This window comes from Zalophus californianus, chromosome 13 (assembly GCF_009762305.2).
Source record: "Zalophus californianus isolate mZalCal1 chromosome 13, mZalCal1.pri.v2, whole genome shotgun sequence".
In the NCBI taxonomy this organism is placed as follows: domain Eukaryota; kingdom Metazoa; phylum Chordata; class Mammalia; order Carnivora; family Otariidae; genus Zalophus; species Zalophus californianus.
In genome coordinates this window covers 53,578,256-53,790,946 of record NC_045607.1, presented here as the reverse complement: position 1 = coordinate 53,790,946, position 212,691 = coordinate 53,578,256, and the positions used below count along the sequence as shown (strand labels likewise).

Genomic DNA, 212,691 nt, shown 5'->3' with positions numbered 1-212,691 from the left:
CCACACACAAAAATAGACTCCAAATGGTTGAAAGACCTAAATGTGAGACAGGAATCCATCAAAATCCTGAAGGAGAACACAGGGAGCAACCTCTTCGACCTCAACCGCAGCAACTTCTTCCTAGAAACATCGCCAAAGGCAAGGGAAGCAAGGGCAAAAATGAACTATTGGGACCTCATCAAGATAAAAAGCTTTTGCACAGCAAAAGAAACAGTCAACAAAACCAAAAAACAACCTACAGAATAGGAGAAGATATTTGCAAATGACATATCAGATAAAGGACTAGTACCCTAAATCTATGAAGAACTTAACAAACCCAACACCCAAAGAACAAATGATCCAATCAAGAAATGGGCAGAAGACATGAACAGATATCTTTCCAAAGAAGACATCCAAATGGCCAACAGACACATGAAAAAGTGCTCAACATCACTTGGCATCAAGGAAATCCAAATCAAAACCTTAATGAGATATCACCTCACACCAGTAAGAACGGCTAAAATTAACAAGTCAGGAAACAACAGACGTTGGCGGGCATGCGGAGAAAGGGGAACCCTCCTACACTGTTGGTGGGAATGCAAGCTGGTGCAGCCACTCTGGAGAACAGTATAGAGGTTCTTCAAAAGTTGAAAATAGAGCTACCATATGACCCAGCAACTGCACTACTGGGTATTTAGCCCAAAGATACAAACGTAGGGATCCAAAGGGGTACGTGCACCCCAATGTTTATAGCAGCAATGTCCACAATAGCCAAACTGTGGAAAAAGCCAAGATGTCCATCGACAGATGAATAGATAAAGAAGAGGTGGTATATATACACAATGGAATATTATGCAGCCATCAAAAGGAATGAAATCTTGCCATTTGCAACGACATGGATGGAACTGGAGGGTATTATGCTGAGCGAAATAAGTCAATCAGAGAAAGACATGTATCATATGACATCACTGATATGAGGAATTCTTTATCTCAGGAAACAAACTGAGGGTTGCCGGAGTGGTGGCGGATGGGAGGGACGGGGTGGCTGGGTGATGGACACTGGGGAGGGTATGTGCTATGGTGAGTGCTGTGAATTGCGTAAGACTGTTGAATCACAGATCTGTATCTCTGAAACAAATCATATGTTATGTGTTAAAAAAAAAAGATAACGGGAAGGGAAAAGTGAAGGGGGGAAATCAGAGGGGGAGATGAACCATGAGAGACTGTGGACCTGAGAAACAAACTGAGGGTTCTAGAGGGAAGGGGGGTGGGGGGATGTGTTAGCCTGGTGATGGGTATTAAGGAGGGCACATATTGAATGGAGCACTGGGTGTTATACGCAAACAATGAATCATGGAACACTACATCTAAAACTAATGATGTAATGGGGGCACCTGGGTGGCTGTCGTTAAGTGTCTGCTTTCGGCTCAGGTCATGATCCCAGGGTCCTGGGATCGAGCCCCACATCGGGCTCCCTGCTCAGCGGGAAGCCTGCTTTTCCCTCTCCCACTCCCCCATGCTTGTGTTCCCTCTCTTGCTGTGTCTCTGTCAAATAAATAAAATCTTAAAAAAAAAAAAGCTAATGATGTAATATATGGTGATTAACATAACATAATAAAAAAATGTTAAAATGAGATTTAAAGAATGGAGAAACCAAAGACTCCATGTGTATGGCCGCGTGCATGAGCATGCGTGCGTGCACACACACCTCCCCCGTGAGTTCGTCTCAAAGTGCTACCCCCCAGGAGCATAAAGAAGGTCAGCCATCATTATCTGACATTTGGCAGGAGCTGGAATGGGCTGTCTATTCTTGACAAAAGCCAGACCAGGCAATGCACAGAATGGAAATGTTTGTAAAAACCAGTGTCAGGAAAATAGAGTGTTCTTATCAGTGACATGTTAGGGGATGAATAAAAACTCCTGACTTAGCTCCAAATACCAGGATGGAGCACTGTCACAAACAGATAAAGGAGTAAGGCTGGTCCCACATTATGTCTGAATCTAAAGGGGAAAACGAGACTTTTACCAGTCAGGCCCATTCAGTATCTTCAACAGGAAGTGGGTGAAGTTTATCACCCTAACCTCTCCCTTGCACTCTTCTTGGTCAGAGATACTTTTGATTTCGATGTTTCCTTTCCCCTCCTTCCATCAAAAACGACTCTCAAAAAAAGGATTTTTGTTCATTTGTTCCCACTAAGGTGAAAATTAATGATGTGACTCGATATGCTTCCTATTCTAGGGGCTCCTGTCTCATAAGCAGGGACAAATAGAGCAAATACTTTTAATTGCCTCTTAATTTTCTTCCTTAATGGAGAAGCCAGTTTTTCTTCCTGATTCCTTTTTATCATAAAGGGTAACTAAACCATGAGGCCGGGAAGGAGGAGGAAATGACAGAGGCAGAGTCCCAGCCAGTCAGGGAGGAGAGGCACAGAAACACTTGTCCTTCCTTGATGAAGGGCTGGAACAGAAGGGAAAACCGAGGTAAAGCGAGACAGTTAAGCTCCAGATATCTTTTCCTCTTCCACCAGCTACCTCGAAGATGAGGTGAGTTCAGAAACATCCAGAACACCGGAGCTGGTGGCCCATCTTATTCAAGCACTGTATTGGGGAAGTCGTGGTCCAGAGATGAACCTTAGCCTTCAGCTACACATAATATTCAACTTAGTGAAGGAAAAAAGGGGGCCTGGAGTGTCGGTGGGAACTCATAAATAGACCCAGGCATAAAGAAACTGTGTAAATTGTTTTATACCTGGATGAATCTACTACTGGGTTGGTGGCCATGAGAAAGTATCAACATTCAACACATTTTGACCAATAGCCATTTTGTATGGTTCTACCTGAGAGAATGGAGCAGGGGTTCATAAGGAAGATGAGATGAGTTAAATGACATTTCAGTTCTCTGTACGTGAGTATAGTGAGATTAAATGATTAACTTTGCTACATAAAGGACAGGAGATCGTTGGTCCACTTCTCCCAGTCCACCTTCCTTTCTTCTCCCCCTGTTCTATAGCCTGGAAAGCTGACCTCTGTGGGCTTTATCAACAGGCTCCTGGCCCTCCAGCCTCCCGTTGGGAACACAGGAGCAAGGGAGGAAAATGGAGTGACAGGATTTATTCCCATTTCCCTCTCTGCAAGGTCACGTAGCTATGTCCCTCCATCATACGTCACTGGTCCTCCCGCATTCTCTCCAAGACTCTCAGCTATGAGCCCTCTCCCTCCCCTCATCCCTTCAGCCTGGTATCAGCTGCCTCTCCACTGTCATTGGCCCCAGATCACTGCACCTGCTCCTTGTACTTCTCTTATGTGCTGCCCGACTTTGTAAATTATCCTAATCTCAATGGGTCATCTGCTTCCGCCAGGACCTAACTGATACAAAAGGGAACTAAAATATTAAGATTTTATTTACTTATTTGAGAGAGAGAGAGAGAGAGACTGAGAATATGAAGCAGACTCTGCACTAAGTACAGATCCCGACAAAGGGCTCAGTCCCATGACCACAAGATCATGACCTCAGCCGAAAACAACGGTCAGACTCTCAAGAGACTGAGCCACCCAGGTGCCCCGGGAACTAAAATATTTTAAGCCGTGCCTCTGTATCAAGCACTGAGCTAGGCAAGGTTACGTATGTCATCTCATTCCATCTTCATAAGAGCCCAAGGAAGCACCCAGTGACCCCATCCCCCAACCCCTCCCCTCGCCCTTCTAGCAACCCTCTGTTTCCTATGATTCAGAGTCGCTTATGGTTTGTGGAGACGCCACTGATGTTTGAACTAAATCTTAAAAGACAGAATTTTGTCAGGCAGACAAAATTCCCTGTAGAAAGGGAAGAGCATTCTACTATGAAAGAGCACAAAGCCAGAGAAAATACCCTGGGCTGTATCCCCCAGAAAATACCTGTGACTTGGATTCCATTTGTGTCCTTGTCCAACAGTCAAATCCGAAAACAACCAGCAAATGACAAGGGTCTGCTACATTTTGGTATCTTTGGGCTTTTGGTTGTGCCTGGCAATGTGGTGAGATGAGCATGGGCTGGGTCAGATCCGGAAGGTGAGGAGGGCTGACGTGAACATTGGGTCAGCCAGGGTTGTGGCTGCAAGCAATAGAAACCAGCTTGGCTAAGTTAAGTAGAAAAGGAATTTCTTAGAAGAATACAGGCTAGCTCCAAGAGTGAGGAAGAGCTGAAGAACCAGCACAGAATGTCAGCCCCATGTAAGTGGGGACTTACCGGTCTTGTTCAACCCCAAATCCCCAGGACCTCAAATAATATACAGTAAGTACTGACTGAGTAGATGATCAATGACTAAATGCATCAGGCTTCAGGAGAGACAGGAACCAATGCCACTTAGGGTCTGGAACAGAAACTAAGGGACAGTCTCTTCAGGGTGGGACCCACACATGAAGGAGCTCCACACTTTTAAATTTGGGTCTCTCTTCTCGAGATTAAACTTCCCATTGACAGACTGGCCTTCTGGCCTTACTCATATAACATGCCCCCTTTCTGGCTAACTGGCTAGAGAGTTGGTGCCTTCACTGACGGCCCCACAGGAATTTATGACAAGGGAGAAAGAACTCTCCAAAGCAAATTCAGGGACCTGTTATCAGGAGAAGGGAGAATGGATGCTGGATTACAATTGCAAAGACAGTCCTCATACCCATCCCAACTACAACCAGTTTATGGAGGGGTTTTAAAGCTCTAGCAGTATAAGCAGGAAAGAGATCATGTTTTTCAGCAAATGGCCCCTGATTCCGTTGAGCCCCCTTTCCACTGAGTAGTAGGCCCTTTAGTGACATCCAGGACAGATTCCAACCTTCCTGGCCACTTTCAGTTATTAGAACAACTCTTTTCCAGTATTAAAGGCTTAGTGCTGGGACACCTGGGTGGCTCAGTCAGTTAAGTGCCTGCCTTTGCCTAGGTCATGATCCCAGCGTCCTGGGATCGGGTCCTGCATCGGGCTCCTTGCTCAGCGGGGAGCCTGCTTTCTCCCTCCGCCCGCCGCTCCCCCTGCTTGTGCTCTCTCTGACAAATAAATAAAATCTTTTTTTTTTAAAGGCTTAGTTGTATTCACCATACTCCTGTTACTAATCTCAAACTTAGGCCAGTTTCGACCGGATGCAAAAAAGTTATACGTGGCTCCCATGGGACAAATGCCAAGGACCTAGAGATGGCTAAGTCATGAGTATCATCCTCATGATAACTCAGGGTAACTCGGAAGCAGCAGGCAAGGAAGAGTGAAAAATGCAGCCGTGGAAGCTATGTTCGATATGCAGAGGTTGGGTACGGAGGGCAGAACAATTCACTCCTCAGAAGGGAGGCAGGAATAAGAGGGGGCATTCTGGAAGCAATAATATCTGAAATACACGCACAGAGGGTCAGCCGGGCATTCCCAGAGAGAAAGACACTCCAGGCGGAGTTGGTCAGGAGAGCAAGACCACTCGGAGCATCAGGTTCAAAGAACTCACAGATCCGCATAGGAAAACAGGAGCAAGGTCTCCAAAGCCACATTGAGAGGATGCACACGTAGTCCTCACGGGATTCATTCTTTCATCGACTCCCTCAAGATCCCTGAGAAGTGAAGGTCAAGGGAAGCACTTCTGTGGGGAAGTAGGTTAGGGAAACTGAAGTGCATGGTTTTCAGGTAAGCTCAGTGGATCTGAGGAAAGACATGGGGGATGCAGAAGCCTTGGGCTCTCTCTCTCACACGGGTCGCTCATTTTAATTCTGCTTTCAGGAAGGGGCAGAACCACCATCAGAGTAAAATAAATAAATAAAAGTGCTCTCTGGTGAATGCCAGAAAGACATTTGTTCAAGCTTCTTCCAAAATACAATGGGCACGAGGCTCCCGTGACCTAAGCCAAGAGGGAAGACGGTTACTTTTGTTCTCTTTCGGATCCATTCATTTCTCCGGAGGCTCAGATGCTCGAGGTGATGGGGGAAGAATGTTCGTGTAATGTGTCACATGGGTGAGTGCTTAAGTAGCTTGACAATTCTTTCCAAAATCTGACCAGTGGATCATAGCTACGATGATTTATGAGATAGAAGTGAATTTTCAGATGATGTATTTCCCTGTGAATCCTTATTAATCAATATTTTATGGGCAATTCTCACATTCTGCTAGATATAACTAAGGACTCTGTTAGCCCTTCAGGTTAATAATGTCTTACTTAAGTTTCATATGACAATATGGAAAAGAATGTCATTTTTCTGGTTTAGACTCTTCATTTATTGCATTTTCTCTGGAGCGGGTACACTCAGGTGCATTTGAGCTGTTGACTGTCTATCTTTTCCCATTCAAATGGGGTCTGGAGAAACAGAGTTCTTGTCTCCTTTCACTCAGAACAGGGCCTGGCCCATAGCAGAAGCTCCAGAAAGACCCGGAATTCGGCAAAAGAAGAGCTATGGTAGGAACGGAAGAGGTTGGGTTCTGGAGTCAGAAACCTGATCCAAATCCTAGTTTCACTATTAACTAGTTGTAGAGGCTTGGGTGGACAGGTCACCTACTATGTGGGAGTCTCCGTTCCTTCATCTTCACTGTGGGATAAAACACTTCCTTCACCAGAGAATGTACTGGTATGTGAAAGAATATGAAAAAGCCTGGCACCACTGTAGGGGAATCAATAAATCCTAGTGGAACTGAAACTTCAAGCAGTGCTAAAATTACTATTACCTAAATCTAGTTCTGGAATGTCATAATAACAGTTTAACATGGCTAAACCTTTAGCTAGTACTGATTACAAAAGACCTCAAACTTCAGTGTGCTTTGGAATCTCAAAGTGCAGATCCCTGAGCTCCACCCATGAAGATACGTATTCATAAGGACCGGTGTGGAACCTGGGATTCTGCATTTTTTTTTTAAGATTTTAGAGAGATCACACAAGTGGGAGGGGCAGAGGGAAACGGAGACAGAATCTCAAGCAGACTCCACACTGAGCACAGAGGCTGACTCTAGGCTCGATCTCACTACCAGGAGATCACAACCTGAGCCGAAATCAAGAGTCGGATGCTTAACTGACTGCACGACCCAGGCACCCCTGAGACTCTGCATTTCTAACAAGCACTTTGGGTCGTTCTGATGCAGGTGGTATATGGCCCCCCAAACTTGGACAAAGATGTAACGAAGGGCAGCAGCATAATTTAATTGGCAAAAAATTTAAATTAAGAGGCTGATAGCCCATAGTCAACCTACATCCTAAAATACAGAGGGCCAGAGACTGGGAGGGAGATGGAAAACAAACAGGAAGGTTTTCACCAGCTCCCCTCACCCCAAACTCACAACAGATGTAGGATTCCAGTTGAATGGGGGTATTGTTCAAAGAAGGAGGACATTTGTGCTGCTGGGGGTGACTGACCTAAAAATACTTCTAAGTGTTTGGATCTTACAAAAGGCCAAAATGCCTTTTTCTCTCTCTCTCCTTGGGCTACCACTACCACAAACAAGCCTTAAAGCCATGTTTATCTCAAAACAAATCTAACCCATATGTTGTCTTGTTTAGACTTGAGTCAAAAATGTTTTTAGTGTTAATTTATAAGCAAGAAAAATCTTTTAACCATGAAAACAGCAAGGGGAAATTAATCTACCTTTGGTAAATATATTTGAACAACAGATATTCAGAATTGAAGACAGGGGGCTAAAAATGGGGGGATAGGGAAAAAGAATGTTGCAACTCAAAAGCAGTCAAGAAGGATTTTTCTATAGCTGCTTAATCTTTCGTTTGGTCCAAAGCAAACATTCTCAACTGCTTTGAACTCCTAATTTACTGCTCTTGTGCTCACATTCTTTTACTATGGGCATATAAAAAGGGCACATTGTAATTAAGAGTAAACTAGTTTTGATACCTCATCATGATAATTAGATTACTTTAAGCTACTTTTTGAGAGAGAAACTTTTTCATGCAAGAGACTTGCCTTTAATCACAAAGCAGCTACAGCAAGGCTATTTCTGTTTATTTCTTGAGGATGAGCCAAACACGTTAGGGATTTAAGACAGCTGTACCGTCCTGTGGGCCTGAACTTAGTCGATGCTTGTATACGGTTCTCTTCACAAAGCTAAGGTTCTCTTCACAAAGCTAATGTCCTAAGAGCTTCAGAGACCCAAGACAACCAAAGTATTTGTGTCACTGGGGACAGAAGAGGTACTACCCATTGCCCAAAGTGGGACTCTACCCCCCATGAGGGGAGAAGCTGAAGAGAGGACAGAGGTAATCTGCCAAATCCTAGAAGAGGAAAAAAAAAAAAAACCCAAAACCCCACATTCTGATGGATTTTCCAGGCTGCTTTGAGGAGGCACGACATGTAGTGGGGACAGCAGAGGTTTACACACTGAATGTGCTGGGTTGAAATATCGACTCTCTGCTCTTGTCCAGCAATGTCCTTGGGTGAGCATTGAGTGTCCTTCAAGGCTCATCTAGAATCCTTATAGGGTTATTCAAAGTGGTGAAACAGATAATATATGAAAAGCTCAAAGCAGTGGCATACGAGGCTGGCCATGGAGAGGAGCTGTTCACCCAGGTGCAGGTAAGAGAATTTAAAAACAATAATAAAACCCACTAAAAGTTGACTTGCTTCTTGTTATTACAATCCACAGAGGATTCTAAATGAACCTGGTTATTGAATGTGTCTCTCACTGGGAGCAGGCAACTCCCACTGTGCCACTCCCCGTCCCCAGTATGCAACTGGCTTAGTGACTGGTACACAGTAGATCCTCAGGAAACACTAGTCTTCCAAATCTGTGTGAAAAAGAGGCCAAATCTGTGTGAAAATAGATCTAACATAAGAAAAGAGCCTTTGGGCATGAATCTTACTATGTCTTCAACAGAGCCCTGATTAAGGACAGTAAGAAATGGTATTTATGGGATTTATACAAAAATGATTTCTATAACCCAAGTATTGACTGCCTTTACACATTCTCTATTTTCGCCCTACACTTCACCTCCTCCATAATGAAGAGACGAGCTATCCCAGAGGTATCAGTAAGCAATACGGACTTTGTGATATCTCGGGGCAGAAGGAGATGGTTTCTATCACACACAAAGTATTTCTCTCCAAAACTGCCCATTACACATCTCCATTTCCCAAAAATTCCTCCTGAGCTACCAGCCCCTCTGCCTCTCCACCCTTCCCCATGTAGACTTGAAGCCTCCTCAGGCTATAGCACTTAACTGTGGATTTTTCATCTGGGCCTCCCTGTATATCTGTCTCCTGTCTTAACTAGACCAATTTGGATCCATTCCAGATCCTTCCTGCTATCTTCAAGACTGAGAAAGACCAGCAAACATCAGATCCTTCAGTCACCACATGTTGAGCGGAGTTAATAGTATATAACAACCACGACAGCAACAAACCTTCCCTTTTTCCTGTTCATATGTGGAAATTTTTTTTATTTTGTCTTGGTGATCATTAATCACCATCCCCTCCCTGTTATCAGGGAGGGACAGAAAGAAAGGCGTTCCATTAACTTTATAATAAATCACCCAGTTGAGTCTTAGTTCATAAAATTAATTTAAAACACTCATAAAACAGCCTCATGGCTGTTAAGAATCACACTGATACTTAGTTTTCTGCTCTTTACACTCATCTTCTCAAAAGACAACCCTGAGAAAAACTAGCAACTTAAGCTTAATATCACGCATCGCTTTTGTTTAAGGAAAATAAAAACTTCACAACAGGGCGCCTGGGTGGCTCAGATGGTTAAGGGTCTGCCTTTGGCTCAGGTCATGATCCCAGAGTCCTGGGATCGAGTCCCGCATCAGGCTCCCTGTTCCTTGGGAGCCTGTTTCTCCCTCTGCCTCTCTCTCTCTCTCTCTCTCTCTCTCTCTCTCTCTGTCTCTCATGAATAAATAAAATCTTTAAAAAAAAAAATCTTAAAAAAAAAAAAACAACAACTTGACAACAGCCCACACACTGATGAAACAGAAGCAACATAATAATAGAGTGGTAAAGAAGATGAGATAATCTTGTAGAGGTCATTTTTAGCCAAACTCTCATTTTACAAAGTTAGAGTTCATGGTTGCAAACAGTAGGAACTACCTAAGCAGAAAAGTGATTTACTAGAAAGCTATTGGATACCTCACAGAATCAACATGGAGATTGAAAAACAAAACCAAAAAAATGGTCAGAAACCAAGGAAGTAGCCAAATGAAAGTCAAAATCATTTCGTGGGAATGGTTTTGGACTCTGCCATTGGGGGAGCGGACACTGGACACTCATCATTACGCCACTGGACTCCTACATCCACCACTTAAATAATCACTGGCCATCTTGGCATCTCTGTACCATACCTTCAAGGGTCAAAGTTCTATGGTCAATTAATCTCTGACAAAAGAGGCAAGACTATGCAACAGCAAAAAGACAGTCTCTTCAATAAATGGTGCTGGGAAAACTGGACAGCTACATGCAAAAGAACAAAACTGGACCAATCTCTTATATCATACACAAAAATAAAGTCAAAATAAAGACCTAAAATAAGACACAAAGCCATAAAACTCCTAGAAGAAAACATAGGATATGGAGAAAAAGCAACCTGAATGCATGATTGGTGGGAACATAAACCGGTGCAACCACTATGGAAACCAGTATGGAGGTTCTTCAAAAAATTAAAAATAGAAATATCATATGACCCAGTAATTTAACTACTGGGTATTAACCCAAAGAAAAAGAAAACACTAATTTAAAAAGATATATAATTGTTAGGTTTACTGCAGCAATACTTACAATAGCCAATATATGGAAGCAACTCAAGTGTCCCTTCATAGATGAATGGATAAAGATATATTATACACACACACACACACACACACACACACACACACACACACACACACACAGGAATATTATTCAGCCATAAAAAAGAATGAGATCTTGCCATTTGCGACAACATGGATGGACCTAGAGGGTATAATGCTAAGTGACATAAGTCAGAGAAGGACAGATACCATATGATTTCAGTTGTATGAGGAATCTAAAAACCAAAACAAACAAAAAGCAGAAACAGACGTATAAATACAGAGAACAAACTGATGGTTGGGGGGGGTGGGGGGATGGGAAAAGCAAGTGAAGAGGAGTGGGAGATACAGGCTTCCAGTTGTGGAATGAGTAAGTCATGGGGATAAAAGGTACAGCAGAGGATATATGGTCAATGCTGTTGTAATATCATTGTGTGGTGACAGATGGGAGCTACAGTTGTGATGAGCACAGCATAACACAGACTTGTTGAATCATTACACTGTACATCCGAAAATAATGCAATATTGTATGTCAACCACACTTCATTAAAATTAAATAAATGAATAATAAGATCTATCTACTTGGGAAAAAAGAAGGTTGGCGTGCCCAGCTGGATCAACCATGGGTCACATTCCTAGGGGCAGTGACTCCCTCACCCTAACACCTTACATACACATGAATGCCAATGGGGTTTCCACAGGTGTGCCAGCCTGCAGTGTCAGAGAATCTCTGGGTTGGGACGTAAGAGGCACATGGCCCAGAGCCTGGGTGAGGTGCAGTCAGATTGTACCTGCATGAATCTGGTCAAAGCCCCCCCCACATCTGGCCATCTTCTTCAACAGTGGCCAAGGGGGCCAAGAGGATTTAAAATAACAAGAATGAGGTTTTTTCCACACTCTCCAATGTTAACATCCATGATATTGGGTTTTTCAAAATATGGCAAGATCACAGTAAGCCCTATTGAGATGCATTGGTCCTTTCAACAATTAAAAACCCTCACTCTAAGCAATAGATCCTGCACCAGTTTTATAGATATTAACAACAGACCAGAAAATGAATATGAAAGAGGAAGAAAGTGAAAATTGTCATTGGTAAATATCTTTGCACATAAATAAAAGTCATTCTACAACATCATATTTCTGATTCTGCTTAAGCTATTAAAGTTTGGCTAAATATGATTCACAGGCAAAATACAAGGTTTTAATGCTTGGCAGATTGATAGCTAGGACACTTAAAACTGTTGATTACAGTACAAGTCAAAGGCTTCTAAGAACAAAAATAAAATTCATAGAAAAAAAAAAAGAAAAACCTCACTGCTTAAGTACATAATTGAGGGGCGCCTGGGTGGCTCAGTTGTTAAGCATCTGCCTTCGGCTCAGGTCATGATCCCAGGGTCCGGGGATCGAGCCCCACATCGGGCTCCCTGCTCAGCACGGAACCTGCCTCTCCCTCTCCCACCCCCCTGCTTGTGTTCCCTCTCTCACTCTCGCTCTGTCAAAAAATAAACAAAATCTTAAAAAAGATAAAAGTATATAATTGAGCAGTTTTAATGATCTTCTTTCAAGATTGTCTCAAAGGACATGCTTGCCCAATTATTCACGTCAACTCCATCCTAACCCAAGAAATCCTATACCACAGAACTATCACTAAGGAATTAAAGGAAAAAAAGAATTGACAGCCAACAGCTACACGATCAGTTACTGTACTCAATCAGATAATTAAATCTCAGCTGTTTGCACCAGCTAAGTCTCAAATAAACATTTGTTGACTGAGAAGTGAATGGCTGAGAAAGTCAAAAGGAAAACCAGTTACAGTATTTCTCTGTCAGACTATGTTAATACATGGGCCCCTATACATATGTGCTCTGTTTGACCTTTAAAGTAAAGACCTGTTTTTCTTAATTGTAAGATGATAATATCAATAGTAATGATACTATTACTATTACTAAACACTGAAACACAAGACAAGTCATATCTGTAAAGGAAGCTTGTGGAAATGGCAGGGTCTCTTTCTGAAGCGCACCCTTGGAAGCACATGTTCTTTTAGACAAATCATGGCAAATTGGTCATGCGATCTAGAGCACTTTTGGATAGAATGGGTAGAGGGTGATGATATTCTACAGAGGTGTACACACAATGGGGATATATGATCCCCAAATAATACAAACTCAAAAACCTTATATTGGAAGTAGTGTTAGAACTTAACCATCCCAATGACCCAAATGAGGAATTGGCTTAATACACCCCTAGACAATGGTACTCATAGAAGTCTCTGGCAGAGGGCGCGTGGGTGGCTCAGTCGCTAAGCGTCTGCCTTCGGCTCAGGTCATGATCCCAGGGTCCTGGGATGGAGCCCCGCATCGGGCTTCCTGCTCAGCCAGAAGCCTGCTTCTCCCTCTCCCACTCCCCCTGCTTGTGTTCCTGCTCTCGCTGTGTCTCTCTCTGCCAAATAAATAAATAAAATCTTTAAAAAAGAAAAAAAGTCTCTGGCAGAAAGAAAATGTGTGTAAGGTATAGCAAGGTCTTCAAAAGACCTTGAGAACATACAAGTGAAGTTCTTTCCCAACTTTCCCCAAGGAAGCCAGCAGAAAATAGTTATAGGAATGAGATTCACAGTGAAATATTTTAAAGAAAATTGGAACTCCAATCAGCCTTGAGGAAAGACAATGACAGTGAACTTCAAGATTTTTTTTTCTCTCAGGGTATGATCCATTTCTAACCCACAAAAGGAAAATTTTTAAATGGTAAGATTTCATTCTCTTTTTTTATTCTATTTAAATTCTAAAGCAGAGAGAAATGTCCTGAAAGGGGAAAAGAATGAAATAGGCTCCTGAGGGAATGTAGCTAAACTCACTCATTCTGTGGAGATACTTGAAAAGCAGCCTGATTTAAGTGTAGCCTAAAGGCAAGAATGGCTGGACCACCTCCAAGACCCCGTCAGTCTGGTATCAAACACATCAGCACTCTCATCAAGTCTTTCATGTGCCTCAGAAGAATTCAGGAAGTTCACTGATTTTAGAGGTCAAAGTTAAGAAGTCCAAGAATTCTATCTATAGCATTGCCAAGAACCTCAGAGTTTATGAATGGTTTTTAAAGATGATTGAACAACCTCATGAGGGGCAGAGGAAAAGAAAATGCGTTGGTGAAGACTCGTGTTCTTTCTAAACATTTCTGTAAATAATTGTATCCCTTTCCTTTAGGTCTGAGGTTTGATTTTAACCTAGCTACAAGCTAATAAATTAGCTCATTACTATTTCATGGATGCTGACAGAAGACACAAGATCTCTGGGTTAGAGACAAAGGACTTTACTCATGGCAAAACATGCGGTATGAGCATTCGTATTTGGCATCGGTCACTTGCCCTCCAAATCCCACAGAGGAACAGAGGGCCCTGAGGGATGCCTGCACACAGCGGGGGAACTATTGGCGAGGAACATGGAGCTTGGGGAACTCACCATTCCATTGGAAGCAAGCCTCCACTTTGTCCCAGAAGCAGACATTACTTTACCCCTCAAGGCTGCTCACTGAAATACAGCCCTGAGAAATGGCCTGGGTATCAAGTGATCTTGGCCTTCCTTCCTTGGTCTACTCAGCAAGAGGTGTAGAAATACAGGACACCTATGGAAGACTGTCTCTCCTATGATTTCCTCTCACTATCCCATTCTCTTACCTATTCCTCCTTTCTCTCCTGAAACTGTGAAGAAAAGGAAACTCCAGTGAATGGACTCAGACCCTTCCCACAGCCTAGCTCATCACATCTTTAAGGTCTGTGGTCTGAAGAAAATCCCTCAACCTCAGAGTTTCTTATACCATTTCAGATTCTGAGAAGTAAGTGTCATCTTCTATGACCACCCAAGAGGCAAGGTGGCTAGCCTTCATTCTCTTGGTTTCCTTAAAGACTAGCTGGTCCATACTTTTAATCTGCAACCCCTTTGGTGTCTAACTTCCATCTCTCCTTATTGTCTTGACAGCACTAGAACTATCTTATACTATACCACATACAGATCCCCTTAAAGATCCATTTTCTTACTCTATCGCTCATCAAGACCCTGTATCCGTAGGTATTTCTGAGAAGGATGAATTTCAATAAACAAAATGTTGCATTATTAAAGCATTAGGGTTCTACTTCAGCATCAATGCTGGCCCAATGCATCCCATTTTCTGCCAGTCTTATCTTCATATAAACTGTTCACAAGAGTCGTGACCAATAATGTTCACATCTTGGATCAGGGAAAATTCCAACCTGCCAGCCATAATGCCACTCTCCATTCTTTACCCAGGGAAGCATAATAAAAGCAAGTAAAAGTGATATCATTGTAGAGAAATTTTTGAATTCATTCTCATTTATTTGGTTAGAAAGTAAATCACTTGCAAGCCTGACCACTTTAACTACTAATAATGTTACTGTGAAACTGTTGGCAACCCAGCTCACAGTGAACACTGACCTGCAATTAAGAACTATTGAAACCTTCAGAGCATGGCAAATATAAATTTTCATAAAAACATTTTCCTGACTGGATTGATTTTGGTCTCAGTATTTTAAGGTTAATTTGGAGAAAATACCCAAGAACCTGTAACTGAGGGTTTTTTTTGTTTTGTTTTGTTTTTTCAAGTCTTAGAAGCATTTCAAGCATGGCTAAGAGAAGGGTTTGATTCTATTATCTTCTGACAAACACACATCCACACACACAAACACATAAACACACGACATTGTCTTGTGTAACTCTTACACTTGAGCGAGAGAGTTTATCACATTTGCTCAGCTTCCGCACCAACCAGATACTTGTGCAATGTCTGTGGGGGGCGGAGGAGGGGCAGGCCCTCTTCCACAATGTGTTTGAAAAAAGTTAATTCAGCAAATGATAGGTCCACTATTTCTCCTACCTCTACATTAGGAAGCTCCAAGTTGAGTCACACAGCTACCAAAGAGGCACAAGGTAAGTAGGCCAACTGTCTGTTTCTCCCTTTCTCTCAATACCTAATTCTCTTTGATTGCTCCAATTTTAATATTCCCAGATCACACTCATTATTTATGGGTCATGGAGAGGTAGGAAAGGGAAGCAGTAGCATTCCTATGGGAAGAACCTTTTACAGGGGGGTTCCTAGGGTTTATGCTGCCATTTATCAGAATCTCTCCACATGGGGGCACTATGCTGTGTTCTGCCAGTTTAAATTCTTTTAATTCTCACATCAGTCCTCTGAATGTTTCCTAATAACGGAGGAATCCGATGCTGACAGGGCGTAAATGCCTTGCCCAGGGACCCAAGTGTCAGGCTCCAAAGCCCATGCTCTGTCCACAAACTATGCTATAAAAATAGGTCCACCTTTGGATTTTTGGTCCACCTTCAAAGGTGGCCTAAGAGCCATTTTTTTAGAACTTGAACCATTACTTTAAGGAGGACATTGTCCGTTTGTTCTTTCCACTAAGGCTCAAACAAAAGAATATGAGCGTAAACTGCACCGAAAAAAAAATTGGGGTAGACAAGTTGATCATGATCCACTGAAATAGGGAACTGGGAAATGGGTGGATACTCCATCTTTAAGAGCACTTATAAGGGTAACAGCAACCATCCATCTTAAGTTGTTCAGAGAAAACACAGGGAATCTTTTTTTCTTTCAAGGTCAACTGATCCAAAACGAAAAAGGGAATCAAGAGAATGCTAATTGCTAAGATTTAATGTACTGATATTTCTGTGCTTGACTTTATTCATGTGCTTTGAATCAGGTAATAAAACTAAGATCAGAAAAAGTGAAGGGTGCCTGGGGGCTCAGTTGGTTGAGCCTCCAACTCTTGGTTTCCACTCAGGTCATATTCTCAGGGTCATGAGATCGAGCCCCGCATCAGGCTCTGCACTGAGCATGGAACCTGCCTGAGATTCTCTCTCTCCCTCTCCTTCTTCCCCTCCCCTGCCACCCCATCCCCACCCACCTCCCACTCCCACTCCACTCATGCACTCTTTCTAAAATACAAAAAAGAAAAAGTCGAGCATAATTTTTTCCTTGGAAAAATAAACGTTCTCCTCAAACTATTTTTAAAATTTCAAACAATAAAACTATTTCACTAATTCTTTAGCTCCATGGGCAGTTAAAAATTGGTGGAGGGGTGGGTGAAGAAAGGGGAAATAATAAGAGAGAGGCAAGGGGGCAGCAATGGGGAGGAGGGAGTAAGGAGAATATAGGAATAAAGGAGAAACACGTTTAAAGGGGAGGAAAAAAAGAGAAAGTATCAGAAGGAGAGAACAGGAGAAAAAACTGAGAAGCAAACAAAAAGCGAAGCTGAGGGAAGGAAACCCTAGTAAGATGATTTTTCCTTCACACTCTGCTATTCGGTTAGGTTGTAAGTGAACTTTAGGCCAAAACATCACTGGATTACCTCCTTCTACAATGGCTAGTTAACTGCTTAGCCATGGTTCACAGGTCTCCAATGTCTCTTATTAAGTTTTCAGAGCCTTGGCTCCAACTGATATGACAGTAGCCATTTGGACAAACTATCATTCAGGGAGCTTGCAGGGAGCTGGAGACTATCACTTTCACGCTGAACAAAATCAAAATGAAAGACAAACTGACCAAGTCTGAAGCAACTTGAATACTATCTGAGTTAGCAAACCAGACCGCATGGTTTACATTTCAGTTCAATGCCAAGAAATAAAATTAAGTTCAAGCCATCAAAAGACATAATTACGAAGCATTCTCCACCGAGAGTACACCCTGGGCTGGATTCTAGACTTCCTCCCTTTGCTACCTCTGTTCCTCAAGCTAGTCATAGTCTATTTATTTTCCTTCTACTCAATAAGTTCTGTTGGCCAGTCTCATCACCTCCTCGAAGAAATTCTCCAAAGTGTTAACTACATCATAACAATACGCGAAGTGGCTCTCCTTGCCTCATTAATCTTGGTTTCCGGCTCATTACTACACTCCACCCAAGCTCAAGGTATTGAGAAATAGTAGCACATTTTTTAAGTGAGGTTGAAATTTTTCCAAGTTCCCTAAATCTCTGCAGGCAACTCTACTGATTTGTGTAACACAAAATGGAATTGTGAAAGCAGAGTAGAGCTGCTTTGGAACAGTCCAAGGGTCACCAGATGTTACTCTTATAGAAGATATAAAACGCTTTCTTCTAAACATGCACGTGATTAGATCTTGGGGAGGGGCACTATTCTATCATAGTAATGGGGATTTTTTTTTCTTACAAAGTTGCATTTTTCCTACTCAAAGTCTCTTGACTAAATGAATTTCATATGTGTAATCAAAGCATTATGCATGTCATTGTACTTGGAGCTAATTGGAGCAATTTTTGTTAAAATTTACCCACATGGTAAAACACTCTTTGAAAACCATCTCATGAGACTTTTTAAAGTTATTATTTTAAACATAACCATGCATCTTTACTTCCGCAGCATTTTTTCTCTTAAACCAAATGGGTACCCTTAGACACAACATGTTTCTACATCAGTGTAGGAATTATATTTTGATTCTTTTTTTTTTTTTTTTAAAGATTTATTTGACAGAGAGAGACACAGAGAGAGAGGGAACGCAAGCAGGGGGGGTGGGGGAGGGAGAAGCAGACTCCCCGCTGAGCAGGGAGCCCAATGCAGGGCTCAATCCCAGGACCCTGGGATCATGACCTGAGCCGAAGGCAGGCGCTTAACGACTGAGCCACTCAGGCACCCCTACCTTTTGATTCTTAAGCAATGACTGGAAGGTTGTGTATTACTATACAAGAAAATTTTGAAACATCAAAAGCTCCTAGAAGTAAATAATTTGTAAAAATATTAACAGTGAAAAATTGAAAGCAACTTCAGGAATATTCATTCATTCATTCAATAAATATTTATTGAGCACCTACCTTGTGCTAGCTCTGTTCTAGGCACAGGACTGAACTCCTAAATAATTTGTAAAAATATTAACAGTGAAAAATTGAAAGCAACTTCAGGAATATTCATTCATTCATTCAATAAATATTTATTGAGCACCTACCTTGTGCTAGCTCTGTTCTAGGCACAGGACTGAACTCCTAAATAATTTGTAAAAATATTAACAGTGAAAAATTGAAAGCAACTTCAGGAATATTCATTCATTCATTCAATAAATATTTATTGAGCACCTACCTTGTGCTAGCTCTGTTCTAGGCACAGGACTGAACTTGGAACAGTCCCCATCTCATGAAGTTCCCATCCTAGAGGAACAGGAAACTGATTACATAAATTACGGTGAGTTCAAAGAGTAGAATACCGTATGGTCCTATGAATGATGTGGTACAAGTATATTTATTTATTAACTAAAATGACATTCATAGTATAGTAAGTGAAGTAGACAAATAACAAAGAGGATTACAGCATGATAATTTTTGTTTATATATAGCAATATAAGAGTTAATTATTTGTGAGAATACTTGGACTTAAAGTTTTGGTTACCAAAAAAATTATTCAAATTTTACTATAGGTAGCCGTGCTATAAATACGTCACATAAATTATTTTCTCTTATACTCATTCCAACTTTGTGCCAAGTTTAGGGCTAAGATCATCTTAACTCCATTTTTATTTTATTTTTTTTTAAGATTTTATTTATTTATTTAATTGACAGAGAGAGAGAGAGAGAGAGAGAGAGAGACAGCGAGAGAGGGAACACAAGCAGGGGGAGTGGGAGAGGGAGAAGCAGGCTTCCCGCTGAGCAGGGAGCCGGATGCGGGGCTCGATCCCAGGACCCTGGGATCATGACCTGAGCCGAAGGCAGTCACTTAACCAACTGAGCCACCCAGGTGCCCCTTAACTCCATTTTTAAAATGAGAGAATGGGAATTGATGAGAGATTAATTAGCTTGCCTAAAATCACACAGCTTGTTAGTGAAGGAGCAGAGATTTAAACCCAGGAAGTTCGGCTCTAGAGATGTGCACTTTGATCAATATGCTGTTATGACTCACGTGTGCTTAGGCTCACACCGTGGGAGTTCAAATCCAGACTAAGCTATTTGTCAGCCATGTGATCTTGAGCAAGTTCTTTAACATCCCTAAGCCTTTGCATCTTCCATTCTGAAATGCAGAAAACAGTAGGTGACCTATCACATATGGTTAACATGTGGACTGAGAAAATCTATGTAATACCTAGCACACAGTAAATACTCAATAAATCTTCCCCTTCTCCTCCTCTTCCTTCACTTTCTCCTTCTTCCTTCTCCCTTCTTCTTCAAATTCTGGGGGGAATAGGTGACCAAATACCAGCAGTAGTAATCTCTAGACAGTATGATTACAGAAGACTTTCCTTTTCTTCTTTAACAGCATTTCCTACTTTATAATATATATATGTATTATGTGGTTAACTATTGGATATAAAATAAAATCCACACTTCTCAATTGCTACATGCTACAAATATAATTTCTACAAAGATGGACATCTTGCTAACAATGCTAAACTTTATCAAAGACATTCCATTTATCAAACACGTTTGGGTTGAGGAAAACATAAAAGTGAGTAAGACACAGAATCAGTTCTGACAAGGTTTATGTTATAATAGGTGGGAAATATAAAGGGAGAACTGTCAAGGCAACAAGGGAATATTTTAAGAGAGACACGTACACAATGTTCTAGAAGCCCCCTAGAGACTGGGGACCTGCCCAGGAAGCAAGAATTCACACTGAAAGGGATGGGAGTCAGGAAACATGTCCTCCAATTTCTCACAGGAAAAAATAGATTATAGCTAGAGTATGATAGAAATGTCAAAAATAACAAAATCAGCTGCCTAGACTATGGGCTATAAGTCACACTTCTATTTATGAGGGACTTTAAACTTATGAGTACCATACCCGTGTGCCCCCTGACAATCAAATCACCTCTCCTCATGCCTCCAGTTGAGCCTTTAGTTTAAGTCCTAAGAATATGTGGGAACTTTCTAAGAGGATAAGTCAGGCTAGGAGCAGAGGAGACTTTTCTGGAAAAACTAACTGAAGGCGGGGAAAACGACAGAGTTCTTAAAGAAAAGATTCAGGGAGGGGTGCCTGGGTGGCTCAGTCAGTTAAACGTCTGACGCTTGGTTTTGGCTCAGGTCACGATCTCAGGTTTGTGAGATCGAGCCCCAAGTTGGGCTCCGTGCTGGGTCTGGAGCCTGTTTAAGATTCTCTCTCTCCCTCTCCCTCTGCCCCTCCCCACCCCCACCTCCACCCACCCGCCAAGTTCATGCACGTGCATGCGCACTCTCTCTCTCTCTAAATAAAAGAACAGATTCAGGGATAAAAAGAGGCCTGAACCACAGGAAGTATCCATCCACGAGGAGGACTGATAGGAAGCAAGATGACAGGTCTTATTTGAATTCCCAGAAAACCACAGGTGAGAGAAGGGGCGGGGGGCAGGGCTTGGCAAAAGAGAAGAGTACTGTGTTGGCTTTTGCACTAAGGGAGACATGAGCTGGTAGTTTATAGATTTGTATGTTTCATTCTCATGCTCTGCCACTCCCTGAGAGACCAGTATGGACCAGAAACTCTCCTTCTGATCAAAAAGGGTGAAGTGCTTGAGCGAAATCTAAGCATAAAGTGTGATGACCAGTGGAGAAAGTCAATTTTGGATGTTACTTGGGAGCTGTTGCTCATATATTGTTATTCTTTCAATTCTTGAAGAGAAGATGTTTATTTTTTGTTTTTAAAGACAAAATTCTCACACTCTCTTAACATATCAAACATAAAATCTCCAAGGTTGTCAACTGAAAGAGATTCTCCACATTAGGGCAAAAGTTAGAACTACATCAATGACTTCATACAAATCACTATGATAAATGGGAATACTACCAAAAGTAAAACATGTAGAAGTCATGAACAGGTCATTTACACACACAAAAAAAAGTACAAATGTATAATAATCATAAGATTAGGATTCACCTCAGTACCAGAAGAAATGTAAATTAAAACAGCGAAGTACCATTGTTTTCTATCAAACTGAAAAATACTTTAAAAATTATAATAGCTAACAGTCAAATTAGGGGAAACTTCACAGAATAATTTATTAGGCATCAACATATGCATACACTGGGAACCAACATTTTCACTTCTAGGAATGTATTATAAGAAAATTAACAGGGATATACACAAAAATTCATGACAAAGATATGCACTAAGGTTATTTTTTAAAAAAAAATTAGAAACAATCTAAATGTCCAACAGTGAGTAGTTGAATAAATTTTGAACTTTTTATTTTGAAATAATTTTATCACTTATCAAAAAGTTGTGTAAGAGATCTTTATAATAACTTTGAAACAAATTCAGAATAAACTTCTAGAACCTAGAAAGGCACTGTGGTTGGAGCTAAGTGGCCAAGGGGAACTTGTCTACCAATTCTGGAACTTTTTTGTGCGGAGCGTGTGGACAAAGTGCACTTCTATGCATGCTCAGAAACCCAATGGTCCTATTGACTTTGACCAGGCTAATGTAGGGCTGTGAGCCCCCATACTGCTGATGGCTTAGTTATAAAATAGTAATTACTGACTCTCCATCCCCTATGGACAGTGCTGCCTGTAGAGGACAGTTGGAGAAATATAAATGAACAAACAATATTCAGAAAAAATTTTAAGAAGTACAAAGCAGTGAAATCAATAATCAATGCCAGGAAAATTCTAGCATTGACTATTACTGAGAATTTGGAAAATTTTATTAAAGAAAATAGCATCACAGGGCACCTGGGTGGCTCAGTCAGTTAAGCATCTGGCTCTTGATTTTGGCTCAGGTCATGGATCTCAGGGTGGTGAGATCCAGTCCCGAGTGGGGCTCTGCGCTCACCGAGGAGTCTGCTGGAGATTCTCCTCTCCCTCTCCTTCTGCCCCTCCCCCTGCTCACACACTCTAATAAATAAATAAAATCTTGAAAAGAAAATAGCATCACTATTGTGAATAGTTCAACAAAAATGAGTCAGGCCAGATTAACCTCTTTGACTTTTGTCAAATGGCCTCAAGACTCCTAGACCAAGAAACTATTATAGACACACTAAATCTAGATCTCAAAGTATTTTGTCTTCTTTGATATCTGTAACCAACAGCAATTGACTATTTAACCAGCAGCTAGATGACTTATGAAAGCATTTATCATAATTTGTTAAATGTATTTGTATCGACGTAGCCCACTCTCACCTTTCTATTCCTTACACAATGCCCACATATAGCAGGTACTCAATAAATGCTTGCTGAATTGATGAGTAAAAATGATGCTACATTTTAATTTTCGTTGGCGATTCTAGTAAACTCTTCAATGGAAGGTTACTTTTAGAGAAAAGGTCCTAAAAGATAAATGAACAAAGGGCTCCGAATTCCATTCGCATTGGAGAAGGAAACAGAGTTTTCCTTTCTAGTTCCTAGATGAGAAAAAAAACCATATTTCACTGGGTCAGATGAAGGGAGGAATCTGTTCATGCATATAAAACTAAGCTTTGAGGCTCCATTATAGTCGACCAGTCCACAATCACGACGCACTGCCCCCCTCTTCCCAGTCCCAAAACCTGAGTGGTGTTGACCCAGCTCATTTTCCCCTCACATCCTTGGAAGTCAAGTTTTCAGGATAATAAGATTTACTATGATCTGACCTATAACAAAACAGTAGGTGAGAAGAGAGGCCTAGGATATGATCAGCTTGGGTCTCATAGACCTCCTAAGAAAAGTCCTGCCCTCATTTAGATAGCCAGTTTGGTTAGCTTTGCCTCATTCGCTTCTGTTTTCCTAGATTGGAAACCAAGTATATGTTTACGTTCTGAAATGCTACCATTTTAACAATTCCAACTCGGTACCAGAGAACAGAAGTCCTGATCTTCTAACCCCCTTCCTGGTTGTTAAAAATCTGTAGGAGTGTTGAGCTTAAGAAAGAAAAGAAAAGAGAAAGGAAGAAAAGAGAAGAAAACAGAGAAAACGATTTCAGGTCTTTAAATGAAAGGAAACAGCTAATCTTCTTAAACATTTAAGTTAGAACATAAATTACAGGTAACTCCCACCATAAACACAGCTGCACTATCTCGTATGGTGACATTAAAGACAAACACTCTTCTGTCAGGATCTCAGGAAAAGCAGCAGAAGTCTGCCTTTGTGGGGAGCAAATTAAAACAGTCCTGTTAGCATCCCCAAAATGCAGTGTGTTTGAAGATGTGGGCAAACAAAGTCCTCCCTCCTATCCACTCTCTCTGGCTTTGAGATAAGTAGGAACATTTCCTTTAAACAGCTCCTACATGAAAGGCAAGGCTTTCCAGCTGAAATGAGAGCCTATGTGTCAATGACAAACACATGCACTGAATGTCAACAACGCAACAGTTTGAAACATTACAGGAAGTGCCTTGAATGGCTCTGCTCACTGTAGGCTTGACTGGCCAGTGCTGTTGAGACATAATTAGAAAGGGCCCACAGGCACAGCTCCAGAGCTGGGCCCCAGACCAGCAGAGGCTGGGCTGAGCTCGGATAAAGAGGCAACACACAAAGTAACTCATTCTTGAGTAACTCCGATCATCTCAGCGTCACTGAGTTCGTTTCAAAGCCCCTAAGGTAAATTAAAATTAAAACTGAACGGTTTTGCATTGATTTTTTAACAGAACTAAGATTTTGACTTCTCTAAAGGCCAGGTAGAGAGAGGGAAGGAGAACAGAAGAAAGAGGAGGAGCCAACCCTACCAAATCTCGGGTTAGAATTACAGAACGCTAGATCTAAATGGAACATTAATGGTATAACTCAGTGGTTCTCAAGCCTAGTTGCATCTCAAACTTACTTGAAGAGGTTAAGGAGAGTGAGTTACATAGGTAGACAGATGGACAGTCCCCCCGTTCCCCACCCAAGCATCCTATGCGCTTGAACTAGGGCAGGGCTAGGGCACAGGTATAGTGGAAGCTCCAGGCAGAGCATTCTCTAGGATATTCAGGGTGGATAAACCGTGATTGCACATACAAAAAAAGTATGTTCAGGGCTAAGATACCAGAGGTTTAGGATGCTATAGATTCAGGGACAAGGAATCTCTAACCCAGTTTGACAGGCTAGAAGGAGACTGGGATATGCTGCTTAAATTGGCCCTGAGGCAAATTGTCAAAGAAAAGAGGCAGAAATAAAACTGTCCAGGGCGCCTGGGTGGCTCCGGCGCTTAAGCGTCTTCCTTCGGCTCAGGTCATGATCCTGGGGTCCTGGGATCGAGTCTTGCGTTGGGCTCCCTGCTCCGCAGAATGTCTGGATAGAGAAAGAGAGAGAGCACGAGTGAGGGCGGGGGACGGGAGAAGCAGGCCCTCTGCTGAGCAGGGAGCCCGACAACAATGCAGGACTCGATCCCAGAGCCCTGGGATCATGACCTGAACCAAAGGCAGACGCTTAACTGACTGAGCCACCCAGGTGCCCCAGACTGAAATTTGTCTGCTTACTTAGTCCTCCTCTCTTGGAGCCAAAGTCGGCAAAGGTTCCTCTTTGCTACAGATTCTACCCAGAAACACTGAGGCTGAATAATTTCCATCTTAATTCACATTGTATTCATAGAGGGATTGGTTCTTAGCTAGAGTCAGGGATGATTAGATAATCACCTAATGCTTTGGTTCTTAAACTTCTGTGAAGCCCTTTGAGAAGCGGACGAAAGTTACAGCCCCTCTTGCCAGAAAAAAATGCATAGATCTTGCATGTAAAATTTCAGAGTCAAAGGACACCCACTGGAGGAAATCCCACAGGGAAGAATGCTGATCCAGGACAAGATTTACACTTGAGAGAGAAGAAAAATAAGGAACAGAAAAGACAAATTGCTTGTCCCAAGATCTTAATGCTTAGTAGCAGCAAAACTAGCGTTATGCTTTGGGTCTGATTCCTGGTCTGGGGCCCTTTCTACCTCCTCGTGTTGTTGCTTACGTCGGAGGCCAAACTTATTAAAAATTGGGCAGAAAGTGGAACGGTGATTCAGTTGCAACAGAGGCCTCAGCCAACCCTGTGAGGAACTTAGGAACCAGGGTGGCCACTCAGAGTTGTCCTGACTTGAGGCAGGGGTAGAGGGGGAGACGGGGAGCCTAGGCCCTTATCTTCCCACATGGACCAGTCAAGAGACGTGAACTGCCTAGAAGACATGTGACCTTGATTGGTCAGGGAGACCTCTTCAGGGCCTCCGTTGAGAGTTACCAGCCATCAATACTCCCAGCAAGACAGTGGAATGAGCACCTCTGTCCTGGGGCGGGGGGCGGGGGGGCAGATTCTGGACAGGGCACCATCACATCCATCACAGTGGGCTTGGGAACACTTGCAACTAGCCCCCTATTCCTTTTCAAAAAACCCTCAAAATGTTAAGGTAACATTTTCCTCTCTCCCTTTCCCTCTTCTCGGAAAACTACCATCAGCCCATAGATCATCAAGAGCAAAAAAAAAAAAAAAAAAAAGCAGCTACGATATCCTAAAATATATCTGAACTATGCTGGGGACTCCTCTAAACACCGTAATGACAATTGACCTTGACAAAATCAGGGAAGTCCATTTCCAAAAATAGTCTCTGGGGGATCCCAAAAGTAATGGGATGAAATTCATCGAGCAATGCTCTGTTTCGCTTTATAGCCTTTCCATTTGTCATACAAATTACAATGAATACTTATTTCTTGATTTACATTTCAGCCTCCACACAATTGGCAGCTCCTGCCATGTTTTCATGCACCATCTGGAAGAACTAATGAACCCAGGAGCACTAGAAATTATAACTTGCTTTGACTAAACCTAGAAGATTTTTGCAGGCAATATGATTTTGCCTTTTTTTTTTTTCTGGATTTGCAAGGAGATTAAAACATGAGTTTCACTGAGTGTAGGGCAGAAATATGCAAAGCTTATTTTAATAGAATGAACCTGAAGGCATCTGGCATTCCTAATCAATTCAGAATAATTTAGTCATAATGGCAATAGTCTCGTGATAGAAAGTCTCTTCTGACTTTGGAATTCTTAAAAATGATTACCTAGCCCACACGCAAATGTTGCCGTAGGTCCCGGTGCGCATGAGAGGGATCGCACAAGAATGCTGAACAGCAAGGAGCCTGAGAACTTGGACTCTGGCCCCCCTTGGGCCTGGGCCCAACTCTGACACCTACTATTGAAAGGACTCTGGACAAGTTACTTAGCCTCGTCAGATATCAGGTGCCCTGGATACAAAACAGGAATAATAAGAACTACATAATGGGGTTACTGTGAGAATTAAGTGAAATAATGCAAGTGAATTTAGTTGAACCATTAGGGCATCAACACTAAAGAAGTGCTTAATCATTGTTAGCGGCTGCCATTTTGTCTTTAGAGAGTTTGCCCCCCCCAAATTATATATGTAACACGGATGAATTACATAATCTGTAATTCCGTCCAAGTGCTCGTTTTTGTCCCATGACAGAGTGTGAAGGTCTTCTGGTTAGTCCTGGTCTCGCCATCTAAGTCCAGTGGACTCCAAGAAATGTAAGTCGATTTACAGATGGGGCCAGACATTTCACATTCTAGTCTTCTTAAAAGCTAAATTTAGCAAAGGAAATAAGTGACTGTCCTAACCCTTCCTCTTGCCATAGCAAACATCTCCGCCAATGGCAAAGCGAAGGGAGGAGGCAAATACTAGGACTATCCACAAAATCCAAAACGATGGGAGGTATAGTACTTGGAAGGCTCTTGTAAAATTAATACACTCAGCTTAGCATGTCAGCATTAATGTGATTTTATAGTTTTTGTAAAATAGTATTTTTTATGATTATAAAGCAAAAAAAAAATCACATATTGCAGAAAATACATTAAACTTTTTTTTTAAAAGATTTTATTTATTTATTTGAGAGAGAGAATGAGAGATAGAGAGCATGAGAGGGAAGAGGGTCAGAGGGAGAAGCAGGCTCCCCGCTGAGCAGGGAGTCCGATGTGGGACTCGATCCCGGGACTCCAGGATCATGACCTGAGCCGAAGGCAGTCGCTTAACCAACTGAGCCACCCAGGCACCCAAAATACATTAAACTTCGAAGGAAGATAATAGAAATCACCCAAATCCTACAATTTGTGGAGGTTGAACACCTAATAAATCGCTGGGTTTCTTTCTAGTTTTTTCCGAGACACAAATAGAGCTGTTTTTGTTTTAGTTTTCAGAATTGTGATCATATTGCTTATTTAGTATTTGATCCTACTTTTCTTCATTTATACATGTAAACACCAGTATCTTTACACATTTCTTGAAAATGTGACCTTAGCAATATGTGGTAACCCCTTACATACATTTCACCGATGAATCGTTAATTTTTAATTTTTTACTCTAAAAAAAATAAAGCTGCAACAAACATCTTTACGTATTAATTTTTGTCCAGTCTGACTAACAGATGGATAACTAGAAATGGAATTACTGCAAAGAATGTATTTTTAAGTCAATTATTGTCCGTCAGTTGCTTTTCAAAAAGACGATACCAGCTTGCATTCCCACCAGCAGTGCATTAGTACCAACCTTACCAAACCTCTGACCATGCCAAATTTCAAAACTTCTCAAATTGAAAGAGTAGCTCATACAAATAACTGATATTTTGGCAAGAAGAGTATTTTAATTACTTAAATTAAAGTTCTAATGACCTCCACTAAAATGTGAAAGTGAATTCATGACGATCAGGTCAAGGTTAGCTATATTTTCTACTTTGATCAGTCTTGGGGTTGAATTATCTGTTGCCACCATCCCTAGTCTAGGAGTCTCAGGAGGTCAGCAAAGGGTTTTACGCACCTGCCACACCCCCCCAGCACAATGTCTCTCTGCTGTTCGTGCTCAGCAATTATCTGTGGAATGCAGCTGATGGTGCTCTCCAGCCTTGGGTGATATCAGCCCATCTTGTGAAAGAGGCAGATACAGAGGACAAAACCCAGAAATGCCTACCTCCCCATCACCACAGTGTTATCTGGATCAGGGGAAAGGTAAAACAAACCACAGGAAAAAGGCTCTGCAGTGATAACGTGGTACATCTTAGGCTAGAGAAATAGCTTTCCAACTTTTTTTGACCATGGCCCTCGATAAGAAAAACATTTACATAATGACTCAGTGCACAAAAACGTATATAGAGATATATAATTAAATACCGCGTACTCCTGACGGTTTAGGATGCACACTGGTGTTTGATATTTCCATTTTTTTTAAAGATTTTATTTATTTATTTCAGAGAGAGAATGAGAGATAGAAAGCACAAGAGGGAAGAGGGTCAGAGGGAGAAGCAGACTCCCTGCTGAGCAGGGAGCCCAATGTGGGACTCGATCCCGGGACTCCAGGATCATGACCTGAGCCGAAGGCAGTCGCTTAACCAACTGAGCCACCCAGGCACCCTGATATTTCCATTTTTAAAGAACGTTCATCACAACGCACATCATCTCACCACATGAGGTTTGGAAAACAATTCGGCAAAGCAGAACTGGCCACCAGCGGCAGGGCAAACTCAGAGGCCATCAGCTTCCATACCTTTCAGGGGGTGGGGAGACCTTCCTTGGCCATCCACTGTCCCTTCCCACGTGGGCACGGCTGTGGATGCTTCCACCCTCTGTGGTCCCATTGCCGTGTTCTGGCTTCCTGAGACCATAGATCCAGACAACAGTTGGTAACCTGTCTCTTGATGTCATGGTCTGGCTTGTGATTCTAGGCCATTCAATGAAAATCAATCTCTTTTATTTTTAGGATTTTTTTTAAATTTTATTTTATTATGTTATGTTAATCACCATACATTACATCATTAGTTTTTGATGCAGTGATCCATGATTCATTGTTTGCGTATAACACCCAGTGCTCCATGCAGAACGTGCCCTCTTTAATACCCATCACCAGGCTAACCCATCCCCCCCACCCACTCCCAGAACCCTCAGTTTGTTTCTCAGAGTCAATCTTTAATTGTTAAAGGCAAAACTTCTGCGGTGAGAACGGATGGCAACTAAAACCCACTGAAATGATGAAAGCCCTCCGGAAAGAGGCGGAGATTTGACAAGTTCGCAGATTCAACTAATTCGCTTGCTCTAAAAATCAGAGCAACCCAGAAGGAGGAGACTTCTAGCACTGTCATCTACCAAATGTCAATGTCCATCACTGGCTGCCGAAGGCCACGATCCCCCGCCTAGGACTCCAGGAGCCACCTCCTTCCCTCTTAGATGCTCCAGCGTCCATTTTCTGACCCAGACTCATAACCCACCAAATCTTCCCACGGTCTGGGATGCAGATTCGGCAGTGGGAGTTGGAGCAACTGTCTTGGACCACAGAATAGAAGGTTGTAGAACAAGAAACTAGATACCATAAAGTCGTCTCATCAATCCTAAAGCAGGTACTCTGTTATGTGAAAGAGATATAAGCTTCTATTCCATTGAAGCCACTTTGCTGTGTCCTTGCCTACAAGAGCCGAATGTGTTTGGTAACTAATTCATTATCCGGGTCACATCATGAATAAATATCAGAGTCCAATATTTGAACCCAAATCCGTATGAATCTAAAGCCCAGTTTCTTCCTGACCAGACAGTCTTGCCCGCAAAAACCAAAAGGAGAGCGTGTATTGGAAGGAGGTCAAGCTGGCGGCAAGAGAGGGCTAACCGCAAACGAATTTTCACTCTCCAATGCCTAAAACAAGCCTATGCCACATCCCACTGAAAGCTCAGGCCCCCTCATCTTGAATGAAAAACCAATAAACAGCTAGAAGGATAGAGAGGCATTCCACAAACCCCAGCTACACAAGCACAATGCCAACAGTTGCAGATAAGAGCCAGATTCAGGTTTGCTGTGGGAAGCAACACGGTGAAAACCCACGGGGATAACATGGTGTCAGCGACACTTCCCAGCTCTAGCTCCAAGAGGCAGCGCCAAGGTACTGTGGCTGTGGTTACGCCCCACCCCATTCACCAAAGGCATTGCTACCACCCAGTTCCCGGGGGCACCCTGGAGCCTGACGTGGGAGAGTAGTCAGTCCAAAATCTACACTTTGAAAGAACTGAGTCTGGCTTGTTTCAAGGACCTAAGCAAACAGCACTCCTCCTCACCGTGACAGGACGAAAGCCTCACTGTGCATCACAAAGGTGATCTGGAGGCGTTCGTTTGCTTTAGCTGAGACAAACGCTGAACGACCGGTTTTTAGACCAGAAAGATGTTCAAATCCAGCAAGTAGGATCTTTCCGTGTTTTATCTTGATGTCCTGCCCACACCCACCCCCTTCCCTGCCACCCCGTAACACTGAAACAGGGATACATGAATACGGGGATCATGAAGAAATTATAGAAATTTGTGTCTGTGGACCCAAAGGAATCACGAAAATCGATTCTGACCCAAATGTCACAACCAAAGAACAGGCTTCCAAACCAAATCAGCCCAGCTGTTTGTCCCCATGGAAGAATGTGGGCCGAGAATGGTTTCCAGCCAGCCCTCAGGCAAAAACAGAAACCCGACACCCCAGAGAAAGTCCCAATCTCCTGTAAACAAAGGGAAGAACTGTTCATTACAGCCACTGAAATCTTTTAATATCAGGCTCCAAGTATGTCAAGCACACCAAACAAATTTAGCTTCACCACCTGTTCCGGAAAAGAAACACCCATGCCAAAAATCCCCCTAAAAGCGCATAGATATTCTCAGTGTGGATTAGCTGGGAGTCTTTTCAAATATGTTCTATATTAGAGTTTGTAAACTGGGCACTGGATGTACACCACATGGCCGCCATGTAAGACATGTGAAGTTTTTGTTCCGTTCCTTTAAAAAAAAAAAAAAAAAAAAAAAAACCACTTTAATTTGACAAAATGGTAAGAAGTCCTAAAAAAAAAAAAACCTACTTTGGGTGTGACTCTGAGTTGGGGTCCTGGGGAACAAAGGAGGGAGCCCAGAGTCTTACCGCAGGAAAAAGACCCATACTTGACAAATTCCATCATCCGAGAGAGGTGCCAAGAGAGGGTGGTTCATCGCCAACAGAGCAGGCTAGACAGTAACGGATAAAACACAGATGTGTAAATGTGTTGGTGCCAAGAGGTATAAAATGCCATGCTATATGCAGGTAACAGTCATGCCTTGGTGAAGCCATGTTCAAAAGACAAAAGTGAGAGACAATACCTGAACATAGTTTCACTCAGCATTGACTTGTAAGCACCTTCTAATCTCTGGATTCTGAGAGATGAAAGGAGATAACGTCTGTAAAGTGTTTAGGAAAATGCCAGGCACCTACTGAATTTTCAATACATGGCTTGTTACTGTGGTTGCCCTTGAGATGAAACTGTGCTCCTGGGTAGGTCGTATCCCCCCCCCACCCCCAGGAACTTGTTGAGCTCCTATCCTTCAAGACCCAACTCAAATCTCCTCTTGAAAGCCTTTATCCCCTGCCCCAGGCAATGTTAGGAGCTATTCTGCCTGCACTTTCCAAGCCCGGTTTTAACGGACACAGATCCCGTCCCAGGAGTTCAAGAATAACTTAAAAGGGAGGCATGTAGACTAGTCATCTACGCATCCGTGCATCTAACACGTAACTTGAAGCATGCTCAGTGAATAAATGAGCCCTAAGTGCTAGAAGGAAAGAAGTCGGGACGGCAGGCCAATGGGAATGTGCCCCCCAAATCCCCAGCCTATGGCTACGTATGAGATCTCCCCAACATTAACACCTCAGTATCGAGAGCAACAAGCCTAGCTATGCTGCCGGGGCAGGACTCCAGTCCTTTGCAAAGTTCCTGTGAATTACGTCTGCAGTGGCCCTCATGTGCGCTCAGGTCCGTTCTGAGCACCATCTTTCTCCTTGCTAAATCTAAGCCCACTCCTTCCCCACCTCCCCTGCCCCCGTGACACCTCTGCCTCGCCACCCTACGGCAGCACTAGGAGCAGCCCCCCTGCCCAGGCACAGATCCCTGGAGATCTGCCTAGCCCAGACTCTCCATTCTGATGAGCAAAAACAGCCGAGTCTCTTGAGAAGGGAGAAGGGAGGAGCAGGCTCCCTTTGTAGCACCTGCGACTCTAGGAAGCCGAAGGGGGCTGAGGATGGGGGTGGGCTAAAGGGTCGGAGAGCTAAAACAGGTTTCTCAGGGAACCCGCAGGGCAGCCCCTTCCCCCCCCTTTCTCCCTAGGGTGCCCATGGGAACTCAGAAGCAGAGCTAGGATGGGAGGGGTACGAGCACCAGCCCCAGAGTCCTCACGCCCATTGCTAGAGTCTGCATTGGGATGACAGTCCCCTTCCTCCTCCACCGAACATGTTCTCAAGGGGCCCTCCCTCCAGGACTTCTAGCCACTAGGCACTAGAGACACGGCGCCCACGGCCTTCCAGCTGTCTGCTCCGCAGATACTGAGACCTAGCCCAGACCAAAAAAAAAAAAAAAAAAAAAGTATTTGTTCCCAAAGTTTATAAATCCTGCAAAATTAAAATGAACAAATACTCAACTAAAGTGTTTACCAAAAGTCACATTACACCAGCTCAAATAACATTCCCACATCAAGGAAGTTTCTCCTAGAACATGGGTGCATTTTCATGTGTTAGAACGATACGGGATGGGTTCTATCAAAAGTAAGTGCTCTGGGAGCCTCTGAGGGTCAAAATCGGCCATTCCTCCCTGCATCCTGGTTCCTCAGACCATCTCCAGGCTCCTCATCCTCAGCCTGCCAGGCTTGTCTGAGGAGACTGAAATGCAATTGCAGGCACACTTCAGTGCTTCAACAAAAGAGAATTTTTGTTAGAAAATGTATGAATATACACAAGAGAACGCAGCAAGCAGAACTTTCCTCACTGATAGAATAATTGGGGCTGATCTTTGAGGGCACCAGCACCTCCGTGGAGACTTCATCAACCCTAATATAATAAGCTTCACAAGCCTGCTCCTCTTAAAGGGAAAAATAAGGGTTTTGTTTGTTTTTAAAGATTTTATTTACTTGGAGCCTCTGGGTGGCTCAGTCGGTTAAATGTCTGCCTTCGGCGCAGGTCATGGTCCCAGGGTCCTGGGATCGAGCCCCGTATCGGGCTCCCCACTCGGTGGGGAGCCTGCTTCTCCCTCTGCCTCTGTCCCCCAGCTCGTACTCTCTCTCAGTCTATCTCAAATAAATAAAATCTTAAAAAAAAAAAAAAAAGATTTTGAGACAAAGAGCACATGTGAGCAAGTGCAGGGGGAGGAACAGAGGGAGAGGCAGACTCCCCCCTGAGCAGGGAGCCCGACATCCGATATCCATCTGGGCGCTCCATCCCCAGGCCCCAAGATCATGACCTGAGCTAAAGGCAGACATTTAACCGACTGAACCTCCCAGGTGCTGGAGAAAATAAGCTCTTAAATGGGTTTTATTTCAGGGTGGACTGGCAAGTCAACAGACACAGACAGGCATACATGGTACAGTGTCAACAGGAATTTTTGTTTTCATCATCATGCAAAACAAATTTGAATTTCCTACAAAAATGTTTTCCCTTCATATCGTTCTCATTGAGAAAGGAAAAATTTGTTCTCCCTCTTTCTGCAGAGAAAGACCCGTAGGCACTGTGGAATCACACAGAGAACTGTGCAACACTGTGAAATGTATTTAGAGTTATTTTCATCATTCTTTGCTCTTCGTGTATCGTCAGATCATGGCGGCTTCTTCCTCTCCGCGAGACAAAGTTGTCTCTTGGCCCTAGAACCCGATCAATGCCCACTGCACCTAGCTGACCTCAATTGTTAGGATTTCCCAAGAAATACTCCCCTCATCTTCTTCTATCCCTCTTTCATCCATTGCCCCAACCCTAGCTTTGCCCCAACCCTGTCCTCTCCTGATCTGCCCACCGCCTCTTGCTGGGGCACAGCTGAAGCCCCATTTCCCTCCCACAGGCTTTCGGTTTGAACTGTAACAATCTTCCCTTCACCAAAGTCCCAAAACAGAGAGCTTTACTCCCACAACTTCACCCTTAAGTTGATGCTCTTGAATATTACCTAAAAATTATTTCTGCTTATGTCTTACTCCACTAGTAAGATTCTCAAATTCCCTCAAGGAAGGAACTGTGACTCACCATCTTTTTTATCCAGCACAGTGCGAAGCACCTGATAAACATGCATTGCCTGTTATTGTAAGTTGCTTTGGAATTTCAGATCTAATGGGGGAACTGGTACTTCAGCTACTTGTATGCTCACCCAGTGGGATTTCATAACTACATAAATACATATGTAGAGATTTACACATGTGATATGGTGACAGTAAAGTAGAGCAGCATCCTTTCATTATAGTCAATCTGACATGTTTCCATTTTTAAAAAACTACCATTGCCATTTTGACCAAGTCATTGATTAGAACCACAGAGGACTATCCCAGTGTGGGCTGATGTACAAGATGTCTACGTCAGTGTTCTCCAAGGAGCACACACTGGGTTTTCCTTTTTTGTTCTCCATGTCAATATTGTCTAATACACACCTGGCACTCTGTTCAATGAACTCCAAAAAGAAAGCGGAAAAAAAAAGCATTTTGTAATTTATCATTAAATTTGATGTAACAGGCAAAGGAGGAAAAAATGTATCATTTTAGCAGTTTTACCACACCCTCCCAGGAATGGAAGAGTCTCTGAGAAACACTTTGATGAGCACTTGGGAGTGTAAATTGAAACAGTAAAGATCTGGCGTCCAAAGAGCTTGAAATTGCTCTGAGGGCAACAAGGAAAGGAATTTCTTTGTTGTTTTAGAATGAGTGGGGGAGGCAGAGGAGAAAAACAAAGGGAAAGAGAGCAGAGCAAGGAGACTGTCTTGTGATTAAGCCCTTCCCCCTTTTACCCTTGGAAAGGGACAAAAGATGACCCCAAAAGGAGAGGCCCAAAAGGATTCTGGAGAATTTGTTATGGACTTCTGTTTGTTTACTCTACTATGTGAACTATGACCCCTACTCCGTGTGTTACCCAAATCTGCTACCACACCAATTAAATCTCTGCAGAACTCACTTTTTTTTTTTTTTTTGCCCTTTAAGGATTTTATTTTTATTTATTTTTTTGGTGGGTATTGTGAACTTTTTATCTTTAAATTTTGTATTGTTATGTTAATCACCATACATTACATCATTAGTTTGTGATGTAGTGTTCCATGATTCATTGTTTGTGCAAGAACTCAGTCTTAATAAGACTCAGTCTCTATAAAATTCAAACTTTTCTCCACTCAAGCTCTACCCAAATCAAGTTCTTCTCAACTCAATCTCTACTCCGTTAAAAACCCCTCTCAATTCAACACTGAGAGATGCTTTGAGTGAGGGTGGTTTTTTGGAATTTGAAGAGGTCGTAATTCACACATAGGCTGTAGCAGTGTAGCCCAAAGGAAAAAACACACACAGTTGTCAGAAGACCATCCGAATGCAAGTTCCCTGTGAATTTTCTAGAAATCTTACTGGGAATGGATTTCTACAGGCCATGGTTTCAAGGCACTAGAGAAAACTTAGCAGATATTGAAGGAAGGTCGGTCTCCAGTTGATGGGAGAGTTACACATATTGTTTAAAACTTTGAATACGCATGTGTAGACTCCACAAAAGTAGGAAAAATCCTTTAGAGCTGCTTAAGTCCAAAGCGATGCTTAATATTGTCTATACTTCTGTAAAAATCATTTCTAGCTCTGAAGTTACTCTTTATACCAGAAGAAATAGAAATCCCCGTGCAACCTCTGTGACCACCACACAATACCATTGGTACAAAGTGGTAAGAACAAAGAACCCAGAACCCAGCGGCAGGGCCCAAACGCGCCCAGCCCAGAATGCACAGGTTGAAGAGCAAGACCAGGACCATGAGCAAGTAGAAACATACGTCATTACCAGGTAGTCAGCGACAGGCATTTCACAAAGCATCCTTTAATGGATAACAAACCTCCTTAGTAATCACATTCCTGAAATCTTTTTTATTTATTTATTTATTATATAATATTATATATTATTTGTGCTTTATTTATTTATTTATTGCCTTAAAGTGTACATCTGACATAACAGGGTGGAATGAAGAATGGCAATTTTCTCCCACCTTTTGAAGTGCCACTAAATTACAGACATTAAAAATGTACAAGTGCCCCAACACAAAGAAAAAATGGGGAGGAGACGACTGTCAATGAGTGAGGTCAACAAATGTTCAATGACAGAAAGCAGACAGGGGAGTAGAGGCAAGTCTAGCAAAGGGGAGAAATCCAGCACCTAAGACAGAAAAATCATTGTAAAAGACAGAGCCTAACCACCCACACTACCGCGGAAAGGCTCAGAAATGGATGCATCAGGAACCAGGAAGTGGAATGAGACCGAGGGAAGAAGGAAAATCTGTGTACAAAGTAAGGAGTGATCAACACGAAGGGCCCTTCCCCTTTCCTCAGTTCCCTGCAACCAGGCCCTGGCCTTCTCCCCTTTGCTTAGGAGACTGGAAGTTTAGTCTCTGAAAAATATAGCCCAGAGAGACTCAAAAGTAGTGGGGGGCTGGGCTGAAGCTTGGAGCTCTGGGGATTAAGGAAGGCCTTCATAGTAAGCGTTGGGTATACTTACCCTGCTGCTGGGAGCCATATAACCTATAGAAAAGATGGTAACATATACTGATCTAAAGAAATTGAACAGCACAAGAGGGGAGAAAACTCAACAGACAAACATCAATATAAGGATTCTCTCAATGAAAACGTTAGATCATAGCCCTAAGCCCATGTACTCTCCCCCCAGCTTCCAATGTGCTTTTAAATCATTACTGTTTTAATGAGAAGACAGACAAGGATCCTCAAACACTCAACCAAAGCTGGTAGCCTTACACTACTGGATTTCAAGACCTAGGATTAGCGACAGTAATGTTCACATAGAATAAACATATAGAACAATGAAACAAAGGGAGTCCTATAAATACTGCCAGTAGATTTTTGACAAACTAGATCAGGCTATCCTCTGAGAAAATAACAGAAGGATATCCATATAAACAAAAATTAACCTCCTTGTGTGCACAGAATTAACTCATAAGAGCCAAAACCATAAAGCTTCAAGAATAAAATCTAGGAAAAATTTCTCACTCCCATGGATTGGCAAAGATTTTTCAAACACAAAACAAACAAACAAACAAAAACTTAAAAGAAAAGAAACTGATAAAAAAGATTCCCACTTAGGGCACCTGGGTGGCTCAGTTGGTTGAGCGACTGCCTTCGGCTCAGGTCATGATCCTGGAGTCCTAGGATCGAGTCCCGCATCGGGCTCCCTGCTCGGCGGGGAGTCTGCTTCTCCCTCTGACCCTCTTCCCTCTCGTGCTCTCTATCTCTCATTCTCCCTCTCTCAAATAAATAAATAAAATCTTTAAAAAAAAAGATTCCCACTTAAAACATGTTAAGTTTTTTGCAAGACGTGTTAAAAAATGAAAAGGTCAGCCACACAATTTGGGTGAAAATACAAAAGAGATTTGTACTGAGAAAAGAACCTTTACTACTCAATAAGAAGGCAAACAACCCATTATTTTAAATTAGCAAAATACTTTGACAATTCACAAAGGAAGCTAAACAAATGACAAATAGGCATAGGAAAATATTTTGAATGTCCTTAGTCAGTAGGGAATATTCAAATTAAATCTCAATGAGATACCACTCACTAGAGTGGTTACAATTTTATTTTTAAAGATTTTATTAGAGAGAGAGAGAGAGAGTGCACAAGCAGGGGGAGCTACAGACAGAGGGAGAGGGAGAAGTAGACTCCCCACTGAGCAGGGAGCCAGATGCGGAGCTCGATCACAGGACCCTGAGATCACGACCTGAGCTGAAGGCAGACGCTTAACTGACTGAGCCACCCAGGCACTCCGTGGCTATAATTTTAAAAAGTAGCAATACCAAGTGCTGATAAAGATGTAGAGCAACCGGAACTGTGATACATTGCTGGCGGGATTGTAAAATGGTATAACCACTTGCCAGTTAATGATATACTTTTTTTTATTTTTTTTAAGATTTTATTTATTCACTTGAGACACAGACATACAAAGAAAGAGAGAGAGAGAGAGAAAGCATGAGCAGGGAGAGATGCAGAGGGAGAGGGAGAAGCAGGCTCCTTGCTGAGCCAGGAGCCCAATGTGGGGCTCGATCCCAGAACCCTGGGATCATGACCTGAGCTGAAGGCAGATGCTTAACCACCTGAGCCACCCAGGCGCCCCAATGATAAACTTTTTCTAATTAACCATAAAATACCATACAGAACCCAGCAATTGCTATCCCAAATATTTCAAAATAAATGAAAATCTACGTCTATACAAAAACTTGTATATGAATTTTATTACAGTTCTGTTCATAATAGCTCAAGCTAGAATGTTCCAATAACCCAAATGTCCATGGATAAATGGATAACCAAGGGTGATAGATCCATATACCACTCAGCAATAGAAAGTAATTGACGGAGATACAGGATGGGTGAATCTCGGGATGCCTGGGTGGCTCAGTTGGTTAAGCGTCTGCCTTGGGCTCAGGTCATGATCCCAGGGTACTGGGATCAAGTCCTGCATCACGTTCCTTGCTCAGTGGGGAGTCTGCTTCCCCCTTTCCCTCTCCCTCTGCCTGCCACTCCCCCTGCTTGTGTGCACACTCTCTCTCTCTCTCTCTTTCGAATAAAATATTTTTTAAAAAGATGGATGAATCTCATAAGCATTGTGATGAACAAAAGAAGCTGGACTGCATAGTGGATGATTCCATTTCTATGAAATTCTAGAAGAGGCAAAACTAATCCACTGTGACAAAGAAAATCCATGTTTGTCTGGCATGGGGGCAGACTGACTGTAAAGGAGTCTGCAGGAGTTTTGGAGATGATGGAAAGGTTATAGATCTGGATTGCGGTGGTAGTTACCCCGGTGTACAAAACTCAACAAGCTGTATATTTTACAATAAGTACATTTTATTATATGGAAATTATGCCTTTAAGATTAGAGGGAAAGAAGGACAGAGGGACAGAGACTCCCCGCTGAGCAGGGAGCCTGATGCAGGACTCGATCCCAGGACTCGATCCCAGGGCCCCAGGATGATGACCTGAGCCAAAAGCAGATGCTTAACTGACTGAGCCACCCAGGTGACCTGGAAATTATGCCTTAATAAAGTTGATTCAAAAAAAAAAAAAATCTCTTGACACCACCTTTTGCTCCCACTACTCTGCTCCTTGACAGCCACCCTCTCAGAAGGGCTGTCTATCACTGCCACATTATTTCCTCTCCTCCCATTCTTAATAGCCCATTTCAAGTCAGGCTTGTGAGCAGATGACCAAAACTGTTATTAGACCTCAAATGACCTCAAATTTCCTAATTCTATTATCAACTGCATACCGTCTCTCACTTCTTTCTTTTTTGGTTCTCGTCCTACCTCGCTAGCTGTTACTCATTAGTCAACTTTACTGGTCTCTCCTCAGCTTTCCAGCATCTACTTGGAATTTCCCCAGGCTTAATAATCCTCTATTCTCTTTCCACACTCATTTGCTAGGGGATCTCATTTAGCCCCTGACTTTAAATATTACATTAAACTGATGATCCCCAAGGCTGTCTCTATCCCTGACCTCTTCCTGAACTGGACTGACAAACCAGCTGCCACTTGACCTTCTACTTGAATGTCTAAGAAGGGTCTCAAACTCAAAATGCCTGTAGTAGGCTGAATGATGGGCCTGAGTAGAAATCCAGGTCCTAATTCCTGGCACCAGTAAATCTTACCTTGTAGGTTAAGGATCTTGAGATGGGGAGATTATCCTGGATTATCCTACTTGGCCATAAATATAATCACAAATGTCCTTATAAGAGAAAAGTAGAGGGAGACTTGACTATAGAAGAAGGCGGCAACAACATATTGACTAATGATGCCTAAAAGAAGACACAAGGCTGCTGGTTTCGAAGATGGTGGAAAGGGCCACAAGCCAAAGGATGGGAGGAACGGAAATCTAGAAACCGGTAAAGTCAAGGAAACAGATTTCCCCTTAGAGCCTCTCTAGGGGCACACGTAGCCTTGCCAACTCCTTGATCAGGCTCAGTAAAACAGATTTTGGACTTGTGACCCCCCCAGAACCATAAGAGAATAAGTTTCTGTTGTTTCAAGCCATGAAGTCAGTGGTAATGTGTTCCAGCAGCCAGAAGACACTCATACAGTTCCTAAAGGGAACTCCTCATCTCTCTCCTCCAAGTACCCACGCCATTCTCATTCTCAGTAAATAGCTCGGGCCAAAAAAATCTTGGGTAAACATTCCATGAGAGCAGGGACCATGTTTCATACACTCTAGATATGAAATAATGCCAGACACCTAGCAGGGTTTCAAAAAGCATTCGCTGAACAAATGATGGAATGAATACAGAACACAGAAGATCACTATCATACCATCCCTAATATCTTAAAGGTTCCTGCCTCCATGAAACAAGAAAAAAAAAATGTAACATTAAAAACCAGAGCACCTGGCTGGCTCAATGAGTGGAACGTGCGACTCTTAAGCTTAGGGTTAGGAATTCAAGCCCCACATTAGGTGTGGAGAGGACTTAAAAATCTTGGGGAACCTGGGTGGCTCAGTTGGTTGAGCATCCAACTCTTGATTTCGGCTCAGGCCATGATCTCAGGGTCGTGGGATCAAACCCCACGTTCCATGCTCCGCACGGGGCATAGAACCTGCTTAAGGGTCTCTCTCTGCCCTGCTCACTCTAAATACTTGCACACATAAATTTTCTTTTTTTAAGATTCTATTTATTTATTTGACACAGAGAGATGGAACACAAGCAAGGGGAGTGGGAGAAGGAGAACAGGCCTCCTGCTGATCAGGGAGCCCAACACGGGGCTCAATCCCAGGACCCCAGGATCATGACCTGAGCCGAAGGCAGACACCCAAAGACTGAGCCACCCAGGTGCCCCATACATAAAATCTTTAAAAAAAAAAAATCAAAAATCAAAATAAAGAGCTCTTTGAAATTGAAAAATATCTCTGCTAAAATTTTTAAAAACTCAATACGAGGGTTGGGAGAGTACAACAGGCCAAGAACAATATAGAAGAAAATCAGGACTGACTCCTAATTCTAACTCAAAATTAGACTTGACACCCATGATCCAATTAACAGAAGATCCAGGCAGAGAGAACAGAAAGGAAGGGAGGAAATTGCTAAAGAAATAAAGAATTTTCCAAAACTAAAGGACATGGGTCTTCCTGATGGAAAAAAACCATCACTTTAAGTATCTTGCAATTTTGTCAATTATACCTCAATAAAGCTGGAGGGGGAAAAAAAAACTAGCTTATGAAAGACAGTAAACAAGGCCTTCAAAATCCTGGCAGGTGTGAGCAGAATTCCATACCAGGCAACACAATTAATCAAGGTGTGGTGCGCAATAAAGACATTTTCAGACTGCCCAAGAATTCAAACACATGCTTCTCCAGCAAGGCTGTGCTTCAGAAAATCAAGATATGGATGGGAAAGACAAGGAATCCAGAAAATAAGTTGTCCAAGCCCAGAGAGGTCCCGCAATGATTCCTGCGCTACACACCCAGAAAGCCAAGTCCTCAGATTGGCTGAGGAGCCAGACAGCAACAGGGAAGACGGGGGTGCAGGATTGGAACGGACAGATTTTTTTCTCAACTGTTTTACACGTTTCATAAAATTATTGAAAGATGCTTGACAAATCTGTCAGAACATCTGGAAAACAAATTATCAATGCATACATAGCAAACAAAGCAAATGAAAAAAGACAATTATTAACATCAAGATGAAAAAGTTAGACAAGAAAGGAAATGCAATGTTCAAACATTACTTGTCTCTGCAGTGAGCTTACGTGGCCGTAGCAATGTCAATGCTGAGCAAGGATTTAACCAAACCTATGGGCACAACTGGAATTTGAGAAAGACAGGAGCAGAACAGGCAATGAAGATGGGGGGGAGAGAGAGAGCCAAAGCCTCACCCACAATAAAGAAGAATGGCTAAAATTGGGAACAGACACAGACTATGAGCATAAGCATACTATTCTCTTTAAGATTTTATTTATTTGAGAGAAAGCAAGCACGAGTGGCCAGGGAGGGGCAGAGGGAGAAGCAGACTCCCCGCTGAGCAGGGAGCCTGAGGTGGGGCTCAATCCCAGGACCCCAGGATCAAGACCTGAGCCAAAGGTAGATGCTTAACCTACTGAGCCACCCAAGAGCCCCAGCATAAGCATATTAGTCAGAAATACTATAATGACTACTAAAAGAAACAACTAGAAGTTTAATGCAATCACTTCAGGGAGGGCGGGGGGGGGAGGGAGGAAGGGGGCAGGGCCTTTGCTTTATAAGTTCTTAATCATATTTCATTTTTTTATATGTACAAGTACTACTTTGATACAAGACTTAAAGTCAAAACTAATAAAACTAAATAAAGGGCTCAGAGCCAGTATAGATATCAAGAAAGAGAATTTCCCCACAAATAGTAATAAGGGCTGTGACACAAGAGAGGGACGTCCCTCAGTCACTAAGAGCCGAGTAGGACCAGCAGAATAAGAACAGCCAGAGAAAAGGGAAGGCAGAACAGAGACCACTTTCTAGACACACCTGGCTTGGAGCTTTCACTGATCCTTTTGGGAGAAGGAAACTAGAAAGTACTAAAACCATATGTTGTAGTTTTCTTTGCACATCTGCTTCCTCCCATGGAGAAACGCGTCTTTGGTTCTCTTCCTCAGTGTGGATGCAACCACACTTGACAAATGTGCTCCTAATCCTCAGCAAGTCCTGCGGTCAAGAGCCCTTCAGGCGTGTCACAGATAGACATGTGCACTGGCCAGAACCAAGGGACAAGTTCGAGGAAAGTTCCTCTGGCAGAATGCCAGTATGGATTGACACCGTCTTAACCACGCAAACACACACAAATACATACATACACACACTGGGTTCTTGGGAGGGATTTTTTTTTTCTTAACTGTTGTCTTCTGGCCTTTTTACTCAGTAGTTGCACAGCTGTTTAATTGAACATCCACTTTCATCTTAAGTAGAACGATGAAGTGTAAATTGCGTTGCAGGAGCTGAGCAAAGGTACAGAATGTTCTTGTCCATAGCATGACTTGGAACAACAGATTATGATAATGTCAAAACTGACCACAAAAAGCAATTTAACCATACCAGAAAGCTGCTCTGATTTCAAAGGATCTCGCTATATTGGAGACTTCTTACAGTGAAGGCTGCAACGTCTTCATAAGCATATATTCATTGTTGAAATAGACCACCAGGCTTGAAGGTCTGCCATATATAGTCTATAAAATAAAATGTGACTTAAAAAAAAAATAGAGCTTTGTCTAAAAATAATGCAGTTGCTTTTTTAAAAAAAATCAAATTATGTTCAAAGAGTTGCTTGTATAACCCAAAGCAATGGGGATTAAAAAAAAAAAATTAAATGGCAAACCCAGCATATGGGCCCACACTAAGTCTCCAGCAAACCCTAGCTATAAAGAAAATAGGTGGTAAGCTGGTAGACACAGAAGGAGGCATTTCTAAATAGACTGGGGACTTGTAAGCACTTTTTAAGTCTAAAACCAAGGAGGCTTCTAAAATCCTTCCTTCCATAGTTACAAAAAAAGACCATCTTGCAATAGTCATTATCAAAGGCCTGTTCACCGTGACGAAGAGTCCGGTGACTTTAAGATTTCTGTGGCCATGAGAAGCCATTTCAGTCACTTCTCGCCAGTAGCCTGTGCAGAGCTGGGGGTGAATAACTCCAGAGCGGCCCTAACGAAGCATGTACCTCACATGCAGCTGCTCCCTGAGTACCCACAGGTATGTGGGCACATGGACCGTATCTGGCTAAGGAGTGCAGAAGGAGGGAGTTCTCATGTGGATGGTTACATAGTGGGGGTTCAACTGTTTAGTGACAGGAGGGCATTGTGATTCATGCCATGAACCCTGACACTCAGTCCAGGCTCAAATCCCAACTCAGCCACCTACTTGAGGTGTCTGTGCTCCTGATCCCTCACCTATTAAATAAGAATGGTATCTCCTTCATAGGATTTTGTGAAAATTAAATGAGTACATATATATAGCACTTAGGACAGTGCCCTGCACAGAATAAACACAACATAAGGATTGGCTATCACTTCTATTCTCAGTTTATACTTTTGTTACCATGAAATCTAAGCTAAAATATGGCAGATTAATGAAAGGGAACCGACTGTGGTGGAGGCAACCAAACTTTGAGGCCAAGACAGTCCTGTCCACATTGGGGTGGCCAGGGAGGTGGCATCTCTGGGTTAAAACCCCCCTCCCCCATTTTTACCACTGTGATAAGACAGAGATTAGTCCAGTTATGCCCAACCTGAGAAAGGGTTGTGAGGATTAAATGAAATTCCATCACTGAAAGTAGCTGAAAGTGAAAGTAACCCAGCAGGTGCTCCCTGAGCAGTATTTTACTTTCTATTCCCTTACAAAGTGGCAACCTACCAGACAGCAAGCTCTCCTGGGACTGAATTAGCGCAAGTGTCTTGTTTCCTACTGTTGTCACCAACGCAGTAATAAATGGCTGTGCTGAGTATGTGCTCAGTCAATGGCAGTTGCGTGAAGGAACATATTAGCACATTATTGATAAGTGAGTGAATGTATTTGCAAAGGGTCTATTTCTAGGAAGTTGTGCCATCCCTTACAAACTGATATTCAAACAAGAGATTTCACTGAATTGATCACCCCTAAGCAATTGATACAGATGAAATTTAATTAATATATGAGGTGCTGAGGGGCACCCGGGTGGCTCAGTCAGTGAAGCGGCCAACTCTGGATTTCAGCTCTGATCATGATCTCGGGGTCCTGGGATCAAGCCCCACAAAGGGCTCTGCACTCAGTGGGGAGTCAGCTTGAGGATTCTCTCTCTCTCTCTCTGCCCCACCCACCCCCCCACTTGTGGGCATGTGCTCACTCTCGCTCTGCAAAATAGATCTTAAAAAAGTATGAGGTGTTGAGAGTAACTACAATAACTAAAATAGTTTTGGGATATGGGGACATTATGAAAAGATTGGGATTAACCTAAATTCTGTATGATAATTGATATTTAGGCAAAACACTCTAATGGAACGTGGCAAGCCTTTATAAAGAATGAAAAAATTAAAAACAGGGAGATAGTACAGGGATATTTTATGTATATTTTTAGGTAAATTAGAAAATGTTTCCAGTCCTAAAGATGTCTGACCTCAGATGAGGAAGTCCAACAGAAATTAAAAATCCACACACTAGTGGTGTAGAGAACACCTAAGTTACTCATTTTTCAGGTCAGACACCAACACTCTAAAGCCTTCTATACAAAAATTACAAATGAGACAATGTTCGAAACCTGTCCTCTTAGGGTGATACAAAGCTCATGAGGTAAACACCACCTGAACAGCACAAGAATACAAAAGGTGCATGCAGAATTAAGAACTAAGGATCCATGGGATGACCTCAGAACAGAGCTTATTCCATCATAGCAGGCTCTGAAATAAAACCTAAAGAGAAGTTTTCGAATGTTTTAAGACACTGATTCATCATTAAAATAAATATATGGCCCTTCTACATGAGTTTCTCTGAAGAGCACAACGTATATTTAGAAGTACACATTTCAATTTGCTTGCTAAATTTCAATCTCAATTCCTTACACTGTGCTTGTTTTGTACACATATGTGAGGATAATTTGAGGGTAAAGTGATCTTAGGGGTTGGATGATCCGAGGAAAACCTCATGAAAGGAAAATTTACAGTGGTGAACCAAAGTTCTGGAGGGGTACTACAAGAAAAGGGTGTGCATCTATTTTCCAAGTAAGATGCCTTAGTAAGTAACAATAAATGGTCAAGGTATGAACTCAGAGTGTGATCTTAAGGGCAATGCCCAGGTCAAGGTTTCCAGAAGAGTCCAGGTATCAAATGTGCCAACGTTAGGTACCAAACTACTCCATTTCATAAAGCAACCAATTCTCAAATATTCTTGTTAGAGAGAACGAATCTAAATAATATGCCCAGTTTTTGATTTTTTTTTTCCAATTAGCAGTCTACCGTTGTGTTTTTAAAAACCTTCTCCCCTGATTGTTTTTAACGATAAAGATCCCTACACAAAATTTTAAAACTGTCATCTTGTGAAAAGAAAAATTCCATACCAAAATTGAAAAAAGAATCATGATTTCTCCCTCATTCCCTGAAAAAAATAAAGAAGAGCTTTGTTTTGGTATCTTCTGATCTTCTAAGCACATGAGTGCTGGAAAATGGAATCACTTAAATAACAACTCGGATTGTTTCCCCTCACAAAACAGAATAATAGTGGGAACATTTTTGTGACTCCAAGGAAGCAAATGTTTCTAATTAGTGAACAAGATCAGCTGAGGTAGCTGCTCCGGGCATCTGTGCCTCTCATTAGGGACACTATCCTGCAGAGCAAAACAGAACTGCCTGAATTCTGTTTGTGAAGGTTGCCACCTACCGAGGAACACGCAGTTCTGCAGCCAGCTTCCAGGGCGGAGTGGAGAGTGATGGGGGAGGAAGAAAAAAAGCAGATAATCCTGCGATCTGGCGACACTTCCGTGCCCAAAAAAGGCAAGCAGGGGGTGCGGCACGGGTTCAGCAGATACAGCTCTGGGAACAGGAGGGTCAGGCTGGAAGGCTTTGTGTGGAGAAGGTACTTCCTGGGCCTCGCGGGGTCACTAGGGTTTAGCAAAGGAGGAGCGCATGGGAAGCGGAAGTAGTTTGGAGGTGGACAGAGAGGTGGGGAAGCCATGATGAGGACTGAGTCCAGTGAGCGGATGAGAGCAAGAGCCCAAGAAGAGTGTTTACACTGGGCACTTGCAGGAAGTGACATGAAATGCTGAAGGCCTCTGGTCAGTGCGTTAGGACTCCTCCCCAAAGCAAAAAAGAAACCCCTGAAGGTTCATCAAGGCCTCGGCAAATGAGCCTCCGTTAAGAGCACCGGGATAATCATTTCACAGTACCTACGTGTATCGAGTCCTCATGTTGTACAACTTAAATTCACACAATCTACATTTGCCGGTTACCCCTCAATAAATCTGGGGGAAAATGTAAAATAAAAACATGTTAAGAACCAGTGGATTATGGAAACAGAACTCAGTGAGAAATTACTGTACAGATGGTAAACCTCTTGACTCTTTGGAAATGGTCTCAAAGGAAATTACTTGGATTAAAGATTGACATAGTGATCTGACGGGTAAAATAGTGATCCTAATACCATCCTGGGCCACCCAGCGCTAGGAGCTACAGCACCTGTGGCTTCCCCCTCGATCCGTCAATATGGGAGCCCCAACCCTGCCTCCAAGGCATTGAAGCCCGGATTCTGCCCGTACACGCACCTCTTTCCCTGCTCCCATAAAAGCAATGATCCCACTTCTACTTCATTCACCTGTTCTAAATATATTAACAGAGACCCAACCATATTCCTGGCACGGGAACAAAGGTGAAGGCAGATATGGCCCCTTCCCTCATGGTACTTACCATCTAGTGAAGCATGGAGACAGTAATTAACTACACAAATGCTAGTATAAGCTTATGAGCACTCTAAATTTAAGGCTGTGAGAGCCTAACTAGGGGCAACTGGATGAGTCCCAGGGTGGAGGAAAGTACGTTTAAGGGGATTCTTGCTAAGGAAACATTTGGCCAATACGCATTGGTTATGGCTGCCAGGGGCGCCTTCAGGAGCACCTGCTGCCACAGGGGGCAGGCAGGAGCATGGGGTTTGGAGGCCTCAGGCCTGCTTCCGCCTTTTAACAGCTCTTTCTCTGGGGGCACCTGGGTGGCTCAGTCGTTAAGCGTCTGCCTTCAGCTCGGGTCCTGATCCCAGGGCTCTGGGATCGAGCCCCGCATCGAGCCCCGCATCGAGCCCCGCATCGAGCCCCGCATCGAGCCCCGCATCGAGCCCCGCATCGGGCTCCCTGCTCGGCGGGGAGTCTGCTTCTCTCTCTCATTCTCTCTCTCTCAAATAAATAAATAAAATCTTAAAAAAAAAAAGAACTCTCAGCCATCTAGCTGGAAATTGAACCGTTATGTTTAACATTGTGTACATGGGAAAATGTGTTCCAATCCAAATAAATTAGCCAAAAAATCCTTTTGAATACAATGCGTTTGTATATTGGTGACTGTCATTCTTTCACACAAAAAAAGAGTTCTATAGGTGAGAGCAATGTTTTATATACAATGGAAAGCTCCTGAAACACGGGAGGCTGTTGGCTATTCCACCTGAAAGGACCATAGTGATACCATGTCCACTGGGAAATTGTCATGAAAGTTACAGGACTTACCGAGGGACAGGGAAATGCACCTGGGGCTAAAGTCCCCTAATCAGTTCCCTTTCCTACACCTCTTTAAAGAGCTGCCCCTAACTAAAGAGGATGTTTTCTCTCTTCTAAGCCTTTTATTATGTTCACAGGACTAGAATATGTCAGGAAGAAACAAAAACAAGAAATTTAGAGAGTTTGATGACTCAGTCCATTTGAATAATTGGGTGATGCAGGTAGATATCTGGCTTAATTTCTTTGAGTAAACTTAAGTGAATATTCTGCCTAAAATGAAGGCTGGGATATTAAAATGTTTTAACTCTGTTCAGAATGATTTACAAACATGTGAGAAAAACCTATGCACATAAAAGATGGGAGGAAAATGTATTAAAATGTATAAAAACTGGTTGGTTTTCTGTGAAGGTGACACAAAGAAATGGAAAGACATTCCCTGCTCATGAATTGCAAAAACAAATATTGTTAAAAGGTCTGTACTACCCAAAGCAATCTACACACTGAAAGCAATCTCCATCTTAAAAATACCAACAGCATTTTTCACAGAACTAGAACAATCCTAAAATTTGTATGAAACCCAAATAGCCACAGCAATCTTGAAAAAGAAAACCAAAGCTGGAGGCATCACAATTCCAGACTTCAAGCTCTATTACAAAGCTGTAGTAATGAAAACAGTATGGTACTGACCCCAAAATAGACCCTTGATCTCAAGGGAACAAAACAGGAAACTCAGAAATAAACCCACAATTATATGGCCAATTAATCTTCGACAAAGGAGGAATGAACATACAATGGAAAAGGATACTCTCTAACAAATGGCGTGGGGAAAACTGGACAACTACAGACAAAAGAATGAAACTGGACCACTTTCTTATACCATAAACTCAAAATGTATTAAAGACCTAAATGTGAGACCTGAAGCCATAAGTATCCTAGAAGATAAAGCTGTAACTTTCTCTGACAGCTGTAGCAACTTTTTTCTAGATGTGTCTCCTGAGGCAAGGGAACTAAAAGCAACAATAAACTATTGGGGCTACCTCAAAATAAAAAGCTCCTGCACAGCAAAGGAAACAATCAACAAAACTAAAAGATAACCTATGGAATGGGAAAAGATATTTGCAAATGACACATCCAAGAATATCCATGATATATAAAGAACTGATACATTTCAACACCCCCCAAAAAACAAAGAATCCAATTTAAAAATGGGCAGAAGACATGAATAGATATTTCTCCAAAGAAGACGTCCAGATGGCCAACAGACACATGAAAAGGTGCTCAACATCCCTCATCATGAGAGAAAGGCAAAGCAAACCTACAATGCAAACCCCACCCGTCCCTCAGTCCTGGAGCTGCCTCTAGCTGTCTCCTCTGCAAGTGGGCTCCACAGCCCCTAACGTCCCGACCCCATCACCCACCCGTGATTGCCGGCAGAAGCCTGGGAGGGGTCACCACCAGGGTTTCCACCAAACCACAGACAGCATGGCAGCCATCCATCCCTTCCAGCAGCTGGCTCGTGGCCACCCACGACTATTACCAGCACCACCTGGGCTCCACTTCCAGTAACAGGAAGTGCAGAGTATCCTGGGGAAGCTACCCCTCACCACCCCAGGCTCCCCATGGCCCACCTGGGTCGCTGGTGGGCAAGCTGCTTCTTCGGGAAGTCCACACTCCCATTCATGGCTACAGTGTTGGAGTCCCCAGAACATGCGGAGTCTCTCAGGCCTCCAGCCGCGTGATCACCATGAGGAAGCTGTCTGATGGGCAGCCTGGCAAAGCCAACACCGGGCCCCAGTCCTGAATGGCCACCATGAGGCTTCACGAGGCACTGGGCTCATCAGAACCCCCGCAAGGCCCCCCACTTCCCTCCAGAAGACTCGGTAGTCTACAGCAAGCAGAAAAGCAGTAACTTTCTCTGACAGCTGTAGCAACTTTTTGCTACAGTTGGGCTATGACTGTAAGCAACAGTTGGTAAGTAACAACAAGCAGAAACAGTTGGGCTCTTTTATAGCAAACGTTAACAGAACCCCACTCTGTACTATCCAAGCCACATGCAAGCTTCCATGACACCCCTGGAACCGTGCACCTTGGAGTTATAGACTCCAAGTCATAAACCAAGTTATAAACCTAGAAAACAAACTCCAAGCAGCCAATCAAAACAAAAACAAAAACAAACCGAACAAAACCTACATGCGCTATCTTCTCACACCTGTCAGAATGGCTAAAATCAAAAACACAAGAAATGTGTTGGTGAGGATGGAGAGAAAATGGAACCCCCGTGCACTGTTGGTGGGGGTTGCATGCAAACTGGTGCAGGCACTGTGGAAAACAGTATGGACGTTCCTCAAAAAGTTAAAAATAAAACTACCTTGTGATCCAGCGATTGCACTACTAGGTATTAATCCAAAGAATACAAAAACCCTAATTCCAAGGGATACAGGCATCCCACTGTTTATAGCAGCATTATTTACAATAGCCAAGATATGGAAGCAGCCCAAGGGTCCATCAACTGATGGATGGACAAAGAAGTGGCATAAATATATGTAATATATATATATAATGGAAAACCATTCAGCCATTAAAAAAAAGAATGAAATCTTGCCATTTGCAACAATATGGAATGGAACATGGGGTTTGCACTCCCCCCAGCTCTCAGTGGGGCCACAGGATCTCTCTGGGAGGACCAGGCCACCAGCATTTCTCATCCCCCCACCAGGTTCATGTTGCAGAAGTTCTATCCCAGGCAAGAATAGCTGAGAGGTCCAGGGCTACCTTCTATCACCCTCGAATCATGGGACAGCAGGTCTGTCCCAGGCATGCAGGCTAACAATCCTGGGACCCAAATCCCCTTAATCCCCCTGATCCTCTCACTCATGGGCAGATTCCGTGTCAGGAGAGGCAAGCTGAGAAGACCACAAGCTACCCCACCATGGAGCACTCTGCTCAGCAAGCAGGGGTGTCATTCTGAGAGAAGGGGACCGTGTCCCTGCCCCAAGCTCTATAGCGGTTGACCATAGATTTTGCTCAGTGAGAGAAACAAGCCATAAGAACAGAAAGCTTTGAATCTCTCCTCAAAGGAATGATTTTATTAGGAACAGGGTATGGGGAAGTTTAAGTCTAAGGGCACGATTGAAACAGTGGAGATTTTAATGGTAAGCAATTAAGAGAAGGCTGGTAACTTCATAAGACTAACAAGCTAAACTGTATGGATGCCTGGATGGCTCACTCAGTTAAGCGTCTGCCTTCAGATCAGGTCATGATCGCAGGGTCCTGGGATCGAGTCCCGCATCAAGCTCCCCGCTCAGCGGGGAACCTGCTCCTCCCTCTGCCTGCCTCTCCCCCGGCTTGTGCTCTCTCTCTCTCTGACAAATAAATAAAATCTTTAAAAAAGAATAAGCTAAACTTTAGACCAATGGAAGTATAACAGAGAGAAATAAGGAAAAAGACAGCTAAAAACAACCCTCCTGGGATCAAAGCAAATCTCAAAGACCGACCTCAAAGACTTTCACTCCTGAAAAAGGACCCAAATTTAATTGGACAAGATTGTAGAACAATTTAGGTCCCAGGGCATTGTTCAAAACAGTAGCACAACCAGCTAGAAATTAGTGAAGACAAATGCCTGGGTGTGATACCAACAGAGAGGGACAGCCTAATAGAGAGATGAGGGAAAGAGACAGCCAAAGCCAGCCCTGCTAAAGCTACTGTCATCCCACGGTGACTGTGGGCATGCCCAAGGCTGCAGGTGCAACATCAGAGGCTTTACCCTAGAGCAGGGAAACCTCCAGCCACATCACTGAACAAATAAAAAAAGAAATGACACATGAAAGTAACTTAAATCTGAAGGGATAAAAGAAAAGAACCAGAAAGTACATAAAGAGGGTTAACATAACAAGTACCACAGTAAAGGGTTAAAAGCCCTGCTCTACGAAACTGGCCCTTCCGTTAACATTCTAGCTCAATCTTCGGGAGACATGATCAAGGTAAGGAGTCTGACTCCATGCAGCGAATACCACATTGGGAGGGAGGTGCCTCTTCTGGCCTTTTGCACTGAGTGAATAAGGGTTGGACTGTCACCCTCAGTCTGGCTCTCTGTCTGAAACTGACCACCTAAACCCCTGATTCCTCAACAGGTGGAATGTGAATTATGACACTAAGTGTCCATCCATTCGGGCATCTGTAACAAAGATCCCATGTTATAAGCCCACTGAGGGGCTTATAAACGATAGAAACATTTCTCACAGTTCTGGAGGCTGGAAAGTCCAAGATCAAGGTACTGCCAGAGTCTGATGAGGGCTCACTTCCTCAACTACTTTGCTGTAACCTCACGCGGGGGGAGGAGCAAGGGTGCTTTGCCAGTCCTCTTTTACAAGGGAACTAATTCCAGGCAGGAGGGCTCTGCTTTCGTAACCCAATCACCTCCCCCAAGGCATCATCCCCTAATCCTAATATCTTAGGGGCAGGGATTTCAACAAATGAACTGCGTGGCGTGGGGGCCGGGGAGATTTGGTGTCTAGCACTAAGCAATATTGCTTAATGATTAAGATGACGCTTGGCTGGTAAATTTCATCTGGATTTGGAGAGACTGCAAATGAGCTTATTTTTTTTTGAAGATTTTTTAAAATTTATTCATTTGAAAGAGAGAGAGAGAGAGTGTGCCAGCAAGAGCAGGAACAGGAGGTAGGGTCAAAGGGAGAGGGAGCCAGAGGCAGGGCTCATCCCAGGACCCTGGGATCACGACCTGAGTCAAAGGGAGACACCCAACCCACCCAACCAACCGAGACACCCAGGCACCCTGTAAATGATCTTTAAATCAGACAAGGGAGGTGCGGGTTCCCCTGAGTGCGGTGATTCTTGTAACTGGAATGTCCCTTAGAGATCCTAGAAGCCCACTGAATTGTTATTTAAAAAAAAAAAAAAAATTAGCTACCGTGAGATTCGAGGCTTCCAAGCAAATGGCAGCGCGGGCCTTGCCTGGTGTGTCTCTCCTGTCCTGGCCCAGAGCTGAAATTCTGCAAGGTCTCCCTCTGGAGAGGAACGCCTGATGATGCTTTGCGCATGCGCTGTGGCTCGGTCCTGACACCCTCTCCTGCACCCTGGGCCAAGTGCATCCCGATCGTCTTCACTTTCAATACTTCACTCTAACAAGACCCCCAGATGGACACTGCAGACACACAAACAAACACTTGTCTATTATTTTACAAAAAGCAAATCCTACCACCAAGTCTTGCGTTGGCCCATTTTTACAACCCTTAAAATATGATGGCCATCTTTCTGATATTAAGTATTCTATATTATTTGCGATAACTGCATAATATCCATTGAGTGAATACACCATAATTTACTAAGCCTGGTGTTGGGCATAAAGGTTTTTCCCAGTTTTTCTGCTATTTTGAACCACACCTTAAGAAACAAGTAGGATACTAAATTGATATATACATGACTCTTCTAAGGATATATTCCTAAAATTGAGAAAGTCACTTGTATGCTGCCTGAATTCAGGCTAGTCCTGAAATTTCTCCAAAATCCTTCTATGACTATCTCTTTGAAATGAGTGGTTTTATTCAGTTCTTCAGTTCACTAGGTAAAGGCCTTATCCATACCTATTTTTCAATTATCCAGTACTGTATTTGCAAGATTAACTAAGTAGTAAATATTATTTTCCAGAAATTTTCCATAGAATAAATCCACTTGATCCAGGCAAATATACTGCTTAATAGCTTTATAAATCTAACAGTCATACCTTTTAAGTTAGAGTTAAGGAATAAAATTAAGTTTATAGCCTATACATTTTTTTTCTTGCCAGTTAAATTGAAACAAGGAGAAGTTTCTTTGGTTCCTGGAGCATGTTTATAAACCTCTTCTAAAATTGGAAGTAATTTATGACTGAATGTTCTGTACAATACAGCTGTGTATCCATCTGGCCCTGGTGCTTTATTACCTGATATGTCTTATAGGGCACTTTTAAAAAATTTCTTTTCATCCACAGGGCTTATTTAATTTCCCTTTGCGTCTGGCCTCAATAATTCCAAAACTCTATTTCATCCTCATGGCAAACACACAAAATAAATCCCATAATCCTGCGTGCTATCTTCCAGCAGTCATATTTATGAGGTCCATAAATCAAGGAGAAGCTTTGAAAGAGATTTTTCTTATATTTAGAATTTGTTCAATCCCATGCATGAGCTAAACTTCAACTGATATTGAAGTTGGCTTTTGTCCCAAGTGGGAATATGCCTTTTTAGAATCACAGATCTATCTACAAAGAAACTGCCAACATCTTACAAATGTTTCTTCTCAAAGAAGAGACCGTTTCTAAGAAGGTTACTCACCATATTTCGAGGGGCAACACAAGCAGGTCAATTAATTCGATAAGCATTTACTGGGCTTTCTCTGACTTTTGACCCAATAGGAGTAAGAAAACAGTGACCACCGTTGGTTCCAACAAGACTGACATCTCCTGGAAAGACCAGGAATCCTGAGCCTTACGTGTAGGGCCAGGTGTAGGCTGTGTGTAGGCTGTGGTTAATTATCAGAGCAGACCAGTGAGCGAGGCTCAGTACAGAGACCCTAGACACAATCTTTGAGGGCCCTCACTCCCACACTCCTCTGTTTCTAGACTTGAGGGCACAACCGTGAGAGGGGCAAGAAGATGAAGTTATTTTTAATGCCTTGTACAAATTCAAATGAGGGGGACCCATTTCCACTGTGAATGCAAAAAGGCAGTATACTTGTGAAATGGCAATTTGTGGATATTGAACTCAGGCAAAACCTGAGCAAATGGGGCTGAATACCTCAGAGAGGTGGTGAGCCCAAGAGACAGAGTGAGGGAAAAGCTGTGATCTACTTGGGTCCCTTCACTGACCCATCCCCAACAATAAAACCAAACTTCCACTTGGTCTCAGTGCCAATGCGAACTTACAGCAAATGAGGTGATCATCGTGATCCCCTCCAAAAGCAGGTGTGTTGCCTGAGTTGAGGGAAGATGGGAGTTGGGTGGGTGAAGGGGTGCTTCCTACTGGTCTAGGGCATGATGTTACACATTCTAAAGAGAACCTGGACCACAAGATCGAAAGCCACCTATGTGAGTTTTGTTCTTAATGTTCCTAAGGAACAAGGAAAAGAAATTTGAAATTATAAATTATCCTTAACATTCTCTTCAACTCAAAGCACTTAACTACATGGCTAATCATGCCTACCATTATTTGCTTAAAGCTTACACTCCTCTAGGCACAAGGGTAAGCATATCATGAGTAACATCTCATTTACTAAGTATCAAAAACAGCAGAGTATAAGAGTTAAGTAGTATAAAACTATAAGATTCTCCCTGGATTTCCTTTAGAGCAAGGAGTAGGTCTTATTTATCTTTGCATCGGTGAGAGAGTGCTGGGCATACAGTGAGCACTCAATAAATCTTAAACTAAATGATCTCAAGCTATAATGAATTCAAGCAGTGAAAATTCCTCCAGAGAGAAGAAAGTCTTACAATTTTGGCAGGCATTCAGTATTTATTTTTAGTAATATAAATGACATCATAGAAAAATTATATCCCCTAGAGTATATTATTCTATTTGCTTTAAATATGCCATCTCAGAATACAAAAATCAAAGCCTAAGCCTATTCTAGGAGCAGCATTCAATTTTACTTCCTTGCTAAGAGAGGATTTGTCCAACTTCTCCACAGCGGGAACAGTTCCCGAAGTAGCTTCCGCAGAGTGCCAGTCCTAAGGGTCACTCATGGGCGGTGTGCGCCATCAGCAAGGCCATCGAATGGGTTCTGTGTCAAGTGAAAGTGCACTGAGTAGTTCAACTAGTGTTTTTGCTGGAAGACATATTGGAATCTTTGTACTGCCCTAGGTACATTGTAAACCTCCCCAAAAGAGGATCCAGGTGGTGGCATTTCTCAGATTCCTTGTGCAGGGGGAGTGCCTTTTCATGATACATCTTGAGGAGCGATGTTCTCCTGAACCCACTTTGGGAAGCACCAGCCTAGGTCAGCCGTGCCTCTCCACCTACATCTACAGTGGTATTCTTTCGGTTCTTATTTTCCTAACTGGCCATCCATTTGCAGTCACTGGGACTCTTCTGCTTGTGGTGTAGAATATTAGGAGAAGAGACAAGAACTGAGTGTTCCAGAATTGTCTCTTCTTGAGCACCAGTTTCTACTGAGACGGCTAGGAAATGCCTTCGGTGGCGCTGGGAACTATGGCAAAGCTGACGGGGATAATTGAGACAAGGGAAACTGAGGAGAACTTGGGAGAAGAAGAAGAAAAGAGAAAAAGGAAATCGTGCCCACCTTCCATATTAACATGATGATCCCAGAGCTGAGTTAAACTGAAGCCATCAGCGAGGGGGTATTCCCGCAGGAGGAGCTGATCAGCGGCCTGACAGGGAGCCTTTTCCCTCAGGCCGCAGCCTCTCAGCCTTTGCCTCCTGAGCCAAGGGAAGCCATCTACATACACAGCAAACCTTTACCATCCCTGTGATGTCTTCTCAATGTTTCTCATTATCAGGGATTCTGCTATTTTGAATGATAATATACCATGTACTAAAATGATTTGCTCTTGACAAAAGCAAAAGCACACAAAGCTTGAGTGGCAGGCAAAGACCATGTCCATTTGGTTTTAGAGTCTCAGATTCATGGGTGTTCGGAGTCTAAGGACTTCAGAGGCAAGCGTGTATTGGTGACTGTCTTCGCAAGTGGCCCTCAGAAATGGGTGTGTGATGTAAACATTGTTCTTTATCTGAAGAACATTAAAGGTAAACCACTAGCTCACCTGTTCACATGGCTTCCCGGCAGGAGGGGCAGGCAAGGTGATTTCTTGGAGCCTGTCCACTATTATTAAATATTTGCACCGTCAATATCAGATACTACCCAGGCCATTTGAAATGTTACCTGCAACAGTGACACCTGGTGGCTGCTATGTCTTACTGCACCTCCTTAAGGCAGGACATTGTAAGCAATAAATTTTCGGTCACAACATAAAAGTATTACATGAGTTCTGGAAAAGGAATCCAGAAATGTTAAGATTTAACAGCTTCCAATCAAAGCTTATGCTACTCACTATGTTAAAAATTATTACAAAAAATTAAAAATAAATAAAAATTATGACAAAAGAATTATTGTGGTAGAAGTCCTTGTTTCTACAGGGGAAGTAGCTAGGGAAATATCCAATTATTTTGCAAGGGGCACAGCATGTCACCAAGCGATGTTTGAAGTGAGATTGGTCTTCCATGATCTGCTCTGCAGTATGCCTCACCCACACACCTGCTAAGTGGGGGGCAGCCCATGCACTGCAACTTTAAAAACTAAATGGACAACACGCGTTCTCTCCTGAGAACTGTGGAACTGAGAGAATAAATAAATAACATCATTTATCTGGAGAGATGAAAGCAGAATATCCCATGACGTACAGAGATAGCCAAAAGGGGCCCTGTATGCGACGAAGTTTTGCGGAATCGGGGTCTAAGAAGATTAAAGACAAAGCTGACCAAGAGACAGAAGAAAAGAAACTGTGTGCAAAGAGAATCAGGAAGCATGAAGAAAGGGAAATCAGTGGAGAAAGCAATAGACAGAGGCAGCTACCCTTGGTTTCTGCCCTTCTGTGAGCCTAACTTTTTTCTTTTCTTTTTTTTTAAGATTTCATTTATTTATTTATTTGAGAGAGAGAGAGAGAGGGTGCATGCGAGTTGCAGGAGGAGCAGAGGGAGAGGGACAAGCAGACTCGACGATGAGTGCGAGCCTGATTCTGGGCTCAATCCCACGACCCTGAAATCATGGCCTGAGCCAAAACCAAGAGTCAGACGCATAACCAACTAAGCCACCCAGGTGCGAGCCTAATTTTTCTTTAATTTAAAAAAAAAAAAGTCGCAGAGGTAACTTGAGTGATTTCCAAGGCACGAAAGGAGTCCTGGATCTCTTAATTAAAATATCAAGTCTTTCTTACAAATCTGAATTGCTTTTCATACTGCACTAATTCTCAGTGCTCTTGTTGCCTATTTTCCTTATTTATCTCCAGTGCTCAGCAGCGCTGATAGAGAGGGCTTTTCAACTGGAACAAGATTGGACACTTTGCTTCCATGTAGTTGCATTAAAGCCTCAGCCATGTGAGAAAAATATAACCTAAGGATTTCTTTGTAACTCAGAAAGGCCCAATTCAGTTCTGCCCCGGGGCTTGTTTAGAGGCAAACTGAACACATTCAAGTCCGCTCACCCATCTTCCCTGTCCTGCCCTGAAGACCCATTCCCCCCACATTGCCAACTTCCTCCCCAGCACCTAAGCCAGAAAGTGAGGACTCATTCTAGATCCTCTCTCCTGCCCTACAACCATTCTGGTGTCACCAAATCTGTTCAACTTAGAATTGCAGAAGCGTAAATCTTAGCCACTGCTATAGACTAAAAGTTTGTGTTCCCCCACAATTCATATGTTGAAGCCTCATCCCCAATGTGATGGTGTTTGGAGATAGCGCTACTGGGAGGTTCTTACATCATGAGAGTGGAACCCTCATGAACGGAATTGGTGCCCTTTTAAAAGACACCCTAAAGGGCGCCTGGGTGGCTCAGTCAGTTAAGCGTCTGCCTTAGGCTCAGGTCATGATCCCGGAGTCCTGGATTGAGTCCCACGGCAGGCTCCCTGCTCAGCGGGGAGTCTGCTTCTCCCTCTGCCCCTCCCCCCACTTGTGCACTCATGTGCTCTCTCACTCACTCTCTCTCTCTCAAATTAAAAAACAAAACAAAACAAAACAAAAAACCTGTTTAAAAGAGACCCCAGAGATCTCCCTTGTCCCTCCCTGTAAGGACACAACACAAAGACAGTTGTCTATGAGCCAGGAAGCAGACCCTCACTAAATCCACAGACATCTTGATCTTCAACTTCCCAGCCTCCAGAACTATGAGAAATGAATTTCTGTTGTCTATAAGCCACCCTGTCTAGAATATTCTGTTACAGCATACAAACTGACTATGACAGCCACCAACTTGCTTTGTGTAGTTTTCTTACATAATGCTTCATTCCCTTGACCGACAACAGAAATGCTTCTTAGTTAACACAAAAACCTAATCAGTTCTACCACCATTGTTGACAGTCAAGACCAATGGGCATTTTTTCCTGTTGTAAACTGATAACAGGTATAAATCAAAATTTGGCCTTAAGTCAACATTTATTTATCTAACATATAATGTGACTAATATGCATTGGGCATGCAGATAACAAATATGATTCAAATAACTTGTTTTAAAGAGACATACTTTTAAATTAACTACAATTAAATGGTATGCATGCTATAATAAATATCTGGATGAAAAATACCAGGTAACACAGGAAGAAACAATGAATTCTACTTAAAGAATAGAGATGAGAAAAGAATGTCAATGTTTAGAATCAAGAAGGTAACAAAAAAAAAGTGTTAGGAATATAATTTGTGTCTGCTGTTATGAACTAAGAAAGAAAAAAATATCCTAATACATGATTTTATGTGCAATAAATCCTAATACATGATTTATCTGATCTGTGACTGACTACATGTAAAATGTAAATAAACATTATTTCCCAGCTATCCAGCACCCTCCCATAAAAGAAGTAGCAAAATAGGGGGAAAAAATGAGATTTGGCTTTTCCAAGAGAAAGGTGGTAAGGCCAATAATTCTGGAAGTTCTCCCAGTGAGAGGACCTGGGAGCAGTGTGGGTGGTCCGTGTGCTGACCTGTCCTCAGGTGCTGTCCCCCACCAACCTGTGCCCCACCCCCAGCCCAAATGTCCTCTATGGTCATGTGCTCATCATAATGACGGGCTGAGAATCTGGAAACCTTGTGTGGAGATGGAGGTGTGCAGACAGAATCTTGCCCACTGATCAAGGTCGAACAGAACAAATCAGTGGAGAATCGTTCTGTGGATCAGAGCTGCAGGAAGCAAATAACCACCGTCACACTGTTTGCTTTGTTGGTCAGGGTTGTCAAAATGGACACCACAGCAAAAGGGCACAAACAACACAGCATTTTCACGCCGAGACCATTTTCTGAGAGGAACAGACAATATACTATGCTCCATATTCTCTCATCAGTTCAAGGCCATCCAAGGAGGATGTTGGCCACCTAAGTCATCCTAGACTTCCCAGAACATTCTAGCAGTACAGACTCTTTACTCTTTCAAACATCACGGTTCCCAGTACACCAAAAACTTAGAATCCTAAGAAAAGAACCCAGAAGAAGAGAAGGAGGGAGAGGCAAAGTGTCAAAAGTCTTCTTTATTTGGGACGCTACATTGAGACTGAGGCGAACTCAGTCAAGTGACTGAGTGACTTCCGACCCCACCTCTGGGGACGCTATGTTCCCCCATGTAGGGGAGCCATCTTCCTCTCCTGGGGTGGGAATATGACAATTAACAAAGTGATATGGAATTTGAATACAAAATAAATTGTGCTGAATCTCACATATGGTGCCCTAAAAATGTCCAAAATGATGTCATCCAATTGGGGGGGGGGGGGACTGCAATTAGATGGATGAGGAAGAGGCATTTGAGAAAACAGATTAATGATGGCTTTGACACAATCAGCCTGAGAGGAATACTGGTTTCCATGACAACCAAACCACTTAACCTAAATTAACAAAGCTGTTAAAAAAGAAAAACTTAAAAGATTGGGAGGGGAAAACCCAGTGCATCCTCTTTGGGGAAATTAAGCTGCCTGTCCCATCAGCGCCTATGAGAGGTGTGTGTGTTAACTACATATCCGCAGGGTGTGTCTTCTCTTACACTCCCTGGTTCCCAGTAATTAGTTTTCAGAAGCAGTCCAGAGATGTTGAGAAATTGCAACTAATTAGTGCAGTTTTCTGATAGAACAGCCTTATTATCCTGACGCCGTCTTAGCCAGACAGCGAGGATAAGGAACAGACAAAGGGCTGCTTCTTGCATTTCCCCAACTTTGCGTTGATGTTCACAACATCTTCCCAGAACCACTTTCCCAGAATCAGGCAGGTCAGGCCAAACTGGAATTTCCTTTCTAGCGGGGAATCGCTGCTTTTATGGAGAAACATGCAGGCCATTCACGATAAGACAAGGTTCAAAGCAAATGATACAATGTTTATGCACAATTGAATGTCTCCCATGGAATGAAAAGAATTGTATTTTCCTGAGTTGCTTCTAAGGCAGTGGAGAACTATCCCCCCAGTTTTTCTGGGTCCGCCATGAACTCGTCTGAACCGTGGTGGACTCAAGTAGAGGTGAATCTCAGAGCGAGGAGAGCAGAGAGAAAGCAGTACATTACATCTCTATTGGCTTGAAATTCTTGCTAATTTCAACACTAGTCCTCCACTCCCACTGAGCCTGGAGATGATTGGAAAATGGGGACTTTGCCTGTTGGCTGTCTCTGTTAAAAACATGTCTCGTAGGGATAGTCGACCGCCAACATAAACAAAAAAAGAGGAACCCTGAAAATAGTGGGAGCCCTGTCAAGGTTTAGCATTTCTTAGAGGTGATATTCTCTGATTTTATAAGGAAAAAAATATGTAAGTATTGTAACCAATTAAGTTATGGTAAACCCTTGTTAATACACACAGTAGCTTGTTAATGTTATGTTAATAAATACATACAGGGGATGGGCTGAGACCAGAGAGTACCAAACCCTACATACATGATGTTTTTTCCTATATGTACATACCGATGATAAAATTTTATTCATAAAATTAGGCACAGTAAGAGAATAATAATAATAATGTACTAATATAACAATATGATAATAATATTAAAAATAGAAAAACCATAATATACTGTAATAAAAGTTAACTGAATGTGATCTCTCTCAAAACATCTCATCGCACTGTACTCCACCTTCTCGTGATGTAGTGACACAAGATGCCCAGATGATGAGATGAGGTGAGGGGAAGGAGGGAGGCGCTGTGACCCAGCACCAGGCTACCACTGACCTTCTGGCGATAGGTCGGGAGGGGGATTGTCTGCTTCCAGATGGTGGTTGGCTGTGGGTAACTGAAAAAGCAGAAAGCAAAACCATGCAAGACAGACAAGTGTATTACATTTTATGAAAAATGAATAACACGTGAGGATTTTTCAAAATAAATCTCAAGTTTCTCTCAAGTTAAATTGTAATAATTAGGGGAGCCTGGGTGGCTCAGTCAGTTAAGTGTCTGCCCTTGGCTCAGGTCATGATCCCAGGGTCCTGGGATCGGGCCCCGCATCGGGCTCCCTGCTCTGCGGGAAGCCCGCTTCTCCCTCTCCCTCCGCCTGCTGCTCCCCCTGCTTGTTCTCACTCTCTCTCTACAAATAAATAAATAAAATCTTTAAAACTTTGTAAAAATTACATCTAAAAGGTAGGAAATATGCACATTGGGCATTTTTTTAACAAGTAGCCTGGTGCACACCCACACAGCCTCCATGCAGGTATATCTCCTGTTTCACGACTTCCCTGTAAATTTGACCGACATTTTGCTTCCGATGCTGGGGATGAGAGAAACATCACTTTAGCTGAGAAAGAGAGTCACTGTTAATGCAGTAAAAGAAGAGTGCCTCAGAGTTTAAATTTTGCCTTGCACTTTTCACATGTCATTGGTGACTTTTATTTCTTCTTCTGTGTATTGCCTGTGTGCTTTTATTCTTCTGCGAGGGTCTTAGAATTTTTCTTCTAACTACTTATCACTTTAAAATTTACCATGTTTGGGGCGCCTGGGTGGCTCAGTCGTTAAGCGTCTGCCTTCGGCTCAGGTCATGATCCCAGGGTCCTGGGATCGAGCCCCGCATCGGGCTCCCTGCTCCACGGGAAGCCTGTTTCTCCTTCTCCCACTCCTCCGGCTTGTGTTCCCTCTCTCGCTGTGTCTCTGTCAAATAAATAAATAAAATCTTTTTTAAAAATAAGAATAAAATTTACCATGTTCAAGTGTACAATTTAGTGGGTTTTGGTATATTCACAGAGTTGTGCAGCTATCACCACTATCTAATTCCAAAACATTTTCATCCCCAGAAAGACACCCTATCCCCCTTAGGAGATACTCCCCAATATGCCCTTCCTCTAGCCTCTGGCAACCAACCTACTTTCTGTCTATTCTGGACATTTCGTCATAATAGAATCATGTCATATGTGGCTTTTGTGTTGGGCTTCTTTCACTTAGTATAATCTTTTTAAGATTGTCTATGTCTCAGTACTTCATTCCTTTTTTCAGTAATATTTCAATGTATCCACATTTTATCCATTCATCACTTGATGGACATTTGTGTTGTTCCTACCTTTTGACTATATAATGCTGCTATAAACATTCATGTACAGATTTCTGCATGGACATATGTTTTTAATTCTCTTGGACATACACCTAGGAGTGAAACTCCAATATTTTTGTTTCATAATGTCTTTCTTACTAATTTTTTATTTTTGTTCTTACAGTTAAACTCCTTTTTATATAAGGATTGGTTTCAGCACTAATCTCTTCCACTGTCTGGTCACTTCTTTTGCAAATACTACGCATTTTCCATTTCAGTAGCCTTATGTTTTATTAGCTCATAGAGCAAGTCACTTTTAATTTTTCCTTTCTTAATTTCTCAACGATTATTGCCTGCTTACTCTTCACTACCAACTTTGCCATCATTACGTCTTGCTACTGGTATTTTGATTGGGAGTGGGAAGTTAACTTGGGAAAACTGAGTGATATCCTTTGCAATATCTCATCTTTCTACCCACCAAACATGATATCTCTCTTCTTTTATTTAAATCTCCTACTATCTCTCCAATTTCCCTCTCACAGGACTCACCTATTTCTTGGTAAAGGAATAACTGGGTAACTCGAACCTCTGGGAAGGTGACAGTAGGACTCAGTTGAGGAGAAGTTAACCAAGCAAAGACCTGAAGGAAGACTACTGTGGGCACAGCAAATGGTAAGGGCAAAGGCACTTGGGTAAACACAAGTTAGGACATGCAAGGAGCAGAGAGAAAGTGAATATACCTGGGACAGTGTGAGCAAGAGCAGAAGGAATGAAGTCAGACTTCTCAGATCCCAGATCAAATAAGGCCTTCATGGTCATATAAGGAACTTGGACTTCTACCTCACACAAATAGGAAGCCACAGGAGATTTTGAAGCAGGCATTGACATGATCTCAAATAAAGGCAGCTTCCCCTAGTCCAGCTGGGAAATGACCCTCTTGATACGGCCAGGGCCAAGACTGAAGAGCCACAGAGAATATCCGCGTGCTGGGAGAAGCAGGTCCAGAAACATTCACCTTTTCTGAGTGGGCTCCTCAGGACCACTAACCCCCCTTGCCACCCACAGGCCACCAACCACTGCTCATACACTTACTGTGCTGGAGGCTGGGACTGAAGCCACCAGCACCCACCAGAGGGAACTGCGGGTCCCAGGAGCACCCAGTCCCCATCTTCCCACTCAAACTCCTATGAAAAAGCCCACACAATGCCAACACTTCTGGAAAGAAGTTAGTCAGCAAATACCTGCCTCCCAACTACTTCTCCATGCCTCTCCCTCAAAGCTGCTCCCAGGAAGAGCCGGGCAGGATGGGGACCTCCAATACAGAGAAATGACACAGAGTCACCGAAATCACCCACAAGCTCAAAGGGGTTCACCATGGCCTCTTATCCAGCAGGAAGCTGCCATCTACACAGCAGTTAGAAGCCTTGACCTCCATCCTTCCGGTTTCCCCAGCCATAAACCACAGCAGGCTCACATGCGCAGAAACACCACTGAGTCCACGTCCTCTCGCCTGGCAAGGGAGCTGAAGCTGCTGCCAGGCTGAGCGGGCCTATCCACAGTTGGATAGGTTTCAAATTCTAGAGAACTGTTGCTCAGATCCATCCGAACCTCCTCCTACTGGGCCTTCCTGAACTGAAGAAGCTTGAAAGCTAAAAACCACATTTCCCAGATGCCCTTGCTGCTATAGAGCTGGTCATGAATTCAGTTAGATGCCCTAACAGAAGACCTGAAGGCAGAAGTGAGGCAGACCGATGTTCCTGCAATTTGGGGCTATTTCTGGCAAGCAAGGTTGTAGAGACAAGGGATTTGTCGGCAGCAGGGTTCTGTGTACCATATCTAAAGAGCAGGTGACTTCTTGATATCAGGATTACAGCCACATGGCAAGATTTTTAACTCAAGTTTAAATGTGGTAGCCTCTTAATTCTCCACCTTTCCGATTGTGACCCCTGATGAATGGCTTCTTTTCATGTTCTGGAGTCATTCCTGCAGGCCCAGCCTAGAACCTACTTGTCCAACCATTCTAATGATTTTGTAAGCACCTAGTTTCCTGGACAATGTCTTTTTCTTCTTAAAGTACCTAGAGTGCTGGGGGCGCCTGGGTGGCTCAGTCGGTTAAGCGGCTGCCTTTGGCTCAGGTCATGATCCCAGGGTCCTGGGATCGAGCCCCACGTCCGGCTCCCTGCTCAGTGGAGAGCCTGCTTCTCCCTCTCCCTCTGCCTGCCTCTCTGCCTACTTGTGCTCTCTCTCTATCTCTCTGTCAAATAAATAAAATCTTAAAAAAAAAAAAATACCTAGAGTGCTGGGAAAAAGAGAGAGAGACAAACCAAGAAACAGGCTCGTAATTATAGAGAACAAGCTGATGGTTACGAGGGGAGGGGGCTGAGGGGTTGGGTGCAATAGGTGATGGGGATGAGGGAGGGCACTTGTCGTGAGGAGCACGGGGTGATGTATGGACGTGTCGAATCACTATATGGTACACCTGGAACTAATATAACGCTGTATGTTAACTAACAGGGATTGAAATAAAAACTTTAAAATAATAAATTAAATAAAAACATGTATATGTTCAAAAAAAAGGACCAAGACTTCTTTCTGTCAAACCCCAACTGACATTCAAATAGCAATAAGCAACGGTGAGAGAACCAGCAAGGGGTCTCTCTCCTTAGCAATCCCCATAACCGTCCACGCAGCCTCTTCACTGGGCCAGTAAATCAATTTTGCAAGGACTACTGTCCTAGAGAGGAAAGTGCCGACATGTACCACCTCTCCTTCTCTACACTCAGACTTAGTCATTGATCAAGTTTGAAGGAGCCTCCAAGCCTCTCTTCTCTGGCTGTTGTATGTATTCTACATAATGAATGCCCATGCTTTGCCAAGGCTGCTTGCAAGAGACTGCAAAAGTTCTCGAAGTCCCCAAAGCAAATTCTCGGCATAATCATGTCAGGGACCAGTAGGTTAGCCACCAAACTGTCCCTGCAGATCAAATCTATGTTAACACTGAAAGAAGAAATGAGCACTTCGGAAGTGGACTTCCATGCCTGCCTGAGGCCTCTCCCTGCAGCTCTAAAACCCAAAGGAGACTTTCAGCAGGGCAGCCTCTGCCCAAGAGATGAACATCAGGCAGCCTTAAGGCAGGCGGAAAAGGGGGGAAATGGGAAAGCCATAGGGCAGCCCATTTAATCTTGAAATAAAATGTTTCTGCACAAGGCAGACTCTCCACATGTGCGTATGCGTGTGTATCCATGTACACACAAGGACACATGCATGTACATACACTTTGTATTGGTAGGGATCTTAAGGGGGGAGAAAAAGGGGGACACCGGGGTGGCTCAGTCAGTTAAGCATCTGCCTTTGGTTCAGGTCGTGATCTCAGGGTCCTGGGACTGAGCCCCACATTGGGCTCTCTGCTCAGTGGTGAGTCTCCTTCTCCCTCTCCCTCTGTGCTCTTTCTTTCTCTCCCTCTCTCTCAAGTAAATAAATAAAAATCTTTTTTTTAAAAAAAGAAGAAGGGGGGCCTGGGTAGCTCAGTTGGTTAAGTGTCCGCCTTCGGTTCAGGTCATGATCCCGGGGTCCTGGGATTGGGCCCTGCATCGGGCTCCCTGCTCAGCGGGAAGCCTGCTTCTTCCTCCCCAACTCCCCTGCTTGTGTTCCCTCTCTAGCTGTGTCTCTCTCTCTCTGTCAAATAAATAAATAAAATCTTAAAAAAAAAAAAGAAGAAGAAGAAGAGGGAAAAAAAAATCTCTTCTGGAGTCTTGAAACTCCAAGCAAATGCTACCTGGCAATGGAGACTTTTCCCTTTGGCCAACAGGCTGTCTTCTGAATTGGTTTAAGTCTATAGGCCTTAATATACAAAATAAATAAACAAATAATATATATTAGTAATTGTATTAATAATTATGTTAGTAATATTTATATACATATATATGAGAGATACCTCAAGTTTGTTAAAGTGCAGCGAGTTTAATTCTGTTCAATTAGGAGTGAACCTGGGTTTTTGAGAAGATTGGTTGGATGTGGTCTACCTATCCCTATGACAACTCAGCCACTCTAGAGAAGTGCCATGATGACCCCTCGTCTGTCCCACTCAGAAGGAGCCCCTCAAGCCTTCCCCTCGGGCATCCTGAAATAACAGACTCACACTCTGGTCCGGGCTGCTATGCGACCTGCCCAAAGTCCTACTGGCAGGAGACCTCGCAGAGTCAAGGAGTAGAGGTCGATGATCGTAAAATTTGTTTTATTTAACTTATATCTGATGATCTGAGTTCTCTGAGTCAGGCCTCCTCAGAATAGAAGGCTTGGAACTAAGAGACGAACAGCTATGTCCAAAGGCAACTGCCAGGAAATGTTCCATGATGGCCTTTCCCCAGATCAAAGGATGGAATGTCTTAGTTGTAGACTGTCTACTCTTTTCTCAACATTTCATTTTTGGTATCTGTATTTTCTTTTGTAAATAGCTGTTTTCAGTCTTTTGATGATGCATAATTGCCTACAGTTTGAAACCCTCTTGTTCAGTAGGTGTCTGGTCATCCACACTCAGCATTATCTGAATGATTTGGGATAACAAAACAAAATATATTGTAGAGAAGAAAGTGTACATTTGCTTAACCACAACAATAACAGGCACTGCAATCATCAACCATCTACATTAGACACGAGTTAGATAAACCCAGGGACTTGAGGAAGGGATGAGAGGCCCTAGAAAGTTCCCAGTTTTGCTTCTATTCATCATTCAGAGCCTGTAAAGACTGGATGCATGACTTCGTAAACATGAGTGCCAGGCCAAGGTCTAACAGAATCTCCTTCAGTCCTACAAAATCCTGTTTTCAGGGCTCTTACTAAATAAATGTCTGAGCTATAACCCAGAACAAGGAAGCCCAGGAGACAGTGTGGAAGTCCAGCCTGAGTGCCATCACCAGCCCTACCCATGAACTATCTGTGTCATTCTGTAGCTACACGTCCCACAAAGACAGGAAAGGAAGCAGCCTCAGCTTCATCTCCAGGTCCTCCCCCAGGGCTACTGCCAGAAGAGCTAAGAGCAGCTGAAGAGTCGTGGGAGAGCCAACAAAAGGCAGCAGTGAGAAGGCAGTAGGTAGCCGGCTGTCCGCTAGAGGCCATCTGGAGAAAGAAATTGCCGGTCTCAGAACAGAAGGCCTTTCCCTTTGAACTAAGCTTTACGAACCACCCTTCCTTCAGAGGGCAGAAGATTGCTCAACTAAGTCAATAAGCCAACTTTATGATGAAACATGTGAGAAAGGAAAAGATGAAATCACATATCTGATGCTTGCTAAGATTCTGGAAGACTTCCAGGGATCACTTTCAGGGGAAATGAATATTGAGCATTAATTGTTAATGGTAGAAATCCCTATAAGGAATATGGAAAAAGAGAGTTTATCTAGAAGGAAATATGAGAGTCATTGAACTTGTACTTCCCTGTGGCGTGATGTCTATTAAGGAAGAGCCATGAAGATGGCCTCTATCTAGGAGATTCTGTGGACCTGGCATTGACTTGTTGGTTGATAACCAATGGCAGACACAGTGTTTTAACATCAATTACTGGGACTTTGTGCTCCCTTGGAGTCTGAAAATTCTGATGATTTGGGTTCTCTTGTACTTAGTATTCAGTATTTCTTACAAGTACTAAGAAATCTACCTTTACTTAGTATCTGTCCACTGCTCCCACTGTCCTGTACTCCCCGTTAGATCCACCAGCAGACCATATAAATACTTATAGTGTTCATTAATCTAGTAGGAAATACGTATATTCTGACATTCCCGTGCCTGGAATGAGTGCCATCACCAGCTCTACGCAACAATGACACAAATTTTGTTAATCACCCAACAATGACATGGATTTTGTTAATCAAAATCTTAGATACTTCAGTAAGTGTCTTTGATGTGTTTGAGTAAACTAAGGGTAGGGAGACAGAATTTGTCTGAAAAGATGAGGAACGCCTCCTGGAGGCACAGAGAGGTACACCAATCTGAAATACTGTCTCTCCCCACAAACCCCGTCATCTCACTTTCTGCTTATTGGTGCCTTCTCCCCACTGCACAACCAAAAAAAAAAAAAAAGTCAAATTTAAGATGTGGAAAGCTCAGAACCACTACCCTAAACTACACCGTGGGCAGTACTCCACACACAGATTGGCTGAGGGACAGCTTCTGGTCCTGAAAAATGAATGAAACCGGGAGGCTAAACGGTCCTTGTTCTACAGGTGAGCTGAATCGTCCCAGACGGTTCCAACAGAAGATTCCTTTCCAACAGCCAGTTTCATTGACAGGGAATAGCATGCAGCTATTTTAAAAAGAAGCATTCAACAAAATAAAATAAAAAATAAAAAGAAGCATTCATCTTTCTGACAGCTAGTCAGTAAGTCCCTTGGGGGGGGTGAGGGGGGTAGACTTTGCCCAGTTTGGCCTTAGGAAGATCGCCTGATTGAAAAGTGGTCCAGAACGTGTCCTGTTCTTATTGGGTAAAAGTCATACATAAATCCCCAATGGAGATTAGGAAAAAAGATTCTCCCAAGGCACTGGAATGTCAGAATATACATATTTCCTACTAGATTAATGAGCACTATAAATATTTACATGGTCTGCTGATGGATCTAACGGGGAGTACAGGAACAGTGGGAGAAGTGAACAGATACTAAGTAAAGGTAGATTTCTTAGTACTTGTAAGAAATGCTAAGTATATTTAAGTTTAATAAGTGTATTAAGTATATTATATAGCATATTAATAAGCTTATATATTATACTTATTATAATATTCTTACATATACTAAGTATATATAACATTAATATATTATCGTTAAAATAATTATGCTGTAATCATTTCTTAAAAAACTGCTTTCCTGGAATAAAGGACTCCTTCCTAGAATAAAGGATTCCATCTCTTTTCAGAGAAGCCATCTTATGGACAAAAGACGAAGGGTTTAGCTCTGTCCCTACATCGGTTCCATTTTTGCCACTCTCCTCTCCATGTTCACCTAGAGTTCACCAATACATATTTTGCCAAATTAATTTGATAATGGAGGGAAATAAGGAAATAGTTGGTGCCTGAGGACTTCAAAAGATCATACACTTTAAATCTGGATTTTAAGAAGCTTTAGTGCTATAAATACCCTCAGACACAAATAAAAAATAGAAAGAAAAAAAGTTTTCTTTTTTAATGAAGAAAAATATAAAGCCTGCAAAATATTAAAATGACTCTACTTTTAGTCTCAGCATAGAAGTGTTTTGTTTAAAGCTATTAATAGTTTACTAACATGAACCATTAAGTAAAGAAGAGGAGGAAAATAAAATGGAAACTTTCTGGGCTAGAATGAGCTCTTCTTAATTTCCATTTAATATTTGGGTAGGAACAATTCTTAGAAATGATCACAAACCCAATAATTACTGGCCTAATCCTAAATAGATTTGCAGTCATTTCTTTGGATGTTATTTTTGGCATGCTGGCTGTGGTGGTGGCATGCCATAATGTTGATATAACTGGTTTCTCAGAAAACAAGATTTGTGACAATTTGCTCCATTCTGCTCCAGAGACAATCTGAGGTTTTCACAAGGGGCTAAAAATGCACACAAATCTTTCCCCTCACAGCTGCTTCTTGTTTAACATTGTCAAATTTTCTTAATTAAAACTTCAGATTTATGCTTGGCTTTTTTTTTTTCTCCCGTTTAAAGCTCAAGTGCTACTCTGCCCTTTTAAGAGGTGCAAAAAAGCCAGATAACGGTCCTTTTTACTGGAAGAGCTCATTTTAAGTTTGTCCATAATATTATTCATCTGTATTAAATGTTATTGAATCTGAACCCCAACAGGCTCGATTTAGCTTTGAGGGTGAGCAGAGCATATAATTCACCCCAAATCATAATTGATGAAATCTCATGGTCACTCCCTGAACCCTCATTATAAAAGTCTCTGGTCCCATGGTTTTCAATGCCAGCTGTGTACCAAGAACTCCCAATTTACTATCTCAACCCAAACCTCTCCCCTAAAGTCCAGAGTCCCTTATCCAACTGTCCTCTCGATATCAAGATGCCTAATAGACATCTCAAATTCATTCTGTCCAAAACTGATTTCTGAGTATCCCCCTGAGTCTGCTTCATCCGTCACTTTCCCCATCTCGGTTGAGGCAACTACATCCTTCCAGTTGACCAAGCCTAAACCCAAAACATCACACACTGGTCTGAGCCACCATCACCTCTTTTATTTATTTATTTATTTATTTAAATTAAATTTAGTTAACATATACTGTATTATGAGTTTCAGGGGTAGAATTTAGTGATTCATCACTTGCATATAACACCCAGTGCTCATTACATCACGTGCCCTCCTTAATGCCCATCACCCAGTTACCCCATCCCCCCACCCAGCTCCCCTCCAGCAACCCTCAGTTTCTTTCGTATAGTTAAGAGTCTCTCATGGTTTGCTTCCCTCTGTTTTCATCTTTTTTTTTTTTAAAGATTTTATGTATTTATTTGACAGAGAGGGAACACAAGCAGGGGGAGTGGGGGAGGGAGAAGCAGGCTTCCCACTGAGCAGGGAGCCCGATGCGGGGCTTCATTCCAGGACCCTGGGACCATGACCTGAGCCGAAGGCAGACGCTTAATGACTGAGCCACCCAGGTGCCCGTTTTCATCTTATTTTATTTTTCCCTCCCTTCCCCTATGTTCATCAGTTTTGTTTCTTAAATTCCCCATGAGTGAAATCATATGGTGTCTTTCTCTGACTGACTTATTTTGCTTAGCATAATACCCTCTAGTTCCATCCATTTCATTGCAAATGATAAGATTTCATTCTTACTGATGGCTGAGTAATATTCCATTGTGTGTGTGTGTGTGTGTGTGTGTGTGTGTGTGTGTACACCACATCTTCTTTATCCATTCATCTGTCAATGGACATCTGGGCTCTTTCCACAGTTTGGCTATTGTGGACATTGCTGCTATAAACGTTGGGGTGCAGGTGCCCCTTCAAATCACTATGTTTGTATCCTTTGGATAAATACCCAGTAGTGCAATTGCTGGGTCGTAGAGCAGCTCTATTTTTAACTTTTTGAGGAACCTCCATACTGTTTTCCAGAGTGGCCACACCAGTTTGCATTCCCACCAACGGTGCAAAAGGGTTCCCCTTTCTCCACATCCTTGCCAACATCTGTTGTTTCCCGAGTTGTTAATTTTAGCCATTCTGACTGGTATGAGGTGGTTTTGATTTGTATTTCCCTGATGCCATGTAATGGTGAGCATTTTTTCATGTGTCTGTTAGTCATTTGTATGTCTCCTTTGGAGAAATGTCTGTTCATGTCTTCTGTCCATTTCTTGACTGGATTTTTTGGTTTTTGGGTGTTGAGTTTGATAAGTTCTTTACAGATTTTGGATACTAGGCCTTTATCTGATATGTCATTTGCGAATATCTTCCCCCATTCCGTAGGTTGCCTTTTAGTTTCATTGATTGTTTCCTTTGCTATGCAAAAGTTTTTTATCCTGATGAAGTCTCAATAGTTCATTTTTGCTTTTGTTTCCCTTGCCTTTGCAAGAAGTTGCTGTGGCTCTGGCTCCTGGGTGGCTCAGTTGTTAAGCGTCTGCCTTCGGCTCAGGTCATGATCCCAGGGTCCTGGGATGGAGCCCTGCGTCGGGCTCCCTGCTCAGCAGGAGGCCTGCTTCTCCCTCTCCCACTCCCCCTGCTTGTGTTCCCTCTCTCACTGTCTCTCTCTCTATATCAAATAAATAAAATCTTAAAAAAAAAAAAAAGAAGTTGCTGCGGCTGAGCCACCACTACCTCTTGTCTGCATCACTGCAAGGGCCCCCTGTCTCTCTGTTTCTGCCCTTATCCACCTTACCCTATTCTCAAAATGGCAGCCAGAGTAATCTTTTCAAATCATAAGTCAGCTCACAGCACTCCTTTGCCAAAAACCCTGCAGTGGCCCCTCATTTCAGTCAGGATAAAAGCCAAAGTTCTTTAAATGGCCCCATTTCCTCATGAAGGTACCTTATAAACCTACCAGTGGGAGACAATTCCCCATGGGTCTCTTGCTTTTCTGCACATCTTGCAAGAAGAAACACTTTGTTCCAGACAATCTTTTTAAAAATGTTTGGATAGCAAGCAGCTTTGGAAAATAAAGCATCTCCTCCCAGAGCTGAGAGCAGTTTGCTTGCTCCTCAGTGTGACAAAGATCATGTCTCCCTCCACGCAAAGGGTAGGCAGGTTTGCTTGCAGTCCATTATAAGAGACTCGGGTATGTCACCTCCAACTGGGGACCTCACATTGCATCCCTGGGACTTGGAGGCAAGGGGAACTGATGGAAATATGCTGCTGTCATGCTTCTTGTTGTGCCATGAGTAATAAGGGTTTTGGTCTCTGACTCAGGAGTCTCATGCCTTCTGCCAGAATCCACAACACTGTGCAGGCTAAATTTGTTAGCTTGCAAAATAGAGGAAAATCTCAGCCCCTACACAGTCCTGGACACCCACCCGATCCATCTTCTCCTGTCATCCCCTCACTCACTTCGGCTCAGCCACACGGTCTGCTCGCTGTTCTCTGAGTGAATTTGACACACTCCTTTCTTAAAGCCTTTCCACTGCTTTTGTTTTCTGCCTGAAATACCCTTCCCCCAGATACCTAGTTAGCTCCTTCCTCTTTGCCAAGTCTTTGCTCTAATTTCACCTTCTTGACGGGGCCGGCTCTAACTATCTCATTTCAAGTTGCAACTGACCCTCCTTCCTTCCTCAACATTCCCAGTTCCCTTTACTTGGCTCTATCTTTTTTCTTTTCTTCACTGCACATATCACCTTCTACATCCTATATAGAGGGTCAGCGAATGTTTTCTTGAAGGCCAGATAATAAATATTTTAAGTGGGAATTAAAGGTCTCTCTTGCAACTACAGACGGTGCCCAACATAACGACAGTTCGATTTACAATTTTTTTAGTTTACAATGGTGCGAAAGTGATGCGCCTTCACTACAAACTGTACTTGGAATTTTGAATTTTGATCTCTCCCCAAGCTAGCGATAATGCAGGATGATACTCTCCTGTGATGCTGGGAAGTGACAGTGAGCCGCAGCTCCCAGGAAGCCACATGATCATGCGGGTCAACAACCGATAACTCACAACCATTGGTACCCATACAGCCATTCTGTTTTCTGTTTTCAGTATGCATTACATGAGATGTTCAATATTATATTATAAAACGGGCTTTGTGTTAGATGATTTTGTCCAAGTGTAGGCTAATGCAAGTGTCCCTAGCATGTTTAAGGTGGGCTAGGCTAAGCTATGATGTTTGGCAGGTTAGGTGTATTAAATGCATTTTTGACTTAGGGTATTTTCCACTTAAAATGGGTTTATTGGGTGTAATCCCATTGTAAGTCAAGGGAGATCTCTCTACTGAAGTCTGCCATTGTGGTGGCAAAGCCACCGTAGGTAATACATACATGAATGGGCGTGGCCATGTTCTAGCAATAATTTATTTACAAAAAGAGACAGTGGGCCTGTAGGCTTTAAATTGTCAACCCCCATATTATATAACTTAGTTATCACATTTACTGTTTGTTTGCCTCATCGCACTAGAATATAATCTCCATGAAGGCAGAAATCTGTTTTATTCACTAATATTCCCCAAGTGCCTGGAACAGTGACTAAAGGGAATAGCAGGAACTCAATAAATTATTTGCCAAAAAAAAGTACAATCGGGGAACAGATTCTTGTAGATCAGTTTTCAAATAACCTAAACTGGGATTAGATTCAAACTCACAGACAATATTTGAGATAGACAAAGTCAAGGAAGTCTAACTTCATCACGATCCCTTCAACCCTTTAACAATCCCACTCATCAGTAAATAGGGATAAACTTTCAGCAGCCCCGTTTGTTCCAAATGAGCCTGTTCCCCTGGTCACAGTTATCTGAGGGGAGAGTCAGAACCTCTCCCAAGCTAGACCAATAACCCTCCTTCCCCTCACAAAGACTTGGCACCTACACTGAAAAAGCCAGTCATCTCGTGTGGCTGGAAATGTAACATGTAAATTTAAAACTATGGACACATGCGGGAGGAATGTACTTCCCTGTCCCCTTGAAGCTGGGCGTAACCACATGACATGCTTAGAACAACGAAACATGAATGGAAATGATGCATGTGAAAGGCCTGCGTGAAAGCTATAAAAGCCAGTGTGCTTTTGAACAAATGGCGAGGGGATCACTGGATGCTCACACGCAAAAGAATGAAGGTGAACCTCGACTTCACATCACACACAAAAATCAACTCATAATGGATCAAAGATCTAAATGTAAGAGTTAGTTATAAAACGCCCAGAAGAACACAGAGGAGCAAGTCTGTATGACCTTGAGTTAGGCAATGGTTTCTTAGATAGGACACCAAAATCACAAGCAGCCAAAAAAAAAAAAAAAAAAAAAAAAACCAAAAGATAAACTGCACCTCAGATGTGTGTCAAAGGACAGTATCGAAAAAATGAAAAGACAACTCCTAGAATGGGACAAAATACTTGTAAATCATATACGGGCAGACCTTGCAGATCTTGCAGATTCAGTTCCAGACCACTGCAATAAGGCAAGTCAAAGGAATTTTTTGGTTCCCAGGGCATATAAAAGTACTTTTATGTGTGCAATAGCATTATGTCTAAAAAAACGCAACGTACATACCTTAATTAAAAAATACTTGATTGCTGAAAAATGCTAACCATCCTCTGAGCTTTCAGAGTCATAATCTTTTTGCTAGTGGAGGGTCTTGTCTCAATGTTGATGCCAGCTGACTGATCAGAGTGATGGTTGCTGACCGTTGGGGAGGCTGTGGCAGTTTCTTCAAATAAGACAACAATGAAGTTTACCTCATGGATTGACTCTTCCTTTCATGAACAATCGCTCTGTAGCATGCGATACTGTTGTTTTTTTATTTTAAGGTTTTATTTGACAGAGAGAGAGAAGAGAGCGAGTGAGCGCACGCACAAGCAGGGGGAGCAGAAGGAAGAGGCAGAGGGAGAAGCAGGCTCCCTGCCAAGCAGGGGGCCCGATGTGGGGCTCCATCCTAGGACCCTGGGATCATGACCTGAGCCGAAGGCAGACACTTAACAACTGAGCCACCCAGATGCCCCGCAATGCTGTTTGATAGCATTTTAGTCATAATGAACTTCTTACAAAATTGGAGACAATCCTCTCGAACCTTGCTGCGCCTCACCAAGTTCATGCGATATTCTAAGTCCTTTCTTGGCATTTTAACAATCTTCACAGCATCTTCACCAGAAGTAGATTCCATCTCAAGAAACCACTTTCTTTGCTCAGCCATAGGAAGCAGCTCCTCAGCCATTAAAATTTTATCCTGAGGGGCGCTTGGAGCCTCCGACTCTTAACTTCAGCTCAGGTCATGATCTCAGGGTTGTGAAATGGAGCCCTGCATCAGGCTCACATGCTGGGCGTGGAGCCTGCTTAAGATTCTCTCTCTCGGGGCGCCTGGGTGGCTCAGTCGTTAAGCGTCTGCCTTCGGCTCAGGTCATGATTCCAGGGTCCTGGGATATCGAGCCCCACACTGGGCTCCCTGCTCGGAGTAAAGCCTGCTTCTCCCTCTCCCACTCCCTCTGCTTGTGTTCCCTCTCTTGCTGTGTCTCTCTCTGTCAAATAAATAAATAAAATCTTTAAATAAAAAGATTCTCTCTCTCCCCCTGACCCTCCAGTACCCCCATTTCTCTCTTAAAATAATTATCATAAAAGTGCATCAATTCAGTCACATCTTCAGGCCCCACTTCTAATTATTCGAGTTCCCTTGCTATTTCTACCATATCTGCAGTTACTCCCTCCTCTGAAACCTTGAGCCCCTCAAATTCATCCATGAGAGTTGAAATCCACTTCTTCCAAACTCTTGCTCACGTTGATATTTTGATCTCTTTCCATGCATCATGAATGCTCTTAATGGCATTTAGAATGGTGACTCCTTCCTAGGTTTTCAATTTACTTTCCCAGATCCATCAGAGAAATCACTATCTATGGCACCCACAACCTTTTTACAAAATGTATCTCTTAAATAGTAAGATTTGAAAGCCAAAATGACTCCTTGATCTCTAGGCTGCAGAGTGGATGCTATATTAGCAGACACGAAAACAACATGAATCTCATTGTACCTCTCCATCAGAGCTCTTGGGTGACCAGTTGGACTGTTAATGAGCAGTAATATTTTGAAAGGAATCTTTTTTTTCTGAGCAGCCGGTCTCAACAGTGGGCTGATAATATTCAGCAAACCATGTTGTGAACAGATGTGCTGCCATGTGTCTCATAACTTTGTCGTTCCATTTACAGAGCACAGGCAGAGTAGATTTAGCATAATTCTTAAGGGCCTTAGGATTTTCAGAATGGTAAATGAGCACTGGCTTCAATGTAAAGTCTGACGACTGCATTAGCCCTAATAAGAGAGTCAGTCTGTCCTCTGAAACTTTGAAGCCAGGCATTGACTTCTCTCCAGCTATGAAAGTCCTAGATGGCATCTTCTTCCGATAGAAGGCTGTTTCATCTACACTGAAAAATCTATTGTTTCGTGGAGCCACCTTCATGAATGATCTCAGCCAGACCTTCTGGAGAACTTGCTGCAGCTTCTACATCAGCACTTGCTGCTTCATTTTGAACTTTTATGTCATGGAGACGGCTTCTTCCCTTCAACCTCATGACCTCATGAACCAACCATTGCCAGCTTCCAACTTTCCTTCTGCAGCTCCCTCACCTCTCTCAGCTTTCACAGAATTGAAAAAAGTTAAGGCCTTGCTCTGGATTAGGCTTTGGCAGAAGGGAATGTTGTGGCTGGCTTGATCTTCAATCCAGACCACTGAAACCTTCTCCATCTCAGCAGTAGGGCTGTTTCATTTTATCATTTGTGTGTTCACTGGTGTAGTACTTTTAATTTCCTTCAAGAACCTCTCCTCTGCATTCACAACTTGGCTGTTTGGCACAAGAGGCCTAGCTTCCAGCCTAGCTCGGCTTTCGACATGCCTTCCTCACTATAATCTTTTCTAGCTTTTGATTTAAAGTGAGAGATGTGTGACTCTCCCTTTTACTTGAACACCTAAAAGCTATTGAAGGGTTATTAACTGGCCTCATTTCAACACTACTGTATACCAGGGAATAGGGAGGCCTGAGGAGAGGGAAAGAGATGGGGACAGCCAGTAGGTGGAGCAAACAGAGCACACACAACATTTATTAAGTTTGTTATCTTATATGGGTGGGATGGTGGCACCCCGAAACAAAGACAATAGTAACAATAAAGATTGCGGATTATAGGTCACCATGACAAACAATAACAATGAAAAAGTTTGAAATGAGAGAGTTACCAAAATGTGACACAAAGACACAAAGTGAGCAAACAGTGTTGGAAAAATGACTTATTCAATGCAGGGTTGCCACAAACCTTCAATTAGTAAAAAACCTAGTATCTGTGAAGTGCAATAAAGCGAAGCACAACAAAACAAGGTATGCCTGTATCTGACAAAGGTCTAGTATCCAGGATTAAATAAAGAAATCTTACCACTGAACAATAAAGAGGCAATGAAATTTAAAAATGAGTAAAGAATTAGGGCACCTGAGCCCACAGACTACATTTCTCTGCCTGTTTCACCCTGAGGTGAAGCAAGTTGACTGAGCTCTAGCCAATGGAATGTGAACAGACGACACGCACCACCTCCTTCACACAACCCTCCATGCTTTTCCCCCTTTGGCAGCTTGATGCAAAAGGACAGAGTGACCTTAGCAGCCAGGAACTGAAGACAGCAGAGCCATACAGAACTTGGGTTACTGAATCACAACATGGAAAGTCACCCACTGGCAGGAACACCTGCTTTGTGACAGATGTTAGCTTACCCTAATTCGTGCAAGGGAGTCGAAGAAAGCATCTTATGCCAGGTTACCCGCTGGTGGTTCTTACATACCTCCTTGTTTGATCTTCCCTGCAGCTGAATGAGGTAGGGAAATTGTCCCCATTCTACAGAGGGGTTAGGCAAAGTTTAGAGAAGTGAAGTTGCTGGGAAAGAGGATCAGAAGTCCCCCCTCAAATACAGACCTCCTGATTCCCTGACACTACTAACCTTGCAAAATCAGCAAGCCAATTTTTTTCCCACTGTGTTACACTGAATGCTAAAGATTCCTGCTAAACTGAACATATTAGCACCTAATCTAAACCTCTAAACTATGAAATAGATTATAAAAAGATGAAAGAGAAGGTAATCTTCCCTCAAGACAACTGTGCCATCCCATTTATCTCTTCACGCCTGGTGCTCAGTCAAGAACATGGCATAAAGAGAGACCTTCACATTTGCCCGAAAAGGTTTTAAAAAGTCTTACCAAGAAACAAAAAGTGTCCATCACGCTACAATTAGAGACCAGCAAAACAGATGTTGTGTTGGTGTAGACCAACCATAATAAGACTAATCTCATCAAGTGGAATTTACTAAATAACAATATAACAATTCAATTAATTGCACATTGTAGGTAAACAAGTTGTAGCAATATGAGAATATTGAATTCTGAGAATACGAGGCAACTTAAACATGCATCTAATAATGCAGAGTATTCTGTAATACCGAAGAATGAAAAATACAGCATGTTGACTTTCAAGTTGGGATGATTTATTTGCACTTAAAAATACAACTTCTAAGATGACATCTGTTTTCAAAAATGTCTTAATGTTAAAAATATGCTACAGGAACTGTTGTCTTCATGTTGAAAATGTGGATGTCATATCAGCATTAGCTTACAAATCATAGGTGATAACATTAACACAAAAGCAGCAAGCAAATACTCATGGGGAACACAGTTTTTATATTAAAAATATCAGAAGTTCACAGTTTTCTTCTTTCTTCCTGACTTACATTGATAAAATGCTTTTATAGCTACAATCTATTTCACTTTCTGGTACCAGATCCAATGCCTAGTTGATCAGCAGATGGATGCTACTAACACATTCATCTTACATAAAACTCACACATCTTCAATTTCTAAAAATGTCTTGCTCTGTAAAACCGTGACCACTGGGAATGGAAAAGACAGGAAACTAAGTTCAAATGTAATGAGATGAGAAAGAGGGACAGAAAATGTTGGCAGTCTTTACTAATAAAACATTGAATTATAAAGTACATACAGGTAGCTTTGATGATTCAATAGGAAACCACACACTGATTTACAAAGTCTATGACCTCTAACTATTTTTGTTTAATCCAAATGAAAGTGAAAAATACACATTTTCAAAGAATTTCAAAATCCACCTACATGGCAAGGTAACATTAAGGGTTTTTAGGTAAGCAGATCACAAGACAGGTTTATTTTGTTTGTGTTTTAAGGCAAAGCAAAATTTCCCACATGAAATACCTACAAAATAAATTTGCTTTAGAAATAAATTTCAGTAATAAAATAATACTTCTCACTTATTAAATATATATTTTACCTTTACATCTGATTTAGCAACCTGCATCAAAAAATTCAAGAGTTCTATGAATATTTGCAAATAAATATTTAAAACACTAGCATATAAATGCCGCAGCTGGTATTCATTCGGGTGTTTGGATGTCAACAGTTAGCCAAGGGAAAAAAAGAATAAATAATAAACTACCCACTTAGAAAATTTTCCCCTTAGACAACATGGGAATGTGACGCACTGGTTCAGAATGAAGTCATTTTTCTGGACAGCACATATCAGTGGAACACATGTGTTCTCCTTTTGCAAATCAAAGTACCCAACAGTACTGTTTTCTTCAGCTATTAAATCAATAGCCTAAGATTTATGTTTACTGTAATCTCTCTTTTCATGTAAAGTATTTCCTTAAAAACCAAATCACTGTATAGAAAGCAACTGTCTACTATGAAGAATAAAACCATTTCAGGTAAAAAGTGAAATAATTAATGAAAATTGTTTAAACTCATTTAATAACCTGGATACTTGGTTCCAATAAAGACAAGAATGAATTAAAATGTCTGTATGATTTCCCAAGCAGGGAGTGTCATCCCTTCAAATTGAGGAAGACTTTCCAGCATTTCAAAATAACAGAATTCCTTTAAAACTGAAATAATAAGCAATATTCTTTAACATGTTCATTGTATCCAATTTCTCTGGCTATCAGTTCTGTTACACTGAGACCAACTTTTTTTTTCCTAAATAGTGTCCAACAGACTACCAATAATTAAAACAAATTTACTCGAAAATATTAAGTAGCAATAAAACCAAAGCTCCCACTGGGGTATGCCAGCATCCCTTACATTCATCACTTAAACTGTGTGTTTCTAAGAACTACTGGATTAACATACAAGGTGTATTGTGTATTAACATACAAGTTTTACGTTATAAAGCTAAGCATTATACTTCAAAGAACCTTGAGATTTCCTATTAAATACCTGATGTAGGCCTCTGTATGCATTCTTTATTAAATACAGTGAGGCAGCTGCTAGATTTTTCCATGCAAGGTCGGGTCACAGTATTACTGTCTGATACATTTATAAACTGGACAGAAAGCTAGATCCACCCAGCCCTTTGGGATGGATCAGGCCAAGAACCTGCTCAGCCTTCTGAATCCACTAACCAGTCCTTGCATCATTTCTTTCTGCAGTTTTCAAGTCATAAACAGATTGGAATGGATGGATTCCACGCCATCAAAATCAGATAGCAACTGCTCAACAGAGAAGGTATTCTCCCTCATGATAAATTCTGATGTGTCCTTCCTTACATTTCAAGTTCAACAATCCGAAGTAACGAAATCTAACAGCAGATATAAAAAAGACAAAGCTATCAACAATGGGAAGTGGGAACAGGGTTTCAAACAAGCAATCAAATACATAAAGAAAAATATATAAATAACTGGTCTGCAGGAGGGGAGACAATCTGGAGAAAATCCACCGCTCTTTCTGAAAGAGCAGGAAAAAACATTGTCCATTTCATATTTATAAGCTGTTTTCTATCTACCTACCTATCTGATCTAGACATGTCTACAGAGATTAAAAATATGTCAATTACATGAATACATATCACTTAAGTATATCATACACAATAAAAATATTAATAATAGGCACCAAAAGGCTTAAAATATATAACTTTAAATAAACTATCTGCCAAATTATAGGTGGGTAACTAGTAGGCCTCAATTTGAAGGCCTAATATTCCTTAAATAGTCACATTGGCATAGCTGAGTCAATGTTGAAACATTAATAATGTTTCAATATTGGACACCAAATTCTTCAGAATAATGTTAATCTTAGAAAATATTATTTTAGGGGTGCCTAGGTGGCTCAGTCAATTAAGCATCCAGCTCTTGATTTCAGCTCAGGTCTTGATCTCAGGGTCATGAGTTCAAGCCCCACGTTGGGCCCCACACGGGGTGTGGAGCCTACTTAAAGGAAAATATATATATATATATATATATATTATTTTAATCATAAAACCTACTAATATCTCAAAGGTGAGTCACTCTACAACTCTAATAGTTTGTGCTGTTGCATCTGAAAAAACGAGGAATGTTTGTAAAATCAGATGAAAATAATAATGTTAAAAATAAGTCTCAGTCTAATATTTGAGGAGCTCTGGGAGAGTGGAGAAGGATCAAAGATGACCGTGATCATCTGCAGAATAAAATGATGAAATGAAAGTTCATGGGCCCTTGAACTTCAGAAAAAGCAAACCTCACAGATACATATTTGAACCAGAATTGGAAATACACCTATGGTGATTGGGTGATCATAGCAGATAGCAAGTAAAGGCCAGAACTCCAGGAAGCATGCTTTTGGGAGACCTTTTCTTTAAACAGAACTGCAGCACATATAAATAAGCACTCCCTGACACTTGGCACCATTCCAACACAGGCCACTGGCCTTGTTTCAAGGGCTCAAGAGTCCCATGGGGCAAGTGGCCACCAGAGTGGACAGAGTAGGACTGAGGGGAAACAACACCATCCAGAGGCCGGGGGGATGGGCAGAGGGGAGGAGATAATTTCCCAAGACCCATTCCAGGCCCTATGAATCACAAAATCTTAGGGCATCTAGACAATCACTAGAATCTTCATTAACTCATTTTAACTAAATGCATTTGAATTTATGATTTATAAAGATGGAGAAAATAAGAGAAAAACAGAAATATGTAAAAAGAAAAGTCAATGAAGAATTAATCAGAGTAATTCCAAAAATTTTTCCAGTTAGTCATAAAGACCTTTTCAATTATTATTTTCAGTCAATTTAAAGGAAGGATGAGAAGTAGAATCATAATGACCATTGAGACTATTAGTGCCTCATCACAATGTAACTGTGTTTACAGTAGTGTCAAAAGAAGAAATACTCACTTGTCTTCAAAAGGGGGGAAACCTTCTTCTTTATACACATCCCACTGATTTGAAGCCCTTATCAAAGACTCATAGAGTGACCTCAAAGTTCAACTCTAAGTTCCCAGGCCAGGTAGGAATGACAGTCACATAGCTCTGCTAACCTGCCTACTTTGCCAAAGACATAGTTATACTGTTAGATTGCTTCAATGATTAAAAATCTTCCTTGACACTGATTAATTTGAAGTTCACTTCCCTACAGCTTCTACCCACTTGTAGAGGAAACAGAATCAATGAACTTCCTTTTCCTATGTAACCTGAGACTTCCTTGTATCCAGGAGAAGCACAGAAACATTCAAATATATGTCCATATAGGAGTTGATGTAGTTAATCTTCCATTAATTATCAATAATGCCCTTCTTGTCACTGATCCTACAAAGCAGAACCTCTGCTTCAGTCTTAAAATTTATACAGCACTAATCAAAACCCTGGCTCTCCATTTAAAAAAAAAGAAAGAAAATTATACCAAAAACTATACAAATTGCACAAACTGTCAGACACATTGGCAGCCCAAACCCATCACATATGCCCCTCCAAACATTAGATAAAATATTGTCACTTCAGCACTCGTTCTTCACAAAGCACCCTGAATCCAAAGTAACTCCAAAAATGCAATATTAGCTGATGCCACATGGAACTGGTGCCACCAGGGTATCAGGAACAGGCCGGGAAACAGATAAATATTTGTAGTGTTTATGAAATTACAACAATTAAACAGTCAATGGATAGACTATCCATATTATCAGGTAACTATAAAGAGAATAGGACAATCAAAGAAAGACAATTATCGTATGGTTTCACTCACATGAGAAATGAAAGAAACAGCGCAGAGGATCACAGGGGAAGGGAGGGAAAAATGGAATGGGAAGAAATCAGAGAGGGAGACAAACCAGGAGAGACTCTTAACTATGGGAAAGAAACTGAGGGTTGCCAGAGGGGAGGTAGGTGGGGGATGGGGTAACTGGGTGATGGGCATTAAGGTGATGAGCACTGGGTGTTATATGCAACTGATAAATTACTGAACTACATCTGAAGCTAATGATGTTCTATATGTTGGTTAATTGAACTTAAGAAGAATAGGAAGTAAAAACAAAAACAATAGAAGAAAAAAATAAAAGACAAATTTTAATGAGATACAGGAACTTCTTTTATATTTGTTTGGTAATGCAGAGTTAAAATAAAATAAAAATAACCACAATAGCTCATATAGTTTTGAAATTATACCAGAAAGATAAGTTTTTACTGACTTTCGCTCTGACCTACAGCTTCTCACAAAAACATTGTGGGTGTACTTATACTTTTAAAAAGTAATGCTACCAAAGCTCTTCTATGGAATTTATAAACTATTTCTCAAGTTGCATATAAAATAATTATTAAACATATTTCCACTGCTGATATTGTAATAACAGTTCATTTTATTTCCTCTCGCCTGGACCTAAAATAAAGCTACGTAATTCATATTAATAGCACATAGTGAGAGCTCCCACCATGCTCTCTGAAGGGCTAGTTCTCTGACTCAAGTTGTATTAATCATCTTCCACTGGAAACATATCTTCAGTATTGGTCAAGAATTAGCACCTTAAAGAAAACAAGACCAAAATACCTGCTGGGTACAGACTCACGTCGCAGGGAATGAACAGCAAGGGGCAAATTCATAATCTGCGTTATTGTCCGTGACAAACACATGAATAAGTTTAAAGGTATTTGAATTTCTGCACTTCCTTCATTTTACAGCAGAGGCCACAAACTCAGCCAATATTTTTGTGTTGGTATTGTAATCAGTGCATAAAAACCATAATTATTACAGCAACTCATATATTCATATAGACTTTCACAGTTTACCAAAAGCTATCATAGGCATCATCTAATTGAGCCGCCACGAGCACCAAGCAGTTGTGTTGCCTTCCCCCTCACCCCCGACCCCGGGGAAATGGAGTCACAGAAAGAATGAAGGACTTACTCCATCCACGTCAAGGTACTACTGACTAGCATAGGTGGGCTCCAGATCCCAATCTGGGGATGTTCTGTTAAACTACAGAGGTTTCCATGATAAGTTACTCTTCAAAATAGAACAGAAATAGGACCACACCCTGATTTGTGGATCCATGAATTATTTTTCCTCGCCCTGGATGCAATCCTGTCATTAACCCCAACATACGGGCGGGGAGTGGGGGTAGACAGAGATGACCGTAGAATAAGACTCGCACTTTGTGGTAACAGTTTGAGTTAAACAGTTTGACACTGTGTGCTGAAAATGCCTAATACACAGACTCACAGTTATAAAACCAAAAGAGACCTTGAAAATTCATCTGTTCTTTTTCCATTTCACAGATGAGGAAAATACGCTGATGCAGAGAGCAGGGGGCTCCCTAGAGGTCACCCCAGTGACTGCTAAGCAGTAGCAGAGCCAGGCTCTCTCCCGCATTCTGCCCTGATTGTGTTTCCCAGATAAAGGATGAAGCGTGGTCCAGATATTTACAAGGAACCATCACAGTGCTAGATAGATTAGAAAATTAGATCTTACTCACCAACATCATGAGTATAAAAATTATTGATATTTTACATACCATTTAAAGCAGCAGGAACTTTGCTTCCTATAGAAAAAATAATCAACGTATGTATTTTAGACTCTCATGGCTAAGATTGAGGATAATTTCTAAAATATGACTTCTTCTTCCCTTTAGACAATTTTTTGAATTTTGTTATTATAATAGACTTAAGTACATTCAAAAAAAGGATAGTCACTCAAAAACGTCACCACCTTTAACTTACATGAAGAATAAAAAAAACCCAAAACCTAATATTTCACCATCTTTTCTAGACACAGTTCCCTTCAACCCATTAAGGACACTATCCTATCCCTATTCACACCCACGGCCTGTCTTGTTCAGGAGACTTCAGGTTTTTGTTAATCTATTTTGAATGTAGGTGATTTTTATTTCCCCTCTTAAATTTAAATACTAGGCAACAAAATATCTCTGACCAACAAATCTAAAAATGGCTCAACTTATCAGCCCTTTGCTACTTAAACATAAATTTCCACATTAAAAAAATAATCTAATCAGACTTTATTGTACCTGTGAGTCCTTTAAAAGACTTCTTCACTCTCCAATTCAAATCCAATATGAAATTCTTCTTGGAGAGGCAAAATATAAGAATTTTCTAGACAGTACTGAACATTGAACATCGTTTCATAGGAAAAAAAAAAACTGACGCAGACCAACAGTAAACCACACAGATGATAAAAAATATTGACAATAAAATTAGTTTTTTTGTCTCTCATTCACAAGATCACTTTTCCATTTTAATACAAGGTCTAATCTAGAGCAGATGTCAGTGCTAACTGAGGGGAAACTCCATCCTTCGTGTTCTGATCAATCGGAGGAAGTTTTTTTCCAGAGGTGAAGAGCTGCCTGAATTCGGAAGTGTAGCCTGGACTCCATGGAGTAATCTTTGTAGTTGTTTCTGAAGAAAATAACAATGAAATTGTAATGTCAAAATCCCTTTGTATCCAAGAGCAACACCACCACCTCCCCTTCTTCTCATCTTCATTCCTTATTTGCTTCCAAACGTGAATATGCATTTACAGCAGATCTTGTTAAAATGTAGATTCCGATCCTGTGAGCTAAGGAGGATGGCAATATTCCCTATTTCTAGAAGCTTCCTGGCAGTGATTTGAACGTCATACTTTGAGTTGCAAGTTCCTATTTAATGACCAAGCCATTCACAAACACAGCCAGAAGCTTATGAAGAGGGTTTAACAAATTTTGTGAACTATTCTTAAATAGTTGACTTCCTTCTCTAAACCAGGAATTTTAAGGCAGCTTCACGTGAACATTATCAATCACCCCCCCAAAGAAATCATGCTGAACATTATCAACCGCCCCCCCCCAAGAGAAATCATGCTGAAACCATCATGAAACAACTACAACAAAGAAATCAGGATTATGTGGTGATACCAAAATTACTTACTCCAATTCTCACAGGCAAATATCAATCACTTGGCCAATAGTTATGGGACAATGTCAGAAGGGGCCATAGAAATCCGCAGATTAGTTAAAATGTTTACTTAGCTCATCCATGTTCACTTCTGTCTGCTAGAATTGTTAAGAATCGGCACAGTGGAATGACTTTGACTTTGGGCTCCTGCTTTCACACACCACCTTGGCCCGTGGGTGAACTGTAACTCCTTTGCATGGCAATACTGTCCTTCTACAGCCCTTCATTTTAGGGAGGGCTAAGAGCTACTCACTGGTAACCTTGATAAGGGTTAATATTCACAATACGGGTTACCAGAGGATGTAACTGAGTATTTTCCTAAATGCCTGGCCACTAATTTTGGCAACTTTGAGAAGCTCCAACAGAATAAGGGAAAATGCAAACAATTGAAAGTCTTGAAATTACTGGGAAGTCCGTTTATGGTGGCTTCATTAGCACTGGCTTAAGTTAGTGGTGACTTTTGATCACTGGTGGTCTTTTTAGTAGTGAATTACCAATCTTTTATTCTCATCATTATAAATTTGTCTTATTGTGCATTGCTCAGATAACACCAAGTAGGTCCAAACAATAAATACTGCAAACAACAGTAATGAGAGTCCCTAATTTTCCAATAGCTAGATTTGAAGATACATACATGTCAGTTGAAATACGAGTCATTCTCACTCTCAACAAAATTAGCTTTAAAAGTGACTCACTCTGATATCACCCTTTATTTTCTTTAAAGATTTTTATTTATTTGGAGAGAGAAAGAGAGCACAAGCAGGGGGAACAGCAGAGGGAGAGGGAGAAGCAGGCTCCCCGCAGAGCAGGGAGCCCAATGCGGGACTCCATCCCAGGACCCCGGGATCATGACCTGAGCCAAAGGCAGATGCCCAACTCACTGAGTCCCCCAGGCGCCCCTGATATCACCCTTTAAAAAAATTAGCAGCAGCAGCACCCTCTCTCGGTTCTGTGATGCCCCCGAAGCTTCTTTCCCATTACCAGGCTTTATTCACAGCAAAACATCCTGAAACGTTGCCTGAAGTAGCTGACTCCATTTTCTCCCCTCACAGGTCAAAGTCACTGATAATCTTCATGCTGCCAGGTTCAGCAGCCACTTCTCTGGACTCACCTTGCTTGACCTCTCAGCAGCCATCCTCACAAATGACCACTTGCTTCTCTTTGAAACACTTTGCTCACTTGGCTTTCCCGGATGTCTTCCTAACTCACTGGCCACTTCTTAATCTTATTGTTTCATGTCTAAAATGATGAAGTATCCCAAGGCTCTGTGCTGAACCTCTTTCTCTAGTTATATTACTTTCCCAGAATCACTTCAAGTATCATGGCTTTAAATATCACTGTCTCTGTGCAGGTGACTTTGAAATCTCTACATTCAGCTTTGATGTTTCCACTGAACTCCATTCTTATATATTTTGTCCATCTCCACATGGACACCCAACAAGCACCTCAAAATCCCATGGTCCTAAACAGAAGTATGTTTTCTCCTTTCCTGGAACCTGCTCTTCTAAGCATACCCCAATTCAGTAAAGAGCATCAGGTACTATCTAGTGGCTCAACCGCCCAGTTTAGAGGTTTCCTAGCTGTGGCTTCGGCCAGGAATGCTCCCCACCCAGTCTTTTGGTGACTGATCTTCTCAAGACTGGCTTTAAATATGCAAATCTCAACTACAATATCATCTCCTCAAGGAAACCTTCCAGACTCAACTCAATTTAAGGTAATACCCAGGAACTCCGTATCATACTATAAATCTCAGCAAAGCATATACCATTGCTGGTTTTCCTACTTGTTGGCTTATTCAACATCTCCCTCTAACTAAGCAAGAGGAAACGTTGCCTGTTTATGTATAGATGTCTGTCTAGAGTCTTTACTAGTGTCTGGCACATAATAAGTGCTCAGTGAATACTCACTGAATTTGAGTAAATGAACAAACCAATGAATCACTAAGCTATTTATGGCTTAAAGCTATTATGTCATTCTTTCTCCGCTGTAAGAAGTACTCAAGGCAAACAGACCATAGGGTTTTAAGTGAGCTGTGATCACAAGTCTGAGAGCCATTGTCTAGCAGAAATGAAAATGCTTTGAAATTATCACAGTAGACAGAAAGAAAAGAGAGCCAGGGAAAGATACAGAGGGCTTCTTCTAATGAGCGGCTCTTCAGGGAAACGAGAGATATGGTTGAAGACACCAAGGGTCAGCAAACTATGACCCAAATAATGGCCAAATCCAGATATACCCATTTATTTACAAGCTGTCTTCTGTGGCTGCTTCAATACAATTAGAAGTTGCAATGAGACCTTATACTGTAAAACCAAATATACTTACTATCTGGCCCTTTACAGAAAACATCTGCCAACCCCAATCCAGAAGAGAATAGGTTAGAAGTCTCGCATAGAGATGCCCACAATCACAACACTTGTAAACAGCCATAGGGCCAGGCATTAAAAAGGTTGGAAATAGCACAACTACAGCAGAAGTCATGAGCATAATAACATTATTACTCATTTTCATTCATGTTTTAACTTCTAAGTATATAATATTACTGCTGTGGTTACACTGGTGTTGATGTTCCTGACTCCATACCAGGCAGGAAAAGCTGCCATCGTCACTTACCTTGCAGTTTCTAGGGTCTTTATGGCCTTGTCAATTTCCCCTTGGCTTTTGTACAAAAAGGCCAACTCAAACAGAGTAAATGGCACTAGATAGTGATCATACTTCAGTAGCTTTTCACTAAAAGAGTGAAAGAAAAGCGATTAAGTCTTAACAGAACAAGAAACAAATCATTCATTTTCAATGTATGTACTTTCCCCATTCCTCAGAAAACAGGTGCAGCACTAAGCCTATTACCAGAGAGAACTGTCATTATACAATCAAGGAATCTAATAACCAATGGCAATAAATAGTTTGTTTTGAATATATTCATCTTTTATTTTATTCTTTAATCTAAATCCAGTACTGAGCATTGTTTACGACCCTTAGGAAGATGAATGCATGCAGATCTTCAAAGATTAACCCTGGGAAGGACAAAGTCATCCTCCTAAAAACCGAATGTGTTCAGGAAATGACTCCATTTAGAAATAAGAACACTGTATTACTTTATATTGTTAAGTCTTATAAGGCTAAGAAATAAAAACACTGTATTACCTTATATTGTTAAGTCTTATAAGGCTAAAAAAAAGTCAATAAATAAGTGGTCGACACTTCTGTTTTCAGCAATATTATGAAATCTGACCATAAAACATCAAGAAGCAATAAAAAATATATATATAAGTAATGCCCTTCCAAATGCATAACTAAGCTCACAAGAACATAAGAAAAACTCTCAAACTGAAAACAAAACAAAGCCAGAACTCTAAGTGTGTGGATGATGTCAAAGTAGTCCTGGGATCTGTTTCAGCCTTAATCAACCAGGGCTTTATATCTCAGTGTCCATGCAGATGAGGCCTTGAGTCCACAGAAGAGGAGAGCCCTGAGACCTCTATATAAAGCTGGGGCCATTCTCCATCAGAGAAAGGGCAGATTGGAAAAACCCATTCCCTGGCATAGGAGGAAGCAAAGGGCACTTGGCTCCTCAGCCTGCATCCAGGTTGGAAGGAAAAAACACATTCCATGGGAAATTAACAACCAATAGGCTTCTCCTCACATGAAGCTGCAATTCAAGTTTACGTGGCCCAGAGGATCCAAGAACCTCTAGGCAATGACATTAACATGAAAGTGGGCCTGGGCTGAAAAAGTTTTGGGGGCACCTGGCAGAAATAAAATCAAAATCACTTTAGAGACTCTTCTTCCATCCTAGCCTCATAGGTGTCTCAAGATACACCCCACTGAAGGGGAGCTCACGATCCAAAATGACGAAACCCATGAACAAACAATTCACTGTAGATTTGATAAACGTAACACATAGCTCAAATGGCTCATCCTTTTGGTCCTTCCAGAAACACCAGTAAAATTGAATTCAATGGATACTTTTTTTTTAATTATTTTTTTTTTTTTATCAATGGCTACTTCTTTAACATGTTTACTAAAAACAGAAGATTACTTATTTGGGAAATAGACATGGTCCCTTTCCACTTTATAAGGACACCAGTCCTCATCAGTCCTCCGACATTCTCACCCAAACTAGTGTTTAGTTTTCATGGAACTTAGTGTTCCCCTCCAACACCAAGTAGAAATGCATAAAGCCATGTTCCACTCAGGCTCCAAGTCCGCTCTCAAAGGACAAAGAGAGCACTACTGGATTCTCTTCCTGGTAACAGCGAACAGTCGCGGCAGGAGAGCCCGTCACTCTCTCCCAGCAATTCCCTGGAAACCGCAGTCTGCGCTCCACTCGGCCTCCTGGTTTGTCTGTACCTTTGGATGACGTGATTGAAGCACAGTTCGGCCTGCAGGGGTCGCTGTAGGTTCTTCAGGCAACAGCCCTTCAGCAGCTTCACCAGGCACTCGTCGTCCACAGAGTAGTCACTTATTTCTAAAGCCAAACAAACAGAAAGCACACACAAAAGGAAAACCACTTTTTAACATCCCAAGAAAAAATAAAAAATAAAATTAAATAAATAAGTAAATAAATAAAACCCCAAGGAAGAGGGAGAACGAATAGCTACGAGGTTTCGGGGGGATCACCGAAAAGTAAGGAAACTATTTCTAGCATTTGTTATGCTTCACTTAATAAAGCACAATGAAAATATTTTAAATGAAAAGACGAGGCAGCTTACTACCTTAATACACCATTTTACTGAAATAAAACTTGAAAATCTCTCCACTTGAACATCTTTCTTCAGGTGCTCAGTGCTCATTCTCTGAGTTAGGTGGCCTTACCTGTAACAATAGGAAATCTGAACTCTAAATAGAGTAAGAGCTGTATTAATTCTATAAAAGGTAAAGCAGTGAGGAGCAAGAAGGTTGCCTCCCCCTGTGGCTCTGATCTCTAACAGTGCTGGCTTCACGCAGGGGAGGGTAACACTTCCATATGGAGAAGCAGATGGCTTCCTACCCATTAAAAATTCAGGAAGTAGAATACCCTCTCCAGACCATTCTGTTTACAACTTATCAATTCTCCCAGGTTTTGTTCTTTTGGGGGGAAATTCTGTCATAAAATTAGACAAATGGTTCCCAAGTACATGCAAGGTATCTAAAACCCTCACAAACTTGCAAGTGCTCGAGGCTAATGTAAAGGGTTTTCCTTTCACCACATTTTCCCTTTTGAAAATGACTCTTTGCCTTCTACAGCCCGAGGCTGTAGAATATTAAACAAAAGGAACCATATCCCGTGTGACACCAACCTGACAAAGGTAGACATTTCACATCTAACACTTTTGAATTGGGGAGCTTTCTCAAGTGACTGCAACTTAGTCATTCCCAAGACAGACTGATAATTTACACACGTCAGGCTGTGACAATACAGGGGGTGGGACGGGCAGTAAACCGAACCACTGAGGCCTGGGAGTCCTCATGTTGAGATTCCCCTGCTTTCGGTACAAACCTCAGAAATCACCATTAACACATGCTGGTGTTTTGAGTTAGTAAACTGCTTGTTTATGGGAGGTTAATGATGCTACTTAACCAACTAGAAGGGGGTCACTTTACTTCTAGGCGCTAAAAACAGCTGATATTCACCTCTCACTTCCAAGCTCTGATAGTTCATTTACCAAGAAGAATCACAGATATCAAGATCAAGTTGATATTCCTATTACTTAAGGACCATTTTTCAGCTCCCCCCCACCCCCTCGGCCACAAACACACACACAAACATATCTACATGTTTCTAATCATGGATGCTCACTGAAATACATATATAAGAAGCAGTATCTTTCCAGGCCGAGAACAAAACCCTTAGGGTCCAAACTGGATGCTAGTTTTTAGTATCATTTTTGTGCATTCTACTGAGTTCTGTATTAGCATTTTATGACAGTTTGTCTTAGCATAAAATTCTGGTGCTCAGGGCATGATGGTTTTGCTGAGGAACAGACATAACACTATGGAAAATTCAAATTAAAGTACCACTAAAGCCGCCCTTAGCTTTTATTAGATCACAAGTTAAGGACATGGAGAATGGGTCCGAAGATACCACCTTCCTCCAAACCTTAGCAAAACCATTATTTCCTCAGACCACAGAGTACTCTCTGTCAGATGATTATTTTCCCTTAAAATCTGAATGCTTTATCATGATTCTCAACCTCCTGGGTGAGTTCACAGATGAACGTTTCAACACAAAATTTCCATTTTACATTCCAAGAAAATTATAAAACAATGCTGCCAAAGCACATTTCCATCACAAAAGATCTGCTTAACTTACTAAAACAGAGGGTAGGCTGAGGAAAAAGAAAGTTTGAAGCCCAAACTACAAAAATATCCACACTGAACTTTATAGAAACTAGCTGAAATGCACCAAAGGAAAAATTCAAAAACAGATTTAGAAAGTGAAAAGCCCATAAAGTAGCATTTTCCCTTTTATGTAACCCTGATTATGTTTGCTACATAATTTCACAAAGCAAATTAACTGCAACAGAGAGTCAGAGAAGAACTACTGTACCAGCTTCTGGCTCCATGTTGAGTTTAGTTAGAGTTCAAATGGAATACTAATGGAATTAGTGGCAGACACTGACTCCAGGCATATTACACCGAGTGTGCTTCACTTATTAAACTGTATCCTTCCCTTTGTACCCCGAGCGGGCCTCTCATAATCACATTGTCAGAGTAAAACACCAACTGTATCTTCCACCCTCTTTTACTTTAGAGACACTTGCCAAGGGGAAAAGCAAAAACACATTCAATTCCCAGTACTGGGGAGAAAGGGGGTGGAGGCTGGAGTCACCTCGGGTTTACAACTTCACTTCATTTTTTCAGTTTTGGATGTTTTTTCCCCCTTGCTCTGAAAGATAAGAGCTTGATTACTAAAAGGTCATTACTGAGCGGAGCAAGGGAGCAGAGATGGAACTCTGGTAATTTTCCTGCATAAAATAATGGACCTGGAAGAGATTATCATAAATTTTGTGTACAAAAGCTTTGGGAAAGAAAACTTTATTATTATTATTATTTTACCCAGAGGGAACACATACAAAAACAGAATTGTACAAAGTACAGTGCATCTGTCTGTCTGAGCTTTCCCCAGCCCTCCTTAAACATCTCTAAGCCTATCATCTCAATAGATCATTAAAAGAACAAGGAATGAATGGAGAGAGCAGTCCGGTTTTTCAAGCCTCTATTGCACTGTACATACTTACTCTGATACATATATAACTGCTTTACATTTTCCCCCCAACCAATAATGGGACAAAATAAACTTTGAGGTAAAGGCTGAAGATCCTGCTCAAATAGAGAACAATCCAATGGTCCCTCAGGACTTCTTAATATACAAAGGCCCCACTCTCTGGTGGTAAATGTTAGTCTATACTGCAAAGGATAGACATTCAAATGTCAGAATTTATTCAACTGAACCAAAGCCCTTACATTTATAGAAAAAACACAAAAAGGGGCGCCTGGGTGGTTCAGTGGTTAAGCATCTGCCTTCAGCTCAGGTCATGATCCCAGAGTCCTGGGATCGAGCCCCGCATCGGGCTCCCTGCTCGGCGGGAAGCCTGCTTCTCCGTCTCCCACTCCCCCGGCTTGTGTCCCTGCTCTTGCCATCTCTCTCTCTGTCAAAAACAACAACAACAACAACAACAACAACAAAAACCACAAAGAACAAGATGGTCCACTTTTCGGGGGTGGAGGGAATACTCTACAAATGTTTTCATTAAAAAAAAGAGGTTTTCCTTCACCTCCCAGTTTTTACATATCCTTACTTATTAAAAACATATCCATTTTCCCATTTGGTTTGTGGATATGTGGGTTTTAATTATAGATAGTTCTGCTGGCAGGAACAGTGTTTTCTCAGCCTATCACAATTCTGTATCTAGTATGGAAAATCTAAGAGTGTTCAAATGAGCAAGTTAATAAAATGTAGCCAAATTAGTTGAACAAAAATGAACACTAAAATTTGTTTAAAAGCCCAAATGGATTTTACAAAGGTGCATTTTGTGAAATCTCATTTTTTAAGGTGAACTTTCATGGAGTTTCATTTCATCTAAAATTCAAAATGATGTAACTTCATGTTGACTTTACACTCAAATCAAACTGAAATCTTTTTCCTTTTTTGAAGGAAAATAGTAAAGATCATCTCACATCCATTAGAATGGCTAGTATCAAACAAACAAACAAACAAACAAACAAAAAAACCAGGATATTACAAATACTGGTGAGGATATAGAGAAATTAGAACCTTGTGAACTGCTGGAGGGAATGTAAAATGGTACAGCCATTACAGAAAACAGTATGACAATTCCTCCAAAAATTTAAAATAGAAATGCCACATGATCCAGCAATTCTACTTCTGGGGATATATCTAAAAGAACTGAAAGTGGGGCACCTGGGTGGCTCAGTCAGTTAAGCGTCTGCCTTAGGCTCGGGTCATGATCCCAGGGGCCTGGGATGGAGCCCTGCGTCGGGTTCCCTGCTTGGCGGGTAGCCTGCTTCTCCCTCTACCCCTCCCCGCCGCTTGTACTCCCTCTCTCTCTCTTTCAAATAAATAAATAAAATCTTTAAAAATAAATAAAAGAACTGAAAACAATCTCAAAAAACTTTTACCTACCTATGTTCATAGAAGTATTATTTGCAATAGCCAAAAAGTGGTAGCAACTCAATGTGCAACAGTGGATAAATGGAAAAGCAAAATGTGATATATACATTCAATGGAACATTATGCAGCCTTAAAGAGGGAAATTCTCACACATGCTACAACATGGATATACCCTGAGGCCATTTTTTTTTTAAAGATTTTATTTATTTGACAGGGAGAGAGAGAGGGAGAACACAAGCAGGGGGAGAGGCAGATGGAGAAGGAGAAGGAAACTCCCCACTGAGCAGAAAGCCCGACGTGGGGAGCTTGATCCCAGGACCCCGGGATCAAGGCCTGAGCCAAAGGCAGACATTTAACCAACTGAGCCACCCAGGGACCCCATTCTCTGAGGCACCATTATGCAAAGTGAAATAAGCCAGTCCTAAAAGGACAAATAATACAGGATTCCACTCATATGAGCAACCTAACGTAGTCAAATTCATAGTAACAAAAAGTATAACTGTGGTTGCCAGAGGCAGTGGGTAGAGGGAAACGGAGAGCTATTTTTAATGGGTATGGAAAAGTTCTAGAGACTGGTTGCACAGCTATGTGAACATAACATTACTGAACTGTACATTTAAAAATGGGGCACATGGTAAATTTTGTGTACTACAATTAAAAATTAAAAAGAGGGGCACCTGGATGGCTCAGTCGTTAAGCGTCTGACTCTTGATCTCAGCTCAGGTCTTGATCTCATGGTCATGAGATAAAAATAAAACTAAATAAAATAAAATAATTTTTGAAAATTAACAAGATATCATTGTAAAAAGAATAGTAAAGAAGCTTAATGAAACTCTATATATAGAAACTATGTAGATAATATATTACTAATGGAACACCTAGAACATAGAAAGAAAGTCTAAAATGTCCATATAATGAGACTGTTAAGTTTGTTCTTATACATACACTCTTTTGGTTCTCTGTTAAATAATACAAACTTTAGATTTCTCTTTTTGATTTCAGTTTCCTGAGCCTTTTCATCCACTTGTTTCCCTGGTGCCCAGATATCACAGAGAATTATCAGTCCATTAAGATAAATACTTCAGTATTTTGGCTACTCTACCTAAGCCCCAGCTCACAGGGGCTGAAGTTTAATACTTTTCTGTAAGGGGGAGGAAAAAGGAGAGAAAGGGAACCACAGTTCTTTTATAAAAATGCTGTCTTTAATATGGGAGACTGACATTACTCACCCTCCATCAATAGAGGACCTTTGCAGGTGACTTTTTTTAATAGTAAAGTAGAATATTCCATTTACCTGATCTCCCTGTGATTACGAGTTTATATTCGCAGAATGGTTATTTGGGAGAACTGGGGGGCAGGGGTGCTGGTCTGTGGCCTCAGAACATCACTGCTTTTTGTTCTACTGACTTCTTCAGCTATCCTGCCTGAAACCTTGACCTTATTAGCAATTAAGGCCAGTGATTCAGCTTTCATTCTTTTATATTTCTTCTCCTTATTGAAGGCAATCTAAAACTGGAATTATTTTAAATATGGAAAGCAGCCTAAATGCCCAACAATATTGAAAGAGTTGATTAAATTATGATACATTAACTCCATGGAGTGCTGTGAAGCTTTTGAAATTACTATAAGAGCCATTTAACAACAATTTAAAAGTCTATGATAAAAATAGAACTACCAAATGATCTAGCAATTCCACTTCCAGGTATTTATTCAAAGAAAATGAAAACACCAACTCGAAAAGATATGTGCACCCTCATGTTCATTACAGGATTATTCACAATAGCCGAGAAATGGAAGCCATAGAGGATGAATGGATCAAGAAAATGTAGTATATACATACCACGGAATATTATTCAGCCATAAAAAAATAAAATCTTGCCATTTTGCAACAACACGGATTGACCTTGAGGGCATTATGCTAAGTAATGAAATAAGTCAGACAGAGAAAGACAAATACCATACGATCTCACTTATGTGAAATCTAAAACAAACAAAACAAAACAAAAAAGCAATCTCATAAATTGGTGGTTGCCGGGGGTGGGGCATGGGAGGTGGGAGAAATGAGTAAAGAGAGTCAAAAGTATAAGCTTCCCACTATAAACTAAATCATGGAGATAGAATGGACAGCATGGTGACTACAGTTAATAATACTGTGCTACATACTGGAAAGTTGCTAAGACAGCAGATCTTACAAGTTCTAACACAAGAAAAAAAAATTGTAATGTATAGTAATGTATGTTAACCAGACTTATTGTGCTGATCATTAGAGAGTCCACAAATACTGAATCATTATGGTATACACATGAAACTAATATAATGTTATATGTCAATCATACTTCAATTAAAAAAAGTTTGATATATTAAGTGAAAAAAAGTAGTCATATGTGTCCAGATACACTATGATTCTAACTATAAAAATAAGGCTAGGGGATGGAACAAACAAATATTCTAAATTAATTGTGTTATAGTAGCAAAAATATGGGTAACTTTTTTCACCTACATCTATCAATCATAATTATGTGTTTAATTTTTTAACAATAATTATAAAGAAGAATCTCATTTAACATTTGAGAGCTCCAAATACAAAAATGATCCAAATGAGGTCCTCATCCCTGAAGCTATGTTCAATATTTCATTTCCCTTGGGGAGAATATATTGAGTATGGGGCTAGCCACTCCATCAATGCCCATCTTTTTCCAGTTAAGAAATAGGAGTTAACTGTTATAATTTTCCCTGCCTTTTCCTGAACTTCTGTGCCCTTTGCCATGTTTGTCGCCATGAAGTTTCCATTTTACTTCCGTGGTTAGAACATTCCAAAGGATAAGACCTGAATGATTGGGAGGTTGATAAGGATTACAAAGGCTATCATTTATAGCATCATTTATCAAAAGATAGATCCTCTATTTAAGCTAGAGAAGTAGACAATGTCAGAGCAAGAAAACTTTGGAGATTATCTGTGTATTTTTGGGTGTCATCATCCCATTTTAAAAGAAACCAGAGGCCCAGAATGATGAGGCATGTTTCCCAGAGTCTTAGAGCTGCAGAGCTGGGACTGTAAGCCCAGAGGGCCTGATTTTCCTTCTACTATAAGCTGCTTCCAGGAACTGGAGCTCCAGTCAACTGGAGAGAGGCCTCTAGGACAACCAACAGTAATGAGTAAAAAAATTAAACTGTGATAAAATTTCAACTGGAAAACAATCTTCTGTGTCTGCAAAAACATAATAGTCATTACCAAGGAAAAGGAGCCATGGGAACAGCCACAAACTAAAAACCAGAAATGCACTCTAAAACTCGACTGATTGTTCATCTTTTTCAGTGACAAACTTATTCAGATATAATTCACATACCATACAATTCACCCACCGGAAGTGCACAATTTGCTGGTTTTCAGTATGTTATAGAGCTGTACAGCCAATACCACAGTCTTAGAACATTTTCATCACTCCAAAAAGAAATGCCATACCCGTTAAAAGTTATCACACACACGCCCCAGTTCCTCCGTCCCTAGTTATAAAACCACTAGTCTACTTTCAGTCTTTATAGTTTTACCTATTCCCAATATCTCATATAAATGGAACTACGCAATATGCTGTCTTCTGCAACCGGCATCTTTCACATAGCCTTGTGTCCCCAAGGCTCGTCCACACTGCAGCATGTGTCATTCCTCCCTTCCTCTGATTACAATCACCCAGACCCTTGCGGCCCAAGTGCTTTGTCCTTGTGACGCACACAAATGAACATGGGCAGATATGCACAGGGAAAAGGCAGGAGAGTGGTAATAAAAAAGATTTTCAGGCTTTTACTTTTCATACTTACTTTCATTTTGTAAAGCAGCCTCAGCCTTTTCGACAGTGACCAAGAGATTTTCGGAAAGGTCTCTTCTCTTGCTCACTATTGGAAAACCATTCCAGACATACATCATCTCCTAATGAGGAAGAATGAAAAGCCATTTGCAATTATGTGAGGTTATCCAATGTCCTTTACAACAATGAAACTACTCTCTTGGTTGCTACGGATCTCAAGACAACATTCAGAGATCACTTTCCTTAGCTTTCCTTACTTGGAGTGTAGTGAATATAATTTCCCCTTTTCTCATTTTATTATATGCCTTTTGCCTTTAATACTATGAAGTAATTCAATATATACAGTATATTACATTTTTACTGAAAAATTTACTCATTCATTTAAGCATCTACTACCGGTGTTCCATCCTTTTGGAAGATAACAGTTTACAAACACAAAAATAAATAGAATATTTTTAACTGATACTATGAACAATTGTATTCGATACAAAGTTTTGTTGTTACTTTTAAGTAAAGGGAAACATTTTTAAAATATCTGCCAATTGTTTACATAAAATGGTTCCAAGGACTTCACTGGAAATGAACATAGAAACTATTTTAATGGTTCTTTTATCCCATTAAAAACATGTGACAGTCCAGTGATCAACATGCAGGAAATGCATTCACTTAAAGGCCATATGGCTGAATGACAGCCCCTGAAAATGTAAACTAATGATTTCTCATTGCAAATTAAATCTCATAGGCTAACAGATGAGAAATATTTTGGACCAAAAGCAAATATGCTTTTGCTTGAAAATATTTTTCTAACTTTCCTGGTAGTACAGTTCATATTTTTAAGGGTATGAAATAAGCAGGGTAATTAGTATCTTCTTCGAGATAAATGAATTTTAAAATATGGTAAAGATATTGTTTGAACAGCTCCTTACAGGGAAGTAGTGGAAATGAGGAAAATACATTCGAGTGGCAGCAAAGTCATCTCTACTCTATGGCACTGAAAATGAAGATTACAACACTCTAACTTTTTTTTCTTTACATCTAACAGTTTCTTATTGCTAATGGTGTACAAGCTCGATTCAATAATTAATGGAATAATTAACTGATGATCTTTAAATTTTGTTTTTATTGATAGACTATTTTATCAGAAGAAGGCAAGCTCACATCTGAGATTCTATGAAAAATAACATTTTGGTGAAATTCCTAGTTAACCACAAATTCAAACCAATTCTACACCCTTAAGCCTGTAGAAAGAAGTGCCCTGAGTTACCCTTCCTGAAGACCCTTACTGATCAAAGTAAGATATAGTTATGTACACACCAGCATCTAAGTTCTAGGGCACAGAAAGGGCTATTATGCTTTAGAAAATTTTCACGAAAGTTCTGTGACACAAAGAAAAAATTTCCCAGTGCAAATCACTTGATAGAAATCAATCATCAGGAACAGATCTAAAAGCTGTAATTGGTGAAACAGCAATAGGCTCCCATGTTAGCTGGAAAAGGGGGATGTTTGGTCATTTTTGTGATTTGCATGGTGTCCTGTTTTTATCTGTGCTCAGATTTGATGACAGAGTGCTACTTTTGTCTCATCCCATCACAGGCACAGAATAACCTGCTCTGATGGTGGTGCTCTCTGAGATTGTTGATGAGATGATAAAAATAGAACTACCATATGATCTAGCAATTCCACTTCTAGGTATTTATTCAAAGAAATAAATACCTGGACCTAGGTATAGGTTAGCTCCTATCTGACACCTGTTAGAGGCTGCAGTTTTCTTTCTCACAAAATATATAAAGAGCTCCTACAAGTCAATGACAAAACAATAAACAACCTAATGAAAAATTACATTAGTATATGAACAATTCACAAGAGAAGAAATAAAAATAATAAGCACACGAAAAGATGCTCAACCGTACCAACAGGGAAATGTAAATTAAAACGGTGAAACACTGTTGGTAGACATTTAAACCAGTAGAGCCTTTCTGGAGGGCAATTTGGCAGCGTCAAAATAATAAGTGTATATACCCTTCAACCAGGAATTCCATTTCTAGAAGTCTTTCCAGAGAATTATATGACAATGCACCAAAAAAAAAACAACATAAAAGAATATTCATTGTAACATGTTAGTAATAGCAAAAACTGGAAACTAAACTGTCAAAGGGGAATCACTGAATAAACTCTGGAATATTAAAAAAAAAAAAAAAATCAAGAAACCCCAAAGGAGGACTGCAGACTTCAGCTTGCATTTAATGGTTTTCCTGTGCTGACTACCTACGCAAAACTAAAGCCCCAAAGAGCCAGAATAATTTGATATATTCAGTACTTTTAAAGAAGTATTCACTAAAAAAATTTAAGTGGAAATTATGCTTTTCATGAAGTCTACTCTAAACAGCATCACGATTAAGAATGTGAGCTCCAGGGGCACCTGGGTGGTGCAGTCGGGTAAGCGCCCACTCTTGGTTTCGGCTCAGGTGAGATCTCAGGGTCGTGAGATCGAGCCCCGCGTTGGGCTCTATGCTGAGCATGGAGTCGGCTTGAGATTTTCTCTTTCCTCTCCTTCTACCCCTCCTGCTCACGTTCAAACAAACATTTTACATATATTGGGTTAAACAAAATATATTCTTAAAATTATTTTCATGTTTCCTTTAATTTTTTACATTTTTTGACATTTTAATTTTTAATGTGGCTACTCAGAAAAGGTAAAATCATCTAAGTGGTTTGCATTAGAATTCAACTCAACTTTAATTAAGCCAACTCACCTCTCTGCCTGAATTTCCTTATCTGTAAAATGGGGCTAGAAAGTACCCCCATAGAGTTACTGTAAGAATTAAATTATGTATTTTTTAAAATAGCCTTTCAAAAAATATTAGACAACAGATTTTTTTGACTATCGTAATGCCTAGAACCTACCAAGTAGTCAAAAACATTAGCTATAATTTTTATGATTATTAATAATTCGTAAATGTTCACCTTACAAACACCCTTACAAATGGCATTTAATTGAGCTAAACTTCACAGCAAACAGCTAAACTTCACAGGTGTGCTTCCTGCTGTTATGAACAGATAATTTCTAAAACACGAACAGTAAATAAAATAAAGGCAGATACCAGGGCAGGCACGATGAGCTTCACGGGTGCAGGCAATGAGGCAGAGTAACGACGAGACTTCCTTACAGCAAACTTCTCAGTAGGGATAGATTTCCCCGCAATTCTCTGCTTCAAGCTATCCACCTGTCTGTGAAGGGCCCAACCCCAGCCCCAGCAAAAGGTCATTAGAACACATATGTAATTGATACCTGCAGTTTTCACACTGTGCTCCAGCATGCTCCAGCAGCAGCAGCAGCATCTGGAGATGTGTTCTAAACGCAAATTTTCAGGGTGCCTGGGTGGTTCAGTCGGTTAAGCATCTGCCTTCAGCTCAGGCCATGATCCCAGGGTCCTGGGATCGAGCCCCGCATCGGGCTCCCTGCTCAAGCAGGGAGTCTGCTTCTCCCTCTCTCTCTCTGCCTCTTCCCTGGCTTGTGTGTGCTCTCTCTCTCTCTCTCTCTCTCAAATAAATACACAAAATCTTTTTTTTTTTTTTTAAGATTTTATTTACTTGTCATAAAGAGAGAGAGAGCACAAGCAGGGGGAGTGGAAGAAGCAGTGGAAATGTGAAGTGGGGGTTGAGGATCGGAGAAAACATGCTTTGGACAGGAAATCGTGTGGTTTGAAGACTGCAGAGTCTGGGCGACTCTCCTCTCATTATCCCAACAAATTAGATGCTGTCATATAGCAGACCTCAAGCTTTCTCCTGAAAATAGGACTGGTTACATGTTTCAGAGAAATTGTTTTGATATGGAGAAAATTACTCTAAAGTAGAAGAAACAGAGGGAGATTTAAAAGATTTCAACATATTTTAATATTCCATTCCATTCCATCCATTGTTCGTGTGAAACATGACATGCATTTTATCAGTAAGATGTGGCATGAATCCTACCATGGCTTCCACTGATGTTGATTCTATAGTTAGTAACATGGTCCTTTTTTCAAAAAGAGCTTTTAAAGAGAAGGTGAAAGAGTGGTCTTGGCCGTATCTTCAGATTTGCCCTGACAAGTCTTGAGGGGTCCAGCTAAGATAGTATTTCTCATAACATGGGCACCGAATGCAGGATTCCATGTAAAAGGTTTTGTCATTAATTATGTTTGAAGAATGTAGCAGAGCCTCTGTATTCCTGAACTTCCTCATCTCCAGTGGTCAGCTCCTCCCCTCTACCACAGCCTCCCGCCCCTGCAGTCCTATCTTAAACCACACTTCGGCACCTGTGACTTTTCTACCTCGAAGCACAAATTCAAGCACACCACTCTGAATACCATTCTCTTCATTCTTACTTGGCTGTTCTAGTAAGACTGTGTCAGTCTACTGGCCCTTCAACCTTCTCCCTATCCGCAATCTCCCTCTGTCTCACTGTGCCTCCATATTCCTGCTTAGATGGCCCTGACCTTTACTGCTACACGCTCTAGCCTCAGTCCTAAACTCCCTCGTCCACTGCCTAGTGACTATGCTCATCTGGCAAAAACCCAACCCTGGATGAGGCTCAGTGTTCATTTTCCCTGCACCTGCACTGTGAGCAGACTGCAAAATCACTGTAAATTAATCAGCACCGACCTCAAATGGGCCCTTGCGCTACCAGCCATTCCTCCTACAGTGTTTCTCTCATAACTCCACCATCCCAATCTCTGCAACAATGATTTCAAACATTCACCATCCCCCCCTCACACCTGCAGCCCGCTCCCTTCTCTTTCATTCTCAATAGAGGACCCTGCCTCCTATTTTGTAAAGAAAAACACAGGTGCAGAGCCCTCCCTCTCATGCTACAACTCATATGCTTGCCTGCCTCTGCACCTATTCTGGACTTCTTCCCTTCTGATACAACAGAGGACCTGGTCATCCTCCTAGATAAAACCAACCGTGCCATCAGTGCTTTGGATTCTAACTCCTCCGGTCCTTTCCAGACACTTAGAAATATCAATTATCCCATTTCTTGCTTCTATGTGTAACTTTTCTTCAACTGGATCCTTCCCAGTGGTTCTTGAGAATGCTCACAACTCTCCCATTAAAACATTTTCTGACATGACATCTCCCTCCAACTACCACTCTCTCTCTCCCTTCCCCTTCATAGTCAGAATTATCCAGGGATGCATTTATGCTCAACTCTGCATTTCTTTTCTTCAGCCACCTCCAGTCTGACTCCCACCTCTACTTGATGACCTTATCAGCCCCTGCTAGGGTTACCAATGATCCTTGTCACTCTGTCTTATTTATAAATGGAAGACTGTATTCTCGGAGACATATTTTGAGTCACCCTTGACCTTTCTTTTCTTTTGACCCATAAACAGCTGACCCTTGAACAACATGGGGATTAAAGGCACCAGCCCCCCCACAATTAAAAATCCACATATAGCTTTTCACTCCCCCCAAATTTAACTGTTAGCAGCCTACTGTTGACCAGAAGCCTTACTGATAACATAAACAGGGTTGATTAACACTTATATTGTATGTTGTATGTACTAAATACCATACTCTTACAATACAATAAAGTAGACTAAAGAAAAGAAAATGCTATTAAGAAAATCATAAGGATGAGAAAATACATTTTCAGTATTGTACTGATTGAGAAAATCCACGTGTAAGTGGACCCACACAGTTCAAACTCATGTTGTTCAAGGGTCAACTGTACATTAAATGTGGCATGGTGTCCTATCAAATATCACCTTTTAGTTCTTTAATGTGCAGTGCTCCTTCCTGCAACAGGCTCATCTCACATGTTGTTCCTTGGTCTGAAACTATACCACCCACAACTCCCTGCTGCCTCAGCAGCTCCTACTCCACCTTCAGATATCATCTCAACCATTACTGCCTCTACGTGCATATACATACCCCTCCTCCCACCGGGGACTGGGGGACACAGTGGGCAGTGTTGGCAATGCGGGTATTATCAGTTTCTGGCTTGCTAACTGTGGTCCCAATCACCAAAAGAGGAAAGAATACCAGGTTTGCTCAGGAAGACTGAACATGGTAAGTTTAAAATGTTTTTGGGGCACCTGGCTGGTGCAGTTTGTTAAGCATCCAACTCTTGGTTTTGGCTCAGGTCATAATCTCATGGTCCTGCGATCAAGCTCCACATCTGCTTGGCATTCTCTCCCTCACCCTCTGCCCCTCCCCCGCCCTCTCTAAAATAAATAAATAAATAAGATCTTTTATAAATAAATTAATTAATTAAAAAGGGGTGCCTGGATGGCTCAGTAGTTAAGCGTCTGCCTTCAGCTCAGGTCATGATCCCAGGGTCCTGGGATGGAGCCCTGCATCGGGCTCCCTGCTAAGCAGGAAGCCTGCTTCTCCCTCTCCCGCTCCCACTGCTTGTGTTCCCTCTCTTGCTGTCTCTCTCTCTGTCAAAAAAATAAATAAAATCTTTTAAAAAATAAATTAAATAAATAAATAAACAAATAAAATGGTTTCACACATCCAAGGAAAGGTGACAAATGGGAGCTGGCTATATGGGTCGAGAGCCTAGTCACTATGAGGAGGTCTGAACAAGGGACTTAAACTTCACCTGGCTGAGATTTCCTAAGGTTGAGGCTCTAAGACATCAACATTTAAAACCTGGATAAAACAGGATGAGCCTACAAAGATACTGAGAAGGAATGGCAAGAAAAGTAGTAAGGAAAAAAATTACTCATGTATTATAATTTTGCAATTATTTGTGTAATAATTTCACTGATGTCTGGTTCCACTACAAGATTATAAACTCCACAAGGACAGGAGCCATGCCTGTTTATACAACACCTAACATGGTATCCTTCACACAGCAGGTGTTCAAAAACAAGGTTACAGATGACGGATGGATACTGATCTAAACAAAGTTAAACAGATTCGTTCACGGCAGACCTTCTCTGAATATGGTTTTTAAGAGTGCCTGCATTGAATGAATAGAAATTAAAGAAGATATGAAGGTAAAGTCTGGGAGAACACTTAGAAAAGAAAGATGTATCCAGGATCTTTGTTATAGCAATAGTGCCTTGCTTACCTGAATAAAGTTACTATATCCTCTTTAGTTGTTACTACATCCTCCTCTGGAAGCATACTCAAAATTGCAGCTTTCAAGAACACATATGTTGCCTTGAGGAAAAGGAGAGAAGCAGCTAGTTATAGGGCATCTCTAGGTACATGACATTTCTATCTTGCAAGTCGGGAATGACCTACAAACTGTTCAGATGTAACATTTAAAAGGCATCAAAGAAATAAAAGGAACTGAAGTCTTATACTGCCTATTCCTATTCGGAATAACACTTTTCAGTTAATTTTGACTATTTTCCTATTACACAACTGTAGCATTTATGGGCAAGAAAGCACACAGAATGAACAAGAAATCATCTCATTTCTCCCAACTTCTCACAAATAGATCAGAATTAATTTTAATTATTATGAAAAGCCTTGTCATCAGGGCATCATAAAATCTACAGAAAAATTATCAAGACTGTTGATACTGAATAACTTTTAAATGTAAGTGCATTTCATCCTCAGAGGTAAAACCTCTTTGTTAAAAAGCACTGTTTGGATGGCTTTTAAAGCATGTAGTGCTAAGGACAGTGCTTATAAGCAGTAGGTACTTAATGCCTATTTCCTCCTTTGATGAATCCCTAAGTTGAGAAAGTAGTGTTGATGTCATACTTCTGACACTACATCAACATTTTTAAAGAAAAATCATCCTGGACACTTACTGGCAAACAGAGAACAGTAATGAAAGCATAGCACTTTACCTTGGACCATTTACTTTCTTTGCAAAGCAGATCGGAATAATAATATGCCTCCATCCAGTTTTGTTGGAATACATAAATCCACATCAGCTCCCAGTAACAGAGATGGTGAAATTGTTTCCATTCTTCTTGAACTGAAATGCATTTTCGAAATATCTCTTGTGCCTATAAGTCAATTGCATAAAGCTGATCATCCAGATATTACACAAGGAGATAATAACCTAATGGAAAAATACATAAATCACTTTGTACAAAAAGAACAAAAGCATCGCTCATTAAACCACTCAATGTGATGATACATGTTCCTTTCCCTACATGCAATTAAGTTCTGCCTCTTGATTTAGCTTCGTGAGGGGGCTGTGAGACTTTATATGTGGGAGTAGTGAAGTTCCTTCCCAAGGAAGATATAAAATGCAGAAGTCCTTTACCAAAGGACTGAAAATAAAAGTCAGAACTCCCAGAAGTTAAAATACACCTTAAACAAAGTTAAAGGCAGACTGGGAGAAGATATCACTACATCCACAACTGGCCAAAATTAACCCTTATCATACAACAATTTAATAAAATCCTTTAAAAAAAGACAACTCAATGGGGAAATTGTCAAAGATATGACTAGGTAATCAGAGAAAGAGATATACAAGTGACAAACACACATGAAGAAATCTGTATGAAAAATATAAACTTAAAAATTAGATTTCTGGGGCACCTGGCTCAGTCGGTTAAACATCTGACTTTTGGTTTCGGCTCAGGTCATGATCTCACTATCCTGAGATCAGGCCCCACGTCGGGCTCCAAGCACAGCACAGAGTCTGCTTGTCCCTCTCCCTTCCACTCTGCCTCCCCGCCCCACTCCTGAGCGAGTATGTACATGCTCTCTCTCTCTCCCTAAAATAAATAAATAAAATCTTTTTAAAAATTAGATTATCATATTTTGGCTATGACCTGGGCAAAAATACAACAGATAGTGTGCAGACTTGCCAAAGTGCATTGGAAACAAGTATTCTTATATCTTTGTAGGAGTTGAAATGGAATAACCTTAGTTAGAAGGTCAATTTGGCTAAATTTAACAAAATGCAAACATCTTTGACCTAGAAATCCTGATAATCAGAATCTGTCTTATATAAATATACCTGTGCACAGAAATATACACATGACGATGTTTACAACACTATTTATAGTAGCCAAATGTCTATCAATAGTGAACTGCTTTACTAAGTATCATATATCCATCTCATGGAATGAAATCCAGCCATCAAAAAGAATGCAGGAGATTTAGATATACTGACCTGGAAAGAAATCCAAGATGTATTGTAAGTAGGAAAAAAAAAAAAAAAAAAAACAAATCAAAGAAAAATACGTATGTTTGACCTCATTTGTGTAGAAGAAAATTATTTGTGCGTATACGTATATGAAAAGCTCCATAGTCGTCTTCTTCAAGAGAATTAGCGAATGATTTCCTTTGATGAGGAGTATGTGCAGTACAGTGAGGCTGTATCTTATTCAGGGGCTCGATCCCAAAGTCAATATGCAATACAGAAACTGTACTCCCTTAAAGGTGCCCACTTGTATTTTGTATATTCTACTCCGAGCTGCCTCACATACTTAATGTGTAAGTATAGACTGTATTCAGTAATCTACATATAGAAATGCATACACAAAATTAAAGTGGGGCGTTTTAATAACACATGTCATCTTTACTTCTGTCTAGTGCATACAGCTGAATTTTCTTATGTTGAATGAGTGTGACACAACTCCACCTTACAGACAACTCCCCAAATTACTCCCCCCAAATAAATTACCTCCTCCACATTCCCTTTGAGCAGCTCTATCCGGGCATGATAAAACAACATGAGGGAGCCCTGGGGAGAAAGGAATCAGAGAGACTGATCAGTGGTCGGCCCCGCCTGACAGGTTATGGCTGAAACATGTACTTGAAATTCTAAGCATACGTTTGGGAACTGCTGGAGGAAGGGAGCAAGAAGACTCTCTGCTTCCACAACATTCACTTCTCCTGTACCTAGAAATTCAACAGGAAAAGCCTCAGTCTTCACAACAGGGTAGATACTTATAAGTAATTCTCCATATTTCAGTAAAATATAGCAAACACCTATTCATGGAAAAGATAAGAACTGTTAATTTGGCAAGACAAGTCCCACCCATGACTTTAGTTTAAGAAAGCTCTAGGACCGACTAATTCTTAAGAATGGAAGGAGTTATCGTTGAGTCCTAATTGGGCTTTCTGGTTTTCAAAGCAATATTAACTTAGTCCAAAATTTAATTTTCTACTCAAAAAGAAATCTTATATGAATATGCTAAAACAGACCAACTTAAACAAATTTTACAGAATGTTTTTAGCAGAGAACAGATACAAAATATTCAGGGAAAGAAACCCTCCACCCCCTCTGCCAAATGTTACTATGACAAATGTCACTATTTTGCATCTTTACTCAAAAAAAGAAAAAAAGTAAACAGATACAGACTGCTAGCTCTTAGTGATTTTTTTTCTAATTGTTTTAATTGAAATATAATCAACAAACAATGTTATGTTGGTTTCGAGGGTACAATCTAAATTTTTTACTTACTCAGATGAAAGGTAATCTATCTTCAATGACATAAAATGTAATCGGTCCTTACCAAGGATTAGGGAGATGTAAGTATGAAAAGCTAGTATAGTTAAGCAGCACAGCGGAGACCTCATGCTTCTTCCTGATGCACCTTCCTGTAACTGCAGGAGGCCCAACTCCTGCAGGAAGCAAATGCATTTCAGAAGGAGAAAACATGACTGAAAAATCACATTCAGATACTACAGAGGCAGAGGCCAAGTTCCTGTGTCTCCCCCCTCCAAGAAGGTGGGGTTTATTTTTCAAGAGCTTAGAATAGGGGCAATGCCTGACCAGAAACAAAGTTTACATTTTATTTATTTATTTTTTTAAAGATTTTATTTATTTATTTGACAGAGAGAGAGACAGCAAGAGAGGGAACACAAGCAGGGGGAGTGGGAGAGGGAGAAGCAGGCTTCCCGCGGAGCAGGGAGCCCGATGCGGGGCTCGATCGCAGGACCCTGGGATCATGACCTGAACTGAAGGCAGAAGCCCAACCACTGAGCCACCCAGGCGCCCCACAAAGTTTACATTTTAAACTGACATAAGGGGGCGCCTGGGTGGCTCAGATGGTTGAGCGTCTGCCTTCGGCTCGGGTCATGATCCCAGGATCCTGGGATCGAGTCCCGCATCAGGCTCCCTGCTCAGCGGGGAGTCTGCTTCTCCCTCTCCCTCTGCCTCTCCCCCTGCTTGTTCTCTCTCTGTCTCTCTCGCAAATGAATAAATAAAATCTTTAAAAAAAATAAACTGACATAAGATGATCTCACAAATTCTTTCATATTATGTGATTCTACGGAGAGGACAAAGGCAGTGCTCATTTCATAGAAATGTTGTATTTCTCTGGTAAAAATATTAATTTATTAAAACATGTTGAGGATCTAAGTGCAAGGCATTATGGTGGGTATGAACAAATACAGGGTTTTTTTTAAACATTTTTTATTTAAATTCAATTAATTAACATATAATGTTTTATTGGTTTCAGAGGTACAGGCCTGTGATTCATCAGTCTTATATAATACCCAGTGCTCATTACATCACATGCCCTCCTTAATGTCATGAACAAATAATAGTTTTGTCTTCAAAGGTAATTTGTCCATCAAACAGGTAAGACACTACACGAACACACGGTTGTATTAGAATATGGTGAGTGCCATAGGAAAGATAAATGATTCTGAGTCAGGAATACTTGAGCCTCACTGGGAGAGAATAAGGGAGAGTTTGAGGAATAGCTGACATTTATCTCAAACCTAATGGATGGAGAGGCTCTCAAGAGAACCTTATTTGGGAGGCTGCTGGCTAGGGAGGACATCCAAAATAGAGAATAGCAGCAGCACAGAAAACAGAAAAGCACAGGACCTGTCTGGGGGGATAAATAACAGCTTCTTACACTTGTCCTCATATAGTTCTCAAAACCTGCCCTCTTCACTAACAGGGACAGCTTTTGCAATAAGGCAACCCTGGTAATAGCATATTGAGTGTTAGGTTTAATTAATGTTATACATTACAAAAACAACCACACGGAACTATAATGAATGAGACTCCTGGAAAACAAAATTTCCTTGCTTAGTTTTATCATGTAACTTATAAAAGTGCAAGGAAACCCAAAATACTGTAACTATACTTGATCCATGTGAAACAAAAAACATGAGACATGGAAATCTAGCCTAATTTCCTGGTTTTACACAACACTCTGGGGTTGCTAAAAGGTTAAGGAAGCATATTTTAACCACACAAGAGTACTAAAGTCCAGCAAGGAGCAATGTTAGTAAAGCAAAATTTTTAATCCCAGAACTTAGGTAACAAATATAAAAATTTTTAGCTTTCAATAGCAAAACCATCTCAGCTCCTGAAAAGTACTATCAAGACCCCAATGACTTTTTACTGTCCTGCAAACAAATTGTCAGTAATTGTCATGCTGGTCATGAGGATGTGCTGCATTGCCCTTGTATTCAGGAAACAATGTTTTATCTTTCCTGTCAAAATCAAGATAAAATTAAATGTGTACCCTGTTTCCTGAAAATCCTATAAATTCTAGTAGTCTGATAATCCGTGCTGGTAAAAGGGAGAGCATCTGCAAGAAGAAAAAAAAAGCATATTTGTTAGTGTATCTACAGATAAATATTAACCTCAAACAACTTAAAGTTTTAATAATTCAGTAATATGAAATATTAGAACCAAGTTTGAATCACTATACCTATCTCAATCATCACATATTGCACATATGACTTAATTTCATTTAGCTAAGACAATGAACCTAAAAAATTTTAAAAAACAAAACACACAACAATAACAACAAAAACCACAGCCTTTTCAGGACACTCTAGAGAATACTTGCTCCTCCTATGTGCAGTGATTAAGTGCTGAGAAGGCAATCCCTCAGTGCCCACTTCCAAACAAGATCTCTTTTAACCTCCTTTTCCAGAAAGCAAGTCTGTTGAATTCTGCATAATATGCAGGCATCACCCAAAAGTGAAGAGCATGGCACTACAGTTGCTTTCTAGAACATCCCTGGGGAGCAGCGGGGAGGGGAAAATCCAGCCAGCGCAAGAACAGGTCACCTGCTTGTTCACTTTGCTTGGAAGGAGAAATGGCCACATGTGTGATTCTATACGGATTCATCGGCTGGAGCCAATGGTTTGGCTGGATGGTCAGGGATTTGGAAGGAATATCATTGGAATATTAATGACAAGGAAGTCTAGGGAAGAGCACAGACCTCTCTGAATGAGCAAAAAACATGAAGATATTTGTGTCCATTATGAATGTTCACCGAAGCCTGACCTCAGGAGAGGAGGATTTGAATAATCAAGTGAATACGGTAATGACCTGTTCTAACAGCCAGCCAGCCTCTTTCCTCAGCCACCCCTATCATTGCCAACTGGGCTCGTGAACTAAGTAGCCGTGGTGATGTACACACTCGTGTATATTATTCCCTTTACCACTGCATTTTCTCATTAGTTCCAGTCAAACCTTAATAAATTTCAAAATCTCTAAATAACATATTACAATTTGACAAATATCTACTCAAACTCTTTGTCGCCCTCACAGCATCAAAATCATGCCTCAAGCTATATGGCTACTGCCTCACCCATTTTCAATTCCAGAGCCGCCATTGCTAAAGCAACAATATTTCTGAGGTGGAAATGGAACCGGATTCCAAGCTCCTTATTACCAAGTATGTTGCTAGTCCATGCAGAGTGATGCATGCTTCTCCTCTTGTACAATCCAAACCTACTCTGAGCATGTGCAGAACTTTACAACGCATACTGGCCAAAGTCACCACTGGGTCACAACACAAAAAAAACTGATCCCACTCTAGCGACTTGTCAACCAAACCCAGGTAAAGGTTCACACACAGTAGAGAAGGCACTGGAAACCTTAGGTTCTTTTATTTTTTATTTTTTTTTAAAGATTTTATTTATTTATTTGACAGAGAGAGAGACACAGCGAGAGAGGGACCACAAGCAGGGGGAGTGGGAGAGGGAGAAGAAGCAGGCTCCCTGCAGAGCAAGGAGCCCGATGCAGGGCTCGATCCCAGGACCCCGGGACCATGACCTGAGCCGAAGGCAGACGCTTAATGACTGAGCCACCCAGGTGCCAACCTTAGGTTCTTTTAAAAAGGCTTCTGGCAGCTTTACAATTATTTACTTACCAAATTAAAGGCACCAATTCCAAGCTTGACACCCCCTTCAAACTCATAGAAGAACTGCTGTTCAACTTTGTTCTTCTGAATTACATGCAGGATAGAAAGACATTCTCTGGATTGAAGACAAAAGTTATTGCGTAAGTTTTACTATGGCTCTGAAAATTACTGTGAAGTCAAATTTCACACTGACACGCTGTAAGATAAATGTCATTAGCCAAAATGCTCAGGGATTTTTCAGTGGAGGCGGCTGTGCTGAGTTTAACCTTAAAGGCAACTCGGGTAATAGTCATTAAGGAAAAACTGACACACCCATTTCTGCCTGGTTTATCAGGACCAGTTTTTCTGGGCTGAAACGAGACAGGGTTCGAACATCAGCACGCAGGACTCCAGAGCCCCAGGACCACAGAACTGTGACCTCACAGCTTTCCAGCAAAGTCTCACAGAAGACTTCTCAGGGGTGCTCCGTCTCTTGGTTGCTGTGCACGCTTGAGCAACCCTACCTTCTGCCAAGTACCTGAGGAGCTGCTGCCAAAAAGATGTGAATTTCAGTGGGATGGCCATGATCTCAAATAGACCAAATAACTTAGAGCTTGCCAGTAGGAAAGGCTGAAAGAGGACAGCAAATTCCATCAAACTGCACCATTTGTCTTTCTTCTTTCTACTCCATCCAAGCAAATCTTTCCGATTTCTCATTTTAATTTCTTTTCTGTGCATTTCCCCCCTTCCCTTCACATCTTCAAAAGGCAAATACTTAATCAGAGAAATGCAAATTAAAACAATGACAAAGAGATAAAACTTGGTAACGAACAGGAACTGCTTACCAAATTGACAAATATATATTTTAAAGGCAGTAAGAAATAACCAGACGTTATGTATCACCTTTTGTAATATAATTATAAAGCGTACAACTTCATTTATGATGTAGTCTAGCCAAATTTATTTAACCTGAATCCAGTAAGCCTACAGATCTAATTGCCAGCTTATAGGAAATATTAAGCGCTAGAAGAATGCTATGGACTGAATTAATTATGCCCGCCTCCAAATTCATATGTTGAAGCTCTAAGCCCCAGTGTGAGGATAGATGAAGATAGGGATTTTTAGGAGGTAATTAAGGGTAAGGTCCTAATCTGAAAAGACGGGTGACCTCAGAAGAGAAAGAGAGAGCATCTCTCTCTTGGCCCTATAACGGCTGAGTGAGAAGGTAGTTATCTGTCTGCAAGCCTGAAAGAGAGCTCTCTCCAGAAGCTGATCATGCTGGTACCCTGATCTTAGACTTCCAACCTCCAGAACTGTGAGAAAATAAAATTCTGTTCTTTAAGCCACCCTGTCTGTAGTATTCTGTTACGACAGCTTGAACTAACTAAGACAAAGAACAAGCTAAATGAAAAGTCAAGAAAGCCATCACACAAATCCATGGGATATTCTGCAGGACAACTGGCTCGGGCTTTTCAACAACCATCATGAATATAGAGACTGTTCTAGAATAAAAGATATTAAATGGACATAAAAAGGGGATGCAGTAGACAGTCTTGTGTTGCATCCTGGTATAGACATACCAGCAGTAAGAGAAATTTGGGGCCAACCAGGATAATGTGAAGATAGACTAAGTATTACATGAAATGAAGATTTATTGACATGGAAAAGTAAAGAACACTAACTGAAAAAAGCAGGTTACAAAAGAGTATGCACATTAAAAAGAACATATATCTTTAGATTTGGATAGAAAAAATTCTGAAGTAATATATACTAAGGTTTTGCAGCCATTATCACTGTGTGAAAAGAATATGGAGTATGCATGTTAATAGCTGCTCACCTACATTCCTAAATATATATGCCACTTTTGTGATAATAAAGCATTATTTTAATTTTTTTAATGGAAAACCAGTGCTGGCAAAGGAAAGAACAAACAGACATATTCATCTACTTTGGTAAAAGGTAGTTATAGTATGGAGATTGGCAAATTATGGGGACATAAGCATGCTCATTCATTCATTTATTGTCTATGGCTATTTATACTCCAAATAGAGTTAAGTAGTTGCAACAGAGATCTTATGACCCACAAGCCAAACATATTTACCATCTAGCCCTTTAAGAAAAAGTTTGCCAACCCAATTATTTTTCAGAATAATTTTGCAATATATATCAAAAATCTTAAACACAGATGTACTTTTGACCCAATAAATCCAATTTTATTCTAAGGAAATAGCATGGATAAACACAAAACTTACCTGTAAGGAGAGATACTGTATTACTATTTATAATGAAAATGTATAAACAAACTAAATAGGCAACAACGGGAAATTAAGAAGAGTCACATGAGTGCATATATTTATACATACACACGTGTGGTGTACCCACATAATAGAATGCTATGTAGCCATTAAAACCCATGATGAACTAAAAGCATTTGATGACCTAAATTTTTGTGACATGAAGTGAAAAAGGAAATTTCAAAATGACATGAAGTATATGATTTCATTACATAAAAAGATAATTATATATGCTCATATGCATGCATTAAGAATGCAAACATGAAAATATCAATAGGATGGCAGGAGATAGAAATGATTTTCAGAAATCTTTTCTTTTTTTTAGAATTCTTTTTTAGTCAAAATATAAACGTTCTATTTTTTTATTATTATGTTATGTTAATCATCATACATTACAACATTAGTTTTTGATGCAGTGTTCCATGATTCATTGTTTGCGTATAACACCCAGTGCTCCAAGCAGAACGTGCCCTCTTTAATACCCATCACCAGGCTAACCCATCCCCGCACCGCCTTCCCCCCCAGAAGCCTCAGTTTGTTTTTCAGAGTCCACAGTCTCTCATGGTTCATCTCCCCCTCTGATTCCCCCCCTTCATTCTTCCCCTCCTGCTATCTTCTTCTTCTTTTTTTTTTTTTAACATATAATGTACTATTTGTTTCAGAGGTACAGGTCTGTGATTCAATATGACCTCACTGATATGAGGAATTCTTAATCGCAGGAAACAAACTGAGGGTTGCTGGAGTGGTGGGGGGTGGGAGGGATGGGGGTGGCTGGGTGATAAATGTTCTATTTTCTGATAATAGATGATTGTTACAAAATTTTCAAATAACATGGAGACAGCATAAGTGCCCCTGCATGACTATCATGCAGAGAGATAGTCACTGTTAACAGCCTGGTACATAACCTTCTAGGTGGTTTTATGCTTTAGTAAGAATCCAATCTTTAAAAACCACAAATGGGATTATATAGTATATACTGTCCTATAAGTTATATTGATGATTTTTCCATGAAAATGCATGAGAGCTACCTTATTTTTAACAAGTGCGTATTATCTTATTCTATGGAATAATTTATTTAACCAAATTCCATTGTTAAATATTTACATTGTTTCCAAATTTTCCATATTATAAACAATGTTGCTAAAAGTGTGCTTGTACATTCATCAAGTACTTTTCCTACATCAAGTACTGTAATTATAGTTAATCTATCACAACTATCCTTAGGATAAATTCCTAGAAAAGGGACTTCTGAGATCAAAGGTGATACACTTTCTTAATTTTGATACATACTGTCAGAACATCCTTCAGGAAAACTCTTATCAATTTAGATTCCCACCAACTTATGAGCTCCTCACACTGTCATTTTCCCTGAATCATTTGTATCACATTTCCATTTGTATTTTTTATTATGGTATATTTTGCCCTGACAAAAACTGAAATGTTTATTTGGTCAAGTCAGTCTTTTATGGTTCCTGATTTTGTCACACTCAAAAAGGCTTCTGAAATTGACATCATGTATCTGCTGATACGATACACTACAGAAAGACACAATATCACTTGTATGGTATTCTTGCCATAGATGCGAAATCTGGATGTAATCATGAAGAAACATTAGATTAGATTAGTCCCCGCTGAGAGACATTCTACAAAATAACTGCCCAGTATACTTCAAAAATGTCAAGATTATAAAAATAAAGAAAGACTGAGGGACACTTCCAGATTAAAAAAGAGTGAAGAAACATAACTAAATGCAACATCCCCAACCCTGAATTCAATTCTGAGCCAGAAAAAGGACATTAGTGGGACAATTAGAGAAATCAGAGTAAAATCAGTGGAGTAATTGATAATACCATATCAATGTTAGTTTCTTGGTTTTAATAATTATTACTGTGGTTCTATAAGATGTTAACATTTGTGACTCTGGATGAAGAATATATAAAAATTCTTTGTGAAAATCCTGAAGTTATTTCAAAGTGAAAAAAATTTAAATAAAAGTTTAAAGGCTTTTGTGCTTTAGGCTATAAAAAAATTTTCCTTATGTTTTCACTACTACCCTTTGAAAAATATTTTAATATTAGAGAAGCCTGGGTGGCTCAGTCAGTTAAGCATCCAACTCCTGGTTTCAACTCAGGTCATGATCTCAGGGTTGTGAGACTGAGCCCTGTGTTGAGCTCTGCTCAGCACAGTCGGCCAGGGATTCTCTCTCTCTCTCTCCTCTTCCCTCTACCCCTCCTGCTCACGTGTGCTCTCTTCTCTCACACAAAAATAAATGAGAGAGAGAGAGAATGAGAGAGAGAGCTTGAGGGGGGGAGGGTCAGAGGGAGAAGCAGGCTCTCTGCTGAGCAGGGAGCCCCATGCGGGACTCAATCCCAGGACTCCAGGATCATGACCTGAGCTGAAGGCAGTCGCTTAACCAACTGAGCTACCCAGGCGCCTTTAAAAAAATTTTTAATATTAAATATACATGGAATTTATTTTCATGCTTTCTTTTTCCAGAATGAAGAACCAATTTTCCCAAAAAGTATTTTTCCCACTATTTTGAAAGAGACCTATGTATACATAGGAATTTCACATATTTTTAATTCCCAAGTAAATGTCTGTGTGTATGTACAAAAGTACATGCATGCACACACTGATAGGTTTGTACCATTTTAAGTCTACTTGAATTCATTACAGTTTTTAAGTTTTGATGACTAGAAAAGCAATTAGCTCTTTAACATCCTTTTAAATCATCTGAAAGTATTTGTTTTCTCAAAAATTTTATTTATTTATTCATGAGAGACAGAGAGAGAGAGAGAGAGAGGGAGGGAAGCAGAGGCAGAGGGAGAGGCAGGTTTGCCACGCAGCAGGGAGCCCAATGCAGGACTCGATCCCAGGACTCTGGGATCATGACCAGAGCCGAAGGCAGATATTTAACCGACTAAGCCACCCAGGCATCCTTATCATCTAAAAAGTATTTCAAGAGGGGCGCCTGTGTGGCTCAGCCAGTTAAGCGTCTGCCTTTGGCTCAGGTCATGAACCCAGGGTCCTGAGATTGAGCCCTGCATTGGGCTCCTTGCTCAGCAGGGAGCCTGCTTCTCCCTCTCCTACACCCTCTGCTTGTGTATGCGCTCTCTCTCTCTCTCTCTGTCAAAAGAAAAAGAAAAAAAAAAAACTTTAAAAAAAAAAAGGTATTTCAAGAGGAAAACTAAAAACAATTGGTCAATTTCCCAAAACTGCCCCCTACCTCCATGATTTTGAATGGAATATAATTTTATAAAATCACCTTGGGTAAAATTATCTCTTAAAATACTAAATCTTGGTTCTGCTCTCACTAATGGGGATCTGCTTCTAATAATGACACACATACTATAGCTTATATTAGATTAACCTTCCCACAGATAACAATTATAACTTTGGAATTTAAATATATATTTAAAATGCATTTTCAGGCACTGGAAAGTGAAAACAAAAAGTAGTAAGAAACTGGAGAAGAGCTGAACTGTGAAAGATGGGAACATCTCTCACACGGACTTTACATTTACATGGCTAGTCAGCTGAAAATACTCTCGAATCCACTCAACGTGGGATGCCTAGAACCAATACAGAAAGCCACAGTCCTATTGTTGGGGCGACTGGGTGGCTCAGTTGGTCAAGTGTCCGACTCTTGGTTTTGGCTCAGGTAGTGACCTCATGGGTCATGAGACTGAGCCCCAAGTTGGGCACTGTGCTCCGGGGGGAGTCTGCTTGAAGATTCTCTCCCTCTGCCCCTCCCCCCATGCTTGGGCGCACCACACATGCTCTCACTCTCTCTCTCTCAAATAAATAAATCTTTATGAAAAAAATTTGACACTGCATTGTGGGTCTTATAATATATGTAAGTGTACTGTCATAAGAATAGTATAAAAGACAAGTGGTCAATGAAACTATATATTCACAAAGTTCTTACATTTTATGGGCAATAGTACAATATTAACTCTAAGTTGACTGGGTAAGTTAAGAAGGATATTATAATCACTAGAGTGACCTTTAAAAAAATTGAAGAGGTAAGCTTAGAAATCAATAGAGTGATTGATTACATTAGAATATATATATATTTTTTAAATTTTAGTAATGCAATAAAAGGCAAAAAAGAAGTGAGAAAACCAAATGAGGCGAGAGAACAAGAAAAATGGTGGCTGCAAGTGCAAACGTATCATTTGTTATACTGAATAAAAAAGCAAGACCCAACTATAAACATCTATAAGAACTGCAATTAAAATATAAAAACAAAGATAGGTTTAAAGTATAAGAATATATGTCATGCTACACTTACCACTAATTATAAAAATGAATGAGTAGCTATATTAAAAACAGACTTCAAGACAAATATTTCTTATAAGGAGTTAAGTAGAGACATTTCATAATGATAAAAAAGTTAATTCATTAGGAAGATAAAATAATTAAAATATATATAAACCTAATAACAGAGGCTCTAAATATACAATGCAAACACTGACAGAACTAAAGAGAGAGAAATGGGTGATCTCAGAATCAAAGTTGGAGATTTTGAACTCTGTGAGCAAATGATAGAGCAACTAGATAAAAATCAGTAAGGATATAAAAGATACAGACAACACCGTGGTCCACCTTTGAATCACTGCAGAAAATTCTATCAAGCAGTGTTGCTCTAGAGTCTGGACCAAAGACATACCTATAATTTTAAATATATAAATTGATTTTAGGAGAGAGAAACTAAGATTATGTAATTAGAAATTATGTCGGTAGCTTTTTTTCAGCTATTTTTTTCAAGATTGCATTTAAACTTAAATTCTGTTGTCCTATAGCACTGAATACATACACAGTAAGCCAAAAAATCAAGTGCATTCTTACCAACAGCAAATAAAACCTAGTCATACTTCATGAGAATTTTGAAGTACGAACTGGACAGAATATAAGAATCATTTAAAAACAAGATCTTAATTTTTAACTTACTTATATATTTGGTAACTTGTCCTAATTTTGAGTCCACCCTTGATGAAGTTGATCATATTTTCATCCTGCAAACAATTCAGTTAAATAATTAGATCACTTAGCAAAAGATTCTTACACTGTACAGTTATGTATTTGTGTGATGAGAACAAAACACTATCTTTTGAGGACATAATTTTTAAATTAAAACATTCTTCTTGCTTTACATTTGAAATGCTCTTCTGTAATTTTCCTTCCAACTTAGATGGCAATAAAAAGAACACATTTTAAAAATCTCTGCATTACTTCAAGCAAGTAATTAAGGAAGTAACCCTTACCACTTAGTGGCCAAATATGTTAGTCCAAATCTACTGTGAAAAACATCATCTAATACGCAATTTTCTTCTGGGTTCAAAAGAATCCAAAATGGGTGATTTAAGGATATGCTCTAAGGACTTTCCAGTCCATCACACTCCAGTAAATGGGATGATGGTTCTTCTTTTGCAGGGTACTTCAGCATTCAGTCTATTTAACACTGTAAATTTCACTCATATACATTTCTAGAACAAAAATTACTGATCTGGATTCTAAACTGATCGTCACAATATGCAGTTTTGTTTTGCAGAAAAAAAAAATCATTTCACTTTTCTTTGCCCGATGGTCATCAACCACAAAGTTGAGGCAGAGGGCCTAAATGAGTATCATTTTCAGGGTCAGCATTCTAGGATTCCAAGAGAATCTCTTAATAAATTATATCAAAACCTGCTCAAAAGAAGTTAATCTAACAGTGCTTAATGGAGACAGTCCCATATTTCACATTTCCAAGGAGAATATTTTTCTAATCTATTGATAATGGAGAGATGCTCTGGTATTTATTTCCTGGGCACTTCAGCATCCTTCTAAAGCAAGAGGAAAATTTACTTTAGCTTACAAATTTCATTAAATATTAAATCTTTACCATTTAAATTATTCTAAGAATCAATAAATACAAAATTCACTACACAACTTAAATGTTTATCGTCTTATTTAAGGAATCTTATGATTACACAAGTTCCAAGATTGGCCAGGAAAGAATTTCCAAAATCACATTAAAATCTGCCTCAAATAATAATATTTCGTTTCATGATTCACCAAACATTTACTGAATGCCTATTTTACACCAGGCATCTGAATGCAACATCAGTCAAAAGCAATACAAGGTGCTAAGGGCTGGAGTCATGCACACAGAAGGAGATATGCACAGGAGGTGAGGAGAGCTCAGAGCAGGGGAGGGGGTGACATGGAGAGGTCCACAGAAGCTTCCTGGAAGCATCGGGGCTTAAGGCACAAAAAATGATTGGGAAGTGGCCAGATGAAGGAAGGCAAAGCAGATGCGAACCTTGCGAGCCAGGGAATACTCAAGCGGAAGGAAAGGCAAGGAAGCATTAACGATCATGGCATGCTTGGCCATCTGTGCTTAGGTAAGTCAGCGCTGCCACAAAGTTCCCACAAAGACAGAACGAAGGAGTAAGAAAGCTACCTCTTCCCGTGGGGTAAGAGGGGAGGAGGGAATGTGGGAGAAGATACCAGTTTAGTTTGAAAAAGCCTCCCCCCCTTGCTGATATTCTGATACGGGACCACTGCCATCGTCCGTGAGAGGGACTCAGAGCTGAAGCACAGCCGTGAGGGGGTGAGGGTCTCATCCCTGAGAGGGCGCTCAGCTGCACAACGGACAATGAGCTGGAGGCTAAGAAATTAGAGCCAGAGGGTCACTAGGTCGCTGTGCCCTCTGGAGAAGAGCTGAAAAACACCCCCACTAGAACACTCAAGAAGGAAGAGATGGCGCTGCTAAATCCTCACAAGGTAAAAGAAACGTGAGCATTAAATGGATATGGAGGCATGAGGAAGAGGGAGGAGTCTTGGATATCTCCCAGATGTTTAATTACAAGTCCCCACATATAAAATAAGATTTCAAATCCCAGATTTGACTGTCAAATCCCCATTTGGAAAACACATCAGAAAAACCGGAGGGCCTCCATGACTAGCATTATGTTTCCCGAGGCAGTAAGAATGAGGTTTTCAACCAGACTTCATAATACATAGGGTTTTAGGAAACAGGGTCATAGACCAGATTGGTTCAATTTTACTAAACCGGAATCCAACCTAAGAAGTCAATCTCCAAGAAAAAAAAAAAAAGGAAAGCAACTCTCAATACAACGTAAAACATTGTGATTGAGGAAGATTTTCAATTTTACAATTGCATTTTTGCTCCCTTACAATCTTGACCCTACCTCTACCCCCAATGTATCCATCACCACCACCCACGGGGACATGATGTTAAAATCCACGTTTTTTTAGAAGCATTGGAAGATACAATGTCACGCAAGGCGCTGGTTATAACAGTTCCTAGACGTAAAATTAAAATTTCCCTTAAAGAAAGCTATTCATGGTTTGGTTTAATGACTTTTTAAATCTGCTCTTCCAAAGGAAGAAATAAAAGCAAGAAAGGGGCATGAGAATAGAAAGAGGGGCAAAAATAAAATCTGAAGTGTATATGAAAAGCTTGGCACTCAAAGCATGCATACCTGAGCTTTGCTGAATCATCTGGTGTAAGAAGGGAATGGCCAAGGATGAAAATGCCTCTTTGGCCCGGGCCTGTAGCCTCTACCACTAGCAAATGCAAAGAGGGATAATCCCACTTCTCATACAGAGAAGCATCCAGAAATTCGGTGCAGTAGTTGCAAAACAGTTCATAAATTTATAAGGCAGTGGGTTCCCAATAGACTGAAATTTGGAACAGACTCCAAGTGCATTTGAGTAGGAACAAAGCTCCCTGGGGTCATTTTTCAGTCAAAGTTTATCAGAACAACAAGTATCTTCCATTACAAATCTAAGTCAAAAGAACTGAAGCACTGACATAGAATGAGCCCCATTTTTTCTGTGTGGCACTGGCAGGCTTCCCCGGCGTACTGATTCGAAGCCAAACATTTATTACCTGCACAAACGTGAGTGCTGCTTTCTGTAGGAGACACTCGGCATAACAGATTTCGGCATGCATTTCCTCTATTAAAAACAAATAAAATTACATTAAGGAAAATCCTATGTCCACAGTAATTGCTCTGAGATGTTCAGGAAAGACTCATAGCTCAAAGAACCCAAGAGAGACACAAAAATCTAGGTTGCTTTGGTACTTCCATAAAAGCAGAATGATGACCTCGGTTCTCAGTCCCTCGGCAAGATTTTCCTAGAATGTGTAAAAGGATTTAAGGAAGTCATCTTTGGCCCCATTCAAATATAACTGCGAAGAGTCAGGTGCTTGGTGCCAGAGACCTAAACTCAGCTCACAAGAGGAAACCAAAATTTAAAAGTACTTAAAAAAATATTTTTTAACTTAACAGTTACATGTAAGTTTAACACAGTTATAGAAATTGAAAAAACTATCTTAAATTTATGAATTCTAGCTTCTAAAATATGAAGGTATGATAATCATGGCAATGATCAGACACCCCATTAACTTAAAGAGAAAGCAGCAATTCTCTGAGGTCTGTGAACAAGTATGGACCAGCACGCCCAAGGCATGACTCCTCACACATCGAAGACATGATATAAAAAGAGCTCACACTAGCACAATTTCAGGCTATTTTGATCACCGAGCTATCTAGCACAGGAACAAAGCACTCACAAAAGGGACTCTGTAAAGCCATGTATATCCCAGGGACATATGGAATGCCCCAAAACACATGGCCTGTCTTCCTAAACAATACCTTTCACTTGCAGAGATTGGGGTGGGAGGGAAATCTTTGCATTTTTGCATAAACAAAATTAGCAGATTCCTGTTTTATCCATGGGATGCAAACTGGCATTTTATTTAAGTAAACGAGCTTGGGGGATTTAACAGCTTGGGTTGGAGGAAAGGTTCTGCCGTGTTGTGGGTATCCACCTCTCTCGGCTGCGGGCCACCTCATTTATAAAGTCCAGCTAGTACCGTCTTCACTTCACAGCTAAAGAATCAAATGAGGTGCTGCACAGAGCTCACTATGGAGAGTGAGCACTGGATTTTTGTTAGCTACTTTCAGTACGATTACTGCCCTTGGTCCACATTGGGCTTTTTGGTAAAAGCTCAGAAAGCAGGACATTTTTATGTCAAGTAAGTAGCTGAAAAATAGGGTCCTTCTGTGTTTGTGAGAATGCTGTTGGGTCAAAGTGGATAAGGGCTAGCGCTGTATTTCTTTCACTCACACACACAGACCCCATCCCCATCCCTGCCATCTGACACACAACAGGCTGATTCTCACAAACTGGTTCCAATCCCTACCTCGCTCATATGCCAAAGGCTGAATTTACAAAGAAGCAACTAGGCAGTGAAGATCCTTCAGCGGCCTGCCTACAGATGGGGCCAGGCTTGCAGAGTCAAGGCCTTCAGCAGCCTGCCCGCAAATGGGGCCAGGCTTGCAGAGGCAGGGCCTTCAGCGGCCTGCCTACAGATGGGGCCAGCCTTGCGGAGTCAGGGCCTGTGCACATCCTGGCGGCCATCACCAGCCAGGGTCTCGGTCCTTCTGAGTCTGTGCAGAGGTCTGAGCAGAAGGATTGGCTGCATCAGGGTTAAGTTAAAGATGGACACACCGCAGAGCAGCTAAAGGACGTGACAAAAAGGCAGAGATAAAAGGCACGAAAATTTGAACTCTGTATACCATATGTAAGCATCCTTCATGTTAAATCCCTTTCACATCCTAAGTACTGCATTTACATATCTGTTTTTAAAGGAAATTTGAAAACCATTCAGGGCAATATGCCAGCTCCGAGAGAAGAAAGGGTGTGTTCCATGTTAAACCCACGAAAAGTTTAATATACTGACTCCTGCAGACAACCAGCCACTCAAGGACGTAAATGAAAATTACCAAGAGGAAAAACAAATCACATACTAAAGCTACAATGTTTTGACATGCACCCTTGAACACAAAGTCTGTCTGGGTTGCAGTGACAGCCAAACTCATTAGAAATAAAATGCAACTTAATTTATAAAAGTCATATTCCTTCACTCTCGTTGATTTATATTGGGCAGTTCCCCAGTTCTCAAAATTAACCATTTGGCATTTATGAATAGATACCTTACCAGAACATCTCTTAATTATAAATTCCTTAGTCTACTGAAGGAAATAGCTTCACCCTGTGCTAAAATGTTAGCTAAGCATGCCTTTGGATGTAAAAGTCTAAATAAACTTGTTTTTCAGAATACGCTATAGTCACAAGCTAATTTATGTTTACTGTTTTCTAATTAAGACTTTTTAAAGCAGTTTTAGGTTGGCAACAAAATTGAAGAGAAGGTACAGAAATTGCCCACGTATCCCTTGCCCCATGCATGCTTAACCTCCCCCTGATGAACTGATGAACTTCTGTTGACACATAATCACCCAACAATCCATAGTTTATGTTATAGTTCCTTCTTGGTGATGTACATTCTATGGGTTTGGACAAATGTATAAAGACATGTATCCATCATTATGATATCATACAAAGTTTTCTCACTATCCTGAAAATCCTCTGTGCTCCACCTATTCATCCCTACACCCCATTCCCCGGCAATCACTTATCTTCTCACCGTCCCCACAGTTTTGCCCTTTCCAGAATGTCATATGCTTGGAATCATACAGCATGACACATTTTCAGATTAGTGTCTTTCACTCAGTAATACACATTTAAAGTCACTCCATGGCTTTTCATGGCTTGAGAGTTCATTTCTTTTTAGCACTAAATAATATTCCATTTGTCTAGATGTACCACAGTTTATTTATCCATTCACCTATTGAAGGATATCTTGGTCGCTTAGAAGTTTTGGCACTTATAAATAAAGCTGCTGTAAACATCCACATGCAGACATAAGTTTTCAGCTCCTTTGGGTAGATACTAAGGAGACTGATTGCTGGATTCATGGTCAAAGTATGTTTAGTTTTGTAAGAAATTGCCAAACTGTCTCCCAAAGTAGCTGTACAATTTTGCATTCCCACCAGCCGTGAATGAGAGTTCCTTTGACGCTACATCTTTGCCAACATTTGGTGTTGTTGGTATTTTAGATTATGGACATTCTAATAGGTGTACAGCAGTATCTCATTGTTTGTTTTCTTTTTTAATAGTTAGTAATAAGTAAATACGTAAATTATTCCAGATTTTCTGAAGTGCCATGTACAAAAACATTATAAAAAGATAAGAACACAGCACCATCTACTTTCAAGATGTCTAAAGAGGAATGATTCATCATTTCCCTCATCCATATGTGAACATTTTGTTCCCTTTTCTACAAGCCTATCAGAGAAAGTGTGGGGTACAGTGGAAAGAACTGTGGCTTACAAAAAGGCAGATCAGCTTTGAATCCCACTCTGCTACATGGGGAATCCTGGGCCATTAACCCAACTATTGCCAGCGGTTACTTCTGCAGGGTGAGTATGATGGCAAAGAGAAAAAGATTTTCCATTTCCTTTTTATTCTACACTTAAGTACTGAACTTTATGAGTATGATCATGTTTTAATTTTCAAAGACAGGAAAAACTTCATCTTTAAATGAGTCTTACCTTCAGTCAGCTGTTCCAATGATCCCCTAGAAAGAAGACTTGAGAAAGATTCTACAACTGTGCATTTTTTCCTGTATCTGTGGACAATAAGCAGAAGGGGAGATGGGAAACAGAAAGAAAAAATGACAATAAATCAGGCCAGGCTCATTTTCCTTTGACATTCATTTTTGTCACAGTCACACCAAAGAGTTACCAAGGAGAAACTCTAAACCCTGAAGTCTGTAGTGCAGAAACCACCCTTTTTCAACACCGCACACCCAGCGCCAGCACTGGGCTAGCATCCTGTGGGCACTCCATCCGTGCTTACTGGACACGTGTGGACAAACCCACACAAAACAATGAATGCTAACCCTGCCAAGCACCTGCCCTTATCTGTATGGCTGAAATCGATATTTCTGGGGTAAGAGGTATCCACAGGTTAAGAATCACTTAGAGGGCAGTATTTGGAAACTCTCTTCATTTGTAGGGTTGCAACATAATTACATGAGGACATAGTTTCATGTTAAACTTCACCAATGCTAGTTAACAGCTGTTGCTGGGGTCTTGCTATACACACAGAGCAAAGATTAAAATAAAACTGAAAATCCGTCTCATTTTCACCAACCAGAGGTGTTCAAATATGTCCTTTTAGGCAAATACAGCTCTCCCTTCTGAATAGGCAGCATCTCCCACATAAAAGAAGAGTGTTCCTTGCTCGGCCTCGCGTGGCAGGCGGTAGCTGAAATCATCCACCCCAGGGAGACCCTTGAGAGATGCATGCTGCTGACCCCACAGACATCTCCCTCAGTTCTTCTCAGGAAGGAAGGAAAGGGAAGGAAAGGGAGGGAAGGAAGGAAGGAAGGAAGGAAGGAAGGAAGGAAGGAAGGAAGGAAGGAAGGGAGGAAGGAGGAAGGAGGAAGGGAAGTAAGAAAGGAAGGAAGGGAGGGAGGGAAAGAAAAGAAAGGAAGAAGAAAAAGGTGGAGGTATAGATGCCAAGTGTTTGGCCAAACAAGAATCAACTATAATTCCTAATAGGAAATTTTAACTCTATTACATAGAACTATGTGAGGCTAGGAAGCTTTGAAGTACAAGCCCCTTACTACAATTGGGGTGAATTTCAAACAGAGCTCTCTCCATCAGGCAAACCACACTCACATTGTTACACAGACATAAAGGTTTGTAGTTTTATCTCAAGTATTTAATTACTCAGTTCATACTTTTGGCAGGTTTGTAATGCGTCCTTCATGGCAGAAATGCCGTTTTGGATGTCCTGCTGCTCGAAGGTCATGACCGCCTGCAACACCACAATAGTACTGTAGCCCAAGGCATGGTACATACTCTCCTTAGCCCTGGGGGCAAAACACAGGGAATTAATACATCCCAACTCAACTTAAAAGCATGCACGTCTTGTCTGATACTAATCAGGAGAGATCCTAATAAATGCATGTGATGACTTTGATAGTGATAACTTGTACTCAGACACCATGATCACTAAAATAATATAGACTGAGAAAGGCATGTCCTAAAAAACTCAAGTATTAAGGACTTTCCAAATTAAGCCTACAGAGGCAGCACAGAATGTTCCAGGTTAAAGCAGAAGCCGCCAATTGTTTTGCCCTGTTTCAGCACAAGGGGGCAGCCTGCGGATTCTTTTCTTTCAAAGCAAACCAATTTTTCCCAGTTGAACACCAGGCAATATACTTACTATCTTTAGCTCTGATATAAGTACTAAAATAAAGGCCCCTGGAAATGCATTTTGTGACAGAGAGATTTTGATATATTTTCGGACAGTCATTTAAAAAAAAAGAAAAAAAAAGCTCCTTTCCATTCCCAGCCAGAGGCCAAAGAAAAGCAAGATTTTTGCAATAAATTAGGTCAGCCACAATGGGCCCAGGCAAAGTACATTTTAGACCTCATATCTAATCTAATCCCATTATCTACAATTCCTTATTAAAGTTCTTGACAATTCCAATTACTAAATTATCAGTTGAGAATTGCTTGGATTCTTTTTTTTTTTTTTAAGATTTTATTTACTTATTTGAGAGAGAGAGAGAGAGAGAGAGAGCACGAGGGGGGTGAGGGGCAGAGGGAGAAGCAGACTCCCCACCGAGCAGGGAGCCCGTCATGGGGCTTGATCCCTGAGCTGAAGGCAGAGTCTTCACCAACTGAGCCACCCAGGGGCCCAGAGAATTGCTTGGATTCTTAAGGGCATTAATTAGTCTTTTTTTTTCTTTAAATTTTTTATTGTTATGTTAATCACCATACATTACATCATGAGTTTTTGATGTAGTGTTCCATGATTCATTGTTTGCGTATAACACCCAGTGCTCCATGCAGTACGTGCCCTCTTTAATACCCATCACCAGGCTAACCCATCTCCACACCCCCCTCCCCTCTAGAACCCTCAGTTTGTTTTTCAGAGAAGGGCATTAATTAGTCTTAATGTACGGCACATCCCAGACTTTCGCGCTGTGAAAACCTCACCATTTCTTTCTCAAAACTTCTCATTAGGTCAATCTGTTACAAGATTTAAGATATTAATGCATGATTTTGTTTTTAATTCAAATATAATGCCCAACAGCCCATGGCTATGAAAACAAATGCTGGCCACATTATTCTTTTCCCCCATGGAAACAGTCTAAACATCCTTTGGTAATTTGCAGTTTGGCCTGACTAGTGAGGTCACTGGCTGTTCAAAAAACCCTGCAAGGAGTTAAGATCAGCCTAAAGTTAATCATTTACTGTGGTTTTAAACCTCACATTTTAAACCAAAAGCTCCAAGAGGAAAACGATTCAAGCGATTCAAGTGGGAAAAACATATGTTAACAGTGAAACTTGCATAAAGATCAGAGGATATAAAATTTGACCAAATAAAATAATCACTTCTTTTCATTCCATGTTACAACAAGCTGGGTGTCTGAGACAGAGAAAAAAAGGAGTCCTGTGTGAATAAAAACACAAAGGAGACAGGCAGGCAGGTTGAGAAAGGAAGACAGAGAAGTAGAGACAGAAGATAGAGAGAGAAAGAAGTCTGAGGGACTGGCAAGGACAGAGGAAAATGAGGCAGGAGACAGGCAGGGCAGACAAGTGTTGAAGACAACGCTGGACAATTTCCTTCAGCTGTGGACTGTACCATCTATTTTATCATCTGTTCCTAACCTCTGAAATACTCATTGATCACAGCTCCTCTACATCAAAAGAGAATTACCACAGCAGCTTCTCAGGAGGTAATGTAATTTTTTTTTAATTGCAGTGTGCAGTTGACATACATTTCGGGTGTACGACACAGTGATTTGGCAATTCTATATATTATGCAATGCTCACCACCATGAGTGTAGCTAAGACTGAAAGTCTATGATCAAAATCACATACCCTACTGACCAAAGAAATGAGATTCCTACTATGGGCCCAAGTAACCTTCTAAAAAACTATTATATAAGGTCTAAACTTCATCCAGGCAAGTGACTGTGTTTGAAGGCACAATGTAAGATTATTCCTGTCAAGCTCCAGGCACACTGTAGAGCTGGGGACTGTGGTCAAGGTGACAAGCCTAGTATCAGGGCTGAGCACGGGAGTTGCTGCCACATTTGAAAAATGAACAGGTATTATTAGCTGAAATTAAACTGCTTAACTTGTTTATCACATAAATAGGGAGTCCCAATAACATTTTTTATTATTTTAAATTTCTTTTTAACATTTGAGATTAGCATATTTTAGTTCTTTTTATCCCATTTCAAAGGAAACTTTTTTCAATGATATTTAAGCTTTAGAGGCATATCCATAAAAACATTTCACTGAAGAAAGGAAAAGGAAGCTCTACAAAACTACATACAATAACAATATTTGAACACAAATATAAATTAAAATATGAGAAAGAATCAGAAACTTTCTACTGATTAAATTTGAAAAGACAGATTTCTTAACTGGATATTAAAACTGACCAACCAGTAGGGGGTCTCAACCAAATTAGCTTAGAAATATTCAGGTAGACATGCAGATAAATTAACTGACAATCATGACATCAAAGAAAGAATCATCAGAAACATCTGAAAAATATATATTTTATCTGAAAGAAATACAGTTAATTACCACGGTCGAAGCAATTCTAAGGCATCTGTAAATTTGTTACTTAGAAATAAGTTCAATGCCACCGCACATTCTTCTAGGCCACACTTGAGATCCACCTTGTTTGATGTTGACCTAAAGACCAAGAAAAAAATACACAGTATTTCTATAGCTTTTACTATGAGCATGTTGCTGCACGTGTGTGTTCACATGACACTTTGGAGAAAGAAAGGCCGGAGTTCTAACTCTACCACTTAGTAGCAATGTCTTTAACCTTCTGAAGCCTGACTTGCTCATCTGTAAAATGGGAACACCACCACTGCCTACTTCATGAAGCTGTTGTGAGGATGGAAGAAACTGACAAACAAGGCTCATAGCAGGCACAAAGACCACAAGCGTGGGAACTACCTTTACTCATAGGAGAGGGAAAGTTATTGTGTTTTAGTTTGATCATGCAGGGGGAAAAAACGTGTGTCAGCGGAAAACTATGCATGATTCTCTATACTGTAGAAGAGACCCCTTTGGATTGCTTTTTGATTCCAGGGAACTGACTTGCAACTCCGAAAACTGTGTTTTCTTTTTAAATTAGAGTACAGTGGACACACAATGTTTCATAAGTTTCAGGTGTACAACAGTGATTCAACTTTTCTATAGTTACGCTAGTCTCACCACAAATGTAGCTACCATCCGTCACCACACAATGCTTTTCTAGTATCACGGACTATATTCCCTATGCTGTGCTTTTTATTCCCACGACTTATTTATTCCCTAAGTGGAAGCCTGTATCTCCCACTCTCCCTCACCCATTTTGCCCATCGACCCACCCCCCCTTCCCTCTAGCAACCATCAGTTTGTTTTCCATATTTATGGGTCTTTTTGTTTGTTTATCCATTTGTTTTGTTTTTTAGATTCCACACATAAGTGAAATCACATGGTTATTCGTCTTTCTCAGTCTGACTTATTTCACTTAACATTATACCCTCTAGGTCCATCTATGCTGTTGCAAAAGGCAAGATATCGTCCTTTTCTACGGCTGAGTGATATTCCATTGTACATATACACCACATCTTCTTTGTCCATATTATCTATGGCTGGACACTTGGCTGTCCGTATGTTCCGTATCTTGGCTATTGTAAATACTGTGCAATAAACATGGGGTGCATATATCTTTTTGAATTAGTGTTTTCGCTTTCTTTGAGTAAATACCCAGTAGTGAAAATGGATCATATGGTATTTCTATGTTTACCTTTTTGAGGAACTTCCATACTGTTTTCCACAGCGGCCACACCAGGTTATATTCCCACCAATAATGCACGAGGGCTCTCTTTTCTCCACATCCTGGCCAACATTTGTTATGGTTTTTTGTGTTTTTTTTAGGCATTCTGACAGATATAATTGGTATCTCACTGAGGTTTTGATTTGCATTTCTCCAATGATTAGTGAGGTTAAGCATCTTTTCATGTGTCTGTTGGCCATCTGCATGTCTATTCAGGTCCTCCACCCATTTTTTAATCGGTTTTGGTTTTTTAGTGTTGAATTGCAACTCTGTAAATTTTAAGTGATAGCGATGCAAAATAATTGCCTTTAGACATGCAAATTCTATCCCTGACTAGGAGAGGTTCAATTACCTCCTTCACTGTAGTTTTACTGACTTTGGACATTAATTTCAACACTCTTTTACTCCATATAAATTTGTGCTGTTTCGATTTCTCCTTTGAATCAATTATAAAATCTGCCTAGTTCCCTCACTGATTAATGAGTTAAATAAAATCTTTCAAATGTGTTTATTTTTACATCTGTATAATCAATATGATTTTACCCTTTATTAAAACTTATCTGTTATTTATGATTGATGGAAATTTTGCTCTTTAAAATTAGGCCCTCAGGGAGACTGACTTGATTTCAGCTCGGGTCATGATCTCAGAGTGTGATTGAGCCCTGTGTCGGGCATGGAGCCTGCTTAAGATTCTCGCTCTCCCTCTGCCTCTGCCCTTCCCACCCACCAAAATAAACAAATAAATAATAATAAAATAAAATAAAATAAAATTAGAGCCTTCTACAAAATGTTTTGTGTAACTTTTTTTTTTTTTTTTTTTAAATAAGCTCCATGTCCTGCATGGAGCCCAACACAGGGCTTGAACTCAGGACCCTGAAATCAAGACCTGAGCTAAGATCAAGAGTCAGATGCTTAACCAACTAAACCACCCAGGCGCCTCTGTGTAACAACTTTTAATAGGAAAATATTTCAGTAAGTAAATGAGCAGGATGATGATTTATTTAAAAGAGCTTAAAGTCAAAGGTCCATGCCCCCAACCTCTCCAAATTCATTCCTTCAAACATAGAAACAAAATCCCACTTCAGTTACTCTTCTACCAGAAATAGGTTCTGATGATTTTGCCCAACTGCAGGCTAATGTTAAGTGTTCTGAGCACATTTAAGGTAGGTGAGGCTAAGCTATGATGTTCAATAGGTTAGGGCTATTAAAGGCATTTTCAGTTCACGATGGGCTCATTGGGGATGTAAGCCCACCGTAAATCTAAGAAGATCTATAAATGTTGATGCAGTAGTTACTTAGGAAACTATCAGATGAGTTAGAGGTTAACCCTGAGGGAGAGACTCATATTTCTAAAGAAAGCTCAGATTTCCATAAGCAGAGACATATGGAATGAAATCGTAATGTGAAAAATAAACGCCTTAAAATCCTTAGGAGTTATTTTCAGCTTCATTTCCAGTCATCGATCCTCAAATTATTGCACCCCTTTGTTGTACTGTGAGAGCTGAGTCCTAAGGCAAAATGCCAAATTCATGAGTGTTATAAACACACTTACAAGTAGCTGAAATTTCAAATGCAAAATATCAAATGCTACAACTTAAAGTTTAATAACCCTACAAGGATAGATAAAAAGCCCTTTCTCATGGTACTAAAACATAGCTTTCACAGAGTTGTCTTTAATCTCTGATAAACGAACAATATACATGTTCGAAAAGAAACAACTCATTATATTAATTCTAGAATGGGCAGGAAAGGAATATTACTTAGCAAATGTGATATTACCAAAAATATTAATGGAAAGGAAAAATGTCATGATACATTAACTTTTAAAAACAGACACAAAAAATAAGGTGGAGGGGCAGGGCAAAAAATAATAAAATTTTTAAAAAGCAGGTTACTAAATAGTATATCGAATGTGATCCCAATTAATAATAATAATAAAAAGAACTTGCTCTATATATGAAGAGAAAAAGAAAGGACACACACACACACACACACACACACACACACACACAAAGTTACAGTGATGGTAATATACATTTTTCTCTCTCCTTTGTGCTTTTCTATATTTCCTGAATTTTCTATAATCAATGTTTCTTAAAATGCTCTTTAAGCCAAGGTTACAAGAAGAATGTAAGTAGAAAAATAATCATACTACAACATCCAGTGAAAACCCCATGGCTGCCTCCATAACAGAGAGAAGCACATGCCCAGGAAAAAGATGAGAATGAATACAGTTTAAGAGGTCATATTTATGGTGGATGCTTGGCAATGTGGTTATATTATTTTATAAATGAAATCAATGATTTAAAAAATTTTAAGATAAAAAAGACTCCAAAGAGAGCTGTGCCCCAAATGTTGAATTTACTTTTCTTTTTATGTAACAGCGCCACCCATTGACATGTCCCTTAGCAGCTCTGTCTCTCCTTCCCTAATTTGTAAAATGGACACTACACCTGCCTATTTCGCCAGTCAGTAAAATACAAAGCCCTGTTCTAACATCAACATTACAATTCACCAAAGGGCTGGACTGCTCCCCGCTGTTGTCCCGAAAACACCTGCACCCTCTTCCTAACCTGCTCACATTAGATGATCCGAGCCGTCCAGAGGCCAGTTTTGTATCAAAGGATGCAAAGGGACGGCTGCTTGTTGCCATATCTGTGCGAGAAAACCTATTAATAAAAAAAAACAAAAAACCAGAATGAGGTTTTTATTTCTTTGTCTTACAGGAAAAGTCCACATAAATTCAAGTATACAACATAAGCCCTTCAATTATTTTGTACATCTCACCTCCATGTCTAATCAATTTTATAAATCAAATAACAAAAATCTATGTGCTGTTACATGGTGAACATTTCTGAAATACAGCACCAATAAAACAAACTTATTTTGTTTACTCTAATACACAAAAAAAGAAATTAAATCACCCCCACAGCTCTCCACCCAAAGACAACATTGTATCCTGCATATAAATATCCTCCCAGATCTTTTCCCAAGTAAATCTATACATGTATTTCTATACTTTATTAAAATGGAATATTATTGTAAGGAAGGAAAAAGTTTTCCTTGACCCTCTTAGAGTCCCTGACTGGGCCTGAAAATAAAACGGACAAAGACAGATTAACAGGAAAAAAGTATATAAATGTTATTGAATTTGTCCGTACATGGGAGCCTTCCCAAGAGAACGAAGACCCCAAAGAAGCAGGAAGCTTTTTATATTTGTGAAGAATTGGCAAGACAAAGGGGTTGGGGCTTGGAATAGTAAATGATGAAGAAGGAACTAGGAAGACAAGGGTTACTTTAAAAAGGTTTGCAGATTGTCTGAGCTGATACAAATGTCTTTCTCCAGTAAATGGAGAATTTGTTTCTGGCCTATAGGCAGGAAAGGGGGAGCTTTTCCAGTGTTTACTGCTTCTTGACAGCCTTCAGCTCAAAATGATTTTTAGGTCAAATCATGGGGTGACATATTCTAGTTTCCTTCATTATATGTTTAATTTATCCTGAATCTTTTCTTCTTGACAAATAGAGTTGCTTTATCACAGTTACTCTAACATAATTTGTTACCTGCCCCTTATTTGGGAGCATGTATTCAGAGTGGGCCAGGCCCCTGGGCGAGACACAGCTACCTCTGTTGGCATCTTTTTAATACCAGCAACACAGCAGCTCCAGCCACTGAGCAGCTAGAATGAAATAAAGTGGAAAAAAAAGAAAGGAAATGGTGTCTCCTAGGCGAGTCCCAAACTGGGGTTTAATAACTAATCTGATTCTAGTTTCAACCTCCCCCAGAAAAGTAGTCTTACCCAGTCAGTCAGGAATTTTCCTCATCTGGGCCAGTGAGTCTGCAATGAGTGGCCACAGGGGCCCTCTCCATTCCCCAAAGGAAGATGAGGTAATCTGCATGGTAAGACCTGCTACTCTTCCTCCTTAAGGGAAAACGACCTTGCCTGGAACAATCCATGTTTCCTTTTGCTAACAACTGTCTTGACCCACCCTTCTTCCTATAAAATCCTTCCATTTTGTACAACTCCTCAGAGCTCCTCTCTACTTGCTAGATGGGATGCTGCCCAAGTCATGAATTGTTTAATAAAGCCAATTAGATCTTCAAATTTACTAGGCTGAATTTTGTTTTTTGTTTTGTTTTGTTTTGGATTTTTTAGCCTATAGCACCCGGTCTTCCCAGGCAGTCTCCCATCCAAGTACTAACCAGGCCTGACCCTGCTTTGCTCCCGAGATCAGATGAGATCAGGCACGTTCAGGGTGGTATGGCCGTAGACTGAATTTTGCTTTTTAACACTATCTCTACAATATTACATTCTCACATCTATACACACATTTATTCAGGTCTTATCTTATTTCCTTTAATAAATGTTTCTAATATATGGAACACTGCACTGAGGTTCAGATATCCTCCATGTTAATGCTCCTTAGAGTGCTTCAATTTTAGAATCTGTACCACCAAAGTAAGCGCAATTATTAAAAATTTAACTGAATAGAATCACTTGACCGCTCTACTCCTGAGTATAAGCTAGATGTTATATTCATAAGTTAGAAGGAATGGATTTCTGGCTAGTGAAAAATATTGTTAGTGGGTTAATAGAGGATAAGAAAAACAATACATCGTATTTCAATATTTTCAATTATGTTGGAAAATTTGTCTTTTTAATTTTATTTATTTTTGAGAGAGAGAGAATGACAGAGAGAGAGAGAATGAGGGGGTGAGGGTCAGAGGGAGAAGCAGACTCCCTGCCGAGCAGGGAGCCCGATGCGGGACTCGATCCCGGGACTTCAGGATCATGACCTGAGCCGAAGGCAGTTGCTCAACCAACTGAGCCACCCAGGCGCCCCTGTCCTTCTTTTGCCATGATTTTATGCTTTTTTTTTTTTAAGTTTTTAAACAGCTTTATTGAGCTATAATTCACAGACCATACAATTCACCCATTTAAAGTATACAATCAAGGGCTTTTAGTCTATTCTTAGAGGTGTTCAACTATCACCACAATCTAAGATTTTATTTATTTATTTATTTGAGAGAGAAAGTTGGGGGAGGAGCACGGGGGAGAAAGAGGGAGAGAATTTCAAGCAGACTCCCTGCTGAGCACCAGCTCAATCCAAAAGCCCTGAGATCATGAGCGGTAACCAAGAGTCAGATGCCTAAATGACTGAGCCACCCAGGTGCCCCTATCATCACAGTCTGACTTTACAACATTTTGTCACCCAAAAGAAACCCTGCATCTATCCATTAGCACTCACTCTGCATTTCCCGCTCCACCTCTAGTTTTAGGCAACCACTAATCTGCTTTCAGTATCTACAGATTTTCTCTAGCCCAGACATTTCATATTAATGGACTTATACAATATGTGGTCTTCTGTGACTTGCTTTTTCACTTAGCATAACGTCTTCAATATACATGTTGATGATATATCGGTACTTCATTCCTTTTTATTGCCAAATAATATTCCAGTGTCTGGATAGAACACATTTTATCATTTTATTAGTTGATGGATATATGTGTTATTTCCACTTTGGGGGTATTTTTTTAAAAGATTTATTTATTTTAGAGAGAGAGGGAGAGAGAGCACTTGTGTGCAAGAGTGGGGGGAGGGGCAGAAGGAGAGAGAAAGAATGTCAAGCAGACTCCCTGCCAAGCAGAGCCGGATGCAGAGCTCAATCCCATGACCTGAGATCATAACCTGAGCTGAAATCAAGAGTCGGACACACAACCAACTAAGCCACCCAGGTGCCCCCCACTTTTTAGGTATTTTGAATAACGCTGCTATTAACATTCATGTACAAGTTCTTGTGTAGAAATATATTTCATTTTTCTTGGGCATATACCTAGGAAGATAATTGCTGAATCATATGGTAAGTTTATATTTGACATTTCAAAAAACTGCCAGACCATTTTTCCAAGTGGCCATGTGACTTTACATTCTTACCAGCAATGTAGGAGCATTCCAATTTCTCCATATCTTGACCAATGCTTATTATTGTCCATCTTAGTGGGTGTGATGGTATCTCCTTGTGCTTTTGACTTGCATTTGCCTAATGACTAATGATGTTGAGCATCTGTTTAGGTACTTAAGGGCCATTTGTATATCTTCCTTGGAGAAATGTCTATTAGGTTCTTTGGCCATTTTTTAAATGGGCTATTTGTCTTTTTATTCTTGAGTTTCATACTGCTCTAATTTTTAATCACTAGGTAAAACTATTTTCAAATGAAAAGCTTACAGCTATTTTTTAATAGTTTTTCCTCTAATTCAAATCATAATTAGCAGAATCAATTCAAATTTAATTTCCCCAATAAATCCAACACAACGTGCTATGTTCCTGAACAATGAAATAAAAGCTAACCCATTTTTAAAAAAGATTTTATTTATTCATTTGAGAGAGAGCATGAGTGAGGGAGGGGCAGAGGGAGAGGGAGAAGCAAATTCTGCGCTGATCAGGGAGCCTGACGTGGGGCTTGATCCCAGGACTCTGGGATACTTAACCAACTGAGCCACCCAGGCGCCCCAAAGCTAGCCCATTTTTGTTTAAGATTTTATTTATTTTTTTGAGAGAGAAAGAGCACAGAGGCAGAGTGAGAGGGAGAAGCAGACTTCCCCACTAAGCAGGGAGCCTGATGCTGGGCTTGATCCCAGAACCCTGAGGTCATGACCTGAGCCGAAGGCAGACACTTAACCAACTGAGCCACCCAGGCGCTCTGCTAGCCCATTTTAAAAAGAAGGAAAAAGTGGAATGAAATTCCAAAAATTAATAAAAAGACACTTAGTATCCTTTAAGCTTTTTCATCAAAGTTAATATTTGTCTTATGGGGAGAAAGGAATGAAAGTAAACAGGCCAAGTGTTATGCTCTAGGAGGTACCATTTATATAATCTACAGTCTAGATGGTGTCCACTGGAATTATAAACACAAGACTCCAGTGGACACCACAACCAGGTTTCCAGGAAATCTGCTGCTTAGTATTTTTGACCATATGATCAGCTTGTGTTTCTTACTAAAGAAAACTGCTCACCAGAACCAATTCTGCCCAATGGATGATTCCTTCAAATAGCCATTCTCACAGCCTGTGATCAAAGAAGAGGGGAGGTGTGGCTGCTGCAGCTGGTAGACCAAGAACGGCCCAGAAATCAACAGGTACCCCCAAAGACACTGCACTGCCAACCTCAACCCCAGCCTGTCACCGGTGCTACAGAATCAAAGCAAAGGAATGCCACCATTTTCTCTCCACTCAAGTCCTGTTCCTTTATAGGGAGGACCTACAAAGCCGGAAAAAACCAAGGACAAGGGCCAACAAAGTATATAATTATTCTATTAAGTCAGATACTAATGAATTTATAAACTAACTAACCTGCCCCCAAATAGTCCATGCTTGGGCTTACTACAATCAAAACTGTAAACTTTCTTTCATATTATCTGTAGGGCTTGGGTGATTTTTATATTCTTTGTGCTTTTCGATGTTTTTTCAAAGTTTTGAAAATGATCATGCACTATTTTTAATAATTGGGGGAAAAGTATATATTTTGAGCAGGTTAAGTTCAAATTCATGAAGGGGACATTCAAATATTAATTTAAGGAAACACCCTCTGATCACCCCCTCTACTATCACACACAGCTTACAATAGTTCTCTGGAAAAAATACAAGAACAGTATATTATTTTTAGTCCTTTCCATGTGAGGAAGTTAGAACACATCACTGCCCAATGTGTTTCTAATGTAATTTTAGACCTTATCGAACTCTTCCAAATTTTCACTACTTTGAAAAAGTCAGTACTTCAATGTTGCAGTTTTTCTAATTTTATCTTTTCTGTTTCCTACACTGACAACACATTTCCAAGCTATTTTACGTTTTGAACTTAAAATACCTGTAATAATACATTCCTAAATTGTTTTCAAACTTGTTATTTTATATATACATTTATGATCTCAACCTCATTTTTAAGGTATCTACCTATTTGCTAAAAATGGGTTTATTCCTTTACGGAAAGGAACTGGCTCTCACAGGCAGAAATCAGTAGACACTATCATGGGTTCTCAATTCTAACCCCATTTCCATCTTTGGCGGATCTGAAAAATGCAGTACACGGGGCCCGTGTGCACATCAACAAGCTATATGCTTATACCAGAGATGGAAAGTGAAGGTCCATTAAAGTAGATGGATTCACTGGAAAGGTACTTCCTTTTACCCTCACTTTACATTTTTATTAGAAATTGGGATTAAGATAAAAAACAAGGGAACTAACTCTGCAAAAACAAATATATAAAGCTAGAAAAGGTAGCAGGGAATGGACCACAGTCTAAAAAAGTAATGCACCAAATGAAAGGGTTAAATTTAGTCAATTAAAGTTTAATTTTCACTCACCAACATCTACAGCACCACATTGCAGGCACTATATCAGATGTCAGATACATAAAGTCATACAGTTCATTATCTCAAAGATGATATCTGAGAATAATTATAGATTTTAAATAACTTACAACTTTTTACCACCATGTTGCTAAGTCACATCTTTTTTTTTTTTTTAAGATTGTATTTATTTATTTGAGAAAGAGAGCAAGAGAGAGAGCAAGGAACCCAATGTGGGGCTCGATCCCAGGACCCTAGGATCATGACCTGAGCCAGGGGCAGATGCTTAACTGACTGAGCCACAAGTCACATCTTTTTTTATCTTCTTTATAAGTTCCTAAATCTGGATCAAAAGTCCAACTAGGAGCACCTGTGTGGCTCAGTTGGTTGAGTGCCCAAATCTTGACTTCAGCTCAGGTCATCATCTCAGGGTCCTGGACTCAAGGCCCTTTAGGGCTCCACGCTCAGCGGGGAGTCTGCTTGAGGAGTCTCTCTCCCTCTCCCTCTCCCTCTGCCTCTCCCCCCACCCCCTAGTGCACACGTTCTCTCTCTCTCTCTCTCTTTCCCCCTCTAAAATAAATAAATGAATCTTTAAAAAAAAAAAAAAGTTCAACCAAAAGCTTGCATGCATGTCATCAAGCTGTCTGCCAAGCGTCCACAGGCAGACCTGCCACACAAGTGGAGACCCTGACTGCCTGAATAAACAGATAAAGGAGCAAGTGGAAGTCAGCAGTACTCCCATCTGCTCCCGACAACACACCTGGCCTGAGAACCACACTGTCCTAAGAGCACTAACAATTGGAAATGCAACTAGGAGCCAACAGCCAGGGATAGAAAGGACTCAAAGCTAGTTCAGTAGAAGGAAGAGTTCAAGAGCGTGGAGAAGCTTAACTGGAAAAAGGAGAGTTGGAGGAAAGCAGATAAAAAGGAAAGAACAAATACTCCCTCCCTTGCTCACTTGAGGAAGATTCCAATGCCCCCTTCTAGACCACCTTCTCTGGACTGCATCCTACTCCCAAATGACTCAGAAAGACATAAAATAATGTGCATACAGAGAAAGAATAATAAAACAAATGTGGCAAAATGTTAAAAATGGATTAGCGATATGCAAAAGTTCTCTTATTCTCATACTCTTTTGCTCAGTTTGAAATTATTGCAAAATAAGGTGGTTTTTTTTAAAGATTTTATTTATTTATTTGAGAGAGAGAGAGAATGAGAGATAGAGAGCACGAGAGGGAAGATGGTCAGAGGGAGAAGCAGACTCCCCGCTGAGCAGGGAGCCCGATGCGGGACTCGATCCCGGGACTCCAGGATCATGACCTGAGCCGAAGGCAGTTACTTAACCAACTGAGCCACCCAGGCGCCCCCAAAATAAGGTGTTTTTAAAAGACAACTTGGATGACCCTGGAGCAAAAGGCAAATGAGAGTGGCCATGGACCTCCGCCACCCATGGACCAGCCAATGCCAGCAGGGAATGCCAAGCCCTTGGGGTCATGAGCATACCAAAAGATCCAGCTATCACAGGAGCTTTGGTGACAGAGACAGTGACGACAGAAGTTAATCAAAAACAAGTGGATGGGGCTGTCACCAGAGGGCAATTCCCAGAGTAGGGCTCTATCTCCATGGAACTTCTTCCTGCACCCAGGTACTATTGGGAGAGAGGGCCAGGGGGAACCTTTGAGAAGGAAAATATAGGCCTGATACAGAGTTTAAATTTTTACTTGACTGGGCACTTACCTCTCCCACTCCCCCCAAGAAAACCTGCGTCACTCTAAAAGAGACTATTTGAAATGTGAACAGATGATGGGATCTTTTACTGACAACTTAATGTTTTCTTCTGTCCTCACTGGGGATGAGAGCTCCAGAGCAAAGCAAGAACAGTTGAAAATTACAGAAGCTCATTTTCATGTAAAATATAAAACATGCCCCAGACCCTACTCACTAAGAAAATGGACAGCAGCACTGTTTCTTCAGGGAAAAAAAAAAAAAAGAAAGAAAGAAACTGCCCCAACAGATGCTGTTTCTCTTGCCCGCAGACAGAGCAAATCAGACAGAGCTGGAAACTAAAACCAGGGCCTGTATCTTTTCAAATTCTTTCCTTAAGCAAAGCAAACTGTACTCCTTCACAGTCTTTCAAACAAACAACAATGGAATGTCAGATTGACAAGAGATACATAGGCAGCTCCTATTTCATTTCGCTGGTTTTTTAATTTAAAAAAAAAAATCCCTTCCCTATTGGAGGGTTTTCTTATTTCTAACGGAAAGCTGGTACCTAGTCTACCAATCACCCTGCTGGGTTTCTGTCCCCGGTGTTCTGGTCATTTGCAAACAGCGACACGCTGGACCCTTCGCTCACCGCTAGGGATTTCAGTGTCCTCATGTGTAAAAACAGAGAACGGCTACAAATCACAGAAAGCAGAGAGGTGGTGGCCAGGGGCTGGGGAGAGAGGGCCGTGGGAAATTATTGCCTAACGAGTACTGAGTTTCTGCTTTCCCAGATGAAAGAGTTCGGCGGATGGACGGTGGTGAGGGTGACACTACAGTGGGAATGTTCTGCACACCAGTGAACTGTACACTGAAAAGTGGTGAAGACTGTAGAGTTTATGTTAGGTGTATCTCACAATAAAAAGAAACTGGGAGCAAAAAAAAAAAGGCATAAGACAAAGAGCCAGAGGAGGGCTAACAATGCCTGCCCCATCTACCCTGCACGGAAGTTCTGAGGAGGAAATGCGCTCCATTTTGTAAAATCACTTTTGGGGCTGAAATACCACATAAATGCGGTGCTGATGTTGTTAAAAGAGTTAAGTGATTGGGGCCAAGAATTTCCCATTGACAGAACACTGCAGTCCAGCTGGGTGTTTCCTGCAGCCCTGGGGGTGGGGGCTACTTAGGCAGCGCTTGGCCGGTTTCAGGTCGTCCCACAAAGGAGGAATGCAGGTATTTTCAAGATGCAGAGTAAAGGCAGGTTTTCAGTGGGGGGCGGGGAGGAAGGGGTTATCATTTCTTCTCAAACACTGCAAACCACAACAAAGAGTAGCCAAAAGAGAAATATTTAAAAAGCAATGCTGGAAAAAAGTTTTCCTTTCATTTGGCTCACAATCCATGAAGGAGAGAAAAAAATAAAGGCTACCTAGAAGTCATTTCTTTTTTCAGGCTACATAATGTGTTTCTTCTCTGGGTTCTTTGGTCAGGATTTAAAACTCATCATAGTATGATTATTGCTTTACTTTCAGTTGTGGGAGGTAGATGATGAGCTTTTTAAGGACAGGAATTCTCTGTCTTAGCACAGAGATGCTCAATGAGTTTTTGATGAATAAATGGCATTTATATTAATTCTATATTAGCACCCTTGTGCCAAATACATTCTCAATACCTTACATTTTATATCGTGTATGTAGATGGAAAATACCCATGAATATGTTATCACGGGAGTCCTGCATTCACAAACAAGTAGCTTTCAGTAAACATTAGGTAAGAGAAAAACAAACCAGAAGGGGAAGCATATAAGTACTCAAGTAATTAAAGTTTAATTTTCTCTAGCTCCTTAATGTGTGGCTATTTTCATAGTATGCTGTATATATTCAGCCTGTGGTATCAAGCAGGCACACAAAATGGTTTTGGTATACAGGGATGCTATTGCTTTAAAAAACAAAACAAAACAAAAAAACAAAAACACCTAAGCTAACATTAAGGAGGGGATGGCACATATGAGTCCTATGTATTAGGACTCTGTTTGCTGGATCACAGAAAGGCTCAAATTCTGCCCCACCCAGTACCCAAGAAGACAATGACTATATAATCCCAAAGCACAAGAGAAATCTGAGTCTTGTTCCCATACTTCCCTGCTTTCTAAAATAGAGTCATCTATAAGGGCTTGAAATAAGATATGCTATAACACACCAATACAAAAACAATCACCAAAGAAATCCATTCATACTACTTGAATGGTCACTAAAGACTTTCCACACCTGTGGACCAAGGAAATATCAAAAGAAAAGTAAACCATGCCTGAAATTCCTGTCAAACCAATACCCACATAATCTGCCCATATATGCAGTCTGCCCTTTCTAAAATGAGCCAGGGGTGCCCTGGCTGGCTCAGTCAGTGGAGCGTGGGACTCTTGATCTCTCGGGGTTGTGAGTGTGAGCCCCACACTGGATGTAGAGATTACTTAAAAAATGAGCCAAAGACATAAGTATAAATGTGGTGTTAAAAAGTGGAAAGCAGGGGCGTCTGGGTGGCTCAGTCGTTAAAGCATCTGCTTTCCGCTCAGGTCATGATCCCAGAGTCCTGGGATCGAGCCCTCCATCAGGCTCCCTGCTCAGCGAGAAGCCTGCTTCTCCCTCTCCCACTCCCCCTGCTTGTGTTCCCTCTCTCGTTGTGTCTCTCTCTGTCAAATAAACAAATAAAAATCATTAAAAAAAAAAGGAGGAAAGCATGGGGCGCCTGGGTGGCTCAGTCGGTTGAGCATCTGACTCTTGATTTCAGCTCAGGTCATGATCTCAGGGTCATGGAATCAAGCTCCGTAGGAGGGCTCCGTGCTCTCGGGGAGTCTGCTTGTCCCTCTCCCTCTGCTTCTCCCCCACCCCCACTGCTCTCTCTCTTTAGTAAATAAATAAATGAAATTTTTTTTTTTTTTAAGTGGAAAGCAAGTGCGAAATGTTAGGAAGATCTCTGGGTATAAGGCCCCCCCCCCAAAAAAATCACTTTTCATGACACATGTATCCAGGAGTATACTGTGGCTTTATTAAAAAAATAAATAAATAAAATGAGGAGAGGGCTGTCTATACCCCAGTCCATCTATGGCTAAGGGACTCAATATAACAGCTTTTCAAGGGGCACCTCATCTTCCTCAACTATAAAATAGGAGGGACCAATTAGCACAGATTTCATTGAAAATACAAAGACAGACTCACCATGGGTACTGGGACTGAAACAGACATTTTCTAAAGATTCTAGTTCATTTCTTCCCCACCAAGATATGAAAATCTTTAATGGATGACACAGCAAAAAAGGAAACCACAGAGGACCTCAAAATCCCCTACACTTCATGACAGGCCTCAAGCTTTCTACTAATCAAATGAGAAGTCTGTCACTGCATTGGAAATCAAACATATTTTCTATACAAATATTGATATTTATCTCTTTGTGTGTATATATGTGCATACATACATAGGTACATATATACACACATATGTTAAATTCTCAGCCTATGCCATAAAGTCCATTAAGCCCTAAATCATCAATAACTTTGGGCAGAGTATTAGAACCAGGAGTGAGGTATCATATAGGATTGAGGCACACTCTTCCCCACCCGCCACCCCAGTCTCCACACTGTGTCCAGGTCATCCTGTCTAAACACAAGCTCATGCAATCCTCACAATGAAAACACTTCAGTGGTCTGTCAGGGCCCTTGCCACAGCTCCTTGGCAAGACACCCTTGACATCTGTCTTCCTCTGACGAGCCTATCCTCACTAGAACTGCAGGACTCCCAAGCTTCTTGATAAACCCTGAAGGGAACATGGTGAAGGGGATCAGAGTATGTCACCCCGAAAGATGTCACTTTGACATAAAGACTGTTTTGAGCTGAAGCAATTAGCTCTTACCCTCCCCATCAGGCCTAAAAGCAGGGCATAAATTTCCTTTTGTAAAGGTGTTTCCCTTTCCCACACAAGGAAGAGAATTACTTCAGGGATAAATCTTACCACCTGAGAGGACTCTTATCTGCATAACAAACCTTACTAAACAATCCTTACTTACCACACATTTCCTAGTCATCTTCCTACAATTTAATGCTCATCGAGAAGCCCAAAACCCCTTCTTCGGCCTAGCCTCTTCTCCACACTTCATCATACCTCGTTAAGTTCGTACACAACCAGGGCGCCTGGGTGGCTCAGTCAGTTAAGCGGCCGACTCTTGATTTTGGTTCAGGTCATGATCTAAGGATTGTGAGATCGAGCCCCGCCACGGGCTCTATGCTGGGTGTGGAGCCTGATTAAGATTCCCCCTCTGCCCCTCCTCTCTCCCTCTCTTAAAAAAAAAAAAAAAAGTATATAAGCCCCAAATTCTAGCCACCTCCTTAAGGTACATTTTTTGGTGAACTCCCGTGTGTGTATGCCATTAAACATTTTTTTTTCCTCCTGCTAATCTGTCTTTTGTACATTGAATTTGCAGGGCCCAGGAAATACATTTAAGAGGGTAGAGGAGAAAGTCTGGCCTCTCCTACAATGGTCTCTCATATCTCAGGGCCTTTGTACTTAATAAACCCTCCTGCTATAACCGATTGATCATGTCCCATATCTAGCAGTATCTGCCTCAATTCAGATATCTCTTTCAGAAAGTCTTCTCAGGTCAGCCTCTGCCCAGACTCCTGCCCATCACCCTAGGTTGGGGGAGGCACCCCTCATCTTTGCTCCCACAGAACCCTGACCTTCTCCACACCACTGCATTTATCCCACTACATCCCAATGACACTTTTTTTTTTTTTACTAACAACAGAGTTTCCTATCTGTATCCCCCAATAAATTCTAAGTGTCTGAATGACTATTAGTAAGCCAAGATATTTTCTCTGTTTAAAAACAACAACAACAAAAATCCTAACTGTTCATCGCAAGTAACCATCAGGCAGCACAGGCCGACTTCTGAATCAGGGCTGTGAGGAAAGGCAGTTCAGTCCACCAGGGACTCTTCTTCAAAGCCAAGGCCAGCCAAACACCTTTACAAGTTCAGGCTCTTGCTGTTATTTTTGCTTTGTTTTGTTTTACTTGGATGGTTGGTTTGGGTCTGTTCTCTGCTTTTAATTCTGCTTTTGGTTTCTTGGTATCTTCTAATACACTCAAATAAAATAAACAGCAGCAAGGAAATCTGGTTACTGGCCCCATTTTAACTCGTGTGACCTCTGTCCTCGCTCTCTAGCTGTCTGTAAATTAAGGGAGTAGTAGAAGAAGGGTTCTTAAACTTAGTTGCCCACAGTCACCAGGGAAGCCTGTAATAAACACTGTTCTCCCTCTGGAACTCAGGTCACTGGTGAGCAACCAGGTTTGGAGAGCACCAGAAGGGGCAGAGATTGGAAATCAAGTCACACCTGGGATCAAGTTCTAATTCCTCCACTCACTTCCCGTGTGATCTTCCGCAATTTCACCTCTCTGTACCTTGGTTTATGTGCTTGTTACAACAAAGATAGTTAAGTCGTTTATAGGATCGAAGGGAAGATTAATGTAGACACAATACCCACTAGTGGCTGGCCCACTGCAGATGCTCAGTAAACGATAGGGAAGTCCTCGGGCCCGTCCTGTGTTTTCCTCACGGCACCCTATCATTTCTCCACTGTGGTCCTTATGAGTTTCCAGCCGGCAGGGTGTCTCTGCCATATTCTCCACCCCATCCCCGGTGCCCAGCACAGTTCCCATAACAGTGCCCAACATCACAGCAGACACTCAATAAGTATTTATTGAATTAACGAATCAGTAAGATACTAAAACATACTAACATAACCAATTTCCCTTCCCCTCCTAGACTGTAAGCTCCTCCAAAGCGGGGACCATTTCTTATTTACTGATCTGAAACCAGCACTTAATACAGTGCCTATCACAAACTTGTTGAACTAATCAAATTATTTTCACAATCTTTTTCCAGCTCAAGTATACCAAGGATCTGTTGCTTCAGATGATCTGGGACAGAATTAGCTGCAAGGATCTGTATGCTCTGTATATGTCTGGCCGCAAACTATCTACACTTCCACAGTTGAAAAATTACCACAGTTGTAATGAAATAATGAGGCAGTTTTGAATGCTCTCCTCACCTGCTAAAAATATCTGCTCCATGAGGGCACATAAAATATCTTGTTCAGCAACATACCCCCAGAGCCTAGCAAGAGCTTTGCAACAAATATAAAATATAAACCTTTATTGAATGAACAAATGAATACATGTAAGTTCCTTACAAGTCTAGGTAAGGCAGAATTTCCTATTTTTAGGAATTCTTCCTAATTAAATTCAAAGTTCCTACGTTTAGGTCTAACAAAATGTTTAAAAATAAAAACACCAAATGTTTGATCTCTGGGTGGTGGAGTTTCTTTTTTAAAATCCTTGATTTCTTTCACACTGCAGGAAATCAACCAAAATACTGAAACCCACAAAGCTCATATAATATGTGCCCCTCAGTCAAATATATTTTACGGCTACAAAGATGACTGTCACTGTTTAAAAGTATTTTGACTACTGATCTCTGAACAAACCAACTTTTAGGAATTGCTTTAGCTAACGTGATTTTTAAGATAAAGGAATGAGATCAGTAACCAAATGACATGAATCACTGAAATCATAAGACTTTTCATATAACAAAGACAAATCAAGAACATATGGGGGTTTTGATGTGAACCAAAACTTAACAAAACGTTCAAAACTGATTCCATAATAATTCAGCAAGGATACAGTTTTAGCCTCCAGTGAATTCCAAAGGGGGAAAGTAGGACACAGTGACTAAGGACAGATGTTTAGGCTAAAGAATCTACGTCATCAGAAAAAAATGGCACCAATTCAAATGCATAATTAGAAAACGGGTGGTCATGCAAGGGTCACTTTTTAGTAATTCCCACCCCCTGTAAAAGGCTACAAAGACACCGGGAGAAGCCAATGCAGGGCTTCCCGGTGAGAGGTAAAGTCTAGGACTGCAAACCCCAGCTATTCTGAGAACATGCCAGCGTACTTAATCTTGCCTTACGGTTTTAATCACCCTAACAAAACAACACCCTATAACGAAGCCAGCAAGGGCCGTAAGAGGGACGGAGTGACTCCACAGTGGGCTGTCATCCCCCTTCCATTGTTCTGCAGTCCCATGCACACCTTGCAGCAGCAGTAAGCCAGCCAGCCATGGCATCCCCAGAAGACCACATCCTCTGCAGCGGCAAGATTCACGATTTTCTCCCCTCTCAGCACTCACCCTCAGGAAGCCCAAAAAAGGGGGTAAGAGCCCTGGCCTGCCTGACATGAAGCCTTTAATAAAGACAATGTCCACAAACAAAACCTGCAGGTCTCCAATGCGATTTAACTCCTATTTTTAAAATGTGCATGGCTTTCCTTAAATTAAATCCTCACAGATCTAAACAGAACGTTGCAATCAGACCCCCAGGCACAGCTTTAAAAATGCAACATACTCACAGATTTAGAGCAGCTGTAACTTTGGAGGAATGAGTCTAGCTCACTGTGGAGATGCCTTTCCCTCTCTTCTACCAGGTTTTTTAAGGCAAACAGAAAGAAGACAGTCCTCAATTTAAAGGCCAACAAAAATCCTCGGTTTCTGTTTTTTGTCTTGGTCTCCAGTGAGATTCTCAATTGAAGGGCATAAGAAGAGAAGTTGCTGAGGCTGCGGACAGCATCCCAGAGCTTCGCAGAGCAGAATTCAAGACATGTCAGTTAAAGTGGCAGCCACACTCATTGCCGTGGCTGACGCTTCTCCGGGAAGGGATGCCGGGAGTTCGCTCCCCACCCCCACCGCCCCCCACATCCCTGCTGCAGCCTAATTCTGATCCATCACTGTTTAATTATCGTAGGAAACAGGCAAGACAAACACAAATGGCCTGGATTTAGCAATTCTCCGGGGTCTCTTAGTGATTTTTCACCCAATCCAAGGATTTGTCTCCATCTAAAGAGGGCCAACTGAGGAATGAAATGACTTCTTTTTCATTTTAAGGAAAATATAAGAACAGGCAGATATTCCCAGGTGAGAGTTAACTTTTATATCCCAGGGACTTCTTTAAAACACTATTTTAGTGTTTCCCTTATTTTAAGGGAAAATCAAGTTCTCTGAGGTTTTTAATCTAACAGGTTAAATGCACAAAATTTAAATTTAAATTAGCAAAGTGAAATACACACATGACATGACAGTCACACCAATACAGCTCTAAATAGCACTTTAAAATTAACAGTAGATAAACAATATTTGAGCTGGTTTTGATGAAACTAAAAAAAACAAAAGTAGGCTTAGAGATGGTCAGTGACTTTGCAACTTTCTTGTCTTGCCTTAAGTACTCTTCCACATATTAGAACTGAAGCATTTTTGGGGCGCCTGGATGGCTCAGTCGTTAAGCGTCTGCCTTTGGCTCAGGTCATGATCCCAGGGTCCTGGAATCGAGCCCCACATCGGGCTCTCTGCTCGGTGGTAAGCCTGCTTCTCCCTCTCCCACTCCCCCTGCCTGTGTTCCCTCTCTCGCTGTGTGTCTCTCTCTGCCAAAAAAAAAAAAAAAAAGAACGGCACCATTTTTATGATGGGGCTCACCATTTTATCTGATTTTAAAAGTATTGGGTAAGGTAGTCTAACATTTCCGGATTATAAAATAACAAACTCCCTGAAGAGAAATGGAAAACAAAGAAGAAGTAATTACAGCTGTAATCTCATAACCCAGAGACAACAAGTGTTAGTATTTTATAATATTTATTTCTAGTCTTTTTCCTCCATATATATGGAAACTGTATATATATATATATACACAGCTTTAATTCTATTGTTTTACATGTCGTATACTACCTTTTCCACATGGCTTTATGTTATGATTATTTACCCATACATGTGACCCATTTCTAAAAGTGCTCCAAAGAGTTAGCATATGCAGTGTCTGTCAGTCAACACATACTTGTGCACCTACTGTGTGCTGGGCACAGGGGACACAACAGTGAGCAGAACACACATGGTCCCTGCTTCTTGGAGCTCTCAGTCCAGCAGGAAAGCCAGATATTCAGCAAATGATAGCCTATATGATAGGTACTACAGTTCAAAGGAAAACTATAAGACACTTTAGAAATATGTAAGAGACCTGGTCTTTCGACGGTCAAGGTTTCTCAAGGAATGGCAAGCCCAACTACAAAATTATTAGTACAGGGGCACCTGGGTGGCTCAGTCGGTTAAGTGTCTGCCTTCGGCTCAGGTCAGGATCTCAGGGTCCTGGGATTGAGCCCCGCATCGGGCTCCCTGCTCAGCGGGGAGTATGCTTCTCCCTCTCCTTCTGCCCCTCCCCCCACTTACGCTCTTTCTCTTTCTCTGAAATGAATAAATAAAATCTAAAAAACAAAAGAAAAGAAATCTTCAATGTAAAACTACCTTAGCCATGCTCAGAATCTCATAAAGACTAAAAGATTCCTTTGAGAATGTTGGAAGAAAGATGACAATTTGACATGAATCTGACATGACCATAATGATGCATTCTAAGGAAAAAACAAAAAACACACATCCAAATAAGTTATGTAGATATTCCAGGTGATCAAGGTCAACATCAATAGTGATAAATCATTTTGGTAGCAGGTACTCTTGAAATGATATGATAATAACGGTACTTTAACCCTGTGGTCTCCCTTCCCAAAACCCATAACCCCAGTCTTACCATGAGAAAAGCACCACAAATTCCAATGCAGGGCATCCTACAAAGTGTCTGACTAGTACTTCTCAAAACTATCAAGGTCATCAAAAAGAAAGAAAAGCCTGAGAACCATCACAGCCAATTAGGGAAAAACTAAGTAAATCTGAATAAAGTATGTACTTTAGTTGGTCATAACATATTAACATTGCTTCATTCATTATAATAAATTATGCTACTAATGTAAGATGTTAATAACGGGGGAAACTAGGCGTAGGGTTTATGGAAACCCTTTGTACTATCCTCTTGACCTTTCTGTAAATTTAAAACTGTTCAAAAAATAAAGTCTAGGGCGCCTGGGTGGCTCAGTCGTTAAGCGTCTGCCTTCGGCTCAGGTCATGATTCCAGGGTCCTGGGATCGAGTCCCACATCGGGCTCCTTGCTCAGCGGGAAGCCTGCTTCTCCCTCTCCCACTCCCCCTGCTTGTGTTCCTGCTCTCGCTGTGTCTCTCTCTGTCAAATAAATAAATAAAATCTTTAAAAAAAAAAAATAAATAAAGTCTATTTTTTAAAAACATTCTCTTTCCCAAGTTGAAATTAACTTTATTTTTTCGATCATGAGTAAAACATATCACATAAAAATTTAGACAATGCAAAAAGATATAAGGGGCTCTTTTGAAATGATAAATACCCTAAAATCCTACCATGTTCAGATAACCAATCCCAAACAAAATAACTGTGTGTTTGTGTGTATTGTTCGACCACACATGATATTTTTAGCTGTGTTAAACTCAATAACGGTCCCCAAAGATGTCCAGGTCCTAATCCCCAAAACCTATCAATGTTACCTTATATGAGAAAAGAGACTTTGCAGGTGTAATAAAACTAAGGATCTTGAGATGCAGAGATTATCCTGGATTATCTGACTGTGCTCTAAATGCAATCACAAGTATTTGATTGCATCAAACTGTATCCTTTTAAGAGGGAGGCAGAGAGATATCTGACACAGAAGCCAGAAGATGTTGTGACCAGGGCGCCTGGGTGACTCGGTCAGTTAAGCGTCCAACTCTTGGTTTCAGCTCAGGTCATGAACTCTCGGCTGTGAGATCGAACCCCACCTCAGGCTCCACTTTGAGCGTGGAGCCTGTTTGGCACTCTCTCTCTCTCCTCTCCCCCTGCCCTCCCCCCATCAATCCCTGTTGCTCATGCTCTCTCTCTAAAAAAATTTAAAAATCAAAATAAAAGCTGTTAAAAAAAAAAGAAGAAGAAGAAGATGCTGTGATGGTGGAAGCAGAGCAATTTGAAAATACTATGCTGCTGACCTTGAAGTTGGGGGAAGGGCCATGAGCCAAGGAATACAAGAAATGCAGCCACAGAGGCCGGGAACAGGCAATAAAATGGATTTTCCCCTAGAGTCTCTCAAAGGAGCACGGTCATGGCGACACCTTGGTTTTGATTCAGTGAAAAGCATGTCAGACTTCTTTTTTTTTTTTAAGATTTTATTTACTTATTTGAGAGAGAGAATGAGAGCATGAGAGGGGGAAGGGTCAGAGGGAGAAGCAGACTCCCCGCTGAGCAAGGAGCCTGACGCGGGACTCGATCCCGGGACTCCAGGATCATGACCTGAGCCGAAGGCAGTCGCTTAACCAACTGAGTCACCCAGGTGCCCCCAAGCATGTCAGACTTCTGACCTCCAGGACTCTGAGAGAATAAATTTATATTTTTCAAACTACCAATTTTATGGTAATTTGTTACAACAGTTATAGGAAATGAATACAGTACCCTTAAAGACCTGTATTTCTTCTTTTTCAGTTATTTGCATATATCCCTTGGACAATTTTTCCATCAGTGTTCTCTTTCTTGATTTGCTTTTTGGGATTAACCCTCTTTCATATATGCTCAAAATATTTTCCCAGTCAATTCTCTATTGACTTGGTTTATTGATCAAAACTATCACTTTTTTTTCCTATTGGTGTCAGGCTTAAAACATACTTTTCAACCCAAAGAATACAGAATTCCTTACTTTCGCTTGCTTTTAATATTTAAAAAACAAAATCTCCAACTTTTTTTCTTTATTACTAAGAACCATGTAAGGTTATACAACCCCATACCCATGTCCCTCCACACTTCAGTCCCTGGACTAGCATCCACACCAAAACTTGGACAGAGAACAAATGTCCAGGAGGGAGACCGGAAACTTCCTGGAGACCCCCAGCCATACCCATATTCCCTATGTCAAGTCTGTCCCCTCAAACTAACTGAGTGCCTCATGTAGAGAACGAGTTTGGCAAACATTTGGGAAACTATACAAAAGAGGCAAGCTCACCTTATCCCTGGTCTGATGAGGTAGATCTCAGAAATGGTAAAATAGACTATGGGGAAATAGTCAAGGATAACAGTTACTCTTATTTCTAAATATTCATTAGATTTAACTAAATGTCTTTTCTTTCTTACTTTTTTAAAAAATGTTTTTAGGGTGCCTGGGAGGCTCAGTCGTTAAGTGTCTGCCTTCGGCTCAGGTCATGATCCCAGGGTCCTGGGATCGAGCCCCACATCGGGCTCCCTGCTCGGCAGGAAGCCTGCTTCTCCCTTTCCCACTCCTCCTGCTTGTGCTCCCTCTCTCGCTGTGTCTCTCTCTGTCAAATAAATAAATAAAATATTTTTTAAAAAATGTTCTTATATCATGAGGTAGCCATTTTGAGGCAGCATGAAAATAGTTATATCAAAATTTCTTATAATTGGGAGGAATAGTGGTTTTATAAAAACAGCAGTGCTCCCAATATGACATTATACATTAATTAATTGATATGTATGTTACATCTGCTTTATACTTTGCAATTTTTTAAAATGCAAATAAATTCTTTCATAGGTTAAAGACGTATGTTACGAAATAATTTTTTTACTTACACTGAGCTGTCTGAAAAGGTATCCTTATACTATTTTAGTGACTAAGTTCTACTGAAAATATAGGATCCACCTATGTATCCAAACGATAAAATTGTACTGAGACATTGAGAATGTTCTTTCAAAATACATATGCTTTAAACAGTTGATCATGGAATTAATTTTCTTGTAGTAAGTACACAAAATTATTTTAATCAAAGCAAATCAATATATTATTGGCATAATTTCTTTTAGATTACGGGTGAACTTTTTAATTGGCAAAGAATCTCTTAAATCAATGGGGATCTGACACATAGAACTTTATACACACATACACACACACACACACAGTTTTTTTTTTTAAGCTGCATAAAAGTAGAAAGTCAAGCTACCCCTGCAGAAAATAGAAACCAAAAGCTCGTAACTATATTGCCTACAGGGGAGACTAAAACTATGCCTATCCTTCTAAAAATGATAATTCATCAGAGTTACATGGAGCTTTAACACATTTTGAGTTCTAGTTATAACATTCTGCTTTCAGGTAATAAAAAAATACTCGGGGCACCTGGGTGGCTCAGTCGTTAAGCATCTGCCTTCGGCTCAGGTCATGATCCCAGGGTCCTGGGATCGAGCCCCGCATCAGGCTCCTTGCTCCACAGGAAACCTGCTTCTCCTTCTCCCACTCTCCCTGCTTGTGTTCCTGCTCTTGCTATCTCTCTCTCTGTCAAATAAATAAATAAAATATTAAAAAAAAAAACTCCTAGCACTCCGGACAATTAAATAAATAAATAAATAAATAAATAAATAACACAGAAATTACTTTACACAATAATAAATGTCATACACAAATCCCCAAATACCTCTTCAGGTGTGGGGTTTTTTTTTTTTTTAAGATTTATTTATTTATTTTATAGAGAGCGAGCATACAAGAGTGCACAAGCAGGAGGGACAGCGGGAGAGGGAGAGGGAAAGAGAAAATCTCAAGTAGACTCGTGCTGAACGCAGGGCTGGACGTGGGTCTCAATCTCATGACCCTGCGGTCATGACCCTGAGATCACAACCTGAGCTGAAACCAAGAGTCAGAGGCTTAACCAACTGCGCCACACAGGTGCCCCAAATACCTCTTCAGTTTTAAGCAATATCAGAGTCCTTTAGATTAGGCTAAGTCTTCAGACTATTTCTTAAATGTATATGACACATGATACTGAAGTACACATTATACACAAATGCACCCAATGCAAATGTTTCTCCCCCTTTGAGGAGTTCTACCCATAATGTTCTACAAACACAATGACACAAAAGGGGGACAGTGAGAAGGGAAGAAAGGGAGAACCAGAGAGAGAGATTAATTTTCCAAACATAAGCAGTGGAGATGTTTGACACATTTCAAAAGGCAAAGTTCTCAAGTAGCTACTTTTGAGGGGTTTGATTAGTCATTTTAGGTTGCTATTTTTATCGAGATGGATGAAGGTGTCAAAACAAGGCAGATAAAGATGGTAGAAAGTTAACAAAAGGCAGTCTAGCTCACTATCTCCCTGAGGATTCTGACAGTTTGCTTACATACTCCTCAGATAGAAAGAGCGTCAGCCCCCAGTTGAGAAATGGCAAAGGAGACACCAATAATCCTGGATAGTGTTTACTATGCCCAAACAATTGGACATTACCTAATTATGTATGTATTTGGGTTGAGTAACCAACCAGCTGCAACTCAAACGTTAAAAAAAAAAAATACACACCCCAAAAGCTCTTTTAACTCACTCTCCCTCTGAACAATCACATACATTATCATTGTGCCCTGTACTTAGTAAATTCTCAATAAATGATGCCTGGATTTTTTTAATGCACTGAAAATCCTTGCAGTCCACTTTGAGTACTCATCTACATTTTCTGACTGTACATTAATTCAATAAATTCATTAATTTGACACATACAAATTGAGCATTTACTATATGCCAAACATGGTGTGTGGGCGCAGGGCACACCATGATGAGCAGAACAGACCAGTCCCAGCCTCCTGGAACTTAGAGAACAAAGGAACAGATGGTCAAAAGCAAGCAACAATTAACTACAAAATGACAAATGAAATAAGAAAAACAAACAGGATGACAGGATAGGGAAGAGGGGGAGGAGTAACCCATTTAGGAGTCATTAAGAAAGGTAGGAAGGATTCAAGCTGACAGGTGATGCTCAAGTAGAAGACCTGGGAGGAGTGGGAGGAAGTCACCCTAGTCTGAGACATCAGCTCAAATCTAGGCCAGCAAAGGGCTTGCTCAGTCAAAACCCTGAAGGAGGCGTGTGGCTGGAGAGCAGTAAATGAGAGTGGGGAGTGCCCTGCACGAGGTTTCCACCTGTATGTGGGGGCCTGAGCACCTCAAGCCTTGTGGACCCAGTAGATTGGGGGCTTCATCCTCAGAGACACATAAACTCATGGACGGATGCTAAGTAAGGGAGTCACATCATGCAATTTCATTTCTAAAAGGATCATTCTGTCCGAATTCAAACAAACATGCTGTTAAAAAATAAATTAGGGGACAACCAGGGAAATTTGAACACTGATAGTATCTTTGATGACTATTAATTTTTTTAGGTGTGATAACAGTCTCATGATGCTTTTATTTTTTTTAAAGATTTTATTTATTTATTTGACAGAGAGAGACACAGCGAGAGAGGGAACACAAGCAGGGGGCGTGGGAGAGGGAGAAGCAAGCTTCCCGCGGAGCAGGGAGCCCGATGCGGGGCTCGATTCCAGGACCCCGGGATCACGACCTGAGCCAAAGGCAGACGCTTAACGACTGAGCCACCCAGGCGCCCCTCATGATGCTTTTAAAAAGAGACCTAACTTTTATACTTGTGTATGAAATGATACCATAGAAGACATATAGATTAGATAATAGTTCTGTATCAATGTTAATTTCCTGACAATCTCTTAAAGGTAATTTTGTAAGAGAACATCTTTGTTTTTAGGAAACACATACTGAGATATTTAAAGGTAGAAATAAATTATAATGCAGCAGCTCTTTCTGCCCACGGGTCCTGTCCCCATGCTTTAATAAACCACCATTTTGCACCAAAAAAAAGAAAAAAAGAAAGAAATTATAATGTCTAGAATACGATTCCAAATAACCTAGGGGTGGATTATAGTTGAAATAAAATTGGCCTTGGGTTCACAATTGTTGAAGGTGAGTGATGAGCACAGGCGAGTTCAGCTTCCTATTCTCTCGGCTTTTTGTACATGTTTGAAATTTTTCATATTCAATTCTTTTAAAACTAAGATAACTTTGGCTGCTGTGTGGAGACTGAGTGGGGTGCCGTTGGGAAGGTGGGAGGACAGAGAACAAAGGAAGCAAGAAAACACGTTAGGCGGCTCTTAAAGTCATTCAGGCAAACCTGAGACTGCCTTGAGCTAATGAAACAGAAAGGAGAGAGAGTGAAAAGTGAACAGATGGGAAATAAATTCTGGAGGTAGACATCATCAGACTTGGTATCATGGAAGTTAGGGGAAAGAGAAGGAACCAAAGATGTTTCCCAAGTATCTGGCTTGAGCGAGTGAGAGTGAAGATGGGGAAGCCCAGGAGAGAACAAGGTTTCAGATGATGAAGGCTGGTGAATATCACGAGTTCCGTCTGTAACATGTACATAAAGGTGTCTGGGAAACATCCAAGTGAGTGATCACATAAGCAGTGCCTGGACTGATTTCCCATCACAACTATGGAAATAGCCCCAGACAGAGCAGAAAAGAGCAGTGGCCATGCGTCGAAGGGCACTAAATGGAGGAGGTGAGGAACTCAGCACTGGGAGCAGGGTCCCTCTGGCTTTCAGACACAACTTGGGCATTGCTAGGTGGGGTTGAATGACGGTCAGAGAGGCTCCTGAGTCCGGAGAAAAGGCACCCACAGTGGCAAAGGCCCTACTCATAGGGGTTCACCAGCCCTTCATTTTGCCACCAGTAACACCACTTCTTCCACTGGACCTCCTTGGTAACAAGAGACAACTGGACCAAAGGGGCACTAAGGAGCTTTCCTTCAAGCTATGAAATCCTGTCAGTCCTCCTCATAGTGAGTGAAAGAGAGCATTTTTAGAATATATGTACCTTAACTCAAAATGTACATATACACTCTGTCCCCCAATAGCCTTACATAAAGAACTTCTCATTTTGGAAGTTCCCAGTACAGTAACAGACCATTAAAGGACACCTAAAAGTACAAAAGAAAATGCAAAGAAGAGCAATTCAAGTAGTGACAATACAGGTGAAAGACACTAGGGATACTGCTCAGTCTGGGCTTTTTTAGGGAACTTTATTTCCATGTATTTATTTCCATTCATTAACTCTGACACACAATTTTTCATCATGTAGTAGTATCCTTGAAACCAGGATGCATCTTAAAATTGACAGGAACTTTGACTGGCCTAGATCAAAGTTCTTATGGAGAGGATCTACATTTGCTTCTGCCAGTTACCTAAGGGCACCACCAACCTGATCCACTTAAAATTAAATTACCTGCTTGAGGTTGTTTGGGCCACACTGATAACTAATATTCAGACCGCAAACCTGCTTGTTACCCAAATTCTCAAGAGCGTTAAAAAGGTAAACATAGGACCCATCAATTCCATTCCTAAGCAAGTATGCCAGAGAATTGCAAACATATGTCCACAAAAGACTTGTACACAATTATTCCCAGCAGCATTATTTACAGTAGCCAAAAATTGAAAACAATTTGAACATCCATCAACTTGTGAATAAATAAACAAAATGGGGTGTATCCATACATTTGAATATTATTCAGCCATAAAAAAGAATAAAGTACTGATACATGGTACAACATGAATGAATTTCAGAAGCCAAATACAAAAGAACACATATTGTGTGATTCTATTTACATGAAACGTCTAGAGACACAAATCTAGAGACAGAAATTAGATTAGTGATTGCCTAGGGGGCGGGAACAGGAATGGGAAGTGACAGTAAAAGGGCACAAGGTGTGTATTTCAGGTTATATAAAGTGCTTTAGAAATAGATTATAGTGATGACTATATAATTCTGCAAATACGCTACACTTAATTGAATTGTACACTAAAATGGGAATTTCATGGGATATAAATTAGCATTGCAGTAGGGCTGTTTAAAAAGAAATGACCAGGGCAGAGAATCTCATGAAAGGTTTTTCCTTTCCCTCCCTACCCAGTACCAAGATTGAAATACACAATTTCCCTTACCATGTCCTCCTGCATGACAGTTTTATTTTTCTTTCCCTTATGCAAGGTCTCCTATAAATTCTTTTTTTTTTTCCTCAGTAGTATATAAGATAATGAGGGACACCTGGGTGGCTCACTCAGTTAAGCATCCGACTCTTGATTTTGGTTCAGATGATGATATCACGGTCCTGAGACGGAGCCCTCAGTGGGGCTCCACACTGAGCATACAGCCCGCTTAAGATTCTCTCTCTCCCTCTTCCTCCACCCATCCTCCCCTGCCCACATGCTCTCTCTCTCAAAAAAAAAAATTTTTTTTTATTTAAATGCCATCTTTGATCTAATAAAATAATTGTCAACCTGGTTGAGAAAAGGCAGGTGGGTTGGGGGAGGAGATCCTCTCCAGATTTGGGCAATAATTGTATTGCCTACGAGGGGAGAGTTGAGCCAAACAAAATCAGAGAAAAATGAAAGTAAATCCAAAACGGCCTGGAGTTACTATTTATAATTTCACCACTATGAAGAAAAACATTAACTAGATGTTTTCCAACTAGCATTCACTGACTTTCACCCCAAATAACCTTAAAACAGAGCAAACTAGTCAATCATAATTAGTTGATCTAACCTAATAAGAAAACAAAATGGCCTCGAAAGCTTTATCTCATCATAATCTACCATTTATAGTTCAAAAGAGAAGGTGCAGAGAAGGAAAACGGGAAAAGTCCCTAAGAAATGTTATGCTACAAAATATTCTTATTTCCATCGTAAGCTTCTTACCACTCAGTTAAAAATGTCTATTTCGATTTCTAGAGGTAAGGACAAATTCACAGTAGTTCTTACACATAAACACATTCATCCCCACTGCATTCACACTGCCTCAGGACTCAACACATCCCCATTTCTAGGTAAGGATAAATTCAAAAACTGAATAAGATGCTATGGAATATAAGAGATTACTGCTGAGAACATATTAAACTCGCATCTGTTCTAACAGTCTTTGAATAAAAAAGAAAATCTTAATTAACTCGTACCCGACCAGGGCCCTCCAGTTAATTAGATTTTTGGTCCATTGCCCTCTATGGTCTTTATGAGAAAGAGATTAATCAAAAACACTACCAAGTCATGAGGGCGCCTGGGTGGCTCAGTGGGCTAAGCGTTTGGCTCTTGGTTTCGGCTCAGGGCATGATCTCATGGGTCCTGAGATCGAGCCCTGTGTTGGGCTCCATGCTCAGTGGAGGGTCTGCTTGAAGATTCTGTCCCTCTCCCCCTCTCATGCTCTCTCTGTCTCAAATAAATAAATAAAATCTTTAAAACAACAACAACAACCACTACCAAGTTACAATGATTCCAAGTGGTTAATCTCCACCCTCCACTCGACAGAGGCCAGGGATCCTCGGTGACGCATCTTCACTTTGTCCACAGGGGGGTCAGGTAATTCTGGTATCCCTCAAAACCCAAAGGCAGTGCCAGCCTCCTATCTCCTAGCTCTCTTTTGGAACCCCTGAAACATTTTATTTATTCTTTGAGTGTCATATCACAGTCGATTTATAAACAGACTCTTTATATCCACCATTATACCGTCAGAGATGATAGTTGTGAAAAGAAGGATACTGGTCATCAGAGAACCAAGAAGTAATGCCAGCAGGGAACTGTTAAATCAGGAAGCGAGACACTAAAGCACCGCTAATCCTCTGGCAAATTTCTATAGATCGTAACATGGGTCTAATTTAGAGTCCCTCCCAAAAAGGTCACCTCCTTATGCCGAGCAGATCAGAAAGTTCCCAATTTAATTTTTAAAAAGGACCCGTTCAATGTGCCACTGACCGTTGAAAAAAAAAGTCTCTTCTTTTCCCTTCAGTTCTAAATGGTAGAGATGTTTGTATGATCTAGCAGTTTGCAAACCTAGCAACTTTCCAAAATAGTCAGTTAAAATAACACAGTGGTTACCACAAAGATTCAGAAGTAGGAAAATCTGTTTGCGGTGGTAAATCCATTAAGCAGAAAAAGAAAATAGGAAATACTTTTGTGGAAACAATTTAAGGCCTCCCTCATCTGTTAGCTTGCATCTTTTCATTAGAAATTCAGGCAAAAATATTCACAGGAATAAATTAATCATCAGGTTGGCACGGGGACCATATCTTGCTACAGAGAAGTTGAAGCATCACTACCGGCACTAGAGACATAAAACCAAAATGTGTGGTTCAATCAGCATGAGGAAAAAGCCTCTTCTGAGCTTAGCAGCTAATGAGTCATGAAAGGAATGTCACAGCATCACAAAGGTAAGAGGAAACAAGAGAAAAATATTGACAAACTGAAATAAGGACAGACTAAAAGTTCACACAAAAAAATAACTGAAGAATTGTTAACAACATGTATTTGTAATCATAGGGAAAACAATTTGTAAAAGGAAAAAGGCTGAATAATGGATTACTTCTGCAATATTTTTAATTTCAAAAAGGGTCAGTAACACAGGAGACTTAAGTACAGAAACACCACACTCTGTGTTGAGGAAATAAAAGGAACCATCCAAGGGAGGTCTCCTGCGAATGAAGTATATATCCTAACTTTCAAAATGTCAGTTGAAAACATTTCTGGTCATTCTAAAATTTCCTTAATATACATGACACAAGTCTCTATCTTCTTAAATGGAATATATTAGATATAATTTAACCTTTTTCCAACGTCTCAGAGACAGAATTATGAACATGATTTTCTCATTGGAGACTGAAGAGCAATCGGGGTTGGGGGGTAGGGAGAATAGGAAGGTACCAATATTTACAGAGCACCTACTATGTGCTTTACTCCATTACCACATTTAAATTAAATTTCATTTTATCTTCCCATAAATCTATGCAAGGATGAGGAAACTGAGACTCAGAGAAATTAATCCCATGCCTCCCAGCCAGTAAATGGGACACTGGGACTGAATCACAAGTTAGCCTGTCAAATCCAAGGGCTGGTCTCTCTAGAAAGGTGCATCTGGTTGTGTCCACCTAAGCAAAGTAAAACCCTGAGGCTGTGCTTTGGAGTGCCATGACTGTATGTCACATTTTCTTTCTTCTTTTACTGTCATTTTTTGTCACCATCAGCAAAGTGACCTCTAAAGCTACCCCCCTCACCATACCTTCCAGAACTCCAGCAAAATTATGCCAAAAAGCAAAGTTTATTAGAATCAGGTCAAAATTAATTGTAGACAGACTCTGGATGGAGCCCACCACTACAGGTAAAGGGCAAGAGTTTTAGAGCATGAACCCTAATATCTACTTTGGCCACCCATTCTGGCTTTGGACTCTATTTCAAAAAGGTAAGGTTCTCTCTTAGGTGATGTATTACCATAATATATCTGGTGATATATTACTATAACGTGTTGCTACATACAAGAACATGTACCAAGGACATTTTGGCAACATCAAAAAGGAAACAAACCGTTTAAGACACTGTTTTCAGGGACACAAGAAATAATGCACACCAGAAATCTAAAAGAGCAAGATAAATTCTAGAATAGGTAAAACTTAGGGTTTGCTAACCTGAGCGGGACAGGGAAGTAAAAATTAAAAGAAGAAAGAAAATGCTGGTGGATATATACAGCCCAAGAGAGGCTGAAAGAGGCAATGAATGGAAAATAAAATGCTAGATACTTCAGGAGTGTGGTAGTGTTCAAAAGCATCACCATCACAGGGGTCATTGTTGGGACACTGTTCTTTTAAGAACCAGTCATACTAACATTGAAACACCTGAAACAGTTGAACAAAAGAGCAATTTTTATGCAGACACAGACACACAGATGAAAGGAACACAACAGAAAGCCCAGAAACAGAGCACCATTATTTTAATGATTTGTTATTTGATAAAGGAAGCATCATACATAAATCTTCTTTCTTTCACAAACAGCAAATGGTGTTGGAATAGTAGGCTAGAAATTTTAGGGTTAGCAGGAGATAGGGATCTAAATTAAATCCAGTTGCCTTAAGTTCAGGGGTTTTCGTTTGGGTAGTTTCATTTTTAGTACAACTATGCCCTTACTGATTTCTGCCAACTGGATCTGTCCATTTCTGAGAAGGGCATTGAAGTCATCAACTATGGTAGCAGAGTCACCTATTAGTTTTTGCCTCATGTACTCTGATGTTCTGTTGTGAGACACACACACATTAGAACTGTCATGTCTTCCTGGAGAATTGATCCTTCTATCATTATGTAAAACCCTTCTTTATCTCTGATAACTTTCCTTACTCTGAAGTCTGTTCTGTCTGAAATTAATAGCTACTCCTGCTTTCTTTTCATTAGAGTTGGCATGGTATATTTTTCTCCATCCATTTACTTTTCATCTATATGTGTCTTTATATTTAAAGTGAGTTTCTCATAGACAACAAGTAGTTGGGTCCTGTTTTTGACCCATGCTGACAATCTCTGTCTTAACTGATACATATAGATGACTGATACGCAAAGTGATTATTAATGTGGCTGGATTAGCATCTACCATATTTATTACTGTTTTCTAATTTTTGCCCTTGTTCTTTGTTCCTATTTTGGTCTGCCTTCTGTGATTTTAATTGAGTATTTTATATAATTTCATGTTCTCTCCTTCTTACATATCAGTTATATTTTTTCCCTTTTGTTGGTGGTTGCCCTAGAATTTGCAATATCCATTTATGACTAATTCAAGTCCATTTCCAAATATTCTCTGTACTATCTTCACAATAATTTTATAAATCTAAAACTATTCCAAAATAAAGAGCTTATTTTTTTTAGTCCTAATCACAACTTTCTTCTTTTTCACATAAACAAACATTCAACAATATAAACATTAAAATTTTTGGACAACATAAAAATGTGTAACTAACATAAAGAAAAATAGCAATTAGGGAAAATATCTGAAGCAAATATAACAAAAGATTTAACTGTATATCTGTTTTAAAGTTCCTAAGTATGTAAGAGAGACAGTGAGAAAAAGTTAAGCATGTTAGACTAGAACTTATATAAAAGGAACTACAATGTGGTAAACAATGGTAATAAAGAAAAATTTTAAAAACTTAAGCAATTAGTTATTACTTGAGTAGCAAAACCGTTTCAAATAGCACCCAGTGGTGATGCTAAATTTTATTTTCTTTAAAGATTTGTTTACTTATTTGACAGAGAAAGAGAAAGAAAGCAAGCGTGAGCAGGGGGAGGGGCAGAGGGGGAGGGAGAGAGAGAATCTCAAGCAGTCTCCTTGTTGAGCGTGGAGCCCGATGAGGGACTTGATCTCACAGCCCTGAGATCAAGACCTGAGTAGAAACTAAGAGTCAGACACTCAATCAGCTGAGCCACCCAAGCGCCCCGTGATTCTACATTTTAAACCACTTCACTTACACAGTATTGGTAACCACATAAACTGACAAAACTCTTTTGAAAGTGTTATGGACTGAATTGTGTCCCCCAGAATTCATGTGTTGAGGCCCTAACCTCCACTGTGATGGTGTTTGGAGATGAAGCCTTTGGGAGAAAATTAGGTTTAGATGACGTCCTGAGAAGGGGACTCCCATGATGAAATTAGTGCCTTTGTATGAAGAGGCCTGTTTGTCTGTCTGTCTATCTGTCTGTCATGTGAAGACCTAAGAGATGGCAGCCATCTACAAGTGGGATTGAAACGCCATCAGGTTCTGCACTCAGCGCAGGATCTGCTTTGGATTCTCTCTCCCTCTCCCTCTGCCCCTCCCACTCGGGCTCTCTCTAAAATAAATAAATACATCTTTTTTTTTTTAATATTGTATAAAGAGCAATAAAAATCTCTATCCCTTTTAATCCAGTAATCCTACATCCGTGAAGTTAATCTTTGGAAATAATTAAAAAACATGACAAAGCTATATACATGAAAATACTCATTACTTAGTTTTAAGTTTTTAAACTGGTTAACAACCTAAATGTCTAACAAAGGAGAAATGGATAATTGTAGTGTTCCACTTGCTCTAACAGGGTATCATGTAAAATCAGTACAAAAACTATGCAGACTTATAGGATATGCTTGTAATAAAATTAAGAGCACACCAAAAGTGAAATTCCACAATATGAGGTTACTCATGTAAAAACACATGCACAAGATGTCACAGGGTTGGGTATAAACAAATAAATTTGTTGGAAAACATTTCTTCTTTTTAGTTGAATTAAGGTTACAAGAAATAATACTCAAAAATATATTTGCTAGTAACATCAGATAGATTCTTTCTTAAGCGTTATCACATTCTAACTCCTGAATTACAGAACTGATTTCTTTTTGGCAGTAGTCACAACCTCAAAAAGTAAGGAAGAAATATTTACACATTTTATATAAGAGAACCATCAATTTTTCTTTACTATATACTTTTAATTATGTTACTACTTACATAGAGATGGTTTCCATTGCATCTTCAAAGATGTCCTAGAGGGGAACAAAAAATACAATGAGTTTCTCAAGAATTAAGAACTCCAAATGTGAGAAAATGAGTATATACATAAGTGCAGGAGCGAGGGTTAGGGAACAATCTGGGTGGGATGCAGTAGATTCACTCAACTTTTACTAACGGGCTGTCTTCCAGAGAAATCAAGCAAATGAATTTTAGTGAGGTTCAATTTTTTTAAATAATTAAGACAGATAAAACTAGCAATCACACTGGGCTAATATGAAGAGTGTGATTTCCTTAAAGGAATTATGTTTCAGTTCTCAGTCTCATTCATCCAGATACAGAATAAAACAACTGGATTTGCCCAATTTATTTTTTTTTAAAGATTTTTATTTATTTATTTATTTGAGAGAGGGAGAATGAGAGAGAGAGAGCACATGAGAGGGGGGAGGGTCAGAGGGAGAAGCAGACTCCCCACTGAGCAGCAGGGAGCCCGATGCGGGACTCGATCCCGGGACTCCAGGATCATGACCTGAGCCGAAGGCAGTCGCTTAACCAACTGAGCCACCCAGGCGTCCCTGGATTTGCCCAATTTAGTCTTCTCTTACTCCACAGCCAAGTTTCTGGGCCTTCCTTTCACATCCAGCTCCACTAACCTCCTGGCTAGTCTTCCTCCCACCAACTTTGCCCCAGTTAATCTATACCACAAAGGCAGCCCTTTCCTTCATGCCACTGGCCTGCCCATTCAAAAGCTACAACAGGAAAAAACTCAAGTGTGTGCACACACACACACACACACACACTCTCATATGCACTTACAAATACACACACACACCTCACAGATACACACTCACACCCACTCAAACTCACAGTCACACACACACACTTACAAATACACTTCCACTCACAAACTTACCTACACACAAAGCTCCCTCATAGCTGCAAAAATCAAATGCACGCTCTCATTCAGATATTCGGGACTCTCCGTAAACTAGTCCACTCTTCAAAGCATCTTTCTCCCTACGTCTGTGCCACCACCATCATACCCCAGCACAAGGAACTCACTGGTCTCCCCACTCCCACGCTTGACACCCTCCATCTGAGTTTTCACACAGCTGTATTCTTTTCTTTCTCTTGTTTTCATAAGCTTGTGCCATTTCACTGTCCTAGGCCTCTTTTTTTTTTAAGATTTTATTTATTTATTTGAGCGAGAGAGAATGAGAGATAGCACGAGAGGGAAGATGGTCAGAGGGAGAAGCAGACTCCCCGCCAAGCAGGGAGCCCGATGCGGGACTCGATCCCGGGACTCCAGGATCATGACCTGAGCCGAAGGCAGTCGCTCAACCGACTGAGCCACCCAGGCTCCCTGTCCTAGGCCTCTTTATGAGCTTTCCATTGCACTTAAAAAAAACCCAAATTCCTTCCCATGATCTACAGAGCCCTAGATGGCTCTACCACCCTCTGACCACCTCTCCACCGACCTGCACCCTGGCTCACCCCATTTCATGTGCAAGTCTGTCTTTCTGTGACTTGAACAAGCCAAACTCATCCCACACCTCTCTTCATCATGCTCTCCTTCCTAGAATGCTCTCCACTCAACTCTTCCTGTGGCTGACTCATTCTCATCCTTCTATTTCCAACTCAGAAAGAGAATGTCTCTAATAACCTCAATTAAAATTACTAAGAATAGCAGCTTAAAGTTTCTTGTCATCTGATTTATTTCGTTTATAAAATTTATCAAAATCTGTAATCATCTTGTTTACTTACTTGGTTACAGTCTGTCTCCATCAGAGCAGATTCTTACTTATGTCTACAGAAAAATCACCAGGGCTTGGCAGAGTAGTTGGTCAATAAATACATGTTGCCTAATGAATGAGTAAATTGAGCTCAGGCTATCAAGGCACTGATTACATCATCTCATTTCCAGCTATGATGCAGAAATGAGGAAAGAGGGTTATAGAACTTTTCCCTTGTGTGACAATTGATACTAAACAATGTTTAGACTACATCGAGCTCTACATTTAGGCAGGAAAGAAAAAAAAGTATACAAACACTAAGAAGAAACAACACTGTAAGTAGTGGCAGAAGTTCAGACTTCGAGGGGGCTCCTGGGTGGCTCAGTTGGTTAAGTGTCTCTCTTCAGCTCAGGTCATGATCCCGAGGTCCTGGGATCAAGCCCCATGTTGGGCTCTCCGCTCAGTAGAAGCCTGCTTCTCCCTCTCCCTGCTGCTCCCCCTGCTTGTACTCTCTCTCTGTGTGTCAAATAAATAAATAAAATCTTAAAAAAAAAACCTTAAAAAAATTTTTTTATTAAAAAAAAAAAAGAAGTTCAGACTTTAGGATCCCTGACCCATTAATCTACTACATTGGGAGGTAGGTATAGTCAAGGCAATTCAATCTTAATCGCACTTTCCTGCAGCAAAAGCAGAAGCTCATAAACCAACTAGTAGAAGAGAAATGAGCTAGTCCTGAAGCAAAAGAACCAAAGCCAAGAATAAAAAGATGTTTCTCTGGCCACTATTAAAAATGACCAATTGAGGGGCACCTCGGTGGCTCAGAGGGTTAAGCATCTGCCTTTGGCTCAGATCATGATCTGAGTCCTGGGATCATGCCCTGCATCAAACTCCCTGCTCGGCAGGTAGTCTGCTTCTCCCTCTCCCTCTGCTAACTACCCCCTGCTTGTGCTCTCTCTCTCTCTCTGTCTCAAATAAATAAAATGTAAAAAAATAAAAAAAAAAGGAATGGAGAAAATCTACCAGAGTTCTAGGATATTATTCTAATAAACTAGAGATGAGAAAGAGAGGGACAGAGAGAGAGAGAGAGAACTTCATCTATGAAGGCCAGCCAAAAGGTGAAAAACGTTTTTCATTTAAAAAGAGGAAAAGTGGGGCGCCTGGGTGGCTCAGTCATTAAGCATCTGCCTTTGGCTCAGGTCATGATCCCAGGGTCCTGGGATCGAGTCCCACATCGGGCTCCCTGCTCGGCGGGAAGCCTGCTTCTCCCTCTGCCCCTCCCCCTGCTTGTGTTCCCTCTCTCACTGTGTCTCTCTCTGTCAAATAAATAAAATCTTTTAAAAAAATAAAATAAATAAATAAATAAAAAGAGGAAAGGTGGGGCACCTAGGTGGCTCCATTGAGCATCTGGCTCTTGGTTTTGTCTCAGGTTGTGATCTCGAGGTCACGGGATCCAGCCCAGCCCCAGGCTCCCATTCATTGAGGAGTCTGCTTGAGATTCTTCCCCCTCCCTCTCCTTTGCCCCCTTCCCTTGCTCACAGGCACTCCCCCTCTCTATATATAATAAATAAATAAAATTTTGCATATATATAAAAAAAAGGAAGGTAAAGAGAAGAACTAAGATTGATCGAGCCCCTATCATGTGCCAGGAATTTTACAAAAGTTATCTCACTCGTTCCTCCCCATTCATAGCAAGTAAATCCAGGTCAGTCGTAGGTAATTACCTGACCCATATTACACAGCTGGTAAGGGAAGGAAACTGGGATTCAATCTCAGATCTTCAACTCCCAGTTGTTTTTTTTAACGTCCAAACTATGCACAACCCGGAACTCAGGCAGCTGGGCAGGAGCGGTGGGGACCGAGGGGGGGAGAGGAGGGGACAGTGTCTTCTCAAGGTCATACCGCAGCATTGTTGAACAATTCCTCCCAGCGAATTCTCTCATTCTCTAGGAGAATATCCTTGTGTTTGACTTGACTATTTACTATCTGATTAGAACGCAGACAGTGTGAGGTTACACGTTAACTTCTAGATTTCTGAATGGCAGGAAAACCTTTTAAAGACTACAGTTTTATTACCCTGTAGGGCATTACCCAGTTTTACGTATGACCTAGCAATCTTAATCTACCCTTGTTTTTTAAGCCTATAAATACCCAGTTCCTCAAATACTCTTTCAATCAGTTTACCATCTCACTGGTTTCCTCCACTGATGGGTCAAATTAAACTTTGACACGTTCATTTTATATCTTTATGGGAATTATATTTGTAATTTGTGGAAATTATACATTAACAGCAACAACACACTCTCTCCCTAGGTACCTGCAAATATGATGGTTTCCCAGATCCGTGAGAAAACTGATGTGGACTCTGCCGGGGGAAGAAAGACCAGAAGTCAGAGACATCTGCTCAGACCTCCCGCAGCATATACCCAGGAGCCAATGGCTTCCTTTTCCTTCTGTTTCTCTAGGTTTCAACACCCAGCTCAAATTCTATCCCTCTGCTGCCGCTGCCTCAGGAGCTCCCTTCCTCTGTGGATTCCCATCAAGATCCCTAGGTCTGGCATTAGACCCGACTGCTAGTCAACAGCCTCCAACCCAGCACCCGCATATATTCTCCACAGAGCATAACTAGATTTCTCTACCTATGGCCTCTTTATTTTATTTCTCCACTCACCACCAACTTCCCAGTGCTTCTCCACTGGTGGTTTTTATTTGCCCAGTGATCACCGCAAGCTGTTTCCCTTAAACTTCCCAGGCCTGGATAGGCTCAACATGTGAACTCCAGTTGAAACACATACAATCAGAGAAGCATCCAGAGTCCTTCCAGTTGAAAGACAGTAAGAGAGGCAAGATCATGCTGCTGACAAATATGACATGCTCATAGGAAAGCCCCTGTGTTTAGTTTCTTCCTGGAAGGCTGCTGCATTGGCCTCCCCCATTCCCACGCTGGGCCAACCCTGAGGAGCAACTACCCTTGGGCATAGTGTAACAAATGCTTATTTGAGCCACACCTGGCTCCTAATCATGCATTGCCTCAAAATGGTACCTTTTTCCAGAGCCTATTTTGACTCCCTGGCTGGAGTCAAGGGCCTTCGTACACCTTTCGAATCCACTTTATAACCCAGCATAGTATTTTGCACTTCACAGACTCAGCAAATAATCGTTGCTGACTGGCTGGCTGAGTACCCTTGTCTTAAGAGGAAAGGTCCTTACCTTGAGCGGTTTTATTTTGATTTAGCAAATGGGCTAACCCTGTATGTGAAAGAGTCCCTGGAGGACCTTCTGGATGAAAGGCTGGCACTCCAGGGCCTGCTCCTGCTGGGTGGGGAGCCTGAAACCTCCCCCTGCCCCCAGATGGATGGAGGACCCTGGTTATGGGAAGAGACACAGAAGTGAGGAAGGGGGATGGGGGTGCTGCATCAACTATAAGGCTTTTTAAGCAATTTTCATCTCAATTTGTTACATTTGTCATATTCTGAGTGGCACAAATGCATGCAGGTGCATTTAGGCGACCCTAAGTTCTTAACAAATATCTATCTAAGACTCTTAAGATACCGCTGATGAAAAGGTTTACATTCTGTTAATCCCTAGTGGGGCATGGCAAAGAATAAAAATGACAAATATGCTATTACCAGTAGTAATTTAAATATTCTGTATTGAGGCACCTGGGTGGCTCAGTTGGTTAAGTGTCCGACTCTTGATTGCAGCTCAGGTCATGATCTCAGGGTCGTGAGATCGAGCCCCACCTTGGCTCTGCACTGGGTGTGGAGCCTGCTTGGGATTCCGTCTCTCCCCCTCTCCCCCTGCCCCTCCCCCACCCCCACACATGCACAAGCATGCTCTCTCATAAATGAATGAATGAATGAACACTCTGTATTAACTTCCAAAGAGACCCAATGGATTTACAACTTTTCAAGCCCCTCCATCTGAATTTTATTTTGCAGTATGAAAAGGACTATGTGGCAAATGTTACTCCAAGAAAAAGCTGGAAGAAACATGATGAAAATTAAAGCTAGCTACCACAAATCCAAAAGGCTGAATCACTTCCCTAGGCCTCTTCGTTTCTCCCTTACCCCCTCCTCTTCTTCCTCCTCCTCCTCTGCCTCCACCTCCATTCTGCCCTCTCTCATATGGATGACTTCCTGGGTCTAGGAGTTGATGCTACCCTGTTCTCATTGAACTGTTGTTCTTTAGGATGACAAGGTTTGATGGGGCTCTGTAGACACCTTCCTCCTCAGTGCGAGACCCCCACCCCCACCCCATAGCCCCAGACCCTCCTCCCTGGAGCTTTCACCCACCATTCCACTCTACTGACCAATGAAGCTGTGTGTTTGGTACCAAGGACTCAAAGAACCCTAGTGCTGCCAAGAACTCTGACAAGTCACAGATTCTACCCCTGGCCCTGGGGCACGTCTGGACCATTCCCAGGACATGAGACATGAAGAGGATGCCCAAACCTCCCCGGGGACTAGGGTGGGGATTAACAGCCATGGGTGTTCGGGTCCTAAGGACTGCAAACATTCCTCTGCATGATGTTCACCCCTGGTGAACGAAGATGTTCAAAATGGTTGTTGAACCACTATATTGTACACCTGTATTGTGCACCTAATATAACACCGTATGTTAACTGTAATGGAATTAAAATAAAATGTAACTTAATTTTTAAAAAGATGTTCAAAATGGGAAACCAGACTGACATCCGTTGTTATAGTTTATCACAGTGACATACCAGGAGGATCTTTTAGATATTAGATGTAAATCTTTCCACACATAAGAAGAAGGGGCACATTGCTAGTTAAGAGAGAAATATATAAACTTAAGTGACATCATTCCCCACTATAATGTCAACAAATATTTATTTTTCTAAACCAGGGTTAATTCATTTAAAAGACTAAATCTTTATTGTGTGTCCATGAAGTGACTTTTATTTTTTTTAAGATTTTATTTATTTATTTGAGAGAGAGAATGAGACAGAGAGAGAGAGAGGATGAGAGAGGGGAGGGTCAGAGGGAGAAGCAGACTCCCCGCCGAGCAGGGAGCCGGATGCGGGACTCAATCCTGGGACTCCAGGATCATGACCTGAGCTGAAGGCAATCGTTTAACCAACTGAGCCACCCAGGCGCCCCTCATGAAGTGACTTTTAGAAGAAAGACTGGGGGGCGCCTGGTGGCTCAGTCGTTAAGCGTCTGCCTTTGGCTCAGGTCATGATCCCAGGGTCCTGGGATCGAGCCCCACATCGGGCTCCCCCGCTCTTTGGGAAGCCCGCTTCTCCCTCCCCCACTCCCCCTGCTTGTGTTCCCTCTCTCGCTGTGTCTCTCTCTGTCAAATAAATAAAAAAAAACTTAAAAAAAAAAATAGAAGAAAGACTGGGCAAAGAACTTTTTAAAAAATATATGCACCCGGAGCTCACCTCTCAGGAGTAATTTTTCATTATGCTCACACCTGCCATCCATTTCTCTGTAATCTCTTTGTCAAGCCCAAGAAGGAGCCCATGGCCTTGTGGAGCATATAAACTCCCCAACTGCATCCAGAGGGTTACCACCAGCGGTGTCTTATATGCAACGCTACATTTTTTTTTTAATTTCATATTGTATGAGGGAGCAGCAAGGTCCTGAAACCCACTGAAGCCAAATATAGAGCCCAGCTTCAGCGTGGGTAGGAAGGGTGCAAACACCACTCATACTCCTATTAGAGGATTAACATCAAAGCAAGTTCTCTGTGAAAACTTAACTGACCCACAGGGCTCTTAATCAAAGGGAAGGAAAGCAACTGGGGCCCATACGCTAGACACACTCACATTCCGAGTTCCCACCTGCCTTTGCAGTGAACAAAATGTGACCCTCCCAAGGTTTAAAAAGATCAGACGATGAACATTAATTCTCAAATGCAGCAGATAAAAAAGAAAAAAACATGACAGCCCATCTTCTGAATCTGCCCAGAAGGCTTGTAAAACCTGATTTTGAGGGGATACACAAAGTAAAAAACTGGAGGTTTTCAAACATTATTCAAAAATAGAGCTTTTTAAAGGGGCACCTGGCTAGCTCAGTTGGAAGAGCATGCAAGTCTTGATCTCAGGGTCATAAGTTTGAGCCCCATGCTGGGTGTAGAGATTACTTAAATAAGCTTTTTTGTTTGTTTGTTTTTGTTTATTAAAGATTTTATTTGACAGAGAGGCAGAGCAAGAGCGAGAGCGAGAGAGAGAGAGAGAGAGAGAGGAGAGAGAATACAAGCAGGGGGAGTGGGAGAGGGAGAAGCAGGCTTCCCGCCGAGCAGGGAGCCCGATGTGGGGCTCGATCCCAAGACCCTGGGACCATGACCTGAGCCGAAGGCAGACGCTTAACGACTGAGCCACCCAGGCGCCCCAATAAACTTTTTTTAAAAAATAGAGTTTTTTTAAATTCTAATAATACAAACAGTAAGTCAGCTGCCAGAAGAAAAAAAAATTGTGCCTTAGAAGGTGGCTCAGTCCATTAAGCAGCTGCCTTCAGCTCAGGTCATGATCCCAGGGTGCCAAGATCGAGCTCCATCTCGGGCTCCTTGCTCGGCGAGGAGCCTACTTCTCCCTCTGCCTGCCACTTCCCCCTGCTTGTGCGCTCTCTCTCTGACAAGTAAATAAATAAAATCTTTAAAAAAAAGTTTTTATTTTAAACAGTCATCACTTGAGATTGAAATAATTTCACACACTCTCCAAGTACTGCATTAATATAGTTCTCTAGTTCCTCTCATGCCAGAAAAGTACTCTAATATTACCCCACAAGTTCTGTTTTAAGTTTCACATTTACCAAAAATCACAGATCTGATCGTGAAAATTGGGGATACAGAAAGGATTACTTTGAAGACAAAAATAAATTGAGCACATATTTACTAAGCAACCATTACATGTTGGCGAGTGAGGTTTTATTCAATGATTCACTCAAGCATTAAAGTGGTTTAGGCCTGGAAGTTGTATTTAGACCTGCCTGGGTCGGAATCTCAGCTCTACCCCTGACTCTGAAGGGTTCTCACCCTTATAATCCTCCACTTCCCCACCTATAGAATGGGGATTCCAACCACCTCCCTGGATTGTAGCAAGGATGCTAGTGAGATAATGCATGTCAACAGGTCTGACTCAAACAGAATCAATAAATACAATGCCATAGGGTACTAATAAGCACTCAGAAATGGGATGAATCAGTGGACTCATAGAAACAGACCTGGAATCCCTCACTGGATTTCCTCGATAACTCTTTCACACTAAAGATTCTGCATCCTCTTTTGGAAGAGAGACAAAAAAACTGAATGGGGGAATATTTATAGCAAAAAGGTGCTCAAAAATGTTAACTGCCTTTAATTCTCCCATCTTAAAAATGCCCTTCACCTCACATCCTTTAATGTCAGTGCATTACCCAACATGATAAACATAACTTAAAGGCACAGAGCCCAGGACCTCAGCTCACGGGGGAGCAAAGTGACCTTGACCAACAATGTAACTTTGGCCAATACACCCAACCTCTCAGGGTTCAAGCCTTCTCATGAGTAAGGCAGAGAGGATGGCACAGGTATCATCCCTTACTCAAAATCCTAAGTTCTCCGAACTAAACAGAAATCCCCCCAATAAGGCAGCTGTTTGTCCATTATACATGCTAAAATAAAATCTCTCAGGGAAGATTGGCATTCAGAAGGACTACATCTAGAAGGAATGCTGGGCTTTCAGAGTTTGAGCCAAATCAGTGGTACTGACTTGATCCTCAAAGGCTACTTAGTGTGGGGTCACCTGGTGGCTCAGTTAAGCACCTGCCTTAGGCTCAGGTTATGATCCCAGAGTCCTGGGACCGGCCCGTGTCAGGCTCCCTGCTCCGCGGGAAGCCTGCTTCTCCCTCTCCCTCTGCCTGCCGCCCCCCTGCTTGTGCTCTCTCTCTCACGCTCTCTGTCAAACAAATAAAATCTTAAAAAAAAAAAAAAAAAGAAGCTACTTAGTGTGTAAAGTATCAAGCAAAGCAGCTCACACAACAATTCTCTGGAATTGCCGAGAACTTCTAGTCAAGCACAGAGAAACCATGAGAATTAAAAAGAAACCACCAGATGTCACTCTCACAACCACTGAATTGCACGGCGTTGCTTTAGTTCCTAACACATAGATGAGCGTGGTACAAAAAAACAAAAAAATAAAAGAAAGAAAGAGAAAGAAAGAAAAGGAAAGAAGAAAGAAAGAAAGAAAAAAGAAAAGAAAGAAAAGAAAGAAAGAAAGAAAGAAAGAAAGAAAAAGAAAGAAAGAAAGAAAGAAAGAAAGAAAGAAAGAAAGAAAGAAAGAAAGAAAGAAAGAAAGAAAGAAAGAAAGAAAGAAAGAAAGAAAGGAAAGAAAGAAAGAAAGAAAAAGAAAGAAAGAAAGTAAGAAAGGAAGGAAGGAAGGAAGGAAGAGAAAAAGAAAGAAAAAAGAAACTGTTAACTTTACAAAGGGGGAAAAGAATTTCTCTTTCTGCATTTCATTATAAATATGAAGCTGAGTTGCAGCTATGGCAGGGATTAAGCTCTAGGGTAAGCATTTAAAAGGAAAATTGTGTATAGTCAAGGTTAACAATGAACAAATCCTGTAAATTACCATTATATAATAGAGTACACATGGTTTTGGATATAATCTCACAGAGGAATAGGTACATAACAAATGTAATATGTGCATAGTGATGTCTGGTGTGTAATTAACAGTACATATGCAGGGGCGCCTGGGTGGCTCAGTGGGTTGAGCATACAACTCTTGATTTCAGCTCGTGATCTCAGGCTGGTGAGATCAAGCCCCGCCTCGGGCTCTGCACTCAGCAGGGAGTCTGCTTGAGATTCTCTCTCTCCCTTTTCCTCTGCCCCTCCAACCCTCCCCCCACCGCACCCCTCACCGGCGTGCACATGCATGCATGCTCTCTCTCTAAAATAAGTAAACTTTTTTTAAAAAAGAGTACATATACAAAATGTTTGTTACAATTGCGTATTATTGAATTTGTTTAACATAAATGACTAAATTATTTTACTCACCGGCATATAGTCCTCAGCTACTATTTTTATGGTGGTAAAATGAACCTCGCCAACCACTTAATATGTCAGGCACTCCAGTCCTCTGGTGCCAGCCCTACTTAATCTATTGTAAACAGAACAATATCTAGGATGTACCATTTTTGCAAGGGAATAATTTTACACAGAACAAACAAACAGCAACAAACAGAACCAACAGGCTGAGTTTTAACATTTTAAACTATTTAATTTTGAAACTTCTGAAATTTTGAAATCACTAGTAAAGGTATTTTAAAATTAAAAGAAACACAGCTTATAGCCTCTTCTTATGAATAAATAATTACAAAGTCCATTTAACAACATCCAGACACTATACTGGACTCTCGGATGCTTATTTCTAATTCACAATCATAAAAAGTGAGGTTTTCACCTCTACTATTACTACTGTGTTCTCATAATAATAGTAACAGGTAACACCACTGCCAATCCTTAACATGTATTAACTCATTTAATCTTCATTATTTCCAAATTAGAAACCAAGACTCAGAGATTTAATTAAAATATCCAATATCCCTAGCTGTGCCTCAGTTTCTCCATCTGTGCAACTGTTTTAATACCACTTAATTTATAGCATTGTGAGGTTTAGCCGAGATAACGTATTTAATGCACCTAACACCGTGTTAGCACAGCAAATACTAATGAACAATTTTTTCTGTTATCATTAAAGTGTTCTTACAGGGGTGCCTGGGTGGCTCAGTCATTAAGCATCTGCCTTCGGCTCAGGTCATGATCTTAGGGTCCTGGGATCGAGTCCCACATCAGGCTCCCTGCTCAGCGGGGAGCCTGCTTCTCCCTCTCCCTCTCTCCTGCCCCCGTGCTTGTGTTCCCTCTCTCGCTGCCTCTCTCCGTGTCAAATAAATAACCAAAATCTTTTAATAAATTAAATAAATAAAGTGTTCCTACAGCTTAAAGTCTCCAGTGCAGCCTAGGATGAGCAAAATGAAACCTCTTGCATCATCTTGCCAGACCCTCGAATTTTCCAGCCATTACAGAAAAATGGCAGAGTTAGCATTCCCTTTGGTAGCTCACTCCAAAGTAAATGCCTTAAAAATAGACCACCGATTCTTGTCACTTAATATGAGTGCTCAGAAGAAGCAGTTCCTGAAGAATATGGCTTCAAAGGAGACCTCAGATTGAGAAAACCCAAAGTTCAGGAGAGATAAGGAGGGAAGACTTGAGCTCAAGTGGGTTCCAATCCCAGTTTCACCAGTCACTAGCTCTGTGACCTTGGGTGAGCTACTGTCCTTCTCTGTGCCTCAGTTTCCCATCTCACTACGTTGTCCATGGATTAAAGGACACACTGAAAAGCACGTAGATCAAATACTGAGTACAAAACATTAGTTCTTGCCTATTATTGTTGGGACTTGTACTGCTAAAGGCACTGGTTAGTGATACTGGTGTGCTACTGCTTTGACAGCTGCGGAGTGGACAGGGGCACAACACTTGGCACTAAGTATCCTGGTTCTGCCTCCCTCTGGTTGATATGTCCTGGTGTCCCCAAACAGATCAGTCCACCACAGCAAGCCCATGCACCAAATCCGCCCTGCTGCCTATTTCTGTAAATAAAGTTTTATTGGAACACTACCACACTCAATTATTTACATATTGTCTACGGCTGCTTTCCTTTTACAACTACACAGTTTAGTGGCTGCAAGTGAGACCAAATGATCTACAAAGCTGAAAATACTATCTTGCCTTTTACCAAAAAAGTTTGTTTATACTTACACAAATGGGATAGAACATCAAATTTCCTTCCCTATCCACTGGATGTTTGAGGATAGAGGAAGAAATAGATGTGAAAAAATCTATAAAATATAGGGATTATTTACCAAAAGCCCACAGCCTTCAAGCTTTATTATTTTTTTTTTAAGATTTCATTCATTTATTTGACAGAGAGACACAGCGAGAGAGGGAACACAAGCAGGGGGAGTGGGAGAGGGAGAAGCAGACTCCCCGCTGAGCAGGGAGCCCGATGTGGGGCTCGATCCCAGGACCCTGGGATCATGACCTGAGCCGAAGGCAGACGCTTATGACTGAGCCACCCAGGCGCCCCGCTTTCAAGCTTTAAATTCAAGAAGGAAATAATGCTCAGAACATGGGCTGTAGAGTCCCACCATCATCGCCATCATTTATTAACTATGCGCATCCTTGCAGAAGTTACTTAGAGTCTCTAAGATTCATATTCATCATTGTAAAATGGGAAAAGCACAGTACCAAACTTGTGGGGTTGAAGAATTACACAAGATGTATGAAAAGGTTTAGCTTGGTTATCTGGTCTATAAGTACTCAATAATGTCACCTCTCATTAAATTATTACTTTTGTTGTTAATACTGCAGAGAAAAATTATGCATCCAAATATTGGACCACTCAGACAATACTTTGCCTCCCAGGGTTTTCTACCCTTATGAAAATTGTAGGTACTAGCAAAGCAGAGATACTGAAAACTGTAATCTGTGCTTTGGGGGCATTCGAAGGGAGAAAAGGCTAAGACTCCAACTTACTCATTTCCTCTCAAGACTAAATTCTCTTCAGAGCCTGAGTGGCTCAGTCGGTTAAGCATCTGCCTTCAGCTCAGGTCATGATCCCAGGGCCCTGGGATCGAGTCCCACATCGGGCTCCCTCCTCAGCGGGAAGTCTGCTTCTCCCTCTCCCTCCGCCCCTCCCTCCTGCTCAGTGCTCTCTCTCTCTCATGTGCTCTCTCTCTCAAATAAATAAAATCTTTAAAAAAAACGAGGAAGCAATTAAATATGGAAACTTACTCAAAACCAGCAGAAAGGAGAGGCTGCCAGAAGGGATTAGTAGAGTAAATCATATAATTAGTATCTTGAATATGTTATACATCAAAAAAAAATTTTAAGAATTTAAAATTCTAAACATGTAAAAGACAAAAACTAAAAATCTGGTAAAACTAATGCATTAAAAAAGAATTTGAAATACCTGCAAAGGGGTACCATGGAGCAGATGCATTTGGGGCTGAGGCAAACGTTCAAGATCTCAGTTATAGCGGTGGTTAAATGGGTATACACAATTATGAAATTTAACTTGTACATTTAATATGGATGCATTTTAGTGCATGCAAATTATACGTCCATAAAGATGGTTTTTAAAAGAATTTGGAAAAAAGCTAATATAAAAAATTTTCATATGAAGTGTTAAAAATTTGATGCTGATATCATAAGAAGGGTATCATAATAATGGTGTCAGTTCTGCAACACTCCATACGTGCCAGGCACTGTTCTAAACGCTTTTACATGTATTAACTCATTTGTTCGTCTTAACAACCCTCTGAAGTGGCTTAGTATTAACCTCCACTTTACAAATGATGAAACTGGACACAGAGAGGTTAAATAACTTGCCCAAGGTCACAAGGCATCTAAGTGACAGATCTGGGATTCGAATTCAAAGTTCAACTTCAGAATCTGTGATTTTATTCACTGTCATTAAAACCTTTAACACTGGGGCTCCTGGGTGGCTCAGTCGTTAAGCGTCTGCCTTCAGCTCCGGCCATGATCCCAGGGTCCTGGGATCGAGTCCCACAGCGAGCTCCCTGCTCAGCAGGGAGCCTGCTTCTCTCTCCCCCACTTCCTCTGCTTGTGTTCCCTCTCTTGCTGTCTCTCTCTCTCTGTCAAATAAATAAATAAATAAATCTTAAAAAAAAAAAAAAACCTTTAACACTGGGCACCCGGGTGGCTCAGTCGGTTGAGCGTCTGCCTTCAGCTCAGGTCATGATCTCTGGGTCCTGGGATCGAGCCCCGTGCCAAGCCCGCCCCCCCACCCTCCTAACCACCCCCACCCCGTGGGCTCCCTGCTCACGGGGAATCTGCTTCTCCCTCTGCCTCTCCCCCACCCACCTCGTGCTCTCTTCTCTCACTCCCTCTCTCGCAAATTAATAAATGAATAAATCTTTTTAAAAAACCCTTAAAACTGCTTCTGACAAATTTTGTAAATTCAACAAACTGTGCCATTTGACAAAAATGACCCTCACCAAACCCAACCAGAGCTATGGAGATACAAATTCTCCTCCCACCATGTATCTCACTTGCAGACTTAGGTACCTGGTTATTTTGTTTTGTGTCTGAGTTCCACGAGGCATACCCAGAGCACCAACAAAGCACAATGCCTACACGTGGTAGCTGCACCAACACTACTACTTGAAAGAATAAAGAAACAAATGAGTGGATCCAGGAATGAACAAATGCATTGGGTTACACCTCAAGCATCACTGTAGATAGAAACTCTGTTCATCCGTATGTGTATATATACGTACACACTAGTTACTTAAGTCAATATAATAGCAATTCTTTTTTTTTTTAAGATTTTATTTATTTATTTGAGAGAGAACAAGCTAGAGACAGAGGGACAGGGAGAAGCAGACTCCCGCTGAGCAGGGGAGCCCGATGTGGGACTCGATCCCAGGACCCTGGGGATCATGACCCAAGCCAAAGGCAGATGCTTAACTAACTGAGCCACCCAGGTGCCCCTGGGCTATTCTGATTAATAAGGTACAAAACTGTTATTGAACACATCAAATCTCTGTCACTATGAGAATACATAAAATATTTAGCATGTTTATACACCAAGCATTGTTTTGCTTTTTAATATATTGTCTCATATAAACCAGATAGCATTGCTCTAAAAGAAGTGTAATTATCATCTCAGAGCTAATAAATGGTTTATACACAGGCCTGACTCCATAGACTGAGCTCCTATCCATCATGCCAAAGAAACCTGATAAGTAGTTCTAAAGGAAAACAGGATTTTTCTGGACAAATTAAAGCTGTGGAATTGGCACAGGAATATACATATATATGTTCCTGTGCCATATTATATATATATATAGAGAGAGAGAGAGAGAGAGAGAGAATAAAGAACACAAACACAAATTCCTGTACATATAGGAATTTATTTTATGATTCAGTTACATTTTTCAATTGGAGAAAGAAGAATAAATTATTTAATAAATGATGCCAAGTTAATTGGTTTTCTCTTGGGACAAAAATAATATTAAACCCATACACAAATTTTGATATAGATTAAGTATACACACACGCACACACACACGAGAGATGAATGCGTGGAGAATATATTTTTTTTAAAGATTTTATTTATTGACAGAGAGAGAGACAGTGAGAGAAGGAATACAAGCAGGGGGAGTGGGAGAGGGAGAAGCAGGCCTCCCGCTGAGCAGGGAGCCCGATGCGGGGCTGGATCCCGGGACCCTGGGATCATGACCTGAGCCCAAGGCAGATGCTTAACACCTGAGCCACCCAGGCGCCCCGAGAATATTTTTTTTATAATCTTGAAATAGGAACAATCTTTCTAAGACAAAAACCCAGAAACCATAATGAAGAGAGTGAAAGGGTTTGGCTACGTGAAATTTTTAAACTTCCGAAACAAGCATATGGCTAGGAGAAAATATTTAAGGCACCTTTACTAGACAAAAATTACTATCCATAATAAATAAAGAACTCTTACAGGACAGTAAGAAAGAGACAAACAACCAAAAAGCTCGATAAAGGATGTGAAAATACAGTTCACTGAAGAAGAAATCCAACAGCCAATAAACTTGGAAATATGCACCTAAAAGGGGCACCTGGGTGGCTCAGTCGACTAGGTTAAGTGCCCGACTCTTGATCTCAGCTCAGATCTTGAGCTCAGGGTCCTGAGTTCAAGTCCCATGTTGGGCTCCACGCTGGGTGTGGAGTCTACTTAAAAAAAAAAAATGCACCTAAAAAGTAGTAGCATTTTGTCCATATGACTGACAAAAATGTACAAGATTGATAATATCGACACTTGGCAGAGACGCTGGAAAGTGAACATATACCTTTGCTACAGTCGATTTAGAATTCAGCCTTACAGTATCTATTTTAAAAATTACATACATATACATTGACACAGCAATACTACTTCTAGGATTCTATACCATTACGATATCTACACACATGCACAGGGGTCCACCTATTATGGAACATATTATATCGGGAAAAAATTAGAAACCACGTAAATGATCTTGAATATAGAAATAGTAAATAAATAATGGGACAGTTACATTACCCAATTCCCTTCAGTCATTACATAAAGAATAAAGCAAACAGTGGAAATACCGCTAAGATATATTAAATGAAAAGCCTAATCCCAGGAAAAGGTGTATAGTATATTCTTATAACAACCCTGATGCTGATTTCTTCTGAGAAGGAGAAGGGAGGAATAGTAAAGGAAAGACCACGTTTTTGACTTCTGCCTCATTTACATCTTTTGTAACAAGAATGCTTTTATGCATTATTTGTATAATGTAAAGAGAATGAGCAATTAGAACAATATAAAAAAAGGTTAAAGTATTACTTCAAGATAAGCAGGTTCAACATACCTAGAAAAAAACTCCTGCACAGTAAAATAACATGACATTTTAGCTGGTTTCATAATCCATGTCCAGGATAAGTAAACAGCACTTTCAGTCCCTAGGTAACTTTTTTTAAAACTATTTAGAAATAATTTTAAACTTAAAGAAGTTACCAGAATATGAACAGTAAAAAGAACACCTGTGTGCCATTTACCCAGATCCTCTATTATTTACACTTTGCCCTGTTTGCTTTTAATCTACTCTCCCTCCCCTCTCCTTCCCACTTCCCTTCTCCTTCTTTTCTACCTAGCAGCTTAGCTAATATATTTTCTGAACCGTTTGAGAGTAAATTACATATATTATGGCCCGTTGCCTGTAAATATTTTAGGGTGTATCTCCTACAAATAAGGATAATCTCTTAGGTAACCACCGTACAGTTATCCACTTCATAAATTTAACTACCTGAAACTACTGTCCATATTCCAATTTTGTCAACTGACCCCACAATTTTCCTTTTTGCATGTTTCCCCTACAATACAGGGTCTAGCCAACAGTCATGTCTCCTTCACCCCTCTAATCTGGAACATTCTCACAGTCTTTGTCTTTTATGACATTGCTATTTTTGGAGTACAGCTCTCCTCTCCTTTTTTTTTTTTTTTTTGTAAATAGAATCTTCCTTATTTAAAGTTTCTCTGAGGGCCCCCTGGGTGGCTCAGTCAGTTAAGGGTCTGCTCAGGTCAAGATCCCAGGGTCCTGGGATCGAGCCCCACATCGGGCTCCCTGCTCAGCGGAAAGCCTGCTTTCTCCCTTTCCCTCTGCCTCTCCCCCTGCTTGTGCTCTCTCTCTCTCTCTCTCTGTCAAACGAATAAATAAAATCTTTTTTAAAAAATAAAAATAAAAGGATAAAGTTTCTCTGATGTTTTCCCACAATTAGGTCTAGGTTAGGCTACTACAGAAGGGACACTGTGTCCTTTTTTTTTTTTTTAAAGATTTAATTTATTTATTTGAGAGAGAGAGAGAGAATGAGAGAGAGAGAGCATGAGAGGGAAGAGGGTCAGAGGGAGAAGCAGACTCCCTGCTGAGCAGGGAGCCTGATGTGGGACTTGATCCCGGGGACTCCAGGATCATGACCTGAGCCGAAGGCAGTCGCTTATAACCAACTGAGCCACCCAGGCGCCCTGGGACACTGTGTCCTTGTCAGGTCATTCATATCCAGAGGCACCGATGTTCATCTGCCATCACTGGTGATATTAATTTTGATCACCCAGCCAAGGTGTTGTCTGATTTCTCCACTGCACAGTTAAACTATTTTGTCTTGCAATTAATAAGGAGATTGTGGTGAGACAGTGTAAGACCATGTAAGTAGGGGTGCCTGGGTGGCTCAGTCAGTTGAGCATTCAACTCTTGGTTTTCAGCTCAGGTCATGATCTCTCAGGATTGTGAGATCGAGCCCTGGATTGGGCTCCGTGCTCAGGGGAGGAGACTGCTTAAGATTCTCTCTCTCTCTGTCCCTCCCCCCACTCATGCTTGCGCTGGCTCTCTCTCTCTAAAATAAATCTTAAGAAAAAAAAAAGACCACGTAAATATTCTCTAGAATATTTACCCCTAGATTCAGCACCTATGGGGATAGCTGCCTGACTCAATCTTTACTATGATGGCTAAAGACTGATTTTCCAAATCCAGCACTCCCTCCTTTTACTGAAAGTGAAAGCCCTCCCATATCCCCCATTTATCTATCTAGTTAGTTATCATTAATATGGGCTCAAGAAGTCCTATTATTTAAAATGAACTGTATACATCACTGCCCTTCATTATTTTGTGCTCAAATTGTCCCAAATTTGGCCTAGGCAACTTTTAATCTTCTCACTCTTTATCCCCTCCAAGCATATTCTAACACTTAGAACTTGCTTATAATGAGAATTCTGTTTTGCTAAGGAATCTTACAAGGTTAAGGCACATCTAAATTTTAGCAGTAATATTCAGTGATTTTTCTGATTCTCCTAATGACAACTGAGGTATGTAGCCACTGACTTACACACCAATGTACATTACAAAATGGACTTTATTACAATGAGAATATTAAAGGTCTGCCTAGTTTGCTGCCACCTGACGCTGTTTCATTACCAGTTCTTAGCTGTTTACTCATTGCTCTAAATACTTGGAGGGGAAGCTAAAGAACCTCGGCATTCACATCAGAATAATAGACCTCTAACTCTGAAAGTCTCTTTAAGTCATTTTAATTAAGAGAGAGCTATCTATAGTGAAAACGGGCAAAAATGTGCAGCCAATCTGAAAACAAAAAACTGCCAAAATTAACAGGCTGATGGGGCACCTGGGTGGCTCAGATGGTTAAGCATCTGCCTTCGGCTCAGGTCATGATCCCGGGGTCCTGGGATCGAGTCCCACATCGGGCTCCTGACTCAGCGGGGAGCCTGCTTCTCCCTCTCCCTCTGCCTCTCCCCCTGCTCATGCTCTCTCCTCTCTCTGTCTCAAATGAATAAATTTTTTAAAAAATCTTTAAAAAAAAAGAAAAATTAAGAGGCTGAGAAGAAGCTAGAGGCAACAGAAGAAACCAATCATAACAGACATTTGAGGAACTTCAATACACTTTACAGAGAGGAGCTCCTGAGAGCCTTGTAGATTTGCAGCTATAAAGGAAGTGAACTGACTCTGGGTGAAAATTAAGCTGTACTAAGATACACCAGTACAGGAGCCAGAAGGCTGAGGCCATTTTCCCACCCCTTTCTGACCTTTTCTGCTGTCAAACACAAGTGAGGAAGCTGAGGTAGTTTATATACTTTTTTTTTTTTAGTAGGCTCCACATCCAGTGCACAGCCCATTGCAGGGCTTGAACTCATGACCCTGAGATCAAGACCCAAGCTGAGATCAAGAGTCGGACACTCAACCAACTGAGCTATCCAGGCATCCTAGAAGCTGAGGTAGTTTCAAAAGCAATGCTCCAGCGTCTATTTTCCAGCTTCCTGTGTCTAAAAAGCAGTAGCAATCAAAGCTTCTGGATTCTGGCTTCTTGATCCCTGAATGACAGCTACTGCAAAGTGCAATGAACATTTAGCTCTAGAATCGTCAGCCAAGGAGTATGAGCGCTTCCCCTAGGGAGTCACCTCTGAATGGGACTGAAGGTCATTCCTGGAGGCTCAGCCTACATCTGCTCCTTCAGCCCCTCTGCGCAGTTTGTAAACACAAACTTCCCTTCTTAAACTCATGTTACTTCAATGACCCACAGCAGTTTCTGCTTCTGGCGCTGAAACCTGATGGAGACAGATGACACAGAAGGAAATAAACAAGATAATACAGACTGTGATCATATCAAAGAGGAAATACTCAGGATGCGTAATAGAGAAAGAGAAAGGCTGCTTTGAAGACAGAACCTCAGGAAAGCCGCACTTGGAACCTGATCTTTAAAGTGAGGATGGAAAGTAAGAAGGAGCCGGTCACGTGAAGGGCTGGCTGAAGCCTGCCAGGCTGGAGAAACATGCAAGAGCACCATGGTGGGAAAGAACAGGGCATGTTCAGGAGATCTACCGGAAGCTAGGGTGGGTAGAACAGGAGGTGAGCCGAAGGAAGGCAAAAGCCTGACCACAGACCACAGGAAGGAGCATGCACTGTATTCTAAACATTCTAGAAAGCCACGCAAGTTTAAAGCAGGTTGGTAACACGTATTAATGTCTGTGAATGAGTATGAGGGCTGAAGAGTGGAGTGGGCTGCAGAAGGCAGAGGGAGCAGGCAGACCAGTTAGGATGCTGTCCAAGAAGGGAGGGCATGAGAAGACGGTGGTGTGGATGGAGAGAAGGAGCAAGCCTACAGTAAGGAGCCATGTTCTGGAGCTAGATTTGACAGGACTAGCTGATGACAGAAATGTCGAAGAAAAAGAAGGGGAAAGTGAGGGGAACAGAGATGGGGAACCGTGGATGGTTTGGTTGGGCAATACCGTTTTAAATTGTTCCCCCAAAGCCTTGTGTTTGCTGTTGAAATAATTACAGAAAGGACAACCGTCTCCACATTGCCACAAGTGAAATGGAATGCTTTGTGGTCTTTAATAAAGGGACAGGAGTTCACTTAAGCATGTCACATGTCCCTGAGGGGAGCCTAATCGCCTGTCCCATGAAAACTGCTTCCCCAGGCATGCAGACCCCAAGTGCACGCTGGGACTGGGCTTGTGTATATCTAAAGGGGGGACCCTTATTTAAATTCAAATGTAACCTCCTCCTCTGCAAACTACAAAGGGAGGTAAAAAAAACAGGTAAGCCTTTAGAAGAAGAAAATGATTCTTTCTAAGATAGTAGCTTTACTTTTTTAAATGCCAAATATAATTAGATACATTTTGATTTATGGAGCCTCATGTCTAAGTCATCTCAACTATTTATGAAATTAGAGTAGATGTGCTTTATGTTTGATGAAAAAGAATTCCAGGAATCTCAATGTTTTCCATTTGGAAAAGCTGGAAGGAATACCACCCACCCACCCACCCACACACACACACACACACACACACACACACGCGCGCTATTATTACTAAATTAGCAAACTGTTAAAATGTGAACAGCTCAAGCTTCTAAGAGCATTAAGTGTATGAGTAAATTATAGTCATCCTCATTTTGTGAACATTCCCTATCTACCCCAACGAGACAGCATATGTTATTTTGCTCAGCCCCTCTGTGGGAGCAGGAAACTATGGCTCCAAGTGCCTTGCCTTTGGTTACCCGGCTTGAGCCACTTCTCCAAGGCCCCACCCAGCACCTCTGTGAGGTGGGCATTAGAATCCCCATTTGACTGATGAGAAACTGAAGCTCACAGAGAATCAGATTAAGTAACTTGCCCAAGGTCACACTGCCAGCCACTGGCAGAACCCTCTCGGGTAATGTCTGCTAACCTGCAAGCCCATCCGTATTCTTTCCCCTCTCTCTCACATGCATTCCTTTTTTTCTTTTTTTTTTAAGATTTTATTTATTTTTGAGAGAGAGAGAAAGAGGGCCTGAGGCGGGGTGGGGGGGTGGGGGGTAACAGAGGGAGAAGCAGACTCCCCGCTGAGCAGGGAGCCCGATGCGGGACTCTATCCAGGACCCTGGGATCATGACCTGAGCCGAAAGCAGACACTTAACCGACTGAGCCACCCAGGCACCCTCTCACATGCCTTCCTAAGAAGAGACACACAAATCTGAAATTCAGGGACACATAAAAAGAGGCTGATTTCATTTGACTCTTTGTCCCACTTGAGACTTCAGCTATGGGGACAGTCCCTTTTATTCAACTGCTTAATGGCTTATAAAGGCAATTGCTTGTTTATTTCCTCTAGCAGGAGTTAAACGTATCGCATAAATAGCATCTGCCTTGGGGAATGAACTAGAAAATAAGGAAAAAACTTTATCCATGTACACTACACATCTGCTTTCCTGCAAACAGGACAGATTCTTCATTTGGACAGGGGTAATTCATGCAACCCTCAAACCTCTCTTCTGATGATCCACCAAGTGCTGACCAAAATGTGCCCTGTTAGGGACACCTGGGTGCTCAGTTGGTTAAGCATCTTCCTTTGGCCCAGGTCATGATCCCAGAACCCTGGGATGGAGCCCTGAGCCCCATGTTGGGCTCCCTGCTCAGTGGGGAGTCTGCTTCTCCCTCCGCTTCTGCCCCTCTCCCCAGCTTGTTCTCTCTCTCTCAGATAAATAAAATCTTTTTAAAAAATGCATCCTGTTCTCCAGTCCTGTTTTTTTTGATGCCTAACACTTTTGCATTATCCTTATCATATATACTGGCATCTCCTTTTATTTCTGCCTGAGAATTTTATCTACTTCTGGTGATTTTAAATTGTTCAATTATTTTAAATGTTAAAAGTGTATTGAGATAAGAGCAAATGGGTACGAGGAATCTTTATGGGTGATAGAAATGTTCTTAAATTGGATTGGGGAGCAAATGGATGAAGGGGGTCAAAAGGTACAATCTTCCAGTTAAAAAATAAATAAGTCCTGGGGATGTGAGGTACACCATGGTGACTATGGCTAATAATAATATATTGCATATTTGAAAGTTGCTAAGAGAGGAGATCTTAAAGGTTCTCAACGCAAGAAAAAAAAATGTCACTAATGTATGGTGACAGATGTTAACCAGGCTCATTGTGGCAATCATTCTACAATATGTACAAATTATCAAATCACTATGTTGTATACCTAAAATGAATATAAAGGTTTATGTTAATTATACCTCAATTTCAAAAAAACTGGATTGTGATGATTTGTGCATAATTCTATAAATTTAGTAACAATCACTGAATTGTACACTTAAAAGGAGTCAATTTTATGGTATGTATTTACACCTCAATAAAGCTGTTTTGTTTTTCAAGTGTACTGAAATCAGATAGACTGTGAAATCAGATAGACTCCAATAGACTGTGGAAGCAAATTCTCCTTCCTGGTTAAGATAAAAATACCACTTTGTTAGAAATCCCTGAAGGGAGTTCCTTTTCTGCTCTCGCCTGGAAAAGAACCACCCTTTCCCTTAGGAACAAGGGGACAGTTCTGTCCCATCTCTGCCAGGTGTCATGGCATGTGTGCCAAAAGATGGGTATTTCTCCTTCTGGGCAGCCAAGAATGCTGCATGGTTATTGAGCACCTGGAGGGGAGGGAAGGAGGGAATATCTAGAAAGGCTGGAGGAGGAGAGGTGCCCACAGGTCTTAACCAGTGAAGAGGAACTGGTCAGGTGAGGGACAGCATCTTAAAACCGGGGCCTGACCTTTTGGGAGCTGGGGAGTACATGGGGAGCTACAAGCACTTCAGCACTATTAGTCTTGTTAGGAATGCAAGCTTCTGGGAGCCACCCCAGACCTACTGAATAGGACTGGTTCGGGGGGGTGGGAGGGGGCTCGGAATGTGCATCTTAACAAGTCACTCGCTCCCTTAACCTGGGGACCTATGCACACTAAAGTGTGAGAACCGTGAGCTAGGTCCTAGGGAAGGTCTTACATTACCATGCTAAGGTGTCTGCATAATACCTCAAAGGCAATGAGAAGCTGTGAACAGATTTTAAACAGGACTTGAACTTTAGGAAGAGCAGTCTGGCATGGCACATTGCTGTGGGGTTGAGCAAGAACTCTAGAACCCCCTCCAGGGCCAGGAGTGCTCGTGTACACACACTGTCACCTCCTTTACCTTTTAACTTCTTACACCAAGTAACGGAACACAAACATACCTTTTACAAGTCACAGTCTCCTGTTAACAACGAGGTGCTACATGAGAAGGCTGCAAAGACTGTTACAACATTCTCCAATGTTAAAGAGGGGACCATCCTACACAGCAAAATGTTTGGAAAAACCAAAGGTTACATACCATTTATGTGACGATGGGGAAATGCCATCTTCAAAATATAACTGACACCGCCAAATGGCCCCCTGACAAATATTAACACTGTTCTGCACCGAGCCCCTGTTTTCTACTCTCCTTTGTGATAAGTGGTTTCTGATCCCTCCTCAGGAAAGTGTGAAGACTATAAACTCACAGAACTGACCCGGCTGGAGCCTTGGGATTGACCTGAGAGCTAACTGCTTCTATCCTAAAGGGATCCACCTGCTGGATGGGAGTTGCGCTGGAGCCTGGAGGGGCCGACCTTCACACAGCCAGTTCCTTTTTTTTTTTTTTAAGATTTTATTTATTTATTTGAGAGAGAATGAGAGATAGAGAGCACAAGAGGGAAGAGGGTCAGAGGGAGAAGCAGACTCCCTGCTGAGCAGGAAGCCCGATGTGGGACTCGATCCCGGGACTCCAGGATCATGACCTGAGCCGAAGGCAGTCGCTTAACCAACTGAGCCACCCAGGCGCCCCACACAGCCAGTTCCTTATCTGGCTCGGAAAACAATGTCAAGCATCTGCATGTGCAGTCTCCATCACAACAGAGCTAAGAGCCAACCTTTGCACCCCATAAGCTAAGCACTTTATATGGCTTTAATCCCCACAATAACCCACTGAAGTAGGTTATATTCTCTTCATTTCACAGATGAAACTGAAGCTTAATTTATCCAAGCCTGTACATGGAGGAGCAGGGGTTCAAACCCATGTCTGTCTAACTCCAGAACTTGTACCATACCACCTCATGGGATGTGTCAAACAGATTTATATTTTTTCCTAGTTTTTGATGCCTATATGAGTATTAAGTTAATAAGCAAATTTAATTCATAAGGCTTACAACACATTATAAACTTACACATAGCCCCTGAAATCACCTAGCACAAGGGTCAGCAAACGTTTTCCATAAAGAATCAATAAATATTTAGGCCATCTGGGCCATATAGTCCATGTCCCAACTATTCAACTCTGCGGTTATAGTGTGAAAGCAGTCACAGGCAACACCTAAACAATCAGGCATGGCTGTGTCCCAATAAAACTTTATGTGTGGGGCGCCTGGGTGGCTTAGTTCGTTAAGTGTCTGGCTCTTGATTTTGGCTCAGATCATGATCTCAGGGTTATGGAATCGAGCCTTGAGTCAGGCTCTGTGCTCGGTGGGGAGTCTGCTTGAGGATTCTCTCTCCCTCTCCCTCTGCCCCTCCACGTTCTCTCTTAAACTGTCTCCCTCTAAAAAAACAAAACAAAAAACAAAAAAACTTTATTTACAAAAACAGGCAGGAAGGGGGCAGAGTGATTTGTCCTTCTGACAAAGTCTGCCACTCTCTGACCTAGTGGGAAGGGTACTGAATGTAGAGTTAGAGCACTTGGCTTCTAATGCCAATTCTGTGCCTGAGTGAGTTGAATGACCCTGGGCCAGTCACTTCCTGTTTCTCAGATGTGGGCTTACACAGAATTTCCTTCTCAGCTGGCTGCAAAAATAAGGTAAAACTATATTTGAACACACATTTGGGTAGATTCTTCATTAAACCCATAAATAATGAACAGTGGCAGCAAGATCTTAAGGTAAAAGCATATGGAAAAAGAGAACTACCATTTTGGGAGTAATTCTATATGCCAAGTGCTTTGTCAAGTAGACTATTTCAACCTCATCGGCAACCTTATAGAGTAGGTATCATTATCCCCATTTTATAAACGAAAAGCATCAGGCAGGTTAAATAGCATGCCCAGTCACACAGCAAATGGGAAGCTGACCCTCTTCAGAAGCTCAATACTACCCTGCATAGGGAGTAGCTGCTCTTGGGCAATGAGCACCCCGTCAATGATTTCGCCAGGATGATGACACATGAGTGCTTCTGGGAGAGGTTTTGGAGTCAGGCCCCACTCCCCTCTCTTCAGGAATCTCCCACTCGGTCATCTGTCTTGCCCACCTCCTTTCGAAAAGATCACACCCCATTTGGCCTGAAAAATGATGTGAGAATCTGAGGTTTGTTTCCTTTAGTTCTGAACAGAAGGAACCATGGCTCATGAGTTGAAAACACACCGGGACCCCCAGAACTCTGGAACAGAGTGGTCTAAGGAAGCAGAGAGGGAGAAAAGGACTAAGGCGACTCCCCGAGAAACCTGGACTGGTCCTGCTGACGCGCACCGAGTGGTGGGTCATGTGGTTCTGCATCTCAGAACTCTGGAAGAATCTATGTGACGAAACATAAGCCTATGGGATTACTGAGGCATGTCTGACTTGTCTGCCTCTTTAACCACTGCACTGCAGTTGACAGTCATTAGTTTAAAATTTCAAGAATGAGTTGGGGGGCACCTGGGGGGCTCAGTCATTAAGTGTCTGCCTTCGGCTCGGGTCATGATCCCAGGGTCCTGGGATCGAGCCCCGCGTCGGGCTCCCTGCTCCATGGGAAGCCTGCTTCTTCCTCTCCCACTCCCCCTACTTGTGGTCCCTCTCTCACAGACTCTCTGTCAAAACAAATAAATAAAATCTTAAAAAAAAAAAAAAGAATGAGTTGGGAAAGGAGAAAGGGAAACTAAAATAGAATCGCAGAATCATCACTGCTTCCTTTATGGAAGGCAGAGATAGAAAGAGAGAAAGAAAGAAGGGAAGAAGGGAGGGAGGGAGGGGGGGAGGGAGGGAGGAAAGGAGGGGGAGGGAGGGAAGAAAAAAAGAGAAGGAAAGACCTTCCCCAAATATGGAAGGATACATGTGTCTCCCCACTGTCAAAAAAGAAATGAGAAAAAAACCAAACCCAAGCTCCTTAGCTGAGCACTGAAGGTCTATCAGAACCTGCTACAACACACAGTACGACTCCCCTGCCTCGGCCCACAGCTCTCGCTCACCCCCTGCTTCAGCACCTCCGTCATGCTTCATCCATGCCTGAGCATGTTTCCTCTGCTGCTCCCTCTGCTTGAAGGAATGAAGGTGTGATCCGTTCCACTGCTGCCTACTGAAATCCACCCCTCACCATCCAGATCAAAAGCCACTGTCTAGATCACAGATGTCAAAGTTCAAAAGAACTTCAGAAACAGATGGTCCCATTACCTATGAGGAAACCGAAGCCCAAAAGGCTTAAGGGACTTGCTCTAAGTCACCCAGCTGGGTAGCTCCAAGTCACACAAAGATTTGGTCAGGAAGCCAACTCAGCTGACTTGCGGGTAGGGGCATGCCATCCCCCATGATGTCCTGATGACTGCCCTGTGAAAAGTCCTCACCTCTTCCTAGGAGTGCCAGGGTGCTTACACTCTGTCTGGACTCTCCCCCATTTCAGGTCAGAGTTGTGTGCATGTGTCTGTATTTCCAGATATCTGCTCTGTGTCTTACCCATCGTGTTATCCCACTGCTTAGTTACCCTGGCATACAGTCGGCCTTCAGTGGGCTCTAACAGTCACTGGACAAACAAAACAAAACACCAAAAAACTACCTGCCTCCCCACCTCAGGTCCTGTCTCCCTCCCACCAGCCTCCACGCACTGCCAGAGAGAGCCCCCCCAACCACCTGCTGATCTCTCCATACCTCTCCTCGATTAAACCCTTAAATGCACACAGTGGGATCCACAATTTGGCATGGAAGACTCGTACGGCCTTTCCTACCCTTCCAGACTCGTTCCCTGCCACCCAGAACACCAACAACTCTCCCTCACCTCTATATATTATGCCTGCCATTGCTTCTCCCTAGGACACACTTCAAGAGTTCCCCTGGTTCCCAACTTGCTCCTATGCAGCCGACCCTATTCATCCTGTAGATCCAGATTTTCTAAGAAGTGGCCTCCTCCAGGAAACTATCCCTGACTCCCAATCCCCTCCTTTAGATGAGGTGCCCTCCTCTGTGTTCCCAAAGCACCCTGGTATCTCTCCTCTATGGTTCTCAGCCCAGAGTATTATGTCTATTTGTCTACACCTGCTCCCGTTCCCCACCAGATCATAACTTAGAGCTGGAGCTGTGTTTGCCCCTACAGCAAGCACCTAATGCAATAATATCCAACACATTAAATCAGACTGAATAATTCTTATTTACTAGCTGCAATCAGACCCAACAAATACATATATGTGGTATTATTTCATTAAAATATTTTAAAATATGTAGGCCCTATATATATGTCAGCATATATCAGCAGTACTAAGGGGACGTGTCCTCAGATCTCGGCAAAGAACTTACTACCCGAAGTCTTTAAATAAAGAGTGTAAGTTGCATAATTGTATTATGAACTGCCAGGCATTCAACACTTGAGGAGTCCCTTAGAGAGGTATGATGACCCAACCAATACAGCCAACCAGTGAGGGTATATGACCAATACCCACTAAGCACATGAGTGGAAGAAGAGAGTTCTGACACAGGCAGGGACCAACAGCAAGCTCTCCCCAGGAAGCCTCACGAGCACCCGGGCAGTCTCCATGTATTCATCTTCTGGAAAGTGAGCACATAGTGACTTCAGGAGACCCACCTGAGAAGGCCAATGGGGCCCCCAAAACTTGGGGCTAGGGAGATGTCAACAGATGGTCAGGTGGAAACCGTGAGCCTCACAGAATTCACAGTATCAGATTCGCACTGTGGATAATTAGTAACAGCACCCTTGGGCACAGAACCAAAGTAAGAAGGCAAACAGCTAACGCCGGGAAGATCTGAGACCTGCCTCGAGAGAGAGCATACCTCTGCTGCTGGACTTGAAAGGAAGGAAGGGGGTATCCAAGTACAAAGGGAAGGGGAAGAGAAAATGAAGGCAAGTTTCCCTGAGAAGGTGGCATTCCAAGTATAGATGGCATCTCAGGAGACTCAAGAATGAACATTTCGGGAAAATTGCCTGTTGGTTAACCTGAGCAGGAGTGAGAGGCTGAGGGTATAAACTGATGCTATTTTTTCCTCCCACTAACCTGCAGAACCAATCTACAAACACGCTTTCTTAACCTGGCCCAAACTCATGGCCTTACAAACAGAGGGTTCATGCTCCCCTTGGTAAGGAAAGTCACAACGAGCCACAAAGGTGAGCATATTCTATGTGAGGTCCTCCCCCATCCTCTACACCCACTCCTCCTGTGTTAACAGCACCACCGCCCAGCCACACAAGGAACCCAGGATTATCACGGAGCAGCTCCCCACCTCTTCCCATCCACTGACCCTCAAACTGAGGAAAAGGTCCCCAAGCCCGTTCTTCCTCCATGTTCTCCCTGACATCTGGCCTCTTCTCTGGAAGCCTGTGGCCTCTGCTCCACTTCAGTTCTCACCTCCTCCCACATTAACTGTTGCAACAGCCACTCACCCTTCCTGCTGCCACCTCCACAGTCTGGCTGCATCAACTTCACCACATTTATTTTCCTAAAATAAATAACCTTACCCCCTCGCCTAGCTAAAAAAGCTCCCAGACTCCCATTTTTTAGGAGATTTAACCCAAACTCCTGAGCATGATGTTCCAAACGCTGCACCACATGATCCAAGCCGGACTTTGCAGTCTCAGCCCTCACCGGCTCTCCCTCCCTCGTGCTGAGTGTGTGTGCCCTGCTGAACCCAGGTGTGCTCTCATCCTTGCCCATCTCAACTTCCACCAAGCCTGCGCCTTATCCCACTTGCTCTGCCCAGCACAAGCCTGCTCACCATTCAAGACCCAGTTCAAATATCATCTCCTCATTAAAGGCCCTACCAGCCCCTAAACTAGGGTGGCATCCCTGTGTTGCACCTGTTTTCCTAGGGTGATTACAGAAAGCATCCATTTACTCTCATAGTGCCCTGCTATGGATGATAAATTATATGGCCCTTCTACCTAAAACCTACCTTGACCCAAAGATAGAACTAGTTACTTGTGTAACTGTGTCTTTTGCTAGAGTGTATGTTCCTCAAGGGCAGTAATGTGGTCTTATCTTAGTGTGCACTTAAGTGTGTACTTCCAGCATCTATGGACTGGTAGCACCTCTCAGGTGCTCAACAAACACTGGTGGAATGAAAACAAATCTGATTCTTAAAAAAATTGTAGCAAGCAGGGCACCTGAGTGGCTCAGTTGGTTAAGCGTCTGCCTTCGACTCAGGTCATGATCCCAGGGTCTTGGGATTGAGCCCCAAGTCGCGCTCTCTGCTCAGCGGGAAGTCTACTTCTCCCTCTCCCTCTGCTGCTGCCCCTCTTTGTGCTTGCTTGTTCTTGCTCTCTCTCTCACTCTGTCAAATAAATAAATAAAATCTTCTAAAAAAACTTTAAAAAATTGTAGCAATCACTCTTATCTAAACTTCATCTAAAATTCCAATGGATAAATTTTCTAAATTAGAATTAGATCTGGGGCGCCTGGATGGCTCAGTCGGTTAAGGGTCTGACTCTTGATTTCAGCTCAGGTCATGATCTCAGGGTCCTGGGACTGAGCCCAAGTCGGGCTCCACACTCAGCAGAGCATCTGCTTGTCCCTTTTCCTCTTCCTCTGCCCCCGCCCACTGCCCCATTCCTGCTTCTGTGCTCGCTTGCACACGCTTGCACTCTCTCTCTCTCAAATAAATAAAATCTTTTAAAAAAATTAGATCTAAAAAGAATCCTGAGCCAAAAAAAAAAAAAATTTAAATTTAAATTAAAAAATTTTTTAAATCCTGGGCCAAAAAGGCAGACCATGAAAGCATCTGCCAAATGAGCTATTTCTTTCTCCAACTTTCTCAACTTTTTTAATTATTGCCCTCCTAAGGAGCCCTATTAGACATTTTTTCCTAACCACACCCACCATGAAATTTTAAAAGCACTGAGAGATATATATATGTGTGCTTTATACATTAAAAGAACAAGTATAAAGTTTATTCTTTTTATTCAATAATGAATTTGGAATAACTAAATAAATATTTTAAGTCAAATTAAAAATTTTAAAGCTGAGCGCCTGGGTGGCTCAGTCGTTAAGCATCTGCCTTTGGCTCAGGTCATGATCCCAGGGTCCTGGGATCGAGCCCCGCAGGGAGCCTGCTTCTCCCTCTCCCATGCCCCCTTGCTTGTGTTCCCTCTGTCACTGTTGTCTTGCTCTGTCAAATAAATAAATAAAATCTTTAAAAAATAAATAAATAAAAATTTAAAGCTATTAATATTTTATAACTCTTTGCTGAGTAGCTTTTAATGTAATATATCAAATTACACATGCAAATTTCCAATTTCTACACAATAATAGCAATGTAACCAAATTTTTAAAAGACATTCAACACTGCTATTTCTCCAGCAAAAGTAAAACAATTGAAAAATTATCGTCTTAAAAGTTATTTTTTAGGGGTGCCTGGGTGGCTCAGTCATTAACCATCTGCCTTCGGCTCAGGTCATGATCCCAGGGTCCTGGGATCAAGGCCCGCGTCGGGCTCCATGCTCCACGGGAAGCCTGCTTCTCCCTCTCCCCGCTCTCCCTGCTTGTGTTCCCTCTCTCACTGTATCTCTCTGTCAAATAAATAAATAAAATCTTTTAAAATAAATAAATAAATAAATAAATAAATAAAATCTTTTTTAAAAAAGTTATTTTTTAGAGAAGCCTAGGTGGCTCATTCAGTTAAGTGTCCAACTCTTGATCTCAGCTCCCCACGTTAGGCTCCACGCCAGGCATGGAGCCTACTTAAAAAAAAATTTTCTTTTTTTTAAAATTTTTTTATTTATTTATTTGACAGAGAGAGAGAGAGGGACAGCGAGAGAGGGAACACAAGCAGGGGGAGTGGGAGAAGGAGAAGCAGGCTTCCCACAGAGCAGGGAGCCCCATGTGGGGCTCAATCCCAGGACCCTGAGATCATGACCTGAGCCAAAGGCAGACGCTTAACGACTGAGCCACCCAGGCACCCCAAAAATTTTTATTTTATTTTTTTAAGATTTTATTTATTTATTTGAGAGAGAGAGAGAATGAGAGATAGAGAGCACGAGAGGGAAGAAGGTCAAAGGGAGAAGCAGACTCCCCGCTGAGCAGGGAGCCCGATGTGGGACTTGATCCGGAGACTCCAGGATCATGACCTGAGCTGAAGGCAGTCGCCCAACCAACTGAGCCACCCAGGCACCCCTTTGGGGTGCCTGGGTGGCTCAGTCAGAAGAGCATGTGACTCTTGATCTCAGGGTTATGAGTTCATGCCCCACACAGGGTGTGGAAATTACTTAGATAAATAAACAAAAATAAACTTCAAAAAAAAGTTAATTTTAGTGAACTTAATTTTGTTTCATCTGAGAAAACAATTTTTAACTTAGGTAGCTGCTAGATATTCATTCAGATACTACCAATATCTTCTCTTTTCAGTACTTGACAACTATTGGTGGACTGAATAACTTTAGTAGGATTAAATAATAAAGTATAAACTATTCCTATTTAATTCTCAAATACCAAGTCATGCACAAAAACACTCAGGGCCAAACATATGCAACATCCACAAGGCAGCCAATGGGCAGCCTGAACATATGAGGCGGGTCACCAAGAAAGAGATGACTTCCAGATCAAGTAACTGATAGAAAGTCCTCCAATCCTAGCCATCTATTTGCCACAGGCTTATAGTATTGACCTTGCATACATCCTGTATATCTCCCAAGAACTTGATGTCAACATTGCTTACATAATACCCAAGAAAAAGAGAGAAATTTTAATGTTAATAAGATATTCTTGACCAAGCTCTGAAGGGCTACAAAACCACTGCAATATCTAAGATGCTTCCGCCTCCCTCCAGAAACAATTTTTGCAACCCTTGAGGTCATAAGCCCTAACCTCTATGTTCCCACATTTATCCTCCTAGCAACTAAACAGGAAAAAAAAAACAAAAACAAAACAACAACAACAAACACCAGTTCACCCAGGAAAGCACCCCATCCACCAGCTGTCATGACAGTACCTCTACTACAATCATCTCCCTAGAAACTTCGAAAGAAAATTACCATATTATTAGCTCTTCTCCCAAAACGGAGCCTCCCCCAAAAAAGCGTAGACTTCTAGAACTGGAAGAACATCCAGCCTCTCCTTCTTCAGATGAGGAAACTTAAAAGAACCCTAAGAGAATGAGAGACTTGCTCAATGAAATTACTAGTTAAAGACAGATACCTGATCAGTCTGGTTCACTGCTGTATCTGCAGGCAGATGTTTGCACACATAATGAATAAATGGTTACTGGACAAATTAGTGACAGAGAGCCCAGTTCATCTAATCCCTAGCCTACTACTTTTCCAACTACACAGCTTTGTCCCTTTTACTTCCCTAGAATATAAAATAATGGCCACAAAGACTATCAAATGTATATTACGTGTTTAAAAAGTTCCCCAGCTGAAATAAGCCATTTTAGCCTCACATGCCCAGTAAAACTGACAAACAGGGTCTTGTTCACTCATGGTATAGCACTTCAGCCCACTGCAGGATTAAGGACTTTCTACAAGTAAGTCAAGTGTACCCAGTCCAAAATGCAGTACTTCCTACTTGTTTACCCTGCCTTGAGCTCTATTCCAGAGTTCTTTTTTTTTTTTTAATATTTTATTTATTTGACAGAGAGAGAGACAGCGAGAGCAGGAACACAAGCAGGGGGAGAAGGAGAGGGAGAAGCAGGCTTCCAGGCTAGCAGGGAGCCCGATGTGGGGCTCAATCCCAGGACCCTGGGATCATGACCTGAGCTAAAGGAAGACGGTTAATGACTAAGCCACCCAGGCGCCCCATTCCAGAGTTCTTATACACATGTCCTATCTCCCTACCTAGCCAGAGAATCCTAGAGAGCTAAAACTGTGTCTTCTCCTTCTAAGGCACCTACCAAGTTTGAGCACAGAGCAAATGTTCAATAAATGTTTCCAAAATTTCTACCAATAGGAATGGTGTACCATGGAAGGAAAAAAACGAATTTGGCATGAGCAAAAAATTGTTTGTACTTTGCTCATCTCCTAGAACCATGTAGTACCTTACATGTAACAGGAACCTAGCAGTTATTGAATTTAATAAATGAAAGATATAGCAAACACTGAGAAGTCATTAAGCAACATCATTTATGCTTTTATTCATTCATTCAACAAATGTGTATTTACCAAGAATCTGTGTGCCAAGCTCTCTGCTGTTCAAAACCGAACTTCCTCCACAGACCTAGAGTCCTCCTCCCTAGCTAATGCATCTCAACACCTCAGTTCATCTTGTAGACAGTGGGTAGGGCTAGGGTGGTTATAGGTCTCAGTATGCCCAGGACAGTCCCAGTTTACACCTTTTGTCCAAGCGTTAATTACTAGCAGCATCCAGTTTCTCTCTCAACAATGCCCTGACATGACAATTATATAGCCCTAAGAGTACCAAATCTTTTTAGACAAGCAGACTAGGGATTCAAAAATTTCAATCCACATTTACTAGGTACTGCCAGTCTTGTTTCCTCATTTATAATACCCGTATAACATGGATTAAACTAACTGATTATACATACGGAAGCAGTTGGGGATGGGCTGGAACATCATATTGAGATCATACTGTAGAGGGCCTTGCATGCCGGACATATAAATACTCAATATACGACAGCCATAAAAACTTTTGAGGAAGGGAATGTATGTATAGTCAAAGCACGATGAAAGGGTTACTACCTCGATTCCAGAAAAGAACTAAGACAGGAGGAAAGAAAAAAACAAAAGCCTCCAGGTCATACCAAAAGACAATCTAAAGCTATAAATAAAGAAAGGTTGTCATGGATGAAAATAGCAACAAATACGCTATTTCATCATCTGCCTTTACGTGTAGTGTAAAAGTTTCAACAATAAAAAGATGCAACTTAGCAAGCTCTAGTTCATTGGCCTGTGGTCTTGGGGGTCCTCATTGCAAGGGACTGGCTGTAAGGAAGGTTTTAAACAGCCGGGCTTGCCCTCTTGCCTGTCAATCGTGTAAAGGAGTTGTAGTTTGGTTTTTGTTTCGCTTTTATTTTAAGGGCTACACTGAAAACACAGTATTCGTTGTCAGGAGTTTCCCAACATTAAAGAGATGGACAGGAATATTAACCCGCCTCCTCCAGATCTTCCACTATTGCATCATTTGAAACTAAACCTCCTCCGGCAGCGACTTGTAAAATTCAAGTCAGGTAAAATGGCAGCAGCAGCAACTGTGGGTGCTGCGGCGGCTGCTGGTGCCGCCGGCCTCAACTTCCAGCGCAAGAGGGAGCGTCTCTCCGGAGCTCCCAAGTGCTAGAAGGAACAGTCAATAAATCAACAGGTCCAGCGCGCGCGCCCCAGGGTGCTCAGACCCCCGCGCGCCGGCCGCAGGAAGAAGTGACTAATTACTTAAATACAGTCGAGAAGTCGGGAAGCCGGAGTCGGTTCTCGAAGCGCCTTCTCCCACGTCCACCACCGACACTGCGGACCTGCATAGGAAAGGCCTGTGCCCTATGGACGGAGGAGAAAGCACCAATTCCTGGGCTGCTGCTCTGGTCCCCTAGCCCTCCGGCCCCCTCTGCAGCCCCTACCCTGCCCGCTCGTGCAGACACGCCTGGGGCTCCTTCTCCCCCCCCCGCGACCCCGGCTAGCCCCCTCCTGTCAACTGTAAGCCTGTCGGTTCTGCCACCTGGAAACTTCCATAGAAGTGATATTCCACAAACCCCAGAGGGCCAGTGTCGGGACTTCAGGGTCAGACCTCAAAAAGCCCAGGCGCTCCTGAAGAAGCTCAGATCCCGCGCTCCCGCGCGCTGGCACCCATCCACCCCCAGACCCGACGTGGTGTCCTCTATCACCACGACCCCACGGTGCCGGCGCCCAGAACCTCCGCAGCGCCTCCGCTCCGAGCGCCCTCCACGCTCGTGTCGGGACAGACCTCCCAGGCCGGGTGCCCCCACCCGCAGCCCCTGCCCCTTCCTCCGGACGGGAAGTTGCCTAGTCCGGGACTGGGGACCAGGGGGCGGGACCTTGGTCGTCCCTGCCGGGCTCGCTCATCCCTCCGGGACTCCAGGGGCAGTGCCCGCACCCCCACCAGCCAGTACCTCGTCCGCCTCCAGCTCTGCTCCGTTGCCTACGAGCGCCATGTTCCTCCTCAGGCTGCCGCCACCCAAAAACCAAACAGGGAGCTTAGGGCCGACTCCGTTTCTCCGCTCGGGGCTCAGCCCAGCGCCAGCGAGGGAGGAAGGGGGCGGCCCCGCGCTCCGGCCGGGTCCCGGGCGGGGCCAGCGCGCAGCCGAGCGAGTGCTTTCCCCGCCCCCGGCGCCCGCGGACCTGCAGAGCATCCATTTCCCCAGCGGGCGCCAAGCTGCCCAGCGGACCGCAAGCCCCGCCCCCTCAGGCCTCGCCCCGCCCCGCCCCGCCCCGCCCCCCCACGCGGCCCAAACTGAAGAGCCAACCAGGTTCCCGCAACGTGTCTCCGCCCCGAGCCGGCATCAGCCTCGGACCCCCGTGTGGGCGGGGCCATCTCGTGGGCGGGGTCTTCTCGCAGACTGGGACTTCGGTAGTTTGGCCCACCTTCTGGGAGAGTGGTACTTGAGGGGACCCGCTTCCACCGCTGTGCTGAGGGCTTGTGCTAGCCTGCAGCCGAGAGAACGCCGGGTTGACGAGATCAAGGTCAAGGCCACGCTACCCCTGAGGCGGATGGAATCATCTACCTGGTCCTTCGGCCAATGCCAGTCCGCTTCCCTCGCCAGGTGGACACCCCGTCTCACAGATTGTGGGACCAGAGGGCAGCCCTGGGTCACTCAGGATCACCCGTCACCCAGAAGCCTCTGTCACGCCACGTTCCCAAACACCATGGCGGATAGAGGTACGCTGTGTTTGCTTCTGTGTATGTTTGAAAAATTAAAGAAAATCCACGGGACAGATATTTATACAACTTGGAGCTCCTCTACCCCTCCTCCCACTCCCCTGTCACGGTTATGTCCCCATAGCATCCCACAGTGACCCTTCGTGTAACCCCAAACATATGTATCTAATTCGTGCTTGAACTGTAAGCTCTATGAAGGTAGAGATGCTGTCCTCTTCAAGGCTGCTTCCCCAGCACCTAGAACAGTGTCTTGCACATAATAGGTACTCAACAAATATTTGTTGACTGAATTTAGAAATTTATTTTTTTCAATTAAAAAAAATTTTTTTGAGGGAGAGGGAGAGGGGCAAAGGGAAAGGGAGACAGAAAATCTTAAGTAGGCTCCACGTCCAGCGGGATGGGGGCGGGGCTCGATGTCGACCTAAGCTGAAATCCAGAGTCCCGCCCCCCTTATCTGACTGAGCCGCTCAGGCTCCCCTAGAAATTTATTCTTCTAACATGTAAAATAATTAAACTATCTAACTAGGAAGTTAAAAGCTGTATTTTTTTGTCCACCTTATTTTACACACAATAAAATTCACCAAGTTTAAGTGTGTAATTCCATGACAAATGTTTACAAAACACCATCCCAATCATAATGTAGAGCACCCTAAAAAGCTCCCTGTGCCTCTCTGCTATCAATTTCCTACCCCCACTCCCTTGCCTCTGTCAACCACTGATCTACTTTCTATCACCATCGTTTTGCCTTCTCTAGAATTTCACATAAATTTAATCAGAGAGCATGGGGTCTCTGTGTCTAGCTCATGAAAGGCTATTTAATGGCCATCCATTGATAATTATAAAAATACCTAACATTTATTGAGTACTTACTATGTGTCAGGACTATGCTGAGCACCGCATACATATTATCTCATTTATCCTTCATAATCCCATGAAATAGGTACTATTATCGGTAAACTGAGGCTCAGAGAGTTCAAGTAACTTGTTTGGGGTCAGACAGCTATAAAGCAAATAAGGATGCCTGAATCTGAACTCCAGCAGACTGACTATAGGGGTTGGCTGATAACCATTGTCCTGTCCGGCTTCCAGCCACTCTGCCTCTCTTTCTCCTTGTTTCAGTAAACCAACTGCCTACATATGTCTATTACACACATTTTCAATGAGTCCCCTTTGCATCCTTGAAACTTGCTCTAAGATTTTAACAAATCACTATGTAACTTTATAAAAGAAAAATAAAGTGGTTCCTATCCCATAAACAACATGAAAAAATAGGGTGATGGATGCATAACTGTGAATTTTCTACAAATCATTGAACTGTATGCTTATGGGTGAATTTTATGGTTATCTACATAATATCTCAATAAGGCCTTTTTTTCACTGGTTAACACATTCTTTAGATGCTCTTAGAAGCAAATAAGTGGGGCTAGAAGGGAACTAAAGGTCTTTTAATTCCAATACCCCTGAAAATTTCCATTCCTCCTCCCTTCCACTCCCTTTTCTGTTTATGCTTCACTTTCTGAGGCGAGATTTCCTGCCTGGGTCCAGGTTCTACTCTGTATTACTCACAGATGATTCCGCTTTTTAAAGTTCATTGTTTCCTAAATTAATATCACATCTTTTTGACGTGAAACCATCTTATTGGTGGCTTCTTCCTCTCCTGTATGCTTTGTTATTGTCTTACAAATTTCATCTCAAATTTTGAAGAGATACAAAAGAAGTTGGCTCTAATTAGTGGTATAACGATGTTATAATGAGAATCAAGTCTAATTTTTCAGGAACCTATTCTTATACATAAAGTCCGGTAGGTTGTTTTTGGTTTTGTTTTTGTTTTATATATATCAGGGATCAAATCTGAAGCTCTGTATGTCTTAAATTCACGTCACTAGGTAAGCCACGCTCCTATTTCTAAGGAAGCCAATTGTAAACACTGAATGTATATGTTCTAGCCACTGGAACATCTAATCAAATTTGCTTTGCTCCTGGCAGATGCTGACTTTCTCTGCACACGTATGATTTTGCAAGATCATGAATCACAAATATAAAAGAGATTTTTTTCAAAAAACAATTAGGGGGCGCCTGGGTGTCTCAGTCGTTAAGCGTCTGCCTTCGGCTCAGGTCATGATCCCAGGGTCCTGGGATGGAGCCCCGCATCGGGCTCCCTGCTCGATGGGAAGCCTGCTTCTCCCTCTCCCACTCCCCCTGCTTGTGTTCCCTCTCTCACTGTCTCTCTCTGTCAAATAAATAAATAAAATCTTTAAAAAAAAAAAGGAAACAATTAGAATGGATTCATTTTTGCAACAGAATTCATTGCCAGTTTGCTGATAACGTACTCTTAGAGTAACAGTCAAGTGAAATTACTCAAATATTTCATTTCCACAAAGTAACTAACATGGGGATTAAGCAAGAGCGAGTGACTCATTTTTTCTTTAATTTTGAAAGCACACCTACTGGGATCTGTTTGGATTTCAAAATAATTGTGATACTGCTCACCCTCTTATCTTTAGTATTCCTGAACCTGTTACCCTTAGCCAACTAGGGCTTTTTGTTGATACTCCATTTAAATAAAAGTTGCATCTTCATCATTTGTGTAGTGGGAGATAGAATGGTTTTCCATTTAGAAACGAAAATTTTTAGATGCTTGTATCCATGAAATAAGTGCTCATTATAAATTATGCATTTGTCAATGGCTTTGTCTCACATTCCTATCTTAGCTCCTCAAGAACTTTCACCTCTAACATAGCCATTCCCTCCCACTTACATGCTTCCATGTCCTCCTACTGCCTTCATAGCACTTTTTCCTATCTGAACTATCTTGTTCATTTGTTTACATGTTCATGGTTTATCTCCCTCAACAACAACACCCCCTCACACACACCATAATGTGAACTTCATCAGGGAAAAAACCCTGTGTTTTGTGTTTCTAATAAAACCCCAGTGCCCTTGGGGCACCTGGGTGGTTCAGTCATTAAGCATCTGCTTTCAGCTCAGGTCATGATCCCAGGAATGATCCCAGGGTCCTGGGATCGAGCCCCGCATCGGGATCCCTGCTCCACGGGAAGCCTGCTTCTCCCTCTCCCACTCCCCCTGCTTGTATTCCCTCTCTCGCTGTGTCTCTCTCTGTCAAATAAATAAAATCTTTAAAAAAAAAAAAAAGGAGCGAACCAATAATAATGAGGGAGATTAAAGACGGCAAGTTACAGGAAGTCCAAAAAGTACATACTGTTTTTCTTAGGATAATGTGCAAGGCATGATAACTGTCTTTTTTTTTTTTTTTTAGATTTTATTTATTTATTTGACAGAGAGAGACACAGCGAGAGAGGGAACACAAGCAGTGGGAGTGGGAGAGGGAGAAGCAGGCTTCCCACGGAGCAGGGAGCCCGATGTGGGGCTCGATCCCAGGACCTGGGATCATGACCTGAGCCGAAGGCAGACGCTTAACAACTGAGCCACCCAGGCGCCCCATGATAACTGTCTTTAATGCCAACTCATTTTTTTTTCAAAATTATAAAAGAGCTAAGCACTTAGAGTTCCCTCTGACCTAAAAGGGATTAATTCATGTCCCTGGGAGAAGCTTAAATGCTAGGGGAAAATCCTCATCATTTGGTGGAGGCTGAAATCCTCCCTTAAGAATATCCCAAATCTAGGCATTTGGAGCTGGGTAAACATTCATTTTGCCCAGTTTATCAGCTCTTTGTTATAAATATATATTTGTATGTAAATATATATTTATAAATTATATATATATATAAAATCTTTCCAATCACCTTCCTATTTATTTCCCCTATATGTCTTTAAATTACATTAATCTCATTTTTTCAGATGAGGAAAGTGAGACCCAGAGAAAAGAAATGCAAAATAAAGACTAATTTTGGCAATATGAGGCCTAGAGTAGTGTTGGAGATTTAAAACCAAGAATAAATATGGAATCTGTGACAGAGACTGCTCATTGCCACCTGCTGTTCAGTCTCCCTTTGTTCCATCAGTAAGAGAACCTGATTTTTTTTTAAAGATTTTATTTACTTATTTGACACAGAAAGAGAGCATAAGCATGGGGAGCTGCAGAGGAAGAGGGAGAAGCAGGCTCCCCACTGAGCAGGGAGCCCGATGTGGGGCTCAATGTGGGGCTCCCCATGGGTCTCCATATGGGGCTCAATCCCAGGACCCTGGGATCACGACCTGAGCCAAAGGCAGACACAAAACCCACTGAGCCACCCAGGCACTCCAGAACCTGATTTTATATAAAGCAGCCCGGTACCCAGCCAAAAGACTGTATTTTCAAGGACTTCCTTACAACTAGGAATGGCTGATATAATTAAATTCTGGCCAAGGAAATATATTTAATATTATATTTAATTTCCAGGAAAGCTGCTTAAAGGGAAATGACTCAATAGAGGCATGTGCCCTTCTCCCTTCTGCCCCTCCTCCTTCCCACAGCCTAGAAGAGATGTGATGGCTGGAGCTCCTGCCATCCTATTGGACCATGCATTAATACCTTGAGAATGGAAACCATGAACTAGTAGAGTGGATCAAAGAGACAAAGGAATCTGGAGTCCTGATAACAGCAGAGCTGCCTCACAAGTACTTGACTACCAATCCTACATTTATATCACATGAATGGCATATCAATTATTATCTTGTTTAACCCACCATTATACTGAGTTTTCCGTGATATGCAAACAAACTTAAATCTAAAGGTATACATATCTAATTCAAAGTGTTATTAGATGTTCTGGGTTCCCACATACCTCCCCACTTATCCAGCTAAAGCATTTATAGCTTCTGATAGGTGTTGGATTGGAGTAGGTGACTTGGAGCAGTTTAGCAGTCCTGTACACCTACTCTCCTGAGGATACCTCCCGCAAGTCCTCTTTCTCTGGGCAATATTGGGCCTTCTTTTCTGGCATGTTTTTGTTGTGGTGGTTGTTTTAAGATTTTATTTATTTATTTGAGAGAGAGAGCAGAAGCAGGGGAGCAGCAGAGGGAGAGGGAGAAGCAGGCTTCCTCCAGCAGCAGGGAGCCCAATGTGGGGCTTGTTCCCAGGACCCTGGGATCACAACCCCAGCCCAAGGCAGATGCTTAACTGACTGAGCCACCCAGGCACCCCTGGCAAGTTTCCCCTCACGTTGCTAGTCTTTTATTGTCTTACAAGTCCAAATATTTTCCACATTCTGAAGGATACTAGCATCTTTTTTCAGTGATCTTCCCATTGTTTTCATGCATAGGTTTAGTAAAACCATAATTGTCCTTAACCATCATCAATTCTATTCTCATAGCCTCTTTTAGGCCCAGTATCTGCAACACTTCTGATTGGGCACTTTGGGTTTATATCAAAGCAGTTCCTGGGCGCCTGGGTGGCTCAGTTGGTTAAGCAACGGCCTTCAGCTCAGGTCAGGATCCTGGAGTCCCAGGATTGAGTCCCACATCAGGCTCCCTGCTCGGCAGGGAGTCTGCTTCTCCCTCTGACCCTATCCCCTCTCATGCTCGCTCTCTCTCTCTCTCTCTCTCTCTCTCAAATAAATAATCTTTAAAAAAAAAGGCAGTGCCTATGCTCACCTATAGGAGGCGTCACAGATACAAACCTTCTCCATCAGACTTACAGGTCATAACATCTATCTTCTGAAATCAGTTTTGACTTAGCACTGTAATAATTAGCTCAAGTGTCTCAAAAGCAGTGATTCTCAAACTTGAGCATGCATCAGAATCATCTAGAAGGCTTGTTAAAACACAGTTACTGGCCCAACCCCCAGTTTCCGATTAGGTAGGCACGGGATGAGGCCCACTTCTTCCTACGGCTATTGGCTGCTGCTGGGGCTGCTAATTCAAGAACCATGCCTTGAGAACCACTAGTCTAAATTACGGCAAGCACCTTGAGTCCTCCGGGCACAAGCAGCCTACCTGCCAGATAGAGCCCACCAAGAGTTCAGGATGAGAAACGAGAAAAAGGCTATTGTGTTGCTAACGTACAAGGTCTGACATGAACATTCCATTTCAATGAAGGGCTGTGACAGCAACAACAATAAAATCTAAGTGGTAAGAATATATCTTTATTTTCCATGTGATTCAATAAAACTACATTCACTTCATTCTCATACACTTTTATTTTTGTCTGGTTCACCAATGTGAAAAAAAGGGAGGTCCTCAGTGTTCCAAGTGAGCCTGACTTCCAGGCAGATTATCAGACCACCAGTACTAAAGTCTCATCTTCCAGCTCCGTGAGACCTGGATTTGTGACCTTTGAACAATCCACTTCAATTCTTTCATGTCTTTGGGGACGTGTCAAATATAGAATAAGCGGTTAATGTATATAAATGCTGGGATTCTTACTGTTGGACTGGAAAAAGCCTTTCTAGGGGCAACTGGATGTCTCAGTCGGTTAAGCATCCAACTCTTGATTTCGGCTCAAGTCCTGATCTCAGGGTCGTGAGATCCACACAGCGTTGGGCTCAGCACTTAGCGGGGAGTCTGCTTAGGATTCTTCTCTCTCTCCCATTCCCTCTGTCCCTCCCCCCACCCCCCTCACATGTATATTCTCTCTCTCTCTCTCTCTCTCTAAAAAAATAAAAAATAAAAGAAAGAAGCACTTGGGGTGCCTGGGTGGCTCAGTCGGTTTAAGCGTCTGCCTTTGGCTCAGGTCATGATCCTGGAGTTCTGGGATTGAGCCCTACCGGAGTCTGCTTCTCCATCTGCCCCTCCCCCTGCTTGTGCTCTCCATCTGCCCCTCCCCCTGCTTGTGCTCTCTCTCTCTCTCTCTCTCTCTCTCTCTCTCTCTGTCAAATAAATAAATAAAATCTTTAAAAAAAAAAAAAAAGGAAAGAAAGAAGCACTCCTTCATTTACAGTTATGATGGCGTGTGGGTGGTGAGTGGAAGTAGCCAAGTAGATAATTTTCCATGTTCCCAAGTTCCCCGGTATCTCAAGTAATTTCCACCACAATGTCATACTAGCCAATGTGCTTGAGAGGGAAAAAAAAGCCTTGTAAGGTGAAATCATTTATGCTATTTGATATACTTTGTATTACCTATATATTTTCTCTTATTTTTGATGTTTCCAGCTGACTTGGAATCCCCATTGGTTTCCCCAATGGATAGCTTTATCTGGAAACATAGTTAAATATTGAAAATTAGGCTCATATAGTCAATAATATTGTAATAACTTTGTATGGAGACAGATGGTAACTAGGCTTACAGTGGGGATCACTTCATAATGTCTAAAAAATATCGAATCACTATGATGTACACCTGAAACTAATGGGATAGTATATGTCAATTAAACTTCAAGTAGATGAATAAATAAATAAAAAGAGAGGAAGGAAGGGAGGGAGGGAGGGAGGGAGGGAGGAAGGAAGGAAGGAAGAAAAAAATTATAAGAAAATAAAGTAGGCTCCAGGGTGACGGCCCTCGGGTGCAACCGGGGAGCCTCTGACCTGCTCAACAATGCGTCTAGGGTGAGAGTCAGCACAGTATTATTTCTGCATGTCTGGACTGTTCTCTTGTCTCCTAAGCACTTTCATGACAACCCTGTGAGGTAGGCAGGGCTCCCATGACACATGAGAATGCTGAGGCTCTCAGATGATTTGCCCAAAGTCACTACTGAGTTGGGATGGGCCCTTTACTAAAAGGTTTTTTTTTAAGATTTTATTTATTTCAGAGAGAGAGTGCAAGCACTAATGGGGGAATGG

The 212,691-nt window shown here is 41.4% G+C and overlaps 1 protein-coding gene and 1 pseudogene across 5 annotated transcripts; both read right to left on the bottom strand.

The window, feature by feature from the left end:
- Positions 1 to 85,360: 85,360 nt before the first annotated feature.
- On the bottom strand, positions 85,361 to 204,488 carry TTC39B (tetratricopeptide repeat domain 39B). Of its 5 annotated transcripts, none has more exons than XM_027616133.1 (20): positions 204,248 to 204,488; positions 167,906 to 167,940; positions 136,354 to 136,449; positions 132,529 to 132,639; positions 129,657 to 129,788; positions 128,461 to 128,537; positions 124,890 to 124,957; positions 121,940 to 122,004; positions 114,723 to 114,828; positions 113,079 to 113,144; positions 111,108 to 111,216; positions 110,423 to 110,580; positions 110,273 to 110,332; positions 108,477 to 108,638; positions 107,744 to 107,835; positions 103,785 to 103,911; positions 100,697 to 100,805; positions 92,617 to 92,734; positions 90,880 to 90,996; positions 85,361 to 87,735 (listed from the first exon to the last, which is right to left on the bottom strand). In XM_027616133.1, the coding sequence occupies exons 1-20, from the start codon at positions 204,485 to 204,487 to the stop codon at positions 87,645 to 87,647; spliced, it is 2,139 nt and encodes a 712-aa protein (XP_027471934.1). In that variant the 5' UTR covers position 204,488; the 3' UTR covers positions 85,361 to 87,644. The 5 variants fall into 5 exon arrangements, with proteins under 5 accessions (XP_027471934.1, XP_027471935.1, XP_027471936.1 ...); XM_027616134.1 differs by having other exon boundaries at positions 110,423 to 110,490; XM_027616135.1 differs by having other exon boundaries at positions 136,362 to 136,449; positions 204,248 to 204,379.
- LOC113935158 lies at positions 137,933 to 138,051 on the bottom strand (annotated as a pseudogene).
- Positions 204,489 to 212,691: the final 8,203 nt, after the last annotated feature.

What these genes read in the sequence shown, in the direction of transcription:
- TTC39B (XM_027616133.1), bottom strand. Translation starts at nt 204,487, where the DNA reads ATGCTCTGCAGGTCCGCGGGCGCCGGGGGCGGGGAAAGCACTCGCTCG. An exon ending in ATTGGAACAGCTGACTGAAG is followed by an intron (nt 124,958 to 128,460) that starts GTAAGACTCATT and finishes TGTTTTTAATAG; the next exon opens with AGGAAATGCATGCCGAAATC. An exon ending in AGCTCATCGTGCCTGCCCTG is followed by an intron (nt 100,806 to 103,784) that starts GTATCTGCCTTT and finishes CTTCCTCATTAG; the next exon opens with GAGATGATGTATGTCTGGAA.